General features: G+C 34.6%; 2 protein-coding genes across 9 annotated transcripts; both read right to left on the bottom strand.

Annotated features, from left to right (window-relative positions):
• Positions 1–1,043: 1,043 nt before the first annotated feature.
• On the bottom strand, positions 1,044–177,416 carry FNDC3A (fibronectin type III domain containing 3A). 8 transcript variants are annotated; one of them, XM_031961943.1, is made up of 28 exons: positions 177,118–177,217; positions 151,974–152,013; positions 138,149–138,285; positions 107,117–107,134; positions 106,671–106,746; positions 69,830–69,906; positions 60,526–60,763; positions 58,883–59,152; positions 55,789–55,847; positions 52,534–52,691; positions 50,207–50,266; positions 49,658–49,796; positions 44,624–44,677; positions 40,086–40,210; positions 38,780–38,954; positions 36,718–36,804; positions 30,069–30,207; positions 29,393–29,461; positions 23,068–23,186; positions 22,111–22,216; positions 21,837–22,012; positions 18,564–18,677; positions 17,717–17,866; positions 17,343–17,626; positions 15,085–15,297; positions 13,359–13,525; positions 12,028–12,155; positions 3,173–3,490 (listed from the first exon to the last, which is right to left on the bottom strand). In XM_031961943.1, the coding sequence occupies exons 3-28, from the start codon at positions 138,245–138,247 to the stop codon at positions 3,173–3,175; spliced, it is 3,618 nt and encodes a 1,205-aa protein (XP_031817803.1). In that variant the 5' UTR covers positions 138,248–138,285; positions 151,974–152,013; positions 177,118–177,217. The 8 variants fall into 8 exon arrangements, with proteins under 8 accessions (XP_031817802.1, XP_012400735.1, XP_031817803.1 ...); XM_031961940.1 differs by lacking the exon at positions 151,974–152,013 and having other exon boundaries at positions 177,118–177,416; XM_012545278.2 differs by lacking the exons at positions 151,974–152,013; positions 177,118–177,217 and adding an exon at positions 176,309–176,440.
• Positions 177,417–206,517: 29,101 nt separating this feature from the next.
• Positions 206,518–212,717, bottom strand: LOC116422762 (translation initiation factor IF-2-like). Its single transcript, XM_031961944.1, has 2 exons — positions 211,702–212,717; positions 206,518–206,843 (listed from the first exon to the last, which is right to left on the bottom strand). Exon 1 carries the CDS (start codon positions 212,317–212,319, stop codon positions 211,987–211,989), a length of 333 nt encoding a protein of 110 aa, XP_031817804.1. The 5' UTR covers positions 212,320–212,717; the 3' UTR covers positions 206,518–206,843; positions 211,702–211,986.
• Between the last annotated feature and the right edge of the window lie 31,076 nt (positions 212,718–243,793).

Genomic DNA, 243,793 nt, shown 5'->3' with positions numbered 1-243,793 from the left:
TTTTAAACTGATCTAATCGTTTGGGACAGTAATTTGTTATTATGCCCAAAGGGCTACAAATCTGTGTACATCCTTTGATCCAACAATAGCACTAGAAGGTCTGTACTCCAGAGATCAGGGAAAAATGAAAAGGACCTACATGTACATAAATATTTATAGCAGTTTCTTTTATGTTGGCAAAGAATTGGAAATTGACAGGATACCCATCACTCGGGGAAAGCCTGAACAAGTTGGGGTATGATTGTACTGGAATCTTAGTGTGTTATACAAAAGATACACAATGGTGCAAAGTTTAGTTAGCAGAACCAGGAGAACATCGTACAGAGTAATAGTGAATACTGTATAATGATCACTGTAAATGACTTGATTATTTTCAGCAATAGAATGATCCAGGACAATTCTGAAGAGCCATGATGAAAAGACAAAAGAACTGTTGGATTCTGAATGCAGATCAGAGCATGCTTCCCCACCCACCATCCCCTATTGGTCTGTTTTCTTTTGCAACTTGGCCAATGTGGAAGTAAGTTTTGAATGACTGCATATATGTAATCCATATCAAGCTGTTTGCCTTTGCAAGGAGGAGGAAAGAAAGGGAGAGAATTTGGAAACCAAAATTTCTAAAAATTGTTTTTACATGTAACTGAGAAAAAATAAAGTATTATGAAAAAAATTCCTTATTCTAGTTTCAATCTTTAACTTATTGGTGATTACTACTTATAATGTTAAGACCTTTCAAGTCAGTGAATTTCCTAACTAAACAAATTCAGTGTGAAGTGGTGGAGTTCTAGATACAGATTCAAGAGGTCCTAGATTCAACTCCCAATTTAGCTATTTATTAGCCATGTGACTTTAGAGATTTGTTTTTTTCTTCTGTAAACAGAGGGGGCTAAAACTAAATGATTTACCTCTATTCTATTATTCTGTGGTCTGTCAGCACAAGATAACAAAAGTGGGTATTTTACTTCTTCTTAAAACTACAAACCCCAATTAAAAAATATAGGAAAAGTTACATGTATATGAAAGCAATGAATATTTCCTCAAAAAAGAATGATACAATTTTTATTTTCCACAGATTTTAAAGATATTTTTGCTACATAGTTTATGTATATTTCTATGAGATTATACTTTTCATTTATATGAAGTTCAACATTATACAATTTTAAAGTGATATGTTTGGTAGTGTATCTATAACATTTTAAAAAGTTTAGAGGTTTTTTTTTTTTTTTTTGGAATGTACAGTATATGAGGTAAAATTAAGATTACATTAAAAATTGTTTTCTCCTCTGCAGTATTTTGCAGTGAGGCTCAAATGGCAAATACACTATTAAATGACATTTACTATCAAAAATAGGAGTTCATTTGAGTTTTACTATGAAAAACAAGCCACTGGAGTTTGACCACAGTGGCAAATCTTACCATTTTAGACATTCAACCATATAGAAATCTCTGGGATATTACACTCAACCTCATTTGTACTGCCAAACATGGCACTTTTAATAAGTTTCTAGAAAATGTTTGCTATCACTGTTTTATGGGAAGGTATCAGCCTCTATAGAATTGTCAGAATTAAAATAAAAATGTAAACATACAGTACATTATAGTGACAGGTCATTCTTACCTTGGGAAGGCCAAGTTTATCCATTTCTTTTATAAACAAAAGTTAATGTTATTCAACAGCACAAATCATTGGACGTGAAACAAGTACAATACATGCCCATTCTAATAAATTCTTCAAAGATCTTCAAAGCACAAAACATACATTTCTTTTTTTTCCCAAAGACTGACAGAAGTGCTTAATAACCATTAAAATGCTAAACCCAGCAACTAAGTAATTAGTGATTCACTACCCTAACAAAAATCAAATAATAAATTAAGAAGGCAAATTACAAGTGTTTAACAGATAGTATAGATGTGATGAGACAAGAATTTTATATAGCTTCACTACAAGCTGTATGTTACTGGCAGTCACTGACATCCAAAAAGATGTTCAATGGGATATTTGAAAAATTCAGTCTGATCATCCAAGAACTCACAAATGCAAGCTCACAAAACATTGATGAATTTTGCAATTGCAAAGTGCTCTAATGCAACATTAACCACATGCAATCAACAATTTGGTACAATCTCCAAACAGACATTACATTAAACATTAGATTTTTTCAAGAAAGGAAGCAGCTTGAAGTTTTCTGGTGCAAATTACATTTTCACTTCAGATCTGGTGCCCCTAAACAAAGATATAAAGTCTGATTCTAAATGTTGATGGTGATGGCAGTAGTTGTAAGGGAAGCAGCAAAATTTAGGGTAATCCTACAAACTTTGTAGATCAGAGAGCTGTAGTATATATAGTCATACATTGTGGTATGTATATATACATGTATGGCATGTATGTATATGGAGATAAACTCACATACTACCACCATACACCGAAACCAAATTCAATGGATGTGAAGTTCTAAAGTGATTCCAATTACTTTTTAAAAAGTAACTATCTAAAAATTCTCTCTTTTCCATGTTTGCAAGATACTGAAGAGGTACCTTTATGAGTAAACTTATTTTCAGGCAAGATAAACTGCCAATGCCACACCATTTCAGTTTTATAAATATCTATTTGCAGTAAAGAACTCCACATTTATCAAATTAGAAGCTTCTTTTCACGCATATTTGTCCATCCAGTTTATTGTTTGCTGCCTGAGAAAGTCCCCTCAATTATTTATTATAATCCCATTCCCAAATAATTAAGACAAATGAGGAGGTAGAAATAGAGCGCAAGATTGCTTTCACAGCATCTAATAGTTTCTGCAGCATGTGTCTGTGTAACTTCTAAATGCTCTGACTCATTCTGAATGCTTCACTTCTTTTAAAGTAGGAATAGGTGTACCACTGTTACACTCATGCTGACTTGGTCAAAATCTCAATTTTATCTTTGCCTCATATAAAGTTTGTAGTTTAAGAAGGCATGTTCAAAATATACTTGATATTTCTGTGGCTTGCGTTCTAATAAAGTGCCAGCCTCTATCTAACAATATAAGCATTTTAAGTGGCAAAAATGGTATGTGCTACGGTCCCAATGCCAGTTCTAAATGCCACTGTTCTTGTAAAAGCAAAACAGAAATATTTGTGGAACATGACTAAAGGAAAGGTAATGGAAGCATTCTAATAGAAAATTATATTTTCACTTGATTACAAAGTACTGAATGATAAAGGCAACCAGAATGGAGAAAACAGCAAAGAGCACAAGGATGACCGCAGCACACTGCTCATCAGTCAGTGTCCGTGGCAACCTTGTGGTTTCCACAGTGTCTTTGTGGGTGCTGGCTGGAGGTTCAGTCCTCTGAGAGATGAATATTACAGTGGCACTGTAGGGGCCTACGAGGTCCTGATGACCACCTACGGTGTCTTGGCACTGTCGAATGGCACACACACGAAAACGATATTCACAGTTCTGCTGAAGGCCTGAATACCGGAAGTACCAGTCAGAACCTTTGTAAATCTATTAAGAAAAAGCAAATTTTTTGTAAATGAGAGGTGGGGAACATGGGAAAATGATCAAATAATTTCTAACACATATACTATGAATGCTACTGTATACCAGCAATATTTTGTTGCTTATCTTTTCAGATAAGCTTAAAAAAAAAACATAAATTCTCTCAAGCATTTAACTTGTGGTCTACTGAAAACAGGCTCTGACTGAGAGGAGAAACAACTGAAGCCATTGGCTGGGTCCTGTTCCCTCTTTCTCCTTCCTCCATCCCTTCACTTATCTCACACAAAGAAGTTGGTCCTTCTCCTTCAAGGTAGACCCTTTGACTTGCACAAATAACACAGTTCTATGTTAACTTCTCCAGCAGATGGATCCCTCCCGCCCTTTTATTTATCTGCCTCTCCTACAGACATGCCTTGTCACCTTCATCCTCCAGAAACCTTACTTGACCCTTCCATTACTACTAGCTGTCATCCCATTTCTCTTATCCAATACTTCTGTGGCTAAATGCAGAGAAATGACTGCACTAGATGCTTCCACTCTTTCTCTGAAGTCTAGCTTCCAACCACATCATTCAACTGAAACTGTTCTCTCCTCAGTTCCCAATGATCTCCAAAGGCCAAATCCAAGGGCCTTTTCTAAAGCTTCCCTGTCAGTCCTCAATATCGTTGATCACCCCTTCTTTGCCAGTTCTATGCTTGATCTCCTACCTGTCTGATCACTTCTCAGTCTCCTTTGTTGGCTCTTCATTCAGGCTCCTTGTGCTGATGTCCCTCAGGGCCCTCTTCTCTTCCCTATACTACTTCATTTGGTGATCTCATCATCTCTCAGGGATTTCATTAGCTTTGTGATTGATGATGATCATATTTACTTCTCCAGCCCTAACTCTCTCCTATCTTCCAGACACTCCCACCTCTGCATTCAGAACATCTCACATTTGGATATGCTATATAACTCCATGTTTTAAACCCCACATGTCCAATAGAGAACTCATTACCTTTCCTCATCAGACCCCGTCAGCTTTTAATTTGCCTATTACTGTTGAAGGCACTGCCATCTTCCTAGTTACCTAGATGTGCAGTTAGGCATTGTCCTCCCCTCTCCCAATCATGGAATCGGTTTCCCAGGACCTGGTGATTTGATCTTGGCTGTGAGCCATCACTCTGATATGGCGGTCTGCTGCAGCCTCCTGTCTTCTCTCCTGTAGTTTATTCTTCACTTGGCTTTCCAATTAGTCTTCCCAAAGCACAAATGTGACACCTTACATAAACTCTATCTAGTACAGGGGCCCTCAAACTTTTTAAATAGGGGCCAGTTCACTGTCCCTCAGACTGTTGGAGGGCCGGACTATAGTAAAAACAAAAACTTTGTTTTGTGGGACTTCATAGCCCTGGGTAAGGGGGTTAAATGTTCTCAGCTGCCACATCTGGCCTGTGGGCCATAGTTTGAGGACCCCTGCTCTAGTAGCTCCGTATTGCTTCCAGCGTCTAAGTCCTGCATTTGGCATTCAGAGTTCTTTACAATCTGCTCACTTCTCTCTCAATACCTTAGAGCTCCCTTCACATGCTTTGCCACCCAGACACCTTGGCTCTTCACTCTCCCTTTACTGATACAGTGCTCCTTCTGACTAATTTTCCCTGGAATACTCTTCCCTCCTGGCTTCCTCCAAGTTCCTTTGTCTATAAGAAACTTTCTGTGACGGTCCTACTGTCTGCAAGGTTACCTGTGAGCTCCCTGAGAGCAGAGACTGTCTTTTGCCTTCCCATCTCCTCAGTGTGCTTAGACCACACATCTTCTATATACAAACAAATAAATACTGCCTGAATGAGTGAAACCACCAGTTTCTAGGCATGTGCTTGATATAGACAATACATAATCCTAATATGTTTGATCGCTAAAAACAATTCTGAATGATTCCTTTTATTCACTTTGATACAGCCTCCTAGTCCTTAACTACTGCTGTATATTTACTTAAAGATTTCAAGTTATGGAGGACAAGCCTTACATCAGAAAAGATGCTGTGGTCTATGAGCATTTTAGTCCTCTGTGAATAAGGGCAATAATAACCTAACTTTTTTTTTGTTTTTTTTTTGGGGGGGGAGGGGGGCATATAACCAGAATGATTGAATTTTTGGTTACTGCCCCTCATGATGGTTTCCAAACATCTGCAAATATAAGCAGATAAGATAAAAAAAAAATCAAGACACTTGACCAAAATATCTGGTCAGTTCCCCTCATAATTCTCCTCTCCAAATCATTTTCCATATAGTTGCCAAACTGATATTTCTAAAGCACAGCTCTGCTTACTGTCTCCCTATTAATTCTAGGAATTGGACATTTAAAGATCTTTGGTAACTGATTCCAATCAACCTTTCTGTGTTCATTAGACATTAATGTCCTGTCTCTATGGTCTAACCAAACTGGCTTTCTTTGTATTCATACCTACAACATTCTATGCCTCTGCACAAAATGTCCCTGCATGACTAGAATTCATTTGATCTTTAACTCCATCTCTTAGAATTCCCAATTTCCTTCAAAACTCAATTCAAATATTACTTTTAGGAGAAGGTCTTTCTTCACTCTCTTGGCTAGCTTCTCCTAACTTTGAGATTACTTTGCATATATTCTGAATATACTTATGTACATGTTGTTTCCTTTGAATGTAACATAAGCTTTCTGAGGGCAGGAAATATTTTATTTTTGTTCTCTAGTATCTTATACTGTGTCTGGTACATAGTGCTTAATAAATGCTTTTTGGTTGACTTGATGTTGTAGGAAAGATGCCTGTTTAGGTATTCATTTACTCATTTCATTAGATGACCTAAAAACTTTCAAATGGGAGCTTCTATATTTTTATCATCTAAGAAGAGGATATTGGAACCAACATTGGAGGAAATAGTTCCTACATCAATGAAACTGGATTCTTGAGGTAAAACATTCTTAGAATAACTTTTTAAAAGAAGATTGCAAATGTGTTTAAATGTTATCCTTTATCCTATTCAAGATTTTCAAGAGTAAACAGTATGGCAGAAATAATAGATTTAAAAATGAAAGGATAATAACAATGAAGCTAGCATGACAAACTTATATGGCTGAAATTTAGCTCTAAAATAATTATGGTTTTATTTTTTAATTTATAAGTACAATTGTTAAGTGAATATTTTATCACTTAAATAGAACAGAAAATAAAATAAAACGGATAGTCCCTTATTTACAAATAAAGACGCAGAATTACAAATTTTCAGTCAAATACTATTTGAAAAAGAATCCTCACAGTATCATCACCATATTAGCTAACATTTATATATAGTATCTACTATATATGAAGCACTGTGGTAAAGAATTTACAAATGTTTGCTCAGGTGAATCTCATAATAACCTTGTGAGGCAGGTGCTATTATTATTCCCATTTTACAGATAAGGAAACTGAGGCAGAAACTTAAGCGATTTGCCCACGGTCACACAGCTAGTATGTATCTGAGGCTGGATTTAACTTGGAAATTCCTGAGTTCAGGCCCTATGTAAGAAATTTTCCTTTGCATCAAGCCTTAACTAATTAATTAATTAAATCAAGCCAATGTTAACTCAAGATAGCATTAGCTTTCTTGCCTGCCTGATCACATCATTCACTTATGTTGACTTTATGATATACTTTCTTCAGGTTTTCTGACTTGTCAAGCCATGCCTCTCCTTTATTTTGTACCTGAGTGTAAGACTGTATTTATCTCTATTAAATTTTATTTTATTAGATTTTGTCCAATGTTCTAGCCTCTCAAATTCTTCATTTTTTTAGCCCGTCATCAAGTGTTAGCTATCCCTTCTAGCAAATGATCTGTAAATTTGATAAGCATGCCACTTAATGCCTTTATCCAAATAACTGACAGAAATATTAGATGGTGTAAGACTAAGCACACATCTCTGAGCATTCTATTTGAGACTTCCTGCAGACAACAGAAGTAGTCTTTCAATCACTTCTGAATCCATCTAACTGTACTACTTTCTAGTTCATTTATCTCCATCTTACCCATAGGAAACTTCATCAAACACTTCAATAAAATCTAAAAGTAAATTCTACATTAGTTCTCTGATTTATCGGTTTAATGACCTATCGAATAAATGAGGTTAGCTTGACATGACCTACTTTTGAGGAAATCATGTTGGTGAATGAAACCTCTTACCCCAGCCCTAATCTCTAGATTCATATTTCTAAATGCCCACCTCAAATTAGATGTCCTATAGATAACAAACTCAATTCCTCAGCCTTACCTTGAAGGCCAGTTGATTTTACCTTTATAACATTTCCTCTGACACTACCCCCACTCTAGTGTGGGCTCTGGTGACTTCATGATGGTTTTTTTCTCCCTATCTTAGTTCTTTCCACATTCCAGTTCATCCTCTTAAAATTAGCTGCTAAATTAATCTTAAAGTACAGATAAGACTTTGTCCCCTCAAATTCAATAAAATCCAGTGGCTCCTATGTGAAAGCCTTTCATAAGCTGGTCCCTTTCTCCCTTTCCAGTCTTCTTATACTTGACTATCTGTGGAAACCCTGTACAATGATGCTGGCTTCCCTATTGTTCCTCAAACCTGATCCTCCATCTTCCAATTCTGAGTTTTTCACCCAATATCCTCATGCCAAATGTTTTTCCTTCCTTGTCCTACCTTCAATGCTTCCTTCAAGAGTCAGCACAAATGCTATTTTCTGCCATTCCTGGTCCCCCCCCCCCCAACTACTGTTTTTCCTCCAAATCAACTTTTAATTTATCCTGATATATCTTGTATGTTCTTAGTCATTGGTATGTTGTCTCCTTCATTAGAATATGAGCTCCTTGAACAGGGGCCATGACTTTTTTGGTGGGAGTGGGCTGGGCATTCTCATTGCTTATCATGGTGCTTGAACATAGAAAGTGTTTAACAAGGGTTTGTTTGGTTCTTTGTGATTTATTTTTCTATATGTTGCATCAATTCTTTCATTTTGGAATCTTCTTAGGAATCCCAGTCAACCTCACTCATTTTTCAGACTGCTCTTTTTTCTGATTTTCATAAATAAGTCCTGTGGTAACTCACCTCTCTTATTGAGTTTTTTGAGCATTACAAGATACAATGACCTAAATTGTGCTTTCCTTTCTCTCTCTCTCACACAGAGAGTGTGTGTGTGTGTGTGTATATATATATATACACATATATAATTCACGTATGAATGCTACAAGTAAATAGATACAATTTTGTTCATCTTTCTATAATTTTTCTTGGCAGAGAAAACAAAATTAGGTATGAAGTGAACAAAACAATAGCTTTTTCCATACTCAGCTCTTATTGGCTGAGCAGGTCAGTTAAGTGTTACGAAAAATTGATAACTTTTAGAGAATTTATGAGTTAAGAAATAGAAAAGAAATTGTGAAAAAAAGGAATGACTTCTATGTAACTGACTTAGGAGACAGTCCAGGTAGATCTGAGTATTTAGCCAAAACCATTTTTCTCCAGACTGAGCTCCTTTTCTTCCCTTAATTTATTATGCTCCATAAACACACTAGCAATTAGAAATTAGTCAGGAACTTCTGGAACTGTAAAACTTCCAGGTAAATTAGTATTTCAAAAGCAGTCTGTCAGAACTGAAGGTTACGTATAAATGACCAGGCTATCTTAAAAAACAAACAAACCCCAAATCCAAGTTTAATTAGTAGTAGCTGAACTTTACATGGTTTCTTAAAAGACTTTACATGATTAAAATCTATACTCTACTTAAGAAGTCCTTATTTAATTAAATTTAATTTAGTTTAAAACTATAATAAAATTATATTTTCACCAATATTAATTTTGCTTCCTCCTTGGAACACATTTATCTGTGAAATATAGTTTAAACCTAATTACCATGTCAATTTGTAGGTAGTTTAATAAGGGAAAAAATTATATGCTAAATTGAATATGTATGTAGGGTAAAATAGGAGCCTTTTGTAATTTGAACTAATGAATTTACATTTTTATGTATCATAAAATTTAACTATAACAAGAATTATATTTTGGACAAGAGTAGACAGGTTAAGTAACAAATAAAAGAGAAATAAATATGATTAAAGTCTTGAAGGAAAAAGTGAGGAGAAAGAAACTACAGCACATGCAGACAGAAAAGAGAGGATGAAATCTGATGTCCTAACAATGATGTGTTTATTTAAAAAGTTTTATTGATGATGCCTATTGTTTTTAATTTCAATTTTCCCCTTTGTCCTTCTTAGCCCCCCATGAACTCTCCCTAATCATAATGAAAACATTAACATATTATATACTACATTCCACACCTGCAGTTGCTCTGCTCTCTTCTCAGTTAAGAATAGGATTATTTAGAAATTTATAGGCAACTATGAAGGTACTGATTTCCAAATATATTAAAATAGGAGAATAGAAATGGGATTAGGAACTTATTTTGGGTAATGAAATTACCCAATTCTTTAAAATCTTGTGTAACTCTCAAATTTAATGATTTAAACATTCTTCTAGTTTCTTAAAAATCATCATAACAGGTATCAAATTTTTGGGGAAAATATATACTTGTTTTGTCTTGTAACTTTAATTTAAAAAGTGATCCTCCTTCCAAGTAACAAACTCATATTGTCATCAGCAATTATAAAACAATTACCTTTTAAGACTTCATTTCTCAAACATATAGGAAACTGAGTCAAATTTATAAAAGGTAAGAGTCATACTCCAATTGATAAATAATAAAAAGATATTTGAAGTATGCCCAAAGGGCTATGAAATCATGCATATTTTTTGACCTAACAATACTACTACTAGGCATGAATTCCAAGAGATTTTTTTTTTTTTTTATAAAAAGGAAAAGGACCTGTATATACAAAAATATTTGTAGTAGTTTTCTTCTCAGGGCAAAAAATTGAAAATTGAGGAGACGTTCACCAATTAGAAGAATGGCTGAATAAACCATGGTATGGGACTATGGAATATTATTTTTCATGGGAAAGAATGAGCAGGATACTCTCAGAAAAATGTAGAAAGCCTTTCATGAACTCAAGCAAACTGAAAATATATTGTGTACAAAATAACAGCAATGTTCTGGGATGATCAGCTGTGAATGACTGCTCTTTTCAGCAATATAATGATCTATGACTATTCTGAAGGACTTATGATGAAAAATCCTATCTATATCCAGAGAAAACTGATTGTATCTGAATACAGATTGACAAATATTCTTTTTCTATCTTTTTTTAACTTTATTTTTTCTTGAGGTGGTTTTTTTTTGGGGGGGAGGGAAAATCTATATTTTCTTTCACAAGATGACATGGAAATATTTTGTAAAACTTCACTTGTGCTTTCTTAATGGGAGATGTGGGTGAGGATAAGGATGAGAATTTGGAACTCAAAATTTAAAAACAAATGTAAAAAACTGTTTTAAATGTAAGTGGAGAAAAATAAAAATATTATATTAAAAGATTTTTAAAAATTAAAATATTAAAAGATAAATAGTTATCTTATGATCTCAACTAAGTTTCAGGGAGATTTTTCATTTTAATTTCCTACTTTTCTAATTTTATTTGATATGCTATGCTGGGGTGAAAGAAATCCAACAATATAATGTAACATTAAGTCGTCAGGGGTATTTAACACAACAGGATGGAATGTTAGCTACATTGCCAGTTAAGGAAATCTGAGATCAAATCCCATCTCCAATGCTTATTAACTGTGTCACCATAGACAAGGCACATTTTGAATTTCAGGCAACCAATTCTTTAAGATTTATTTATTAAATAGCAATAACTGCTGCTGAAATTTAACAAAAGAATAAATCAAGGCATGTTTCTCTGAACAAGATAACATTTACCAATAGTGACACATACAGCTGTTGTCTTGGTTTATGTTAAAGATTCAGAACTAAGATGCAATTCATTTTTGTAAGCATAGAACAAAGTAAAGAATAGACATATTGATAATAGAATTGGCAATATCATAGGGTTGAGGGATCATGATAAGTTTTATTAAAGTGAGCATAGCACATACACAGCATGAAGACTCTCTCTCTCTTAACTTTTAAGGAATGCTTTTATGAATTCATGGGTCCCAGTTACATCTTGAGGTCATTGATAAGTACTACCTTTTTAACAATCAAAGATAAGGCTAAAATGGGACAAAGTCATCTAGTATTCTTTTCAAGGATAACGTAACAAATGCCTCCAAAGCTAAAATTATGTGGGTAAAACAACAAATTATGGAGGTTTTTTTCTTTAACAATTGTAGAAAAGCTTAAAACTTTGGCATCTAACTTTAGAGAGGGAAGCTGAATTTTTGAACTCGTGTTTCTATATTCAAGAGAAGATTAGGTTTCATTACACGGAAAACAGAATATGGTTACAGAATAGATCTATGGAGAGTAAAAGAAAATATAAAATACAAGATCCAAAATTAATTCTCACAATTTATGGAGATAGGATTTCCCAAACTCTTAAATCAGATCCCTTATATAGTAAAAAAACAAACAAAAAAATTAATTATAATTAATTTCACTCAAATACTATAAAATTTAATTTAAAAAATACCTGTTTGAAGTCTGAGTCTTTTCCCACCATAACTTGAAGACTGTAAATAATTGGATCACCCTTCATTGGCTGTAAAACCTCCCATGTGATTTCACAGGTGTGATCGTTTATTTTGTCTATTCTTGGGGCTAAAGTAAACAAACAACATTTTAAGTATACATAGTTTTCGGCAGCAGGACATAAATCAAGAGCTACTATACTATGATTACAAAATCTGTAAAAATTTCACAAATAAAATTATAGGAAACCTTAATATACAATGACATTCTTTCATTACTAAGGGCAATCTAGAACAGTCATATCTCTTCTCTAATGTTTTAGTTTTGTGTTCTCACTCTTCCCCCTTTCTGCTACTATTTGGGACTGAGACATACCTAGTCTCCATTTTCTACCCTCTGGATTGGCACAAGGTAAGAGTTTACATAGGAAAGGAGGTGAAGAAGAAAAAAAGTTAAAACCCTGGATGCTTCTCTACCCATCACTGGAAATGCTGTTGACATTCCCCCAGTCTACTTCTACTTCCCAGCCAAGAGACCTCCATCTTTTGCCTGAACACCTTCAAATACATTTCCTCCAAAATCCAGATGGATCAGGTCAAACACTGAAAGCTGGAATTCCTATATTCATTAAATTATGCTAACTGTTCCAGGCAAAACAGGCCATTTTCTATCCTCACACATCTTATCCTCTTCTGTATGCAGGTTTTTAACTGTCTCACTTCATAAGCTTGCAATATCCTCCTTTTCTTCTTTTCTTTGCTTGTTGGAATGCTTTCTCCCTTCCAAGAAGTTCATTCTGATTAACTACATTGAGAAAAGCCTTCTCTCACGGACCTCAGGAAGCACTTTGTTTTGTAACTGGCAAAGGCATTTATTATGCAATATTGTGTACCATTATACACAATATATCTATGATTGTGTGTTATATTCCTTCCAGACTCTAAGCCCATATGGAAAAAGTTATCTAAACTTCGTATGTATCCCTCACAGGGCCTAACAAAGCAACAAACACTATTGTTTGTGATAAGAATTGGAAACACATATATAGTCTCAACCTTTCCAGCAATCAACCTGATTGCTCACTCAAGCTAGCTTTCTCAGGTCAAATTACTTTAAAACAATTTACATTTTATACCAGGAAGTACTATTTTTCAGGTACATGTTAAAGTACCTGATAAAGCTTCTTGAATACAGGTCTGCTACTAGAAAATTTTTTTATATTAATGCTAAAGCTGGGTACTTAGTAGATACTTAACTTTTAATATATATATATATATATATATATATATATGTTTTTAAATAAGGGGAATACATTAGAATAGGTTTACTTACCTTTCAAGGCAGCTGGCACTGATTTTGGAGTAGTGAAAGTGTATTTCTGAGAAAGGGGACCTTCCCCAGCTTCATTGCAAGCTTGAATACAGAATTTATAGGATGTTGACTCACTGAGTCTTTGTACTTTATATGTATGACATGGACCTCTATATAAGGATATAAACCTAAAATGGAAATAAATTCATTAAATGAGTCATAAATAGATCTTCCTTAGTTTTAAAATCAGTAGATTAGGGCCACAGATGGTGGTATAAACTATGGAAATGCAATAATAAATTAAATTAAAATGACATGAAAAGGTGTAAGCTACAAGTAAGAATCCTCCTCTACCACCCACCTCTGCCCCACTACTACTTTCTCTTCTCCTCTTCCTCTTCCTTCTTAAGAGTGCCTTCTCTCAACTATAACACCATATAATACAATACATATCACCCCTAAAGGGACCTAAAACAGGGCCAGGGACAGAGGCCATACATGTAAATGAAAAACAACAATAAGCCAACTGACTAAGATCCAAATAAGTAGCAGCAATATGGTTTTAAGTAGTGGTGCTATTTTCTAAGACATTATCATCCCTTTGTAGGATGAAGCTGTAGGTCACAAATGTTGAGGAAAAATGGGCAAACTAGGTGAGGGTGTTTGGCAGGATTCCAATGAAGATACTGAAGCTGAGAAGTAGGAGGGATGGGCTTGAATGGAAAAGAATGACTATGAGTTGGGTTCTGACCCCTCTGAGAAAGGAGAGACCACAGCAGATACAGACTGTAATGAACCATCAAAGGAGAATACCCTTAGTGATGGCATGCACTAAGGGGAGACAGGATCCAGTACTAAGGTAATGGGCCTAGGCTTAGAAAAGGAGCACCTCTTTTTCTCGGATGTAAGAAAGAATATGATGAAACTTAGGGAGCACATATCGAAAGGCTTCTTGGCTTCTGAAAGCTGAAATTCTAAGGCAAATGCAAATATATGTACACATATAGAGAACATAAGCCAAAACTCAAGATATAAGATAATTACTTATATACATATGTACATAAAGAGAGAGCACATCCTTTGAATGATTTGTTGCAATCTAAGATAAATTATCACTTTGAGCTTCCTCCTTTTTTTTCCCTAGTGAAAAAACTATTTCAATACTCATAGAAGACTCAACAGCTAAGCAACGGTTTAGAAAAATTCTTGTTAACTATTTAGCTTGAAATATAATTTGAAGATGATTTTGAGACGAGTTGGGGAAGGTTGCTTGGTAGCTAGAAGACAGAAAAAGTTCTGAAATGAAATTCTTAAGGTTGAACAAAGGAAGAAAATGGATAAGTAACCATAAAATAGCCTATTTTCTTTTTACAGCTTACAAGTTTTACAGGGATAAATTACAAATGTTTCCTATGACAATGAAAAGAAAAGAAGTAAAAAAGTACATTTTTATTTAGGAGAAGAGGCCTGAAACTGTGATGTTACTGATGTATGGAACTCCCTCTATCATAGCAGGTTGCCACTTTTTCTATAAATTATTTTTTTTAAGGAGCTATCCAAGGCATGGAGAAGTTAAGTGACTTGCCTGGGTGAAAAAATTGGTCAGAAACAGTTCTTAAAACCCAGGTCTTTCTTCCAAGTAGTTTTCTAAATTTTTAAAAGAAATATTTAAATGAGACAATTTTCTTTTACCTTCAACATTTATAAAATTAAGGCCAAAGAATATGCATAAAAAACTAAGCCTTACCTTCCATTCTTATCTTCCATTAGAAGGTGATATTGAATGGAATCTGTAGGTAATATCTTTGGGGTTCCTTCTCCCCACTTTAGCTTGAGGTTTTGGTGACTGTAGGCAGCACATTCCAGGCGAGGAGGATCAGGAGGAAGGGGCTTGGTTTTTAATTTTATTGTGTGGCTGAAAGGACCAGCTCCAAGGCTATTCAAAGCTTGAATTCGTATTCTAAGAATCACAGGCATAAAATAATACTGATAAATTTTAGTTTATAATTGACTATTGTATAACAATACTTATAGACCTACAAGCATAGATCAGGGGAAAAAAAACTGTCATACTAGTTTTTAAAAAGTCCCAAAACTATTTCCATTTTGTTTTTTGGAAATTGGGGAAAAAGACTATTCATCAACATGAATTTACGTATGACACATTTACTCCTATCATAGCAGTATAGATATAAGATCAAAGGATTTAAAGCTGTAAGGGACCTTAAGAAATAAATAGAACAATAATCTTTATCTTGATTAGATGAAGGAGCTGATCTATAAAGATATCTGTCTTATCTAAAGTTAGAAAGGTAAAAATGTGTTGCCAGCTCTTTTAAAAAACTCTTGTCAATAAAACTCTTTAAAAAGACTCTTGTCATTTTTATTAATGAGAAATTGAGGTATCTGTCTTTTCCTCCTAAAACACCTAGGTGTTTCCTTAATATTAAAATGCAAGGAATTCAGTAATAAAAGTTATGGGATGTGAAATAATAATATTTGCAATAAGTGATTGTAATTAAAAATATTTATATTCAACAATCCCAGAAATACACTAAATATATTTTCTAATTTGGGAGTGGGGGAGAACAACAATTTCCATTATGATCTTAATGAAATACTGAATCTGTGTTCACAATTTTCCTTTTAAGTAGAAAGTAAATTTCCTATTTTCTTCAAAAAATTCTGCCAAAGTGATTTCTAAATAGGTTAGGATAGAAAGAAGGCTGGTCTTGGGGGTCAAGACAGACCCTGTTTTAAATGCTGTTTACACTTATTAGCTCTGGGCTCACAGGCAAGCAGCTAACCTCTCTGGTTCTTAGACTTAATTGTAAATTGATAATACTTTAATTACCTAACAACCCTGACAGATTTGGTGTTAGAATCAAACAAGATAATATGTATAAATACATGGTATATATGTAAATATCAGATATCATCAGAGGGCTGAATCCAAATGTGGCCAAATACAGGGTGACAAGGATAGAGAATAAAATATTTTATTATTATGTGTCCAAGATTACAATCTAAAGAGAAACATGTGGAGAAGGAGCTCCCAAGAGTTGACCATCTCTAAAGTAATTTGATATAAGAAAAAAACTGAACATATTAAGATGTTATATAATCAAAGAATATCAGTGTTAAATGGGATTGGAGAAATTACTTAATCCATTCCCTTCATTTCATAACCAAAGAAACCAACCAAGGCCCAGAGAGATGAAATTATTTAAATCAGTAAATAATGTTCAATAGAAAGATAAGGGGATTTGGAGTCAGAGGATTTGGGTTCAAATCCCATGTCTGCCATGGGGGTATCTGGGCAAATCATTAAAACATTTTGGGCCTCAGTTTCCTCAACTGTAAAGCAAAGCAATTAGAGAAAATGTGGCTATCTTTGTGAATTACTAAAGGTCCCTTCCAACTTTAATTATATGATCCCATGTCATATAGGAAGTTAAATTTAAACAAATCTTTTGATGAGGATTAATTTGTATGGATGGGGAAAATAGAGCTGAAAACTGACAAGAGGCTAATACATTTATAAAAAAGCAACTAACAAAACATATAAAAATTCTTCCATAGAAATGTTAGTGAAAAAAAAAGAAAAAAGCCCTTATAACCCAAATATCCCAATTATCATTTCTATCTCTGCTAATACTGTCATATACAATTCCTTTGTTGATAAGGGCTGATTCTTACACACATGTGTACAGGAAGAAATTAATGTATGATGTAAAATAGTTGTATTTATGTGTTGAGTATATCCATGTGCATAAACAGGTTTCTAATCTTGTCAATTTGTGTTCTTAAATTTTGGTACAGAAACTGCTTACTCAAACCTAAGAGTTCATTTTGATTTTAAATATTTTATGTTTATTTTGCATTTATTCTGAATTTAAAACTAAAATTTATGGTTGAGACTGAGACAGATGAAACAGAACTTTCCGACTCATTCATCAATGTTACGTTAATAGTAAGTTCCCTAATATGATTTTGCCAGTATACCTGTATGTTGTATCTGGTTGCAAATTGTCTATAACAAAGCTTGAAATCTTTCCCACTGTTACAGGCTGTTTCTCTCCAAAGTCTATGCTATAGGACAGGATTTCTGAACCATGATCACAAGGCTTTTCCCATCTTATTGCTAGGCATGTGGAAGGGGAATAATCTGGACTTTCAACTTCATCTTCGCTTACTCCTTGAAGACAAGTCACAACTGCAGGTACTGATGCTGGAGTCATGCATACTACTACTTCACTGAAAGGGCCTGGTCCTGCAACACTCACAGCCTGAAAATTAACAAAGAAATGAGCATCAAAGTACTACTGAAATGCAGACTTTCTATAACAGTAGATCAACAATTAAGTATTTCTCTTTACCTGGACCCTGCAATAATACATAGTTGCTGGTGAAAGTCCTTTTAATTCATAACAGAGACCAGGTCCACAGTAACATATTTGCATGCATCCTTCAACTCCTCCCCATTCCAAACGATATTCAGTGACATCTGCTCCGTTACTAACTGGAACCTTTGAAATGGGAAACAGATTTAAATTTAAATTTAGTCTTAAAATCTGAATCTTGAATATGTTTTGCTGAAAAACATCTTTCCATGAGCACAACAAAAAAGTTGTTTTTAAAGTTCTGTGAATAGTCAAAGACAATTAAAGTTATTCATTTTTTAATCTTATGATTGATATCTTTTGAATTTGAAGTGTAAGAAAGTGCGATAAAATGATTCTGAAATTGTTATTACTCTTAAAAATGTTTCAGCATTATTTTGTATTGATGTAACAGATTTTTCAAAAGTAATTTTAAAAGCTAACAAATGAAACCATATAAAAACCTCTGCTGAATTTCAAAATTTAAGAACTTTTATTTGTATAAAATATAATTAAACAGGAGGGGCTAAATAGGATAAAAATGATATAGCCAATATATGATGAACATGTTATATGAACATTAAGTTCATCACTGGTCAAGGCACACTAAGCACTAAGGTAAGTATCCTTTAAAAATTTAAAAATATATAATTATCATTACTTTTTATATCTAAATTATTAACAAAAGGGTGAAGATGAAGTGTGAAAGCTGAATTTGGTCTTGAGGTTAGAAGTAATTAAAATCTATAGTATACCCTTTCATACAAAATATTTCTGCAGTATAAAAAAATAAAAATGCAATTTTATACATACACAATAATCCTAAATTAAAGGATAATAATACCTCCCAATACACTTGTGCACAGGTTGCAGATCTACATGTCACTTGAGGGGGTTTGCATTGATCTGGTGGTCCAGGTGCTGTAGTTATTTCACATTTTTCTGAAAATTGTCCAAACTTTAAAAACAAAAAACAAAAACTGATAACTGCAAGAGTTTCAATTTTTTTTTTTCAAGTACCCATTTGGTTGTCCAGAACTGTGTCATATATTTACAGATTTATAAGCATGCAAGACCCCCACCATCTAGTAAAGTTTCTAAACGGTTACCATTCCCAAGGGTTTAAGGGATATATGAGGAAAGGTCACTGACTTAATTGTTACTGGTATTCTGACTTTATTCCTGTCTCCAATAACTCATCTTCCTGCAAAATTTCCTCAGTTTTGAAATTCACATCTCCTCAGTTAACTCTTTGCTGATGTCAGACTCTTCCCTATGAATGGAGAGGCTAGAAGGTAGATATCACAGCTCCTCCAATGTCTTTTATTTAAGGAGATGGCCCAGTGCTATCATCTCATAATTTCCTATTGGACTTCAGGACTTCGTCATGCTCCCCTACTCTCTTAGCAAAGTGAATGGCATGTAGCAGGTGCTTAATAAATACTTACACCATTGACTACAGGACGAAGTGCTATATGGAGAGTGTAGTAATATTACATATAGTTATGCAATATTTTAAAAAAAGCTCCAGCATCCCTGAGATGTAGTTCTTAAAACTTTTTTGGGTGTGATGGAACCCTTTGACAATCTAGTGAAATCTATAGACTCCTCACAATTGCTTTTAAATGAATTAAAACATGAAGGATTAGCATGGAAATAAATAATACTGCAAGAAAACTAATAAAACATTTTCTAAAATTCATGGACTCCAGGTTAAGAAAGTAAAGACTCGGTTCAGCTGTATATCCTGTATATCCTTCCATCTTGTAGTCTTTCATATGACTATAAGAATCCTTAAAATGATCACCTCTTAAAAGAAGTTTGAGCAGCACTATTCTCTAAGCATATATTAGCCAGGTACACTAAGAAGTTTTACTGAATATGGCAATAAAGATGGATGAATTTAAAAAGCTTCACTTATGAAGTCTTCCCTGGCATTCTCCATTTGTCTTTTATTAACATCCTCAATTTAAAGCATTTTAAGTCCTACCACTTCATTTTACACGTGAGGAAACTGAGGTCCAAAAAGGTTAAGGAACTTGCCAAGGATCACAATGCCAATAACTGGTAGGATTTGAATCTAGGTCTCCTGAACTCAAAGCTAAGTACTCTAGACATTAAAGCTGATATGGATTTTTACATGCATATATGATGCACAAACATCCACTTAAGCTGTTTTACAGATTTATCATTAAGTGATGAATCCCAAATTATGAAAGAAAAGCACAAAATGTACCTCCGAGTGAATGTGTGCAATAAGATTCCTCTGCCTACTAATGGATACCAGAGGGAGGCCTAGACTTATGAAAGCCATTTACAACATTTAATGGTTAACAGTCAGTGCAGAGCAACAAAGAAAGCAAACTTCTTTATAGATTATAAAGTCCTCCAGATGATTTTCTCCTGGTGGGTAATATGCTATTTTTGTTTTGCCTAAAAACAGTAGAGCTTCTAAGATCATTCAAAAGTGCTTAGCATAATAATATCTACAGGAAAAATCACACAGAAAAAGAATGCTTATTGTTTAGAGTGATAAGCAGCTGGATAGGTAATCCACTGGAACTAGTCCATTTTTAAAAATCTTGGACAGTCACTGCAGTTAGACAATACTTTGGGCTAAGCACTGAGGAGGAAATGGCAAGCATGCTACAGTTTATCTGGAAAACAGTATATTACTTTCAATGATACCAGTTTATTCACGAAATAAACAAACAAATCAATACTTTTCTGGTATTGTTATATAGCAGGACCGGCAAATTATGGGTCCATTTGTTAGTGAACTAAGAACGATTTTTTATAAGACTTTATTTAAAAATGTAAAAACCATTTTAAGTCTGTAGGCCAAATCTGTCAACTCTTGCTTTATGGCAGAGTCCCCACACCTTACAAAGAATCAAAACTGAAGGTGACACAAAGGGCAATGCAGAGACATATTGTGTATGTGCCTTTGGGTGTAGCAGCATAAATAGTCTGTAGCATTTTACTAAGAATAATTTACATGCAGAAAAACATATGAGAAATGATCTAAATGATGCATGAAGAGAAAGCATGATAAGCCAATTATGTAGAAAGGATAAGAAATGATGGACAGCCTACATATTGTAATGGTATGTAGATGATATTAATAGACTAGAGAAAGGTCCCTATCACACTATATGGGTTTTTTTTTTTTAATTTTTAAAAAAATTATAGCTTTTTATATACAAAACATACGCATGGGTAATTTTTCAACATTGACCCTTGCAAAAACTTCTGTTTTCAACTCTTCCCCTCCTTCCCTCCACTCCCTCCCTTAGATGGCAGATAGTCTATATGTAGTTCTTATGAAGCACTTTCAGGATGCCATGACCAACAACCACCCTGAATGAAAACATGCAGACAGGCTATTATCCACACTATTGGAAGGAATTCTCATATTGATGGGATAATATCAGCAAAAGTATTGCTTAAAATACCACTTTACTACTTTTAATAATAATAATGGGTTTGTCCATCTCTTTAAGATTATCTAGTCTCTGTCATATACTGGCTAGGTAATCCTAGACAAGGAACTTAATCTTTTAGTCAAACTTAATCAAACACCCACTTGAATCAAATTAAAATGTAACTGGGAAATGTTTAACAAAATAAATAAAACCACAGTATAACATAATGTTAATTTGTGTTTTTTTTTTTAAGTCAATATGCCCATTTCTATTTGAGTTTGACACTGCAACTTTCTAACAAAGTTCCCCATATCAATGAATTCATAGGTCTCTGTCTATATAATTTAAGTTTTACAAAGCATTTTCCTAAAACTATCTTTTAAGAGTTTATGACAGTGCAAGTAACATTACCTTTATTTTAGGGGTTGAGACTGACACATTTGGAAGTTAAATGATTTGCCTAAATTGTTCAATAATAAGAGTCAAAAGCCAGGAGTAGTCAAACCTGTCAAATTCTAACTCTGGCACATTGCCTCAAATTAGTCTTATGATAGTTCAAACTAGAAAGATAAAAGTATCTCCCAGGAGTCAAGATATATTAAATATGTAAAGGTTAACAGTTATAATCAGTTTCAAAGTTAAACATCCATCCTTACAAAGTTTGTTACTATTAATGAAAATGAAATTCCTACCCCAATTTTGTTAGCTGCACGCAGTCTAAAGTTATATGTCTTTCCAGGAAGAAGGTTGCTCACTGTACATTCTACTTCAGAACCTTGGTAAATTTCTCTAGGTTCATCTGTTTCTATAGGAGACATTTCTACACTGTAAGAGATAATAGGTGACCCGCCATCAACCTGAGGTGGTCCTAAAAAAAAAAAAGGTAGAAAATTTTGTGTAGTTTAAAATTTGAGCACATTTAAATACCTATTTAATTATATAACATATTGCTAAAGTGGAAATTACCCCATCGTAGTTGGATTTCTTTTGCTTTGGGTTTACCCTGTAGTCTGGGAGGGAAACATGGACCAGGAAGAACAGCTGGAGTCTGAACCAGTAATGGTTCAGATACCTGTAAAACAACCAAAATAATACTTTTTAAATGAGAGAAAAAAAACCATATAAATAACAAGATTTTTTTTTATTAAAGAACTGCTAAGAATACATGGATATGATCCAGAATCAAATAAACTACCAATGCTCAAATTTTACATGAAGTTAAACTTTATATACATAAATAAAATTAAATCTTTAAGTGTCTAATATGTAAAAAACTAAGTCAGGTACTAATAAATAACAATGAATTAAAAGCATATTTCTTCAATGGTCATTATTTTATAGTTCTTGATGCTGACCAAGTATAAATTTAAATAACTTCTTAAGTATGAACTGATTTTTTTTTTTTTTAATTTTCAGGTTTGGCCAATTTACACTACAATGATTTTTTTTTTAAACCTAAAAGACTTATTTAAAAAAGTCTTTCTTCCTTTCCTTTCACCTGAAAATAAGACTATAATCACATGAGCCTTTAAAGCATTTGCTGTGCCTAGTTCATAATAGGATCATTTAAAAGTACAATATGCTAGATGCTGATCATGTTCACTAAGTAGGAACTCATTCAATAAAACATGTTACATGTGCTAGGACAGATAAAGATGATTTAAATGAATAATACGTTAAAAATAATAATTTTATGATTCATGATTCAAATGAATGATCTTTGGTACCTTGATAATACATACACAAATATACAACACTACATGTTAAATGTAAGAGTCTATTTTCATAGTCAATAAAAATGCATCAAGTATCTACTGTGGGTAAGACAAAATGTCAATTGATTCCTCCCATTAAAGAGATATAGGGTAATACCTCAAAAGCAGTAGAGTACTACTCATGTAGCTATATGAAATAAAGCATTACCGAACTCTGTCCTCCATCACTAACACAGTATACACGTAGACGATAAGAGAAGCCAGGAGTCAGGCGATCACAGAGGTGTTCCCGTGCAGTACCACTGTATATCACATCCCATTTGTTTCCTGTTAAGAAGTGATGCACAATCAATTACAGATGAAAGCCCAATAGTTTGGTATCATGAGCATGACAGGTATCTTCACTTCATTAAAATAAAAATTTGTGTAATTTATCAGAACAATTCTAAATCTATTTAGAGTTTCCTGGAAATGATCTAATTTTCTCTATATACAAATTTACATAGATCTGCTGATGAGAAATCTCTGTCACATTATAAAGCCTCTGGCAAAAACAGACAATTTGCTTTTAATTAAGCATTTTAAATGTGTTTACTGGTCTAGTAGTAACATTGTAACTAAATAAACAGAAGAAAAAGCAATAATATGAGTTAAGCCTATTTCAAAGACATCCTTTGCTTTTATACATATGTCAAAGTAACTCCATCTTTTTTATTATTGTTTCTGTGGGTACTTCCTACAAGTCCTCTACCTCTTAGTAGATGATCTTCAAGAGTTGCAGTGGCTAACAACAAGTTCATCACCCTGCTGCCAGTCTGGTAACAGGCCTTTCTGACTGAGCCCGGTTTGGGCCTCAGATGTACAGTAGTTGGAATGTTTCCACATTAGTAAGTGCTTCCTAAGGTCTTGAACTGATGGCACAACCTTAATGAACCCAGGAACAACCTTTTGGTGATGATAAATCACTTTGAAAGACAAATCGATTCTTGAAAAATACTATTGTCAGAAAGTAAAATACAGAAAGCATTTACTCTTTGGTGGAAAATGTTCAGAGCAAGGCAATCCAAGAGGAGATATAGTTAAGATTTGGGAGTAAGAAATAAACAATAATTCAATTCTTAAAAGAGGAGATTCTCTATATAGTATAAGAGAAATTGTAAATACAAACACTTTTATCCTCAACTGGCTACTGCCTCACTCCTATCTACTTCAAATCTAAACCCCTAGAGCTTCCTGCTTATGTGTCTATCCTTTTCACTGTGTCCTTGGGAATGCTCCTTCCTGATTGCTTTAAATGACATTTCATTTTTACACTCAATCTACTCTCTCTCTAATTTCCCCTTCTTCGCTTTCCCTATTTTCCTGTTCAGTGAAATATATTTTTAGACCCAAGTGTCTGTGTATTCTTCCTTTTATTGACTAGTTCAAAGGAGTGATTTTCAAATAACAGCTGTAAGCTACCTAACCACCCATTGGTGTCTACTTGAGAACCCTGATTAAGTGAGATAATTTCCCCTAACCATCTCTCCTTCTTGGCCTCCCTATGATGGTCTTTTCTCTTCCCCTCCTTTTCTATTTTTTTTTTTTTTTTTTTTAATCAAGACATAACAGAACCAACTTTCCAGGCCTTGTCTAATTTGACTCTATGATCTCTGATGACAACAGGGTTGAGAGGGGAACAGATATGTATCATGTCTCTGCATCTGAATGTTTACAATTTATTCTTTTTCATTGTTGATTTGTCTTTTTTTATATGTTTCTCTTCATTCCTTTCAAATTTCAGTTTTCCTGCAGCTTTGGTCCTTTCATTAGGAATATTTGAATTCCTCCATTTCATTATAGATACCCCCCCTCCCAAAGTATTACACTAATTATGTTAGATAATTGATACTTTTCCTTCTAAAACATGCCATTCCAAGGTCTATTCCCCTTTATAATAATAGCTTTTAAAAGCAGTATGATTTTAACTGTTGGCTCCTCTGTACACTTGCTCGGTCAAGTGCACTGTGCTCCACAATTCCTGCTCCCTGTGGTTCTCTAGCCCTTGCAAGTTTTGGTGGCTTTAGGGTCTATGACCTCCCTACAGCTGGAATAGTATTGGTGCCTGAAGGGAAGGACCTCTGGCAAGGGATTGCCTTGCTGCTTCTGTTGCCAGGAGACAGGGGCTGGATTCCTATAAAGCAAATTTGCATAAATCAAGAAATGTTTGTTCTTGAATTCTTTCTAACTGCTTATGGTATTTTTTTCTTTAAATTCAAAGCCCCAGATTTTGGCTATCATGTACTTATGAGTTTTCATTTGGGCACTTCCTGCAGGAAGTGACAAATGGATTCCAGATATTTCTACTTTGCCTTTGATTCCAAGAAAATGGGAAGATTTTTGAAACATGATTTCTAGGCTTTTGTTTTCAGTCATGCATGGTATTCAGTAATCTCATCATTCTTAAGTTTTTACTTCTTAATCTTTTTTTACAGATAAGTTACTTCTGTTATGAAACACCTTAATTTTCTTCTATTTTTTCAGTGTTTTGATTTTAATATTGTTTGTAGTCTCATACAGGCACTGGCTTCTAACTGGCTCACCGCAAATTTCAGGGAGTTTGCGACTTGGGCAGTTTTGTACCTGTTATGCCAAACTGTTAATTCCCTTTCCACTTTTTTCTTTTATAGATCTAACTTTTTTTTTTTTCAACTCTTGTTTCATCTCTTCCAGGAATTCTAATTTGTGTCCAACTTGTTTTTCTTTAAGCCTCTGTAGAGATTTTACAATCCTTTTTTTTCTTTTGGGTTTGTATCTAAGATTTCCTTATTACTATAATCTCTTTCCATGCTAGGATTATTTATTGTCTGCTCATTCTTCCATTCTCCTTCTTGACCTCAGACTTGATGTCAGGATCAGGCCCTGTGCATTCTGAAGGAAATGACTAGTGATCTTGTTGCTGCTTTCCTGGGCGTAATGAGCATTAAGTTATTACAGGATTTCAGAGCCAGCTCAAGCGCAATATCTGTAAGCTTTCAGTGCTACTAAAGTGGCCTGATTCAGGGAAAAGGCATATTGCTGTTCCTATGGTCTTAGTTTTGCAAAGTTCTGATGTGGTCTTATGTCTGAGCAAGAGCAAACTGCTGATAGACTTGGCCTGTATCAACTAACTGGGAAGCTTTGTTGGTTCAAAGTACAAAAATGCAGATTTCTTTTTGGTTTGGGAATTTTCTTCTAGTTAATCCTCTGTAGAGAGTTGTAGGCTGGAAATGAGATTCTGCTTTGAGTTGGGGTCTGAGTCACATGCTAGCTTTTGAATTTGCTTCTCTAGAACTTGAGATCAATGGGGATTTGTTTGAGATCAAGGTGGGGGATCCCCTTGTCATACAAACCTGGATAAAACTGAACTGGATAGTGAGCAAAAAGTCTGAAACTTTCAGTTCCAATGGAATTGTAATGGAGAGAGAGCCATCTGTACCCAGAGAGAAGACTGTGGGGATTGAGTATGGATCACAACACAGCATTTTCATTTTTGTTGTTGGTTTGTGATTTGTTTTCTCATTTTTTTCCCTTTTTGATCTGATTTTTCTTGTGCAGCATGGTAATTGTGGAAATACGTATAGAAGAACTGCACATGTTTAAGATATATTAGATTACTTGCTGCCTAGCGGGGGTGGGGGGTGGGTGGGGGTGGGTGGGGTGAGGTAGGGGTGGGAGGAAGGGAGAAAAAAACATCGTAAGATTTTGCAAGAGTGCATGTTTTGAAAATAAAAAGCTCAAAAAAAAAATCTTCCAGATTGCACCTGTCCCTATAATATTACCCCATGGTGAATCTGGGTTCTATTGCCCCAGTTTATGTTCCACACATAATTTGTTCCACAGGTTCCTCTCCAGTATCCACAAATCTCTCCATCCATCTCCTTATACTGAACAGGGAAAAATAATTTGTCACTTGGATTTTCCATAAGGATTAGGTGTGGCATGTTTTCTAGATGTCTGAAGGAGTCTGAAAGGCAAGGGAAACTTTCTAACTGTACTGCTTTTTTGCTGTTCCACCACCTTGGCTCTTATTTGCCTGCTCCTCTGGCCTCCAATAAGAGGCTTGGGTCCTGACAACAGCACTTCCTTTACCACCCTTTCCAGCACGGCATACACTTTCTTTCATCCCTTTGGAATTCACTGGTTGTGGTAGGGAAGCTGGAATATACTTCAATATACATTGCTACTTTTAAATCCTACCTTGAACACATTCAACAAAGCAATTTCATTTCTTTGAGGTTCATACTATGCAAATTTTATCATTCAATCATGTACCTAGTGACTACTATCTAAAAAACACCAGCATGTCTTCTTTCCTCCTTTAATGAGTTTAGTACCTGGTCCACAGCTTTTCTCTCATCCTTAGGTACTGTCCTTACATTAGGACTCTTCAACATACATAATGATACCTCCTCAAATGCCCTAACTTCCCAGCAACTTAATCTATTCAATTCCACTATCAACTATTACAATTTACCTCAGCTAAACATATATATAGTTATATATACCTGACCTGCAATCATTCGCAAATGTTTTACTTTTAGGTTCATGAACTCTGAAATGTCTTTATCTGATCATAATCTTTAAAATCCCTAATCCTATTATTCTCAACATGACTTCCATTCCCTCCACTTCTAGGCAATCACCTCACCCCAGCTATATTTTCTTTTCTTATCTATCTTAGTCTTGCTGATCACAATCCTCCACTCTACATTTCCTTGCCCCCATGTCATACTGCCAATCACACCTTGCCAGACCCCAAACGTGCATAATTCTGAACATTCACTTTCTTCCCGTGCTGATAAGAGCTGGAGAAAAAAAGGAATCAGGCTGCCTGGACCCACAATGCAGCAGGGCAAGGCATTCTACTTGGTCCTCATTGATTTATCACCCAATCTTCAGAGGCTATTCAAACCTTCTTGGCTCTCCTTAAGCCTCCTGTGGTATTCCTTCTTTGAGACCATTCACTTACATTTCTTTCTTCTCCTTTCCTCCTCATTTCAAATTATTTAGACAACTTCCTCCATTATCAACTCCTTTAGTCTGTTCTCTGAGGAAGAGATGACCCATCTTCTTGCTAAGACACCTCATGTACCTGATTCTATTCCCTCTGGGATTTAACAGTAAACTCTCTTTACTTTTTCCTTATCTAGTGAATTTTTGTCTGCCTCCCACAAACATTCCATGTCTTTCATCCTTAAAAAGCTCCCTTGATCTGATGCTACTTATATCTCTACTTTTGTGTTTGTGGTTCAAGTTCCTGAGGAAAGTTTTCAACAACTGATCCTTCAGAACTTGATGGCATCTGGATGACAATTGCATTCAACTGAGACTGCTCTCTCCAAGGTGATGACCTCCTCTCAAATCCAACGATACTCTTTGAATCCATCTCTTTCTTGGCTCCTCTGCAGTCACTGACCACGTTTTCCTCCAGGATACTTCTTCCTTTCTAGATCTTGGTGACATTCTTCTTTCCCACTTCTCTTCTCAGTCTCATTTCCTAGTTGTTCTCCCATGTCATGTCTACCAAGAGGATCTTTACTCTCACTATGTGATATTACTTGATAACTCATCAACTCCCATGGCTTCAATCATCATCTCTAGGGAGATCATTTCCAGAGTTAGCCCTAGTCTGTTGAGTTTTAGCCATGTATCTCCAACTGTCTTTTTTGATATCTTAAAGCATATCTCAAATTCAACATGTCCATAAGTGAATTAATAATCTTTCCTCCCAAATACCACTCTGAACTTCTGAACTTTCCTATTATACTGAAGACACCACCATCCTTCTAGTCATTAGGTCTGCAAGCTTGATATCTTTGATGACTTATTCTCATTCACTCTATCTAACCTGATACTTTTACCTTTGCATTTCTAGCATATTTTTCATTCTCTCCACAGCAACTACTCTAGTTCAGGTGGTTAAGGACATAGACTATTTTAATAGGTTAATAACTTGTTCATGTCTCAAATTTCTCCCCAGTTCATTCACCACTTGTATGCCAATGTGTTTTTCTTAATCATAAGTTTGATTTATTTATATCAACCCCCTGTTCCATGGTCAAATATCAAATTCTCTGTTTGTATTTAAATCTCAATATAAGAAGGCCTTTTCATATCCTAAGTCTTCTCATACTTTATTTTTTCTCTATATTCTCTTAAGATCCAGTGATACTGACTTATTTGTAGTTCTTGATTAGGTTCTTGAAAAGTTCCATGACTTTACATTGGCTATACCTACTATCTTCCTGGGCTTCCTTAAAAGACTGAGCTCAATTCTCACTTACTGGAAAAGGTCTTTATTGGTCTCCAGAGCTGTAAATTGCTTCTCCTTTCAGAATACCATCACCTGTCTGTATATGTTTTACATATATTATTTACATATTGTTTCTTAAATATAACATAAGCTTTTTAGAGGGCCATCTAAGTGTTTTATATCCTCAAGTGCTTTACACAGATCCTGGTACATGTTAAGTGCTTAATAAATGCTTGTTGACTGTCAATACAGTTCTTACCATTTGAGCCTTCTGACATTTCTACAACATACTTATTTATAGATGCTCCTCCATTGTCTTTTGGTGGATCTGTTAGAAAACAAAATAATTAAAATTGATATTAGGCAAAGCATAACAAAGAATGAAATATTTCACCTGACATTTATTGAAGTTTTGATAACTCATGTTTTATTCAAATTTTTATAACAACGTAATTTGTAATGTGAAGAATAAATTTGGAATTTTGGAACTATAAACTAAGATCAGAATCACGGTCTGAAATGTTACTTTGAAAATGTTTTATAACTTTCAGAAATTTAATATACTGTGATTGAAAGGCATAACAATTTTGTGAGATAGGGAAAAAGTCATTAATATCCACATGCTGCTGATAAGGAAATGGAGGCTCAGAGAGTGACTTGTCTAAGGTCACAGACATATGCAATATGTGGCTGAACAGGGATAGAATCCAATTCTCTTGACATAACCCAAATTCAATATCCCTTCATTATACTGTATGTCACATTTCTGTCCAGAAATTTAGAGTACTTCCCATTTGCCTGAACATTAGACATAAATTCTTTATCCAATACACCCTCAAAGAGTCACAAAACACTCCTATCTATAATGCAGCTTGAATTTGGCCTCATTTGGACAAATTAATTTATGTAAGAATCTTTGAAGAAAAACACCTTACCCCAAGTTATTTTAAAATTCTGTGAATGTATCTTTCCTTTAACTGAAGGTTTTAAAGGTACTCCAGGTTTATCTGGACAAGTAGTAAATTCTACTACTTCACTTGGATTGCTTTTACCTTCTGAGTTATAAGCAATAACCTATGACAGAAAAAAGAAGTAATATTATATTAATTGAATATAGGCATAATATTTTATATGGTATTTACTGATAAGACAGTATTGGCTAAGTCCTTCCACTATTTTGATCCTGACATGTACATAAAAAATGAGGGCCAAAGGGAATACATGTAGGTAATAGGATGCTAAGTATCCTTGTAATAATGGTTTATTTGTTTAATTTAGCACCTTTATTCCTCACTAGATCTTTAGTATATACAAATGGCATTCAAACAAGGGAGTTAAAATTCTTTTCCTTAGTAAGCCCAAAATAAAGAGTAAATATAAGTAAATAACACCTGCCTAAGACCAATAAATAAGAAAATCTAAAATAAAATCAAATAAACTAAAGGAAGCTCTTCTTAATCTGGCTTTTAAAGCTAACAAACTCCCCATCCAGTTATTTCTTCTAAGAGCAAAGATTCTTTTATTGGTCATTAGTGAAAAGTAACAGAAGACAGGAAAAGAGACCAGACCTATTGTTTCATTGATATAGAAAACTCTTCAGATGAGGCAATTCATACAACCAACACATCCTAGCTCCTTCTTGTCCAAGGTAACATGACTAATTAGAGGCAAGGTTAGAACCTGTGTCCCCTGTCTCCAAGGTTGATACTCTATTCACAACATCATGATGACTCTCCTTTTTCTTTATGAACCTTATTTACAATGCTAACCAACAAATACTCCTTGAACACTCATCACAGAGAAGGAATGTTGTGTTGTGGGGAACATACAGATATGAGACAGGAATACTTTAAGAAGGATATAATTCAAGTGGGTGTATAAATTAATAAGTATCCAAAAACAATTAAAAAATAGTTTTAAATGCTAAATGAGTGGGGTATAGAAAATTTGTGGCAGAAATTCAGAGATCAAACCTTTATAGAAGAGTTAAAAAGCAGGAAGAAATACGATGTGTACACCAGAAAGAAATTAGGACTGACTGAAATAGAAGATTTAAGTAAGGGACTAAAGAATAGAGTATGATATGGTTAAAAAGTTAGATTAAGACACAAAAGTCAAATGTCAAATGAGATACCTATAAATCACTTAGCACAGAGCCTGCCCTGCATGTGGAGACAATGAATTTTTGGGGAGAACTATATATCAGTTACATTGAGTGGTGGGAAGGTAAAGAATATAGAGGCAGGGTGATCAGTGAACAAGCACTGAAATGATTAATGCCGGAGGATTACTATGGGGGCATAGTAGAAATGAAAAACCTAGATAAGAGGTATTATGAAAAAAGAATGAACAGGATTTGGTAACTATCTAGTTGATTGTGGGATCTCCAGGTGTTCCTTATCCCTCTTTTGTCCCAAGGAGCCTTTTTTTCCTAGACAGCTTTATCAATTCTATGATTGACTCTAAAAGGTTGTATTTTATAAAGTCTTCCATAATTATTAGTCTCATCATCAACATTTTCTATTGTAAACTGAAGCATGAAATCTGGAAGGGAATCTCTTGTTTGATAAAGTAGATAATAATAATTAGCTAGCCCTGATATAATGATTCAAGGTATGCAAAATATTTTACAAATATTAGCTCATTTTATTCTCACAATAACCTCAGAGACGCTATTACTATTCCCATTTTACAGATGAGGAAAGTGAAGCTAAGGAAAGTGACTTGCTTGGGATCACATCATTGATGTACAACTGAGGCTGGATCTATTTAGCTCATCTTGACTTTGGGTTGAGAGCTCTCTGCTATACCACCAGCTGCCTCTAGCATTACATGTTCATTGTATGTAAGGCACTATGCCAGGTTGGATTATACACAATGATGGTTATTCAGAAATATAAAAAGTATTAAATTTTTTTCAAACTCTGGGAACAATGACCATGTCATAGTGGTAATTAATCTGAACAAACAGAAAAAAATGCAAACCTCTAAAGAAACATATATGTAAAAACTACAAGTATTGATAACTTAATATTAGCAGTCATCATCAGACAACAGGATATTTTTTCTTCTATGTACAGGCTTTTTTTTTTTTTTAAAGTGTTTATTTAAAATAAATCCTCCAACAGGAAAAAAAGTTCATAGCCTTTGCTTGGAAGAAGACTATGTAAATAATATTACTTGTCAAGTCCATCTGTGTAGTTTAGTAACAGTCTGTTAACTGGAAACAATTATTTTCATGATAAAAGACCTTTGACTTAAAACTTAGTTTCTACTTTGTTTTGTTTCTCTTAACTCCATCCAGGCTTTATTATAGTTTTCTTTATCTTTGTAAATCTTCAGATTATCCATCAATCCCTCACCAATATGTATCACTGTCAAAAAAAGATTCTTCACTTTCCTTTCCCCCCTTCTCTTTGCATTTCTTCCATTTAAGTGGAAAAATCAAGGTAGGTCAACAATCGGCTTTCTGTGCCTATTTGAATAACATAAGAGATCAGCGCTGATCTTTCTTAAACTTCTACCTGCAATGATGAGGTTCAAAAAGCAATAGTTTTTAACCACTTAAAGACAATGAAAAGTTTGGGTCACTACAATCCCAGTGGATAGAATGCTGAACATAAGGCTCAAGTGGCATTATGGGCCAGAACTTGAAACAAGGTGCTAAGTCACTGGAATTAATAGAGACAATGCTTATGTACTTAGTTCACACCTTTAAGAGTTCACACCTCTAAAAGAACATATAAAAGTTCAAGCCAACTAGGGACTCCAGGAGATTCCCAAGTCCAGATTCAGTGGGGAGATTCCCAAGTCCAGGAGATTCCCAAGTCAGAAGGATAAGCCCACTAGAGGAGGAGCCCACTCTTGGAAGCAAGATGGATTCATTCCATATTCTACCTTTGTGCTGGCTGGAGGCTTTGGATTCAGAGAGAACTAGAAGCTGAAGCTAGGAAAGACAAAGGACAATCAGCAAGCTATCGGAAGCAAGGAGAGAGATAGGCCTCTAAGAAAGCTAACTGAGCTATTTTGAAGGAGACGATAAAGGGTCTGAACTTTTAACTCCTGACTGCATTTGAAGTGATTATTACTTTGCTGAAACGAAGGCTGCTTCCAGAAGCTCCCCAAGAAACCTGCTCCCAGAGCACAATATATTTTAGAGAAGAGAACATTACAAAGTGGGGCTAGTGACTTTGCACGGCCCTGTCCCTTGCAATTCATGCAATTGCATGAATCCAATTCATCTTGCAAATCATGCCATCACCTTCTTGATGCCATGGTTCTCTTTGAGAATAAAGGACAAGTAACAATTTTGTAATATCTGTGTTCCAATTTTTCTTCCTCTCTCCCTTATTTCCCTTTCCCAAGACAGGAAGCAATCTGTCCAATTCACTTGCAAATCATGCCATCACCTTCTTGATGCCATGGTTCTCTTTGAGAATAAAGGACAAGTAACAACATTATTGATTTATTAGGTTAGATAGAGCTGGCACAGCTTTCATGTATTTACACTATTATTTCACTTACAGACTTTGTTTTAAAATTAAGAGAAAGCATGCAGTTAACAAACCTAACTAATGGATTTGTTAAACTATTTTGTAAATAGATTAACTTTCTTCAAACATGCCTTTGATTCATATTACCTAAGAATGTATTTCTATTTTTTGCCCCAAATTACTATTGATTAGAGAAATGTAAATATAAATGTAAATGTAAATTAAAACAGCTCCACACCTATTAAATTAGTTAATGACAGAAAAAAGAAAATGACAAATTTTGGTCAGGATGTAGGAAAACTGGGATGCAGAACAATTTGGAGGTATGCTCAAGGGGCTATCAAACAATACATACCTTTTGACCTAGTAATACCAAAACTAGGTCTATATCCCAATGAGATAAAAAACAAAAAGGAAAAGGACATGCTTATATAAAAATATTTATAGCATGTGAAATGATCCAACCATTCTGAAGAGCAATTTGGAACTATGCCCAAAGGGCTATAAAACCCCTTTGATCCAGCATTCATCCCAAAGAAATCATAAAAGAAGGAAAAAGAACCCAACATGTTCAATAGTGTTTGTAGCAGTTCCCTTTGTAGTGGCATGGAATTGGAAATTGAGTGGATGTCCATCAGTTGGGATTGAATAAGTTATTGTATAAGATTGTAATGGAATATAATTGTTCTTTAAGAAATGACAAGCAGGCTGATTTCAGAAAAGCCTGAAAAGACTCATATGAACTGATGCTAAGTGAAGTAAGCAGAACCAGAAGAACATTGTATATAGGGAACAGCAAGATTATGTGATGAGTAACTATGATAGACTTGGCTCCTTTCAGCAATGCTGTCATCCAAATTCCAAAAGACTTGGGATGGAAAATGTCATTTGCATTCAGAGAGAGATCCAAGGAGACTGAATATGGATCAATGTATAGCATTTTCACCTTTTGTTTGCTTTTTTTCTTTCTCGAGTTTTTTCTCCTTTTTGTCTGATAAACATATGGAAATGTTTAAAATCATCATACATGTATAAGCTATATCAGATTGCTTGCTGTCTTGGGAAAGGGAAATAAGAAGAAAAATTGGAACACGGATCTTACAAAATGAAGGTTGAATGTTATCTTTACGTGGATTTGGAAAAGTAAAATACTACTGAGGGGGAAAAAAAAACATTTGTAGCAGCTCTTTTAATGTTGACAAAGAATTGGAAATTGAGGGGATAATCATTAATTGGGGAATGGATAAACAAATTGTGGCATATAATTGTGATGGAATACTTTTGTACTATAAGAAATGATGAACAGAAGCTTTCAGAAAAACTTAGAAAGAAATAATATGTGAACATGATGCAGAGAAAAATGAGAAAAGAACCAGGAAAACAGTGCATATAGTAACAGCAATATTATAAAATGATCAACTGTAAATGACTTTTCTTAGCAATATAATGATCTAAGACATTTCCAAAGAATTTATGATAAAAAAAATTTCCATCTCCAGGGAAAGAACTGATAAAGTCTGAATACAGATCTATGAATATTTTTATGTTATTTTTCTTGTAGTTTTTTGGTCTTTTTGTTTGTTTGTTTAATCCCAGCATAATTAATAAGGAAATATGTTTTGCATGACCCCAAATGTATAATCTATATAAAATTGTTTGTCTTGTCAATGAGGGGGAGAGGAGAGAAGGGAGGAAAAGAATTTGAAACTCAAAATTTTAAAAAATGAATGTTTAGAATGGTTTTTACGGTCAACAGGATGCTTTCAGAGAATCCTGGAGAGACTTACATGAACTTGATGCTAAGTGAAATGAACAGAACCAGGAGATCATTATACACAGCAACAACAAGATTACATGATAATCAATTCTGATGGACATGGCTCTCTTTAACAATGAGATGATTCAAACCAGTCTCAATTGTTCAGTGATGAAGACAGCCATCTACACACAAAGAGAGGACTGTGGGAACTGAGTGTGGTTCACAACATAGAATTCTCACTCCTTTTATTGTTGTTTACTTGCATTTTATTTTGCTTCTCTTTTTTTCTTGCGCAGCACAGTAATTGTATAAAATATGTATGCATATATTGGATTTAACATACATTTCTACCATGATTAACATTAAAAAAAATTTGTACAAACCAAGTAAAATTGGAAATGATCATGCCTAATCATATGGTTAAGCATTTCAACCATTCTCAAAATAAATGACCTCTACTATTATATCAATAAGAACATGATTTGTTGATTAAAAGCAGCTAACATCAGATTATCTTTTAACTTAATTATGAAATAATAAATTAAATAAACAACCATAAATGCATGCATGATTCTATGCCAGGTACCAGCACTCTTAAATTTTCTGTTTTCTTATGTAAGATAGACAATATTTATCTACCTCCAACATAAGCAAAGATAATCAATTGAGAGTGTATACTAATGAAATCAAAGGTAAACCTTAAACCTCACATTAATTTTTTTGTTTTAAACTCCTATCAATACTCTTATCCTTGCTATTAAAATGCTGATCTTTTATCAAAGGTACTGATGATGGAAGAAATTACAAGAAAGTTTATAATAAAAGGTAGAAAGATGAGAAACAAAGGACTTCGACAGTTGACATCATGGTACAATCAGCCCCAAATGATAAAAATAAAAGGAATTTTCTATATGTGCACAGTGTTATCCAAGAGTGTTCTATCAATCTATCATTTTGTGAAGAGGGGAAAGAAAATTGCTAACTACAATAGTAACTGCAATACAGCTCCACTCTGTTATGCTGTACAGTTAGTAAAAACAAAAGCCTTACAAGCGAATGCCTGATGCTATTTTAATGCAATTATCAGTATCAGTCTTGAATGTGTCTGCCAGAGATGTCTATCTGTACTGTGAGAATAGGGTGTTAGTAAATCAGGTGATTCTAGTAGAAAACATTCTAGATTAATTGCATTATACAGCATAAGAGTGAAAGAATAGAATAAGACACACTAAATATTATTATTTAACATTAACTTTATTAATTGAAAAACATAGTTTAAAATAAAAATTACTTAGTACTTTAAATCTTACTTTAAGGATTTTACAATCTTACCTTAAACTTGTACTTTGTACTGCGTCTTAGATTCTTCACTGTGTAAGCAAGATCCTCTCCATCATATTTAGGCTTAAAGCCATATCCCTGTTAGAAGATAAACATACACATATAATGTACATAAACACATATCTATTTTTACACTTACAAAGAAACATTTCTAATATGTTTATATTAAACACATATTTCTAATAATGGAAAGAAAAGATTATGTCTCTATCTTTTAGATATCCAGAAGTACAAGGTACTTATTGCTTTGTATAAAGTTAAACCTCTTTATTTCAGATTAGGCTGGACCAGTTTCTCAATATTGAAGGAGGGAGGGAAGAAGATAGGGGAAAATCCACCTAATTTAGTTAATCAGATGTCAATGAGAATATCTGTGCTCAATAATATCTAGGAATAAGGTAAGGAATTCTTTGGTCATAGCAATTCATGAAATGAAGAAAAACTGAGGGTCATCCAAATTATAATGAAGAAATTTATGGTGGACATAAGTAGATCATAGAATAACACCACTGACAAATTATGTTTAAGAAGTGATGTAAAAGATATTAACAATGATAAATGACTGGAAAATGAATGTGTTCATTCACACAGCAAGAGTAATGGTTAATTTATGGATAACTTATATCTGACAAATGAATACAATTCATTTAATGGTACCCACATAATATCAAGAGATCAAGAAAAGGGCTCCAAGCATATCAGATGTACCAGTGAGGGATGAAAGGGACAAAACAGACAGAAGTTGCAAAAGAAAAGAAGGCATGGCTAGGCTGTGATATGAACCAATGGAGGGAGCACACTTATGGAATCGCTTTCACTAAAGTTCAAGATGGAACCTAAACAAGAAGGGATATTACCAGGGAATTATAATGTCAGAAAAGCAGGTAAATGTAAGAGTTTGTAAAACACAAATCTTCACTGCACAAATAACTTAGAGAGAAAGACATCAAAAATGATTACTAGAAATCCTCTGGGAAACATATAGGAGAACACAGACAAATACCACACAATATGTGAAGGCATGGATGGGTTAAAATCTTTAACGATGGAAGGATAACAATGAGATCATGGTTCTAGTAGTAACAGAAATGCTCCTGAAGTTTATTGTTTCCTATTTCAACTGTAAATAGTTAGAAACAAATGACATCTTTGATGCCGAATGTAAACTGAACTTAAACTAGATTTTTATAAAACTGAATAAAACAGAGAAAGATGTTTAACCTTTTTGTAACTAGCTACAAACTGAGTTTTGGTAAATGGAGAGTCATTTAGGGTTAAGGTTACTGAAGATCCAGAAGCAAAACTGCCTTTCCAAAGTTACTGTACTCATACCCACAGTTCAACCATAGCTATAGTCTAATGGACATGAAACCCAATGTGAAGCTATTTCTCAATCTGACCTCTTACTTTTTTAGAGGAACTCCTTTTATTGTGTAAGCAGGTATTTCTTTACATACCTTGTAACCCTTTTAAAATTAACAATATTTAGTGAACTGGATGGAACTATTGTTAGCTTTCAAAGTGCCAATGATATTGTCCACTCTTTAGCAGTTGTGACTGTTCTCTAGGGGCCCAGGGCTATTCACATAAATCTCAGAGACCTCATTAACTGGCCCTGTTATAGAGTTGTACCTTCCCCTGCTGCCTTCTCTGTGAAACAAAACTGAGAAAGCTCAGAAAAAGCTCAAAGAAACAATAAAATACCTAAACTACTAACTGAATTTGGTGGCTGATCTAAAGAAATGGCTGGGGAATATGTTTAATTTAAAAAAAAATTATGCACCAGTCTAGTGGTAAATAGTGGCTAAATTAGTGACTATATTTGGATACTAGTATTGTGTCTGTAATTAAAAAATGCCTCATTTAAAAATATATATTAAGGGGCAGCAAGGTGGCACAGTGAATAGAGCACCAGATCTGAAGTCAGGAGAATCTGAGTTCAAATGTGGCTCAGACACTTAACACTTCACTGCTGTGACCCTGGATAAGTCACTTAACCCCCAATTACCTCAGCAAAAAACAAAACAAAACAAAACAAAACATTAAAACTTACTGATGTCTCTTCTTCCATCTCTAAAATATATGAGATTCCTTCATCTGATGGTGTTCCTGAAGGTTTATTCCACTGTAAGGACAACCACGTAACTCCAGCTTTAATGAGTGTAGGACTTGCTGGCATTGAAGGGGCACTTCCTGAGGTGTGATATAAGACTTCTTCACTAAAGCCACTATCATAAGCAAAAAAATATTCATATTGAATAATTAGAAGCACTTTTTAATGACTTAACAACTAGTGTAAGATGACAAGTTATGATCATAGTGGTAATAAAAGTTTGGATGTGACAGTGACTTTCTGCTAAATGTAAAACTCTTAATAATATCCTTTTATTCATGCTGTTCACATATATCAGCCCATCTCCCAATTCTGTGCCTTTGTGCTGGCTGTCTTTTATGCATAAAATGTACTCCTCCTTCTCATCTTTGCTTCTTGGAATCACTTATTTTCTTCAAGATTCCACATAATCACCACCACAATGTCTATTTGTGTTCTCTGAGGTGCTTCAACAACACTAGTTACCTCATTATTGGTATGTATGCACACATGTACATATGTATATATGTAGTTACATATTCACACATATATTTATCTTATTACAGCATGTTTCTAAGACACCCATCATTATCGCAGCTCAAACAAACACACTTTAAAGATATCATATATAACCTCTGTGATTACAGACAAAAATGATAGTGACAAAACTTCATATTTCATGGAATTTTGCTATTTTTCAAAATCCTTTCAAATAATATTATTTGTATACTATATGAAAAACCAATTCTTAATCACTTAAGTCATGAGTTAATAAACAATCATTTCCACTAATGAGAAGCGAACTTAAGACTACCTATTTAGATGGATGATCTAAAATCCATTTCAATGTTACTTTGGGACCTCTATTTTATTCCAATGCTTTACCAGGCATATCTTCAAAGCTATGTCAAAAAAGGGCAAATTTTACCAGGTTCTAGGTCAAACCAGGGAATGAGGAAGGAAGAGTGAAGGGAAGAAGGAGTCAAATACTGACTTGGTCACAAAGGATTAGTCTATTTAAATTTAGAAAGACATCATCAGAAGACTGGTGATAAGTCATAATTTGGGGGATTGGGGAAGAGACCTTAATTAAGTATAAATACTTTATTGGCAGACATGCTTTTGTTTACTCTACCTTAGTAGGGCACATAAGAAAATGCCTTTTGATATCACTAAAAACCTAAAAGCAGGATTTGCTCCACATAATTCACAGTGTGGAAAACAGAAAGATAATTTTTTCTGTATTAATTTATATACTATGACTTACCTTGTGCCCTTGTCATTTTTGGCTGCTAGTCTAAATTTGCAACCCATTGCTGGTGATAACTTTGTAATCCTAAATTGTTTCTGTTGGCCCAAGTAACATTGGCTAAATTCTCCATTTCCTTTCCCCTAAAATGAAAGTATGAATTTTATATTTTGTTATAAAAATACAAAATACTAATGTTACTAAAAGTCTACTGAGTAACAAACTAGATACCATATACCAAATGTGTTTTTCTTAAAGACACATACTAGACATAAATATTAAAGGAAAGCAAATAGTACTTTAAAAAATTAATTACCTAATAGTTTAAAAGCAATGAGGGTTTTTATATATATATATGTTATTTGGCGGTGGGGGAAATACAGTGGCATTATCTAGTTATAAATTAAAGTGCTTCAGGAAAACCTAAACCCATGTGTTTAGTTTTTTTTTGTTTTTTTTTTAAAGCTTTGTATTTGCAAGTATAGAAAGACTTGGAACTAAATATATGAAAAAACCTTGTGGGAAGAAATGCCATCTAGATAAGAGTTACAAAATAAAGGAGAGGAAAATTTGATGTTAAATAATAACTGTTCTAATAAAAAAAATACCTATTTAAACACACGTAGGCCTTTGTTGAACTGGTAAAGGAACATTAAAGTTTATGGCAAAAATTTTAAAAATACATTTTAATCAATTTAAATCCAATGCTATGAAAAGTAAAATTATGACTCCTAAACTTCACTTCTATGACTCCTAAACTTCACAAAAATCTATCAGATTTAGATTAATAACTACTTTATAGCTTTCAGTTGTCTATCCAGAGGCTTATGTTTTCATATTACTATGAATGTGTGTATTTTTCTATTTAGAGATATTCAATTTTTTAAAAAAAATCAGATTTCAAATCAACATATATCAATTCCATTTCTTGCAGGCAGAATATATCTACAGGGCTGAGTGGGTCATTCAAATGGGTTTATTTCCCTCAGGCTTCTCCTTTTAGCTGAGTTAAAATACTGCCTCTCAGTTGTTTACTAACCTGGGTGACCTTGGGCAAGTCACTTAACTGCTGTCTGCCTCAGTTTCTTCTTTTGTAAAGTAGGGATTCTAATAGCACCTAGAGCAGGTTGGTTGTGAGAAGCAAGTGAGATAACATATATAAAGCACTTTGCAAACTTTAAAAGTGCTATGTGTAAGTGCTAACAATTACTTAAAAAGCAATATAATTTTGTTTTGAAATAACTTTTATCCCATTTCTATTTTCTTTACTTTATGGATAAAAAAATGTATTCTTGTCAACTTATGCAGCTTGGCGCTTTGAGGCCTTCTAGTGTTAGTTGGGTAGAAAAGTTATATGTATTATCTGGAAAGAAACAGAATAGACTAAAAAATTCTTAGATTGTTTTAAAAATGTTACTTGCTTAAGAAAATCACTGGAGTTAAGAGCCTTAAGCAAGACAACAGTTAAGAGCTTATCAGTGGTGTAGATACTTTTTTGAGAAGCAGATGGCAGAGTGGAGGGAATGTTAGACAAGAGGGTCAGAAAGTCCTACATTTAAGTCTCAATGGATAGTTAAGAGTTTTGAGATGATGGGCAAATCACAACCACTATGAAGCCCCAGTTTCCTCTAAAATGGGAAAAATTCTGGCTATAATTCCTAATTCAGAGTTCTTGGGAGTGGGTACAGATGATAAACCATCAGTAAAGCACTTTGTACATCTTCAAGTGCTGTATAAATATCAGTTGCTATCCCAAGAATACTAATCAATCCATTAATATGTCATATCCAAATAATTCATATGGTTCTTATTAAGCAATAAAATCAAAGTTAAAAACTTGGGCTGTACAATATTTCCCAAATTAGGATATAATGAAAATCGATGTTTTCCTTAAATAAGCAAAAAGTTATATTATTTTATTGAGTAGTAGTAATACATGTAATATCTTCCTATATTTCAAAAAATCAGAAAAGTTCTTTAAAATGATTAAATTTTTCCCCAAGTACTATAAATCAATTAGAAAAAGACAGAATAAAGAAATGACCAACAGGATGATTTCAGAAAGGCCTGGAGAGACTTACACGAACTGATGCTGAGTGAAATGAGCAGGACCAGGAGATCATTATATACTTCAACAACAATACTAGATGATGACTAGTCCTGATGGATCAGGCCATCCTCAGCAACAAGATCAACCAAATCATTTCTAATGGAGCAGTAATGAACTGAACTAACTATACCCAGAAAAAGAACTCTGGGAGATGACTAAAAACCATTACATTGAATTCCCAGTCCCTATATTTATGCACACCTGCATCTTTGATTTCCTTCACAAGCTAATTGTACAATAATTCAGAGTCTGATTCTTTTTGTACAGCAAAATAATGTTTTGGTCATGTATACTTATTGTGTATCTAAGTTATATTTTAATATATTTAACATCTACTGGTCATCCTGCCATTTAGGGGAGGGGGTGGGGGGGGTAAGAGGTGAAAAATTGGAACAAGAGGTTTGGCAATTGTTAATGCTGTAAAGTTACCCATGTATATATCCTGTAAATTAAAGGCTATTAAAAAAAAAAAAAAAAAAAAAAAAAAAAAAGAAAAAGACAGAATAACTTCATTAATAACCCTGAGTGTCAACAATGGAACTCTTTAGTGTGAGCATGGACCACTGGATTTGTCTTGGCAGACCTATTATTGTTGCGTAATAAGAAGGGAATAAAGGGAGAAGAACTTGCCTGTACAAAAATAGTCAAAGCAATTTTATTCCTAATACCAACAAATTAGATCTTAAAGAGAGTATGGTAGGCATCGTGATACAGAGAACTAGCAAGACCTAGTAATTCAAGTCCCACCTCTGACCATATTGGGACTAGTCACATAACCTCTCAGTAGTTCCAGGAAACTGATGAGAAATGTCACAAAAGGGGCTGGTCTGTTATGGAAGAGGAGCCCTGGAGTTTCATACACTAAAGAAAATGATAGTTCCCAGCTATCTTTTGGCTCCATGCATTTTCACTTGCTGTCTCCCATGCTTTTTTCTTTATGTCTTCCTTCAAGTTCCATTCAAAATGCCACCTTCTACAGGAAAGCCTCTTCCAAATCCACTTAATTCTGCTGTCTTCTTTTTGTTGATTATTTCCTACATTTGTCCTGTATAGAGCTTGTGTCTCCCCTATTAGATTTTGAGCTCAAATATAATTTATCTTCTCGTATCCCCAAAAGTACAGTGCCTAATACATAGTAATTACTTAATAAATGCTTGCTAAATGATTGATGTCCAAATTCTATGCCTATTGCTAACAAACTAGAGGCAATCTATTACATCCCATAGCTGAACAAACTATGGTATAATGCCCTCCCCCCCAATTATTATGTCATTAAAATTATGTACAATTTAAAATGGAAATGTGAGAATACATAGAAAATCATACAAATCAGTAAAGAACAATTAAAAGAATAGAAAACACTAATAAAGGAAAGAGAAAAAAAGACAGAAGCAACCACCTGTGTACATAGAAATCCCTAGATAGTTTTATGTTGGGGAGTTTTGCAGTGCAGCAACACCACCTAAAGGCACCAAACAGTGATAGTGATGTCATTAGAGGGCTATTCCTAATTTTAGATCAATAAATAAATTTAGTTTCATTATGTAAATAAAGTACTAATACACCAAGTATGAATTATTTTCTTGCTAGAAAGGAAAATGAGTTTCAGATGTACAGAGAAATTTTTATACTTTCAAAGGTATAAAATGGCAGTGAACAGCAGTAACCCACAGATAACACATAAAGAAAGGGCCATGCCTGCCTCAGACATGGTATTCACTTGAGGTCAGCCCTTTCACCAGGGAGCTGAATAGTTTGCAGCTTTGCAAAGAAGCTGATGGCACTGAGTCAGCTCTGCCAAGTGAATTGATCTGAGAATGGAAAACAGAAAGGCTGCAGAGGTCTGGGAGCTGGCTGGCTATTACTACTGTGGAAGTGAAAATTAAAACTACTTAAATGAGCTGATATGTCTGAGACAATCCACTCTGCAAGCCCATTCTCACCTCTGAACTTTAATCAAGGCTCTTCTTTGCATTCAGAGCTACCATCCTTTGTATTTGGCAACTTCTAAAAAAAGTTTTTGCTGTCATTGCTTCTAGACTCTCCTGCCAAACTAGGATTAAGGATGATTTCTTTTTTGAAGGCAAAAGAAAATCTGTACTAGAGAAATGAGTTACCTATAGTGGTAAAAGTAGTTTCAGCAAGTGAATAGCAAAGAGGGACTTTCAAGTTTTAGGTAATCGTGTTTTTTTTTTTTTTTTAAACATACTGACCTCCCATCAACTAATGCATAAAAAGTTCAACAAAGTTTCCAAAGGTTACAAGTTATGTTGAAAAGTAAAATATAATTATGGAACTTTATTATATGGTACTGTTCATAAGAAGCCCGAGTTCACAATATTATGAGCTTTAAAAACATGGGATCTCTACATTTGCTTTAGGATGAATACAATCCTGATCACTCTGAGGAAATAAAAATGTAATTAATTAGTATTAATTGACTTACCTCATCCCATTCTAAAAGATAACTTTGGATTTTAGAACCATTGTCACAAGGTGCCTAAAAATAGAGAAATACAAATCAGAACCTTGGCAAAAATTTATTATGCTATAATTAATGGAAAGAATCTATGTTAAAATGATATGCTGTGATTTTTATAGATAGAAAATGGATAGAGAACAAGGAAATATATAACCCAGTCATTGAGACACTTTTTAAGAAGTGACAATCAGAAGTCTCATGGTCAGAGCCCAATCTAGAGTCCTCCTTGGGGGAGCTTCTTAACCTTTCTCAACTTCCATGTCTTCATCTATAAAATAGGTCTAACAATTATATTTATTTCCCAGGTTTATTCTGCAAATCAAATGAGATAATACAAGTCTGTGGTGGACCAATCTAAAGTATTATGTACAGAAAGGTTAGTTATTACAAAGAAAAGAAGGTTTGGAAGTATAGACTCCCAATTGGGGTATGGGTATGGGGGTGTGTGTGTGTGTGTTTGAGAAAGCCATGGCAAGGACATCGTGCCTTGCCAATCACTTCATGTGTGTCTGCAACTATAGTAAGATGTAATAAGGACACCACGATCAATGATGGGGATGAACTCTGAAACTGTTCCCCTTGGCTTTTGGGGGGAAGCAATGAAGGTGAACTCTGAAAAGTCTGGGAAAGCATATGTTCCCAGACAAGTGGCTTCATTCAATTAGAGATCTTGATCAAATCACCCTCCATTGATCTTTTGGGGGTGCCGATCCTCTTCAGGAAATTCCAGGCTCTGGAAAAAAAGCGTTCAAAATGATTTTATTCATTTGGAGATCTGAACCTGTTAAATGGCTTGAAACTCCAAGATAAGTATCTAAGCCTGGGGGCACTGACTCTTTTTAACTGGAACTAAGCCTCAGACTACCAATAAAAAGACAATTTTGAACTCCCAATCTTTGCACAAGTCCTAAGGAAGATTATGGTTTGCCAAGGGACCTTTCTTTTTGGTACAGCTGCCTACCAGGACTCTTGCACATTGTGAAGACATTCTCTTCTCAATGATACCTTTGTTATTTCTCTGACAGGACCTCTTGCCACTGAGGGGGTCTGTCTTCTTAGCAAAGTTGGCTTCTTAGTGGCAATAAAAATCCCTTTTGCCATTCAGACTTTTTGGATTCCTGAATTCTTTTACATTGGACCTGCACCGACCAGAGGGGATTCTCGCACCTCAATTCTCTACCACTAGAATTGCATCAACAGCATGACCTAGTCTTGGGCATTACTCCTTCAAGGGCGCTGCCATGTTGCCTGAAAACTGTGACCAAGGCCCCAAATCAGAGCTGCTTACTATACATTATGCAAACCCCCAACATAATGACTTTGCAGCTCCTCCTTGCTCTAACTTCTATAATTATCACAGGACTTTTTTGGGGGTCCTTTTTGGGATCCACTGTATAGCCTGGTCTTAGGCCCCAGACTGCATGGTGAGGAGCTGAGATCCAAGGAATTGTCTGGCAGCCAACCCCAGGCAACTCTTATCTAAGCAGCCCATTATGACTTATTAAACCATATGCATAATAATAATGGAGTTTCCTGTCCCTTTCTTTGGTATAACCCGTTGGTTGGTAGTGGGGGAAAAAGCCTCAAGAGTTTCCATGGTTGGAGAATTCTGAATCCTACAGCTGAACAAGTTGTGGAAAATGTAATATATACAGGGAAGAGCATGTCAGTTTTGCTGTAATATACTGTGTGCAAGAAAAAAATGTGTACTCAATCTCGGAAAACAGACTTGAATTGAGACTATGAAATGTTAAATGGCAGAGGAGTTTTTATTTTATCCCAAGGGCAATGCAGAAAAAAAAAGCTTTTTAAACTTTTTTTTTTTTGAGGGGTGATAGGGACAAAACTGTAATTTAGGAATAAATATCAATTATGCGGCTGTATAGAAGATGGACTGTAAAAGAAAAATATAGGAAGCAAGGAAACTAATTAGGAAATGTACATACAAAAATGTTTACAACAGCTCTTTTTGTGGTGACAAAGAATTGGAAATTATGGGGATGCCCATCTATTGGGGAACAGCTGAACTAGTTGTTATAGCACTTTTGTGCTATAAGAAATGATGAGCAGGAAACTCTCAGAAAAACCTAAACTTAAGTGAACTGATATAAAATGAAGTAAGAAGAATCAGGAGAACATTGTACATACTAACAGCAATATTAAGGATGACCATCTATGAAAGAGTCAACTACTCTAAACATGAGAGTGACCCAAGAGAAGTTCAAAGGACCCATGATGGAAAATACTGTCTTCCTCCAGAGAATTGATGAACTCTGAATGCAGACTGAAGCATACTTTTTTTTTTTAACTTGATTTTTTTTCTAGTTTTCTTTTGCAAAATTGCTAACATGGAAATATGTTTTACATGACTCCCCATGTATAATATATATAACAAATTGCTCAACTTCTTAATGGATGGAGGAGAGATTGCAGGGAAGAAGAGAATTTGAAAATCAAAATATAAAAATCAGTGTTAAAAAAATTGAAACAAAAATGAAAATTTCTTACATCAGAATCATGTACTTTACAGTACTAAAAACTGATTTGTTTTCATGTAATATTAAATCCTCACAAGCTTGCCTTATCTGACTTCCCAGACCCAAGCAGATTAGAAGCTGCAAAGTCACAGGGTTAGATACAATGAAAGCAGCCAGGAGTGACAGCTGAATACTTCACAGAAAAGAAGCCAGGAAAAATAAAAAGTAAACGTCAAACTGTGATTTCTATTATAGCTCAGTTCAATAATGAATGCTTAGAATGATGAAAGTAAGTTACCAAAAAAGCATTACAACACACTAAGCATTCTCTACTAAAAAAGGTGTATGTGTGTGTGTATCCATAACTTAATATCTCATTTTTTGGGTATCACTGAGAATAAGCTATAGATGCACTTCATACTTGTGAATTTTTTTTTTAAAAGCCTAATTAATGGAAACCTTTCTAGAATAGATTACTTATTATGATTTCTGGAACTGAGGCTATTGAACAAAATTGAAAAAAATTACTCTTGCTGTCTAAAGTATAGCAGCTTTATGAATTGCCAATGACAATGATGGTATCAGAAAAGGCAATGCAATATGGTTCTTTCTATCAGAAAGATCTATGAAGACAAAGTCAGGTAAGAGCTGGTTTGAATCCTACTTTTCACCCTTGGGCTGAAAAGCACTTAACTTCACTTTTAACTTCTCTGATTCTCAGTTTCCTTGTTTTTAAAATGCAGGTAATGATAATGTTAGTCCCTATCTCACAGAGTCACTGAAAGAACCAAATGAGGTTAATTGGTGGGAAGTAATTTGCAAAAATATTAATACTATATAAATGTTGGTTTTCTACTTTTGATGCCAGCTGAGGCTAAAAAAAAATATGCTTGTCACTATAATAAATGATTTAAAACTGCTATCCATTTTTGAATTTGTTTGTCTCATAATTTTTTTGTCTTCTTTTTCAAGTTAGGCTTTTATAATGTCTACCTACTTCTAGCAACTGTTATGCAAGCTATATAATCTAACTTAGAATTTAATGAATGGAGTTTGTGAAAAATATTTTGTTTACTTAGAGACACATGCTTATTTTCAGGGTTCTTGACTGTGTACTGGTTCGCTATAATTGTTGGATAAAAGATTACTTCCTGTAACATAGCTTAAGGGAAAAAAAAATGGAGAATTTTCCCCTTCTTGTGGGTTTTTACAAGAATGATGTTAAAGGTAACATTCATGTTATATTTTCAAAATCAAAGAATATTAGAGTTGGAGAGGATGTTAAAGATTATCTAATTTAACCACTCATTTTAAAAATGGGGAAAATGTGGAAAGACCTAGACTATAACTCGGGACTCTGACTTCTACAACACACTGCTTCTAGAAATAATTTCAGCTTCTTATTAATTGGAAAAATCCATGGACTGGAATACTGTACACATTGATCGTGCTGCTAAAATAATGGTCAATAAGTGATCAGTAGACTTAGGGAAGAGGGAAGGTCCATTATTTCTAGGCCAATATGTATACTTTGATAATTTTAAGTTAATGGATATATTTATTCACTATGTATGCAATCTTAGCTTTGGCTTCCTTATTTGCAACCTGAGAAATAATACATATAGTATTTACCTCATAATAGGGTGCTACTTATGAGAGTCAAATTAGATTATTTATATAATGTATATAAATCATAAAACATGGCAATATGGAAACCGAATTAACTAAACCCTTAAAACATGTTTAACAAATTGGGTCTCAAACACCATCAAATAGTTTCAAGATACTTCCATTGGAATCAATGTATGGGTGACAATGTTTTTAAAGCATACCAAGAAGAAACCAATGAAAGACTTCTTTGGACAGCCAGATAAACTTAGAAATTACTATTCTCTATAATTCCTATTAAAAATGCCTCATTTTTCAAGCAATGAAAACAAAAGCTCTAATTGTGGCATACAGGCAGCATACACATCATATTATGGAAAGAGGGCTGAATTTCAAGGTAGAAGGCCTAAATTCAAATGCTAGTTTCTTTATTTACCACCTGTGTGACACTGGGCAGATCACTGAGCCTCAATTGGATTCAGTTTCTTTATCTACAACAAGGGAATTGGCCCAAATGCTTCTGAAGTCTCTTTGAGTTCTAGATCTATGATTCTGAAAGGCTTGGACTCAAAAGAATAATTTGCAACTAAACAAACAAATAAACAAAAAAAACCAGCTTGGTTTTTGTAAACTAAAGAGTTTTCAGATTACAGAAAGGGTTTCTAATCTGCTTTTTTCTACCTAATTTTCCTGAGTGTATTGTGTAGATAATGGCTGTTAATGCCCCAGTTTTTAGTCTCACTCATGCATTTAACAAAAATATGTGCAGCACTGTTAGTGAAACATGAGAAACAGTAACATGCAGATATCTACAAATGCAACACTAATTTAAAAAAATATATATCTTTATATATCTTCAACAAGCAACTAGAATTCAGTTCTTTGAATAAAAACCTCTTCAAAATGTACTTACTTTCCACTGTAATGTGAGTGAATTTTTGGTTCGATTGGCAATTCTTGGTGGATTGGGTATATCTGGTTCACAGCTCAATGTGGTAAAACTTTCTGCTTCTGAAGGATTTCCTTTTATAGAATTACATTCTGCTTGTATTCTAGAGAAGTAAAATAAATAGTTAACCTAGAGGAATCTTTGGATTCTTCTTAACATACTCAAAACAAGTTTGTTCAGAGTTAGTGTTGCACAAGTATCAAGAGATAATGAATTTTCTCCATAATTATTACATTGTGAATAAGCTGGACAGATTTCATGGTGATCAATGAGTCCTATAAAAAGCTTTTTCGCACATTATTAAAATACTAAAGTTAAAAAGGTTTTTTTTTCAATGAAAATACAAATGATTCTCAAGCTAAGTGCTCCCAACATGAGATATAAAAGGCTACATTCCATTTCAGTCATGTTTTCACACCATGAATATATGTACAAAGTGGTTCCTTCTTGGGAGTTGCGTTTTTATAAATGTCATTTGCTAATTAGAAAAAATAATTATGTGAAGTTACTTACTTTGCATGATAATCAGTTGCTGGCTTGAGGTCGTTTACAGTGACACTTGTTTCTTCTCCACTGGGAAAGAATATCACCATTACTTTTAGACTCTGTGGCATATCAAATGAATACTGACCCAAACAATTATGTTACATTTAAACTTTTTTTTTTAAAAAATAGTACCAATATGGAAAAATATTCTTCTAACTATATAGCATATATAGGTAATTCTTTGTGGCTGAATTACAATTTAAATGATTAGACTACGAGCTGGGCTGAAATGTATTTATGTACTCCCAAGACAGGATTTCACATAGGTTCATTGTGTTAGATTGGAACAAAGGCAAGGAGATGGGATACTGAACTTATTCAAGAAAAGCTACTTTTATACAATCAAAGTATTACTTACAAATAATATTTATTATGGTGAATAGAGCAAAATCTGCAATTTGTTGGCCATTTTTTTCACTAAAGGTAAGAAAGTTTCAAAATCCATTCTTTCACTACTTGAAATTAGCATACTTCATTTTCATAAGAATTAAATTTGTGTTCTAATGGAAAGAAAACTGGATACGAAGTCAGAGGAAATGAGTTCAAATACTTATTTGTGACTATGAAGAAGCTAATTTCTGTGGGCACCAGATTCCTCTCACTTGTGAAGTAAGGTGGTTAGTCAATATGACTTTTTAGCTCTATAAATTATCTCTCAATAATAACCTTTACCACTCTCCCTCCCCCCCAAATCAGTGGTTCTCTACTGTGGTTTATATGAAAACATTTCTAATTTATGGAAGTTCCGTATTATAGTACAATGATAATAAGGTGTGGCCGGCTGGATGGCTATTTAACCTATTGAGGTAAGATTAAATCTCTGACCAAAGGTATAGGAAACTCCTGGGTGAAGAAGTTCTTCTATTAATATAGAATATATTGATATATTCTATCATATCAATATAACTATGAGAGACGATTGTTTTCTCCCATTAGTAAGCAGTATGTGTCAGAGATGCGAAATAAATCCTAGGGTCTCCTTGATTTTGAGAATGGCTTTCTAATTTATTCCTATGTCACACTGCCTCTCAGATGGTGTCTCTATTTATTTTTTATTTACATTCTTCATCTCATTCTCTTCTCTTTCATCTTCCTCAATTTTTCCTTGTCTCTGCTTTCTGTGTTCTTCCTTTTTCCTGCTGCAATCTAATAGTGACAGAAGCTTGTGCAGCTAGATAAGTAGCTTCTATTATTCAATAGAAAATGGATCCCAATAAAACTAGGTTCACAAAAACCAAACTCATAAGGAAATGCCATAATAAAAAAGATGAGACTATCAAAGCAGTATGCCAGAAAGCAAGCCTAGTAGAGTTGGGGTAGAGGATGGGTGTAAGGTCTTTTCTACAGCATAGAGACAGGTAAGAATCAATTGTCCTCTTAAATACTGGAATAGAAGCCATTAGTAACAGAAGAGCAAGAACCTTTATTTGATCTGAAAAGAGGTGGGTTATAGTCTGCCTTATATTTATTACCTAACAAGAACAGTACAGAGTGAGGACCAGGGGATTCAGTAAGATTGCTCTGATTGCTCTAGGAGGCTGATGCTTTATAAAGCTTCACATTTCTTTTCATCCAGATACTTCTTTAAGGAGGCCACCTAGAAAATTCATTTCCTCTGGTAGAGGCCTGGTTATTCAGCTCTTAATGTATCTTTATGGTACTTGTAATGCAACATATAATTAATTACTAAGAGATCTTTGTGTTCCATATAGCAGAGAATAACTGGTATGAAGAAACTCTAGGAAAAAAAAGCATTTGTTATACTAATCTACAATAATCTCCCTAACATGAGGAACATCAACTACAACTATGACCAGCTAATGTGCAATATACAATGGCATTTAAACTTGGCATTTAGAACTTTAGATTTTTTTCAAATTTAATCTTAAAATATAACACTCAGATGAAGCAAAGGAACAATATACAGATAAATGTAGACCATTAAATTTAAAATCAAATTTTCTTTTTTTCACACATCATGTCAATGGAAGAAAAATCTCAAAAACATTTCATATCTAAGAATTCTCTATTTACCTGTGATTTGTTTTAATATAAAGAGAACTATCAATGTAGAAATTGCTTCTACCACTATTTTTTGATTACTTGTCTGTGATTGAAAACTTAGAATGTTGAGGTACAAGTTAAGTGACTAGCCCATGAACACACAACTAGAATGTGTCAAATGCAGGACCTGAAGTCAAGTATTACTGATTCTAAAACCTTTTCCCATTATGCCATGTAGCTCATCTTGTCAATTAATAGTTAGAAATTACTTTATATAGAAAAATACTTACGCATAAACACTTTTATATTTCCCATCCTTTCCAGTATTTGAAACCAGAATTTCATAACCATACAGCTCTGGCACATTATTTTCTTCTGTTTCCCCATTAATGCTGCTGGAAGGAGGTGACCATGTAAGTACTACTCTTCTTGCTTGTATGTCTGATACCTGTTAAAATATAATATTTAGAAATTCTTTATAACATATAAATAGTGGCTGAAATGTGACTCTATAAGTGTGCTGTGAAGAATTACAAAAGAAGTTTAAAATAGGCATTATTCCCTAGACTTTATATATAATAGCTTATAAAACAATAGGAAAGTAGAATTAAAGGCAGGAAAAAGAAACACATCATATCTATAAATATACAAACATACTCACATACAATAATTCATCAGGAGCAATATGCCCATTTTAAGATGGTCATGGATACTGCTGAAAGGTCTGAAAGAGTGTTCTAAGTTTGGGAACATTTAGAGCTATTCAATATTATAAGGACTATTGGTGCCATGGAATTAAGCAGATCTCTGTCCACCCCTGCCCCAAATTATAATTTTTTTTCATTCTCAAGTTTAGAATATAATTATGTTTTATTTATTCAGCTTAGAAGAAAGGCTCAAAAACTGGTGCTGTCAAAATAGGAAATGGGAGATAAGAAAAAAAATATGAGAAACATGCCAGAAAGTAATTATGTTAATGGTGGGGATACAGAAATTATATATTCTAAAGAGGAAAGGAGAGAGGTGGCAAAAAAAGAGAGAGAAATAGATAACTTCTTGTTACTTCTGAGGGAACTAGAACAACAGGGATGACAGTAATTGTAATAGGCATAGAAAGAATGAGTTACTGGGAAGGATGAATTAGGGACATGTGAAGATAACAAAATTTTAGGTGGGTTTAATTACATGTGCACATGACATCTGCAACTTACTCTGATGGCAAAAAAATATGGGACTTTCACCTTGTGAGAGAAAAAACCTCATCACTTATTCTCATTTAAATTCAGCAAGTGTATACATTAAATAGCTTACTATGTATAAAGGACATGTTAGGGAAAAGGTCCTGAAATACAATGGGGCTTTTTTTTCCTATATATATTTCAAGCTTTACCCTAGTGGATGGAAATTTCAGACTAAAAATATTTGCTACAAAAATAAGGGCAAGTGTTCAATGATTCTTACCAAAGAATCATAATTTAGAGGTAGCTTGCCCTTAGAAGTTCATCTAATTTAACTTTTCATTTATGGACAAGGAAATTGGGACCCAATGTTTCCAAGACAGTAAATGAGAGATCCAAGATCAAAGTCTAATAACTATTTTTGCTCATTTGAGATCCTTTATGGTTAAAGATACTTGCAGCTATTTTATGCAGATGATATTGCTAGGCTAGATTAAAGATTCAAACACTAATGTTGTTAAAGCCATCAGATTCCTTTTTGAGTAATAATACAGAAAAAAATATTGATAGTATATTACTAATTTGCAGAAATATGCATGCTAATTATTTAATGTAAATGAAAACTACTATATTCAATCCCAATCCTTGGAGACAATGAAAAAAACAGAGCTGTTGCGCCTTAGTGGACAGAATGGTGAGCTTTTTTCAGGCTTCTTAAAACATGGTATAATTGAAGGCAAACTGGTCACATAATAGGAATTCAGGAGACTCTAGGAACTAATCTTGTTCCACCACATATAGATTAATATCACTGCAGACTTGGGAGTTTTTCTCCTTATACTCTTTCCATTTTTACTTATTTTTAATGCTCCCAAAATGATTTTTTTTTTGGGGGGGGGGGGGAGGAGAAGAGATTTTTTTTTTCCTTACTTGATTTTTGGCACAAAGTAAGGGGATTTAGCTTAAATGTGCACATTTTTTTTAAACATGTGAATTCTGGTTTAGTGCAATCCAGAAGACTTTTTTCTCCTATATCTGTAAGTCTGATAATTTTTTTTGGTCTGTGTGAGCATGAGGTATATTTTGTAAACTTTTTATATTTTATATCTATAAGAAAATTTAAAAGCACTTTGTATTTCCAAGAAAAAAAATTATCAAACTGAATTTCAATGATCAGAGCAGCTATATCTATTAAAGATGTTGCAACCATAAAATGTCTGAAAGCTACTACTTAAATATACGTGAAAATTTCCTTAAAATGCTTCATTTATATATTTATTAGCTAAGTGACAAATTTTCTTTTTCTAAAGCTTTATTCATCTTTATCTAGACTCTTGAAAATATGACCTGAAGGATAAAACCACTTACTGTTTTTCAGAACCCTATTCTCTCCTCTAATATTGCTAGTACCCTGTTGTAGGTCGTCTTCCTCATGTTTAGACTACTGCAAAAGCCTGCTGGGGGAGTCTGCCAGCCACAAGTCTGTCCCCACTCCACTCCATTCTCCATTTAGCTGCCAAAATGATTTTCCAAAATTAAAGGTTTGACTATGTCATCTCCCTACTCAATAAATCCAGTGGCTTCCTAGCATTTCATTTCCAGGATTAAGAAATAACCTGCTATTCAAAGCTCTTAACTTGTTTTCTTTTCCCTATCTTATACTCCCTTTTACTTTCTCAAGTCCCCCCAATGCTTACCTATATTCCATGACCCAGTAATACCACAGTCCTGAAAGCTCTTCAAACAAGATCCTCTATCTCTGGTTGTTCTCCATGAACAGAATGTTCTCCTTTCCTCATCTTTGCCTCTTAGCTTCCTTCAAGTCTCAAGCTAAAATCCTTCCTTATTGAAGAAGCCTTTCCCATTCTCTCTTAAAGTTACTGCCTTTCCTTAGAAACTTTACTCAATTTATCCTTGTGAGGGAGACTAGTTTATTTTGAATGTGAAGTGTATTCATGTTTGAGCCTGGAAATGAGATGCACTAGAATACAGAGTTTATTTGTATGTATTTGTTTATTTCAGTTGTTTTCCTTTGTGTCCTCAATGCTTGGCACATATAGTAGGTGCTTAATAAAGGTTTACTGATACATTGCATTTGTTTTTATATATACATATTTTTGTATTGTTTACATATAATTGTAACTGTTTATATTTTAATTAGTCTGGAATTATTTCTAAAATAGTAATTTCTGAATTCCTTTAATAGTATTGTTAACAGACTAACACATCTTTAATAGCTATTTTGGAAATAATATTTGAATAGAAACCCCATAAATCTGTATATATATTATGCATAACATTATAAACAGTTTGTACGTACAGAAAGGTAAATTGCTAAAAAATGAAGAATGTATTAAAGGTACTTACCACTGGCTTGGTAATGCTAGAAAGAAGGGCTTCGAGCGCTTTTGTTTCTTCATTCTTTTCTTTAAAAAAAGTAAATAAAAAATTTAAAATATTTAAAAGAAACTGCAAAAATACAAATGTGACTTTTTTATACTGCAACTAATACCTAAAGTTTATAAATTCAAGTTATTTCTCTTGAATTTCTACTTAACAGCTTGCTATCAGCATTCTTTTGCTTTGGCTTAAACATCTCTCCCAATGTTATTTCTGAAACAGTAAATAAAATTGAAAACTTTAAAGTCATTCTTTTTTTATAACCAAAGGTAAAAATTATGTCTAAAAATAAATAGTGAAAATGTTGGCACTAAAATTAGACAAGTGAAATGTTACATATATATATATATATATATATCATGGCCTAAGGAACACTGTACTTTGTACTTATGAAATTCAAGTACCTAATTTACTGAGAAGTTAGTAGCTGGGCTACTGCATAACATTTTAATTATAGGGCCATAAAATGGGATTTATGACTCTATTAGGATATTAAATTCCATTTCTAACAGTATAGACTGGTATCTTCTCTAAAGTTTAGGAGTCTCAGAGTTTTCATGAGGTTACACAATGGGTATTTGTCACAAGCAGTACTTGATTTCAGATATTCCTGCCTCTGAGACAGTAGATAGAGGAATACTTACTCAATCAGGAAAGACCTCACACTTCAAGTTGGTGGTCGTGGTAAGTTTTAGCCATATCTTTCTAAAAAGATAAGTGTAATTCACTTCACTGGTATTAAAAGCCTCCACTATTCTTTCAGGAAACTGAAGTAGTGGGTTACCTACATTGACTCTTACAGTTTCCCAGAAGATTACAAAACTAGTAAGGCTGGAACTGATGAAGAGAAAAATTATGAGGATTTAAAGTCATAGAATGCTTATGGTTATTCATGTGAGAGGACTGGAATTTCATGGTGGAAAAAAGATAAAATTAAATTTAAACTATCACATGAGATTAGAGGAAATCAGAAAGATAAGAGAAGCTACATTTTAATACTTCTCCTAAAGTTTATTTTTATTTCCCATTCCTTGTTCCAAACTAGTTGAGTTATTTGCTAATGCAATACAAATTAGGATAAAATGAATTGGGAAAAAGCTTTATTATATTAAGATTCATGTTAAGACATCAATGCCCTTTACTGTTACTGTCTCATGCTGGCATTTAAAACAAGTTTTTAAAATATTTATTAAAAAGGACACTAGTTTCTATTTCTCAATAATCATGGTCAAAAGGAATTATGTGCCTCAATGTTCCCCATGACACATTCAGGGTGCTATGTAAGGTAAAAATGATAGTGCCAGTTTAAAACTGAAAAGAGATAGGAAAAAGACCTATATGCATAAAAATATTTACAGCAATTCATTTTGTGATGGCAAAGAACTGGAAATTGAGGGGATGCTTATCAATTGAGGCATGAATGTACAAGCTGAGTGTAACAGAATACTGTGCTTTAAGAAATGATGGGTAAGGAGGGGTGTTCAAAGAAACATAAGACTGATGCAAAGTGAAGTGAGAATAAGATCATTGGGTACGGTAATAGCAATGCTGTAATGATAATCAATTGTAAAACACTTGGCTATTTTGATCATTTTAATGATCCAAGACAGTTCCAAAGGACTTGCAATGAAAAAAATGCCACTCATCTTCAAAGAGAAATGATGAACTCAGGAGCAAACTTAAGTAAAGTTTTCTCACTTTGATTATCTTTTTTTTTTTTGGAAATATGGCTAATATGGAAATATGTTTTGCCTGATTCCATGCAAAAGAAAAAAAATATATACATTGATGTAGAATGAGATTTTGGGACAATTTGTATTCCAATTTGATTATAATTAATAGCATGCAAAGAGATAATAGCAATATGAAAATTACCTGAAGACTTTTGTACATTAGTTAAGAATGTGGAGGATTTTAAAACAGATGTTATAGAGGATATATTTTATTCCACAAGCAATAAGGATCTGGACAAGTTTTGATATATTATGTTTTATATAACCTTTATGGATAATTTCTGCTATGGATTTTGGGATTGTGTTGACAAAATACAGCCTCAATTAAATCTTTTACTTTCAAGATTCTGAAGATGAAAATATAGTTTGTAATTCCACATAAAGTTATTATATTTTAAAACTAAGTTAATTGAAGTCTGCCTTATTTCAATCTTGTTTTCCTATACCAAACGTTTCTTGTATTTCGCAAGTAATTAGTAAATGTCTAAAAACAACAAAAACAAAAACAGTAGGAAGAGTAGCTAGAATATTTAGAACAAGAACTTCACAACAAATCATGAAATAATTCAAGATCAATAAACTTATAGATAGCTAACGAAAATAAAGGGGTCAAAAGTTCTTGAGCGCATAATATATAAATAGGGATGTTTAATTTATTCTTTATTTATATAACATTCAGTAATATACAGGGATTAGTGCTCAAAGTTTCCTTTAAAAAGAATAAGGAGTACTGTGTAGGAAAAGAAAATCATTATTTTCTCCTCCTTGGTTGGAAAAGGTCACATAAAAAGGAGAATTTAAGGGGGAGAAATCAGGAGAAGGTAGGGGAAAACAGATTTTGTAAAGCTGTAAGAAAATATTACTATAAGTATTAGCAGCAGATTATATCAAAGTACAAAGTAAGGAATGAAATAGGTATAAGGGACTAGTCAGAAGATTAGTATGGGCAGAAAAAAAGAAAAGTAAGGATAAACATAAAAGGTGAAATCAAAATCAGGGGTATGAAAAGGACTATGAAGTCAAATATGGAATTTTGATTTGTGTCTGTTTTATCTGATTTTTTACTCAAATTTCTTGTGGACAGACAACGAGCCATTTGAGGGAAATCATGTAAAGTTTCCCATGTAAAGTTTGACTCATACCTTGGTCAAATAAGGTTAAACTATGCATTTTCAAACCTGTGAAATACTAGGCTCCTAATCTATGAATTAATTTTGCCCCTGTAGAAATAAATACATTATTAGAATGAGGTTTTACTATGTTAAATAAAAGGTGGGAAAGGGAAAAAACATTCAAACAGCAATAAGAAAACATCATATTTTGATTACCTTCTATTTCTGTATCCACTTGTGAGACAACTTTCCCTTTTCCTGCTTTATTCTTTGCTGATCCTGTGCTTAAGCCACCCACATTATGTCCTTTTATAAGTCCGTTATGTTCATTTGTAGGAGAAGGACATTTCTGAGGTGACGATGGTGGGCTACTCAATTTATCTTTTTGTGATCCCTGTCGATCTTTTAATTTTTTCTGTAAACGTTCATAAGTTTTACTAGATCTTTCATCTCTAAAGTTAGATCTACCATGTGTAGAGAGTGAATCTAGAAACAAGAAAAAACAAAAATTTAAATCACATTTGAAATACTTATAAAAGCAGGAAAAAAAGCATTTCACTAAATTTTACCAGATAAAAAGAAAAATCATATCATCACAACCATAATTATAAGTAAAATCTCTAAGAGCTATTTCAGAGATAAAATAACAAGATTCACAAATGATTGATTGTAGAAGGTAAGAAAGAAAAAAGAAACAAATGATTCTAAAAGTACAAGTCTGGGTAACTGAGAGGATAGTTAAATCACAAGAAAAAAAAAGCAGGGAGAATTTTCAACTGAGAGTTCAGGTTTGGATATAATAAATGTGAGGTAACTGTGGGACCACCAGGTGCAAAATGGTGAGTCTGGAATAATGAGAAGGGGTAAGGGTTAGAGATTTTTTGACTTGTTTACTCTACAAAGGAGATAAATGAAATTGGGGAGCAGAGATAGAAGAATCTTTTGGGGCTTCCACATTCAAGGACTGGGACAGGGAAGAAGATCCAGAACCCAAGACAGAGGAGTAATCTGTGCACTAAAGATTTATTGAATATGTGATCAGGGAACTCAAAGGAGATCACTGGTATCAAAAATGCAGGACTCAAGAATGACTGGAAAAGGCATGCGATTTGGCAATAAAGAAACCATGAGCAGCTTTTTCTTGCCATTTCTAAAGAATGTTTTTGTAAGAAATAATATTTCAAAGGACAGAAGGCTTCCAACAAGTACTATAAGAAACCAAGATTATACAAGAATATAATTTCTGGAAATGTGTTCATTTTTCAGAATCCTACTGTAGCATAATAACTTGGTAGAATGTAAACTCCTTGAGGACAGGGACAATTTCAATTTCTTTCTTATATGCCTAAATACTTGAATTAAAACTGGATATTTCATTATAATGGGACTTTTACTTCTTTATATGAAATAGAAATAACTAATCTATCATTCCTCAAGTCTAATCCACCAATTTTTCATGCAGAAACGGTATGCCCAAGGTCACACAGATAGTGGCAAAAATGGCATTTGAACCCACTCTTCTTGAATTCAAATATGCATGGTTAGCTTTCATCTTTTATTTGTATTAGTCCTACCTTCATATCTGAATGGAGACACACTTTTGCCAGCATCCTCACAGTGCTGAACTCAAAGTACTGGTAATAATGAAAATAACTGTGATAGCTGAGAGCATTTTCAGAGTTATAAAGTACTTATGAATCATACATAATATATACTTGGTAATGATTGATGTGATAGTTATACATGTAACTATACATATAACAATTTCCAAGTGAAGATAATAAAGAGATAGCATGAATATTCATCAATGAGAGGATATTTTTAAAAAGGAACTTGTAAACTTTCAAGTATATACTTACCTAGATCTCCATATACCTGTGAAGGATGATACTGTGGTATATACTGTGTTGCCATATCTCCAGTTCCTGTTACTGGTGAGTATATGTGACGGGGTGGTGGCGGCATCATAGCTGGAAGAGGAATGAAGCCAGGAAGAGGAGGATGGGGGGGTCTGTGTATCACTGCATGCCCACCAGGATGAAACTCCGGTGCTTGGGGAACCACAACAACTCTTCGAACACCATTGTCTTCAATAACCTTTTAAGTTCCAAGAAAAGAAAAGGGATGAGTATTAGGTTATATATCTCCTTAATATCTGAACAGGTTAAAATATGCTATGGCAGAAAATAAAAATTTCTGAAGAACTAAGGAGTAAAAAAAAATTTCCACCATATATTCATAAAAATAATGTATTAAATACTTGTTTCATATAGCACCATGCAGTGATCGCAAGATGCATCCATTAACTAAGGATACACAAGGCAAAAATGAGATAGTCCCACCTGTATAGGAACTTCTATGTTTAGAGGAGATAAACATGGAAATAAAACATATAAGGACATTTTTAGAGAAAAAAAAATTGGGGCTGGAGAGAGAGAAAATCAAAAAAGCTTTACTCAGAAGAACTTTAAAGAAAGTTAGGGGTTGTAGTAGACAGTAGTAAGAAAGCAGAACATTCCAATTTTGACCTGCAAAGACACAAAATGTTATGCTTTTTGTAGGAATAGAAAGGACACAGGTTGACTGGAAGGCAGAATGAGATTAACTTGGAAAGGCAGGTTAGAACCAAAGTATGAAGAGTTTTAAGTGACAATTTTTATTTGGTGCTAAAAATAACAAGAAGTCATTGAAACTCTGAACAACAGCTGAGAAACTGGGTCAAACTTTAAAAAATGATTCTTAAATAAAGAAATTATTAATAAGTTTAAAAAGATTGCATGGTCTAAGGATCTATCATAGATTTAAAGAATCAGCTCACCAAAGAAAAGATGGTACTGAGATCAAAATTCTATGAACCAGACACAGATGACTACAACCAGGAGAAAAAATGAGTCCAATAATCTAAAATGAAGGATGGGACTATACAAGAAGCTTACCTGACGACTATCAATCCTGGGCAGTTTTATGTAAACTACTACCCTCTGCAAAATTCCAGAACCTCAGAGAGTAAGTAAAACTGTGGCACAAAATAAGAAAACTGGACTAGAATTCAGAAGACCTTGCCTTGACACTGTCATTAATAATGAAATTTTCCATATTCCTAATATTTCAGTTCTTCAAATAAAAGATGAAAACTATGATGATCCTAATTCTGATGTTTTATAATTCTATAAATGAATCTTCTAATTTTTAAATTCAGATTCCCAAATAATAAAGAATTTCTTTTGTGCATCTGTAAGAATAAATTATCAAGATATGTATTTACTTTTTTCTCCCCAAAGGCTGTGGGTGAGATGCTAAAGGAGTTTGCTAAGTAAACTTTTTTGGCTTACTTTTGGCTTGTTTTAGAAAGATGAAATTGGACAGATATGTGACCTCTAGAACAAATGAACTGTTCCTATAAATTAGCAATACTTATTTTTTCTTTAATTTTTTTTCCCTGAGGCAATTGGGATTAAGTGACTTGCCCAGAGTCATACAGCTAGGAAGTATTAAGTGTCTGAGGTCAAATTTGAACTCAGGTCCTCCTGACTTTAGGGCTGGTGCTCTATCCACAGTACCACCTAGCTGCTCCGCAATACTTATTTTTATGTCTTTCTTCTAACTGTAAAGGCAGAAGGTCAACTCTCAAGAACTATCATATCTTCCTTGTTAATCTTCTTCTCTCTAGTATTGTGTGCCTGCATTGCTAACCTCAGAGTTAACAATTAAAACCATCTCTCTACTTTTTGACAAGTCTCTTATATTTGACTTTTCTAGAGTAGCTTCATATTGCACTGAGGAACAAATCAAAATTGCTACCATCTACTTTTCCTGCTTTTCTTTGTCCTCTCATTTGTTCAAATGCTCTTTCATCTAGTTTTCTAATACTCAAAGTTCTAGAGAAGAGACTCTGTACTTCAATGTTCAAAGTTATCACTTCTCCCTCATTCAAAAGCTTTGGAATCTTACATCCTCCCTAAAACCTTCCCAAGTCAAATATGAAAAGTTTCAATGATGTCCTCTGTGCTCAATCTGAATGAGAAAGACTTCCATAGTTGTTCTTCATCCATATAACCGAGTTGCCATTACCACTTCTTTCTTTCCTTCCTTTACTTCTTTTTTGCTGAGGCAATAAGGGTTAAGTGACTTGCCCAAGGTCATACAGCTAGGAAGTATTAAATGTCTAAGGCCAGATTTAAACTCACTTCTTCCTAACTTCAGGACTGGTGCTTTATCCACTGTGCTACCTAGCTGTCCCTATTTATTTCTTAAAATGAACTTGAGAAATATTTTTCCTGCATTTTTGCGACACTTTTATTTTGATGTATGTATGTATGTATGTATGTATGTATGTATGTATGTATGTATGTCGTCTTACAGCAGATCTATTTAAAGTCATCTAGTATCTATCCTAAGGCAATGTGAAAACATTTTTAAGCGAGCAAGGCAGTTATGATGGTGACTTTTTAAAAAAGAAATTGTGTTAAAAAACACTTTTATCTAAATTTATTTTATATGCATTTGTCATCTGTCTACTATCTCTCCATTCCCAAATGAATGACAAAAAAAATAAAGCCCTCATAAACACAAATAACCCATAAAAATAAGTTTTCCTTAAATCATAAACCTCCCAAAATATATCTGTCTCTGCATTTTAAGTTCATCACTGGAAAATGCCATCTGCATCCAGAGAGAGAACTATAGAGACTAAATATGAGTCAAAGCATAACATTATCACGTTAGTGTTGTTTGCTTGGTTATTTTTTCTTTCTCTTGGTTTTTTCTCTTTTTTCCTGATTTTTCTTGCACAACATGACAAATAAAGAAATATATTAAAAGAACTGGACATATTTAACCTATATCGCGATGATGGCTTGATGTCCTAGGGAAGGTGGAGATAAGGGAGGGGGAGAGAAAAAATTTGAAACACAAAGGTTTACAAAAATAAATGTTGAAAACTATCTTAATATGTATTTGGAAAAATAAATACTATTTTTAAAAAGTTCCTTACCTTTCTGGAAAGAGTAATCAATTCTTTTGTGTCAATGTAATATGATCAAAATGTCTGTATTGTAGGCTACTCAAATTTACATATGCTTTTTAAAAGTTTTCAATAGTATTTTTTTTCCAATTACATGTAAAGATACTTTCCAACATTCTTTTTATAAGATTTTGAGTTCCAATATTTTTCTCTCTCTCCAAGACAACAAGCAATCTGATACAGGTAAAATAATACCTGTATTATTTTATAATAATAATAATGATACATGTAAAATATATGTAAAATGTATATTAAATAATAATATAATAATGATACATGTAAAATAATTTTAAACATATTTCCATAACAGTCATGCTGTGAAAAAAAAATCAGAAAAAGGAAAAACTATGACAAAGAAGCAAACAAAAATGAAATGTGAAAACAGTATGCTTCTATCTACATTTAGTAGTCCCCATAGTTTTTTCTTTGGATACAGATAGAATTTTCCACCTTAAGTCTAATGGAATTATCTTGCACTGATGAATTATGAGAAGAACTAAGTTTATCACAGTTGATCACATAATCTTGCTGTTACTGTACACAATGTTCTCCAGGTTTTACTTACTTTACTAGCCATCAGTTCATCTAAATCTTTCCAGGCTTTTCTGAAATCAGTTTGTTCATCATTTCTTATAGAACAAGAAAATTCCATTATATTCTTATACCATAACTTATTACTGATAGATATCCACTCAATTTTCAATTCCTTGCATAACCACATATGCTTCTTAATGAAGTTTTCACAGAAATAGAATGACAAAAAATGACAAAAAAAAAAAACCCAAACCCAAACAAACATTAGATAATACATACTTTTAAAGCTTGCACACTTGATCAATTATGCTTACTTCAGGATTTCATCTTGGAAGTTTACTGGTTAAAAATTTTAATTGTGAACTTACTTCCTATGCTTCTCCTTCTCAATTAAAATTATCTTTAATCTAAATTTTGAGGTGAATTTTGGAGACTTTAGGTATGCATTATATTAGGAATAGAACAACAAAAATAAAGATTCCTTTCAATGAATTCATTTGTCTTATGTGAAATATAAATATGATCAAGAAATAGAAAATTGTTTCTTGCCAGCAGATGAGATCAGATCAATCTATAGAGCACATGCACAAGAAAAGGCCATTTGAGTACAGAGGGTAAAGTGCTATTTACAGGCAAAGTCCATTAAGATGGTTTTCATAAGAATTCCAGTTTGTAGCTAGATAAAATTTAAGATAAGAGTATAACATACATACACTGACAACTCTATAACCTCTTTAGAGTATTAGAGGGGACCAACGTATATCAAAATATTCGTAGTAGTACCTTTTGTGGTGGCAAGAAAAAAATACAGACAAAATGGATGCTCATTCATATGAGAAAAGCTATAAAAGTCTAGTATATTAATATAAAGGGAAACCTGTGAGCAGTTACTTATTTAGCACTTTCTATGTATCAGGTATTGTGCTAAGTACATGTTGTGCAGTAGAAAACTATGAATTTAAGGCATTCTGAGAATGTATTTCTATGAATTAAGGAGGGCAAACAGAAATAAATATAACCAGAAAGACAATATTCTAAAAGAAGAGATAACTAAAAGGAATTCAAACTCTAAGCAACTGGAAAAATAGCAACAGTTATCATGGTCCTGGAGAATAGTTAATGAAACAAATTTATTTCTTTCCCAAAAAGAGGTGGAACACTATCTTTTAGTGCCTATCTTTCCCTTTTGTTGGGGAGATGATTGGAGCTCCACAAAATGACTGATAGGGGAAAAAAAGGCTCCAAATAAAACTTTTTCTTTCTTTCTTTCTTTTTTTTGGGGGGAGGGGGAGAAAAATGCAATTAAAAACATTTTTAATCAAATTTATTTTATTTGAAAAAACATAATAAGAAAAAAGAAAAATAGAAAAGCAACACAAACAAAATGCAACAAAAGAGAATATTATGTGCCAGTAGATTATCAGGCAGGATTCAAAATATATAGCAAATACCAATTTTAGAAATTATATGTATTAGAAGAGATTATATTCATGAGTGTCCATCTTTTCTTTATTTCCTTATGAATTGTTCTTTTGTTCTCTGCTATGCAACTTATTTGCTTTATTCTTTTTTCCCCTTTTTTATTCCCTTACTCCACCCCCAAGTAGGCTATAGTTAAGAAAGGATATATTTATATACACACACATACATATCATCTTCCTTTCACTCCCCTCACCACCCCTAAGCAAGCGACAATTAAGATTATTTATATATACATATGTAGATATATACATACATATACAAAGTCACCCAAACACATACCATCCCACATACACACATTTCTTTCCTATCCTTGCCTAACTCTTCCATTAAATTCTACTCCTTAACTTGCCCTGAATGAGGAAAAAATGGATATTTGATGCACTTTCAAATTTATCAAAATTTAACATGTAAGAGCCCATACGAAAGGCCAGTTTTAAAGAACTTAACATGGACAAATCGTTTATTTTTTTCATATGGGGAAAATGTGTACTTAATATTTAAGATTTACATTAACAATAGGGTAAGCTCAAAAGAAAGACTGGCAGAGTAAAAGTAAAAATAGTAATCATATTACACAAATGAGGTGCAGACAAAATATAGACACAGAGCCATTAGAGGGGGAAGGAGAGCTCATAATTCTGAAAACCTACTTACATGGGTTATAGGTTCAATAGACAATAATATATATATATAATATATATATATTTTAATACTATATATATATATATATTAATACTATATATATTTTAAATACTAAAGTGTCTTACCCCTTCTTCCCTGCTTCCCTATTTCTATAATATCTTTCAGTGGTGCAGTTCTTTCTTCTTTGCCAATTCATTTTTTAAAAGTAAAAGGTATTAGTTGTAAATGCCTCTAATCATGGAAGGGGGGTCCAGTTCCTCAAACTCCCCTTCAGCTTCCCCTTCTGACCAGGAATCCCAAACCATGAGCTCCACCTGTCTGCAAGTGCCCTCAGCCAGCACTGCTCTTGCCCCACAGCCACTGCACTCACCAGGTGCTGGACCTCCTGTTCCCAATAAGCCAAAATTCCCTCAGTCTTCCTAGACTCAAACCCCAACTAGATGAACAGTCCAGGGGTGAAAATCTCTGTGGTTCCTGCAGAGGCTCCAGCCACACCCAGTCAGCCTGAGGGGTCCCCACTGGGCGTTTCTGAGGAGTTTACTAGGAGGTGTCTGCACTTCACACAAGTTAATTCCTAGCCTGGTAGCTTTCTGAGAATCTTCTTGGGTTGTATCAGGAGATCCCTGTTCTGCCCCAAGTTTTCTTGATTTTTCACCAATCTGTGTTTGCTCTGAGGTACAAATTTATTCTATTGGTAAGGAAAAATTAGGAGAGCTTGAAATTTACCAACCTATTTCACCATCTTACCAGATTCTTCCCCAGCCTCTTCTCTTTCATAAACTTGTTTATATTCTCTTAAAGCTCCTGAGACAATTACTACATGCCTCTAGCTGGCCCCCCACCTTTACAATTTTCTTCAATAATTCTTCCCACCTAATGCCTCCAACTTAAACTCTTTTACTTTCAAAATCAAAGACACAAAGGAGAGAAAATAATCAGTCAACAAGTAATTATCTATTATATACTAGACACTGTATTGGGGATAAAAATTAAGTAGTTGCTACCTTAAAAGGACCACTGGGATAAACTTGCAAACATAGAAATTAACATATAGTAATTTAGGGAGGGAAAAGCTGGGAAGATTCAGGAAAAGATTATTCTTGAACTTATTTTCTTGAAATAAAATAAGGATTTTACAAAGTACAAATGAATAGGAAGTGGTTTTTTGGCATATGGGACAGGTTCAAAAGCAACAAGATAGGTAATGGAATATAGTAGATTTATTTTGGTTATGACACATAATGCATAATAGAGAGTGATAGGCATTAAATCTGGAATGATAAGGGAGATTTGATCCTAAAGACAACATGGAAGCATGAGAACTTTTAAACAAGTATTTCTGATACTCTGGAGGATAGATGAGAAAGGGGAAAGACTTCAAGCCCGGTGGCTACAGGAGGCTGTTGTACTGTCCTGACCAAAGATGATAAGGGTCAGAATTAGTATTGTGGTATGAGTGGAAACAAGGGATGTGTCAGAGAAATGTAATCTTAATCATTTTCACTTGTGTTCCAGGTTCAAATTATGAGTTAATCTTTCTCCTAGTCAATCATAATCCTATTGGTCCCCTTAATCTTATTTTTTCCAGTTTTCTCCAGGGCCAGTCTTCTCTTCCTCTCTCCCTCTTCCTCTTTCTTTTTCAGTTTTATCAAAAAAAAATTTTTAACACTATTTTTTCTAATTATACATAGACAAATTTTTAATATTCATTAAAAATTTTTGAATTTCAAATTTTCTTCTACTCCTCCTTCCCTTTCCCTTTCCTAAAAAGGTAAGTAATTTGATGAAAGTTATGTATGTGCAATTATGTAAAGCATATGTGTATATTAGTCATTTTGTGAAAGTAGAAAGAGACCAAAAGAAAAAACAAACAAAAAAATAAAGTGAAAATAATAAGCTTCAATTTGCTTTCAGATTCTATCAGTTCTTTCTCTGGATAAGAGTATTTTTCCCCATGAGACCTTTGGAATTATCTTAATCATTGTTCTGTTGAAAATATTCAAGTCACTGATAGTTCTTCATTGTACAATATTGTTATTGTGTACAATGTTCGGTTCTGCTTACTTCACTTTATATTAGTTCATCTAAGTCCAAGTTTTTCTGAGCGCATGCTGCTTGTTATTTCTTAAAGCACAAAAGTATGCTACTCCCAAATGATGGACATCCTCTCGATTTCCAATTCTTTTCTGGTTCAGAGAATACAAACAATTTAATGACTGTTCCAAACTGCTTTCAAGAGTAGTCTTCAAAGTTACTAAACTATGATAATAGTTTTACCATGATTATTACTGTTGATTATTATCAATCATTTATATATTACTTGCTATTTGCCAAACGTGTGCTAACTGCTTTACAATTATCTTATTTGATCCACAAATAATGTATCAGTGTACTTGTCTTTGTGCAGTTCTACCTGGACAATAAACTTACTATTTCTATCTTTTGTAATATTTGCCAGTTTACAGGGAACAAAGTGAAACTATTTGCATTTTTCTTGCTATTAATAATCTGAGGCAATATCTAAAATATCAATTTTTATGTGCAGAAGAACAAAAACAGTGTTTGCGAATTGTCTTTTTTTTTTTAATTACTTAACAATTCCTTATAATAATTACATCAAAATTATATTCATTTCCAAATAAATGTGTTTGCCTTACTGGAGAAACACTATTTTAAAACACTACATTATTTTAAAATATATACAAACTTATTAGTGGGGAAAAAATACAAATTCACTGTCTGACATTACAAGGAGTCAAAAAAATAGTACTAAGTTTTAAGAATTAAGTTTTCAGAGTTTCAGAGTTTCAGAGACAAGAAGGTGATCAGTCTCAATAACCACATTTTAGCCTTTTCATAACAAAATAGGAAAATTTATAAAACAAAAACCTTAATATTTAAAAAAATCATATTAAAGCATATATCACAGATTGGACAGTTGATTATTTTAAGGATATTCAGTTTTTTCTTCAATACATTAAATAAAAACCATCTAGCATGAAAAAACTCTGAAATGGTCTGAGAAGATTTTTCTTCCTTGGTATAGTATTAAAATCTAGTATTAACCTTGGGCAAAAGATTGGAAAACAAATGAACAACAGAGGTACAGTTTATTCATTTATTATTAAAGATAATAACATAATATTTGAAAACCAACATTCACAATCATCTTCTTCCTAAATGTTAAAATCAAATGAATAATGTTTTCAGGGAGGAAAAACATATCTTAAAACAAGTGTATTAAATAATGCTTATTATAAAATTATAGATTTAGAATTGGAAGGAACCTTAGAGGTCAAGTGGACCAAAATGAGGTCCAGAGATAGTAGCTGACTTGTCCAATGTCATCCAAATAACAGCTAACATGATTTAATAAACTAACATTTTTTTCAATAGACACAAAGTTAAAGCAAAGGTTTTTTTTCCATGACTACTGTGTATGTGTATGTATGTGTGTGTATGTAGAAATGTAATGTCCTTACCTGTGGAGCATATCCAGGAGGCACATAAATAGGAGGCACTGAACCATTTGGGGACATCATTGGAACCTGAGCAGGACCTATATAGGTTACAAAAATATTATTTCAACATTATATTTTTAAACAAATTGAAGACTTAAACAGTTTAAAGTATGTTAATAACACTAACTATACCAAAATATAAAGAAAAACATCTAAATAGGATAAGAATACCTAAAATGACTATTAAAAGGGATTAACCTAATTATTATGTATAACTCATCACAAAAGTAAACTCTGGGATGTGATTATACAGTGGCTCCCTTTTGGCTGGAAAAAAAAGAAACTTTAATTATTTATGCTTGGTTTTAACTGACTCTTTAGAAAATTTCTCCTACGTTTGACTATAAAATTATATAAACAATCTGATTTCTACACTGACCATAGGGCTGCCTTTTTGGTTGTTGAAAAAGTGTTTATATTAGTGTTTGTTTTGGGGTCAGAGTTTTGGGAGCAGAATAAAGCCAGGTAGATGACAAAAAAAAGGTAGCAAAAACAGAAGCAGAATGAAATGCAAAAAAAATCAGCAGGATTGATTTAAGCCATAGAACACTAAGTAGTTTTGGAACCCTCTTTATGTGTCAGGCCCAAAGGATAATGGTAATAATGAGGTCTGTACACAGTAATTGCTTTCTATAGGATCTAGGTGATCTTTTCATAGAAAAGATAGCTAAATGCTCATATATTTTGCTCAAGTTCTTTCATATCAAGTCTTATCTAGAAATGCATAAAACAAAAATAGTTTTATTTTATAATTGTTTTATTTTATTTTGCAATTTTACAGTGATTTATACTTTCTGGCATACTTTTAAAATATATTACTTCTTGGTACAATCCCCATCCTGGATCATTGCATTGTTGTGAAGGAGGGCCTGCTTATATAGCTCAATGAAAGTATGAGTTATACTGGGCAGGATTACCCAAGGTGAGACAGGTCAGAATGAAGAGTCTGACAAAAAAAGGCAAGGGCAAAGCACTCCATTGTCTTTTCCCAAAAAAGTCAATGGACAATACACTAAAATGATAAAAGAAATGACAGGGAATGATATGGGAAAGATGAGCTCCTCACATCAATATAATATTGGGGAAGAATAGAAGGCAACTACAAGTAGCTATGAAGCAATTATGAAAGAGCTGGACCAAAATGAAAATGAAACTCAGATATGAATGCAACTGATGAGGAACTATGAAACACTGCATAGAAATTTAAAAATAAAGGAATGGGTGAATTTAATTCAGATAATCTTTATCTATACCTATTCTTTGCAAGAAATTCTTGCAAAGAATTCTTTGCAAGAAATAGAATAGATCTCACACTGAGAAAAGCAGTACTAGAGTATGACAGAATGTTATATGTTCAAATCTAGGACAAACCATTTAACATCACAGTAATACAATTCTATGTTCCAATGCCAGAAGTCAAAAGTGACCAATTCTGTGGGAGAGCTACAACATCTCCTGGAAATAATACTCCAAAACTAAGTCACATTCATCATAAGGGATTGGAATGTTAAAGCAAGAAATCCAAAGATAATTGGAGTAACAGGCAAGTTAAGTCTTGGGATACAAAATAAAGTAGGAAGAGTTTTGTCAAGATGCTTTGTTGGTTTTTTTTTTCAACAACTGAAAAGATGATTCTCCATGTGGATATTACCATATGGTCAATGTAGCAATCAGACTATTTATATACTTTGCAGTCAAAGGTGGAAGAAACTCTCTATACAGTCAGTTAAAACAAGGCCTGGAGGTGACTCATGGCTTCTTGTTGCAAATTCAGACTAAAACTGAAGAAAATAATGAAAACCATAAGACTACAAGTTATAATCTAAGTAAAACTTCTTATGAATATGAAGTGGTAGTGATGAATATTCAGGAAGCAGTAACAAAAAAAACATTCCAAAGAAAAAGAGCAAGAAAGCAAAATGGCTTTTATGATGAGGTTTACAAATAGCTGAGGAAAGGAAAGATAAAGATAAAGGAGAAAATGAAAGATATAAACAACTGAATGCAGAATTCTGGAAAATAGCAAAAAATTTTCTTAAATACACAAAGTAAAGAAATAGAAGAAAAATAATTTTTTTTCTTCTTTAAGAGATCTTAAGGAAAAATCATAGCTATCAAAGGAATGTTTGTGCAAAAGTGGTAAAGTTAAAGGTCAAAAATGGTAGGGATTTTTACAGAAGCAGAAGAAATTAAGAGGAGGTGGCCATAATACACAAAAGTACTATGTAAGATAATCTTAACATCACAGATAACCATGATGATATGGTTATTGATCTAGAGCTATTTAAGTTGAAGAATTAACTCAATTTGGCTTTAGGAAGCATTAACAGGAAAGTTAGTATAGATTATAATTCCAATTGATCTGTGAAAGTACTGCACTTCTGGGATTCTGGGAAAGATGATGGAGTAGGTTGGTAATTTCAAACTCTCCTGATTTCCTTCACAAATAGAACAAATTTGTGCCTCAGGGAGAACATAGAAAGGAGAAAAATCAGAAAAACTTGAGCAGAATAGGGGTTTCCTGGTACAATCCAAGAAGATTATCAGAATGCCACCAGGCTAGGGATTAATTTGTGTGAAGTGCAGACACCTCCTAGTAAGCTCCTCAGAAACACCCAGTGGGGACCCCTCAGGCTGGTTGGGTGTGGCTGAAACCTCTGCAGGAACCACAGAGATTTTCCTCTCTGGACTGTTTATCTAGTTGGGGTTTGAGTTTAGGAAGACTGAGGGAACTTTGGCTTACTAGGAACAGGAGGTCCAGCACCTGGTGAGTGCAGTGGCTGTGGGCCAAGGGCATTGCTGGGTGTGGGCACTTGCAGATGGGTGGAGCTCATGGTTTGAATTCCAGATTAGAGGGGAGAGCTGAAGGGAGGTTGGAGGCACCAGCCCCCCACCCCCCATGATTAGAGGTGCTTACACTAATACCTCTTATTTAAAAAAACGAATCAACAAAAAAGAACCCCACCATTGAAAGATATTATGGTGTAATGTCGGAGAGATTAGAGAGTTTTAATATTTTATTTGAAAGGGAGAGATTTACTGGGACCAAATGGATCCATGGCTTGGTCCCAGGGCTGAATGAGACTATCATATCCAAGAATCCAGCAGTGAATGAGTTCTCAGTGACATATACATATGCACATAGCTCCAAGCTACCAGGGGTAAACCCAGGCAGGGGCAGAGTCAGAGCACTGAGAGTTGGAAAGGACTATCAATCAGGTTCTGACATTCTGATAAACTGGGATCAAGAAGAACAATGGCACGATGGGGGTAGGTACCACACATTCTGATAAGTAGGGAAGATCTGGGGTCATGATGTCTAAGATAGAAAGTCTTTCTCCTTATTTGGATCATGATGATTAGGAGGGGGGATATTGCAACCAGGCAGAACAATTCAGGGAAATTGAGGTAGAACAGTAAAAGGGAACTGTGGCACAACAATGGGAACAGGGAAACAAGGAAGAAGGGGTTCATCTTCAGAGTAGGACATTTTAGTGTGTGTGTGTATATATATATGTATATATATGTATATGTATATGTATATGTATATGTATATGTATATGTATATGTATATGTATATGCTTCTACCCCAAAGAATAATGTGAAATGGCTCCCTTCCCAGAGAGAATCTATACAAGAATTCAAAAAAGACTTTAAAAATAAAATGAGAGGCACTGAGGAAAAACTAAAAGACTTAAAGCAAACTAAAATAAAAACCATCAAAGAAAAATAGGAAGCTTATGGGGAAAAGTTAACCAACTAGAAAAGGAGATAAAGAGTCTCAAAGATGAAAATAATTCTTTGAAAATTAGAATTGGACAAGGGCAAGACAGTGAAGTTATGAGAGACCAAGAAATAACAATATAAAGGAGAAAATAGAACAGAGACTGTGAAACATCTTAAATGAAAAATGACAGATCTGGAGAACAAATCAAGAGAAATCATAAGAATAATTGGACTGCCAGAAAGTTGTGACCAAAAAGAGAACTTTGCCACAATGATACAGAAAATAATCCAAGAAAATTGTTCTGGACTAAGAGAATGAGGGGAAAGAGGAAATAGAAAAAAAATTCACCAATCACCACCTCAAAAAGATTCTTTCTGGAAAATACACAGGTACATTTAATAGCCAAATTTCAAAACCCCCCAAATCAAAGAGAAAATTTTGCAACAAACAAGAAATAAGCAATTCAAATATGCTAGAGCTATAATTACAACTGTATAAGACTTATCAGCAGCTATAATAAAAGACCACAGGTCCTGGAACCACAAGCAAAAGAACTCGGCCTATAGCCAAAAATATCATATCCTGCAAAATTATATATAATTTAATGAACATGCAGATTTTTAGGACTTTCTATCAACCAAACCCCAGCTTAACAGAAAATTTAACATATAAGAGCCAACATGAAGAGACAATTTATCTCTTAACATGGACAAATTGTTTAAATATAGACAAATTGCCTTTTTTTTTAATATAGGAAATGTATACTTTGTTTAAGATTCACATCAACAATAGGGTAGCTCAAAAGGAAGACTGTCAGAGTAAAGGTAAAAATAGTAATCATATACAAATGAGGTGCAGAGAAAGAATAGACACAAAGGCATTAGAGGGGGGAGGAGGGCTCATAATTTTGAAAACCTACTCACATGGGTTATGGGTTCAATAGGCAATACTATATATATGCCATGAAGGATATAGCACCCTCCAAAATCTATAAAGAAATAAGGGGGGGGAGGGGAGGAGGGAAGAATGGCAGGGAAGAATCCCTAGATGGGGGGAGGTTAAGTAATAGTAAGGCAAATTATAGAGCAGAATTTAATGAAAGCAGCAGCAGGAATAGGAAAAACATGTATGTGGGGTGTGTGTGGGGGTGTGTGTGTTTGTGTGTGTATGAGATTGTATATATATACATATATCTACATATGTATATATAAATACATTTTCTTAATTGTAGCTTGCTTGGAGGATAGTTGAAGGGAATGAAAGAAAGAAAAAAAGATAAAGCAAATAAAGTATATAGCAGAGAACAAAAGAATAATTTACCAGGAAGAAAAAAATAGACATTCATGAATATAATTTCTTTTACTCACATATATACTTTCTTGATTTGGAAATTTGTTGTTATATATTTTGAATCCTCATGTTCTGCTGGGCACATGTCAATGTTCTCATTTGTTTTCCTTTATTCTGTTTTGCATTTTTCTGTTTTTCTTATTGTTTTTTCAAAGAAAATAAATTTAAAAGGGGGAGGAGGGTGCAGCTAGATGGTGCACTGAATAGACCATGGTCTTGAAGTCAGGATGACTTGAGTTCAAATCCAGCCACAAACACTACAACCTAGCTGTGTGAAATGGGCAAGTCATTTATCCTCAATTGCTTGGACAGGGGGAAGACTAGATAAGAAATGAGGCAAAAAATAGCCTGTTTTTTTTTTTTTAACCTAGTTAAAAAACATCAACATGGGAGGAGAAATCCAGAAGGTTTCTGGCCAAAAGAGAAGCAATTACTATTTACATCCACATTTACAGAATCATATCCATCAAAGTCTTATTAATGTGTACAACATTAACCTCAATCTGTAAGCAGATATTCCTCATTGTCAAATTCAAGGGTCTATTCACTTTTGGAATTCTGGATGAATGAGGTTTATATCTGAAAAAATAATATATCTGAACAAGTGTTCATATATACCTAAGAAGGAGCTTCTCCAAATAAATAGTAGTATTATGGGCTGCCCTTCTCGTTCTTAACAAAGTCAGTACATGGTGGTGATGCTGCTGTCGATGATTTCTGAACTCCTAGGAAAAAACACTAAAAGTAATGCTGACTTTATGCTTTTATTAGGTTTTTCCTGGGAGTTCAGAAATCATCAACAGCATCATCATCACCAATGTGGTTGGCATGATCAACATCATCATATTTTATATTTCATAAAAGACTTTCATTGACATTTAAGTTCAGCAAAATCCTTATAATTACTGTAGGCTTGCTATGGATGTAGATTTTAATAGATACTAATTGATGATATTCAAATGAATATGTGAAGTATAAGTTGCTTTTTTTAATGTTTTTTTAAATAGTTTCAGCATCTGTCAAATCAAGTGACCTTAGTGGATCATTATTTCCAACTATTACAACTAAAAGAAAATATTTCTTTTATTTTTCCCCTTCTTTTTATCATCTGATCAATGTTTTGAATTCCTATTATAGGCTTCAATAAGTGTTTTTACTTTTCAAATGATAAATAAAATTAACCATGTGGAATGATCATTCTGACAAATCGATGCATCCTTAAATAAATCTATCTTATTTGCATTTTGTTTATTATTAGAGTTGGTAATTATATAACCTATGGCTTCTTTTATTTATACAGAGAACTTTGTATTGGAAACTTTAACCTCACTTTTAGTAAATTAAGTATATTAGCTGCCTGTATTTCAATTATTCAAAATATTTCAATCATATCTCATAGTTAAAAAATAAAAGCTTGCCAAAATTATTTTGCATTGTAGTACAAATGCTTATCATTGAGCAATTTTTAGACTCATGTCCAAATATATAACTTTTTCTTTAAAATCTATTTTCTTTCCTCCAAATTTTTTTTAAACACTGCTTATCTTTGTTATAAACTAAACATTAGGTAGAAATTTAAGTTCATTACATACCTATAATATTGTGTTTAGTATTTAATTCATTTATTTGTGATTTTTTTTCGCATGTGTACATGCGGGCATGCATGTGTATGATCAAATGCTGTGAATAAATTTGCATAACACTTAGTTGGGCTATCATAATATTCTATTGTATTTGAGCTTTGAATAATTATAATGACTATAGAAATCTAGTATTTATAAATCCAAAGACTTCAACTTCTGGGATAAGCACTCACTATTTGACAAAAATAGCTGGAAAAATTGGAAAATAGCAGAAACTAGGATTTACCAACACCAACATCCAAAACCAAGATAAAGTTGAAATGGATTCATGATTTAGACATAAAAGGTGATACTATAAACAAATTAGGAGAACAACAGTTCTGTAGAAGGAAGGAATTTATGGCCAAAGAACTAGAGAACATTATGAAATGCAAAATGGATAATTTTGATTATATTAAATTAAAAAGTTTTTGTACAAACAAACCCAATGCAGCCAAGATTAGAAGGGAAGCTGAAAACTGGGAAATATTTTTTATACCCAAGGGTTCTGATAAAGTCCTCATTTCTAAAATATAGAGAGAACCGACTCAAATTTGTGAGAATACAATACATTTTCCAATTGATAAATGGCCAAAGGATATGAACAGATAATTTTCAGATGAAGAAACTAAAGCCATTTCTAGTCATATGAAAAAATGTTCTAAATCACTATTGATTAGAGAAATGAAAATTAAGACAATGAGGGACCACCTCTCAGATTGACTAAGATGACAGGAAAAGAAAGATAATGATAAATGTTCAAGGGGATGTGGGAAAAAATTAGTTTGCATTATTTTGGAAAATAAAAAGCTGTTATTAAAAAACAAAATCTACATTCATACTGTATTTTCTGATATTAGAGTTTTGTTTATGACCACTCTTTCATCTATCCTGTACTATCTCTTAATCTTTCTCTTTCTATTACTTTATTAATTGTAATATATTTCTATACCAAAATTACTGTTACATCATGATATAATCTTTTTCGAATTTGTCAAATATGTTTATCTTTCTATGATTCTTTTGAATTTAGTGTTTACATTTCAGTTTCTATTTATTTCTGGCCCTTTCAGCAGGAAATTTTGAAGTCCTCCATTTCATTTAAGGTCTATTTCTCCCTACATAATTATTCTCAGCTTGGCCAGATAGGTTATTCTTTATTGTAAAGCATCATTTTTTGCTCCTCTTAAATACTGTATCAAAAGCACTCATTCTTAATGTTAGATACCTCACACTTTCTTCTATTCTCTCCCACTTCCACTTCGCCAATCTTTTAATTTTATTGTTATTTTCTTTAGAACTCATTGTTTTATATATGACCCATTCTAATTTTCAGGGAGTTCATTTCTTGAGTAAAGTGTCTCACTATTTGTTCTAAGTGTTATTTTTTTCTTGTCAATTCTTTATTCCTTAGCTATCATTTCCTTTAACATTATGTTTTGTATATTTTGTTTTTTTCCCCCCAGATACTCTCATAGCCCATATATAATTTCTATCTAATTAAGAATCTACTTTACACTTTTTATGGAACTACTCATTATTTCTAGTACTATCTACTAGGCTGCTCTGAGTTCGAGGTATTTCTTCACTGTATTTAGTTTTTCTTCTGTTTATTCATTTATTTAGCATAAAATTCTCATTTGAGGTTTAGGTCAGACTCTGTTTCCTTCTATAGTGCTAGATGGCATGGGCAGGCCCTATTTGATAATTTGATTGTGGTAGAAAAGTCTTGGCTTTGCCATCTGTGGGAATCATTGGGTTTTGGTAAAGTTTCCTGATAGTTCAAACTCAGGGTTTTAGCCAGAGACCTCCTAGTATAAGGTTAAAGCTGGAATTTACTGTCCCTTTTTGTGAGCCTGACAGGCTTTGGCCAAATGTTCCTGACTTTGCTAGGAATAAGTAAGACATGAGAGGTACTTTACCTCTGAAATGCTATTCTTGCTCTCTCTGGTTATTAGAGCTTTACTGAGGTACCTATAGGATATCAAGGCTCCTCTAACTTCAAACATCATACCATAATTCTCAAGAGGTTACACTAAAAAAATTTCTCTCAACATATTACATTCATTTAAAAAAACATTACAAGAGTCTAATAAGTATTAGGCACTGTGCTAAATACTGAGGATATAGACAAAAAGGAAAAGCTCATCCCCTTGAGAGTTTATACTCCATTATGAGGAATTATCTATATATAGATCTAGTTATTAAAAACTGGATGGGAGTGTGTTAAGAAATAGTAGGGATTAGGTAAGATCTTATGTGGAATGTGGCTTCTGATCTAAGCCCTGAATGGAATTAGGGATTCTAAGAGGCAGAGATGAGAAGAAAGAACATTTTAGGTATAATAGACAGCTTATGCAGAAACACTGAAAGAAAAAACAGAATGAAGTGTAAGGAAGACAGGTCAACAAGCTAGACATCAATGGGGAGGAGCAGTTTTCATCTAGCAGTGGTAGGAAAAGAAATTAAGATTGCAAGGGAGAGAGAAGTTAATGAGATATTACCCACAGGCAAATGGGCTTTTAAAAAAGTATGAGTGAAAGAGAGGAGAGAGATAAAATGATGAAAAAATAAAGTGAGCTTGGCACCCCAATGAAAATTAATCTACACAGAAGTTTGTTTTGAACATGTGCTATGGAAATGTTCCTGTTACTAACAATTGCTTAATCATCAGTTCCTATATTGATGCCATCGTGTTCTTAAGCTGGTAGAGCAGCAATGACAGGGGGAACAGTAAAAGCATTATTGGGGGATGGGAAGTAAGAGAGTATTGAAAGCATGAGGTATTAGGAGTGCCACATACTTTCCAGCTAAGCCTGATCAGGTTATTAGTCATTATTTAGGCCTTGACCCCAACTCAACAGTACTACTCCCAAACACACTTTTAAGAATGCAGATAAAGGCTACCTTTGGAGACAAGGACAAGCCAGATTCTCTCTGTGGCTCTATCTTAAGGATAAGAAATGTTCAAGAAGACAGAGAAGATGATTGCTACAAATTATACCACATTTGAGGCAGCTAGGTGGTTGAAGTAGATAGAACACTGGTCCCGGAGTCAGGAGGAGCCAAGTTCAAATTCAATCTCAGACACTTATCAGCTGTGTGACCCTGGGCAAGTCACTTAATCTTGTTTGCCTCAGTTTTCTCACTGGAGAAGTAAATAGCACAACTACTCCAGTGTTTTTGTCAAGAAAATCCTAAATGGATTCACAGAGTCTGACATGACTGAAATGACTCAACAATAACAAAATACCACATAGAGTGGTTTGGAAGATGAAAATATTGTGGCCTTAGTTTCACTAAATATAACATAGTTATTGCTCAGAGTATTAGATTTTTTGCCTTTAAAAATGTCAATTTTTAACTTGTTTTTATTTTCATGAACTTATTCCTTTAAATGGATAGGACAACACTGCTGGCAACCCACATAATAAGGGCACTCAATTACTTTTACTTTCTTTACTAACAAATCAGAAAAGGTGATTGCTTCCTAAGTCCAGATCAAAATTATTCTTTGTTGAATTTTTCATCTCACTTCAAAAAGCTCAGTCATCTTATACAACTATTTTAAGGTTCACACAATGCTTTTTTGACAACCACATAGTGAAGTAGGTAGTCAAGGTAATATAACCCAAATTTTATAGAAAAGTAAAGTGATTTTGTCTATAATCACATAGCTGGCAAATGTTAGAAGACCCGAGTCTTGGAACCTAAGTCATCTGACTATATTTGTATTTGTCCCAGGAAAACACAATTTATCATTTAATAACTCTTAAATAGAAATCAAGACAATGCCACTCCTATATTAGACTTGATTGTTTCTATTTAAATATGATTAAAACTTCAATAAATCTTCAAAAAAAAAAAGGCATTTTGTAAATAATGTCTGACAATACATTTTGCTACTAATGAAATGTATTCATAAGCATGCATTGAATCATCAATTGGTATAACTTAAAAATAGTTGTTTCAAAATGAGAATGATCTCATTTTGGATCCCCTATGGGGCCACAAAAATCAGTTCAAAATTCACATTTAATTCAAGTAACTTGTTTAGTTATAACATTAAATAATTTTTAAAATCATATGCTATTAACCTCTCCATATAGTATAACCATATCCCATTACTTCAAATAAATACTTCAAATCTAAAAACAAAAGTTTTACTTAGATTCTCTGACTTCAATATCACAATAGGTGATGTTTAAAATATTAATCTGTAATAATATATTTACTATGACATATTAAAAACCTTCATATAAACTTTTAAAATTACTTAGTGACGGCAGTTCTGTGTGTAAAGAAAAAGGACATTTAATTTTTTTCTGGCAAGTGCCTTTGTTTAAATAATGATACACACATATATCTTGTTACAAGCTAAAAAGCACTATGTAAATGTTAGCCATTGTAATTTTCTGACTCAAGTAGAAATTAAAAGTGCAAAACAAAATTTAACCCTGTCCCACACTGAGAAAATTCAAATTTTGTCTTAAATCAAAACACAGAAACTGCGAATGGAACACACCTGTCTTAAAAAAAAATTAGAAATATGAATTTTAGTTAATAGCTTCTTAACTTATTTGCTTAGAAGAGAAATGACTTGAAATCATACACCTGGCAGTTATTTTGGAAAGCTTATTTAAAATTCTACTTGGAAACAGCACCCTACCATATAGCAAATACAATTTTCAATTGAATCTGACACTTAAAATACCACAAAATACCTTGAAAGCATCACAAAAAGATTAAATTAATGTGTATTTCATTAAGCATTATTTTTTAAAAAGCTAACCTCTTTGCTTTTCTAACTTTAAACTTAAGAATGTTAGACAAAATGGTTTAAATGCCTAAGGTGCAGTGGGCTGATAAAGTTCCATTTAAAGCAGGTTTTCATAATGGCCTCCAAAATAATCTGAATCAGATTGTCCTGTTACATGTAAAATAACCCCACCAAAAAAAACCAAAAACCCAAAAAAATAAAAACCCTCAGAATATCCACATACAATACAAAGGCAAGTACTGGAAAGAGAGTATTCTGTGGAATGTGAAAGCCTTCGAACTATATATAATTATAGCAATTTTAACCACATGGCAGCAATTCACATTTTTACTGCTATATTTGGCACATATTCAAGAACACCGAATGCTGTTAGATTAAGACAGTGCTTTCTATGTTTTAAAATAAAAAAAGAATGTTCTCAAAAACAAGTCAGCAAATCTTACCACTCATTTTGCTTTTACAGTAGCGGCAGAGGACAAGAGAATCCAGCAAGAAAACGTTGTACACGTTATCTGCTTTAATTGGAGGATGGTTTTGTTTTTTGCAAAGCAGTAGGAGGAAAAGCTCCTTTGACCGAGTCACATGATGCTATCACGTGACCTATTGTGAAAGAGAGAAAAACGCAAGCCTTCCTGTTCACAACAGGCCACAGAAAAGTAATTTCTTAGGGCAGTACATTGTAGTTTGCTTTGGTGAAATTGTTCCTTAAATAAAGCATTATTTGTAAATTCAAAAGTTTGTAAAATTAAATCAAATGAATAATTGGTATTTGAAAAAGAAAGTTTCTTTTCTTTTTGATCACTGTACTATGGCATTATTTCAGCAGTTGTCTTCTAAAACATTCAGTTTCCTTTGATTAGCACACTTTTCACTTAAAAACCTGTACTATTCACTTGGTATTTTTGTTTTAATAAATCCTGAAATTAAAATAAAAAGATAAAAACTACTTTTCAATGAGCTATTTTGTAATCTTAAATATTGTTTCAAATTAACTGATTAATAAATATATACAACACAAGACACTCTGAACAAATATTTAAGGTGGCATGCTACATTTAGTATATCTTATATTAATAATGTATACTCTTTTTTTGTGTAGAACCACTTTTTGTGGTTCAGTTTTCCATAGTAAGTACAAAAAATTTTTTTAAGCAAACATAACAAATTTCTCATTTGATGAGAATGAGAAATTTGTTATGAGAAATATCTCTACAACAGACAAGTAATTTTTAATCAAATTTAAGAAGGAACGCTGCATTGCTCATATTTCTCATGGATTATTACAGGAACTGTCAAGTAAAGCTACTTGCAAGGCCTACATATGAGATCTGTCAATTGTTTTAGTTTATGGCAACTCATGGTGGACTGAATCAAGGAAGGAAAAAGAGGGATCAGGGAAACACAAATATATGGAGAAATGGTAAAATATTTTTGTTTTAGAAATTTCCTCTGATCCCTTTCCATGTATAAGATCATAGTGTTTTGAGTCAAAAAGCCCTTCTCTATTTTCTTTTTTCTTCCTCTTCATTCTTAATATCTTTGATGGAGGAATACTTAAAACTAAAATTAGTAGCAAAAATGAATTTGGGATAGTCTGTGAATTTCAGTTTTTTATGTTTCCTCCTTTCCCTTTATTAGAATAGATTAGAAAAACCCTATAATCATATTTCTTAACAATTTAGATGTCTCCACAATAAAAGTTTATAATATAGTTTAAATAATAAATAAACTTATAAACTTAATAATAAACTTAAATAATAAATAAAACTTATTATGTAGAATAACTTAATAGAGTGAATTTAGCCTCATCATAGTTTTTTAGCTTAAACTGAATTGCTTATTGATCGAAAACTTTGAAACATGAAAAATTTGACCAGCTTATCTCTTTCTAGACAAGGGTATTTTCCCATTATTTTTGCATTCTGGTTAGAAAGTGGCAGTATTTATGATATTAATGTATATGGTTGCTGCAGGTCATGCACACTGCTATTTATAGTAGAACAATGATGATTCATTCTTGCTTTGTTATCCTGGTAGGAAACAGTGCTTGGGATTCACTGAAGCATTTTAGGTTAATCATGTCTCTATAACTGAACACCCACACTTGGACATCACACTGGCAAATGATATGAATCAAAGACGTAAGCCCAAATAGATGAAAAATAAAGGCCGCACAGTAGCAAAACAAGAATACCAACTGACGTAAGTAACATGAATTCATCTAAAATGGATAGAGCACAGGAAATCAATAGTCTTCAAATTTAAGACTTCCATAATTTTTTTTTAGCCTTAGTACAAAACAACAAAAGTCTAAAGTATATATTTTTAAACCAGGAGTTTTTTCAAGTGTTAGAAAGGAAGGATAATCATAGTTAGCAAAAACAAAAACAAAAACTTAAATCAATAAAATGTGGCATAAAAATTTCCTCCTATGTAAATTTTCCTTATATATAAAGGTTTTGACCTAGATAATCTTTTAAATCCTTCTAGTTAAATGCCAAAATCCTATCAGAAAATTTTATGAAAATAAGGAAAATACTACAGAAAAAAATTCATTTTGATTGATTTTGGATAAAGAAAGGCAAAGGGGAAATTTGGTTCTAAAGGTTATTTTGTAAATTAAAAAAAAGTTTTATTATTTTATTATATTATCCACTGGATATGGACATGGACATAGAAGGATTTCAAAATACATCTGGTATTAGAATTCACTTGACTGTCCCTGATACTCTCTAGCAGTATCACCCTTCCTTTTGTAATTTTATTCTTCAGCAACACTCCTCCTTCACTGATATTTTTTTTCTAAAATCTGGAATCTGTCCTAGAGAGCATAGATGCAGAACATAAGGTCTATTAGGGCTACCTTAGTAATTTCTCAATGTCATAAAATTAATTTTGGGGGGGGATACTATAACTAATACAACATTACAATGCCCCTGGCCAGCATTCAACTTAACTTTCTCTGGGCTACTCTAATTAGGTTTTGGTGAATTAAATGTTCTTGCTTTAACTAAGGAACCAAAGATCCTCTTCCAGTTTAATTTGAAGAAATGATTCAAAAAAGAGAGCAAAACTAGGTAGAAAGACCCTTCTGTAGTTCCAAATAACAGTAGCCTATAAAAAAAGTGGTCTTCACATGCATGGATACCAAACATTATATAACAATACAATAATAAACAAATCTTCCTAAAATGTTAGGTTCCTTAGTCTGACATACTAGCTTTTGCTTCAAGACTATTTAACAGAAACTCTACATTTTTCTGCTCAGCTCTATTACTGTGGAATTAAATATCTTTATATAACATTATTTTACTTCAAGTTGCATATTCTGGATCAAATAAATGACAATAAGCAGACCACATATGTTTTTCATACGGTGAAGACCAATTATAATCACAAAAATAGTTACAAGTATATTATTTGAATAATTTTTCTAATCATTTTATTATACTCAATTATGCAAAGACAAATGACTGGTCTGCGTTTAATTTGCCTCTAATTTATATATTTTAGTCATTTGTCATGATTAAAGAACATATTAAAGCATTTTAATTTGATGATATAGTATGACAACAAAAATTATCCTTATCTCTTAAGTATTTCACTAAGACATATGTTATTCAGTCAAAGATCGATAGAATCAGAGGATTTGCAGCTGGAAAGCTCCAAAGTATCACTATACTGGAATGATAAAAAAAAAAAAAAAAAAAAAAGATCATAAAAAAAGAAAAACTTATAAATTACTATTTGTTTTATACATGATGTTCAAGAGTTGAAAAGATACACTTACTCCATACAACAGATTGGTATATTTATCAGTACAGATTAAGATTTACCATCAGTACATCCTAAACATGGAATAATGTACTACTTAAAGCCTTTTTGGCCACCTCTTTGATTATAGACTTTTTTTTTTTTCAGTTCTTTTTTTTAACATCAAAGTTTGAATTCACCTTTCCCACTCCTTTTAAAGGGTATTAATTTTTAAATTTTAATTAAAGGGTTATAATTAATATCATGTAAGCCTCATCAACATTTTTAAAGTCAATTTTTATTATTTTCATAAACAGGCTCTAAATTCTATTTGTTTTCATCAGTCATGGAAATAAAATGATAAGGTTTACTTAATTCAGCCTTCCCTTCCTTCCCACACCCCTCTCCCCATTTTTCACTCTTTTTTGGAGTAACTCCCACTGTGAAAGTCAATGCTATATGAATCTGTATTTAATTTGGAGGAAGACACATGCAAAAATGGGGAAGAGTACTAATAATAGCCAGAGTGATCATCATCAATTTTCCCAAAGAAAATTCTATGTTGATCTCAGCGGCCCCAAAGTAGGGAAATTGTTAACTTTCTGGTTTATATTACTAGGGCTTAACAAGGGCTTTCTTACTTTTTCTCTCTCACAGTAATGTTTGAAATTGTACTGGTATCTCTACAGAGACTGAGGCCCATGGGTTCAAATGTCAAAATAAAGAAAAATGGAGATGGTTAGATTGGTCAGCTATTATTATTGCCCCCTAAATGATTTCCTCTTTCCAACTTCTGAGGTCCTGTTAAGGTCACCACCATTGTCTCATTGACTCAGGCTTGTAACCTTGACTCCTTACATACTGAGTTCACATATCTAATCTACTGCCATTTTACCATTTTGTCATTCTACTTTCACAACATTTCTCATCTATATTCCCTTCCGTTCTCTCTCATGGCTACCACACTGGTGTAGACTTTATCACCTGACATTTAAAAACTTAAAAAATAGCCTTCTGTTGGTCTTCTTGACTCAAGTATCTCTCTACTCTACACTCCATCTCCCCAAAGTGATCTTTCTAATGTAAAGAGTTGACTATGTCATATACTGAGACTCAATAAACTCCAGCAGCTCCATATTACCAGGATCAAACAGAAGATCCAAATATTTTTACAGCACTTCATAACCTGGCTGCTTCCTACCTTTTCAGTCTTAAGAAGACTTTACCCTCCTCAGAGTGCTCAATGATACAGTAACAACTTGCCTTCTTTGCTATTCTCCTATGATATTCCATTTCCCGACTCTGTGTACTCTGTCAATGGCTAACTCTCCCCTTCTTGGAAAGCTTCTCTAGTTTCCTTCAAGCCTTCAAATGAAAGAGGCTTTTACCAATTCTATTCACTATTAATGCCTTTTCTCTAGAATTACCTTTCACTTAAACTTCATGTGTAAACAGTTGTTTGCATGTTTACTTCCTGCTTAGTGTTGTTGTGAGTTCCAGAGGGTAAAGATCATATTTTTTATTTTCTTTGTATCCCCAGAGCTTAGCATACTGTCTGGCACATATTAAGCACTTAATGTGCTTGTTAATTGGTTGAAATGCGTCTTATCTTTCTATCTCTCCCTCAAACGCAGACACATAAACACATACTCAAGTTGACATATTGTCCCTCCAAAAAACACAAAACCAAACCCAACACACTTCTATGTAAATAGTTGGATAGTGATGCTGGAGAAATGAATGAAATGAAATGGAATGAAAGGATGAAGTTCTGTAATATCCCAAAATGTTACTACCTTGTGAGTTAAGTTTCTTCTTACTAGATTTCTTCAAAAAAAGACTAGATGAATAATTAATGGGTAACCTCCAGAGTATACTTGTTCTGAGTTGATGGTCCCTAACTCTAAGGGACTTAGACTCTATACTATACTTCAACTCTTAAGACACTATAAATTTTATTCCACAGGCCACAGGGTATTAATGAAGGTATTTGAATATAAGTAACATAATCAGTGCTATTTGGCTAAGATTTATCTGTAGATATAAACATGAATGTTGAAGAATGACAAATATTTATATTTCAGTATTTCACTAATTGTCTGATCTCACTGATGTGGATAAATCCTCCAAAAGTAGTCTATCCCTGTCTTCTTTTGTAAATTATCCACTTTGCTGGAATCTTCTAGCCTTCTTACACCAAAAGTGTAAAACTTGCTTTCTTCAAAACTCCCCAAGCCAGTATCAAACTAAAATGTAACTAGAAAATGTTTAACAAAATACATAAAATTAAAATACAACAAAGATGATGTTAACGTATAATTTTCCAAGTCTATATGTAGCCTATATAGGAAAGGACCTATTTTTATTGGAGTTTAATATCACTGTCTTAATATCATTAGAATGTTTGATTTCTTAAATATCATCTTACCTTCTTCAAAGCTACAAGGCTACAACAACTTTTTTGTCCCAATAATTCACGACTTTGATATTTTTCATTCTGTTCCTTGCAATCAAGTCATTACTGATATTATGCTGCACTCTATTTACATCCACTATACATCTCTACATGGCTCTTTGGGTGATCTCAAATTTTGATCTTTTAAAGCCAAATGGAACTACCAGACGAAAAATATCATAAAGATGGTCTTTGGTTTAGGTGAGAAGATTCGGGGCTGTTGAAAATGACAAGATTCCCCAAATACAATCTGTCCCACTCTCATAATCTTATCTAATGCTGGGGCTAGCTGTTAATCTAGAGAAGAGCAACCAGCTCAACAGGTTGTCCATTTAAATGCAAATTAAAGACAGAAAGACAGGCATTCTTTTCTACTTTTTTATTTTGCTTTTAAGGGTTTCCTTCATGAAAGAATGGTTGACCAATTAACATAATTAAAGTCTGGCCCAGGAGAAGAGTACAAAAAATTTATCTCTTTCCCTGTTTTGCAGAGGAAGGGAACTATGGATGTAGAATAATACATTAATGCATATATTGTCAGGCATAGTTAATATGTTGGTTAGTTCTAAAGATCTAATTTTTTCCCTTTTTTTTTTTTTATTCCTCATTGTAAGGGACAGTCTTGAGGAAAAGAAGGGAGAAAAAAAAATAAAGGCAATATAAAAATAAAAGATGTAAATGCAATTTGTATTTTTTAAAGACAGTTTTAATGAAAGGAAAACAAAATCTCTGGATGCAAAACAATTTCTCCAATGAACAACCTGTTCCCAAAAGGAACAGTCACAGAAGCAGTAAATCCCCGTCACAACTTGTTCCCCAAAGGTACAGACATAGAAGCAGTAAATCCCAGTCACAACTTAAATATGAAAGTTCCTCTTACCCTAAATTTATTATAATCATTTTCTGATATACTGATTTCCTCTTCCTATCCTCCCTCTGTCCTCTGAAAAAAGGATAAACAGTTAAGTAAAACTGACCTTTAAATCAAATTTATTTTACAGCATATGCAACTGACCTGTGGTTTCTTCCTTTTTGGCAGGAAAAAGCTAAGTAAGGCTCTAATCATAAACATTTATTAAGTGTCTGTCTATGAGGTACTTGAGGGAATTAGGAAAGCAAGTGGTTGTGTCTCACTCAATTCCCACAATTTATCACCTGTAGGACTAATTCCCTCAATTCTTCCTTCATTTTTCACCTGCCATATGTTCCAGGCAATGTACTAAAACATTGGGAATACAATTAATTAAAAAAAATACTAGGATACATAGGAGCTTACAATCTAAAGGGGGAAATAATACAAACATTGCATTTCATTCTGTTTTTGGAACCAAAATTACTTATTATAAGTAATTTGTTCTTTTGCCTTTTCATCTAGTTGTTTCTTCCTTGTACTCTAGTAAAGCCAAACTGTTTTGAATTTCATTTAAAAGGCTGCATAATATTCTAGGATTTGTTATATTTTGTACAATGTTATCTATAAACAGGAATATTTGGGAGACAAACACTCCTGTATGGAATTCTCTTTCATTAGGACTTTGCAACAACCTCCAAGACGGTGGCAAACATGTTTGGTGAGCATCCATTTCCTTGCTTTATGCACTAATTGATGATATAGTCAACAATATGTTGTTCTAAGATCTATTTCTCTATTAGGGTAATGGAAAGAATTTAACATCTGGGCACTAGAAATACTGTCCTTTTAAGGAACACAGGAAAAACTTCCCCCTACTAGCTTCTTTAAAGCAAATACTGTAATTTAAAAACCATGTATTCCTAGTATACAAGTACCTTGCATATAGTGAATATGTAATAATTTTTTAAAACTGAATTTTTAATCAAGTACACAGTACTCTGTTACCAGTCTAACTCCAAATCCTATTAGATAACAAGATTTAAGAATTATATATTTTCTGTAAATCCTTATATCCAGATCCCATTTTAAACACAAGTAGTGTTAAAGTTAATTTAAAAGTAGACATTTCTAATTTGGAAATCTATTTACCCACAGAAATGTTACTAATAGTTAGGTTCTCATGCAAACCCACAAAAGCTGACATAAAATAGCTGAAATAATATACTACAATGTGAAAAGAGGAAGAAAAAACACTATGTGTAGTAACTTTTTGTCCTCAAATTTTTGGACTTAAAAAACAACAACAACAAAAAGATAGCACCAGCCCTGGTGTCAGAAGGACTTAAGTTCAAATCCAACCTCAGATGCTTATTAGCTATGGAACCTGGACAAATCTCTTAGACCCAATTGCCTCCAAAAAGGAAGGAAAGAAGGGAAAGAGGGAGAGAGGGAGAAAGAAAGGAAAGAGAAAAATCTTCAAAGTGGGTTTCTTCTCTCTAATCTCCTCACCTTTCCAATTTGTTTTTTGCCCTACTACCAATTAATTTTTCAAATGCACACATCTGGCAGTAAAATAATGCATGAAAAACACTTTGCAAACCTTAAAATCCTCCATACCTCCCTATGTTCCTTACATAAGACATTCCATCTCCTGACAGGGCATTTTCACTGACTGTCCTCTATGCTTTCCCTATGGAATTATACACTAAATCTTCATATCATGAAACAATTGCAACAGAGCAAAATTAATGAGTGTAGTACCTATGGCCTTCAATTGTCTGCAAAATGAGTTCAACAGCTGGGGCTGGGGAAGGGAGGAAAGAGGAAGGGAGAAAATAAGTCAAGGCAGCCTGAAATAAAATTAAGGTTCTTTCCATCCTCCCATTATTCTGTGCCCATGATCATCTACTCAAGAGGGAAAATTCTTTTATCAGCTATTGCTAGCTATACTGTGTTTAAATTTGTGTTTCAACTACTACAATCTGTCCATACCTTGGCTCCTAAATTAGGTAGTCACCATCACTAGACATAATACATTCCTAAAAGCTGTGCTTCCTGATGGGACCAAAAATGTCAACCCCAACAAATAGGAATCCCTGTACTGTTAGGCAGGCTCCCAATTTCATTAAAGCATGAGGTCAGGCTCTTCTAGTAACACTCATTTCTGGGTTCAAGGGCAATACCAACAACACAGTCGATAGGTGTCCACCAAATTACAAACATAATATTAAGCAAAAGACTATGGAATTTTCTGAGCTGATCCCAAGTTGCTGCTTACACAGTTGCTTGCAGACCAAGGATTGGCTCCCTCTGAACCTCAAGATCTTGCTGCTAGTCCTATGAGTTTTGTCAAAATGTCTCAAGAGGAGACTCAAAATGTATTGCATTCAGATTCAATAAGATGTTCTAGGACTTAAATATACAATCCACAGGTCACTTTACTTAAGATAAAAGGCTCCTCACAGCCTTCCACTGTCGGTAAAAGCTCACTCAGTAGCCCCAGGCTTATTTCGAGGTAAATGGAGCATTTGAGGCAACCTATTCGGAGAAGCTCCTTGAGGAGATGCTTTCTATTCTAGGATGGTCTGAATTTTAGATTATCCACCAGGGGGAAGTTTCTTGGCAGCTGCTAGTGATACTACAAGACAAATTCTCAGCTTTACATGAAAAGTTCTTTACAAGATTCAACCTGATTCACCACTATTTTCTGAATGTAGTCAACAACTGTAAAAGCCTTTCCTATTATCTAATTTTACCCTTTCTTATTTCCTGCTATGTGCTAGTCTCCTTTCAACAAATTATTCTCATATCTACAACTGCTGCAATTTTCCAGCTCATGACACCACTTCCTGCAGAACTTCCTTGATCTACCAGACATAAAGTGACTACCCTTCCAGTCATGTGCCTCTCTGGTCTAAGTACTTATCAAGTTCCAATTTGTGTTATAACTCATTTTCTCCCTACTAACTTCTTTAAAGCAAATACTGTAATTTTAAAACCATGTATTCCTAGTATGCCAGTACCTTTGCATATAGTGAATATGTAATAATTTTTTAAATTGAATTTTTAATCAAGTATACAGTACTCTGTTAACAATCTAACTCCAAATCCTATTAGATAACATGATTTAAGAATTATATATTTTCTGCAAATCCTTATTAAGAGTATACTGTTTTTTTCCTTTAAATCAGGAAAGTTCTGGGGGTGAAGGGAGGAGGGGATAGCCATAGATTATACCTTTTGCTTAATCTTAGAAATTATTACACTGATTTCTAAACAAAGTAAGGGAATGGGAAGCCTGATGATAAAGGAAGAGGTACAAAAGAACAAGGGATTTGTTGTGAAGAGGAGTTAGAAAGAGTCTTAGCAGCAGTAAAGCAGCTAGCTAATCTTCTAGTCAGCTCAACAGACGGGGAGGAACAAACATGAACAACTTGGGTCCCTTTAGATGCATTGTAGCAGTTAAAGAAGAGAAGAGGGAAGTAAAAAGATTAAGGGAGAGAAGCCCCAATGGATATAACTGATTTGTTTTTCAATAAGTTATAAGAATGAACACAGAGGTACTAGAGGAGGGAGGAAGACTTATAGTTCTGAAAACCTACTCACATTGGGATTGGGTTAAATAAGCAACACTACATGTATACCACCCAAGGGAATAGCACCATCCAAAATCTATAAAGAAATAAGGGAAGAGGGAGGAGGGATGGGCAGACCGGAAAGCAAAGGGAAGATAGATAAGGGAGGGAGGGAAGTTAAATAATAGCAAGGCAAGTTAAGGAGCAGAATTAAAGCAAAAGGTCAACAGAGATAGCAAAAATATATGTCTGTGTGTGTATGTGGAGGGACAATATGTGTGTGTATGTATATGTCTACATATGTATAAATAAATATATCTTAACTATTGCTTGCTTGGGGGATGGGGGAGACAAAAAGGAGGAAAAAGATAAAGTAAAAAAGGTGTGATGTGGGAAAGATTCCAATCTTTGATTCCCAACCCCCCTAGCTAATGTAAATTACCCTTTGACTCACAAATCCTGGTCCCTTTGAATTCCATAGAAGATCCGGACTGTCTCAGCCCCACCTGGATCTGAGCCAACTTTGGGGCTACACCCCAAAGCCCCTCGAGCTAAGTCTCAGACTTAAAAGGGCCACAATGGGAACCCCTCTTTGCAGAGATTCCAAACATGGCAGCCATGTGAAGACCCTCTGTCCACTGGACCCTCTGTCCAGTGCCCTCCTTATCTCTACCTTCACCTATCTCCTACTTCTAAACTCAGTAATAAACCTCTTTTATTAATCTAGCTCTCCGGGCCAATAAATGCTTTTACTGGGAATTCCGCGCCGCTACTAGACCTCATATACCGCCATATCCTTATGCCGAATCCAAGGGGTTGCAGGGGAACTGTTTGACTCCCTGTACCCTAAACCTGCCACTAGACCTTAACTAAACCCTAATTTCATTTAGGTACCCCAAATGTAGACCTCAACATGTGGTCTACACCTCAACATTTGGTTCCTGACCTCAACATGTGCACAGCAGAAAATAAAAAGAACAATAAAGATAAACATTCATGAATATAATTTTTCTTTACTAATTATATGTACTTTCTTGAACTGGTAATTTGCTGTTATATATTTTGAATCCTCCCTGATACTGTGCTGGGCACATGACAATGTTCTCTTCAGTTTTATTTTGTTTTGCATTCCTTTTCTGTTTTTCTTTTTTCTTATTCTGTTTTTGTTAATAAAATAAAATAAATTTAAAAATATACACAGAATGACAACAAGGTAAATAGAAAAATCAACAAGAACAAAAAAAAAATCAAAACTGAATGCTGTGAAATAATAGTATCTAATTTAAATACATAGATTAGATTAGTTTTACAGTTTTCTCTTCTCCTCTTTTTATTCTTTCTTTTAAGGAATTGTTTCCTGGGCGAAGAAAGGGAATATGGGTGATGTAAGAACAAGCTATCTTAAAAATAAAAATATACATTAAAAAACCTTATCTTGAATAGTGATTCTTGGGGAAACATCTCAACTACAAGGTACTAGGTTCTTTTAAGACCTTTAAAAGTACAGTTTTTAAAACCATTTAAATTTCAAATTAAAACATAGTTTGATTGTTGTTTAGAAATCTAATCACTACCCATTATCTACATCAATGGTACTACTAATGTTATTAACCATAAAGAAGTTTTCTGGGAAAAATATTTTTGGATCAGAGATAGGATTAAACATAATGGAGACCTGAAGAGGGTAAAAAAGCAAAGAATACTTTTATGCCATTGAAACATAAAATATATTATTTCAAGGACCATGTATGAGCATATAAAAATTGGTCAAATAATGAGAAGCCCAAGAAAATATAAATCTCAAGAAAGTCAAGGAATAAAAGAAGCCTACAAAGAGTATAGTAGATTTATCATATTGATAAGAACCCAAATAAGGGTTCTGATTTGCATTGGAAAGATTTTACTCATTAATTAAATCACAGATGGAACGAAGTACCAATCAGTTAAGTCAAAAAGTCAATTTAGTATCTATCTACTACATATGCCAGGCATGTGTAAAATCTGAGGGATACAAATAAAGGCAAAAAACAATTCCAGCCCTTAAGAAGGGTACATTCTAATAAAAGCAGTAACATACAAATAACTATGTACAAACAAGATGTATACAGGGTAAACTGAAAAAATTCCATACGGAAAGCATAGATGATAGTCAGTGAAAATGCCCAGTCAGGAGATGGAATGTCTTATGTAAGGAACATAGGTATGAGAAGGCTGAAAAGGTAGAAGAGGGTCAGGTTATGAAGGGCTTTGAATGCAAAACTGGGGATTTTTTATTTGATTTCAGGGATCATATAATAGGAAGCCACTAGAGTTTATTTAAATAGAAACATAACATGGTTAGACTGCACTTTAAGAACATAATTTTGACAGCTAAGTGGAGAATAAACTGTAACCACATTAATCTCTATGTGGTAGGAAGCTCAACAAGAAAGCAATTGCAATTATCCAGGTGTCCTGCACCCAGGAAGTGGTAGAATAAAAGAGAGAAAGTGGCTTATAAGAGAAAAGTGATGAAGGTGGCAGTGGCAAGACTTAACAACTGTTTGGATATAGAGTGATGTAAGAGAGAGTCAGAAGTTGAAGGTGTCATCCAGGTTAAAAGCTGGGAGTATGGTGGCAGCCTCAACAGTAATGCAGAAATTTGGAAGAGGTTCAGAAGAGTTTTGGGGAAAGAGAAGAGGTCATTTTGGGACATGTTGCATTTAAGATATGTACAGGACATACAGTTCACAATATCTAACAGACAGTTGTGCTGAGGGCACACCCAACAATCCTGAATGACCCTATTGCCCATGGAGGTCCCTAGCCTGATTAAAGACTAAGAAATTATCTTCCCATTGGCAGGGGCCCACAGAGTGACACCAAGAGAGCTGGAGAGAAAATACTTGGAGCAAAACTCTCTTATGTGCCTTGGCCACCTTTTGAGTTATCTGAAGAGTGAAGGCTGGACCACAGTCACTCTTTGCAGAGTCACTCAGAAAGAGCTGGGCTGGGATTAGAAGCTGGCCTGAGGGCATTTGAAACCACCCAGAAGGAGAAAAGATGCATACCCTTTTTTCTGAGCTGGGAAGTTAAAGGTGCCATGGTCAGAGGTAGGAGCATGGGCAACTAAATCAGCAAGCCTGTTTCCCTTTGCATATTAATAGAACTTTCTCTTGGAAAAAGTGCCTTTTCTTTGCATATAACCCCATGAGCATGCAAAATATGAAAAGCATATCTGGAGTCTGTTTAGATGTTCACTTTCATTCTTTTCCCCATTCTAAAACTCTGTGAGGGCAAAAATGCTCTGAATCTGGTGGGAGTAAGAACCTACAATGGAGCACCTAGGGTGAGCTTAGAACTTAGAAGGGCTGTGGCAGCCTCTTGCTCTAGGGCAGGAGGACCACCCCAAAGACACCAAATTTGGCCCCACCTTTCATTATATGAAGCTAAGGCCAGACAAGAGATATAGTTTATAGCTTTTGCTATCTTAAACTGATAAGACTGGGCCTTTAAACAAAGAAACTTCATAGCCCTACATGGGAGAGAAAAGGGGATGGAAGGGTTAGTATGGCTACAGTCAGAGAAGTCTCTGGGGTGGGGCTGCAGATATCATCTAACCCATACTGTCCAGGTGAATTGATGGGAGGAGTTATGTTCCCCTGGATTTGCCCCTTCAGGGACAAAAAGAAATTGTGAGTCTTTATTCAATGGTATACAAAGGAAAGCATCTTTAAGATCTAGAGTGGAAAACCATAGTGTCCCCTGGGATCTGAGTGGGGATAGTATAGGGATTAAGCCACTAAGGCGGGGGCAACATGAGTGGCTCACCCAGGGATTCCTTGGTTCAGACAGAGGAGTTTCCTTCCTCCCCCATTTCAGAGGGAACCTGGGAGGACTTTGGAAAAGCACAAAAAATTCAGTTGGAAGTCTAAGAAGGGAAAACTGGGTCCTCAACTTCCCCATTTAATCATGATCCAACAAGGGAGAGGACTGGAGGGAATAATAGGAAAGGAGTGTTTAAGTAACAGGTCAACAAACTGGCAGGGCAAAGGGGAAGTTTCCAAACAGTTCTCAAGTTTCCCTTCAATCCCTATTATCTTATGAGGCGAAGGAGAAGGGGAGACCAGAGTGCCAGAGCAAGACAGAAAATGAGCTTCCTCTTCTCCCCCCCCCCCCATATCAAAAGGGAATTCAACAGCTTCATGATAGCTCATCTCCATTCCACCCCCCCACCCCAACCTTCGTCTGGGTGGGGTTCCTGGTTATTGTCCCTACTAACTCCACTTCTAATGATTCTTTTTGCTCATATTTGGTTCTTGAATTTTTAAACTACTTGTGAGATTTATTTCCTCCAGACTCCAAGTTATGAACTTCCAACTATCTGTTCACCCTGAATACCACTGGCTAACTGATTCTGACACCCAGCACCATTCTGAATGCTGCCGCTACCATCTTGCCTCCCCACTCCTTGTTCTGTACCCTCACTGGGCAAGGATAGCTCTCTGCCCCTTATCAGCATGAAGAAGGTCCAGAAGATGAGACCTCCATCCCTTTGTCCCAAATGAATTTAGGTACAAATTGCTTGAGGGGGGAAAATAATATGGTATAGCTTCTAGGGAAATATAGCGGTAGTTTTGGGATCCCTTAACCTTGGGGAGCTTCTGTTCTAAAAATAAATCAGTAGTCCTAAATCTTCTAGCTTTGGAAACTCCCTCACTCAATCTGTCAGATTCTGACCACTCCTTACTCAGAGAGCTACTGATCTTAGGAAACTCCCACACCTAATCTGCTTGATTCAGGAGACCACTCCTCAATTCACTGCTGATGGGTAATCTTGTCAATAATAATCTGGTCAAGAGAACCAAATTCCAGAGGCCACTCCTTTTTATCTACAAGCCATAAAATTAGCATAGCTATAATTCAAAGGTAGATGAATCTATCTCTTGGCTTCTGTTTCTCTGCTGGTGAATTCCCTTACAATTTACTCTGCTTTGTAATGGTGTTACTATTGCAATAAAACTCTGCTCTTTGATTAGGAGATGGGTTCAAGCCTGCAAATTCTTTTGAGACACCTTGCAACACTAGTCTGGAACCCCAAACTTTTGGGGTCTCCCCTTTCCCAACCTCAACAGTTGGAGACGTGAGTCTAGAGGTTAGGGAAAGAGAAGCTGATTAAAACCATCAACATAAAGTCAATTATTGAATCCATGAGGGCTGGTATGATCATCAAGCAAACTATTGTAGAAGAAGCAGAATAGAAGTTTCAGGTAAAGGCATCAGCAGGCATGACCTGGATGAAGATCCAGCAATACAGAATGAGAAGGAATTCTCAGAAGGGTAGAAGGAAGACCAGGATAAGGAAGTGAAGAGAATAGATTGAGCAACAGTATAAAAGTTGCAGAGAGGACAAGAAGAATAAGTTAGAGAAACAGCTATTAATTATGAGAGTTAGAGGATTTTGCTAACTTAATTTTCTTTCAACTCCTCTGTACTTCATAGCCAAATATTATTTATCAAGATTCTGGCATTTAACAAAAAAAGGACTAGTAAAGCTTAAGATTATTGACTTTTTAATAACAGAATGAGAGTGTTGATATTTAATCTATTTTAAAGTGAAGTATTAATGACTTGCTGTAATGTACATATCTTTTTAGTTTATTATGTCTATGGGCACTTTCCCTAAAAGTATCAACTATAATACAATCTCTAAAAAATAATATTCAATAATCTTTAGCTTCAACTATTGTAAAATGTATTCACAATGAGTCATCTTCTTTCATTTAATCTATAACAGGCTGCATTTATAAATGGATGATCAATTACAATTCAATTCCACAAAGAGAATATTTTTATATATTTCAAAACTTGCTTTAAAGTTTCTCTAATATAATTGATGTTTTCATCTCAGCAAGAAGAAATCTGAAAGGATAAATAGTTTCATTTTACCTGACTTCTAATTACAAAATAAGGCTAATCTAATTATTTAAGCAGCACACTTTCTAGGTCAACAATAAGACTCCCTAAGAGCAAAACAAGAAACTTATCTTTTGTGCATACACACACACACACACCCCTTACAATGTTTCTTATGTATTAAGGATAGTTTAACAAAAAAATTTATAGAAGCTTTTTGTGGTAGCAAAGAATTGGATATTGATGAAAATACCCATCAACAGGGTAATGGCTGAATAAGTTCTGGTTTATGAATATAAAGAATACTATTGTGCAAAATAAAATATTGAGCAGGAAGATTCCAGAAAAACTGAGACTTACATGAATTGAAGCTGTGTGAAACGAGCAGAACCACCAGACTATTGTATACAGTAAGAGTAACAAACTGTGCTACAATCAACTATGATTGATTTAGCTCTTCTCAGTAAAACAATGATCCAAGACAATTCCAAGATTTATGATAGAAAATGCTACCCACAGAAAGAAAAAGAACTATGGAGTCTGAATGCAGATTGAAGCATATTATTTTCACTTTTTTTGTTGGGTTTCCCTGTTGGTCTGTTTCTTCTTTTGCAATATGACGAATGTGGAAATGTTTCCATAACTGCACATGTATAACCCATGTCAGATTGCTTATTGTCTTGGGGAGGAAGGAAGAGAGGGAGAAAAATATGGAACTCAAAATCTTATAAAATGAATGCTGAAAAATATCTTTACATGTAATTGTTAAAAATAAACACTTTCATTCCAAAACAAAACAAAACAAACAAAAACAAAAAGGATGATCTATATACATTGATTTTCAAAATTTTTGGTCTCAGGACCCCCTCCTCACAAAAGTGTTTGTTTATGAAGATAACCTTTCGACATTTAATATATTAGAAACCAAAATTGATAAAACTTTAAGAAAATTGATGTTTTTTCAATAAAAATGTTATTTATCTTGCCATGTAAATCTTTATATGGTAAGATAAATAACATTTTTATTGAAAAAAACATCAATTTTCTTAAATAAAAACTACTTGGTGCAACATTGACATGTTTTAAAAATAAATTTCTTTAACATGCTTGTGTTCAATCTATTTGATCAGTTAGTCAATGTGCCAAACAGACACTATGCTGAGCAATAAGGATACAAAAAAAAGGGAAAAAGTCAATCTCTGCTCTCAAGGAGTTCACTCGCTAATCATGCAATAACAATGTAAAAACAAGATATTTGCAGGATAAATTGGAGATAATCATCTACTCAAGGAAGTGAAGGATGATCAGGAAAAGTTTCTCTTAAAGATGAGGTTTTAAATTTTAGAAAAAGAGTTAACAAAAAAAGGAAGGGGCAAATCATTTGCTTGCCTCACTTTCTTCATCTTTAAAATGGGGTTGGATCTTCCTTCCAGGGTCATTGTGAGGATCAAATGAAATAATAACTGTAAAGTGTGTCTGGTACAAAGAAGGCACTAAATAAATATTAGCTATTATTATTGCAAAGAAAATGATCAACTATGGCAAAAGGTCATAAAGAGGTTAAAAATTATGAAAACTGATAAAAGGCTATTTGAACTGACAATTTAGAGATTACACTGGTAACTTCCAAGCAGTTTTAGTTGAATTAAAAGATTATGTTGCAATGTGTTATTTTAGTTGAAGTATGTAAAGAAATTTCAGTCACCTATAGATATATAGTTAGAAAAGATTAAGTATTTTAATAGGCAAATAACATCTGTTATGAAAATATTTCTACCTTACAGATCTCTTGAAAGGGGATCCATGTATCATACACTTTAAGAACCTATAAATTAGTGATTAATAATCATTTACATTGTTATCTGGCTTTAACTTATTTGTCATCACCAGAAAATCTAGACACCTTATTTTCTGCTCTAATTTATTACCTTTTCAAATTAATGCACATTTATTTTCTCTCTCCTTTCTCAGGTGAAATAATAACTTTTTAGAAGGGCGTTAGAAAAACAAATTCCCACAATGGTCATGTTCAGAAATACCTGTCTCATTCTGCATTTTAAATTCATTACCACTCTACAGAGTGAGTAATGTTTCACTTTCAACAGTCATTAAACTTATTATTCTGAAATCTTTCAAAGCTGTTTTTCTTTATACTGTAGTCATAATTGTTATTCCTAATTTTGCCCCTTTCACTCTGTATGAATTCAGGTTTTTGTTAATTTTTTTGAAACTATCCTTTTCACCTTTTGTTATAGCATGATAATATTCTATCCCATTCACATTCTAGTTCTCAAAACATTGCCAAAGAGCTAGTGTTAATACTTGTGTCTGTGTACACACACACACACACGTGTGTGTGTGTGTGTGGCTCCCTTTCTGCTTTCTTCCACTTCTTAGGGATATCTCTTAGCAGTATCTCTAAATAGTGATATTTCTGGTTTGAAACACACACACACACACACACACACACACACACACACACACACACACTTAGTAATGTTGGGCCTAGCTTCAAACTAGACCAATTCATAGCTCATTTTCTCATAATCTCCTAACATTTGTCATATTTCTTTTGTCAACTTTCTAATCTGATGAGTGTGAGATGAAACTTTATCGATGATTTCATACTAGACTTCCAAAATATATACTGATATTCCTTCAAATTCTAACTTTCCAGTTTCTCAAATTACTTATTTGCCATGATTTATTTTCAATCTCAATTCAGCTACATATAAAGAGATAAGCATACCTTTGATCCTGTTATTATTCATAAGTATTCGACATTTTCCATGTCTGTGAATCTGAAATTCCTTCATCTGATCACAATCTATTTTTTTATTCTACTACTTTTTCTGCTTTATATCCTCTTTGTTTTTTGTCCTCACCATGAACTCCAAATCACCCATCCCAAAGTTCTTTTCCAGGCCAGAATTATTACATGCCTCTCATTTCTCCATCTTGTCTCCTTGGAGCAACAATTCAATTCTACACTCTATTTTTGTCATGAGTTCCTTGCTTCCTTAATCTTACTTCCTCATAATCCTGCCTTGCCAACAAAGTCGAGCTTTCCCACCATCATAAAACTGTTGACTGAATCTACAAAAGTATATTACATAATTTCAACTGGGTTTTCACCACAGCAAGTTAATCCTTTCTCTAGCATCTCACTAATTTACAATCTTTCTGCATCTCCCTAATGTAGATTCATTCTCATACTTATGAGACCATGACTTTTTCAAACTTTTTCTTCTCTCCTGAAACATCCTATAGCTCCCCTTGCTCTCAACCTTCAACTAAACCTTGCATCCAGACAAAGCAAAAGTGAAAATAGACATAATTTTAAAAGATAACTGAAGAATGAATTTTGCTAAAAGATACTATAGAAGTTAATAATGACACTGAAAATATATGGAGCACTCAGATGGAAAAGTTGAACACCAGCTTTGGAGTCAGAGTTTCAAATCTGGTCTCAAATACTTGACACTTAATACCTGGCCAAATCATTTAATCTCAATAAACAAAATAAACAAACAAACAAAAAAATGTACCAAATGACATGGCATTAAAATTCTTGAGGGAAAACTTAAAGGTGTTACATGAGGGAATGGGCAATAAAACTATACTAGTGGGGTTCTTAAATTACCCTTCTCAAATCTAGATAAATCCAAGTATAACAAAAATAAAAAGGAAGTTTAAAGAGATGAATAAATTTTAGCCAAGTTTGATATAAAAGACCTCTGTAGAATATTAAATGGAAATATAAAAGAATATATCTATTCTGAACTATGTATGACACCTTCACAAAAATAACCCATGTATTTGAACATTAAAACACTTACAAATACAGAAAAGCAGAAATATTAAATACAATCTTTTAGACCATAATGCAATAAAAATTACATTTAATAAGTAACATTAGGAATTAAAAAAAAAAATCCTTGCATCACAGTTCATTGAAAAAAAAAAGGAGGCTATCTGAGAGATCTCCCTTTTCTCCCCTCCCTCTTTATCTAGTTATCATTCAGATGCTTTCTGCTACTATTTTCTGCTTTACCTCCGATTCACAAGAAGGGGCAGATCTCTTCCTTGCCAAGGAAAATTCTGTACATATACAAATGATAACCTTTCTCTCTCTATCAACACTCTCCCTAATTTTCAATCTCTCTCCATCACTGGTTGTTACACTATTTCTTACAAAGATGCTCATGTCTTCTCTCAACTTCAAAAAACCCTCTCTTGGTCCATCCACACTTTATATTATTCAATAATTTAACAACTGGTGCCTCCACTAACTTTCAATTTCATTCTCTTCTTAAATCTGTCTGGCTCCAGACCTCAATTTTTAAAGACATTGTTTGTTAATGGAGAAGACACTTGTAAATATGTGATAGGGAGCAATGTATGCCAAATTCAAATAGAATTGGGGGTTACTAACCTTACAGAAGGATCCCTTTGGCAAGATACCAACTTAGAAAACCACATATTAACATAATTGATTTTCTATTGTCGGCAGTTAGATAGCATAGTGGATACAGTCCAGGCCTAAAGCCAGGAAGACCTGACTTCAAATATGGACTCAGAAACTTAACAGCTGTATGATCCTGGGCAAGTCACTCCACTGTCTGCCTCAGTTTGCTTATATGTAAAATGAATCAGAGAAGAAAATGGCTAACTATTTTAGTATCTCCTTCAAGAAAATCCAAAATGGGAGTTCATGAAAAATCATATATGACTGAAATGACTGAACAATAACAGCAACAACAAATATTCTAGTTTTATTTTATTTTGTAAATTTTAATCTGGTTGCATGCATTGGAAGGTGTTACCATCTGAGTGTCTGACAGCTGTTATAGAAAACTTCTTTAGTCACAGTCTTAAAGCTGTGGAAAGAACTTGGAATGTTTAGTTTTCAGAAGAAATGACATGGGGAATGGCAGAGAGTTTAATGTGGTAATAGGTGCCTGAAAGGTTGTCATATGAAAAAAACAATTTCAGACTCATTTTGTTTGGCCCCAGAGAGCTGAACTAGGACCTATGAGTGGAAGTTTTCATGACATTATTCTCTCTTAAGTCTCTTGCCTGATGAAATACTCTTCGTTTCCTTTGCTGGCTCTGAATCAAGGTTACATGTGCTAACTATGGGTGGTTTCCCAAGCTCTGTCCTGAGACCTCTTCTCTTTTCTCACTCTAGTCTTTTGCTTGGTGATCTCATTGGCTTCCATGATTTCAATTATCATCTCTAAACACTGTAGAATTCAAATATGAATAAATATGTTCCATTATTCTGGAAGAGCACCTGAGGATAGGACCTAAATCGGGCAACAGGAAGACTATTAGGAAATACTATTTTCTTTTCTTCCCTTTACCCCGTAATTTCAAAACGATCCCAATATTTTATCAGAAGAATATATGCTGAATGCATATATATTCAAATAGTAGTTTCACTTTCTTTCATTTCACAGTCCCAAATAAATCTTCTAGCATAGTTCACTCAAACACTAGCTATCAGGGCACTTCACATCTCAATAAGAAAGCATAAAAACAATTATAAGATCATTAAACCTGACTTTAAAAATACAGCTTTCTATGGTATTCCATGTAATGTGAAAATATCTGGAGCAATGCCCCTACTACAGTGAGTAGAATCCCAGGGTAAAATTTAAAAGAGAACATAGCCAACAGGCCCAAAAATGACGAATAGAAGTTTGACCTGAGCCATTAGAAATATCTACTTTGCTAAGATTATAGTTTCATAAGTCTATTTACTGTAGAGCTTATAACCATTTACACAGAACTTGAGAAGACAGAGATCATTTTCAGATGGTCAAGGAAAGAGTTGGAATATAAACTGTTTCTTAAAAGTAGAATTTAGATATACAACAGAGCACAAGGACCAATGTTATACCTAACAATAGCAAAATGGGGGGAAATTCAAGAATATGTTAAAGATACAGTGAATAGTAAGTTAGCTAGAGCTTAAGATTCATATGTGAAGCAGAAATAGATAAAACTTTTAAGGTAGAGACTCAGGACTAGAATAAGGAAAGAGTTTATAAAATGATTGGATTTTTGCTCTTCTCAATTTACCACTTAGTTAGGTTTTTATATCTGTTATTCTACTACTTGCTCAAATTTATGATCTCCAGCTTTAAATCTGATTAAGTAATTGCCTGATAGTTTTTTTTTTTTTTTAAATTATCTTTCAGGAAAGAATTCAGATCAAGAAGAACAAACTTGGTCTATGCTTTTACTTTATCATATTTTATACCAACCTCTCAATTCTAATACCTAACTCTGTAGTACACTATAGTTATTAAATCAAATTTTTAAAAATGATTTTGATTTGAAGTAGGTCAACTTCATTTAATGTACTGTAGGATGATTATAGCCTAGAATATATTATCTAAAGCAGTAAAGGACCTGAGTCTGTGATAATGTATTTCAATCTATTTTTGAAATTTTTATAAAAACTATACTATTATCCTTTACTATAAAATTTCCTAAAAATTTCTCACAATTTTGATATTTCTAATAATAGTTCAAATAAAAGCTATTAATTAAACATTTTAAAGCAGTTATTTTAAAATTTCTTCTTCCTACATCAGAGACTTGAATGACTTATCTAGCCCCTTTTCCCTCCAAAAACCTAACTATAAAATAATGGCAAACTCAACAACCTTCTTTAATTTAGTGCATTAATTATGGATATTTTAGGAGATATATGTCCTTCCTCTAATGTGTAAAATATATTATCATCAAGGTAAATTAGAACACAATCCAGTCTCAGATACTTGTAGTTGTATGGGCAAATCACTTAATCCTATTTGCCTTAGTTTCCTCATTTGTAAAATGAACTGGGGAAGGAAATGACAAACCATTCCAGTTTCCAATTAAGGGAGCAAGACTTTCTGTCAAAAGCTTTTGGAGTACTAAGAGCATAATTTAAAATTTTCATTTAAGCATTATGTAAATCCGAGTTGGGGAAAAAAAAAAGTAAAACCTGTGTTTAGAATGTACTATTCAGTAATATTATTGAGAGCAGAAATTCTTAGTCCAACATCTATGGATAGGTTTCATGAAGTCCTTCAAGTTAAATGAGGAAAAAATTACATGTCTAATTTGTTGCAATTTAGCCTTTTCTTCAATTATAGATGAAGGCAACAAATCACCCATATTAGCAGTACCTACAAACACTACTAGAAGAAATCACATTTTCTATCACCTTACAGTTGTTAAAGAAATCTCAAAATAGTGTTTAGAGCCATCACTACTTGGAAATTGCTATAGTTATTTAATGTACCAGTAAATCATGTGTTTATAGTATTTGACTCCAGACACTATTTCAATATCATTACTTTTCTTTGTAATTGTATATATTTTATTTTGTGCATTTAAAAACATCATTCGCAGAAGATATCCATAGGCTTCATCAGATTGCCAATGGAGTTCATGACACAAAATGTATTTGAAGTTTTTTAGTTCAGCCCATAAAAGGATGTTTAACCCATTACATAACATACTAATAATATATAAGAATCTAATCAAACTGTATTAATCATTTTTCTATGGGGAAATGTTCTCAGTATTCCACCAAGAACAAATCTTTGAAAACCATCTTTATCCAGAATGATTTCACTACCTTTCCCTAAATTATAAGACATTGGGAATGCACATTTCTTTAGTTCTTTGAAAGCAAGTATTGCCACAGTTCTATACATGTATTTCTACTGTTTAACACATTATTTGGAATATAGTGTCAAGAGTTTGCACATCAAGAGAAAAAACTGAAGAGATATTAGTGATGGAAACTGAACTCTAGAGTAAAGAGTTTATAGGGCTAGATCCTCCAGCTAGCATAAACTCTAGGAAAACTTCTTTGTTTGATACTACTTCCTAGCTCCCCACTTCTTTTCTTCCTTGAATCCTATAGGTTGAGTAGGTCTACTGTTTCTCTGGCTCACTGAACAACATTCATTAATCCTTCATTAAAATAATCCTTCATTATTTGAAGGAATAATGAAGGAATAATCCTTCATTAAAAATACACTCTGTTTTAAAGGAGTTTTAAATCTAGTGAGAGAGATAATATATAAATAACTAGGTTCATACAAGATATAGAAATTGCTTGGGAGATAATCTTCAAGGAAGGCATTAAGAGCTCTGGCCCTCATGCCTGGAGAGTCCTTTCTCTTTCTCTGCCTCTTAGCTCTCCTAACTTCCTTCAACAATTAACTTTGCCTTCAGCAGGAGGTCTCCCACTCTCAATCAGGATTTTTAATGCCTTCCCCTCTAAGATTACATTTTATATACTCTTTCTCTTATTGTTGGCTAACTAGGGCAGTTAGGTGGCACAGTAGTCTTGGAATCAGAAAACAGGAAAGAACAGCTCCTGAATCTGTTATCCAAAGCTAAACTGTTATTTAAATGCAATCAATGATAATGAAAATGATATATTATAGGATGATCAAGTGAAACAAAAGTAATATAAAAATAGTGATACAGGTAGCAGTGATAAAAAAAATGAATCACGGCTTTATTTGAAGTGAAAGATCCATTAAACTCTCAGTTAAGGAATTCAAATTAGTAATTTTATATGATTTTTTTCACTAGTATATATCTACATTACTTGAGATGCACACACACACACACACACACACACACACACAGAGTCTTTTTTCTTCTGTTCTTTCTTCTCCTCTCCCCATCACACCTTCCCACCAGTTTTTGAAGCACTCAATTTTAAGTTATATTTGGATTAAATGATTCTTTAGTCTCAGAATTACTAATCTTACCTGTAATGCACTGAATGTGTCCATCTTCTCTTCTTATCGTAAAAGCTTCCCCTGGGTTAACTTGCACCAGAATAACCTTAAAATAAGTGGGGGAGGGGGGTAAAGTATTAACTAAAACAATGATAGAAAAAAAAGCGTTTCAAAACGTGCTGTTTTCTAGCTATCAGAAGATGCATTTCTTCCTATGAAATATTCTAACATGGGTGACAAGCGGAACATATATATTGGTAATCCAAATTTGTTAAAAAGTACACACTTTAAAAAAAAATAATCTTTCAGCAACCTTAACTACTCTAAACATAGTCAAGAATGCAGAAGTAAATAAAAAAGAAAGCTAAATAATAAATAGTAATGACAAAACTTATGCTCTTTTTACAGCAAGCCCTCACTCAGACAACTATTATAATATATAGAAAAGGATTAAGAGAAAGAAGCATTATACTTACATTTGTGAAAAGGGACAGCTGACAGCAAAAGGAAGAGACAAAAAAAGCAATTGGGGGCTATTTAGTATACTGATAAACAAATATACATATTTAATTGCATAACAAAGAAAACACTACAATAATTGATTAGATAATTCATGTTTAATACCTACATTCATTATTGTATATTTCATTCCATTAACATCTTTTAAGCATTTGTTCTTTAGTATAATATGCAGAGAAATATAATATGAAGCAGGGTATGATAGTGCAAAGAAGCGTATAGTCTAAGTAAATGAGGGGAAAGAAAGCACTTTGAGCTAAAAGGGAATTAGGGAAAACATGGAGAAAGTGACATTAAAGGTGACACTTGAGGGAAAAAGAATTTAAAGAGATATTATAGATGAGGAGGGAGTGAAATTTAGCTTTGGAGTCAGACTTATATGAAAGTACAAAGGTAGGTTGGGTCAGGGAACAACCAGTCCGGTTTAGCTAGAACATAAGCTATTCATGAGCACAGATTGCTTCATTTATTGTGCTGTTATCCCCAGCACTAGTACAGTATTTAGCATACCCTTGTGGTATTACTGAATGAAATGAGTTAATAAAATTTGTTGTTGTTTAGTTGTCCAATCAATCATGTCTGACTCTTCATGTCTCCATGGACAACACTGACCATGAGGCAAAGGTACTAGAGTAGTTTGTCATTTCCAGTGAATTAAAACAGATAGCAGTTAAGTGACTCACCCAGAGTCACAAGGCTAGTAAGCATCTATGGTTGTATTTGGACTCAGATCTTCCTGACTTAGCTCTCAACTACTAAGTCATCTAGTTGCCTCTTATACTGAAAGAGAGACAAACTTTATAAATGTGTAATCACTCTACAGGCACAGATTATTAGTTTTTCTATCCATCAGTTCTAATTTTAAATCCTAGGATTCTTTTAGTTTCAGTTTAATATTAGCCCTATGAAGTAGTGGACTTTGAAGGCAGAAACTGTTTTATGTATGCTATCTCTACCCTAGTACCAAATATGGTGGCTTTGCAAATAATAGGTCTTTAATAGGATTGCTGAATGACCAAATTACAGCTGTTAACATAAGATGTGATTTCATCTAAGAATTTCAGTTCTTTCTGAACTGAAAGAATTCAGTTCTTTCCTTTTCTTAGAATGTTAAGAAAAAGCACTGTACACTTCAGTTCAAATTCCTCTATATAGCTATACTAGCTAGCCTAGATTCCCATGAATCCAGCGTTTATTTCTCTATACTAGATAAAAGAAAACATATTAACATCCATTCCTGTGTTTGTACTTTTTCTTATGTTGTCATATAAATAGCATTTATTATGGAATGTGCCTAATCCAATGTTTTCATAAATCCTTCAATGTAAATACTCCTACTAAGTCCTGCTAACAATACACACTACAATCAACATACAACTCATAGTATGCAATTCTTGGGCATGTCTTATATCCCATTGGAAGCTTTCCTTTAGATCTTTTCATTTCATGAGTGCATATTTGATGGTCCTTCTAGTATCTGTATTGCAGGTATAGAGTGATGAAGACAAGTTCAAATTTAGCTTCAAATTTTAATTAACCTGTGTGACCTTGGCAAGACACTTAACAACCCTCTGCTTCTCTTTTTTCTTCTGAAATGTCAAATCACTGTACTTATTTCAAAGATTATTATCAAAATCAAATGAGAGTAATGACACTTTTGCAAATTAAAAACAAAATACCTGTTATTATTCAGTTGTTATTATCAGCCGTTATTATTACATATCCAGTTAATATCATTTTCTGATCATACATTTCTTTGATATTATCTACATCACTTTTTTTTTTTTTTTTAAACTATCATGTATCTTTACCTGAGCTTTTGGGTCAATCTCAATCTGAGTTTTTCGGAAATCAGGATGCTTTATAATAGACAGTCATATTGCACCACCAAGAAAGGTACCAGAACTGTGACCTTAGGAAGCCCTCAATAAGGAACGTGGTGTGCTCACACCTTCACTTCCACTTACAAAGTTAAAAGAGCTGTTTAAAGCGTTGGAGAGTTAACTCATTGAGTTAAATGACTTGTCCAAGGACATAAAGCCATCTACACAAGAAAAGTGTGAATTAATTTAATGTTTAAGCTACAGGTTCTAAATAAGGTCAACTTAAACATTTTACCTATTTGGTTTTTGCTATGTTGATCGATAGCTTAACTCTTCTAAATGTCTGTGGTTTGGAGCTCATTGAACAAGTCTGATGTGCAGAATGTTAAGGACTCTTCCAACTCTGGAAGTTTTTCATCCTATTTTTTTTCAAAAAGACTTAAAATATCTATCTCTGTCTATGGTGAATTTTTTTCCATTTGGATTCTGCCTAAGATATCTTTCATGACAGCAATTAATATCTTGATGTAAGAATTGTTCCCTAGTTAATGCCTTGCATGATTATTAATAATCAGAAGGCTTTCTAGTAAAATCACCTCTTCTGTTATAGGAAGAAAAATTATAGAAAATTCATGTGTACATTTATGCACAGGTATATGGGTACAAACATATTCTCAGGGAGATGGAAAGAACACTTTTTAGAAATTCTTTAATGCTAATTTTAGTCTAACATGCAAAATGCTTTTTATGGTAATCAATCAGGATCCTCTCTTCTTAACACTTTTCAGGCACTTCTCCACAAAATTCTGTCTGCTCCCTTTACATGTTACCAGTAAGTATGTTCTTGACATATTTATACATCCATTCTTTAAAAAAATTTTGGGATGAGAAATTGGATGAACTGGTTAGTGTCTTTTTAAATAAATAATGATATAGCTCTTGATATTTTTCATTCTTTAAAACTGATTCCTCAGTGCCTTCAAAATGGATTTCTCTGGAAATATTTTGTTAAAAATAAGTCTTCCCAATTTCATCTTCTTAATTGTTTCCCCCTTACTCATGTAACACATAGAGGTAAATGTTAGTACAAATATATGGCTTCATTGTCACTGACAATGAAAACAGATTGATGTAGAATGCTAACAATTGTTTCATTTTATGCCAATTTGTCATTCTCAGTTTATAAACTGTCTACAATTTATAAACGCTCCTAGAATGATCCCAATTGTTTCTCAAGCTTTCTGTAGACTGTTTTTGCTTCTTTAACTTTTCATCGTTTATGATGTTATATTGCTTGTAATCATCTACCATCCTCTTTTGTCAAGCTTTACAAGTAGTATTCTAAACCAATGGTTTCCAAAACAATGATCAAAGCATTTAAACTTTACTACACAGAGGAGAACTCCATTGGACTGGTCACACTTCAAATGCTAAATATATGCTTGCCAAAAAAGAAGACTATTTTACAGAAAATTCACAAAGGACAAGTGCTCACAAAATGGTCAGGAAAATCAATACGACTTTCCTAGTCTCTCTTAAGAACTTTACAAATGCCTGCATTCCATGAGATACTGGCACTGGCACCCAGCACTGCAAGCCCACATCAGAGAAGGTGCTGTGCTCTATGAGCAAAACAGATTAGAATTTCCTCAGAAGAAATGTGTAAAGTTAGAGAATCTTCCCTAAATGTTCATATACTATTTGTGTCTGAAGTGAAGCAAAGGATTCTGAGTTCTTATTGGTCTAATTAGACATAGTCAGAAACAGTAAATTGATTCTAACTGAATGATCATTTTGGTCCTCTCTGAGAATGAAGGACAACAACTAACCTACAAAGGGCGTGCAAGATGATCAACTGAATATGTGTGTAGGGGGAGATGTAAATGATTTCTCTTTATACTTATTTTAAAAGAAATTAAACTTCACTCATATTAAATGTGCTAACTGTGATATATTGTAGTTTATGTGTGTGTAATAGTTAAGATGTTATCTAGTTTTACTCAAAACAATCCTCACAAAAGAGGCTTATAAAGATTCCTAAAAAATATCATGTACTGCAAATCATATTAATAATCTAAGCACAAGCAAACAAGAAACTTAGGAGAAGCTTTTCATCAGCATCATTCTAAGACATAAAATTGTATCTAAAATATGTAATTACATGCATGATCACTAATGATGAATCTTACCACATTATAGTGTCTCAAGATTCTCGACACTGACAGTATTATCTCATGATAATTAGCAGGATATTTAAAAACTATCTTTTTGTTTCCAACACCAAGTATCACTGTTTAAAACCAAAACCTCATCAATGTTCTTAAATTGAATTTCCTACTGATAGCTTCCAAACAAAGAATTTCAGTGAGTTTTGAATCAATTTGCTAAAAACAAAAATTCAGAATCTAAACATGGCAGAGAAAAGCCATGAAAATTGCCCGAACTCTTCCTAGTTTCCCTTGGAAACAATGTTAAATCAAGTCTCTAAATGGATTCTGGAGTGAACGAACTTGAAAAAAGTTAGAGTGAAACACATTTTCAACATACGATACTTTAGGAAGACTTCAGAAAAGGTCTGTCTCACTTGGGGAAACAGGAGTGCAGATTACTGCAGGTATTTGGGAAAGTCAGCAGGAATCCCTTAGCTACAGCACAGATCATATCAGCAACCAAGATCGAGCCATCAGTATAGTATGCCATCTGAGAGGCCTCCAGTGTCAGTGCAGAAGGGAAATTGCCAGTTTCTAAACCCCTAGCACAACCAGCATTACTAAGTTGGACTACCCCAGCACAGTAGGCAAGCTGTCAGCTCCTGAGGCCCCGGAACAGAAAGCCAGTGACCAGATCCTTATTCTCCAGCACAAGAAACTTGGGAGAATGCCTGCTGTACTCCAGGAGTAGAGCTCAACTTAAAGTCACAAAATAGGCTAAAAACATTGGGGAAAAAAACAGAAAAGAGAGCTGACCACAGAAAGGTATTATGACAACAGGGAAGAACAAAACACAAACTCATAAAACAATCACATCAAAATGCTTACATGAAAATCCTTAAAGGGAAATATGAATTGATCTCATGCCCAAAAAGCCTTCTTGGAAGAATACAAAAAGGATTTTAAAAAATCAATTAGGAGGTAGAAGAAAAACTGGGGAAAGAAACAAGAAAAGAGTCAACACATTAGAAAAGGAAGGACCAAAATTGATTAAAGAAAACAATTCCTTAAAAAATTACAAGGGGGAGGGAGAGAGGGAGACTCAGCCAAGATGGTGGAGAGTAGCCAGGACTGTGCCTGAACTCTCCCCAGCTTCCCTCAGATCAAGCTTCTGAACAGATATTGGAGTAACAGAACCCATTAATATTTGGAGGGCAACAAATTTCCAGCAGAAGGTCTCTCTCAAGTGGGTGGGAGGAGGGGGAAGCAGGGAGGAGAGGAGGGAGAAGAGAGGGACCTGGCCCAGCTCAGGGAGGCCCAAGGTAGAGAGGCGCTGCAAGGGGATGGAGGCTCTTAGCCAAAATACAGCAGCGTTGGCTACTCTGTCCTGGTTCAGTGCATCAGCAGACTAACTCTGAGGCCTACAACTGCAGAAAGCAAATCATGAGTCCCTGTACCCCAGCATAACAAGCAGGACTTGGCCACGTCCAGCCCAGGGAGGAAGCAGCAGCACTGGCTCCAGCAAATCAAAACCTTGTCACCTATAGAGGAAACTTGGGACAATCTCCCCCGTGCCTTAGGAGCCGACCTCATCCTTTAAAAAAGGAAAAGACCAAAAAGAGCTCTGATTATAGAGAGTTACTATGGAGACAGGGAAGAACAGACCTCAAACCCTGAGGACACTAAAGGCATTTCTCCAGATGAAGCCTCAAAGGGGTGTATGAATTGATCTCCAATCAAAAGGCTCTTTTGGAAGAATTCAAAAAGGATCTTAAAAGATGAGTTAGGAAAGGAAGTGAGTTTTGAGGAAGAGTTTGGAAAAGGAAACACAGAAACTAATTGAAGAAAACAACTCCTTAAAAATATACATTTGGTGAAATGGAAAAAAAATATACTAAAGAAAGCAACTTCTTAAAAAAGATTTGATGAAATGGAAAAAGAAAACTCCTTGAAAAAATAGAAAATGGAAAAAGAGAACAACTTTAAAAAATAAAGTTGATAAAATAGAAAAGAAAAAATCAATGAACTTTTAAAACAACTCCTTTAACAGTTCAATTGGCCAAATGTAAAAGGAGGTAAAAAAGTTAACTGAAAAAAATAATTCACTAAAAATTATAATTGGACAAATATTTCAATGAGACTTCAAGGAATCAGTCAAACAAACCAAAAACATTAAAAACTATTAGAAAATATAAAAGAATACATTGGAAAAACAACTGACATGGAAAAGAGATATATCTAGGAGAGACAAATCTAAGATTTATTGGAATAATTGAAAACAACTATGGAAAAAGGAGCCTGGACAACACCTTTCAAGAAGCACCAGACAATGTAAAAATTTTCAGAGAGCAGAGACTTTGCTTGTTGTCTTTGCATTTAATCAATATATTCTGAATTGAATTATAGCTAAAAAAGATGTGAGACTGATAGCATTTAGATACCAGTGTGGTTCAGGTGGCTGTCTTCATAATCACATTTCATAGAGAACAGATTCCCTATGACTTCCAAGATTTTACTACTCAAGCACAGATTACTATTTGATCTCCTAAAGTGTAGGAGTACTGGGTCTATTCTGTTTTTTCATCAGAGGGCTTCATGTTACTTCCTAAGTTTGTTGTTTATAATTCCTGCTGTTCATGTTGCCTGGAATTTTTCTGCTGTCTGCTTTTTTCCTTAAGCCTCTATTTTTGGCCATTTATGTGCTACCTGGATCTTAGAAATGTTACCAGACAGAATGTCCTTATCTTACTCTGGAGGGTAAGTACATCAAGTATAATTAATCTTTGAATCTTTTCCTCTTCTTAGTTGTTTCCCTGCTACTCAAGGTTTATTTGCCAAAAGTACTTTATCTCCCCCCACCCCTTAATTAGAAACTGAAGTGATTCTATTTTAGTCCCTTGCAGCTGATTGAAGGTTAGTCTCCAGATAACTACAGTTACACTATGGGTTTCTCAAAAGATCAGGCAAAGTTATATTAGAGAATAAATCTAATTTTTTTAACGCCTTGATTTGTAAGGAACGTTTTTTCTACATCTCCATTCTCCTTCTAGGTCTCAAAATAAAAATAAGGAGATGGTAGTAACCAATGGAATTTCTTTCTTAAGTTGGCAGAAAAGCATTTTTCCCAAAACTCACAAATGGGAATTAATCAGTTTCCAACAATCAAGTCTTTCAGAATAAATGACTTCTATTCTTTTTTTCTCCTTGTATTTACAGGAAGTATTGTTTTAAGCGCTAAAGCATTCTACCTTTGCCCACAGAAACAACCCAAACAATACTAAGGCAGTCTACATATTTAAGTATCACTACTTTGGAAGAACAAATAATAAAAACTAAGTGGTGTTTGGGTTTTTTTTAGAATTCATGATGAATTCAAAATACACTAAGCTTCTCAGAGTTTTGAAAAAGGGCTTAGGTTCCATTACTGTTATTAGAAAAACAACTCTTTAACAATAGGAAATCAACATTTTCACATTTTTATTTATTGTGCGTATTATTGTGTGTATAATTTATTGTTTCAAAATCATTAAATGTCACTGCATTATATATAACTATAATGGAAATGGTACTCACCTCTATTCTTCTGTATAATAAAGATTAAACAGGTCACCTTTTAAATCATATCATTTGTATATTCAATTATAGATTGAAAATGAGAAAAGGAAAGGCAAATACTAATAGAAAAGTCTTATCAAGGATGGTCCAACTCATCCATTCCGAGAGAAGCTCTTTTTAGGTCAGAAGATTATATTTCATTTGCATCTTTGTATTAGTAGTATCTAACACATAGTATATACTTAGTAAATACTTTCTGAGTTGAACCAAAATAATGATTTTTGAAGTGGGAATATCCTTGGAAAACTGTATTATATAAACTGAATAAATAAGACATAAAGGAATAGAACCTAAGAAAACATATTTATTAAGAAATAACTAAATCAGGAACATTTAAAAATGTTTCTAGTGATTTAAAAAGTCAAATTAAAATAAATATTACTTAAATCAAACAACTGTTGTCATATGCATCCCCACATAAAAAAGTGTGGTGTTCTTTTTCCAAAACACTGCCAGGTGATAAAAGTTCAGGTCTTTTATTGTGTCCTTCAATATAGCCCAGTTAGCTCAGAGACCTATCTCTCCCAAGAGCTCTTGCAGCTTTGTCCTTGGCTTCTGCCTCTGCTTTCTTCAGCCTCCAGCCAGCACCAAGTTGGAAAATGCAATGAATCTCTTGCCTCGAAGATAGGGCTTGTGGGCTTCCTTCCAGAGTGCTCCTCTCCGACCCCAGTCAATGTTCCCAAGAAAAACTCTATCAAGCTCTAAGAGTTTCCTGTATAAATATGATCTCCCAAAGGTTAACTCCTCCTTCTGGAGAGAAAGGGATTCTGGGTTATCTCCCAGAGTGCTCTCTGGCCCTAAGAGAGGTGTGAATTCGGATATCTCATACTAAGCCATACTAAGCCCTGAAATCTCCCAAACATGTGAACTCCATTGAGTACTTAGATATTTATGAGCTCTCTAAAGGTGTGAATACAAGCATCGTTTCTATCAGTTGTACTTAGTACCTTGTTTCAAGTCTTGGTCCAAAATATCTCCTTCTAAGATCAAATCAATCATACTGAACCCATGCCAAATTAGATAATTATTGTCTCTATCAACTCCAATGGCTCAACAGTTTGGAAAGATTCCAACAAAAAAGTTTTGCCTTTTCATGAGTTGAAAACTAGTTTCATGAAATCCTATCACTTTCTTTTTAAAATATTTTCCCCCAACAAACCAAACATAAAGCTAAATCCTTAGTTTAACTAAAACAGTATCTTTTATTAGTACAGATAGTTACTTCAAACAATAATAGCCATAAAAGCAGAACCCTACTTTTCCTTCAATACAAGCTATTCTTATATACTGATTCACTGGGTATTAATACAAATTAATTAATTTGGTATTAATAAATATTAATACCCAAATATTCTTTGCACAATTATAAACTAATATACTACCAATACTGAAGAACTTATTTCTGGTAAAAACAAAAATATAAATTTATTTCACTTTACAACTGGTGTAAGAAGTTGCAAAAAATTAAAAAATGAGTATCTTATACTATTGGTGGTACAGTTAGCAAGATTTTCTTCCTCATTGAAATGATTACTGCTATATCAAAATACATTTCTTATCCAATCCTTCTGAATAACTTGCAGTTATACTGTATGATTTTTTTTGTTAGATGCAAAATGTTTACAGAAAAGGCTTATGAAAAGATCAAAAATACCACATAAATGCATTTGTAATTTTGATAAATTTCTTATTAAAAAATGTCCAAACCAATTCAAAATCTGCTACTATATAAAGGATTTTTAGTGTTTAACTCCGATTAAAAAATGATACTCAACATTGTATTTGTAAACAATCTAAAGGGAACAAATGTTATTTTGCTTGTTCAAAATCAACAGCACCTAGAAGATATATTTCTGTATCTTTATTTCAACTTAATTATATTTAGTTGAAACATTAAAAATTTGACATTTAGGGGGCAGCTAGGAAGCGTAGTGGATACAACACCAACCCTGAAATCAGGAAGACCTCAATTCTAATCTGGCCACAGACACTTAACACTTCCTAGCTGTGTGAGCCTGGTCAAGTCACTTAACCCTAACTGCCTCAGCAAAAATAATAATAATAATAATAATAATAAAATAAAACTTAAAAGATTGACATTTTAAAATATTTTTTCCAATTATATGTAAAAAAAATAACTTTAAAAAATTTTTTGAGTCCTAAGCTTTCTCTCCCTCCCTCCTTCGGTTATTTTGAGTCCCAAATTTTCTCTCTCTTCCCTCTCTTAGCTCTTCCTGAGATGACAAGAAATTTGATATCGATTATACATGTATAATCATACAAAACTATTTCCAAAATAGCCATATTGTAAAAGGGATAACAAACTTAAAGAGGTGCAATAAATATTTGTGTATATATAATACAGACCTAGGAGTATTGGATCAAAGAGTGTGAACAGTTTTATAATCTCTTGGACATAGTTCCAAATTGCTCTCCAGCATGACTGGATAAGTTCACAATATAACCCATAGTGTATTTAGTGTCCTGTTTTTCTATATATCTCCTTTAGCATGTGTTATTTTCCTTATCTGTTACATTAGCCAATGTGGAAGGTACCTTAGGAGTTGTTTTATTTTGTATTTCTTTTATTATAAGCAAATTAAGAGCATTTTTTCCCATAGTACTTGATTTATTTGAAAAATTCCTGCTCATATCTTTTGAGGAATGACTTGTGTTTTTATAATTTTAACTTAGTTTTTTATATATTTGAGAAATGACACCTTAATCAGATAAACTTGCTGTAAAATCTTTTCCCTAGTTTCTTACTTTCCTTCCAAACTTGGCTGTATGGATTTTGTTTGTGTAAAAGCTTTGTAATGTAATCAAATTTATCAATTTTACATCTCATTATGTACTTTCATCTTTGATAATAAATTCTTCCCTTATTCACAGACTGATGGAACTATTCCATGTTCCTCTACTTTGTTTACGGTATCCTTCTTTATGTCTAAACCATGTTATCTCCTCTATCTACTTCAATTTTATAGGTGAATTCATCCTATTTACGTTCAGTTATGATGACTGTGTACTTCCCTCCATCCTATTTTCCCCCCAGTTATTCTTCTCTCTCTCTCCTTTAATCCTGTCCCTCCTTAAGTGTCTTCTTTCTAACCAGTCTTCTCCAATCTGTCTTTTCCTCTATCAGTCCACCCCCCACCCCCCCGCCTTGTCTTTTTTCCCTCCTACTTTCCTTTAAGTTAGATTTCTATCCCCAACAACAAATAAAAGTTTATTTCTTCTTTAAGACAATTCCAATGAGAGTAGGATTCTTTCTCACCAATCCCTGCCTATCTTCCCCTCCACTGTAAAAGTTCTTTTGTGCTTCTTTTATGTAATTTAACCTTTTCTATCTTTCCCTCCCCCTTTTCCCAGTGAACCTCCCTTTCTCACCTTTAATTTTTATTTCATTTTTTTGGAAGTCATCTCATCATAGTTACCACACTTTTGTACTCTGTCTATATATATATTTTTGTAACTGCCCTAATAATGAGAGTTTTTAGGAGTTATAAGTATTCTTTCCACATAGGAATATCAACAGTTTAAACTTATTGATTCCCTTATGATTTCTCTTTCTTTTTAATGTCATTATGCTTCTCTTGAGTCTTGTATTTGAGAATCAAATTTTCTATTCAGCTCTGGTCTTTTCATCAGGAATGCTAGAAAAACCCTCTATTTCATTACATATCCATTTCTCCCTGAAGAATTCTCAGTTTAGCTGAACAGGTGATCCTTTAACCTTCAGAATATATACACATGCTGCTAGATGTTGTATTAACCATAATTGGGTCTTTGTTTCTTTTTCCTTTTTAAATAAAGATAAGTGTTCAGAGTAATTTGGAAATTCAGTTTCTAAAGGTACCACAAGTCTATAGTTACATAATAAGTCTTCTTTCCACAATGCTGAATAGTGCACTCAGATGATAGTAGTTTCCCATTCCTTTCCATCATTCTAATTTGGAGCTAAATTCACTATTACACAATTCAGGGCCTCTTGCTCTGAATGGCTAAATGAGTAGACTGACCAACAAAAATTACAAGATGAAAGCACAGAAAATTTTTTTAATGCTTTAACTAAGTTACATTACATTAATAACCAGAAAAGCTATCAGATTAGTATTTAAAAAGGACATTACTAAAAGTGCTCAATAAATTATTATAAGAGCCTTACATGAAATATGAAACTTTAGACCTCAACACACACACACACACACACACACACACACACACACACACAAAATGCCTTCTCCAACTTCACTCACCATTGCATATCTACACCCCCTTTGGAATAATTGTAATCTGAATATACAGCCACTGCCAAAATTTAAAAAAGAGCAAGTATAAAAATAGACAAAAACCATATACATCAAACATCCCACCTGTATATTTATAGCTAATACTAAAGCAAACACATTATGGAAAAAATCATTCAGACTTAACTATTTAGAGAAGGTTCGTCCAACTCATTGACATGCCTGTACATTTGGACTATGCAATGATATTCTAATTTTACACTATTACTGGTCACAAATTGTTTGTTTTTTACCACTGCCAAATCAAATTCTCAAAAATTTGCATGTTTCAAAGGATTAATGTTCATAGTAAACAATCAGAATTCAAATGAATCCAATGAGTACCCATAATGGTAATTAAATATGTATAAGGTGAATCTTTTAAAACATTAGCTTGGGAATAATGGTCATCTGCAAGGTTCAAAATGGTCCACTCTACGTTTATTTATTCAATTCCCAAGGATAAATGAATTCATTCTAAATCAAGAAAATAAAAACATTTAATAGTATGACACATCACCCCTCAGAGAACAGGCTTTTTGGCCCTGAAGTCCTTCATATTTCTTGGTGAGTTTGCTACGCAGAGATCTAGGGAAGTCTGATCTTTACTGCCCAACATACATGCTCAGGCTGACCTTCAGGCGCAGGCCATTTGTAGACCAATGTAGTGTTTATGGCTTCAAAAGAGCTTATGTTACCAAAGAAATCAGTTGAAAGAAACAGAATTCTCTTTTTCACTCATCTTCCACTGGTATTACTGGATTCCCAAATTTACCTTTGCCTCAGTAATTAATCTGTGAAAAATCTTTATAAAGATGTCTAGGTAAAAAGTGTTTAAACTGCAGGCTCACTGAAATATTTCTTTCTAGCTGCTTGAGATTTTCTTTCTTTTCTTTCTCTCTCTTCTTTCTTTTTTTCTTTTTTTTTTTAAATAATATCCTTCTATTTTCAAAATATATGCAAAAGTAGTTTTTAACATTCATCCTTACAAAACCTTGTGTTAAAATTTTTTCTCCCTCCCTGCTCTTCTACCCTCCCCTCCCCTAGATAGCAATTAATTCAATAGAGGTTAAACATATGTAGTTCTTATACATATTTTTTCACATTTATCATGTTACATAAGAAAATAAGATCAAAAAGGGAAAAAAAAATAAGAAAAAAAAGCAAGCAAGCAACAACAAAAAAGGTGAAAATACTATGTTGCGATCCACAATCAGTCCCCACAGTCCTCTCTCTGAGTGCAGATGGCTCTCTCCATTACAAGATCATTGGAACTGGCCTGAATAATCTCATTACTGGAAAGAGTCATGTTCATCAGAATTGATCATCCTATAGTCTTGTTGCTGTGTACAATGATCTCCTGTTTCTGTTCATTTCACTTAGCATCAGTTCATGTAAGTCTCTCCAGGCTTCTTTAAAATCATCCTGCTGGTAATTTCTTACAGAACAATATTCCATAGCATTCATATACCATTGGTCAATTGATGGGCATCCATTCAGTTTCCAGTTTCTTGCCACTACAAAAAGGGCTGCCATAAACATTTTTGCACAAAATGTTTCCTTCCTTTTCTTCCTTTAAGATCTTTTTGGGATACAGACCCAGTAGAAACACTGCTGGGTCAAAAGGCACGCACAGTTAGTTTCATAGCCCTTTGGCCATAGTTCCAAATGGCTCACCAAAATGGTTGATCAGTTAACAACTTTGCCACCAATGTATTAGTGTCCCAGTTTTCCCACATCCCCTTCAACATTCATCATTTTCTTTTCCTATCATCTTAGCCAATCTGAGAGGCGTATAGTGGTACTTCAGAGTTGTCCTAATTTGCACTTCTCTGATCAATAGTAATTTAGAGCATTTTTTCATATGACTAGGAATGGTTTTAATTTCTTTTTCTGAAAATTGTTCCTATCCTTTTTCCATTTATCAACTGGTGAATGGCTTATATTCCTATAAATTTGAGTCAATTCTCTATAGATTTAGAAATGAAGCCTTTATCAGTATCCTTGGATGTAAATTTTTTCCCCCAGTTTTCTGCTTCCCTTTTAATCTTAGCTGCATTGGTTTTGTTTGTAAAAAATGTTTTAATTTAATATAATCAAAATTATTCATTTTGCATTTTGTAATGTTTTCTAGTTCTTTTTTGACCATAAATTCCTTCCTTTCTCCACAGATCTATCTTTTGTCCTCCTAATTTGCTTATTGTATCACCTTTTATCATGAACCCATTTCGATCTTATATTAGTATAGGTGTTAAGATGTGGGTCAATGTCTATTTTCTGCCATATTATTTTGTAATTTTACCAGTATTTTTTGTCAAATAGTGACCAAACAATGACTACTGTGTCTTGTGAACCTAACTTATTCCACTGTCTACTACTTTATTTCTTAGCCAGTACCAAATGATTTGATAACTGCTGCTTTACAGTATAGTTTTTTAAGTATGTACAACTAGGCCACCTTCGAAGTATTTTCTTGACTTAAGAAGATCTGGAATTTGGCTATGATATTCTTAAAAGTTTCCATTTTGCAATATTTTTCAAGAGGTTCAGTTGTTGCTGTTCAGTTGTTTTTTAGTCATATCTGACTTGATTTCATTTGGGGTTTTCTTGGTTTGCCATTTCCTTCTCTAGGTCATTTTATACATAAGAAAATTGAGGTAAATGGTTTAAATAATTTGTCTAGGGCCCCAAGTAGAATGCCAGGCAAGTATATGAGGACACATTTGAACTCAATTCTTTTGGACTCCAGACCTGGCTCTCGATCTACTGTGTCATCTAGAGCTAGTTGCTCTTAAATGACTATGGGATTCTTTCAATTTCTATTTTAACCTCTGGTTCTAAAATATCACAACAGTTTTCCTTGATAAATTCTTGAAATATGATGTCCAGGCTCCCTTTTTGATCATGGCTTTCAGTAGTCCAATCATTCTTAAATTATCTTTCGTCAATCTATTTTCCTGGTCAATTATTTTTTCCAATGAGATAGTTCATATTTTCTTCTTTTTTCTCATTTTTGTGATTATTGTTTCTTGCTGCTTCATGAAGTTAATAGTTTTCACCTTGTCCAATTCTAATTTTTAAAAAACTATTTTCTTCACTGAACTTTTTGTATCTTCTTTACCATTTGGCCAATTCTGATTTTTTTAAGGTGTTCTATTCAAAGTGAATTTTTGTAAATCCTTTTCCATTTGGTCTGTTCTGTTTGTTTAAAGGTGTTATTTTCATTAATATATTTCTGTGACTTCTTTACAAGATGCTGACTGTGTGTGTATGTGTGTGTCCAATGCAACTGGGATTAAGTGATTTGCTCAGAATCCCAAAGCTAGTAAATATTTATTATGTGGCCACATATGAACTCAGGTCTTTCCGACTTCAGGGCTGTGCTGTATTCACTGTGTCATTTAGCTGCTCCATTGCTAACTACTTTTTCATTATTTTCTTGTATCACATTTCTTTTTAAAAGTTTCCCTCTATCTTTCTTATTTGATTCTAAAAATAATTTTTGAGTTCTAGAAAGTTTTTTTTTTTGATCTGAGACCAATTCACATTTTTCTTTGAGGCTCTCCCTCTAGCTCTTCTGACACAGCTGTCTTTTTGAGTTTTTGTTTTGATCTTCCCTATCACGATACATAATAACTTTTGTATGGTCAAGTTCTTTTTCCTTCCCTCTTTTGGCATATTTTTCCAAACTATTTCTCGACTTTTAACTTTATGCTAAAGCTGGAGTAAAGGGAGCATTGTTCCAATTTCAGATTTTTCATGCTGCTGCTTTCACAGCTAGTTCTGGAGGATTTGTATGTCCGTATTTCTTTTTGGATTATACTACTTTGGAAGAACTGAAAATTTACAGATTGGGTTTCTCTACCATGCCAACATACAGAGTTCAGCAGCCAATCATGGGCCCAATCCCACTGATGATCAGCATCAAACTTCCACCTACTACATTTCTGCACTAGACTACTAGCCCCTCTTACGAAAGTTTGATGACTCCTACTACTAAAGGCTCACATACTGGCATAAGCCATATTGGCATAGACTTTGTATGGACATCCTAGTCAACTGTACAGTTCAGAATTCCTGAGTTCAAAAGACTCATCAGCCTCAGTCTCCACAGGAAGGAATAGGCACTGACCACCACTCTTGGCCAAGTAGTTAGAGCTTTCTTGTCAGATGGGCTAACTCAGGAAATAATGCAGACAGATCAAAATCATTCATATAGAAAGTTTTAATCAACAAATCTCAATGTTAAAAATAGTCTGGCACTTCAGAAATTATTTGGTAAAAAACCAATAACTAGGCCAGAACATAAAGATTTCTAAAAAAACAAACAAAAAACCACCAGGATGTATATGAAATGATATAGAGTGGAATAAGGAGAATAATATATTTCATGACAATAATCAAATCAATTAGCATATCAAGCACATATATCAAGGTCTGAGGACATTAAGACCAAAGTAAAATAGTCCCTATTCTCAAGGAGTTTATACTCTAACAGAAGAGACAACAGATATAAAAATTCATACTGGTAAAACATATGTGAAATTAATACAAATGTCAGGTGAGGATTAGGAAAATACATACAACAAACACACTTTAATTGTTTTCTACTTTAAGTTTGAAAGTACAGTTTAAAAACTTTCAGTTTTACCATAAAATAGTTTATTTAAGTGTGGCAAGAGAATGAAGATAGGAGAAACATGAAATAAGTTGGAGGAGAATGATGAGCTAAAACAGAAATCTTAGAAATGTACTCTCTAGCATGGACTCACACTTAACACCATATACCAAGATAAGATCAAAATGGGTCCATGATTTAAGCAAAAAGAACGAGATCATAAATAAATTAGAGGAACATAGGATAGTTTATCCCTCAGACTTGTGGAGGAGGAAGAAATTTGTGACCAAAGATGAACTAGAGATCATTATTGATCACAAAATAGAAAATTTTGATTACATCAAATTAAAAAGCTTTTGTACAAACAAAACTAATGCAAACAAGATTAGAAGGGAAGCAACAAACTGGGAAAACATTTTTACAGTTAAAAATTCTGATAAAGGCCTCATTTCCAAAATATATAGAGAACTGACTCTAATTTATAAGAAATCAAGCCATTCTCCAATTGATAAATGGTCAAAGGATATGAACAGACAATTCTTAGACGAAGAAATTGAAACTATTTCTAGCCATATGAAAAGATGCTCCAAGTCATTATTAATCAGAGAAATGCAAATTAAGACAACTCTGAGATACCACTATGCACCTGTCAGATTGGCTAAGATAACAGGAAAAAATAATGACAAATGTTGGAGGAGATGTGGGAAAACTGGGACACTGATGCATTGTTGGTGGAGTTGTGAATGAATTCAACCATTCTGGAGAGCAATTTGGAATTATGCCCAAAAAGTTATCAAACTGTGCATACCCTTTGATCCAGCAGTGCTACTAATGGGCTTATACCCCAAAGTGATACTAAAGAAGGGAAAGGGACCTGTATGTGCCAAAATGTTTGTGGCGGTCCTGTTTGTAGTGGCTAGAAACTGGAAAATGAATGGATGCCCATCAATTGGAGAATGGTTGGGTAAATTGTGGTATATGAATGTTATGGAATATTATTGTTCTGTAAGAAATGACCAACAAGATGAATATAGAGAGGCTTGGAGAGACTTACATGAACTGATGCTAAGTGAAATGAGCAGAACCAGGAGATCATTATATACTTCAACAACGATACTGTATGAGGATGAATTCTGATGGAAGTGCATTTCTTTGACAAAGAGAAGATCTAACTCAATTTCAATTGATCAACGATGGACAGAAGCATCTACACCCAAAGAAAGAACACTGGGAAATGAATGTAAAGTGTTTGCATTTTGGTTTTTCTTCCCGGGTTATTTTTACCTTCTGAATCCAATTCTTCCTGTGCAACAAGAGAACTCTTCAGTTCTGCACACATATATTGTATCTAAGATATACTGTGATATATTTAACATGTATAGAACTACTTGCCATCTGGTGAGGGGGTGGAGGGAGGGAAAAAAGTCGGAACAGAAGTGAGTGCAAGGGATAATGTTGTAAAAAATTACCCAGGCATGGGCTGTCAATAAAAAGTTATAATTATTAAAAAAAAAAAAAAAAAAAAAAAAAAGAAGAAGAAGAAGAAGAAAGAAAGAAAGAAAAGAAAAAGAAACGTACTCTCCAAAAATTAGAGTGAAGCATAGGAAACCTAACCTTGGCCCTATGCCAGTCAAAGTTTTTTAATCAATGACCTAGTCAAAAAAACAGATGGTATGCCCATCAAATGTACAGGCTGCACAATTTACAAAGAACTACTAATATCTTAAATCACAGAGACAGTATATGTAATGGGCTGAGGCTTGATTGAGTTGATGCACTGAGGTCCCAAGCAAGTGAGGCTAAATAGTAATTGGACTATACTCTATTAATATACATGCTTGGAGAAAGAATGGCCCCCCGCCCACTCTCTGTGCAAGTCCTGATGTGTTGTATAGGAAGTGATGATTTTGGTGGGTGGAGGCAGAGGGGCTGGAAGAGAGGCGGGGAGAGACTGCTGGCTGGCTTCTGCTCTGGGGGCTTCTGGTCTGGCAGGCTTCTCTTTTTACCTCTGATCCTTCTTCACCTCTACTGAGAATAAAGATTGAAGATTTTCCCTTAACCTGAATTTCTGACTCTGGCTGATTTTAAAATACGTGGTCATCACAAGTACACATAAAAAATCTAATGGGCAAAAACCGAGCACAATATAATAAAAATGAAAATTAGAAGTTATGCATGGATCACATATAGATTAAATAAAAACAATTTCCTGAATATAGTATGGGAGAGATGGTAAGATAATAATCCTTGTGGAAAAGATGTTCAAATTCACACACTGAGCCAAGAAGGCAACATGGTAGGGCAAAAAAAGGGGAAAAAAAAAAAGGTATTGTTATCCTAGGCTGCACATATCATGTCTAAAATGAAAGGTTAATAATTCACAAAGTGAATATTGTGTTCAGATCCCATTACCCGCAGTACTGCATTTGGTTCTAGTCATCATATTTTAGAAAGAATATAGAAAAGTTGTCATCAGCTTCTAGTAGATAGGAATGAGTAAAGTGACATGTTAGAGAACTTTTTGAAGTTATAGAGCCTAGAAAAGAGAGATCTTGGGTGGAAGGAAAGTAGATATTATAAATATTGGAAGAACTATTTTTTGGAAGAGGTATTAAAATTTGTTCTGTTAGGTGCTACATGGCAGAAATAGCAAAATGAATAGGTATTTCAGAAGCATATTTAAATTTAAGGTAACCAATTAAGAGTTGTTCAAGAGTGTAGTGAGCCACCTTTCTCAGTAGTCTTGAAAGACAGAGAACAATCAATTGATGAAGACATTGAACAAAGAATTCTAGTCCTGGATGAAGTTGGTTAAGAAAGGATCTGATATCTGAGATCAATTCCAACTCTGAAATTCTTTAATATTATTATAAGCTGAATTATTACTTCTAAAGGACAGTAAATAAAAATATCTGCATCAATATGAAGTTCCTTCATGGCACAGATGACAGTTTAAAATTTTAATGTTGTGTCATAAAAACTTTCATTTCTTTTGGACGGAAGCCGTGATTTCACTCATATAGAAAGTTAGTAAGAAGATTCCCTCTACTAATAAAAGGTCAATAACTGAATAACTTCCAAACCTCAATAATTCTAAAAATTTTTAGTCACAGGATCTCCTTTATACTTTAAATATTATTGAGGACTCCAAAGAGCTTTTGTTTATGTGAGCTATATCTATTGATATTATCTTTTTAATGTCTGATTTAATAGAAGACAGCTGGATTTTCATGCCTGTTTCTGTATACCTTCTGTTGCAATGTTGTTTTGATAGAAATATTTGAAGAAAATCAAGTTTCATACTAATACATAATTGGAAAAGGGAAGAGTATTTTAGTAGTTAAATATCATCTTAGTATTATTATGAAAATAGTTTTAACATTTTCAGATTTCCTCAAAAAAGTCTTAGGAACTCCCAGAGGTATGAAGACCACAGTAAGAACTTCTGCCAAAAAGAAAATGAATGATGAAGATCTGGAAAAATTTGAACATTTATGCATTCTTGGTGGAGTTGTGAACTGATACAACTATTCTGGAGGGGAATTTTAAATTATACTCAAAGGGTGATAAAACTGTGCATATCCTTTGATGGAGCAATATACTACTACTAGGTCTCTATCCCAAAGAGATCATGAAAAGAGGGAAAAGACTCACATGTACAAAAATATTTATAGCAGCTCTTTTTGTGGTGGGAAAGAACTGGAAATAGAAATGATCACAAATTGGGGAATGGTTGAACAAGTTGTGGTATATGAACGTAATGGAATACTATTGTGCTCTAAGAAATGATTACTTCAGAAAAACCTGGAAAACTTACATGATGAACTGAGCAGAATCAGAACATTTTACATGGTAATGACAGTATAGTAGATGACCAACTATGATAGATCTAGCTCTTCTCAGCAATACAATGATCTAAAACAATTTCTAAAGATTCATGATGGAAAATGCTATCTATATCAAGAACTATGGGGTCAAACGCAGAACAAAGTATATTATTTTCACTTTTAAAAAATTCTTTCATGTGGTTTTCTCCTTTTGTCCTGATCTTCTTTCATAACATGACATGTGAAAATAATGTTTAGCATGACTGTACATATATAATCTATACACCAGATTGCTTCTGTCTTAGAGAGGGGAAAGGAAGGAGAAAAATTTGGAAATCAAAATCATACAAAAATGAATGCTGAAAACTATCTTTACATATAATTGGAAAAAAAATAAAATATAAAATAAAAAAAATAAAATAAAATAAGTGCAACCCCTCCCCCCAAACCAAGCCCAAATAAAGTCCAACAAAAAAAAAAAAAAAATTAAAAACCAAAAAACTTATGTCTTAGAGAATTGCTTAGGATCAAAGAGACATGAGGAAGAAATGGAGTTTGAACCTAGTATTATTAACATGGAAGCAGCTCTCTGTTACACTAAGGTCGGCTGCCTATCATATATAAATGCTTATTAATAAATACTTCAGTTATTTTAAATAGTTAATTATTTAAGAGAAGTGTATACATTTGTTTGTTTTTTTCAAGATTCCACATACTAGAAGTGCATCATCAACTATACAATGAGGTTTAAAACAAAAACCTCACTATGGTAGGTAATACAATGGCTAGCTTTAATTTCCTATCCTGAACACAACAGTGAGTCATGCTGGAGGAGAAAAGGGCACAAATGCCATCTAGTGGCCAAAGTGAATAAACACTTACATCATATCCCTCTTTCCAATCACCCTTAACTCTCTTAAGTGTAAAGGGCTGAAACTCTGAGTTGGTGCACTAGAATCAGACAATGGAGCACTTAAGGCTAATTACTGACTGGACATTACTCTATTCGCATATGCTTGGAAAATGGCCCTTCCCACTATTCTGTGCTGGTTCGATCTTTTGGTGTATACAGAGAATTGTAGGAGGAATTAGGGGGTGGAGTAAGACAAGCCAGAGTCACTTTGACTGTAGATGAGGAGAAGGGAGGTCATGGAGAGCTTGCGTCCATTCCCTTCACTTCTCCCCCTGAAGACCAAGATAAAGACCAAGGACTTTTGCTTATCCTGACTCTGGCTGTTTCTAAGGCATACAGGGTGCTAACCTGGACTTCACACTTAAGTTCCATGAAAGCAGATGCCATAGGACCAAATATTTTCAATTATAAAAGGGACCTCAAAGATCATTTATCTGAACTCCTTTTATTTTATAGATGCAGATAACAGTTCAGCAAGGGTCAGGTGATTTGTCTAAGGTCACAAACACCACAAATGGTAGAGTCACAATTCAAACTCAGGTTTTCTCATTCCAAATCCAGTGCTCTTTCCACTGTATTATGATGAAGTAAAAATGGAAATGAAGTAACGTGATGAATGACTTGTAAGGATACAAAAGGACTTCAGAAAGTTTTTCATTCAAGGAGCTAAATAACTAAGTCAATTAGGCAATTACATTATAAAGGATCAAATGAGAAAATGTTTGCATATTGCTTAGCACAGTACCTGGTACAAAGCAGAAATTTTATAGATGTTTGTTTCCTCCCCCTCAAGTCAACTGACTCACACAAAAGACAAGTATGTTTGCTTTTAAATCACTGCTCAAAGCCCATCTATACCCAACAAACTACAGGAAAAACATTTAACTGATATAGTAGTAACTGACAGGTAGTAAATATTTATTATATGCCTACTCTATGCCAGGCATTGTGCTAAGCACTGGAGATTCAAAAAACTGCAAGAGGCAGTTTCTGACCTCAAAGAGTTAACAGTGTAATGGAGGAAACACCAAGCAAATAAATTAGTACAAATAAGCTCTAAAGAGGATCCTGAACAGGAAATAAATAAAAGGAGGAAGGCACTAGAATTAGGAAGGATTGGTAAGTAGGAGACAGGATTTTATTTGGGACCTAAAAAAAGCCAGATAGTCAGTAGGCAGATCAGAAAGAGAAAACATTCCAGTTACGGGAGACAACTAAAGAAAATGTCTGCCGCTATTAATACAGAATTTTTCCAAGAGGCCAGTATCACTGGATTGAAGACTATAAGATGGAAGTAAGATTTAAGAAGACTCTTAAATGCTAAACATTGGATTTCGTATTTGATCATGAAGGCCAGTCATTGGAATTTACTGAGTAGGGGATGTCAAAGTCAGACTTGCATTTCAGAAAAATCACTTTGGAGGCTTAATGAAGAATGGATTGGAATGGGAAGACCAATTATCAGGCTTCTGCAATAATCTAGGTGTAAAGTAATGAGGATCTGCACCAGTGTGCTATCACAATCAGAGGAGAGGATTATTCAAGGGAAATTGCAAAGATGAAATCAACAGGCCTTGGCAATTGACTGGGTGTGAGGGAAGGGGGATGAGTAGACGTAAAAAAGGTAGTGAGTAGAATGATTCCTAGGTTATAAACCTGAGTGACTGGGAGAATGCTGTTGCCCTTAACAGAATAGAGAAGATAGGAGTGTTAGAAGGAAAGATAACAAGCTCTATTTTGGATATAATGAGTTTAAGATGTCTAGCTGGACATTTAGTTCTAAATGTCTGAAAGATAGTTGGAGATATAAGACTGGAGGAAAGCAGAGGTAGAGGCAGGATAAGTAATTCTGAAAATAGACAACATAGAGAGAACGATGAAATAAATCCATGGGAGCTTTACCAAGTGAAATTGTATAGAGGGAGAATACAAGACAACGCAGGACAGAACCCTGAATCATACCAAGGGCTAAAGGGTTCAATATGAAGATATAGCAAAAGAAAAGACTGAGCAATCAGAGAGGAAAGAGGACAATCAGGAAAGAGCAGTGTCCCAAAAACTTAGAGAGAAGAAAAGTACAAATGAAAAGCATAATCAACAGTGTCAAAGGCTGCAGAAGATCAAGGAGGAGGATTGAGAAAAGGCCATTGGAATTGGCAATTAAGAGATCAATGATATCTTTGAAGAATGCAGATGGAATGAAAAGTAGAAGCACTTATTGTTGTAAATGGCCTTCTCAATGAATTTAGCTATAAAGGGCAGAAAAGATATGGGGCAATAGTCAGAATGGAAGAATGTAATGAGAGTAGTTTCAGGATGGCAGACATGGGAATGTTTCTAGGCAGTAGAAAATGAACCAGAAGACAGGGAGAAATTGAAACTAAGTGACAGAATGCATGACATAGTGGCAATGAGTTGGAGAAGACTTTTTAAACACCAAACACCATCAATGAATCCTGAAATTGATTCTACTCTCAAATTCTACCCACAAAATTCATAAGATTTGAACTAATAAGAAAACTGAAATATTACACATGATCTTTGTAAGCTTCAAGGGTAACTTTGGGGAAAGGGAACACTAAATTTCCAGGAAAGTTGCCCCCAGTAAAATCTTTGTTATTTGATGTCTGAGAGTGAAGGTTATTTACCATTTCCTAAGAACTATTAAAGATTTCTTTCTGCTTTCTCGTTCTAAGCTTTCACTTTATGCAAATTAACCTGTGGGAAAATAACGATTCTGCTTCTAGCCTAAATCTATTCTTCCAGTTAAAAGATCTAAAAACAATGAAGTACTTAACAAATACTTAAAGGTTTCTTCAGTCACTGGCAGTTTTTCAGAAATTCAGATTCTGTTTTTAAAATATCTATCGTTTCTCAGATCTTTGGAACTTTTTGCAATCTACCCATATTAAGTATCTTTAGGAAAGTTTTTTTTTTTTTTTCTTGATTTAGGTTATCTAGATAAAATCATCAAAGACAACTTTATATTTTTACAAGACCCCTTTCAAAGGAAATTGATGATCTGGTTATTAGAATAATGAATTGTGATTAAGCACTAGATATTTAAAAATATAAATTCAGAGATTTAACAAATCATACTTTTCCATATGACACATTGCAGGAAAAAAACAAACAAAAACATGCATCTGACCTGCATCTTTACTCCAGATAGATTCACTGTATTATTTGATTGCAACCAATTTGAAAGCAGGGATTATGTCTTATCAACATCCTGAATACATAGCAATCATAGAATCTTATATGTAGAAAAGACAGTGAATATAATACTCAAAAGAAATTAAGAGTAACCCTCAATTATTAGAAAAATTTGATTAATACTCTAACAATCCATTTTTCAATCATGCTTCCTTCTCCAGGTATAAGTCTGAAACAGATGATTATTAAGATTTTTCCCATCTCTATGTATAAAAGGTACAATCAACTATCAATATAGTCATCAATACCTACATCAATGACTGCTTCCTATCAAATTAACGAAGGTACAGTGAGCTTCTTGCATACACGTATCATGTAATCACAGCAACTAAATCAACAAAGAGCTACCGCAGCATCTGCTTCAAAATTATCTAACATTAGTCAACAGAAGGTTAGGATTTCACAGAAAGGTTCTTCCAAATTTATTCTTTTTTTAACATTATGTTTTTAATTTTTTTTCTGATTGAGATATTTCAATATAGTCCTGGTTTTTGTGCCATGTACAAAGAATAATTATGATACAATAGATGCATTTTATAAACAACTGTGTAGACATACTTATCAAGTGATTAATAATACTTTTATTTCTTAATTCTTTGCAAAGAACTTATTTTTTGATTGAAAAATTAACATTCATCAGTAAATCATTTGTCATTTGACCATCTTCAAGGTTTTATACACCTGTCACATTCTACAGGAAACCTTTCCTAATTCCTGAAGTTATTAGAACTTTTTCTTCCTCAAATATGACAAGGTATAATGTATATATTCATTTGTTTACATGTTTGTATTACCCTAAATTCTTGAATTTACATCAATGTTTTTTCCCCTCTATACAAAAGCATATCTAAGGCTATGAAAATAGATTTTTTTAAAAAAGTCAGATAAAAATGTACAAAGAACAAAGATCGGTGTGAAAAATATGAATTCTATTATTATTTTGTAAGAAATGATCAGCAGGATGAATACAGAGAAGCTTGGAAAGACTTACATAAACTGATGCTGAGTGAAGTGGGAAGAACCAAGAGAGAATGTTGTACATGAAACAGCAAGATTATGTGATGATCAAATGTGAAAAACTTGACTCTTCTCAGCAATTTGGTGATACAAGACATTTACAACAGACTTAGGATGGAAAAAATGCCATCTGCATGCAGAGAGAAAACTATGGAAAATGAATGTGGATCAAAGCGTATTTTCACTTTTTTGTTTGTTTTTTCTTTATTGTGGTTTTTTTTCCCCATTTGGTTTGACTTTTCTTGTAAATCATGACAAATATAGAAATATATTTAAAAGGATTGCACATGTTTTAACATATCAGATTGCTTGCTCTATTGGGAAGGGATAAGGAAAGGAAGGAGAAAAAATTGGAACACAAAATCTTACAAAAATGAATGTTAGAAGCTATGTATATTTGGAATAATAAAATACTACTGAGGAAAAAAAAAATCTCAATAAGTTTTTTTAGTAGTGGTTGGTACATATGACACTATGTAGGTAACTTGTGAAATTTGAGCACACCAGAAATTGTTTTTTAACCTCAAAGAAAAATGGAAATTAGGCCTAAATAATTTAATATTCTACTTAAACGAAGAAGCAAAGCCCAGGAGTTTCAAAGATGAACAGAGGAGTGGGAGAAAAACATTCCAAAAAAGAATAAACAAAAAATACTGAGGTAAGAATGAATCAAGTCCCAGCCAAGTACAAATGGTAAACAAAGAGTCTTAGTTGGAACAGAGGATCCAAAGTGGGGAATAAAGATATGAAACTGGGTACAAAACAGGCAACTGATGCAGGGTTTTGAATACTTTGGGTTTGAAAGAGAAGATGTAACATTAATGAAAACATCTTAAATAGGAAAGGGGTATGATGAAAATGTAATTAAGTTGTTCCAGCAATTTTGTTTAAAATGGATTGGACTAATGAAAGAAGCAGGATAATACTCTTAAGCTTCAAATAAAACCTTTATTAAAATAATGTTTGTAGAAATAGAAAGCAGAAATATTGAGGTATTTCACAGGATAAACCGCATGAAGAATTATATCAGCCTCATGAGTACAACCTCACATGGCCAACTATATGTAGTTAGCTCTAGCTCTCTTTCATTGTCCATCTAGCTATCTTACATATCCCCCAATTGGGATGGCACAAATTCTCCTACTGACCCTCACTCTGGGAACAGTAATCAAATATATTACTATTGATCATAGCTACTGGAAAGTGGAACCACTGAGAAGTAAGTAGCTCCACTCAGCTTCAGTTTAACATCAGCAGTCCCTCCCTTGTCTCCACCCACCCATCCATCTCCACCTTACCATTTTTCCTGTTTGTTCTTTTCCCCTATTAAACTAAGTTCCTTGAAGGCAGTGTGTCTTATTTCTGTACCTGATAAAGTGTAAGGATAATAAAGTGCGATTCCAATGACCTGGGGAATTCTTTCAGTCAGTGCAGGTTGGTTCACTATCTGCATTACAGTGTTGTCAAACATACAAATCTATGATGGAGAAATGTTTTAATGACATAAACAAAAATATAAGCCAATGCAAAGTTAATTTGTGTTTTTTTTCCTATTTGCATTTGAGCCTCTGTGGCTCAAGCACTGAGGAGTGAAGTGAGTGACTTGCACAGGATCACACTGTTTCTGTGGGTCAGAGGAGAGGCCTGACTGTAACCCTTACTGGTTTGGAGGCCAGCTCTCTAATCACTGTACTTTTAGGTCCAAGGAACCGGATGAAGGTACTAGGGATAGAAAGATAAATTGAAAGCCAGGTTCTGTGCTCAGAGATCTTATACACAAACAACTAAGTACATGATTCAGAGAGAAAGAATCTTACTTTCAAAATACATAAAATATACAGAACTACAAAGCAAACGTACAGTTTATGTATAGTTATCCAATTCTAAAAACCTAACAAGTTTAGGGGCCCAGTTTAAAAACCTTAATATATATCTACTGTTATAACTTTAAGCATACTCGTCCCCTTCATGATTCCTTAATTTCCCCCCTCAACTAATAAATTGAGGATTGTAATACCTATTTCTACTTATGACATAAGTATTCTGTGAGGATAAGTGGATCATCTTTGTAATTTTAAAAAATTCTCTGAAGATAGGCTACACAAAAGTTATGTGTTAGATGAAGTTACTATTGAATGCATTTTCAATACCTTTCACAAGTGAAAATAAGTAGGGCTACTTAAACAGTTTTAAAAGAGTTTCAAAAAATCATCAGGTGATTTTACCAGAAAACTAAGAAAATTTAATTTACATATTAGAATGACTAAAAAATAAATTAATATATAAATGAATTTTCACATTTCATAAAGCAGTATAGAAAATAGAGTCCATGCATCAAAATTTAATGCCAAAGTTTGGCTTTAGAGAAATAACTAATACATGTTACGATAAAGCAAAAATACATAAATAAATAGAAGTTCCTATTGATCAGGAGCCACCAAAACAAAACAAAAAAAAATTAAAAATTTTTGAATAAATAATGAAGATCTTTGAAACTGCAAAAGCCAAATTGTGATAGAATTCCTAGCCTTTATTTCCTCTAAAGACATGTAGCCAACCATTTATTATTAACAAAGTCCTGCAATCTAACTCTCCACTTATTTCAAAGGACAGAAATGTCTTACTTTCATCATCTAATTTGTTCTACAAATCTTAATAAAAAGATTTCCATCACACAAGTTTTTTTCATTTCACAAGATGTGGACTCTGGGAATTATTTTAATATAGTCTTCCAAAAAAAAAAAAATCACCAGTTTTGATTTTCCATTCTGATGATATGTAATTATTTTTTCCTTCAAAAATATTAATTCAAAATTAGTAACAGTAATGAGAAATTAACGTTTAATTTATGCTACAGATATAGTCATATTCTTTTAAGAGTTTAATATATGCAAGGTATATATTTTTAACTTAATGTGTTGGATCATTCTGGGAGCATTTTGAGAATAATCATTCTCCAAGTTATGAATGGTAAAAGTTAATTTGTAAACCTATTATGCTGAATACTGAACACATTTTCCCACAAATCTTTTTTTTTCTCCCTAAATAGTGGTTAGCTGCTTAGGTTTAACTCATAATGTAGTGATATTTAAAACTAATAGTATGAACATGAATTGTGGGTCTTAAGAGCAAGGATTTTATAGAATATGTAGGCAAAGGTTTGGGGGAATAGCAACAATAGGAAGGCAGTAGCAATGAGGCAAAAGACTACTTAGGATTGGAAGAAAAGGGAAGGAGACAGAGTCTTCCTTACCTTCTGAGCACTGTTGTAGCTTATGACAAACTCACAAAACAGGTAAAATTTTGCCTCTGATTTTCTCCCAACTTTCTTGTCTACAGCCTTCTATCTCGAGCTGGTTTTTTTCCCCCTCTCTTACACTGTTTCCATTAGCTAAGAAATTCAGCTAGGAAAGGGGATACAAACAGAGAATAGACCTGTCTTTCTCATGGTGGGGGAAAGGGATTACTCTCTCCCAAAAATCTTTTGGACCCAGAAATGGCAGGAGAGAAGAGTTAGAAAGTACTAGAGCAGCCGAGGATGTGTAAAGAGATCAACCCATTAGAGCCTTCTAGAAAAGAGAAAGAACAGACTCCTGAACACAAGTACGTGCATCAGAGAGAAAACAAGATCTGAATTATATTAACAAGAGACAGAGCCCCATGATGGAGAGAAGCAAATAAGACTCTTCTAAGTGTTTTTTTTTTTTTAAATAAATACACACATACATACATTAAACATAAAATACAAGACATGTGCACAGCACTCCCTGACCCATCCTAGCTAATAGAACCTGGATTTAATTTGCTAAGGAGAATGTCAGAATAGGTTTTTCAGCAAGCAATGAGAAAAACGGCATTGGAAGAGGTTTTACAAAGAACAGGAACTTAGAATAGAGCTTGAGAACATCTCTAAGGCCATCTAATCCAAACTTCTCAATTTACAGATAAGGACACAGAGGCCCAGAGAAATGAAGTGATTTACTCAAGGTCCCCCAGGAAGCTGCAGGATTGGGCTGGAAGAAGGGAGAGGCAGACCAACTTCAGGAAAGTCTGTGGGGGATGGATGAAAATTGATGCAGAGTGAAGAGAGCCGGGGAGAAGGCAGCACCCAGGAGTAGCAACATCTGTAACTGACTTTTCTCAGGAATGATGGGTCCAAATTGGTCTCAAAGGACACATGAAAAGTGCCACCCACCTCCGGAGAGAGAGTATTGATGGTGCTTCAATACAGGATAAAAAGCACTGTTTTTCACATTCTTGTTAGTTCAAGTTTTCTTTCACAAAATGACGAATATGGAAATGTGTTTTATATGACCGCACATGTATAACCTATAGTAGATGGCTTATCATCTGTAGAAGGATGAAGGGAAGAAAAACAGGGTAGGAGGGATAGAATTTGGATATCAAAACTTTAAAAAATGTTTTAAAAAATTGTTGTTTTTACAAAGGGGCAACTAGATTAAGCTGTAGATGGAACACCTGCCCTGGCATCAGGAAGACCTGAGTTCAAATCTAATGTCAGATACTTGATACTTACTAGCTATGGGCCTGGGAAACTCACTTAACCTTGATTGCCTTGCAAAAAAAAAAAGGGGGAAAAAAAGTTAAATTGCAGAGGTGGGATTTGAACTCAAGTGTTTAGAGTTCAAGGCCCCCACTCTTTTCATTACACCATGCTATCTCTTACACAGACTGAAAGAGGAAGATACTCAAGATCCCTACTATGAGGGTACTGAGAATAATCCAGTAATATAGCCTATGATAATAAGGGTCTGATCATATAAATTATGCTGTTTATATTTTGTACTTATTAAGGAATTCATATTCTTTCTCCTGAAAAAATTTACAGTTCTTTGAGGGCTATGATAGTTTCATTTTTGTCTTTGCATCTTTAATACTTGCCTCCTGAATAAACTGCCAAGGAGTGATAATCATAACAGAAATAATGACAGCAATAATTTTAAAGGTGAAGGGATTTTTGCTATCTACAACACCTGGCAATTGTAAAAAAAAAAAAAAAAAAAGAAAAGAAAGAAAAAAAGAAAGAGAAGAAAGGGAGGAAGGAAGGAAGGAAGGAAGGAAGGAAAGAAAATTACATACTTTCTACTCTCATAAATTAGCATTAGAACAAATTCTGTTAAATATTTGTTTAAAAATGGAGTGTTCATATTATTATATAATGTAGCTATATAATGTGTGCAGTCTTAGTCTTCTAAATTATCTTGTTACTAATGTAGTTGTGGCCCAAAGTGTATCCAGAACAGCTTTTATACCAACAAAGCTACAGTTCAAGAAAAATTTAAAATAAAGGTAGAAGATAGGGCTATAAATGACAGTCATGTTCTTCTACTACACACAAAGTACTTTATAATCTTATCCTATATACTGTTTTTACTAGCTTCAAGATGCATTTTAATCTGGAATTTAAGGGTGAATTAACACAACAAATACAATTTTTAAGATGAATCATAGCTCTTTTAAGTTTAATAAATAAAATTCCAAAGTAAAAAGGACAAGGTACCTGTTGTGCTCCATCTCCACTTACAATAGGTGCAGGTAGAAGAGGAATATCACTACTTAAAATCTGAGTTGTGTCCAAGAGTGGTGGATGCTCTGCCATTATTGGTAAAACATTAAACACCGGATTGCCCTCCAATTCTGAAAAACAAAAAGTGATTTGTATATACATCCCTAAAATAGATACATTAAAATAACAGAATCATCTAAACCATTATTCTGAAAAGTTGTATTTTTCAACCGAAATGTAGTGTATATTATATAAAAAGCACTAAACAGAACATTTAAAAATACTAAACCTAGTAAAAAGAGGGATGGGGTAATTGGGGGAAACATGAAAAACAGAAAAAAGAAAAAAATGATAGAATACATTGACATAGATTATATTTGTACAGTCATTTAAAATATATATCCATATAAGTCAAACAAAATTAAAATAATAAAAATAAACTTTTAAAAAAGTGTGCTTCAGTCTGCATTCAAAGTTTATCAGTTCAATCTCTGAAGATGAATAGCATTTGTCATTCTGGGTTCTTTGGAACTGCCCTTGGATCATTATCTTGATCAGAGTAGCTAAATCTTTCATAGCTAATCATCCCATAATATTGCTGTTACTCAGTACAATGTATTCCTGGTTTAGCTCATTTTAGATTAGTTAATATAAGTCGTCTTCCCAGGTTTTTCTGAAACCATCTTGCTTATCATTTCTTACAGGACAACAGTTTTCATCACAATCATATACCACAACTTATTCATCCACTTTCTACTGATGGGCATCCCTTAGATTTTTATAAATTGAATTCAGTTCCCTATATATTTGAGATATGAGGCTTTTATCAGAGAAACTTACTGTATAATTTCCCTGTAGTTTCCTGTTTTTCTTCCAATTTTGGCAAAAGCCTTTTAATTTCATACAATCAGAATTACCCATTTCACATCCTATAATGCTCTCTTCTTTTGTCATAAACTCTTCCTTCCTCCATAGATCTGACAAGTATTGTTTCCTATGCTTAATTTATTTATGGCATCACCCCTTGTATTTATATCATTTATCTATTTTGACTTTATTCTGGTACACTGTGACACATTGGCCTATGACTAGTATCTGCCAAACTGCTTTCCAGTTTTCCCAGACCTTTTTATCAAATAATGAGTTTTTACCCCCCAAACCTGGATATCTGGATTTATCAAACACTAGGTTACATGAGGTCATTTGCAATTCTATATTGTGTGCCTATTCTATTCCACTAATCCACCACTCTTATTTCTGAGCTAAAATGAAATTGGTGTTAATGATTATCACTTTGTAATATAGTCAAAATCTAGAACTGTTAGGTAACCCTTCATTAAACATTTTTTCCCATTGATTTCCTTGATAGTCTTGACTTTTTTTCTTCCAGATGTATTATTTTTTTAGTTCTATCAAATAAATCTTTGGTAGTTCACAATGAATCACAATGAACAAGAAAATTAACATGAGTAGATTTGTCATTTTAATTACATTGGCTCAAGCAATTGATATTTCTCTAATTGTTTAGATTTGAATTTATTTGTATGGAAAATGTTTTGTAACTATTTTCATAGAATCTCTAGCTTTTTATATTGTCTCCACTTAAAAAAAAATGAATTTCTCTATTTTTCTGCCTTTTTTTAAAAAGCAGAAAAAAGTTGTATATAGTTAGATTTAAAAATACTGATGATTTTTGTGGTTTTTAAAAAAATATCCTACAACTGCTGAATGTTTAAATGTTGACACTAGTTTTTTAGTTGATTCTCTAAATATACCACTATATCATGAGCAAAGAGTAATTTATTTTCTCATTTTCTATTTTAATATTTAATCTATGCTTCCAATGTTCTTTATTAAATGTAATTTTTACTGCATTGTAACTTTTGAGACAGTGTATTTAATACTGCTTTTCTGCATTTATTCGAGAGGTTTATGCCCTAATATTTGACTAATTTTTGTGAACGTACTAGGTGTGGCTGAGAAAAAGATATCCTCCTATCTGTTTCCATTTAGTTTTCTCCAGTGTTAAGGACATGCCTAAGTGTGAAGGGGCAGGTCAATTATCTGGAAAACCACCACAGCTGTGAATCCTAAAACACTTGAAGGAATTGCAAATCAGTCTTTAGGATGCAGATGTTCCTCCTGGGTTGGAAATGAAATAAACTGGAGGCAAAAGGGAAGAGCAAAGAGGTCAAGGAATATAACTGCCTCTCAGTCTCCTTGTATCATTATCATCCTCTCACATGAAGGGATCTATTAAGCTAGTCAGAAGTAAATTCCCCAGCAGCCACTAGCAGGCTGTTCCCATAACACTCCAGATCCATCACATCTAACTATTAAAATTCTATCCATTTCTTTGACCTCTCTGTTATTATTTTAGAGTTGGATTTATCTAGCTCTGAGAGGGGAAATTTGAGATCCCCCCCTTTCACGTGTCTTTCTGGTAAACAATTGTTGGATTCTGCTTTCTAGTCCAATCTCTAATTTATTCTGGTTTTTGGGTGGGGTCATCTCACTTACATCCACAGTTATTACTAATTATACATTTTCCCCCATCCTATTTTATCCTCCTCTCTTTTATCCTGTCTTTCTTCTAAAATCTGCTTTGCTTCAGACCTCTGCTTTCTTTTATGTTAACCCTTTATGATCTCTCCCTTTTATCCCTTTCTGACCTCTGTCTTCTTTTATCTGTCATCCCATCATTACTACCACTACTTTTCTCTTCTTCTCTGTTGGCTAAGATAGATTTCTAATACCAATTGAATATGTGTTTATGTACTCCGGGCAGTCAGGAGATGTAGAGAATCAACAACCAAGCTAGGAATAAGGAATACTGATCCTGCTGAGTTAAAATCTGGCCTGACACTTCAGATACCCTAGTCAAATCATTTAATCCTGTTTACCCATTTGTAAAACGAGCTAGAGAAGGAAATGGCAAATCATTCTAGTATCTTTGGTAAGACAACCCCAAATTGGGATGGAAAATACCACCTGTATCTCCACTGAGAATAATGGAGACTAAATATTGGTCAAAAATACTATTTTCACCATTGTTGGCTTTTTCTTTCTCGTGGGTTTTTCCTTCTTGTTCTGATTTTTCTTTCACAACATGACAAATATGAAATATGTTTAAAATGACTGCATATGTATAATCTATAACAAATTGCTCTCTTGAGGAGGTGGGAGATGAAGGAGAGTGAAAAAATTCAAAACTCAAAATCTTACAAAAACGAATGGTGAAAACTATCATTACATAAAAAAAAAAAAAAGAAAAGAAAAGCCTAAACCCAATATTGTTGGGAAAAAAAATGAGTTTAGAAAGAATTGATCATGATTGAAATTAATAACATGTATCTATGTATTTGTATGTATGTATGTATATATAGACATTATATAGACATATATATGTATACATCCATATAATATATATGCATGTACATACATATATAACTTTCATTCTTAGAACCAATTCAGACATAAAGTTCAAGCACTGCTACTCGTGTGCTCCATTTCCCTCTCCATTATAAAAGCTCTTCATTGTTCACCTTTTTTGTGAGATAATCTTCATCCTTCTTCTTTCTACTTCTCCCATGACATCATTTTCTCACCTATTCATTTTTTAAAACACTATCCTAACATAATCAACTCACTCCCACATCCTCTAAGTAGAATCCTTCCAACTGTCCTAAAAATGATAAAAGTTCTTAAAAGATATTTTTATCATTTTCATATATAAGGAGATTTATAGTTTAACCTTATTGAGTTCCTTATGATTTCTCTATCACATTTACCTTAATGATTGCTCTATCACATTTACCTTAAGTTTCTCTTGAGTCTTGTATTTGAAAGTCAAAATTTTCTCTTCATCTCTGGTCTTTTCATCAGGAATGTTTGAAAGTCCTCTATTTCATTAATTAACTATTTCCCCACTGAAGATTACACTCAATTATAGTTGTTAATCTCATTGCTTTTGCCTTCAGGAATATCAAATTCCAAGTCCTCCACTCCAACACAATAGATGCTAAATCTTGTGTGATCCCAGCTGTGACTTTAGGGTATTTGAATGGTTTCTTTTTGGCTACTTCAATCTCTCTTTTATCTTGTGGGCTTTGGAATTTGACTATAATATTCCTGCAAGTTTTTTCTTTTGGGCCCTTCAGGAGATGATTGGTGGATTTCAATGTCTATTTTTACCTGCTGATTCTAGGATAAGGGAGTTTTCCTTGAAAATTTCTTTAAATATGATGTCTAGGTTTCTTTTTTCTTGACTTTTAGATATTAAAATTCTTAAGTTATTTCTCCTTGACTTATTATCCAAAGAGACATTTCACATTTTCTTCTATTTTTTTATTCTTTTGATTTTGTTTTGTTATTTCCTAATATTTCATGGAATCACTAGCTTCCACTTGTTCAATTCTAATTTTTAAGGAAATATTTTCCTCAAGGAGTTTTTGTACCTCTTTTTCCATATGGCTAAATTTGTTTTTAGGGAGTTATTTTTGTCAGTGAATTTTTGTACCTTGTTTTTCATTTGGGCAATTTTGTTTTTTAAGATGTTATTTTCTTCAGTATTTTTCTGTGCCCTTTTGTTAATTATCTTTTCATAATTATCCCCCTTGATTTCATTTCTTTGCCTATTTTTCTTCCACTATTCTTATCTGATTTTGAAAATCATTTTTTCCCTGCTTTGCTACTAATTCTTGTTGGGCTTCAATCATGTTCTTTTTTTTTTTCCCTTTAAAACTTTACTTGCAACTGTTCTGACTTCATTAACTTCTGAGTTTGTCCTAGTTTCCTTGTCCCACTGTAGCTTTTAATGATTAGGTAATTTTTGTGTTGTTTGCTCACTTTCCTACTTTATTTCTTGAGTTTGAACTTTACGTTAAGGCTGGTTTCTGATGCCAACATGGGAAGTTTTGGGAAGAGAAGGGTACTTACTGTCTCAAGTTTCAGACTTTTCTATACTGCTGTTTTCAGAACTAGTTCTGAAGGACTAGAAGTTTTCATTGTTTCCAAGGTGTGATCTTAGGAGAGGTGTACTCCCTGTTCTCTTGGTATACACTATGGTCCTTGTTCAGGAACCCTGATCCCTTGAGATTTTAACTGATATCACACCTCTGGGTCCTTTGCTCTGGGGACCAAAAATGATTCTCTTCAATGCCCAGATCCTTTGAAACCAGAAGCGAAAACAACCTTCAAGACTTCTAGTTCCTCTTGACCAAAAGTGTTCCCCTCTGCCCTTGAACTATGACTCACAAGTGGATATAGGCAATGGAACTATCAAAGAGCATCTGACCTTGCATCCAGTGCCTTACAGAGGGGCCCCGTGTAAATCCTTTTAGATCTATTGCCAAGTCCTTATACCATCTCTGCCTTGAGAGCTACCAAAACTTCTTCAGTCACCATCTAGTCCCACTACTGGTGTTTTATCCACATGAGCTCCAAGTCAATCTCCATCAGGTCACAGATTTCTCCTTGTTATCTTGGGCTGGAAGAATGTCTCACTCTGACCTTTGTTGCCTCTACCACTAGAGAATACAATTCCAAGCATTATTTTACAGTTGTTTGGAGAGGAATGTTGGAAAGCTCTGCTGATTGCTTTTTTTTTAATTCTATCATCTTAGTTCTGACCCTGAAAGTCCTTAATTTATTAGCAATATTCCTCTTAATGCAGATCAAGATTATATTAGGGTTGTTTGACTGTCATATTACACTGCTAACTTACGCTACATTTATAATCCACTATAACTCTCAAGTCTTTTCCAGAATAACCACTGTCTATATATTTCTTCCCCATCTTATACTTATGAGGGTAAATTTTTTGAGTCCCATTGGGAAAGATTTTACTTAACTCACTGAATTTCTTCTTTTTTTTTAATAGCTTTTTATTTACAAGTTATATGCATGGGTAATTTTACAGCATCGACAATTGACAAACCTTTTGTTCCAATTTTTCCCCTCCTTCCCTCCATCCCCTCCCCCTAGATAGTAGGATGACCAGTAGATGTTAAATATATTAAAGTAGAAACTGAATACAGAATAAGTACACATGATCAAACCATTATTTTGCTGTACAAAAAGAATCAGCCTCTGAAATATTGTACAATTAACCTGTGTAGAAAATCCAAAATGCAGGCAGGCAAAAATATAGGGATTGGGAATTCAATGTAATGGTTCTTAGTCATCTCCCAGAGTTCTTTCGCTGGGTGTAGCTGGTTCAGTTCATTATTGCTCCATTGGAACTGATTTGGTTCATCTCATTGCTGAAGATGGCCAGGTCTATCAGAACTGATCATCATATAGTATTGTTATTGAAGTATATAATGATCTCCTGGTCGTGCTCATTTCACTCAGCATCAGTTCATGTAAGTCTCTCCAGGCCTTTCTGAAATCATCCTGTTGGTCATTTCTAACTGAACAATAATATTCCATAATATCCATATACCACAATTTATTCAACCATTCTCCAACTGATGGGCATCCGCTTAGTTTCCAGTTTCTGACCACTACAACGAGGGCTGCCACAAACATTTGTGCACATACAGGTCCCTTTCCCTTCTTTATGATCTCTTTGGGATATAGGCCCAGTAGTAACACTGCTGGATCAAAGGGTATGCACAGTTTGATAACTTTTTGAGCACAGTTCCAAATTGCTCTCCAGAATGGTTGGATGTATTCACAATTCCACCAACAATGTATCAGTGTCCCTGTTTTCCCACATCCCCTCCAACATTTTGCATTATCTTTCCCTGTCATTCTAGCCAATCTGACAGGTGTGTAGTGGTATCTCAGAGTTGTCTTAATTTGCATTTCTCTGATTAATAATGACTTGGAGCATCTTTTCATATGGCTAGAAATTAACTCACTGAATTTCAACTTGTTATATTAAATGCAATTGTCTAATTCTGTCAAGAATTTTTGATCCCGACATACACTGTCCTCGAGCTATTTTTGAATGAAGAAGCATTTGTTAAGTGCCTTCTATTTGTACAATTATTGTGCTATGAAGACACAAAATTATGCTACATAACCTCAAGCGGGCCCTTATTGGTTTTTGGCAATTCTTCCATAATTCTTTATCAATTCACTATTCCACTCTCCACAGCAGCTCTTTGATACTTCCTTAATTCTCCCATGGCTTTTCTCCTCCCTGCTCTTAGCTGAGAACTTTGTCTAATTCTTTATTAAAAAGGGCTATTCATCATGAAACCCAACATCTCCCCTATTTCTCATCTGTCCCTCAGGTACTTTCTGCTAATATCTTCTACTTCAGACATGTCTTACATCAGATACCACACAAAAGAAGTTGAAAAGCCTCAGAATTACAAGTTTAGATGATGCTAAGTGACATTTTATATCATTTTAAGGTTTGTAAACTCTTTATAAATCAAGATGCTGTAGTAGAGGTAGCACAAGTCTTATAATCATTTTAAGGAAATGGAAGCTCACAGGGTTAAATGAATTGCCAGTGACAGGGTCTAATTGCAAATCTTCTTGACTCTAAGACTCAGCTATTCCGCCAAATTCCCTGCATTCATGTAGTTCATAGTACAGTAGTGAGATGTGCCATTATGTATTTCCTTGTATAACAGTTAGGTTTTATGTATTTCCTTGTATAACAGTTAGGTACAAAGTGTGAAGTACAATCCAAGAGGGGGAAAAGTCACTGATTGCTAATTGTGTTTTAAAGAAAAAAGAATTGAATAGTTAAAAGGGAAAAAGGAGAATACTTGGTTCATTCATGTTTTTTCAGTCACATCTTACTCTGTGACCCCTTTGGAGATTTTCTTAGCAAAGATACTACAATGGTTTATCATTTCCTTCTTCAATTAATTTTACAGATGAGTAAACTGAGGTCAACAGGATTAAGTGACTTGTCTAGGGTCACACAGCTAGTTAAGTGTCTCAGGTCACATTTGAATTTAGGAAGATAAATCTTTCTGACTCCAGAACTGACACTCTAGTTTCTCTACCCAGTTGCTCCTATTTTGGAATAAGGAATAGTATTAGCATTGACAGGAAAAATATAGCACAGATTTGGGAACAGAGGAGTCTAATTTAGCTAGTTATATTAGAATATGCAGCAGAAAGTACCATAAGAGAGCAGGCTGGAAAACTAAGTTTGCCAAGGGCCTTGAATAAAAACAAAAGAATTTTTTTCAAAGGACAATAGGGAGTCAAAGAAAGATTTGCAACAGAAGAAACATGGATAGAGCCATGAATAATAAAGCTAAATTTGGCAGCATTTTGAAGGTCAATATGGGTGAAACAGAATAGAGACAGAAAGACTAGTTGGGTAGCTACTGAAATATAACATGTAAGTATAGGAAGGAGAATACCCAAGAATGAGTGTGGAGGTAAATCCAATAAGATTCAGTTTTGAATATGAAAAGTCATGGAAATAGAAAAGTCAAGAAAATTCCAAGTTTCACATTTGTGAGACCAAATGAATGGGTGATGTCACTGATAGAGAAATAGGGAAGGGAGAAGGGAGAAAAAGATAGTGTTTGGCTTCAGAGAGAAGGTCTTTTCAGGTGCTGAAGTCCTTTAGGGCACTGGGTCTCCAAATTTTTTTGATCAGGAGTCTCTATCAGCAAGACATTTTTGAATACAATCCCTTAAAGTAAATATTTGCTTATTAATTATGTACTGTGGTACTATCATACAGATATTACAAAAATAATAACGTATAAATGAGATAAAAATGAAGAAAAAGTATTTAATTTTTGAATCAAGAGGGAGACATTGGCGTTTACTTAAAAGACCTGAAAAAGATGTTTTGGCATTTTGGCAATTGGTAGAGTATAGATTTGAGAGGTGAGAGTTATAGGCAAAGAAAATGATGAGAGAGCTAATTTAGTAATCCAGCTCAGTTGAAAGATAATGAGGGCCATGTAAGTAGAGAGCAGAAAGATGCAATGAATGTTGAAGATGTAAAAAATTCAAGATTTTGCAATTAGTTGGAGATAAGAGGTAAGGGAAGGTGAGTCCAGGCTAATACAAAGTTTGTAAACCTAAGCAAAAGGAGAGAAGGATAGCAGAACCCTCAGGGAAATCTAGAAGGAAAAGGGGCGGGTGAGAAAAAGATATATGTAACTCATTTAGGTCTCCTCATTTTACTGAAAAATTACAGGGGGAGAGAAGGAAGCACTTCTTCAGCAACCAGGCCTGGTATATAGACCATCTGTGGCAGCCATAGCAACATGGTAACAGAGGGGAAGAGGAAGAAAGAGAGAGAATATGAAGGATTTGGGGTGTTGTAATACCCCCTAGGATAGTAGGGGATAGTAAGACTGGGTGGGGATGAGGGGCGAGAAAAGAACATGGCACATTTCCACTCTCCCACTGGGCACCCCCGTGTACCATGGGGATCAAGCCCTGGCCTCTGGGGAGCTTTCCACAAGCCCCACTTTAGAGACCACTACTTTAGATGGCTGGATTGTTTGAAGTTGGAGGCTAGAGTAAGAGATAATAGATAGGAGTCAAATGCATAGAGATAAAAGCTGTGAAAGCCAAGCAATTAGAAGGTCATGTTTACTGGGTAGTTTTAATTGTTTATAAACAAAGGGCCAATATAATCAACCTACGCGAAGTAAACAATCACTGCAGCGATTTCTTTGGGATCTTTTTTTGGGGTGGCTCAGACAGTGATTTTGATAGGGAATTCCCAAAAAAAGGAAATCCTCTCTACCAGTATCTTTTTGAATCTTCTGTCTTTCTCTCACCCACTCCCATATGCACATCACCTGTGAAACACATAATTATTTGCATGTTCCTTGCTCCCCCAGTATGTAGAATACTGTTTTGGACACTATGAGTCCTAGGAAGACATTCTAACTGGAATTTGGGAGGTAACAGCTGGAGATGTGTTCTTTGGCAATCACTGGCTAGATGTTAGATAAATCCAGAGGAGTTCACCAGGAGAGAAAATATGCTAAGAGAAGCAGTCTTAGGGCAGAGCTCTGGCATACAGTACACCAAGGGGGTATTAATGGAATAATGATCCGGTGCAAAGGAAGATGATGATGAGAGTTCAGAAAGGTAGAAGATTTAGGTAAGAAAAGTGGTATGAAAATCCAGAAATAAGAGTATCTAATAGGAAGCAGAAGTCAGTAGTACAAATGGTAGAAAAGTCATGATGAAGGCTGAGAAAAAACAATTGAATTTAGCAATTAAGAAGTTATTGGGAAATTTTTATGTCACATGACCAAAACTATGGAAGACTAGACATTTTTTATGATCCCCACTGCCCCTCAAATCTCTTCAAAATGGGAACTGTATGAAAAAGACAAGGTAATTTTGGCGCTCTCTCTACAAACTAACCAAGAACCCAAAGGTGGTAACAACCAGAAAAATGAACTAACAGAGGTTAATGCCTAATGATCTCACTCATCACCCCCCCACAACATCTGAGAAAAATTAGATACATAAAAATGAAATATTTGTTTTCCACAGGAGTAATAATGGGGAGGGATAAGGGATAGTAATGAAATGCACAATCAAGGACATGACAAAATTCCTACTGGGGGAAATTCTTCTATGTTCTCCATCACCTTCAGGAATTGATATTTCTTAAGAGTAAGGAAAAAGGCAAGAAAGGGGACTAAGACCTACAAGGCAATATTGTATTAGAAGAAGAAATTCAAAATAGTTTCCTTGGAAGCTTTAATTCCATGAGAAATACATGGACTAAAGAAAGAACAATAGGACCACAAATCAAATTATTAATACATCACTGACAGAAAAGGAAAAGAACAAAAAAAAAATGAGGGAAAAGAAACTCTTTTTAGAAAAAGATGCGGGAAAATGACATAAAAAAGTTTAAGGTGAGGAGAAGAAAGGGAATTTCCTTATTACCTGAGAGAGAAAAAGAGAAACCAAGAATTAACTAAAAAATGGAAGGAAAAAAGAAAAAATATATATTTATTTATATTAAGCAACAGGTTAAAAGTAAAGTAATGACAAAGGGGATGGAGGGATAGAATTTAGGATTCAGAGAACAAAATCTATAGGAATGGTTTGGTTTTCTTAAAAGCAGATTAGGCAAAAATAATGGAAGACAAATTATTGTTTTTATATAGGAAGATGGAGGGAACATTCTAATTCAAACATGAATGTAATAGAATATTACTGTGCTTTAAGAAATGATTGATATGATGAATACTGAGAGGCATGGATAAATGTAAAGTAACAGACAAAATAAAGTAAGCAAAAGAAAGTATTAGAGACAAAAAGGAAAATATAAATTTAACTTGTAATTTTTAATGTTAATGGATTAGACAATCCAATAAAATGAAAAAAAAAGCAAGAGTGAATAAAAGTTAAAATCTCACAATTTGATGCCTAGAAAGACAAAAGAACAAAATACAAAAATATTCACAGAGTAAAAATAAGGGGCTGGAAAAAATTTACTATTCATCAAGGGAACTGAAAAAAGTAAAAGTTGCAATCATGCTATCAGACAAGGTTAAACAAAAATCTACAATATAAAAAGATATTTGTAAAGCACTTTAGCACAGTGGCACCTAGGAAGCTTTCCCATCCTCCCTTTTTTCCTTCCTCCATAAAAAGGAAAAATTACATAATATTAAGAAAAAAAAAAAGGTAAATCAATATTCTTATAAAACATATACTCCAAATGCCTTGCCACCTAAATTCATCTGAATTACAAGAAGACAAAGAATATAATAGTAACAGGAGGTCCTGATGTCTCTCAGTTTTGGTGGGCTGGTGCAGTAGAAAGAGTGATGGGCTGGAGTCAGAAAAACCAAATTCATCCAGCACTTACCAGCTACATGACCCTAGGCAAGTCACCTACTTCTCCACCATACCAGAGTGTTTGTGAGGATCTAAAGAGATAATGTTTGTGAAGCACTTAGCATAGAGCCTGGCACAAAATAAATACTTAATAAATACTTATTTCCTTCCGACCTTTTAATGTATGCCAATTAAGTCATCAAAGGAATAGTTCATAGAACTCAATAAAATATATTAACAAAATTCATTTGAAGAAACCAAAGATCTAAAATTATCAAAGGAAACAATGAAAGGAGATTAGGAAGAAAGTGCACTTCCAGATCTCAGATTATATTACAAAGTAGCCCTCCAGCGGGTGTTTGCATTGGTTAGTCCGAACCATCATCCGATGAGCATAAATGTCATCAAATCATCTGGTATTGATTTACATACTATACCCTTTCCTCTCAAAAATTAGGTCAATGGAACAGACAAGAAAAGGAAGAATCAGAAACAATGGAACTCAATAAACCAGTGTTTGATGAATCAGAAAAGATATGCTACTTAAGAAAGAGCTCTCTATTTGATAAAAACTGAAAAGCAATCCAACATAAATCAGGTTTATATGAATACCCTATTACATATTCCACAACACACATTCTAAATGGATACATGACCTTAAAATTAAGGATCATGCTATTAAAAACAAGAAAGGTAAATCACATACCTCTCACAGTTAGTTTGGCAAGATGTACTTCTTTTTTTTCCCTCTGAGGCAATTGGGGTTAAGTGACTTGTCCAGGATCACATAGCTAGTAAGTGTTAAGTGACTGAAGCCAGATTTGAACTCAGGTCTTCCTAACTTCAAGGCTGGTGCTCAATCCACTGCACCAGCTAGCTGCCCTGGGAAGATGTACTCTTAAATCTTCTACACAAACAAAATTAAAAATCTAAGACAGAAGTAGTCAAAGTAGGAAAAATATTTGTAATAAATTTCTAAGAAAAGGATTTGGTATCTAAAATATATATTAATATATCAATGTATATTCTACATAATAGATAAATATATATATGTATGTGTATGTGTATCATATTAACCTTACACCCCAAGAGGAATGTCAATCTATACCAAAATGTTTACAGCAATACGTTTTCTTATAGTAAAGAACTAGAAAAAATGGATGCTCATTGATTGTGGAAAGGCCAAACAAATTGTGAAACATGAATGTAACGGAATAATACTGTGCTAAGAAATGACTGACATGATGAATACTGAGAAGCATGGATAAATGTAAATTAATTGACAAAAACATAAAGTAAGCAAATTCAAGAAAATATAGGACTACAGAAATATAAAAGCAAAACAAAACAAGACAAAACAAAACAAAAACACAAAAACCACACCACCAATCAAAATATTGTAAAATTACAAAGAACATCTCCAAATAATAGAAATAAGACTCCCAATCTCACACCTCTGTAGAGGTACTATTGATGTAATATGCTGCATATATTATCAGACTTTTTCAAATGCTGATGAGCTTTGTGGATATTTTTTCTTGAAAAATATCATTTGTTATATGGATGACTCTTTAGAAGGGAGGAGACTAGGACAATTTGGAAGTAAAAAAAAATTAGAAGATCAATAAAATTTATTTTTAAAGAAAAACTTTAAAATTAAGATATTATGGGTAATCTTAGAATCAAATTTCAGTTGAGTGGTGGACTTAGAAGGCATTGAGGAAGGGGAGGAAATGGAAATAGAGTATAAAGCTATAGGAAAATAGTTTGAAGGATTAAGGTTAAAAAAAAAGTTTTTAAAGAATGGAGGAGGTCTGGGAATATTTATAGATGACAAAGATACAGCCAGGAAATCAAAGATTAGAAAGAAGCCATAAGAATGAGGAAACTAGGGCTAGGAAAGGTTAATTATTTACACTTGCATTTCACACTAAAGTTTACAATTCATATACATATACACAGTAAACCATACACATAAATCATTTGTTTCTTAAATCCTTCCCTAGAAGTAAATACTACAGGTATATTTCTACAATTTCATCTTATATTTATTGACACTTACTTTTTATAGCAACTTGATTTCCAAATAAATTCTCCCCACTCTTAAACAGTAAAAAAAAAAAAAAAAAAAAAAAAAAGTTAGCAAATCACCCCAAATAGACTGTGAATAATAATAATTAATGAATGAATTAATAGGCATTTGTCAAGTGTTTAAAATATGTTAGGCAACACTCCATAGGGTACAAGACATAAAAATAAAAATATCTGTCCTCAAAAAGCTTACATTCTAACAGGTAAAGACAAAATACATGGAAGTGGTGACCAATAATGACTGCCTTGTTCTTGAGAATTCTTGGAAGGGAACATGTGGGAAGGAGGAACAGCAAACAGAGAGTAGGATGGCGTGGTGTGATTGGCTGGTTTGAGGATGTGAAGTTTCTTTAGTCATATAAGCTATACCCTATCAAAAATCACAGCTGGTTGGATCTGGAGGACAAAAGTTACTAAAATGAGTAGATTAAAACTTCCCTAAGGACAAAGGTCAACAATCTGAAAATAGTATCTTGTTTGGTTGTCCCTTCTCCTCCCAAATTTTCTCAACTCCTTTCTGAGCTAGTTAAGCTAAATTAGTACAATTACAAATTCAGGTTCTTTTTTGGAGACCTTGTTAGTTACTATAACACCCATTTTGCAGCTAAGAAAAAGGAAATTTAGGTAGTAAAATTAATTTGCCCATGGTCAGCCACATAGCGGGCATGAGAGCTAGGATTCTAGCCAAGGTTTCTCCTCAGTTTAGTGTCACTTTCTATCATTATGATAATTAAGTCATAAAACTTTATTTGTGTGGCTGGATCTATTGATACCTGGTGCTTGGCTCTCTGTGGTACTAATTACACCCAAAAGCAAGCAAACTGAGATATAACACATAGAATCTACTAATTCTAGGAGGGAAAAAAAAATACTTGAGGCAAAACAAATTATATCATCTCTTTCACTGCAGCAACTAAGGTGTTGTGAATTCAAACTTATTTCAAATATTTATTAGATAGCAGGACAGGAAAAAATCATACTACATGAAAAAACATTAGTAAAACTTAATTTATGGAATACAATCCCTGATAAAGAAAATAAATGAAACTCAGTAATTCCATTTTTAGACTATAGTTGAACAACAAATTTTCATGGTTAACCAATTTATTCATCAACAAACAGTTGCAAAACTTGTTTTAACTTTTTGGTGATTTCTGGTGTCTTCAGATGTCATTCAACTAAATTATGAAGTCAAAACTATACCACAATAGATTAAATTGGCATATGTGAAGAATGAAGGGAGGTGTTAATAAAATAGTAAAACATATTGTCTGTTTCTTTCAAAAAGGAAAAGTAATGAGTGTAGGGAACCAGAACTCTGGAGAAGTATACTTGAAACAAGGTGTTAACTCAGTGGAATTGATGAGATAATGATTCTCTAGTTTACATATATCTAGTATGATATAATGATATAATCACTTTAGTTTGATATAATGATATAATCACTCTAGATTGGTTTATACTCAGTATACTGTAATGATGTAATTGTAATAAGGTATTTAAGGACTGAGAGAACTGGGGACAAAGTCAGACTGAGATGGAGACTGGTTGAGACTGTCAAACTGAGACTGGGTCAGACTATGACAGACACAGACTATGTAAGAAGTCAATAAAGATTTTGGACTCTATTCTTGTCCATTCTTATGGTGTCTATCCTGCTGAGACCAAGGCCCTTCTAAAGGACCTCCAGAAAGCTAGCCCGGACATTATATTTTAGTGCCTGAATGTGGATGTAAGAACCTATACTCAGCAATTCGAATGATGTGATCGGCCCCAGTTCAGTGGAGAAGTCCCCTTGATCTGGAAATAAGGTGAGTATAAAAATAAACAAGCAGAAAACTTTGGTAAGGTCTAAACTAGTCACTTTTGTATTTTAGCCAAGGTGGGGCAAATACTAAGAAAAGAGCTTCCCCACTCCAGGGAATTTTCTTTCCAGGGGAAGTGTGTAGAAGGTATAGTTAAGCTAATAAAGAAGTAAGATTTGTTGGTACCTTGGAAGCAGATCATTGTACTCTTAAATATATTAGAGTGCACGTCTCCTTGGCTCTCTAAGGAAGATATATGGGAGCCAGATATGTGGGAACTAGTGGGAGAGCAACTAATTGAATATTATGAAGCTATGGGTCCTGATTCAATTCCTGAAGAAACATTCCTTATGTACAATATAATACAATTGGCTTTAAAGAATCCCACAAGTTCTTAAAAAAAAAAAAAAAAAAAAAAAAAAAAAAAAAAAAGGAAAAGTTTTAAGATAAACAGCCAGACAAGGAAGAGTGAGGAAAAGGGATGGTGGTAGTGGTACTGACAAATCATCTGAAAGGCATGGAGAATTGGATCTTAAGTACCATGCCGATAAGCTTAAAGAGTGTGGTGCTTCTCACTTTCACAACTCAGTTGTACCTGAGCAGGCACACCATTAGGACATTCCCTATCTACTGACCATCCTCCTTCAATTTCGTATTGATGGGTGGAAGGAGGAGGAGGAAGGGGAAGGGCAGTGACACCATCAGCACCATCCATGCAGCACCTTTGTCATAGATTACAAAGAAATGAGGGACAGAATATATCTGATTTTAAAATAGAACCAAAACCTGTGATTGAAGAGTTTGACTCTTCAGGTCAAGAAAAAAGAAAATACATTCCATTTAATCTAGAAATTATCAAAGATCTGAAAAAGGCTTGCACTCTTTATGGGTCTATATTGTTTTATGTTAAGATATTATTAGAAAATTTGGCTTTTGAAGTTTTAATTCCTTAATGATTTGAAATCTATACCAAGGACATGTTTAGAACCTAGACAAAACTTATTCTGGCTTTCTGAATATAGTGAACTCTGTAGGATATAAGCCCAATGAAATAGTCAACCTGGAGTTAATACACCAGTCACCTGTGACCAACTAACAGTTAGGTTCTTATGCAGAAACTTTAGCACAGATTAATTACCCCATAGCAGCATATAAGCAAATTGCTTCTGCTGCTATTAAAGCATGGGGCATCCTCCCAGGAAGACAAGATAGAGGGGAAGCCTTCATGAAAATAGTGCAAGGTCTAAATGAACCTTTTGCTGATTTCATAGGATGTCTGCAGACAGCTGTCACACAAAGTATTGGTGAAAATGCAGCTATAGACATTATGATAAGACAACTTGCTAAAGAAAATGCTAATGAAGTTTGTAGAAGAATTATACTAGGACTACCCAAGGATGCTCCCAAGGATGCTCCTTTAAAGGAGACACTGTGCCACAGTGGGCAAAAATACCTTTTATACCCAGGCTGAGACTCGTCAATGCTTTCAATGTGGTAAAATAGGGCATCTGAAAGCTCAATGATGGCATAAAGTTAGAGTGAGAAAACAGAGTGGGAGAATAAGACCCAAAACGCCATATCCAAAATACAACAGAGGCTTCCATTGGGCATCAGAATGTAGACGCTTCAGGGAAACAGGAAGCAAGGCCCAGCTCCAGAGCCCCAGGCAAAAAACACTAGGAGCATGATGGTAGCTGATACAAAACCCAGAGTCTCTAGTAGTTCAGTGCTCAGACATAATAAGTCGAGAAGCAAACTGATGGAGGAAAGGGATTACAATTGGGGAGAATAGAGTTATATGCAGCTGGGACTACTGAAATATCCCCTGGAGAGGTGAAATCTGTTTTTTTCCAGTCTATGGATCCCTTGCCTCCAGGCACAGTAGGCTTGACCATTTCACCTCCTGAGAGAACTTACAAAACAGTGTTCATCCATACACTGATGTGGGAAACTGGGGAATGTGTAGATAATATCCCAGTCACTAATACAGATAGACAATGTATGACTTATCAACTAGGAGAAGTAGTAGCATCAGGTTTACTGATACAGATTACTAATAGGCAATCTGCTGATATTTGTCCAGTTTTTAACTCCCAGCAATAGAATCCAGAAATATTCTGGACAGCAGCTATTACAGCTGACCAACCTATGCTCACTATCTATATAAATGGCATACCATTAGAAGGATTGGTAGACACAGATGCAGATTGTACAGTAATTACAGGTGCCAATTGGCCTAGTCACTGGTCAAAGATTAAAGCAGACACCTACATGCCTGGTGTAGGAAGAGCAATAGCAGCTGAAGTTAGAACTTCTCCTTTGAGATGAATATTTGAAGGTGAAAAAGTTTTTACTCCTTTTATAGTATTAAAAAATCCCCATCAATCTATGGGGAAAAGACATCTTACAATAGTTAGGATTACAAATGAGTACTTTGGCTTTTTAGGCAGGACTGCTGTTGAAGGCCTGCCTGCACTCTCACCTGTTCCCATTCAATGGAAAACTGATACACCAGTGTGGATAGAACAGTGGCCCTTAGCTAGCGATGAAATTCAGGCCTTATTAGATACAGTACAGGAGCAACTTGAGCAAGGACATTTACAACCTTCTCTAAGTCCTTGGAATTCCCTACTATTTATTGTAAGAAAGAAATCTGGAAAATGGAGGATGTTGACTGATTTAAGAGATGGAAACTATGAAAACTTTTCAGAAGCCTGGACTTGCATCTCCTACTCAATTGCCTAGAGAATGGCCTCTTTGGGTTATATACATTAAGAATTGTTTCTATTCTATCCCTCTAGAGAAGGAGGATATGAAAAGATTTGCCTTTTCAGTGCCAAACATTAATTTAGCTAAGCCTTATAAAAGATATCAATGGACAGTTTGCCACAGGGAATGAAAAATAGCCCTACTATGAGTCAAATGTATGTCTCTGCTGCTCTTACTTCAGTAAGAAAAGAATTTCTAAAAGTTATGTTGTTACATTACATAAATGATATCTTGGGAGTGTGCACCTAAGGAGCAAATATTAGAAACAAGTCTACAAAAGACCAAAGAAACATTAAGGAACTACGAATTGTATATAGCTCCAGAAAAAATTCAAAGACATGCTCCTTCTCAATATTTAGGATATGAAGTATACTTTACGGTTCTTACAGTACAAAAACTTTCCTTAAAAACAGAGAAACTAAACACTTTAAATGACTTTCAGAAATTGATAGGGAGATATCCAATGGATATATCCAGTGTTAAACATAACTACCTATCAATTACAACCATTATATGACATTTTAAGGGGAGACAGTGCTTTAAACTCACCACGCCAGCTAGGAGCATAGTAAAAGGCTGTACAGCTTGCCTTTCTTTCCATGCTCCTACGCTCCCTCCAAGGAAAAAACCCTGTGGTTTGAGACCCAATGAAATTTGGCAAATGGATGTGACCCATTATAAATCTTTTGGTCGTCTGTCTTTTATCTGTATTGTAGTAGACATCTTTTCAGGACTTAGTTTTGCAATACCAGCAGCAAAAGAGACAGCCTGAGTGGTCACTGAATTCCTCATCCACGCATTGGCAATCATGGGTGTGCCACAAGCAATAAAAACAGATAATAGACCTGCATATACTTCTAAACACTTTGCACATGTTTGTGCACAGTATCAGATTAAAAGGCATACCTTTTAATCCTCAAGGACAGACAATAGTAGAAAGGAGAAACAGAGACATCAAGATGGTCCTCCAAAAACAAAAGAAAGGGGGAACCACAGGTAACCCTAAAGAACTTCTAAATTTAGCTCTTTATACAATTAACTTCTTGATTTTTGATAAAGATGCATTGGCTCAGGCAGACAGGTTTTATAATCCACCGGAAAGGCAGTGTCCCTTGTGAGCAGCTCCATTACCTTTAGATAATCGCCAGGTGATATGGAGAGATCCAGAAAGTGATGAACGGATGGTACCAGATAGGTTAACTGCGAAGGGGAGAGAGTTTGCTTGTATCTCTACAGATGGAGAAGGAATCAGATGGGTGTCAACCAGCCGTATTTGCCTTGTCCATCAGAGAGAGATGGAGAAGACCCTTGAAACAAAGAAGACCCAAGAAATATCAGGTGGTTCCATCGCTGACTGAGCCCACCACTGAAAGAACATGACAGTTATGGCAACTGACTCATGAACACCAAAAATTGTGAATGAGACTGATGTAGCATTTTAAAACTAGCAGGAATCATTGGATTCCCTGACATGTGAAGTAATGGATGATAGACTGGTTTTGGACTATCTCTTGGCTGCTGAAGGAGGTGTATGTGTGATTGTTGTTTATATACCCTCCTTCTAGGACTTAGAGAAATGTATATTCATATTGTTTGTTATATCATTACTTGCCTGTGTGATTTCTCTCATGTGGATTCATACTGTTTGTTACATCACTACTATTTGCATGTATAATTTATGTCTGTTATGCCATACTGAGCCTGTGCCAGCTATGGGAAGAGCCATCATTATTAGCCTGAGTTATATTACTATGTGCTTGTGTAATACCTCCCATGCTGATGGATTTATGTATATCTGTTACAATTTCAGCCCAGAGGAAACCTGCTAACTATATCTGGTTTGGTGTTCTCACCTTCCTGAGAAGTCAGGGAGGATGTGACCACCTGTATTCTAAAACAAAAGAAAGAGGGCGATGTAGAGGGCAGGAACTCTAAAAAGGTGTACTTGAAACAAGGTGTTAACTCAGTGGAATTGATGGTGGAATGGTTCTCTAGCTCACATTATATCTAGTATGATATGATGATATAATCACTCTAGTTTGACATAATATAATCCCTCTAGTTTCATATAATGATATAATCACTCTAGACTGACTTATACTTAGTATACTGTAATGATGTAATTGTAATAGAGTATTTAAGAACTGGGGACAAAGTCTAATTGAGGCAGAGACTGGTGAGACTGTCCGACTGTCTAACTGCTGGAGAAGACTGGGTCAGACTGAGACTAGGTCACACTGTGATAGACACAGACTGTGTAAGAGACAATAAAGACTTTGGACTCTATTCCTGACCATTCTTGTAGTGTCTATCCTGCTGAGACCAAGGCCCTTCCGAAGGACCTCCAGAAAGCTACTGACTTTACATTAGTAAACATGGTACCAATACCAACAAAATAAAGGAAAGAAGACCATTAAAACAAATTTTAAGTTAAAATTAGGTAACTAGAAAGAATTAGAAAAAAAAAATAAAGAGAATAGGATATACAGTTAGAAAAGAGGCTTTAAAAGTTTGTTCACATAGACTATACTTTCTATGACAGCCTCAACAACTGGTCGTTCAGTATCTCAGAGAATCTCCAATGAAAGGAATATGCATAGATGAAGAAGACAACTATCTCTTTCAAATGCTCTCCATTGCCTTCTATAATGAAAAAAAAAAGTAACTCCTCTTCTACATTGCTATTATAGGTCCTTTATATGGCATAATTTTGAATACCCACCTGCCAAATCCTTTTGAAAATATGGTACCCGGGAGAGACTACAGACACAGGACCTTACATATGATTTAACTAGGGCAAATTACATTAAGATTTTTATCTTTCTTGTACATCACATGACACTTCTAATATAATGTCTATTTTGCTTTCGTGCTTGCCATTTTACATTATTATTCACTCATAATATTAAACATTATTCACATTAACCACATCTTTTTCATACAAATTAATTCCTCCTCACCCCCTACTATATTTGTACATTTAATTTTTGTTGCTATTAAATTTCATCTTAACAGATTCAGTCAGAGATATAATCCTTTTGAGGTCCTCTGACCTTTTAATTTTATCAAATCTTAGCTATACTTCCCAGTTTTGTGTTAACTGCTGGTAAAATAAAGAAATGGTGCAGTTCTAGCCCTGAGAGCTCACATTCTAAGTAAGGGAATATTGAGGGGGGAGACAATCGATGATTAACTATAAATATGTATGTGAGTATATAGAATATACTCTATATGTACATGTAGAAATATATAATGACATATGCATAAAATGTCTCTGCCTGCACACACACATATGAATATCATATAGATATATCTATGGTATAACCTGAAGATCCTCTCAGAAGACATCAGCAGTGAGGAGTTATTGGGGAAAGGGAGGAATACTGGGAAAGGCATCTCCCAAAACAAAGGACTTGACCTGAGCCTCAAAAGAAATCAAAGACAGGAGAGCATGGGATTATTTTGATGTTTACAAATAGTTTAATGAATGAAGAAAAGATCCTGGATTTTTGAATATGAAGGAGCATATCTCATTAATCTAAGTCTACATAAAGTAAAGCATTTAATTAACTAAATTGAATACACTGAAATTTGTTTTCTGCTTAGCCATTTCTGAAATCATATAAACACCTATGCATTTATTTGCTATTTAAAAATGAGGCATGAAGGGGAGAGACAAGCATGTGTGCAAGGAACAGACAGGAATCCAAAGTCACTGGATCACAGAGGATGTAGAAGAAGCCTAAAAAAATAAGAAGAGACCAGATGGCAAAGGGCCTTAAAAGCCAGTACTTTTATATCTGAGTTATACTTGAAGTTAAAAGGAATCACTGGAATTTTCTCAGTAGGAGATTTACCTGATCAAACCTATGCTTTATCATTTTTATAGCTTAGTAAAGGATGAACTAGAATGGATAGAGAGTTGAGGAAGGGAAAACAACCTAAAGATGGCAGTAATAGTCTAGAAAGTATTACTGAAAAAAAAAGGGTAACTTTAATTATATAAAATTAATTTTTTCTTCAAATAAACCTTATTTAGCTAAATTAAATCAGAAACAATTGGGAAAAATTTGCAACACTTTTTTTTTTCTGAAAAAGGCCTCATTTCTAGAGTAAATATGGAACCAATTTAAATTCATAAAAATAAGAGCCATTTCCCAATTGATAAATGGTCAAAGGATATGAAAAATTTTCAGAGGAAGAAATTCAAGTTATCAATTTTTGAAGCAAAAATATTAAACATATCCTTTACTGACCACAGTGCAATAAAAATTACATTCAAAAGGAAACTATGAAAAAAATTTATAATGGAGACTAAATAACCTTAAGAATTGTTGGGTCAAAGAATAAATCATAGAAATGAAAATATATAATTTAAGAAAATGACAGAAGACAACATGTTAAAACTTTTGGAACATAGCCAAAATAATCCTACATTTCCCCCAACAAATAAGAGAATAGAACAACGAATTAAGAATGAAATTAGAATTAAAAAAAAAAACAAACAAACAAACCGGTACTTAATATCAAAATAGAAATTCTGAAAAATCAAAGAAGGGATTAACAAAATTGAAACCAAAAAGGTAAAAGAACTAATAAACAAGGAATTGGAAGGGAAGCAGCAATGATGGGCCAATGGAAGCATAATTAAACAGCAAGTCAACTATTTTAAGTAAAAGAAGGAAAATTAAGTTTCTAATATTAAAAAAAGGAGAATTCCAGAAAATGAAGAAATAAAAGAACATTTTGAGATTTTCTGCCCAATTAGATGCTTTTTGAGAAAAAAAAAATCTATCTTTTGGGAAAAAAAAAAAAAAAAAACCAACATCCAGATCAATAGAACAAAGAATATTGAACATAAATGAATAATTAAAAAAAAAAAAAAAGAAAGAAACTGGGACAAGGCATAAATTAACTCGCCAAAGTTAAAAACAAAGCAAAACAGGGACAGGGTGCATTTTATAAGTGAATTCTAACAAATATTCAAATAACAATTAAATACAATATTACATAAAATGTGTGCAAAAATAGGGAATTAAAGATGAATGGGATAAACTAGGTGAAGACCTCTTATAAGAATGTGGCCATAAGAATATGCCCTAATTATAACTTGAGACTTTGCAATAATTTGAGTTATAGCTAAAAGCTGTAGCTGTTCAATTATCTTAGCTAAACAAACATCTCCTTTCTGTTCTCCTCTCCCCCAATCACCTCTTAATTAACATTTATGTGCTTAATGGGTAAAGAGTTTGTTACTTAATAGTATTCTTTTATTTTGGGGACAGATTTCAAACTTTAGGGTATAAGCTTGGACTCCCCCAGACAATGGGAGAAAAGGTCAGGGAAAGGGATGAGGGCCTTCTGATTAGGTTATATATAATCTTATGTTTTGTAGTTTGCACTCCTTTACTGACAATGATTTGTCTGTTGGGAGTTGCCCTTTCTCATCTGAATAAATCCTTTTTGTGTATTTTATCTATAGAGTTCGATTTTAATTTGGGTTTGGGTCATAACTGTCTCACACAGTTTTAGGGGCTCATTCCAGGATATTCCTCTTCGTGAGGGGTCTCTTCCATATCGAATTCTTGGACAGGTGCCTTCAAGAGAGTTCTTTGTTGGTCCTTGGATGTTCCCTGCTGAGGAACTCCCCTCTTCAATTCCCAAAGAAAGACACCCAACAAAAGCAAAAGTGGAAGTAAGCTAGCAAAGATAGAATATTAATTCAGCTCAGGATAAGCTAGTTAAAATATGTTTAAAAATCAATCAGCGAAGTTGTGTACAACCCAGGTAAATGGTGAGGGGGAAGAGACTAAGCAGTTAAAATCTATAAGAGAACTTTCCCTTTGCCAAGAACTGGTGAGGGGCCAGAATGAGTGGGATTGGGACTGTGAGAATTTAAGTGGTTCCTGTCTGTAAAAGGCTCTCATTTCCTTTTGATACTGGGAAAGTCTTAAGTGGTTCGAGTCTATAAGGGTTCTCCCACAGGTCCTTTAACCCTCCAGACTGCAGACTACAGTCTCAAACATCTATAACATCTGGTAAGCATCCATTCTGCTTCTTCCAGGACTTAGTAAGCACCCACTTTCTTGGAACTGCAAACTCCAAAGGTTTTGCTGGGCCAGCATTCCTTGCTTCCTAAAGGAACCTCAAGAATGGATTGTTAAGGATAATTCTCAACCTCTAAAATGGACTTTGGGGCAATTAGGAATGTTTTGGTGGGAGGGAGATCAATTGTGCTTAAAGGAATTTTAATAATATTACTGTTGTACCTGTTATTTATATTTCCAGAAAAGTTTATAGGGACTCTTTAATTGGAGAAAGTTGAATTAACATTTCTTAGGATGAAGAAATTATTAATGTTAATTCTGATAAGGTTCTTTAATATGAAATTAGGACAGGATATTCTATATTCCATGTGAGTTATAATTGGTTGTATAGAGTCATTTTAATGCTGTTTCCAATGTTTAGGGAGATTCTGAGAACAGTGATTTATCTTTGTCCCTTTGAATATGGTTAATACCTGAACATGTTTTGACATAGATTGGTTATTGAGCATCCTAAAATAAAATGATTTGTGTAATGTTGAATTTAAAACCATCTACTTATATATGAAGATAAGCTGTGCACTTGCTAGGATCAATCTCTTATAGTTATCAATGTTAAGATTACAGTCAATATTTATTTAGGATATGTGATCCTTGAAAGCTAAATTCACCTGAAGTTTTGATTAATGAGACTTGCTAATTGAGAGAGAAAATCTCTTGGGACTGTAGCTGATATTATTTGGAGTTTTGAATTCAGAAATAATTTGATGGATCAAGTCAGTAATCCACTGAAAGGAATAAGCTACAAGCTACTTAGAACCTGAATTGTTAACAGGTGAAGTTTAGTATCTGGGCAAAGGTTGGGAGGACAACCTTGGCCTTCACTTAAGGTGGGATCCTTGTGACTCAAATTCCCAGTGGTGTTTCTCTGAATAAGAATCTACCTTATCATTCCCGAGTATTGCTGTAAGGTAGAATTGTTACTGCATATAATTATCCTGTCATGTATGTGCTCTCAGGCTAAAGCTGAAAGGACCAAGTTTTTATTTTTTTTTAAATAATCATGTCCCTGCTTTTTCCTTTTATAGCAAATTTCTATAATCAGGGGGCAAGTGTTCAGTTAGAAACTATGAGCGCAATACAAATATGTAAGATCTTGCAGTTTCCTATCTGAAAATATATGGTCATTATATCCTAAATAACTAGGTATTTGGCCTAGTTACCTGTCATTAGATGCACATGTCTGTCTGTTTCTTTAGAATTCTTGTTGCTGCTGACTTTCCTGATAGGCATCTTTATTTATGAAGTTACCTATTCTAATTACTGGGGACACAAATGGTTGGGGTGATAGCCCCAGATGGGAGTTAGAAGTAAAAAAAAACCCAATTTGTATGCTGAATAGGCTCATTAGTCTCCAGGATATGGTTGAAATAATTATTAACCCGACAATGAAGGCAAAAGATTTGTTAGCACTTGGGCCACTCAAGACTATAGAAACAGTACTCCAGCATAGATTGAAGCATGCCCTTAGCTGGCAGGCCAAATCCTGAAAGGGACTTAGCCCCCTAAAAGTTAGCTGTAAGAAGTGGGATTGGGATGCATAGTGGAGTTAGGGGAGATACCATGTGGCATGGGAGAAGGGGAAAAGTCACCCCAAGTCAGCATGCTGTAGTGGAATGATCTAGAGGGATCAGCCGTGAGATGGCCCACAAGTAAGTTTTATAGGGAAACTTTAACCTCAGGTTCATGACTGGGATTTCCACAGAGGGTGGGTCTCAGGAGCTTGATATAACTTGGATTTCTGACTGGATTACCTTTAGAGGGTGGGAACAAGGAACCAAACTGATCTTCATTATCAGTCTTCACCCAACCTGCCTAAGGGATTAATTTTTATCAATTCCCCTGCTAAGAAAACCTAATACTGAAGACCTCATCACTCACCATTTAATACCTCTTGGTAGTCTTCGTCTGGAGGCAGCTGGTGGAAACAGGTTCTTTGGGTCCTGCTGATAGCTTAATTAATCCCTTAGGCAGGGTGGGTGAAGACTGATAATGAAAATCAATTTGGTTTCTTGTTCCCACCCTCTAAGGGTAACATTTATACTAGCAATGCAAGGTTGGCAAAACCATAATGGACCCTATAAATGACCAAAACCATGATAACAAAACATATAGAACCAAAATAAATAAATAAATAAATAAACTTTTGACAAAACACTTGTCTTTATTAAAAAACCTTGTCGATAATTTGGATTTCTTTGAGAAATGCTTGCTCATATACTTTGACCATTTGTCTTTTGAAGAATGTTTCTTTTTTTATATATTTAAATCAATTCTTTTATATATCAAATTAGTAATAAAGACTTGCATCTCTGCATGTAAAGTAAGTAAAGTAAGCATCCCTGAGGCTCCATACCTCACTCATCAAATTGGTGGGTAAGGGAAAGGGAAAAAAAAGAAAAGGGAAAAAGGGAAAGAGAAAGAGAAAGGAAAAGACAACATGTTGGTCAAACTGTAAATTGGTTCACTGGGGAAAGAAATTTGAAACCATTATACAAACAAAAAAGTCACTAAGTATCCATTTTGCCCTATATTACCACTATCCTAAAAAGATCAAAGAGTGAAAAGATCCATACACAGAAAAATATTCAATCTCTTTTTTTGTAGTGGCTAAGCACTGAAGACTAAGGAAGTATCATACAACTGGAAAAGGTTAAATAAATTCTGGTATACAAACTCATAATAAATACAAACTTAAAACATTATTGACCTATAAGAAATGAGGAAATGTACATTTTTAGACAATCTTGGGAATAAGTATATGAACTAATGAATTTGAGATTAGCAGCATCAGCAGAACAATCATACATTATCAAGGTAAAGAAAAACTTCAGAATTTTGCTTACAAATTCTAATCAATGCAATGACCAAATACGATTCCAAAGAACAAGTGATGAAAGATACTTTCCCCTCCATTTACAAAGATGATGAACTTAAGGTATAGAATAAATTTCGAAAGTGGCTGATTTTAAAGATCTTGCTTTTCTTTGAGACATGGAATAGGGAATGCTGAATGTTATTAAGAGGAGGGAAAGAAAAAAAAACTTAAGAGGGTCACTGTGTTTTTAAAATGTTTTTTTTAAAAAAAAATTCCTTAAAAAACAAGGAATCAAACAGGACAAGTTTGAAAACAGAACATTAAAATGTGTTATATACTTGAAAAGCAAACTATGTATAATACAAATTCTTATTTTATTGTACAGGCCCTTTCTGTTGTTTGTTATATATGTAAATAATCATCTTAGTTTTGTGTTTGTTAAATAAATTATAAAAAATTAAAGAAAAATAAGTTTGTTTTTTTTAAGTGTCTCCCCAAGGTACTGTTCTGAGACTTCTATCCTCTCCATACAACTCTTTTCTAACCTCATCTATGTCCCCTAGGTTCATTTATTATTTGAATACAATGATTCTAAATCTACATCTTCAGCCCAAAGCTTAATCTCTCTCCTGAATCTAAGTCTGGATCTCTAAGGACTGTTGGCTATACCTGCTACCACCAGCTAAAATCTGACATGAACTAAAAAAAAAAAAACTTACCACTTCCTTTTCCACCCAATAATCCTCCTTTTCCAAATTGCCCAATTTCTAGTTAAGCTCATCCATTATCTTCCTAGCCCTCCAGGTTCATAATTTTAGTCCTGCTTGACTATTCTCTCTTATAATCAGCTTCTAATTCAGGCCAACCTTCTAAATTCAGGCCATTGTTTCCCAAATGATCTCTCTGTCATCAATCTTTTCCATCACCAATTTATCCTTCACAAAGTTTGTAAAATAATCTTCTGAAGGACTGGTCAATAACCATCTCTCTCCCCTGCTCAAAAAGCTTCAGCAGCAATCTGCTGCTTTTGGGATAAAATACAAGCTCCACTAGCATGACATTTAAAGCTCTCCACAATCTGGTTTCAGCCTTCCTTATTTTCATTCCACTTTCTTTCTTCAACCTGCTTTATTTCATATTACTCCCTTTTTGCATACTCTACATTCCAGCCAAACCAAGCTATTAGCTGTTCCTTGAACTTGACATTCCATCTCCCTCTGAGGATTTACACAAGCCAGCCTCCATGATTGGAATGCACTCTCTCTTCATCTATTTTTCAGATCTCTCATTTTCTAACGGCTCAGATGCTACTTATTCTATGAGGTCTTCCTAATTCCCTCAGGCATTAATGCCATCTCTCTCCTCAAAAATTTCTACATTATTTTGATTTCTTCTTTGTTCCTTTTACTCTTATTTTATATATAGTCATCTAAATCATTATTCTTCTAATGGTAAAAACAATGTAAATTCCTTGAAAGTAAAAACTTTTTGTATCCTTAGTATCTAGAACTCCTGAAGAGAAGTATTCAATAAAATGAATTTATGCATCATCAAAAAGAAATTATTATGAAACTAGTATAGTCATGTTTAAAAAAAGATAAAATATTTTAAAATACAGATGAGAGAGAAAAAAGCCCCATAAAAGTCTCTTATTTTGTCAGTCACTAACTTGTTAAATTGTATACATATTTACTATGTGTTTCTTAAAAAACAAAACAAAACAAAACAAAAACAACTACACATAGTAAAAGTCCACAATTTCTTTTATGTTCTTTCTAAAAAAGAAAAAAAAAATGGGGGGGGGGGGGAAGGGGAGTCTCTGGCAAAAATCAGATTCAAAAAATGCCAAGAAACCTGCTAGAATTATCTTAAATAAATCTTTTACCAAAGCCATCTTCTTCAAACTACAAAATCTCATCAGGTTGAAAAAAATTAGCTTAAAAAAGAGGAATAATTGGGTATTAGTAAGGAAATGATCATCTCTAATGTGATTTTTTAAAAAAATTGTTGTTTCCTCAACAAAGTAGATAGATCTATTAAATAAAGGACTATTTTATTTCTTTAAAAATAAGGGGATTAGAAAGGTAGAATGATGTTCTAGGAGTATCAATGAAAGCTAGAGTTGCAAGCAGATAGGTAAAAGGGCTTTTGATATCCAAGCTATTAATTTTCTTTTTTGGCTGAGGCAATTGGGGTTAAGTGACGTGCCCAAGGTCACACAGCTAGGAAGTGTTAAGTATCTAAGGGCAGATTTGACTCGGTTCCTCCGGACTTCAGGGCTGGTGCTGTATTCACTGTGCCACCTAGCTGCCCCTATCCAAGCTATTCAAAAGGCAAATCTAAGGGCAGAGAACTTTGAAACAAGCTAACTTTAAGGAACAAAGTAAAGCTTCCCATAAGAGTCTATTTTTAAGTTTTCTCTTTTTAAAAAAATAGCAAAAACAAAGTTACCATATGAAGGCTTACTTTAATTCTTCCTCTGGAAGAAGTGATGTTTTCTCAAAGGCCTTATGCATCAAGACAAACACAAGTTCTGGCATGTCCTATGAAGCTAGTCAAGTTTCAAGTACTCACCCAGCAATAGACCACGTTTGAATTTAATTAGGCTGTTGCTCAGACAGCAAAGAGACTCCCCACCAGAAAATTGACAACAGTCAATGAACATATATTTTTTGGGAGCAACAATAATCAATGAGGACCTAAGGAACAAAAAAGTTAAAATCTGCTTTGGTGGGCAATAAACTTATTCTTAATACTGAAGGCAAAAAATAAGCAAAGATTAAAAACAGATGAAGTTCCTTTAAAAATTTACTTTCTGCCTCCCATATATTTTTATTTCTTTGAATTTTATTCCATAATGTATCCTTTTAAAAAGTGCATGCACATATTCATAATTACTTGTTAGCAATTAAACTTTGACATTTTAGTAAAGGTTATTTTTATAAGAGACATTTTCTAATCTGGACTTTTATTTTGTTTTTCTTTGTTTCCATGCTTACCAGGTAAAATTTGCTGGTAGGCCTATGTATTCATAGCCTAAAGTTGCAACCCAACTTTGGAAATAACTGGATTGAAAATTTAGTAGATTAAGGATTAAATAAAGCTGATGCCTTTCAAACTTAACTCACTAGAAATAAAGAATAGGCTTCACATTATGAATTTCCCAATAAACAAAGTTTTCCCCTTCAATCATTAAAACTCTATTTTAACCACTGCTGACGTTTCTAAAAATGATTTGAGTAGTAACAAACAGTGAAGTAAGGAACTTTCTTCCAACTAGATCCAGAAAACACAATAGACCTAATCCTGATGGGGAAATTTCAGAAAAAGTCACAGGAAGTCATCTATCTAATCTATCTCTCTTTCTCTTCTCTTCTCCTTCTCTTCTCCTTCTCTTCTCCTTCTCTTCTCCTTCTCTTCTCCTTCTCTTCTCCTTCTCTTCTCCTTCTCTTCTCCTTCTCTTCTCCTTCTCTTCTCCTTCTCTTCTCCTTCTCTTCTCCTTCCTTCCTTCCTTCCTTCCTTCCTTCCTTCCTTCCTTCCTTCCTTCCTTCCTTCCTTCCTTCCTTCCTTCCTTCCTTCCTTCTTCCTTCCTTCCTTCCTTCCTTCCTTCCTTCTTTCTTTCTTTCTTTCTTTCTTTTTTGTTTTTTGGAGGCAGTCAGGGTTAAGTGACTTGCCCAGGGTCACACAAAGTGTTAAGTATCTGAGGTCAGATCTTAACTCAGATCCTCTTGACTTTCAGGACCAGTGTTCTATACTAGGGCAGCTAGATGATCCAGTGGAAGCCTTTTTTTTTTTTTTTTTTTTTTTTTAGCCCAAATCAGCATAAGGAAACAAAGTTGAAACTTATATTGAGTAGATAAGACCTGGGTTCTGGACTCGGGCATTGCCAGACCCACATAGAACCACTATAGAGAAAAATGCAAACTGGGAGTTTGTAATCCACTGTCCAATTCTAGATTTCAAATGAAGAACAGATTGATAAAGGGACCTGCACCAATCCCTACCCTATTGATCTTAGGTCCCTAGCTATATATCAAGAAAGGAACAAGTTCAGAAGCAAGCTGCAATGGTGTGGCCTGGACACCAAGAGCAGAAGTATATAATCGGTTCCAAACTCAAGTCTGATCTAAAGCCTGAGGAGGAATAATCAAGGCAAGAATTTCAGGCCAAAGGAGAGCTTGCAGTTCTTATAAGTGAACCAGCAAAGTTTCCCTATGGGACTGACAATGGCCAAATCTAGCATTAGCCTACTGTTTCTCAAATGGTCAGGAATTTGCAGAGCTACGATTAGAAGGATAGCAATCAGATTCTGTTGTAAATCAGATCACTTTGGGAGCATGCAAGCAGATCCAGAGCATCAGCTGTTCCTGAGATCTTGCAACAATACAACACTTTATACCCCAAGAAAGGAGCAACAGAAATAGCTCAGGTCTTCCCTCAAAAAGAGCATAAGATCTAGACCTAACATCAAGCATGAGGTCAGGAATTAGGCTGAAAAATTGAACAAAAAAATGGATTGCACAGAAAAATCTAATTTAGTGACAAGAAGGATCATTAACACAAACCCAGAAAAAGAAAGAATGACTCCAAAATATTTCCAAGCAAAGACTCAAAAAACAAAACAAAACAAAACAAAAAATCTCCCATAACCACAGCCTGGACCCAAATTCAACTAGAACTAGAATAAAGACTTGGAAAAAAGTTTGTAAATATTTTTGTCAATGAAACAAGAGTATTAGAGGGAAAAAAAAAACTTGGAAAAGAAATGAGAACTATGAAAGAGAGAATTGGAAAGTAAATTAACAATGTGGTCTCAGAGGTACAAAACTGAAGCAACAAATTCATGAAAATCAGAATGGAACAAATAGAAGACATTAACTATGAGACAACCAGACTCTATTTGGGGTTTTCTTGGTAGAAAGGTAGACATTTCCTTATCTAGTTCATTTTATAGATGAGGAAACTGAGATAGTTAAGTCACTTGCCCATAACCACATAGCTAGTAAATGTCTGACGCTAAATTTGAACTCAGGAAGAAGAGTTGTCCTAACTCCAGGCCTGACACTCTGATCACTGTACCATCCAGCTGCCCATTTCAAAAATAACCAATTTGGAAAACAGATCAAGAAAAAACTTAAGAATCATTGGACTATCTGAATGCCCTGACCAAAAAAAAAAAGAACCTAGACATCACATTTCAAGAAATCTTAAAACTAAACTGTTCCATTCTCTTAGAACCAGCGATCAAAGTGGACCCTCAGGAATATCATAGTCAAAATTCAGAGCCTACAGGTTGAAAAAATAATGAAAGCAGCCGGTAAGAAAGAATTCAAGTACCGAGGAGAAACAGAAGATCACATATGATTTCATAGTCACCCTGATGAATAAGGGGAGAATTTAGAACACCATATTCCAGAAGGCAAAGAATATAAGATTAAAGACAAGAATAACTTACTTGGCACAATTCAATATAACCCTATGGGGGAAGGAGGGGAAAAGGGAGAAAGGACTTTTAATGAAATAGAGGACTTTCAAGTATTCCTAACTAGAACGCTATAAAAACTGTGAAGATTAAACACAAGAATTAAGAGAAACATAAAAAACTAAGTGTGAGTGAACAATAAGTGAAATAACAAAGATAAACTTTGTTTTTCAGTTTTTTCCAACCATGTTCAACTCTTCATTAGACCCTATTTGAGGTCTCTTGACAGATACTAAAATGGCTTGTTATTTCCTTCTCTATTTCATTTTACAAATGAGGAAACTGAGGCAAATAAGTGTAAGTGGCCAGCCCAGAGTCACATAGCTAGTGAATTTCTGAGACCAAATTTGTTATAATAATTTTTTGTTGACAGAACCCATGCCAGGATAATTTTTTTACAATATTATCCCTTGCACTCACTTCTGTTCCGATTTTTCCCCTCTCTCCCTCCTCCACCCCTTCCCCCAGATGGCAAGCAGTTCTATATGTTGAATATGTCGCAGTATATCCTAGATACAATGTATGTGTGCAGAACCAAACAGTTCTCTTGTTGCACAGGGAGAATTGGATTCAGAAGGTAAAAATAACCCAGGAAGAAAAACCAAAATGCAAATAGTTTACTTCATTTCCCGGTGTTCTTTCTTTGGGTGTAGCTGCTTCTGTCCATCATTGATTGATTGAAACTGAATTAGGTCTCTTTGTCAAAGAAATCCACTTCCATCAGAATAGATCTTCATACTGTATCGCTGTTGAGGTATATAATGATCTCCTGGTTCTGCTCATATCACTTAGCATCAGTTCATGTTAGTCTCTCCAAGCCTCTCTGTATTCATCCTGCTGGTCATTTCTTACAGAACAATAATATTCCATAACATTCATATACCACAATTTAACCAAACATTCTCCAATTGATGGGCATCCATTCATTTTCCAGTTTCTAGCCACTACAAACAGGGCTGCCACAAACATTTTGGCACATACAGGTCCCTTTCCCTTCTTTAATATCTCCATGGGGTATAAACCCAGAATATATAAGCTGGGTCAAAAGGGTATGCACAGTTTGATAACTTTTTGGGCATAATTCCAGATTGCTCTCCAGAATGGTTAGATTCGTTCACAGCTCCACCAACAATGTATCAGAGTCCCAGTTGTCCTGCATCCCCTCCAACATTTGTCATTATTTTTTCCTGTCATCTTAGCCAATCTGACAAGTGTGTAGTGGTATCTCTGAGACCAAATTTGAATTCAGGAGGATGAGACTTCCTGACTCCTGACCTGGTACTCTCTCTCTACTGGACCACCTAGGTTATCCCTAAGGATAAACCGCTTACATTCAAAGATGAGGAAATGATACATGTGTTCTCTCAGAAACTTATCATTATCAGGAGTCATAGAGAGAATCTAATTAGAAAGAAGGCTTGGGAAACAGTTCTATTATGGAAGATTAATATACTAGGGGAAAAAAGGAAAAGGATAAAGAAAATTATATCACATAATCAGAGTACACAAATAGAGAAACAAAGAAGGAGGTAGAACTCAAACTTCATTCTCGTCTAACCTGACCAAAGGACAATATAATACTGTTACTTAACTCTGGGAGAATTAAAATTATTCCACCTGCATTAAGAGCTAAGTGACAGTGATTAGGCAAGTCATTTAATCACTGCATGCCTCAGTTTCCCCAACTATAAAATGGGGATAATAATAGCAACTATCTCCTAAGGGTGTTGTGAGGACCAAACGAGAGAGTTTGCAAAGCACTTAGAACAGTAACTGGCAATATTATGTAAATATGTATTCCCTTTTCCTTTCTTATATGTAGGATTCTATGGAATCCCCTTTCTTCCCTCCATATTGTAAACTCCTAGAAAAAGCTTTTTTTTTTGGTCTTGTATCTTTGGCAATTTACACAGATACTTGATATAGTAGGTCTTTAGTAAATACTTACTAGATTGAATTTTTGTTATAATACAAGGATTTACAGACAGACAAAAAATATTGTCATCCTTTTGGCATACTCTCCCCCTCCCCTAAATAAGATTCTTTGTGTAATTTGCAGAATACTTTGAATATTTTGATATGCTAAAACACAGGGCAGAACAAAACAAGATTCAATTTATAATTAAATATATATGTAAAGTCTTACACTTGATTAAAAAAAAAAAAGTCATATAACCTTTGAAGGGAAGTATGGTTAACAGCAGCATTTTAGGGGGGAGGGGGGAGAGAAAACCAACAAAATCTGTTTTTTTAATGGAACACAAGTTCATTATGAGTTAACAATGAGATAAGGCAGTCAAGAAAGTGAATGCTACATTAGACTGCATTACAAGAAGCTCAGCATCCACAAGTGAGGAAATTATGGTCCTCTATACTCTGCATTGGTCAAACCATCCCTAGATTACTGTTTTCAGTCTAGGAACCAATAGGTAAGACCCTGATGATAAGCTAGCAAATATCCAAAAGGAGAGCAAATGTTGAAATGGTTAAAGATTGTGTTATATAAAGAATGGCTGAAGAAAAGAAGGATGGAGCATGAGACTGTCTTCAAGTACTTGAAGAGCTGCCAAATGGAATAAGGACTTTTGTTATGCCTGGTCTCAGAACTAGAAGCACTGGGAGTGGCAAACAAGTTGGATATAAGGAAAAACTCAGGGTAGTGAGTTCCCCTTTAGAAGAGATCATCAAGCAAAGGGTAGATGATGCCTTGTTAAGTCTGTTGTACAGAGGGTTCTTTCTGAGGCACTGGTTGGCCCTCAGAGCCATTACAGTCCCTTCCAAGTCTGGAATTCTGCAACTCTGTAAAGACAGGCAAGATGCTTTCCTCAAGACCCACAGTCCTCAACTGGCAGAAGAAAGAAGGGAGGGAGATTACACATGCAGAAGACTAGACACCAACTGACTAGGAGGCAGACCACAGGGCACGATGCCAATCTGCAAGAGACAAATAAACACTCATATGTGCTTGGAGAAGCTATAGATTATGACATACCAAGAGACAAACCAAGACCACTCAGAATTAAGTCTCTCCACGACAAAGGGAACGCTATACATTTATCATAATATAATATGAAATAAGCCCTTTTAGGCAAACTGGTCCCAATGTCCTTCTACAAAGTACACTTTACATAAGTACAGTACTGCTCCCTGAAATATTTAACAACATATGGAATCAATATGTTGTTTTTGCTGGTAAATAAAGTAAAGGCACATAATAATTACTGGAGATAGAAACTGTTTCCTGCCCATCAATCTGATATTTTCTTCTACAATTTTTGATGAACAAGTTTCAAAAAAAAGCAAACACTCTTCTCTCAGACAAATAAACAAACAAAAAACAGCCATACCTTTTAATTTGTCTGATAAAATGTAATTGTGAATATATCTAAGTTTCACATCTGAAGTTAAGTTCATTTTCAAGGTGAGGAAAATAAAAGAATGCTTTAAAAATAATGCTTAAACCTTCTTGTTTGAGTAGTTACCTCATCAAGTGACATTTTCTTAATGTCAGGAAATCAAGGGAAAAAACCACAAGGAAAACAAACCTGTAATACATACAGCCACTATTACAAAAACAGAAGTATGAATGTCTAAACTGGCAAAAGTCTAAATTAACAAAAGATGGTTAAATTATGAGTTAAATGAACTTAAGTAACCCATAATAAAAATGAAAACACATAAGTAAAATATGAACTTTTTATTTCTTTTTATTAGGTTCCTTGCTTACTCATAGCCTAATTTTTTCTCCAAGCAATATTTTAATATGCTTTTCTGTGACTGATCCTTATCAATGACCACTCTCTTTTATCTTAAACATAAAGATTAAAAAGTCAAAACTACAGCAAAGAGCCCTGGGTGGGAAAAAGGAGACCCAAGTCACTTAATCTGAGTCTCAATTCTTTCATCTATAAAATGAGTTGAATCAAATGTCCATTTAGTCCTAAAATTTTATTACTAATTCCCTCAGATAATCATTAAAGTACAATCAGCTTTCAATTATCCACAGAGGAGAAATTGAGTAATGAAATGGTTAATTCCAAATAACAATCTAAACTATATTATACTTATCTTGGGAAAGCACCTGATTATTAGGAAAGCAAATTATCTAATATGTATGTACATAATTATATTTTACTTATGCTATTAAAAATTAGTTTATATACATGGGCACTCATAATTCAATCTGGGGAGAAAAGCCAACATACAAGTATACAGATGACCAAGATGAAATCAATCTGAGTTGACATTAATATTGTGACACATAACCTATATGTGAAATAGAAGGAAGAAAACGTGGTAAAATTTTGTGGGGAACATACTATTATTTCTAGTATCATTAAAACATTCTATTAATCTAATTCAACAAGATGAGAAAAAAATTCTATAAATTATCCTTTCTTTCTTTGTTTGTCTCTGTAATAAACATTAGTGGCCTAAAAAAAGGTTCAATAACATGGGCTACATTAGTTATTAAAATCCTTCCTAGATACTGTCCATTTTCTTTCAGGCCTAGCATCTGTCCTCACACACATGATTTCATTAGCTTTTCATTCGTAAAGAAAAAAAAATTAATTCAGTGGCAATAAACAGGGAAAGAATAGAAGCAAATATCTCTCTGGGGCATTTACTTCTTTGTAGACATAATTAATCTATTCTTTAAAAAAGAACATACTCTCTCCCAATTAATGGTTAAAACTAGTGACAGCAATAACAGAATGCATATATTTACCAAAAAAATTATTCTTAAAAAAAAGAATTCAATGGCAACAAATAGAGAAAGAGTAGAAGCAAATTTCTCTCTGGTTCATTTACTTCTTCATTGTAAGTAATCTATACCAAAAAAAATAGACATTCTCTTAATGAATGGCTAAAACTTACGATAACAATGGCATGAAGCACATATTTATCAAAAAAAAAGGAAGAATTTCAAATAAATATTTAACAAAACACAAGATCATGGCTATAAAATGCAATTCGTTTTTGCCAAACATATGGTGTTTAGCGCTGATCTTAGTATTAGTATGCATCATGCTAAAAAAAATGGAGAAGCCCCAAAACCATGACTAAATTACATTTTGCTTGTAACAGACATTGCCCTGGTCCTGTCTTGTAGGCATAATAAGCATTCTGAAAAGAGCATTTCTGAACTATGAGTACATATAGGAGATCTATGAGAAGTGGGGATGTAAACAGTCTTGTGAGGTTGTCATCAGCCCCAAAGAACCGACAGGCCAGATACATGTAAGAAAACCCTTAGTAGCTAATTCCCGAGGACCTACAGCTGCATCTCCTCTGTCCCCAAATCCCAAAGCCCCGGAGAATCCTCACCTAGGACACACGGCCAGCAGCCACTCCACCGTTCTCGAGTTTTAAGACCCGATTCGGTGTCAATTTTTCCTTAATTGACACATGACGTCCTTTTCTGGTAGTGTCAAAAGTTCACAAAGGCAGGCGGATCACCCGAAGGCTGCGCCCCGACCGCCAGGCTCGGGGCCGAACAGGTGGTTCACGCACCGAGCGCGGAATCCAGCCTCTTGCCTCCTCCGCCGCCGCCCCCGCCCCCTGCCTCCCGCCGCCGCCGCCGCCGCCACCAAGAATCAAACACGGAAGGGCAGGTTTTCAAGGTTTTAAACCCAAGAAGGGGGCGGGGGCGAGGGCGGGGGCGGGGGCGGGGGCGGAGAATCATCTTCAGGAAAAGCTTCCAACTTCAGCGGCTGCCAAGTTTCCAAAGCCAGACGGTGGGTGATGGGCGGGTGCCGGGGGATCGCAAATGAGGAGGGTCTCGGTTGCGCCGCGGCGGGGGGAAGGAAGGGGCCTGGGGAGCTGGAGCGGCCGCGGCTTTCCTCCTCTCCGGGGGGCGGGTGAGCGCAGGGCGGCAGGTGTAGGAGAGGCAAGTCCCTCCAGCGCCCCTGGAGCCCGCCGGCCGGATCGGGCCGTGCCGGGGATCCCGCCGTCCTCCCGGCCAGCCCGCCCGCACGCCCAGCCCCGCCAGACTAACGGTCTCCTGGCCGCGGTCGCTCCGGCTCGGGTGGCGCCGGATGGACCACTTCCCTCTCTGTTTCCCTCCCCACACCCCGCCGCCCTCCCCTCAGCAAGTCCCCCTCCTCGCGGCCCCGGGAGGCCTCGGGGGCTCTCACCTCCTCAGCCGCGCCGCGCTCCCGCAGCGGTTCCCGGCTCCGTCTCGCCTCCCCGTCGTCCCGCGGCGCCGCCTCCTTCTCCTCCTCCTCCCCCGCCCCGTCTCCCTTCCCTTGCTCTGGCAGCGGAGGGGGCTGCTAGCGGCGGCGCTGTGATTGCTGTGGGAGTGGTGTCCCCGCAGTGACGGCGCCGCGGCTCAGCCTCGCTCTTCCCCCAGTCTCCCGGTAGCTCCCTCTTTCTGTTTCACACGGGAGACTCCAAATGCCGCTGCCGCCATGCTTACTACGGCCCGCGGGGGGAGGAGCCGGGAGTCGGGGCGCAGAATGCGCCTGCGTAGGCTCCGCCCCTTCCCCCTCTAGTTGGTTCTCAGATCTGCCTCCCGCATCCTCCCGCCCGCCCAGAAAAGGGGCGGTTCTTTTGCGAAGTTACTCTTAAGCTGCAAACGGAGTCCCCCCGAACTTTCCGATTTCTTTGCGGGGTCGGGCAGTGGCGGGGGTCTCCCCGAGCCACTGACTGCGGAGTGAAGGGTTCTAATGCGTGTTGCACCCCAGATGTAGACTTATTTAAGAATAGTTACCTCCGGGGAAGTCGCCCAACTTAATGTTCTCCGGAGGGAATGGCTGGAGACGGTTAAAACGACTCACAAATCATACGTTTTACAAGACCAGATGATGAAAATTATAAACTGTGCAATATCCATATAGCTGCAAAAGCTTAGCATCATGCTAGATATCAAATGCTGTGACATGTATTTTAAATATCTACAAACTTATTTTGTCATGTTAAAAAATATAGAAATGGATGCAAACATGTAATTTAATCTATTTGTTTTATATATATGTGTGTGTATATACATATATATGTATATATATGCATATATATATGTATTTATATATACATATATATGTATATATATATACATATATATATATATGTATATATATATATGTATATATAAATAAAACGTGCTATGTATAATCCCCTTAGCAAGACATGATTATCTGGTGGCTAGCAGGCCAGCAAATCTCCATTCTGTAGATCTGTCCCCGAAACTACACCCTTGAGAATCACCACTAAGTTTTACAGGAACTTGAGCATTTTTACATACTGGACTGCTTTCCACAACTGCCTGGACATAACACTAATCCATGAAAACAAGGTTTTTAACACTTGCTGGCATGCTAGGTATTCAAGCTCAGCAGAAGGAAACACTTTCAGAAATTAGAAGAAATCAGAGTAGGACAGGATGAGGCATAGATCATTCCAGTTTTCCTGTCTATTACTGGAGATATCTCCAGGATGATTTGCATGAAGTTAGAAAAGATAACCTTACTTCTTTAATAACTTTTATTCTACTACTTAAAAAGTTATTTTATCCAGCTGTGCAATAGTATAAAGACCATTAAATATAAGAGAACGGCAGTAAAACAGTGCAGTAACCCATCCTGGCTTTATTTTTGTCTTAATTCCATCAAATAAGGGATAAGGAATAAGCATTTATATAACCCCTAGTAGGTATTTTTATAAAGCTGAAAGGTTAGTATTATTCTTATCCCCATTTTACATTTAAGGAAACTTAAGTTAAAATTCACTGATTTGCCCAAGATCATATAGCTAATATTCATCTGAGATTTTTTGATCTCAGATCTCCTTGACTCCAATCCCAGAGTCTTATCTCCAGTGCAGCCCCAACTAGCTGCCTCTATTAGAAATGGAGAAAACCAGAACAAGATAATATTATTCAGAGAAAACCAGAACAAGATAATATTATTCAAGTAATTATCTTTGTAGAGTTTTAAGCTTGTAAAGACCTTTGTATACATGCATTTGCTCAGTTGGACTAGTCAATCAAGTAAGGTATGTTTTGAAACTGTTCTTATAGGCACAATGGTGTAGTAGATAGAAGATAAGATTTGGATCCTGGAAGACTTAGATTTCAAATTCTACATTTGATTTTTACTAAGCTATGGGCAAATCACTATCTTTGAGCTTCAATGTCTCCTGTTAAAATGGGGGTAATGGTAGCTATCCAACTAGGTTGCTTTGGGACCCAAATGAGATTAATTTTTGTTAAAGACTGAAAATTCATGGTATAATATTAAGGCAGTTATAATTATACTCACCAAATATTGATTGTTGAGATGTTCTTTACAAAATATTAGAAACTGATTTAAAGTGAATTCTTGGCTGTCTTATAATATAGCAGCTACCAAGTTAATATCTGTGTTTTGTCCACTTTTTCTAGCTGACTAAATTCTAGGAAAGATAATAAATGTAAGTCTGATTTCCACACTGTGACCTGCAAGCTGTCTCTAACACCATCCAAATGACATCTATAAAATCCAGACATTCCAAAACGATGAGCCCATTCCATAGGAAACATGGAAGGTTTCTGTTAATCCTCAGCCTTGCAGATGGCAGCACCATACTATGGCAAAAAGACCAAGTTGAGATTGCCCCTTCTTAATATTACTCTGGGAACCATCATCCAGGGATTTGGGGAGTAGGGATATTTTTCAAGAGTTAGGAATCACCTCCTTTTGTTATTTTTCTTATCAATGCTAAGGCATTGGGGTTGCATTCAACAATCTAGAATTCATTGAAACTCTAGAATTTCCACAACTCCCCAATAGAGGATATATAGGATATATAGGAGGATACCCAGCAATTTTTTACAAATCTTTGTATTCCTAGTATCTTAACAGATGTTTGCCAAATTGACGAAATTACCTAATATTGCTGGAGAAGTTGTACCACACCCAATTATCTAGATAACTATTTACCTCAAACATTAAAACTTTTTTATATTAATTAGGAGTAAATTTTTTCTAAAATTGAATGTATAATTATCTCTTATTAAACAGACTATGCTCAGTACCAATAGTTAACCTTTTCTCTCTATAGTCTCTCCAAGAATTTTACTTTCATTTCCCATTGTTTAAACCAGATGTCAAATTCACAGTCCAAACAAGATTAGAATGTAATTGGGTAATATTTAACGAAGTAAACAAAAATATAATAATACAACATATATAATGTGGTTTTCTTAAGTCAATATGAAGCCAGAGGTCTCCTTCTATTTGATTTTTGACTCCACAGCTTAAATTATGGAAATGACATCAGAATTTCAAATTTCTTTGACTTTCAGTATGGTCCAATAACTGATTGGACTATTCAGGATAGCCTATTTGCTAACCACATTTCATATATCTCCCACTGTTTCCTATGATTAGAATATCCAATCTCCTCTTTGTTGGCTGAATCCCACTTGTCCTTTAAAACTTAAATCCTTTAAATTTTACTCTCAGGAACTGAATGTGGATCACAACATAACATTTTCACTTCTTTTATTGTTTGCTTGAATTTTATTTTCTTTCTCAGTTTTTAACTTTTTGATCTGATTTTTCTTGTATAGCAAGATAATTTTATAAATAAGTATGGCTTTATTGGATTTACATATATATTTTACCATGTTTAACATATATTGGATTACTTGCCATGGAGGGGAGGAAAGGAAGGAAATTGGAACACAAGGTTTTGCAAGGGTCTATGGTAAAAAATGATCCTTGCATATATTTTGAAAATAAAAAGTTTCAATTAAAAAAATAACAATTAAAAAAATTTTACTCTCAAGAACTTTTCCTTCCCTAATCCCTCCTCTTGGAAAGAACTTTTCATTTTTGAACCTCACAAAGCATTTCATTCAGAATATCTCTGATGAAAGTATCTGCAAATTTCTTTGAGCATATATATATATTTTTAGAAGTAAAACAAAAAAAATTGAATACATACCACCAATATGTACGTTTTCTTGTGTATATATGCATATATATTACCATCTTTAATCATTATGCATATCATAAAATTTAAACAAAAAAGAAAAATGAAAAATTGTGAAATAAAGATGAAATCATCTATGATCCTAGAGTCAATGATATATTATCCTATGTGGGAAAATTGACACAGTAATTAATATACATTGAGTAAAGTTCTCAACCATTAGTTGAGTTGTTAACTAATTTAGCCATTATGTAAAACAATTTGGAACTATGCCCAAATATAGCAGCTCTTTTCTGGTGGCAAAGGATTGGAAATTGAGGGGATATCCATCAATTGGGGAATAGCTGAACTATATGTGGCATATTGATTGTGATAGAAAAGTATTATGATATAAGAAATAATGAGCTGGATACTCCCAGAAAAACCTGGAGAGATTTAACATGAACTTATGCAAAGTGAAATGAATAGAGTAAGGAGAACATTATATGTACTAATGGCAATATTTTAAGATAATCACTGGTAAATAACTTAGCCATTCTAAGCAATACATTATCCAATGTATTATATCCAATCATTATCCAAGACAACTCTGAAGTACTTATGAAAATGCTCTTCAACCCTAGAGAAAGAATTGATGGAATTTGAATTGCAGATCAAAATATACATTTTTTTAACAATTTGTTTCTTGGGTTTTAATTTTGGTGGTCTATGTTTTCTTTTATAACATTACTAATATGGAAATATATATATATATATATATATATATATAATCTATATCAAACTTCTTGCCCTATTCATGAGGAAAGTGCAGAAGGGAGAGATTTTGGAGTCAATTTTTAAAAAATGTTGAAAAATGTTTTTATAATAAAATATTAAATTTAAAAATATTTTTAAAAAATATTGCAGAGTTTATTGAGTAGACAAGTAACATGTCAATCTTGTCCTTCAGGCAAATCCATTTTGAAACTGTGTGAAGAAGAGATTGAAGTGGAGAAAAGACTTAAGGCAGAGAGATTATTGAAAGTTTGTGGCAATCAAAAGGGTATGTAACAGTAAAAATTTGAATTAATGTGGTATCTGTGTGAGAAAAGAAAAAGAAATCTCTAAGAAAGATGTGGGAATAGACAAGATTTAGCAACTGCTTGAATAAGGGAAGGAAGAGTGAGGAGTTAAGGGAAAAAAACCCTAAGTTTTGAATCTAGCTAATTGGAAGTATAGTGGTGCTCCCAACAGTAATAGGGAAATCTGGAATAGGGATACATTGGGAGAAAAGAAAATGTAATTGAATATATAAGGAAGAACCACATCTTTATTTATTCATCATATGCAACACATTCTATCCCACCTAAAATAAAAGAGTCACTTTGCAAAGTACAGAATTTGTCCCATGGTAATGTGAATAGTGGGGTAGTAAGCTAGAGGTACAATGGGAGGGAGAAAGAATTTTACTAGCATAGCCCCTGATACAAGTGCCCCAGTCACAATTTTATTATAATCACCCTGAGAAATCTTTGCATGGCACAGAAGTTGGAAGTTTGCATACGTCAAGAGAGGGCAGAGTGGAATGGAAATTAATTGGGTGATAATGAAGGGGGGATTATTATTATTATTATTATTATTACTGTCAATTTATCTTGGGGAGTCCCACAATTGAATATTATAGGGAATATCATAAAATATGATTTTTAATTGATTGATCACATATCCCCACTTTTGAGATGACTGCTCTCATGTGTTTATATATTGTATACATTGTATATTTGTCTTGTTTCTGTACTAGCCTGAAAACTTCATGAAGGTGAGATTATGTCTTAAAAGATGATAGGTTTAGAGTTTGGGGTTATCTTAGAGATCATCTGGTTCAATTGTCTCATTTTCTACATGAAGAAGAAGTCTCCAGAGAGATTGTTTTTTCCAAGGTCAAAAAGTAATATGGCAGAAGAGAAGGTCAAATTCAGGTTTTGTGACTTGAAATTCAATGTTGTTTTTATATTATTACTGTGTCCAAGCTTCTCCCCAGCCCTACCTCACCTTGTATAGTCAACATTTAAAAAAGGTTTATAGGTTGAATTTATCTTTCTTGATGGCTCGCCAGTCATTCTTAAGAAAATGAATTTGAAGTGTATAGGGCTGTTTGCCTCTACATTATACTGTCAGAAGGGCTCCTACTCTTCATCTTCATCATTATTTCCAAATGCAACCACCCTTGGTATCTACCAATGCTTTTTTTGTCCATTGCTCTTTTTTCCAATGCTCATGCTGCGTTTCAGTCTCTGTTTTTAGCTGTTTTCTTCTTGCAAGTAGCTCTTGTCACTTGGTCCTATGTTTACATGGAACAGGGGATTAACTGTGGTATATTGGATAAATACACTTCTTTTTCTTTAACTTTCTCCCAGCCTGGAAATCTCTGAGATCAACTGAACTAGGTTTGTACCAAGCAAACAAATTAGAAAGAAATAAACATTTTAAAGCAAACATGTGGTTGATTCAATCGTTTCCCCTCCCCCCATTTTGAAAATCTTTTTTATAATAGATGGCTCATTAAGGATGGGGATGGGAATGTGAGGGGAGTAGTATTAAAAAAAATAGGTGAGATGAAAACAAAGGCATCAACAATTTAAAAAAATTAAAAGGTAAACAGACTTAAGTTCTCTGTTATTTAATTTCTCCCTCTGTTAATTGGGGCCAATCATACTTATAATAACTTCAAAACAAAAATCTTCAGATTCATCCTTAATTTGTAGAGTTCAAATATTCCCTTTACATTTTGAACTCTCCCTCTGATTGAACAGTTTCTCCCAGAATCTCCATTTATAAAGGAGTGTTCACACTATCCATGTTTCATTCCTCACTAGGTGATACTTCACTCTTTCTTTACCATATATCTGCACTGGGATATCTTCCTCTCTCACATGTATATCTTTTCAGCTTCTATTTATTTGTTGTCTACTTTCATTAGATGATGAGCTCTTAGGGAAATATGTTTAAAATGACTGTACATGTATAAGTTTATATCAGATTGCTTGCTGTCTTCAGAGAAAGGGGAGAGAAGGCTGGAAAGGGGAAAAATTTGGAATTAAGAAAAGTGGAGCCAAGGTGGTAGAATAAAGGCAGAGACTCATCCAACCTCATTCCCAAGCCACTCCAAATTCCTTTATATAATGACTCTAAAATTTTAGAGCATCAAAACACCCAAAAAGATGGGGTGTAACATTTCCCATGCAAAGACAGTTTAGAAGGTTGGCAGAAAAGGCCTGTGGAACTAGGATGGGAATATTATAGTCAAATTCTGGAACTCTCAGGTCAAGGAGATAATGTTGCAAGCATCCAGAAAAAAACAATTCAAGTATAGTGGAGCCACAGTCAAAATAGCACAAGATTTAGCAGCTTCTCCATGAAAGGACTGGAGGGCTTGGAATGTGGTATTCCAGAGAGCAGTGGAGCTAGGATCACAGCCAAGAACAACCTACCCAGAAAAGTTGAGTGCAATCCTTCAGGGGGAAAGGAGTTCCTTGAATTGAAAGGAGTTCAATGTAGTAGAGGGTTTTCAAGTATTTGTGATGAAAAGAACAGAACTGAATGGAAAATTTGATTTTCAAATACAGAAGTCTGGAGAATCAAGGAGATAATAATGAAAGGGCTATTATAAGAGACTTATTAAGGTTTACATTCCTATATGGGGGGATGATACTTTTAATACATTAGAACTTTCTCATTATTATGGCAGTTAGGAGTATATATATATAGATAGAGGGCACTGGTGTGAGTTGAATATGAAGGGATAATATCTTTTAAAATGATAAAATTAAGGAGTGAGAGAGAAATGTACTGGAAGAAAGGGAAAGGAAGAAGTGGAATGATGTAAATTATCTGCCACAAAAAAGAGGCAAGAAAAAGCTTTTACAGTAAGGGGAAGAGGGAGAGGAAAGAGTGAGTAAACCTCAAATTGGCTCAAAGAGAAAATAAGCATATACACTCAATAGAGGTATAGAAATCTCTTTTACCCTGCAGGAAAAAAGAGGGGATGGAATATGGAAAAGGGGGAGAGTGACAAAAGAGAGAGCATATTGGGGGAAAGAATGGTCAGTAGCAAAACACTTTTGAGGAGGGAACAGGGTGAAAGGAAAATAGAATAAATGCTACAGTTAGCAATAGTAATTGTAAAAAGAATTTTGAAGCAAGTGTTTCTTGCTGTTAAGGCTCCATTTCTCAAACATAGAGGGAACTGAGTCAAATTCATAAAAAAGAAGAGCCATCCCCCAATTGATAAAGGATCAAAAGATATGACCTATGCCCAAAGGACTATAAATGAATACCAAAAGAGATTTTTTTTAAAAGAAGGAAAATGACATATATGCATAAAAATATTTACAGCAGCTTTCTTCCCAGGAGAAAAATTGGAAATTGAGGGGATGCCTATTAATTGGGGAATGGCTTAATAACTTGTGTTTTGTATTTGTGATGGAGTAGGGTGCTCTCAGAAAAAAGCCCTGGAAAGTCCTCTATGAATTCAAGCAAAGTAAAATATACTGCATACAAAGTTATAGTACTATTCTGGGATGACCAAGCTGTAAATGACTTTGGAATTTTCAGCAGTACAATGATAATGTAAGTAGGGAAAACCATTATATAAGTAAATAAATAAATAGAAATTTGAAACTGAAAATATTACAAAAATGAATGTTGAAAATGTTATTGAGGAAAAGATTATTAAGAAACAATAATAATATTAATAAAAAGAACATTAGCTCTATGAAGTAAGGGATTGTCTTTCTGCTAATATTTGTATTTCTAGTACTAAACATAGTGTCTGGCCCATAGTAAGTACCTAATTAAATGCTTGTTGACTGATTGACTGACCCACTATGTCAACTGCTTTTCCAGGAGCTTCTTGCACAGAAGGCATAGATTGTTAGGGTATTCCCACTATAATAGCCAACAAATGGTGAAATCAACCTTCGTCCAAAAGATTTCAAGTAAGGGAGAACCCATTATCTGCTGAGACAACTTATTCCATTTTTAAATGATTCTGACTATTAAGACATTTTTCCTCAGCCCAGGACTAGATTTTTCTCTTTGAAATCTGTTATTGTTGTTCTGGGGTCAAAGAGAAGTCTAATTTCTTTCCCACGTGATACCCAAATATAAGATTATTTTTATCACTTTTAAATTTCATCATATTATATTCAGTCTAATTTCCAAGCTTGTCAAGATCTTTTGGAGATCTTACTCTATATGTGTGATTGTGTCCCTTCTAGCTTTACATCATCTGGAAATTTGATCAGGATGCCACCTACACTTTTATTCAAGTTATTTATAAAAATGTAAATCATAGATGCCTCAATTGTCTTTGAGTACCTCCTTCCAAACTGACATTGATCCATTAATGTCAATCCTCTATATCAACATTTAAGTGTTTTGGAATACATCTAATTGTATTATCACCTATCCCACATCTCTTCATCTTTTCTACAAGATTAGTGTTAGAGACATCTTCAAATACTCTCATAGGTTATTTCTATGTCATTTCGTTACACTGCTGTTACTCTTATCATCAACATGATCCAATTTTTCTTTACAATTACATCCATCAATATTGGTGGGAAGTAACTCAGAATTATGAAATTCCAAAAAATAAGTAAATGTCAAGAAAAAAACCCTTAACCCTAAGTATCTTTTAGATGCTTTGATCATATCCTGGAGAGGTTCTTCTTTCTCATTCAAACCAAAAGTCCCTATTTTCACCATCAGGATTGAGTGATCTTCCTTCCCTTGATATATACTGAACTACTTCTGAGCCAAAATACATCTGTGTGAAAATCAAAGATATGTGCATCAAGTGGGGAATTTCTAAACAAGCTGTGGTATATGATTGTGATAGAATATTCTTGGATAGTAAGAAATGATAAGTAGTATGATTTCACAAAAACCTGGAAAGACTTAATATGGAGTGATACAAAGTGAAGCAAGCAAAACCAGGAGACTATTGTATACAGTAACAGCAGTTTCTGTATTCAGTACGTGAAGAATCATGAATGACAGCTATTCTCAGCAATATGATGATCATGCACTCCCACAGGACTAATGAAGCACACTATCCACCTCCAGAGAAAGAAATGATATTGTATTTTTCACTTTTTTCTTTCGTTATTTTTTAAATTTGAGTCTTCTTGTATAGAAATGTTTTATATGATAGTACATATATAACCTGTATCTGATTACTTACAGTCTCAGGGATGGGGGGAGGAAAGGGAGGGATGAAGGAAGGGATAGAACTTGGTACTCAAAACTTTCAGTAAATGTGAAGGTTGTAATTGGGGGAAAACAAAATATATATTAAAAGGCAGCAACAACAAAATATATCAATAATTTTAAAACTGTTCCTCCTCTGGATTCTTCTGATCCTTCTACCTTCTTGGGAGATTCTGAGAACTGAAATATGGTATTTGATAAGGAAATGCTAGTTTTGCTTAGTGGTTTCTCCTTTTATCTCTTTAAATATGAATTCTTAGTAATCCCAGGATTACTAGTTGAGCAAGTCTATCAAAAAAAGAAAATAACATTTCTCTGTCATATCTTGTTCTTGATGAAGCCCTGCTGCTGCCTTGAGACCATACCTCCTGTTCTAGATGTTCACTGTCTCTTTAATAATGCATTCTAGAATTTTCCCAAGAAGCAAAGTCATGTTCACTGCCTTTTGGATGCCAGCCTTTTCCTTTTTTTTGTTTGAAAATTGGATGATGTTGCTCTTTTCTAGTCCTGTGGTACCCTTCGTATTCACCAAGATCTAAATATCACTAATGGTGCTTTGGTAATAACATCTGCCAGTTCTTTCAGTATCCAAGGATATGGTTCATCTGAGCTAGATGACTCACATTAATCAAGGGCAACTAACTATTCTTTTGCTATCTGCTGATTTATCTTGGGTATCAATTCCTGACAAACCATTTTCCATTCTAAAGGTCATTCTTTTCTGCAGAAAAACAGAAAACAAAATGAGGATTGAGCAGGTCTGCATTGTTTTTGTTATTGGGTACCATCATCCCATTCATTCCAAGCATGACTTGGATCCCAATTTTGGCCTTATTCTTTCCCCCAGTATAACTTAAACAACAACAACAACAATAACATTTTCTTTTCATGAGTTTCAACTTATTCCAAGCTTTAGAATTCTTGTATTTTTACAAGATTATGTGATAATTGTATATTCATTTTATTGTTACTTGTATTTGCTTTCATTTTCTGTACAAACATTTTTAATATCCAAATTGGTTTGTGGGTTCTCTGCACATAGTTTTCTTTAGAGAACTCTTATATTGCTTCTTTATCAGAATTGTTTCCCTTTTGATCTCTAGAATTTTGATTTTGAAAGTTTTCTGTTCTTCTTCAGCTATCTTTAATCTGTGGGATGCTACCAATGCTTTCTTTTGATTCTTTAATATCTTCTCTCCAACAATCTAGGGTTCATATCCAAATATACCCACTTTTCTTCTTCTCTATCACAAACTCTCAAAGAGAATAGTTACTTCTGAAGGTCCGTTTTCATCCCACTAATGTAGCTCTCTATTGGTGAGAATCAGATCCAAAATGGAAAGTCCTCCAAAATATTTTTGTACCTTTGGACCACCATTTCCTCCTGCCTAATCTAAGGGGAAGCTTATCCATCTTGTGTAGGGATATTCCTTGCTTTATCCAACTTGTGACCCTGCTGATGCTTCATTTTGCTTATTTTAGGTTATGTGTCACATATCAATTAATGGAATTATTCTATATTTGGTATAGCTGTAATTGAATGACTGGACATCTAGCCCTATACAAATAGGACCCTGGAAAAAAGATTGTGAAGATCATCTGAGGTCTATTTCATTGTAAAGGACCAAGGAGACTTCAATAAAGTACCACTAGCTCAGAACTCTACCTCAGTCTCTCTTATTGTAGATGGAATAATTTTAATCCCCACACAGAAGACTAGAGTTTAGGAGAGAAGCTAGGATTATAAATAGATAGGGAGGGGAAGTAGGGAGGGCACAAGGAAGAGGGAGAGAGATGGGGAGTGGGGAAGGGAGGAGAGGCAGATATTCTGGAGTCATCATTTATATAGAGATATAAATCAAGACCATGGATGAGATTATCAAGTTAAACAGTATGAAGCAAAAATTCAAAAGAGCTCAGGACATGGGTTTGAGGAATAGATGAAGAACCATTAAGGGAGAATGAGAAAGAATGGTAAAAATAGATAGGAAAGGAACCAGAAGATAGCAGTATCATATCACAAAAAAATCCAGGAGAAGATGTTCATCAATAAAGAGAGACCAAAAAAGATTAGGATTGAAAAGGGTTAAAAAATCACCAGTGACTCTGGAGAAGGAAATTTCTCTGAATATTAGTACCTTCTTCTCCTCTTCCCCTGGCCCTTTATTTTGTATTTACCTTGTTTATATAGCTTGATTTCCCTCTAAGCAAGGTGATGGAGGGATAAGCCTGTGTGGAACAGGATTCTGGACTAATGAAAAGACTAATGATGTAAGGATGTAGACCTGTATGTGATTAGGAACTGGTATCAGAGTTTTTTGGAAAGACATATGAGAAAAAGACTTTGGAGGCTCTTATCTAGGAGAAATTGACTCTTCAACATGCCCCTAAATTCCAGTTTGTTTCATTGGTGACTTCAGAGATTTTGTTTTTGGGTAAGATCAGCGTTTCTCTCTTGGCCTGAATTGAGATTTTCTTTGGCTCCCATCTAAAAAGTCAATTTGTTCTTGGGAATTTTCTAACATACTCTAATCTGATTCCTCTTTGTTGTTTTCTTGGATAGTTTCTGTTCATTATTTTTATTACCTTTTGTGTAACTAATGTTGGATGAGAAGAAGTCTTAATTATTGAGTATAAGCTTCGGATTAGTTACTGGGGAAATGGATTTTGTTTTGGCCATTAAAAATCATTTCCCTATGTCAGCAATATTTAAGGGGAGCAGATAGAATTCTAATCTAATGCCTCTCTTGAAAATAGGTAAGGGGGAAGAGCAAGTACCCAGCCATTATCCTTCTCCAGCTTCTCTGGGTAGAAATTGCAGTTTTTGTTGGGAAAGGGAGTACCATATTCTAGAAATCTTTCCATGCTATCTATACTCATATAGAAAACATCCATGGACATATTTATCTTACCTGAAACACATATTTTTCTAATATATATACTTACACATATATATGTTGAATGGAATATAAGCTTTCTGAAGACAGCAAGCATTTATTTTTGCCTTTGTTATTCCAGTGCCTGACGTAGTGCTGCCTAGCACACTGGAGGAGTTTTAAAATACACACACATACGCATGTTTATCCTTCTCTTTTTTTATATCAACATTACCTTAGTTCAGGCTATCATCATCTCTCACTTGAACTACAGCAATGATATCCAAATTGGTTTTCCTGACTCAAGTCTCTTCTTACTCCATTCTATCCTCCACTCCAGCTGCCAAAATGATTTCTTTAAGTGTACATCTGGCATTGTATTCTCCTATTCAATAAACTCCTGCAATGATGCATTTCTGTATTTGACTTTTAAGGTCTTTTATAATGTGGCCTTCTTCTATCTTTCCAGTCTTCTTACACCTAACTCCTCTCCATGCATTTTCAATCCAAGGACATTGAGCTCATTTTTGTCTCAAAAGATACTCTTTTTCCCACCTCAGGCCATATTGATTGGCTGTCTTACATACCTGGAATTCTTTCCCTCCTCACTTCTGCTTCCTGGCTTCCCAGATTTTCTTCAGGTCTCCACTAAACTCTTTAGTCATTTAATAATCTAGAATCAGCTAAAACCTATATGGAAGCTGGAATGACAAGATTTGACAATTGGTTGGGTATGTTGGATGAAGGAGAATGAAGAGTTGAACATTATGATAAGTCTGTGAACTTGAGAAACTGTAAGAACAGTAGTACCCTTAACAAAAATAGGGAAATTTGAAAAGAGAGGTAGAGTTAGAGGGAAAGATAAAGAATTTTGTTTTGGTATTGTTGATTTTGAGATTTCTCTGAGATATCTAATATGAAATGTCCAACAGATGTTTGACTACACAGGATTGGATTTCAGGAGAAAAACTGGGATTGGATATTTAGAACTATATCCATGGGAATTGATGCTACAGTAGTGTGTACATTAGCCATCCTTACCACTTTACTCTTAGAATATACAAAGGAATTTACATAAAGAGCAATGCATAGGAGAGGATGATTTCATGTTATTGCAGGGATTTTCAAAAAATCCCTCATTTCTTTGGCTTTCTATTGATGCTTCCCAAAGTTGAGCTAGAGAAAGTCAGGAAACCATTATGTTTGTATATACTACAAATTCAATCTCTCTAATCTCATCGGGGGCTCCACTGCTATGCCCTTTTTTCCTACTTTTGTCCTCTTCAACTCTTGTCAACTTCTTATTACATACCCCACATCTGACCCTTTCTAGACTTTCTCATATCACGGTCTATAGAAAAAACTCCAACCTCTAACATCCTTCACCTTATTTCTTACTAGAAGATTTCAATACTTTTACTAAGATATCAAGTCCATGGTTGAGATGTTTCTACTGCTTTCTTGCACAAATAAAAATCTCTTTTAGTCCTCACTCCTCTTCTCCCTCTTCACTTTCAATTGCAAAGGGCAAATTTGGCTGTATCCATGCCTGAGCTAATCCACATTTGCCCTTTTTTAGGTTTCCTTTTGTCCTTTATGGGATCTTACTCCATTGTCCATATGAGAAATAAAGAACTATAGTGGAAAGATCCCTGGAGTAGTATTTGGTTTTGAATTCTCACAAACTTAAGTAGTCTCAGTTTCCTTGACTATAAGATAGTGGTAATATTTGTACTATTTGCTTTATAGTATTGTTGTAGAGATAAGGTATGATAATGTATATGAAATACTTTATAACTATAAAGTATTATTGAAAATGTTGTTTTATTAGTCACAGCTACTTTCAGGCACCATTATACGTCATACATCATGCATTTACCCATAAGCATGGTCATAGCTGTCATTAAAAATTCTTTCTATTGCATACTTCATTGAGCTATTCTCCTAGCATTCTTTTCCTCTCTAAAACCAAATTTTAATTTCCTTACCACATACATATTCCTGAACTCAGCACAATCTGACTTCCTTTTCCTGTATTCTATCTAAACTGCTCTTTCAAAGGTCAGCATTTGTTTTTGTTTTAGATTGCTGAGGGTTGTTTTTTTTTTTTTTTTTGAGATAAGTTAAGTGACTTGTCCAGGGTCACACAACTAGGAAGTGTTATGTGTCTGAGGCCATATTTGAATGCAAATCCCCTTGATTTCACTGAGCCATCTAGCTGCCCCACATCAATTATTTTTTAAGCACCAAATCCAATGGTATTTTTTTCTGTCCTCATTTTTATTTTCTTTTTTATTTGTTTTGTGGATAAATAGAGTAATAAGCATCATACCATGCTTAGATTGCTTATTAACATGAATTTAAATGTAGCTACTTTCAATTTGTAATTTTTGCCTACTGATCAAGAGTTGACATATTGATGGAGAAGATAAACCACACCTATATTTACATTCACTTTAAAAATTAAACTGAAAGTCAGAAGGACACTCAATGAAAGGTCAGTTTGCAGGTAGGGTTAACTTTCTGGTATCCCCAATAACAACAAAAGATAAAATTTTATGAGCTACCTGGTCTTCCTTTTTTGCAATGCCCGTGACAACTATAAGGATGCAAACTATCATAGAGATCATCACAATTCACATCAAAAACCATTGCAGACAACAGTGCAGATAAACTGAATATAAAACTTGATAAAGAGCTCTGAAGTAACATTATAGAGTGGTAGTGTGTGACCTGAATATAAAGTGAATATAAGAGAAGACAGAAAATTATGATTGAGGAAAATGTGTGAAAGGTGTGAAAGAGGCCAAAGTATTCTAGACTATTCAAAAGTCTTATTACTGTAAAAGATGATTACTTTTTTTCAAAAAGAAGTTTGGAAAGTAAGAGGGAGAGCAGGTACAAAAAACCATTTTTAATTTGAAATTGACTAGATTTTAACAGACAAAAAATGACTAGTTAGAGATGTCACAACTGTTTTGGTGAAGCCGTTTGTGTGCAATCTGATCATTAACTGGTAAAAGTGAAGATCAGAATAAATATCAAATAGCAAGAAAAGATAAAGATCAGATAAAAACACTGTGCAGTGCTAGTTCCAGCTGAATTAAACTAACTGTTGATTCTCCAAAAAATGATAAATGGAAAGACGTTTATTTTAACTAGAACACTTATCTAGTACAAAACACTTGCCACAATCATGAGACCAAAAAGCAACTAGAAACCCTCTTTAACAGTCATATTTGATGGCTTTGTTCAAAAGAGTGATAAGGCAATTAAAAGTAATACTATTTTAGAGTATAATCTTATTTATTAAAAACAACAGCAGCAGAAACAGGAAAGTAAGAAAAGTATGACCTCACAAAAGGACAAAGAAGGAGTTGGCAAAGAGGAGTTTCAGGTAAGTCAAGTTCAATTCAGTTCAGTCCAATCCAGTTTAATTCAATAAACCTCTGTTAAGTAGGTATTGTTAATATGTTAATAATAATTTAAAACAATAGAAAATAACCAATGATTTGATTATTTATTAATGTGAAAAGTACTATGTTCCTAGAAGCATTTCTCCCCAAAACTTCAATGGAACAAAAAAAAATCTTAAAATGGAACGGTTCTTTATATTTCTTTATAGTGACTTTATTTTCATGACAATCACCACAATTGGACTCTACAACCTAAGTACTATATGAACTGTGTTAAAGACAAGATAAGAAAAAATCAGGAAGAGGATCAGGACCCATCCAAATACATACAGAAAAAAATTCTAAATGAAAGTGATACAGTTCTTCTAAAGGTATTCATGCATCAAATCTCAAAATAAACCAGAGTCCAATGATGGGGAGATTCTAAAAAAGCTAAACATCAATCAAAAATATTAATAAGGACCTACTTCATGATGTATTGTGGTAAATGCTAGACATAGAAGTACCATGAATAAAACAGTCCTTAATTTTAAAGAGCTGCCAGATTTTTCTCCAAAAGTGACTAAGATAACATGAGTAATTAATGATCTATAAGTCAGCTTCATAATCTATACAGTTACAAAAGCTATATTTGATGAAAACATAAGAAGGGAGTAGGCAAATTGTTGCTTAATTTCTGTAGCAGACCACATTTTTATGATCACACAAGGGATTTTTTTGGGGGGAAAATCACAGGGATTCCTTAGTCATAACAAAATATAAAATTGTCAAAAGTTGGAAATTGTCAATGATAACAATTAAAAAAAAATCTCAAAAGATCAAGTACTGACTGGCTGTAGCCCAGAATTTTCCAATATGACTCCTTAGGTGATATATTCATTTTTGAAGTAGTGGACAGATTATCATCATTTTCTCTTGTTGGGGGGAAGTAAGGCTCCTATATTGATGCCTTTCAGTCTGTCAACAGTTCTTTGATGTTTTGTAGAACTGTAGAACTCAGTGATAGCAGCTGTGTGGGTTTAGCTCACCAGAATCATTATCCAGCATAACCAGCTGACATGTGAATCAATTTTAAAGACAGAAGACAAAGATAAGAATCTTTGATGATAATGAGGTGGTAGATGGCTTGAGCTTTGAAATAAACTACCCCCAAACCACCTGCCATTTTCTCAAAGGGGAAAATTTTGAATCAGAGTCATATATTTCTAAAACAAAACAAAACAAAAAAAACACATAAAATCTATGAGGAAAAAATAGAAAATATAATTTTTGATGGCTCAGAAAATGAAGACTTTGAATAACCAAAGTGGAGATGAACACAATAGACATATTCTGGAATACTATAAAAAAATTAGATTATATTTTAGATGAACCAGAATAATTTCTTATCTGTCTCTAATAACTTATCTGTCAAAATTAGCAGTAAGTTTATTTATACAATTAATTACATGGAATTTTATTAAACACAAAAAAGTATTTTTTAAAATTATGAAGTATCTCAAAGCATAATGGTGGATAACGTTAAAGGAAAATTGTGTCAAATCAGTTGTAAAGTGAATAACCTTCCACTAACCTGTTTTGTAAATTTAGATTTTTGTACATCATTTCTTAAATTGGGGTCTACTCTTGTTTCCCCAAAATTATATCTTATTTTTTATAGATTTTGCACACAGGGAAAGAACCTGTCCTATTATACTAAAATTATGAAGTTAAAGTACTCACTAGGGAAGATAAGCAGTTATTACTGAAAGAGAAGACAGAGATGGGCTGGCTTGCTAAGAACACACTAAAAGATGACCTTACTCACATGACTGTTGACAAGAAGTCAGGGAAATAAGTTCAGACAGTGAACTTGGATAGTCATAAAATTAATCACTGGCAATGGAAATAACTTATTAATAGTTATATTTGAGAGCTATTTATGTTGAATTTTTATGGGTGGCAAAGAGACACTAGACTATTCAGGTTGGGCAGGTAAACTAACAATTTATTTGTGCAAATATTGAAGACATTTTAAACTCTGACTTGTTATCAACAGCTCCATTAGGAAAAGTTACCCTTCAAACAAGTCAGCCTCTTTATTTCTGGGCTTCTCTTTTACCAATAGTAATTTATCCAATCTAGTGACTACTTTTGGCTTCAGGCTAAGAGAACTAGGTTTGATGTCCTGTGCATATAGTCTGTAGAAAATAGAGCCAATGGTCAAAGCAGCACAAATAAAAATTGGAAATATACATTAATTTAATTCAATTTAACATATTACTTAAAAACCTATATTCTTAACAGTATGGTTTTTAAATTGCATATAGACTCCAAAAGGGGTAAAACACATTAGCATAAATTGGACTTTACTTTATATACCTGTTTCTGAAAAATTTTGTATATCAATTTTTCTATTAATCAAATCACATATTAAATGGGTCAGAAAAGCATATTATCTTATCTTGAATTCTTTAAAAATGAAATAATCACCCCTTAATTTTTGGAAGTGTGTGTATAAAACATATATACATATACAAATTGTGTTTCTTATTCCATACATAGATATACATATGTATATATATATATATATATATATATATATATATACATACACACATATACACACACTGAAATGTGTATTATTTCTTACTCTAGAATTATCTCTGAGTTCATAGGTACTTTCAGTCATTTTTCTGTCTTGTCCAACAATTTGTGACCGTATTTGTGGTTATCTTGGTAAAGATATTAGTTCCTTCTCCAGTTCATTTTATAAATGAGAAAATTGAGGTCCCAACGGTTAAGTGACTTGCCTGGGTCACAGATCTCGTATCAAGTCTGAGGCAGGGTTTGAACTCAGCAGGGTGAGTCTTTCTGACTCCAGGCCTGGTGCTCAGTCTGCTGTACCTCATAGCTGCCCCTTCACTGGGGCAGAAATTCCCAAAGAGGCAACACCACCTCTCAAAAGCAACCAGCAACATTTCTGCAACTTATAGTTTTAAAGAATTGATTGTGATCCCAGAAATAAGTTGGGACTCGAACCAGGCCTTTTGGAGGTCAGTGCTCGCCCTGGATGCTCCATTTCCTCCTGTGGGTATATGTACGCATGGGCATATATCTACATCCATAGACACACATATACACAGATGTATAGGTATGTTAGAGGAAAACCAGAAAAAACAAATGGAGAATATCATCTAAACCATGCTGTGCAGTTATACTGAAAACTCATCCATTAGTATATGTATCGTGCACAGAAACTACAAAGGAAATACAATAAAATGCCATATGAAGTACAATACGCTAAATAGACATTATATTTATAATGTAACCAAAAAGGTAAATAACACTATAGATGGTTGTTTGCTTTATAAACATGTAAACAGCCTCATTTACCCAATTTCTCCTATCACTACTAGAACTCTCACACCTGCTGTCATGGGAGCTTCTATTTTAAAAAATAAATTTATAGCTTTTAGTAAATTCATAGATTAAAAAATAGAGAGGAAAAATTGTAGAAAATGCTGACAATGAAAAGCAGGCACTGATGAAGGTATGTGAAATTCGAAGACCCTGTGTAGTGACAGCTTCCATTTCTGAAATGAACTTTCTTCAGTTTCCTGATCTTGTTTTTATTTCTTTCTGCTATACTATCTGAAATTTCACCAATTAAAAATTAAGAAATTCTTTTTTTTTTTTTAGAATGGAAAAATAGGACTTTAATTTGAAATTGAAAATATTTATTGCTTAACAACCTGTTTTTTAAAATCCAATATACCTTGGTTGTCTTATGTTTCCTTCTGAACTTCCTCCTGTACTGTTCTATACATTTAAAAAATTTGATTTGATGACTCTTTTCTTTCTTTGCTTTTTTTTTTTTGTCTGCACTATTACTTGCTCCTGTCTTCTTCCTCCTTAGTCCCTTTCCAATGGAAAAAAAAAAAAAGACTCATTCATTGTAACAAATAGGCATAGTTAAGCAAAACAAATTCACATATTTGCCATGTTGAAAAATATATGTACGTCCCATTCTGGGTAGAAAGCACCTCTCTTAAAAATGCCTACAACTCCATAACTATCCCAAAGAGATCATTCATTCACATGTATGAATGAGTCCCTTCCCAGGGAATTCCTTCTAACTGTCTTGAGATAAGAGAATTGTGAGTTCGATATAAGATGGAAGGTAGGCGAGGAGACTGGTGATTTTGAAGCACAGAGTACTTTGGGGTGCTGGAGCTGGAGATTTTCAAGAGCATGATAACGCTGGGAAAGGAACATTAATACAAGTTGAGAGAAAGCCAAAGTCGAGCTTGCTATATTCAAAAGAGTATTCTGGTATAATGGAATTTGGGAAATGTGAATTCTGATCCTGACTTCAGTCACTTGTGATGTTGGACAAGTCACTTCTTCTCCACAGAGTCCCAGTTTTCTCATCTGTAAAATGAGATGGTAATGTAAGGTAGCTTTTGTTCTATATCTCTATTATCATAACAATGATTTATAAGGTTTTATTTTTAAATTTTGCCTGAGGCCAGATTCCAAGCCTAGGAGAGGACAAAGGCACACCTTCCTTCTCCTCGGCACTCCTGAATACCACCAGAGTGCTCCCAGAACCCAGTACTCAGGCTGGTGCCATTGGTAGGACACTTCAATCAATTTGTGGCCTCAATACGCTTTTGTGGCCTTGCCTGGGAACCTAATTACCATTTATTATGCTGTGTCTATGGGAAAATGTTCAAAGTTCCAAATAACTGATTTTCAAATGCTCCTTTGGAACATAACCCATTGGTAAGCTGGGACTGCCTGTACTCTGAATGTAGATGGTCTATTATCAGTGGAAACTTAGAGGAGCTCAAATTAGTACCTTGCTTTTAAATCCTGTACCTGATTTGAAAGAAGGGAGTTAAGAAATGTTGCCCAGCTGGAGCGAGGAAAAGGGAAATACAATAACTATTTTATTTCCATTAAAGACCTGATTCCAAGTAAGCCATAAATGCCAATGTTTTGTCTATGATTAAAGTAGAAATAAAATGATTTATGGGAAAAGCCCTGACTGCTTACCAGGTTATACAATAGCAAGTAATATCAGCTTACCGTTTTGCCTGTAGGTTGGTGTGTACATATGAACAGAAAAGCCAGAGATCTGAGGCAATTATCCCTAAAATTCTAGTAAACTCGACCTTTCTTTCAATAACTAAATCTGGCCACTTTTGGCATAGGTCTTTCTTAGTCTATTTAAATAATCACCTCAATTATCTGCTTAGCTTTACATATACAAATAGATATTGCCAAGGATCTCTAAGTGATGGGTTTTTTTAAATTGTTTTTCAGTTTGGAGAATATGACTTACACTTGGATTAAGAAAAAGCTAAAAAAAAATTTTTTTCCTGAATTTTATTAATTTGACTTTTTTTCTGAAAAATATATTTTAAAAATCTTAGCATGTACATAATTGTAATAGGCCCAGGATTGAGAAATAAACCTGCTTCCTTTCTCCTACCCTACTCCAGCCTGTAATTTATTGAAGACTTTATAATTTAAGCTGAATTTAATACATAGATGATTAGTTTGGGATGGTCCTCTCTCTCAGTGAGGAAGGTTAATGAATGTTATTCTAAGCAATAGCTCATTTGTTTTTTTTTCTTCACAATTTATGTTTGTTTGTTTAGTGTTAATCAGAATCTTCTAGCCCATAAATCACATGCATGTAGAGGATAATGGTTGTATCAGTATAGCTTTTAGAGCGCTCAAGGCATCTTTATTTCAACTCTCACAGGCTCCACAGAGTCAGGTCCCTAGAATGTAGGAGCTAAACCTCCATGCTGTAAGGGTACCTCTGAGGGATGGGGATGAGTCTTATGCTATTAGCTCAAGGCCTTATTCCATCAAGCTGATTATCCATCTTATTTTCTTCAACTGTAAAATACTAATAATAATAATGCCTACTTCCCAGGGTTGTTATAAACATCAAATGAGATGGTTTTTGTAAAGTACTTAGTCTAGTTCCTGATACATAGTAGGCAATTAAATCCATCTATCTATCGTTTCTTCCTTCCTTTCTTTTTTCTCCTCTTCTTTCCTTCCCCCAAATATCAATCACTGTTTAAAATGTTCTCAATATCATCCATACTATTTATATAGAGAGATACTGCTGTCTTCTCAGTGTATCTGAGAAGCAATTAAAATAAATTAGCTTTTTCAAATGCCTATTTACTAAGAAGATATAATGAGAATAGACATTTTTTAAAATCTCCCTAAACAGAAGGCAAACTTTCCTTTTGCCACCTTGGTCCCTGGGGAAAATGAATTCGAACTAAAGTGGCTAATACAAAGAATCTATCCCACCAAATTCACTTCTCCATATGTTAGAGCTACTAGAGTAGTAAATAGACACTCCTTTCTACAAATATGGAGTTTCAGTTACTGGGCTGATCATCTGCTGGGGTGGAAACCATGGTTTCCATGACTTCACTGGCACACCTGGCTTGATGCCAGCAAACTTTGGCATGAACTCCAGTTCCTGGACTTCTGGAAGAGGGAGAGAGAAATGATTCTAATTGTCCTTGCTTCTGATGACCACCAAGACAAAAAGAGATTGAATCAGCTGTTAGTATCTTTTGTATGCACACTCACTTCTGAGATAGCACCCAATCAAAAGACTTTTCTTCATCATTTAATACTGCAATGAAAAAAGATATTGCAGAAGCTCTGAAGGGGAGAACCTTCCCCCTCTCCTATTACATGTCATTAGGGATTTCTGGAAGCAGATTCTTCTGGGGTCCCCATAAGTAGGTCCCCACATCAGACATATTCCAACATAAGTTTTTAAATCAAAAGATTTAGGACCCTGTCTGATGAAATCCCTAAACAATCCATAAAACTTTTATCTAAAGACAGATTATCCATAAATCATGAATTAAGAACTGAGAACCTCAGAGCATATCTATATAGAGAGATCTATATCAGTATTTTTAGTTATAGATATAATATTGATATAATACGTAAATTATAAGTTACATATCAATTGATATATAATTAATATATATGTAGTCATACATCAGTTGATATATTGTTATACTCAAGAACATGTTCAAAAAATATTGTCCTAATTTACTGCATTTAAGGAACTGAGGTCAGCATTAAGAGGGATATAGTGGGAGATAAACATTAGTACAAGAAGTAGTTCTTGCCTTCACAAACATAATATAGTTGGGAAACTTTATATATATATATATACACATATATTTGTAGACATAATATATATAGATATAGATAATAATACAAAAGTATTATTATAAATATTACATGAATTCAGATAAATCCATCATTATCAGAGTGGGTCCTAGTAAACCTGAACTAGGACTTGGGCTAGAAGTATTCTTAATCTTGTGTGTGTGTGTGTGTGTGTGTGTGTGTGTGTGTGTGTATGTGTTTGTGTGTGTGTGTGTGCCATGGAGCCCTTTTGGCAATTTGGTTTAAAATAATGTCTTAAAAAATTTTTTTTTCAGTTACATGTTAAAACAATTTAAGCCTTTTTTTGTTGCTATTTTGAGTTCCAAATTCTATCCCTCCATTTCTTCTTCCCTCCCCTCTTCCCTCACTGAACTGGTAAGCAATCAGATATGTTATACATATGAAATCATATTTCCATTAGTCATTTTGTACAAGAAGATTTGAATAAAAGAAAAAGAAAGAAAAGCAAAACATTGCATGCTTCAGTCTGTTTTCAAACAATATCAATTCTTTCATTGGAAGCAGATAGCTTGTTTCATCATTTATCCTTTGGAATTGTTTTGGATCACTGTATTGCTAAGAATAGCTTAGTTATTCCTAGTTCATCATACAATATTGTTATCAATGTGTACAATGTTCTCCTGGTTCTGTTCACTTTGCTTTGCATCAGTTCATATGAAGTAAGTCTTTCCATCAGTTCATGTAAGACTTTTCTGAAATTATCCTACATGTCATTGCTTATAGCCCAATAATTTACATGGCAAGAATATGCCAAAATTTGTTTAGCTGTTTTCTAACTAATGGGCATCTATTTGATTTCCAGTTCCTAGGTACTACAAAAAGAGCGTCTATAAATACAAAATCATGTTTTTAAATGCATGGCATATGAGATTGTAAAAGAAATCAATTATGTTGAAATAAATTTATCAAATACTAAAAAATTCAATGTCCATGGATCCCTTGAAATATGTTTTTAGACTTCTATTTGGGGACCTCAAGTTAAGAACCCCTGAAATGGAAGGAAGGATGAGATTTATGGAGAGGGTAATGCCTCATATTACAAAGTAACAAGATGGAATCAATGTTCCCTATTACATATTGCCCTTTCCTAAAAAATAATTTTCCAACTGTTTTACTAAAAATTAAATTGACCTTATTTTCATATGAGAGCAAATATTGTTGCAAATAGGGCGCAGGTGAAATGAAAAATATGAAAAAATATAATTATCCAAATTATAATCTATGATGAACATAAATTTATAAGTAAAATAAATATTCCTTTAATGAATATGCAAGCACAAATCCCAAGTATTTTTTCAGATATAATTATAAATGAGACACAAAGATATATGCAGTATAGAATTCCTACCCACAAAAATCTAGTAAAAAGAGATACATGTATAAATAATTACTACATAAGGAAGTATGTGCTAGATGCCCTGGGAGTAGTTAAGAGCAAAGAAGAATTAGAGTTCAGAAGAGAAAGGTTATTTCTGCTTCAGGATGATCAAGTGAGGCTTCCTAGCTAGCAGTAGTGGCATTTGAGCTCAGCTACAATGAATTGATTTTAATAGACAGAAATTGGGGTGGAAAGGATAATGTTACTAGGGAATGGAAAGTAGTACAGATTGGATGAATCATAGGTCTGTGTAGGGCAGTGACAGGAAATGATGCTGGAAATTCAATAATTCAATTCAACATAGACTTATTAAACACCTGCCATGTATAAGGCACTGTGGTAGGACCTGAGAAAAGTCATTTAAGGCTGTATTGTAGATGTTGTATATTGAATTGTAGGATTTTTATTCAGTAGGCAATGGGAGCCCTTAGAGGTCTTTGACTAGGAGAGTTACTCAAGTAAGAGAGTGATTTGAGAAAGCACTGGTGGTAGATCAATGAGAATTCAAGAGCAGGAGATACTGAAGCAGGAAAACCATTTAGATGGCTATTATAAAAGATACGGTATTCAGTTAATAAAGTTAGTCAGCCAATAAACATTTATTAAGCGCCTATCATATGCCTGGCACTATGCTAAGTGTTGAAGGTAAAAGGGAAATTTGAACTAAGATAGTGGCTGTGGAAAGTAATCAATCAATCTGCAAGCATTTATTAAGAGTCTGTTATGTGCCAGGCCTGATGGTAGGTGCAATGTTAGGTACAAAGATAAAAATGAAATAGTTCTTGCTCTTAAAGAGCTAAATATATACAAAAGACATGCATAATTATTTTGCCTGTAATTTTGGGGAGGAGGAGGTGACAAATCCTAGTAACTAATGGGCTGTAGATGGGGCATTGTCTGTGAAGCATATATAAGGTTATTTTTTCCTGAACCATAAATCACAAAAAAGGGAGTTATGTGTAAGGACTTTATCAGCTAAACAAAGAAGCTTAGATTTGATCCTAATGACAATAGGAAGCTGCTGGAATTTACACAAGATGGCCCAGCTGCAGACAAGGTGCTGTTCTCTATGAGCAAAGCAGAATTGAATTAGCTCAGAAGAAATATGAGATATACAAAGTTAGAGTCTACCCCACATGTTTACAGGGACTATTTGTGTCCTACCTCTGGCAGAGCAGGTGGACCTACTAATGTGACTCCAACTTAATGATATAATTTTGGTCCTCTTCAAGAACAAAGGGCAACAGCCAATTGCAAAAAGAGGTGAATTCAGATAGACTTCCCTTTTAGGGAAATAACTTAGAAGCCGGGTCAAGGATGAGAAGGAGTAGGGGGAGACTGTTGGAAGGAAACAAATTGGAGGGCTACTGAAAGAGTCTCAAGTAGGGCAGAGCCTGTAGGAGTAGAGAGAAGGGCATAGGACAGAGATGACGGTAGAAGTGGTCCCAGGGGACAAGAGTGAGGGAGGGAGAGTGAAAGATGACACAAAAGCTGAGAGGAAGGGATAAAAGGGAGAGACTTTAGTGGACAAGTATCAACTTGTGATTGATTGTTGGAAAGAGAATGACTCAATTATGAATTTATAGCCCAGATCAGGAGTATAACAGTGGTATCATTAACAAAAATAAGGAGAGCTGAAGGAATTGATAGTTGAGATGAGAGAATTATGGAGATTATATTAATTTCACACGTGTTGAATTTAAACTGTTAGTAGGTCACCTAAGGACTCATTTACATAGTTGAAGTTTTGAGTAGAGAAACTTAACTCAGAGTTGGAAAGTATAAAGAAAGAACAGAAAATTTTTTGATGTACTTACATTTAAGAGAGAAAAAGAGGAAAGAGAGATGGTAAAGGAAGTAAATAAACATTAGTTAGAATTAAGAGAACCAGCATAGTTCTTTAGAGGAAATGTGTTGAGAAAGAGAGCATTGTCAACAGTGGTAGGGGCTGCAGAAAAAGTCATTGAATTTGGTATTTAGAAAATCATTGGTGACCTTCAAAAAACCTATTTTGGTAGAATTGTATTTGTATTGTTATGTATTGGTATATTCCAAATTCTAAGGGTTTGAATTATGATGAATTCTCTGACCCTTTTCAGGAACAGTGGGTGACCATAGGGTTTACACTAATGGTCTGGGGCAATGGAACTGAGTTTTCCTTATATGTAGACCTAAGTGCTCTATTTAGGAATCAAAACAATTTTGGCTTAATTGGCATCAGTGACATTTTACTAATAAAAGTAACCAATTCTGTGGATTCCCCCATCTTGAAGAATTCAGTATGGTACCATTTCTTCTTAAATATTCAAACTCTATCTTTACCAAAAGTAATTGGAATTGTATTAATAGTCTATTTCCCACTGGGCCAAAAATTATGTTCTCTAATTATCTAAGCTAAAGTTAATATCTTAGTAGTATCTCCAATCTATGGAGACTTTTTTTTTTTTAAATCACTTACATTCAGTGGTTTTCTGTACTCTATCACATCACTTTGAAATTCAGTTTGCACATTAAAATATCAATTTAAGTACTTCTAGGTACTTTTCTTTATGCCTTGTTAAAAACAATCAAGTTGGTTACTAGATGACTTTGGATTGTTGTTTCCATTCAGGCTGGAAGGATAGATTTTACCTTTTCTTTATCAGGATGTCAACTTTATTGAAAAGACTTAAGATAATTCAGTTATACCCTCCTGGGAGTGATGATACAATGGTTGCGAATTACCCAAGACACAGTGGGAGTTTTTTCCAAATCTCTGAAGATGTAGTTGATAGAGTATACAATTTTTTTTTCTAATTTTGCCCAAATGGACAAATTTCAAAATTATGGTGAAGGGACTTTTAATATCATGTCTGGCAAAAACCAAATCAAACCATCCATATATCCCACTACTCAGTTATGGTTACTTAGAGCATTCCTATAGAAAGTGTCATTGAATTTCACTGGCAGCAGGGGACTGATGGCTTTAAGGGTTATATGTACAAATAAACCCACACAAGGAAGGCATTTTAAGAGAAGTATTCATTAGGGTTAAAAGGAAAATAAGGGTTTGGGTCTGTGTCTCTTTCCAGGATTGGACTTGACTGATGTGGAAGTGAGGGATAGGGAGGGAAATTAAGATGGATACCTAAAAAATAATTTATTCTACACTGCTTAATTTGGAATACTAATAAGGAAGGGTCCTTTTGTCTTTATCTTTGAGCTTCTAAAAGGCAGGATGTTCATAATAATGCTTAATACTTAAATAAGCACCTTTCTTCTTGAGAATGTTTTGAAAACATTAGCTACCTGTTAGAATCTGTTCTGGGCAGAGAATGTAAAGTTACCTAGGGCACAACTATATCAGTTCATAGAGGAAATCCAAATCCAACCACAGTACAAATAAAGAGATTTTAATTCCCTCCAGCTGAACTCACTGTACAATTTATAGTCCACCGCTCCTCATCTAATTCATCCTCACCCAAGAACACCCAGGGTGTTTCTGCTGCTCCTATAATTCTTTGCTCTACCTCATAATTTCTCTATATTGTTATTCTGTATTGTTACCCTTGCTCCTTCTTTATCAGAGAAAGAAGTATCTTTCAACGTTTACACTGATAACTTCCACTTTGCATCCTCAGTCCCATTCTATCCTGGTTTCTTGAAGAATTTATTTTTTTAATTATCTTCTATTTCTCTATTGGTTTCTTGCACTTTGGCAAGGTCTCCTCTGTCCTAAAACCAGAAACAAGCCACCCTACTATTCCTATGGAGCTATTATCATTTGTCCGCTTTCTTTAATTAATATCAATTTTCTCTCCGTATATTCTCTATCTCTGGCTGATCTCTAAACTTGACTATCATCTCCAGTCCAAAACTATAGTTCTACACTCAACTCTTACATTTCCCATAGTGGGTTAGACGTGGCCCCTGAGATGCTTTTCCCTAACATTTTAATCTCAAAATATTTGAAATTTACTTCATTTCCAACAATAATACCATAACCCACTCATCCATATAAACAATTCTTATTTTAGCTCTATTCCTTTGCTGTGGGTGATAATGGTATTCTTATAGTCATCTAAGGACAACTATCTTTAAGAATCCTTACTCTTTTACATATCCTACATCCAATCAAATGCCAAATTCTGTGTACTCTTTTTTTTGGTAACATATTGAAATGTAAAATTGTTTCAACATAGGACCAAAAACTATATTAGAAAATGAAATTTAGGATCAAAACCTGAAGAGGTCTAAGATTTTTTGACTACTCAGAACCTTCATTTCTTGACAAGATGGAGACAGTTCAAGAAAAGACATAAAAAGCACTAGACAGTGTCACAAAAAATGGAATTGATAATAACTTATTTAACAGATAAAAACAGTTGTTTTTACTGTGTTGTATATATAGAGGATAGTAGATTAAACCCAGCCATGGAGGTCCAGGATATCTCTAAAAGGAGCCAATGTGGGAAGGGAAGTTAAGAAAGAGGGATTTTGAGATTGGGATTTCATCTTTGTGGAGAATAAAACAATAGATTCAGGGTGATTACTCTGCTCCCTTATCTTCTGGAGGAGCATTCGGCTAGAATTTTCTTTATCTCTTTCCTCAAAGAGCTTACATTCTATTGGGGAGAGTATAGAATAATATATAGAGTACAGAGTTAGAGCTGGAAAACCATAGTTCAGATTCTGCTTTATTGTTGAGATATCACAGAAGGTCTTTGCCTTTGCTTTCTCATCTCCAAATTAAGGAGGTCAGGTCAGGACTTATTGGCTTCTAGAGTTCCTTCTAATTCTAAATTTGTATCCCTCTGAAACAAAGCAAAAAAAAACCCACTCAGAATCCATTTTAATGAACAAACAACTCACTTTAATGCTATGAAGAACAAAAAAATGTGGCAACCAAAGGCAACATGGGTTTGAGAATAGGTTTTAATTTTTTTTAACTTTCTAGCGGTATTAAACTGTTTTTTGTCATGAATTCCTCTGGTCAGCCTTTGGATTCCTTAGAATGTTTTTTATTTGCATTCATAATTGATAGAAACTGGTTTTTCAGTTAGAGGTTTGTGAAAATAAAAATAATTTTTTCCCCATCCAGGTTTAAACACCTTGACATTTATTCATGGATTCCAGGTTAAGAAACCCTGGAATATTAGCTCATTTGTGAGACATTGTAGGCTAGTAATGATGGAAGAGTGTGAGCCATATCTCCTTATAAAACATGAAAGACCAGGAGAAAATGATTCTACAGACCTTTCTATATAATATCATCTTGAGACATTTGTCGATGAAATCAAGAGGAAATCAATCACTCAAAATAGGACGTAGTTGCTAACATTTTATAATGATCTATTTTCATCAATGAGAAATCAGGGGAGAATTTAAATTCAATTATCTTCAGTATAGGATATATTTCAGAAATTATATCAAAGGAATAGCAGCATCCAGCCAAATGCCTATTGAAGAAAATTCCTTCCAGAGGTTGCGTAAACATCAAAGGCACACAGGAATCTATTTTTGAACTATATAAAAGAGGTGAGAGGAATCATGGTGAAGCTGATAGAAAAAGTTGGCCTCAGAGGCATGAAGACTTGAGTTCAGATCTGGTTTCTGATATAGAACAGCTTTAAAATACACTTGACCTATCTATGCTCCAGGCCACTTTATCTTTTTTTAAATATCATTTAATTTTTTTCCAATTACATGTATAGATAAATTCAAACATTCATTTTTAACAAAATTTTGAGCTCCAAATTTTCACCCTTCTTCCATTCTCGCCCCCTCTTTTCCTAAGACAATAAGCATTTTGATATAGATTATATATATATATATATATATATATATATATATATGTATGTATGTATAATGTATGTATTGTATATATGTATATGTGTAATCACGTAAATCCCATTTGGATATTAGTCACATTGTAAAAGAAGAAAGTTTGCCCAAAAATATTACAGTTTGCAAAAGAAAAAAAAATAAAGAAAATGAAAATTATAAGTTTTCATCTGCATGTAGTGTTATGCCAAAGTTCCCTTTTAATGGGGTGACCAGTTCCTCCAATTGTCCTGTTTTGTAATTCTGCCTTAGGTTATGACTATCCCCTCTTAATGGTTGAGATAAAGGTTTTATATACATTCCTTAATGTCATTAGAATATCAGTAACCTCCATCTATTAGGTTATCCCCACCTAGGTCCCTCTATTATGTCATTGCTCTTGTTATACCATAAAAGGCTCGCTGCCCCGATACTTGGGGCCAGACTCTTTGAGATGATAGTCTCGTCTAGCCCTGGGATCAACATGGATGCATTGGTCCCAGTATTTCTCTCCATTTAATAAATTATTGAATTGGTCTCTAATCTCTGTCTTGCTCAGTTTCTTCGGCATTACAGTAGAATCCATCAGTTCTCTGGATATAGTTAATATTTTCCATTGAGTTGCTTGTAATTGTCAGGGATCATAGTACTGCTGAAAAGAGTTAAGTCTGTCATACTTGATTATCACACAATATTGCTGTTATTCTGTACAATGTTCTTCTGATTCTGCTTACTTCACTTTGTATCATTTCATTTAAGTCTTTGCAGGTTTTTCAGAAATCTGCTTGTTGTTAATTTTTAAAAAATTAATCAATCTATTTAATATTTTTCCCAGTTACATTCAAAACAGTTTTTTAAAAATATTTTTTATTTCTAGGTTCTCTTCATTATTCCCACCCACAATTAAGAAACCATGTGTGAGGTTATACAAAATATTTCCATAAAAGTCAAGTTGTGAAAGAAAATATAGGTCTCCTATTCTAATAAAAATAAATACCCTTAAGAAAAATTAAGTTAAAAATAGAGAGATGTAGAGAGAAATAGAGAATGCTTCAATCTGTATTCAGACACGATCAGTTCCTTTTCTGGGTATGGAAAGGATTTTTCATCATGAGTCTTTCAGAATACTTGTGGTGATTGTACCACTGAGAATAACAAAGTCATTTACAGCTGGCCATCCTAGAACATTCCTATTACTTTGAATACAGTATATTTCACTTTATTCATGAAGGACTTTCTAGTTTTTTTTTTTTTTTTTTTTTCCTGAGAGCATCCTGCTCATCAATTCCTAAAGAACAATAATATTCCATCAGAAAAACTTGCTTTGAAAAATTCTTTACAATTACTATTGCTAATTGCATTTCCCCCTATTTATTCTCTCTTTCCTTTCACCCTGTCCCTTCCCCAACATCCCCCCCTCTTTTATCACCCTCTCCCCTTCTCAACCCCATTCCCATTCTATTTTCCTTCCAGCTAAAATAGATTTCTGTACCTCTATTGATATGTTACTTCCTATTTGAGCAGATTCTGAAGAGAGTTCACTCACTCATTCATTCTCTCCTTCCCCCCCCCCAAAAAAAAGCTTTTTCTTGCCTCTTTTTTATGGCAAATATTTGCATCATTCCACTTCTTCCTTTCACTTTCTCCCAGTACATTCCCCTCTCACCCCTTAATTTCATCATTTTATAAAAAAGATATTATCCCATCATATTTTTATTTTGAGATCTCTTTCAAGTGATCAAGAAGGTGGATTCTTTCAATTTCCTCCATCTTCCTCCATCCAAAGCCTCAAGAAAAATAAGAATTGGGTGCAGGCCATGGAAGGGTTCAAAAGGGATTTTGAAAATCAAGTAAGAGATACCGGAAAGATTAGGGAAAGAATTGAGAGAGGTGCAAAATACAAAAAGCTAATGAGGAGAAGAATGCCTTAAAAAACAGAATTGGCCAATTGGGAAAGGAGGTACAAAAACTCACTGAGGAAAAAATTCCTTAAAAAATAGAATTGAGCAAATGGAAGCTAATGATTTTATGAGAAATCAAGACACAATAAAGCAAACCATAAAAAAAAGAAAAAACAGGAAAAAAGGTGTAATATTTCACTGGAAAAATAACTGACTGGAAAATAGATTCAGGAGAGATAATTTAAAAATTATTGGTCTACCTAAAAGTCATGAACAAAAAAAGAGCTTGGACATCATCTTTCAAGAAATTATCAAGGAAGACTGTTCTGATATTCTAGAACCAGAGGGTAAAATAGAAATTGAATTTGGTCAGAAACTTTTTTCTGTTGTCTACTCATTTTCCTAGTTTATTTATTACTCTGCTTTTAACTCTGTTAAAGTCTGATTCAGTTTCCAGGGTGGAGGGTGCACTGTCCCAAGCTTCAGAGATTTTGTGCAGCTGTTTTCAGAGCTCCTTCTACAGTCCTGACCACAAGCCCTCTTTTCTGCCCTGGAGCTGTTAGGAGTGTCCCTGCCCCACTGGAGCTGTAAGGTGTAGTGCCCTGGCTGGGCTGCGGCACCGCTACCCTGGGACTGTGCGCCTGACTCCCACCCAGTTGCCACAAACCCTCTCTACTGACCTTCCGAGTCCTCCCTGTTGTCCTCAGGCTGAGAGGTCCAGAAGCCTCCAGCACCGCTGCCCATTCAGAGGTCCCGCCTCACTGATGCTGGGGTCTGGGCAGGAGCCGGCTCCAGGGCCAAGCTCCATTTTGGGTCTCTGAGCTGAGCGGTCTGGAAGGCTGCAGCGTTGCCCCTGAGGTTCAGAGGTTGGGCTGCGGCCGAGGCTGGGACTGGGCTGCACTCTGGACTCCCACCCTGGTGTCACAGAGCATTTCTGCTGAGCTGCTCAGTTGCCTTTGGCTGGAAAATGTTCTACTCTGTTTTTGTTTGGGGGGGAGGTTTGGGAGGGGGAGTGTGTTCTGATGCACCAAAATTTGTTCAGTCATTATTTAAAGGAATTTGGAGCAGTTTTGGGGAGAGGTTGGACAAATTTCTGCTTGACTCTGCCTCCCTTGCTTATAATTTCTTATATCAGAATAGTATTCCATTACATCCATATGCTACAACCTGTTCAGCCACTCCCCAATTGATAAGCATCCCCTCAGTTTCCAATTTTTTGTCACCATAAAAAGTTGCTACAAATATTTTTCATACATATAGGTCCTTCTCCTTTTTGAATTTTATCTCTTTAGGATACAGACTATTAGTGGTATTGCTGGATTAAAGGATACACAGTGTTAAAGCCCTTTGGGTACAGTTCCAGATTGCTCTCCGGAATGATTGGATCAGTTCACAACTCTACCAACAATACATCAGTGCCCTAATTTTCCCAAATGCTTCCAACATTTGCCATTTTCCTTTTCTGTCATATTAGCCAATCTGATAGACATGGAGTGGTGCCTTAAGAATTAATTTGTATTTCTCTAATTGTAGCATTTAGAGCACTTTTTCATTACTATAGATGTAGCTTTGATTCCTTCATCTGAAAATTGCCTCTAGCATCTTTCTAAAACCATAAATTGCAGAGAAGGTATAGATCTGAACTGGAAAACTTGGCGGAACAAACTCCCTACCTAGATCACAGGTCTGTTTTTTTTTTTTTTTAAGAGTAAAAACAAGCATAACAATAAAATGGAAAAATTATAAATAAGAGGATGCCAAATCATTAGGAGAGATCAGTGATTTTATCTGTAAAAAAGAAAGAAAGAAAAAGAAAAAAGAAAAGAAAACCCAATAATACATCAACAACAAATGCATTGATTTCTCATTCCACAAACTCTTTCCTCCTTAATTTTGGTGTCTCCCCCTTGGTCTCTCTAAACACCCCACATGTCTCTCGTTTGCCCACCATTTGTTGGCATATCGACTGTGAGCTCTTTCCCGCGTCTTTTGTCCCTCCTGTGTGCGCACACAGTAGGTGCTTCATGACTGCTTGCGCACGTCGGGTTTTACAACGGCGTGTGCTTCCGTCGGTGAGCAGCACAGCCGCGCTCGGAGAGTGGAGCCGAGGTGATGGAGAAGCCCCTTGTCAGAGTCTATTAGATGGCGGAAGGCTGGAAAGAATAGATGGGCAGAGCCCATCTCGGGAGCAGAGGTCCCTAAGCACAGCCCCCGAGTTTTACGGACAAGGTTACTAAGACCAAAAAGGTCGGCGCTCCGCCGACGCCCTCGGGAAGAAGGAGCAGGGCCGGGGCTGGAAGGCGCCCGCGCTCGCCGCGTCCGGGGGCGCTCCGGCCCCACCCCCGCCGCGCACAGAGCGCCGGGAGAGGCAGCCGAGGCACGTGGCGCCGTCAGAGCGGGCGCGGGGCGCGGGGCGCGGGACAACTGCCGATTCGGGCCGTTGCCGTGTGCGCGCTTTCAGCTCTCCGGGATGTGGGCCCTGGTGCGGAGCGCCCTGGTGCGGAGCGCCCTGAGCAGGCTCCCGGTGCGCCGCGGCCCGCGGGCGGCCGCCAGCCGCCACTTGCATGCGAAGAAGTCCGATTTCGATGGGAAATACGGCCTGCCTGTCTTCGTAGGCGGGAGCCTTTTCTGCATCGGGACCTGGGTGTACACGCTGAAGCAGTATGACCTTGAGCACTACGTGTCCCCCGTCGGGCGAGTCAGGCCCAAGAGTTGGAAGAAGGAGTGAAGGGCCGGCCTCGGACTTGAGCGGGGCTGGTGGCGGTCCGAGTTTGTTCCAGAATTTACTTTGACTTAAGCCGAGCAGGGGCAACCTGTTGTCGACTGTGACGTGAAGTTATTAACGTGATAGATACATTTGAAACATATAGACATTTTTGGGTAACTTGGGGAAAGGGAAGAGAAATGCTCGTGGAACCGTTTGAGTGGGCCGCCTTGTGCCAGAAGGTGAGTGGCGGGAAACTAGGCCAGAGACTGGGGGGGGGGGGGGGGGAGGGGGGGGACGCCAGAAGTTAAAGGCTCCCTCTGTCGGCCATAGTCAGGTAGTCACGGGGAGGCGTTCCGCTCGAATGCTGTGCCCGGGCAACACTTGTGCTGTCTGTGCCATGAGTGGGTGGGTTTCAGGGAAATGCGCTAGGCTGCTCTCGCAGTTACCTAGGCTGGTTGGTAATGAGGCCTGTGCTGGGGAGTAGGAGGGAGGGAAGAGGGGGCGGGAGTGGGTATGAGAGAGGTAGAGCTAGAATTGACCTATTTGGATAAATAATGGGATGATGAATTGAGGAAAGTCTTTAAATTGAAAGACTACAAATTTGTTTTGAGAGTAGAGATGATTTAAATTTTTGTCTTTATATTTGGATTCTTTGGAACAGTTCCTGGCATATAATAGGTGCTTAAGAAATGTTTAATTCTTAATTTAAGGATGAAAGATATGAAGTTATCAACATTTTATAAGATGTAGTAGTATAGTTTCTTGTCTTACTAATTTTTTTCTTAACAGAATACTTCCCTTTGAGGCATACTTTTTTCTATTAATATTTAATATTTTTTCCCAATTACCAAGGATTTCTTTTCTTTCCTTCCCATCCACCACTAATTGAAGAGAATAAACCAAATCATCCCAAAGAACCTTGTAAAAATATATTCCCTCCCACACTAATAGTTATTGTTATTTCTGTATCTGTATATGTGTATATGAATATATATTATAATATATATTAGTGCCTCTTAATCTGAAGCTTGCCAATTGTTTAATAAACAGTAATCAGTGAGAAATTATTTTACATGTAAAGAAAATTGAGCAAAAGAGAATGTTTAGTGACTTGGTCTGGCTTGCACAAAATGTCATAATATTTTTTATATCCATTACCCTTTCTTTGCTCGTATTAAGAATGACTCCCTTTCCCCTCAGTTCTGCATATTTAAAGCCATGATCCTTATCCTGCAAGATCCATTTTAAGTGTCACTCACTAAATAGTATCCAATGGTGGTGTGGACATTGTGCATGTTTAGAGTCAAATTTAGTTTCAAATTCTCCCCAAAGGGCAAGCAAGATACTTAATGATCTTGAGGTTCATTTGTTTAGATGTAAAATTGAGGACATTGGGCTAGATATGGCCTCTTAGATCTCTTCCAGATCTAAATTTGTGATCCCCTTATCCCAACCAGAAGAATCATTCCTTATCTCAGTCAGGTAGCATTTATTAAGTGCTCACTGTATTCTAGGAACTGTGCACTGGGAATACTATCCAGAAATCTAAGAAAATACATTCTCAAAAAGAGTATTAAAATGGGGGAGCCAATATACATAGGTATATTTTTATAATCATATACATAGATACCAAGTAGAAAAATATAATGTACTTTTATTTTGTAATTGGTGTAATTTTTTGTGTATTTCAGATTTTATTGGAAGAAAAAACATCTGGATCACAAAAGGCATATATGCATACAGTTCTCTTAAAATATTAAAAATGCTTCAACATAGTTTTAATATTTGAACATCAGAATAAAGTTGCTTAGTAAAGTTTTATATTTCAGTTCATTTCAGTACATAAAAAATCATCTCTATTATGATTTTTCATTTGCCTATTCCTGCTTATTCATAGTTGCTCTCATATTGTCATGATTAGTGTGTGATTTTTAGTTCCCATTAGTTTCCATTATTTCATTAAGATCTTTCCTTGAGGCAACTAGGTGGCACAGTGGAGAGTCAGGAGGACCTGAGTACACTTCCTAACTGTGTGACCCTGGGCAAGTCCCTTAACCCCAATTGCACTTCCAGGGGGGAAAAAATCTTTCCAAATTAATTGTAGTGGTCAAATTGGTCAGTTACATTAGGGACATGCTTGATAAGGAGAAAAGATGAGGTGGTCACATGACAAGGGTAACAGAAGAGCCAAATATTCAACTGGTATTCTCTGACTGCCAGGAGAAAGGGAAGGAGTTGAGCAAGTCAGGTGGTCCCTTGTGGTCACTTCATGGGTGAAGATGGACAGTTTGGGGGATTTTTTTCCTGGATAAAGCCCTTGTGTTCCTGCCCCTTCACCTCTACAGCATTCACATGAGTATGGCAGACCTTATTTCTTACTGAAATGGGGGTTTTTTCCTTCCCTCCCTCCTCTCCCAACTTTGTATCCTTCCTTGAAAATCTCTTTAACAAGGAAGAAAATCTGTGTGGGTATGATGGGTAGGTGTGGATGGATTGTGATGTACATGTTGAGAAAACATCCAGACCAAATCAATGAGATCACAGGTGAGTAATAAGAGAATTGCTTTATAGTTTTTATATCAATGCATTCTCCTTATTGGACATGTCAGATACTTAGTTTATTTTAATGAAAAATAATGCTATTTGAGCATACAGCTGGTTTTTGGGGTTTATTGATACCTTCAAAGTATACCAATAATGGTACCAGAGGTGGAGGAGTCAAAAGATGACTATTTTTGCAACTTTTACTGCATACCAGATTCTTCTCCAAAAAGATTTTAGATTCCATAAAAAAATGATTTATCAGTTTCTCTAAAACTTGACTAAAATTTATTTTAATTGTGCTTTTGTGAATTTGATGGGTGTCTTAATAGCATTTTTAGCGTGTTGTAATATAACAGCCGCCTTGTGGTCAGAACAGTTAGATTAAGTTCTGACTTGGACCCTTCTTGCCTTTTTTACTAATTGTGATTCAGTTAACCTCTCTAAACCTTAGTTTCCTTTTTTGTATAAGAAAATGAACAAGCATTAAGCACCTATTATATGGTGAGCATTGTACTAGGAGCTTTACCTATCTCAGAAGATTTTTGTAGAGTGCTTTTTAAATCTTAAAAGTGCTATATAAACATTTATTATGAAAGTACCCTTTCATAGAAAGTTATACATATATACAGACATACTAGGTACGTATTGTTACTAGTATATCAGATAAAATGTACTTTTAAAATCAGTTATTCCTATGTTCAAATTGTGCTTTATCTGCTCTGATTAAATCACTTTTGGGAACTTCAGGCAGTTATAATTTATCAATAGAGAACATTCTTTATTGATTTCTATTCTGATAAAAATCACAAGCCCTTGACATAAATCATTTATCAGTGACTTGTCTGCCAGCTACACTTTAAAATATTTTTTTTAATTTTGATAAATCATAGTCCTTCACCAAGATGACCTGAGAAATTAGGTGTCTGACACCTCTTCAGCTTTCCCTATCAACCCCCTTATAAGCACTGAGCTTTACAAATTGGGAGAAAGCATATGCCTTAATATTGTGCTAATCAAAATACTGAGCTGATCAAATAAGTATCTGAGGTCATATTTGAACTCTGAACCTAACTTAAGGAGTAGCATTCAGTCCTCTGTACTATGTAGCTGCCTATGAGTCTTGAGGTACAAAATAGTTTTATATTAATGGAATAGAACCATCCTCTATAAAAGTAGTTTCTCACCAGGAATAATTCGATGTTCAGAAACCTGTACAGTCTTAGAACCCTTCAACAGCAGAAAGCATTTAGAATTTTTCTCTGCATTAGGATTTCTTATATACTAAAGACTGCTGCTTTCCTTTAGCTCTCACCACCTGTGTATCTCACCACTCTTTGCTCCCTGATTGGTAGATGTCACATTCATTCTTATCCTGAAGCCATTCTTGATCCCAGCAGGTATACATGGTTCGTTTCTGACCCATTTGACTGCCCTTTGAAATTTTAACTTCTCAAACCCTAACAGATGGTACATTTCTCAGAGGACTAATGACTGGCCCAGATGGGAAGATGTTTATGGCTCAAAAGATATCTTGGCTGTTTTAAAGTTTTCTTTTGCACATGGTCCTGATAGCCACTGTCTCAGAATGAGAACAGTCCCATGGGTATTGTGGGAACATTTGCTCTTGGTACCAGAAATCGCTCCAAGCAGATATATGAGTGACCACTAGAAATCGCTCCAAGGAGGTATATGGGTGACCACCAGAAATCGCTCCAAGCAGGTACATGGGTGACCACCAGAAATCGCTCCAAGCAGGTACATGGGTGACCACCAGAAATCGCTCCAAGCAGGTACATGGGTGACCACCAGAAATTGCTCCAAGCAGGTACATGGGTGACCACCAGAAATTGCTCCAAGCAGTTACATGGGTGACCGCCAGAAATTGCTCCAAGCAGGTACATGGGTGACGACCAGAAATCGCTCAAGCAGTTACATGGGTGACATCAGAAATTGCTCCAAGCAGATATGTGTGTGACCCCAGCTCTGTTCAGCCACTTGGTGACATCACCTCCTCCCCTAGAAACCAGATGGTCATGTCTGCATTACTTCCCACTGGGTCAAGAGGTTCAGGAAGAACTCCACTTTTTTTAAGGCAATTTTTTTCTCAATTACATGTAAAAATGATTAACATCTTTTTAATTTTTTTCTATTCCAAATTCTCTCCTTCCCTTTTCTCCTCTATCCTTGAGAAGGCAAGTAGTTTGATACAGATTTTACATGTGTAGCTGTACAAAACATATTTCCATATTAGCCATGTTGTGAAAGAGAATACAGACCAAAACAAAAATCTACCCCCAAACTCAAGAAAAATAAAAAGTATACTTCAGTCTGTATATAGACTGTCAGTTCTTTCTCCGCATGTAGATAGCATTTTTCATATGTTCTTTGGAATGCTCTCATATTATTGTACTTATGAGGGATAGCTGAGTCATTCACCATTTATCATGGGACAGTACTGCTCTCTGTGTACAATTATCTCCTGGCTCTGCTCATCAGTTCATATGTAACTTCCCAGGTTTTTCTGAAACCATCCTGCTCATTATATTACAATAGTATACCATCACAATTGTGTATGACAACTTTTTCAACCATTCTCCATTTGGTGGACATCTTTTAGATTTCCAATAATTTGCTATCATAAAATATTTTTACACATAAAGGCCCTTTTCCTTTTTTTATGATATGTCTGTAATATACACATACCTAGGAGTAGTGGTATTTCTGGGTCAAAAGTTATGCACAGTTGATTGCCTTTAGTTATTCCAAATTGTTCTCCAGAATGGTTGGATCAGTTCATAACACCAACAGTGCATTAGTATTAGAATTTTTCCACAGCTCCAACATTTGTCATTTTTCTTTTCTGTCACATTAACCAATCTGATAGGTGTGCGGTTCTTTAATTTGCATTTTTCTTAACAGTGATTTAAAGCTTCTTTTTCATATTGTAGATTTGATTACTTTGAATATTCTTTCTTCATATCCTTTGACCATTTATCAATTGAGGAACTAACTTGTATTTTAAGTTTGACATATCTCTATCTTTAAGAAATGAAGTAAAACTAACTGTAAAAGTTTTTCCTCAGTTTCCTGTTTCCTTTCTCATCTTGGCTGCATTAGTTTTGTTTGTGCAAAACCTGTTTTAATTTAAACAAAATTATCTATTTTACATCCTGTCATAGTCTCTATCTGTTTTTTGGCTATAAATTCTTCCCTTACCCATAAATTTGACAAGTAAAATATTTTATGCTTCCCTAATTTGCCTATAACATCACTCTTTGTCTAAATGATATACACATGTTGGTATATGACATGGGATATTGCTCTATACCTAGATTCTGCCAAACTGATTTCTAGTTTTTCCAGCACAGTTTTTTAAAACATATTTCCATATTTGTCATGTTGTAGAAGGAAAAAAAAACAGAACAAAAGGGAAAAAACCATGAGAAAAAAAACAGGCAAACAACAAAAAGTCAATATGCTAAGCTTTGATCCATATTTATTCTCCATAGTTCTCTCTCTAAATGCAAATGGCATTTTCTGTTGTAAACAAGTTGAATCAGTGCATTGTTGAGAATAGCCAAGGCCATCACAGTTGATCATTCATACACTCTTGCCGTTATTGTGTACAGTGATCTCTTGGTTTTCTCCATTTCACTTAGCATCAGTTCATGTAAGTCTTGCCAATCCTCTCTGTATTCATCCTGCTGGTAATTTCTTATAGAACAATCATACTCCATAACATTCATACACTATAACTTATTCAACCATTCTCTAATTGATGGGCATCCACTCAGTTTCCAGTTTCTAGCCACTACAAAAAGGGCTGCCACAAACATTTTTGCACATACCGGTCCATTTCCCTCCTTTAAGATCTCTTTGGGATACAAGCCCAGTAGAAACACTGCTGGGTCAAACAGTATGCACAGTTTCATAGCCCTTTGGGCACAGTTCAGTTTTGCTCTCCAGAATGGTTAGATCATTTCTAACTCCACCAACAATGCATTAGTGTCTCAGTTTTCTCACATTCCCTCCAACATTTGTCATTATTTTTTTCCTGTCAACTTAGCTTAGCCAGTCTGAGAGGTGAGAGCGTACCTCAGAGTTGTCCTAATTTTCATTTCTCTAATCAATAATGATTTAGAGCATTTTTATATGATTAGAAATGGCTTTAATTTCTTCATCTGAAAATTGTCTGTTCATATCTTTTGATCATTTTGACTGATGAATGACTTGTGTTCTTATAAATTTGAGTCAGTTTTCCATATGTTTTAGACATAAGGTCTTTATCATAAATACTGGCTGCAAAAATTTCCCCCCAGCTTTCTGATTTCCTTCTAATCTTGGCTGCACTGGTTTTGTTTGTCCAAACTCTTTTTAATATAATGTAATCAAAATTATCCATTTTGCATTTAATAATGTTCTCTAGTTCTTTTTTCGGGCCATAAATTTTTCTCTTCTCCAAAGACCTCAGAGGGAGACTATCCCTTGCTCTCCTAATTTGCTTATAATATCAACCTATTTTGATCTTATCTTGCTATGGGATGTTACATTATTGTTTAATGCCTAGTTCCTACCATACTGTCTTCCAGTTTTCCTAAAAATTTTTGTCAAGTAGTGAGTTCTTATCCCAGAAGCTAGAGAAGCTAGAGTTTGGGTTTATCAAACACTAGATTACTATAAATATTGACGATTGTGTCTTATATACCTAACCTATTTCACTGATCTCTGCTATTTTTATTTCTTAACCAGTACCAAATGATTTTGATGATCACCACTTTATAATATAGTTTTAGGTCTAGTATGGCTAGTCCATAAGCTGTTATTTTTATTAGGTTTTTGGGGGGTGCCTCCTTTAGCTGTTGATTTCTTTTTTCATCATTTTATTTCATCACTGTCATTTCTTTTCTCAGTGTTTCCTCTTTTCATTGTTATTTGAGTTTTAAAACCTTTTAAAACTTCCATGAATTCTTTTTTGGGCCTGAAACCAATTCACATTTTTCCATGAGATTTTTGACTATTTTCTTTTTCTGAGTTTGTTTTAATCATCCCTGTCATCATAATATCTTTCTATGGTCAAGATCTTTGTTTATTTGCTCGTTTCCCTAGCCTATTTATTTACTTTTAACTTTATATTAAAATTGGGCTTTGCTTTAGTGCAACTACTTTCAGAGATAGTTCTGGGGAGTCTGTCTGTTTTCAGTTTTCCAAAAGTGGTGTGATCCCAGGAGAGTTGTGCTTATTACTTGTCTAGTCTGGAACTGTGACCAGTGACTTTGCTCCTCTGAGGCCTAAAGTTCCTCATCCTGGGACTGCCATCCAGGACTGCCATCCAGATCATCAGTTTCCACTTGCCCAATTCTAATTTTTAAGGAACTTTTTAGTGAGTTTTTTTTTTATGCTTCTCTTTTCATTTTGGCCAGTTCTACTTTTTTAAGTAGTTATTTCTTTCAGTGAATTTTGTTGCCTCTTTTAGTATTTGGCCAATTTGGGTTTTTTAAGGTATTATTTTCTTCAATATTTTTTGTGCCTCTTTTACCAAAGCGGTTAATTCCTTTTTCACAATTTTCTGGCATCACTCATTTCTTTTACCATTTTTTCCTCTACTTCTCATATTTGATTAAAAAAACAAAACAAAACATTGAGCTCTTCCAAGTATTTTTGGGGGGGCTTGTGTACAATTCACATTTTTCTTTAAGGTTTTGCATATTTTGATTGTGTTGTCTTCCTTTGGGTTTGTATCTTGATTTTCCCTGTCTCCATAGTAACTTTCTGTGGTCAGATTCTTTTTTTTTTTTTATTTTTTATTTTTAACCTTATGTAAAATTTGAGCTTTGCTCCTGAGGTCTCAAGCTTTAGATTCTTTGTGCATCTGTTTTTAAATCTGATTCTAGGAGTCTAAAAATTTTCATTTCTTCCAAGGTGATCTAAGGGAGGTCCCTGCTCTCCTGGTTTTTTTGCTCCACCCCACTCTTAACCTCCATAAGCACTTCTTTACCCTATCCTCCCATCACAACCAGGCACCCTACTCCCTCTAGCCCTATAAATGCGACTTGGACTGTTCCTCCATTGTCACAAGTGTACAAGAACCTAATTACTCTCACCTTTGGAACTGGGACCAGACTTTTACTGCCCAATAACCACAAGCGCAGTGTACTGCGAGTAGGAACTATGTATGAACAATTTAACAAGGCCTTCACCCAGTGCCCACAAAAGGTTCCTTGTAATCTTCCTCTGATCTTTTTGACCAACACTACTACCATGTCTGTGCTGAGAGTTGCCCCTCTGATCCATCAGCCTCCATGGAAACACCTGTGCTGTTCTCCCTGGGCCCAACTCCATTTGGTAAAACAGACCATTCCTGCCAATCTCCCAAATTGTCTTGAGCTATTTTGCCTTAACTTTTTGTTGGTTTTGTTGTTCCTAAATTCTATTTGAGTCATTTTAACATTATCTATAGGAGAATTTGGGAGATTTCCTGTCATTCCACTGTCCTGGCCTCCTTACTCATTTGTATATTTTTTCTCTGTCTCCCATCTCCCTCCTGGGGCAACTAGGCCCAATTACTCAAAAAACCCAAGGCCATTTCTTAAAATATCTAGAAAATGAAGGAGAAATAGCTTTTTTTTTTTTTTTTTTTTTTTTTTTTTTAGCACATCCAGGAAAAAAAAAAAATGCTCCAGATACATGTGTATCCCTATGTAGCCCGTTATCTCACAAATATGTACATGCAGGTACATGAATGCATATAGTGATTTATGCAATATGGATTTCTATGCTGAGAAAAATACAATACATTCATGTGTAATTGCATGTGATTGAGGGATCTTTTGGTCAATTCGTGAGTCCTCCAGAAGGTCCTGGATAGAGGGATGCTTCCATGGACACATATTAATGATTCTTTAGGCTCTTGCTGAGAAGATAGGAGAACTTCTCTGCTTGCCCTGCTCCCCCCATTCCCTGACCTGGGTCTGCTTCTTGATGATTGGTTGACCAAAGTCCAGGAGAAGGATGAACTCTTAGAAGAGCGAGCCATGAAATAAGAATGACTTTTTCTTTTTTTCTTTTCATTGTCTCCCTTGCATTCCAGACCAGAATGCAGCAAGAGAGAAGGAGGACAGGAGAAAGAATATTTCCCTCCCATCCCTGGGCAGAAAATGGCAACATGCAGAAGTTCCAGGCGAGCAGCCTTTGGTGGCCAGGGCAAGCCAGGGATTTCCTACACCTACGTTTCTCCTTTCTATTTCCTTTACTGAGCACAGCTTAGAGACTAGCAGTTCTGAGAATGGATGTTGCTAGCTTTGGGAGTCATCTAGATCATCATAGTCTTGGGTTCAAGTTCCCAGGTCTGAGAACGCTCGAGTTCCAGTCAGGGACATACCACCCCCAGTTTCTTAACAGCATGCCTCCCAGAGAGCATAACTCCCAAGGTTCTACAGAGGGTCATCTTAAAACTCGATGGCTAAAGCCGTGTGGGCAGGAGCCAAGGGATAGGGACCTCCACAGCCTTCCGTTATATCACTGAAGTGCCCAGTCAGTGCAGCCCAAGGTAAATGGGGAATATTTGTTCAGCAATCCCACAAAGTGTCTTTCCCTTTTGGGGAAGAATCAAAAAAGATGTTTTCAGGGTTTTATGTTTCTCCTTATTTGTTCATGGGTACCTCTGAGGTCAGTGAAATAAGGGGTGCTTTATAAGTGATACAGTGTATATGCTTATGCAAGATTTGGGGACCCTGTTACTTTTGGGGAGACCTGTACATGAGATATATCTAAACTTCATTCAGATTTCCAGGAGTCAGCCCCATGTTAATGTAAGATCAGAGTTCATGGCATGGGAAAGAAATGCTTCCCTATGGTTGACACTCATATACAAATACAATATACATATGTATGTGTATATGCATAAACACATATATACATTCAAATTAAACTATGCCTTAGTGACTGAGGAATAAAACAGTTGCATTTTATGCAGAAAAGGAGCTTTTATTTTAAATTGAAGCATTTATATTTATACTAGTGCAATATAGTATAATGGGAAAAAGTCTGGATTATGAGAAAGAAAACAGGTTCAATCCTTCTCATCAGAGGTTGGTTGTCCTTTTTTTCCCCTTGAGGCAATTGGGGTTAAGTGACTTACTCAGAGTCACACAGCTAAGAAGTGTTAAGTGTCTGAGATCATATTTGAACTCAGGTCCTCCTGACTTCAAGGCTGGTGTTCTATCCATTGGGCCATCTAGCTACCTCTGCCCTTCACTCTGACATCAGGAAGGTGATGCCTTGACATGCCAGGAAATTGGTTTAAAGTGACGGAGGGCCAGGCAAAGTCATCAGCTGCAGAGCCTTCTGGGTCTAGTGGCCAGATGTGGGTCAGGATGATTGTAGATGGCTCTGGGCAGTGGGAGATGATCTCGGCTTTTATAAGCTAAGGCCTTTAACAGGTCTCACTTTGACTGAGGCAATATCCATTCAGTGATTAAGGCTGGATAAGAAAAAAAGGCAGAGTGGCCTTTTTTAAAAAAACAATCTTTAGAGTGTTTGACCAAAACAGAAACAAGTTCTATTTCCATTCACTCTTTGGCGTGCCATCGTCTTAGTAACCGTATGACCTTAGGTCAGTTAACTTCTTTGAATCTCATTCCTCATCCTCCCTGTCTCCCGAGGGTTCTTAAGAGGACTAAATGAAGATGCATTATTTTATGAAGTACTACAGAAAAGTAAAGTATCAACCTGACATTGATTTTGAAGTAGTAGATCTGACTTGATTTAGTAACTAAACCAGACCATTCTTTCAAATTTTTAACTCTTGCATTTTTCCCCCAAAGAAAATTCAGTATTAATAATTATATTAGCAGAAGAAAATTGTTTCTGAAAGTATCATTTTAGAGTAACAAAGCTGTACAAAATAGATTTTTCTTTAAATTTTGTTCCAAGAATTTTATGTGAATAGATCGAGTGACCAAATTTTTGACCTAAAAACAACTTAATCTACTGTGAACACATGATGTGACTATACTGGCAAAGATAATATTTAAAAATCAGAAGAGAAACCAATACCTAATCTATGGAGATAGTCATTTTAGAAAGCTGATAGCTATGGAATTGGCAGCAGTTCAATGAGTCTTTTCAATTAGCTACCTATTTGAAAAAGTTGGCACCTGAAAGAGAAAAGGTAATGAGGAATGAGGAAATTGGAAATGAGGAAAAAAGCTCATATGACATGATACAAAAGGTCCATAAATACTTTGGGGCATTTTTTTTCACTCTCTTGCCTTGTAGGTTCCAGTTAGGATATATGGGAAAACATATGCAGACCACTTAGTCTACAGTCTACTTAAACCAAGAAATTTATAAGATTGATATCCACAATATTATGGTATATTTTTTAGGTGTTACCTCTGTGGACAGAGAGGTGAAGGACTGAAAAATTATCTAGTTATTTAACTCAATCTAAAATGCTAAATGGGACAATTTCAGCAAAAACATGATTTTCCCCAGAATATTTGGAGAACTGAAAAACAAGAGTTCATTCTGAGATCTTTACCTCTTTGTTGCCTTCCATTACTGTCACAGCAATTGAGAAATGGCAAATCAAATATTTAACATAACTCTCTAGGATTTTGAAAAATTTTGTGATATCAGTTGGATAATCTAAGGATTCATTCTGGTTGATCCTTAAAGACAATTGCAATCTTAGAATATAGTAGTTAAAATTTATTTGTTACAGAATGTCAATGTAGATTTGAGATTAAAGGATAATGCCTGAGAGCCCTGACAATATGGGAAGTCAACTATTTAAATAAAACTTCTATGGAGTTCAGTTTATTTATCTATAGAATAGGAATAATTGTATCTTCCCTATCTACCTCTTCATATATAAGCATGAAGACTAATATAACCTTATGCAAAGCCACAGTAGGAAACCATCTTTTTTTTTTTTTTTTTTTTTTTTTTTTTTTTTTAGTGATTTGAGAGACACCAGGAGAGGTCTTCTTAATGCCCAGTACTACCAAAAATTATAGAGGTAGAAAAAATAAAATTGATCTAGGAGAACAAAAAGTCAAAAATATCAAAGGAGTCAATGGAAAAAATGTGAAGGAAGGTGTTCTAGGGATACTAGATATCAAATTATGTTATAAAGTAATTATCAAAACAATCTGATGCTGGCTCAGAATCAGTGGAATAGATTGGGCACAATACATTATAAATGACTATGGTAATTTGATAAACTCAAAGATCCAAACTTTTGGGACAAAAACTTGGGAAAACTGAAAAAGTGTATGGCAGACATTAGGTAACATCTCAAACCATATACTAAGGTGAAGTCAAAATGGGTAAATGATTTAGATATAAAAGGTGATACCATAAATTAAAAGAGCATGGAATAATTTACCTGTCAGAGCTATGGATAAGAGAAGAATATAGGACCAAACAAGATATTTGAGAGAATTACTGGATTTTGATTATATAAAAAGCTTTTATACAAAGCCAGTGCAAAAAAATTTAGAAGGAAACTGGAGAGAAATATATAGCAAGTATGTTTGATAGAGGCCTCTATCCTCAAATAGAGAATTTAGTCAAATTTATAAGAATACAAAATCATTCCCCAAATGATAAATGGTCAAAGGATATGAACATCCAGTTTTCTGATGAGGAAATGAAAGCTATAGTCATATGAAAAATTGCTCTAAATCACTGTTAGAGAAAAGCAAATTAAAACAACTCCAAGGTACCATTTCATATCTATCAGATTGTCTAATATACAAAAAAGAAGATGATCAATAGTGGAGGGGATGTGGAAAAACTAATGTACTTTTGGTGAAACCCTCCATTCTGGACTGCTTTCTAAAACAATGTCCAAAGGGCTATAAAACTTTGTACATTCTTTGATCTACCAGTACCACTACTAAGTCTGTATTCCAAACAGATTTTAAAAAGTGGGTGGAGGGGTAGGGAGAGGACTTATTTGTACAAAAATATTTGCAGCAAATGCAAGCATTTATATATGACGAGGTAGATTTTTTTGGTGGTGGTGAAGAATTGAAAATTAAAGTAATACCCATAAGTTGAAGAATGGCTAAAGAAGTTTTAGTATTGTTGGTGGTGGTTCTTAGTTCTTGAAGATGACCATAACATCAGGGAAGTGATGACAGAACATACAAGTAACTTGGGTTTAAGCGAGAGAGAGAGCTGTGCAAAGTTACCAGCCTCACTTTCTCTTCCAAAGCCATCTGGGTTCAGTGGCCAGATATAGATTGTATATGATTGCAATGGAACCTATTGTGCTGTAAGAAATGACAAGCAAGATGATTACAGAAAAACCTGGAAACACTTCCATGAACTGATACAAAATGAAGCGAGCAAAATCAGGAGAATAGTGTATACAGCAACAGTAATATTGTATGATGATCAACTGTGAATGATTTAGCTATTCTCAGCAATGCAACGATCCAAGGCAATTCCAAAGGACTCATGATCAACTGATGTTATCTGAATATAGACGAAAGCATACTATTTTTTCCTTTCTTCCCTCCCTCCTCCCTCTTTCCTTCCGTTCTTCCCTCCCTCCCTCCTTCCTTCCTTCCTTCTTGAGTTTTCTTGCACAAAAGGAAAAATGTGGAAATGTTTTACATGATTGCACGTGTATAATCTATATCACATTATATATAATCTCAGAGTGATGAGAGGAGAGAGGGATAGAATTCGTAATTCAAAACTTAAAAAAAAAACAAACTCTAATAAGTGTTCAAAGTTGTTTTTACATATAATTGTGAAGAAAATATTTTTCTCGCGACAAAATTTGTCATGACAAATTTATTGTATCCAGTCAGCAGTTCAAGTTACACATGTCAACCACCGGATTAATTATTTTCAATAAAAGAACCCCACTTCTTTGCTAATTTAGCCTGCCTTTATAGTGCCTTCCCCCTTGTTATGGCATCTTTCTCTTTGTTAATAGTGAGGTCTGCTAGGGAATTTTACCACCTTCTTTCCTTTTGTTAATTGCCAAATCAGTTTTGGAACTTAAGGCTGACAGTCAATGGTGTAGTAATAAAATCTTTGCCTCTTGATTTGGAGATGGTCTAAGTCTACAAATTCTTTTGAGATGCCTCACAATAATGACCCAATATAATTTGGGGTTCAACTCTCATACCCCAACATTTGGGGGTTCCATATGGGGAGATTCCTGAAACCCCAATATATTTTTTGTGTTCCATGTGTGTTTGGAGCTCTGTACTCCATCATCTGCCTCTTGAAATTATTGTTTTCTTTGTCCTATAAGTATGGGTGTAGGTAGATAATTTCTTTGATGAAGACAGGAAATTCTTCATAAGGAAATTCCTACTTTTAATGAATATCAACTATAGTTAAGAGTTTTATAGGATTAAAGAGTTGCCTGGGGACACTTAGGTTAAATTAAAGTTTTCTAAGGTCACTCTGTGAGGGGCAGGACTAGAACACACTTTTTCCTGATTCAAAGACCTGCTCTCTATCTATTAAGCTCCATCCTCTCCTTAATTACTATTTACTCATTTGTTTATCTGTTTTAATGCTGAATTGTAAGCTCCTGGAGAGGGACTCTTCTCTAGTCTCATAGATTCAAACTAAAAGGAATTTTAAGGGTCATGGTGCTCTGGAGAGTTCACTTTGGCTTTGGATTCCCTTAAGGGACCACTGGACTTAGGTGGCTTTGGAGAACAAAGTAAAGCAGGTGAGCTTATACAACCCTCCCTCACTTCAATTCAATTCATTTGCATGTTATAGCATCACCTCCCAAATGTCATGGTCCTCTTCAAGGATAAAAGACAATAACAATGAGGTTATAGGTTAAGCCTACAGGGAATTTTTGTATTTTGGTTTTATTTCCAATCAAAGAAGTTACAGAATTTTTGGCCAAACATTCAGCAAACATTAAGCACCTTCTATGTTCCCAAGCATTGTGCTCAGCCCTGGACATACAAAGAAAAACACAAGTACCTGCCCTCAACGGGCTGCCAGCCTAATGGGGGAGACAACTTGCCCCAAAATTACAAACGATGTATACAATGTGCAGACAACCAGCTATAGAGACAGTGAATTGGAAATAAGCAACAGAGGGAAGACCTTAGCATTGTGGGCTACCAAGAAAGACTTCCTTTCTCCCAGGCTGTACCCTCCAGAGCACTTCTCAGGCCCAGAAGGTCCTCATCCTAGGAGAGCACTTCAGTTTTGAAATCCCCAACTCAGAGCACACTCTGCACTTGGGGCCCCTTTGTCTGCTCCTTCTAGAAGCTTTATTTAAGGATGCAGCCCACAACAACCACCGCTTCCTCCTCTCTGTACATTGGTCCATTATCCCCCTTCCTTTCAGCTTCCTGTCATGGGTCATCTTCTCCATTAGACTATAAGCTCCTTGTGGTCAGAAACTTTTTTCCCACTTCTTTTAGAATCTTAGCACTTCACACAGTGCCTGGCGTACAGTAGGTACTTAATAAATGCTGGATTAATTGATTGAAAAATGAGGAGGGAGAAAATTCTAGTCATGGAGGAAGGCCAATGAAAATGCGTGGAATCAGGAGATGGAAATTCTAGTCCAAAGAACATTTGTAAAAGTCTTATCTCATTTTTACTAAAGATATTTATGTTGCTTTAATTCCATTTAACAATTAATCTGTTATTTTTATATGCATATACATAATAAACTATAGAATTTATTTCCTTTCATATTGAAAAAAAGGAATACTAGAAAAGTTTTCTGAAAGCCAAGGTCCTATGGGGAATCCAAAAAGTGGGACACTTCTGATATAATCTAACTCCCTCATTATACTGATGAAGAAACTGAGACTCAGAAAATCAACATGCTCAAGATCATACTGCCAGAATCTAGTTTCATTGTCTTTGCATCTCAAGTCTCTATACACACCATAGTGGTACATAAATTCTTGTTGAAGTTCATTGACTGTCTCTTTCATATCCAGGATGACCTCTGAAAAAAGGAGCTTTTCCTGAGCCCTGTAACAGCCCAACAGAGTTCTCTACTGTCATGGCATTTACTGTCTATCCTGATATTTCCAAAATTGTATTATTTAAATATATTATTTCAGTGTTTGCCTTGGATTATTTAATTGTTTCATTTGCAGTATGTCTCTTATCCTTGGACTGTATCTCCTGTCCCACGCCCAGTCTTTAATACCACTATGTACACAGCAGTCATTCAATGAAAGCTTGTTTAATGAGTAAACGTTTAATAAATGTATAAATATTGGGGGGTGGGGGGGAGAGGGAGCAAAGCAGGAAGTACTTAAAAAGTCCTGAAGCTGTTCTTAGAAACCTTTTAGTGTTAGCTATAAATACGGTGTTCAACACATAGGAAGTCATGAACAAATAAATAGTATTCCCATTGAATTCAAATCTTTTTCTGAGGCCTTTTTAACTCTGACCTTCAAATGACCTGAAAATCATATCACGTGGGATAATACACCAGGCACAATTTTAGAGAATACCATAGGTCATTTAAGACAAAGAATGCTAGCTAGAAGAGAACATATTTTATTAAAGTCACAGAATTACATGACTTCCTCCCACAATAAAAAAGTCTGTGTTATGGAAATTCTCTCCTTATGGAGAAATTAGGTCCAAAGATAGGTTGGTTTTATACATACTTAATTCAAAGTACTGTGAACAAAAATGCAGTCTACAGACTATTTTTAGTCTCAAGAGACCTAAATAGCTATAAAATGACTCCTTTCCTCAGACAAAATACCTAGGGTTCAATTTCTCTTGGTTCAAAGCAGTGACATATTTGTCTCTTCTTCTTAATCCAGCTGACCAAAACACCCAAGTGAAAAATTCTCCAAGAATCTTCTGAAAGAGAGGCTAAGATGTAAAGATGATTTTTCTCTATAACAGCAGGCTGAAATCCAAAGAAGCTTATCTTACATTTGTCCTTTCAAGTGAGGTGTGATCTCAGTAATTCTTAGCTCCCAAATGTCAGACTTAAAACTAAATATATTAAGATAATTATGTCTGTTGTCTAAAAGAAAAGCATTAAATTAAATCCTTCAGCCCCACAGATCAGTGAAAGAGAGCAAAAGATTCTAGACCAAATTAATTAGCTTTTAAATTGAGATGTTCATATATGTATAAAGCTTCCCTTTATATTTTACCACATTTTCTTGTAATATTGCTAAAATAATGATTTAACTTTCTGCCTTTTTTAATGATACTTTTTGTTTTTGTAACATATTCATTTCTGAATATATCTTTCCATTTTCCTGCCCAGCAAACTTTTCCCAGTTACAGGGTTTAAAAAGAAAAAAGAGGTTAACAAAACAAGTGAATATAATGACTACATGTGATATGTCATATCCACAGTCTCCCAATTCTCCAATGAAGGAAGGAGATGAGTTTTATCTTCTCTGAGGAAGGGGAAGGGGAGAGGAATAAACATTTCTATTATACCCACCACACAGGCTGGCACTGTGCTAAATGTTTTATGGTCATCTTATTTAATCCTTACAATAATCCTGGGTGATAGGTGCTGCTTTTATCTTCATTTTACTGTTGGAAAAACTAAAGAAAACACATTAAGTGACTTGTCTAGGGTCATACATCTAGAAAATGTCTGAGGCTAGATTTGAATTCAGTTCTTCATGACTCTAAGTTCAATGCTTGGTGGACTATGGGGCCATCCAGCTGCCAAAACTGATCTTATCTTTCTGCAATATTTGGTTTCTTTTTAATCATTCTTTCCATTTACATTGCTGTAGTCATGCATATTATTTTGCTAATTCCACTTACTTTGCTCTTCACCAGATCATGTAGATTTCCTTATGTTTTGCTGAATTCTTCATGTCTAAATGCAGGGATGTATTAAAACTGGCTTTTTGGTTATATATGACATTCTTTTAAGTTTATTCTTAATTCTTTATTCATTTCTTTAGACAATCAAAACAAGAAATCAAGGACCAATTTGTATCATTTGCCATTTCAGAGGTGTAAACCTTCGTACAATGGTAATATTTTCATGAATTATTAGAAACTTTTTTGTAATCTTTACTTTGTTTGTCTTTAGTTCATGACATCAGGAGGGAATGTCTTGATTTCCTCATGAATTGGATTTAAGTGAGGTAGAGCATTGTAAAGTCATCAGCCTTCCTTTCTCCTCCAGAGTCATAGAATTCCAGTGGCAGGATGTCTCATGAGGAGATGACTGGCAATGCCTGAGGTAACACCCATTCAAGGACTAAGGGTTGGGTAAGAATTAAGACAAATATACATTGGTTCTCTTTGAAAACAAAGGAAAGCAACAACTACAACAACATGAGAAGAAAAAGTTAGATTACAGTGAAGTTTCTAAATTGCTCTTGAAAATAATACCATCATATGATGTTAATGCAAAAAGGCAAATAGTATTACTGGAGTTAGGAATACTTCAGTCATTTCCTTTCATTTGATCAGGTAAGGTATTAGTTGTTTTCATTTTCTGGGTTACAAAGTCTATTTCATAGTAAGAGCTGCCAGGTCTTGTTCATTATGTAAACTGATTAGTTTTCCAGCTATGATGGAAATAATTAGTTAATTTTAAGCTGCATGATTACAGATCTATTTTCCTATGTATCCACCTACCATCCCTATAATTTTACAAACCAAAAAACCGTCTTCCTGATCACCATTTACTTTTAGATGTTAGGTCCCCTTATTAGAATGTAAGCAATTTGCTAATTTTCTTTGGAATTTGTATCCCTAGCACAATGTTTGGTACATCGTAAGGGCCTAATAAATATTTGTTTTCTTTCTTCCTCTTCTTTCTTTCTTTTATTTTCTTCTCTCTTTCTCCCTCCTTCCTTTCATTCAATCAATCAGAGACAGTTTTTTTGGGGTAAAAGCAAAAGAATGAATATACTTTAAAAATCAAATGACATAAAAAGATATCAATAAAAAATTTAAAAACAAAGTGTTTTCATGTTTAACATATATTGGATTACTTGCTATCTAAGGGAGGGAGGGAGAAAAAAATTTGAAACACAAGGTTTTACAAGGGTGAATGTGAAAATTTATGCATATATTTTGAAAATAAAAAGCTAATAAATAAATAATAAAACAAAGTGCTTTGTAAGCTACAAAGTACTATACAAATATAAAGTATGATTATTATTTGTTCTGCAATAAAATTTTAATTCTCTAGAACCATCAATTAACAAGAAAAGTTTCTAGTTTTTAAACATAAGAAAAAAGATAATGAATTAATTCATCAAACAAACTTTTTACATCTTGGTATGGGTATATAATATAGTATAGTTTCCTATACTTTCTACATCTATATATTGAGTGCTATAGAATGGTATTTGAAGCTCATAATTTGAGTGCTATACAATGGTATTTGAAGCTCATAATACTGACCCTATTGTAATTGTGTATGCTCAGTGGCAGAAAGTATTTTTTCTTTTCTTTTTCAATAGTATTTTATTTTTTCAAATACATATAAAGATAGTCTCCAACATTCATTTTTGTAAGACTTTTGTTTCAATTTTTTTCTCCCTCCCTCCTTTGCCTTTCCCTTCTTCAAGACAGCAAGCTCTCTGAGATAGTTTAAATATGAGTCACAGAAAATACTGATCTTATTCACTATATTCAAAGCTGTAATGAGGATTTTTTTTAACTTGGAGGGAAAATATTTCAGGGGATAGTGTCAGAAAGTGCAGTTCAATGGAAGGGAGAAAGAGCTAGCCTTGTGAATAATCTGACTGCAAGTAGACTTATGGTAGGAGAAGGGAACGGTGATATGTCCCCAAGAAAATCGAACTCTCTCCTTCTCAAGGATTGTTGGGGAGAAGGCCTTGGGAGAGAAGCAACAGGGTCTTGGAGACAGTTTTGCTGCATGTTGGTACAGTCTGATAAAGGACTAAAAGAGGGGCTATGGGGAAAGCACACAGGGAAGAAGTGTGCCCTCCAGTGAAGGAAGCATCTCCTCCCTAGGAAGAAAAAATGTCTCTTTGGATACTGGCATTCTGGAATAAGTCCTATTTACTATAGTCTAGTTATAGCCACTCTTTACTTTACTCTAAGGAAGGAAGTTGAACAAATAAAATTTAGAAGAATTTTCAACCAGGACAGATGCTTAAATGTGCTCCCTAGGTAACTAGAAAAGTCATTTAACTAGAACACCCATTTTCTGGGAATTCTGGTTAATTACTGTGATTTCATTATAACATTTTTCAGAGCTATATAAGAAATAACACTACTTTTACAGCGTCTTCTGCAACTATAAACAGCACCTACAGCAGTAGCATAGTCAAAATTGATTTGTTCTTTTTTACTCTTTAGAGAAAGGCATTCTGTTGAATTCAACAGAATTAACAAAAATTTGTTAATTTTGATGTACAAAGCAATTTGCTAAGTATTAAGAAAGATATAAAAATGAGTGATAAACTCTTCCAGTTGACTGTATTTGGGAAGAGGAAGGAAAGAAAACCTTTACCAAAATTCAGTGCAAAGCTTGATATGAAAGTGTACCAGTGATACATTTGGTATTCACTACAAAACTTGGTATGGAGAAATAAAGGGTGCAAAGGGCCAAGAGATTTCACAGGAGGAAGGGGTCATTTCTAACTGGGAAATCAGGAAAGGAAGATTTTAAATTTTTTTAAAATTGATTTTTTAAAAAGCTTTTTATTTTCAAAATATTATTTTTCAACATAGGTCCTTGCATAGCCTTGTGTTTCAGATTTTCCCCTCCTTCCCCCCACTCCCTCCCCTAAATGGCAGGGAGTCCAATATATGTTATACATGTTAAAATATATGTTAGATCCAATATATGTAAATATATTTATACAATTCTCTTGCTGCACAAGAAAAATCAGATCAAAAAGGAAAGAAAATAAGTAAGAAAACAAAATGCAAGCAAACACCAACAAAAAGAGTGAGAATGCTATGTTGTGATTCACAGTCAATTCCCACAGGCCTCTTTATCACTGCATAAGTGGCATTGATTTGAATCATCTCATTGTTGACAAGAGCTACATCCATCAGAATTGATCGTCGTATGGTCTTCTTGTTTCCGTGTACAGTGATCTCCTGGTTCTGCTCATTTCACTCAGCATCAGTTTGTGTAAGTCTCTCCAGGCCTTTCTGAAATCATCCTGCTGGTCGTTTCTTATAGAACAATAATATTCCATAATATTCATATACCACAACTTATTCAGCCATTCTCCAAATGATGGGCATCCACTCAGTTTCCAGTTTCTTGCCACTGCAACAAGGGCTGCCACAAACATTTTTGCACATGTGGGTCCCTTTCCTAGGGAAGGAAGATTTCATGAAAGAAGCAGCATTTGAACTGGGCTTTGAAATATAATAGGCTTTCCATTGATGGTGGAGCAAAAAAGGGCTTTCTAGGCTAATTGAAAGAAAAATACAACATATTTACTTGATTTCAGAAAATACAGGAGTCTCAAAATGGAGAAGGAAAACTATATATGTTGCTCAAGAGAATAATGTCTCCTTTGACATTGACTGTGAAAGCTTTTGAAATGAAAATATCAATTCTTCCTGCCTGTTAGTTTACAATTGGTGTCCATTAGTCCCTTGCCAACTGTAGCTCACATTCTGCTCCCCTTATACTTAGTATTTTTTATAGTACTCAGCGGTTTTCAAAACATTTTGCAATCCTAAGTTAACCTATTTTAGCTTTTAGATTTCTTATCTGTAAAAAGAGCAAAATAGGTCTGAGCTGTTCTGTCTAGAATGTGATTTCAATCAAGGCTTTATTTTAGTTTATTTTAATTTAGTTTTTGACAATACAGGCCTTGCATGCATTTATAAGGATTTTCAAAATAAAAAGTTCCATATGCACAGAAAATGTTTTATTTGGTATTGTTTTGACAGCTTTCCAAAAAAGGACACTTGCACCATCAGCAAACATTTCAAAATAGAACCTAAAGTAACAATTGCCATTGACTGGAGTCAGTATTTTACTTGGGATTGATAAGATAGTCAGGGGTTTCCAAAACTCTTTACCCATCATTTTTTAAAAGAAAAGACATCTTAGTATAAAGTGAGATAGTTTGTTTTGCTTCCAAAAATAATTAAGGTGGGCCCTTCTGATGTCTACATCTACTTGCAATATTTTATTTATCTACACTAATCCCCCTTGTATAAGGTGGCCATAACCATATTTCAAAATAGCAATATTTATAAACTGACAACCAAACAAGAGACAGTGTGGCATAGTAGAAAGTCAGGAAAACACGGGTTCAAGGATTACTTTTGACATATACTAGTTGTATTAACCACAGACAAATCATTTAACAACTCAAGACTATAGACAACTTTCTTGGACTATATTTTGCAGTGATGTGTTGATCCTCAATGGTGAAGGAAGTATGCATTGGTGAGGAGTTTTCTATACCAGGAATTCCCCAAATGCATGACAGTGGACAAAAACTTCTCAAAAACAGCCTAATTCCTAACAAGAATAAGTCTCAACACCCTGACATAATGTCTTTTTTCCAACTATTTGATAACTTTTAAAAGTATTTTATTTATGAAAATGAATGCCCTTATAACGTCATAAACTCAATGATTTTATAAATCAATATAAATAATCAAGAATTCTTGATTAGTTTCTTACACACACACACACACACACACACACACATATATACCATAGTAGAATCTATCCTGAAAAAAATTAAAGCTTGAGCTCACATAAAAGTCATACAAATGATACTCAGGTATTGTCCAGGGATGTATAGGTAAAAGTTTCAAAACAGGTACTCTGAAAATACATGACATACTTATAAGTTTAATATTCATTATTAACATTTTCTCCATCACCTTCCCGAGTCTACAAGTAAAATAATAAATCAAACCCTGATTTGTATGTAGCATTTGCTAATTCTCAAGATGTAAATATACACATTGAAAATTTAACATTGTGTTAATTGAGGTATACCCCTGGTAATATCTCATTCATATGTGAACATTTTGGCTGCAGAAAGGAGCAGAGAAAGAACATTTATTTAAGGGTAACTGAGAAAATCGGCTTGAGAAAAAACATGGCCTGTCAGACAAAATGTGGAAAGATACAAATAATTCTGTAGACCTAAAAAAAGCATTGACCCTAAGGTAAATGTAATGAAAGGATCTGTTTGAAGGCAGAGCAATATCTGAGGTAATGATGGCTACAGGGCATTGTGGTCCATGAGCTCATTTGAATGTGACTGATTTCAGAATTTTGAGAATTGCATTTGAGAAGTTATAAGTCAAGTAACTATTTGAAGATTATGAGAAGCTGCACATAGAAATTATGTATACATATATATGCACATATATAATATTTATATTTATATGTAAATAGCATACACATTAGCATTTATATATAAATAAATAAAATTCGTAGCAATATAGCATTTATATCTATAGCAATATATTTATGTATAAATATATATCATATTTATATTTATATATGTAAATAACCTCTATAACATATGTAAAACATATATATCCCAGAGAAAGAATGATAGGTTAATATCTAACAAAAAAAAGAGATATTTTGAGTTTAGAAATGAATCCCTACTTAAGAGAAGGCACTAATTTAAGGTGTTAGGGATATAGATCAAAGAAAAGCAAAAAGAGAGAAGAAGAAGCTGTGAGAGTAGAAGTTGTTGCTGTTTCTAAAGTAGTACAGAGATGGCTTTGCCTACCAGGAGAGCTGTGAAGACCAGAAGTAGAGCACATTATGGAGAAGCAGTTTTTGCCAAGCAGGGGACATGTGTTACATTCCATTTTCTGAATAGATTTGGGACATCAAGATCTACCCCTTAGAGTCTTAAGTTGTCCTGTATACAGAGTTTTCCCTACTTATATTTCTTCCTACTAGGTTTCTGTAACAGCGTAATAACTCTTCCCTATAAACACTCTGGGTAAATTCATGGTAGACTATGACAAGTTTATGGGCAGAATATTTTGTTCTAATTTTTTCTTGAGGAATATGATTATTTCTGTTATTACCTTCTACTGCGTTGATGCTTTGAGAATTTTTGTTTTAACTTATTAAGTAGATGTTTCATGTTTAAAAATCAGTAGTGTCATGTTGACTGATTCTGTGTAAATGAGAAGCATACTAATGGGCCTCATTAGCTGAAATAGTGAATAGTAAGAGTTTATTCCACACCCACTAGGGCGATGTTTAGGACTTCAGGAGAAACTAATGATAAATAGCTATGTGATGAATTCCCATCTTGGATCCCAGACTTGTCCACATGAGTGCAAGTTAGGTGAGCAAACTATCCCAGAGATTCATGCCCCAGTCATACATTCTATATTTAATTAACTTGTGTGAGAATAGAAACATACCCTTCCTTTCCTTCATAACCGTCAAAAAGACAGGAAAAAGAGAAAAAAAACAAGAGATAGGTCAGCCAAAGTTTTATCTTGAGATGCCACTAGACTAATAAAAACTGGCTGGCTGATGATCATAATAATAATAAATGTTTATGAAGCCCTTTAAAATCTGTAAAGTTCTTTGTAAAGTTCTATCAAACTTGTAAAATGCTTTATTTGTATATCTGATCTGATCTTCGCAATCATCATGTGAAATCATATTTTGTATCACCAGATTAATCAGAGGAACCCCTGATTTGCTGATCTGAGACACTTTTTGGGGAAGTGGGTGTGGGTTTTTGCAAAGTAATAAAGCTTTGCTTAGTGACTTATTTCTTGCTAAGATTATGATGTAACTTTTGATTGGTCCCTGATGAAGGGGAGGAGGGTTGTTGCCAGAAATTAATGTCAACTAGGAGTTAAGAGGAGCCACCCATTCTATGAAATATAGCAAGAATGAGAAGAAATGGCTTTTCCTCTCTTTGGAACCATTCTGAAGGGATGCCTTTGCTCTCTTGGATGTTGAGCAAAAGGGTAGGATGAGGTGTTCTTTAGTTCTGCACATTATGACTTTTCCTGATCTGCTCTATTACAGAAAGGTATTATTTATCCCTTCTCATTGCTTTAAATACCAAACAAGAGGATTTTGCATTGGTACCTGGAAGAAGGGTGACTCAATCAGACTTGGAAAAGTTAAGAGAGAATATACAGAGTTTGGAGAAAGACAATTATTGGAACACTCATGTTAAGTATGAGATTCAAGAGGAGCTAGTGAAGGAAACAGAGGAGTTTACTGGCTCAGAGATACTCGAAGGTTGTGATGTCCGGAGCCAAAGGAGGAGAGAGTATCCATCCAGTAGGAGTAGGAGATCCACAGTGTCAAAAGCTATGAGATAATAAAGATTCAGTGAATCCACAAGCATTTATTAAGAACCTGCTGTATTGCAGGACAGACTAAACCATCTGCCCTCAAGACACTTACAGCTTTGCCAGGGAAGAGGTAGCGATATAGGGATTTATACAGTAAATACAAATTAGCATACATAGAAGAAACTGTGAGCTAGGGGAATCAAAGGAAAGATGGCAACTTAAAAAAGTTATTGGATTTAGCAATTAGGAAGTCATTGGTGACATTAAAAGGAATAGTTTCATTAGAGTGGTAGGTACACAAGTCCATTCTCAAGGAGGTAAATGAGGTGGTGGAGTACTGGCTAAAATCAAGTATTTCAAGAAATTTAGCAGTAAAAGGAAATAAAGAAATGGATGGTATTTGGATGGGATAGAAGGGTCAAGGGTTAGTTTTTTAAGATTGAAGAGTTCCAAGCTTAACTCATCTTTCAGGGAATCCAATTATTAGATGTTCCATTGTGAGTATTTGCACAAAGATGGAATGTGGAATGTGCCTTTATTCAGAAGCTGAAAACTTTGAGGTATTGGTGTGGCCTCTTTATTTTTTTTTCAATTTTTTTTTATTTAGTGTAAGGATAATTTTCCCAGTTACATGTAAAGATAACTTTCAATATTATTTTTCATAAGACTTTGAGTTCCAAATTTTCTTTTTTCCCTTCCTCCTTTAATTACCTCATCCTCAAGACAGCAAGCAATCTGATATAGGTTATATATGTACAATCATTTTAAACATATTTCCATATTAGTCATGGTGAAAGAAAAATCAAAATAAAAGGGGAAAACCACAAGAAAGAAAAAGCAAACAAATAAAAATGTGAAAATAGTATGTTTTGCTCCATATTCAATCTCCATTGTGCTCACTCTGGATGCAGATGGCATTTTTCATCCCAACTCTATTAGAATTGTCTTGGATCGGCTGAGAAGAGCTAAGTCTATCATAGTTGATCTTTATATAATTTTGCTGTTACTGTATACAGTGTTCTCCTGGTCCCTGCTCACTTCACTCTGTTCATGTAAGTCTTTCCAGCTTGCACATAATTTCTTATAGAAAAATAATATTCCATTTTATTCATATATCATAACTTATTCAGCCATTTTCCAATTGATGGGCATCCACTCAGTGTCCAATTCCTAGCCATGTGTTCTTTTTACAACTAGCCACGAACAGGGCTATGTTGTGCCTCCAGTAGACTTGGACATTAATAGGGCTGTGACATACTTCAAGTGTCCTAAAAAAGAGTAATAATGGGATTATCAATAAATTTATCTTGGCTCTTAATGCTATCTACTGACCTTTTTGAGATTTTGGGGATCTGATGGTTACAGGTACCTTAAAAGCCTTTAATGGGATCTGATGATGCAAGTAGGAGGTAGAATGGGTATCTCTCACTATTGTCTTAGAAACATTTGAGTGGGGGGGGGATAGTGGGGTGGTGAGAAAGCAATTCAAGAAATGAGAAGTTTTCTACTGTACTCCAGGACTCCTTGGAGATGCCATCAAGGTAGGAGGAGGAGGGATCCAGGATCTCATTGTGTCGGTTTCAAGTTTGGAAGCTTTGTCTCTTTCCATATCATATGTTCCATTATTTTAAATGTAACAATAATTTGAATTCACCCAAATAGAGCAAATCCAACTAAGTTTTTTTCTTCATGATTCTAGGGCTACGTGGAGTGACTTTAATGCTGTCAGCTCAAGCCCCCATTCTAGTGTGTTCTGACACTGTTAGTCTCCAGTGATTAGCACCTCAATCCATTTAACCAATTAACATCAATTAGCTGTTATAAAGAGCTTACAAAAGCTTTTGACAAAATATCTGCTAAGATACAGCAAAAACACAAAAATGGAAAACCTAAGCATACATTCTCTTTTGTACCCACCCCAGAGGTGGGTCCCTTGGCAGAGCACACTCAGATTTAAAACAGTTTCTACCTAGCATTTACCTCAGCAAGCTCATTTTAAAATGGAACATGGCAGAAGAGTGAATAAGTCGGCATCTCCGTTACTATTGGTTTAGATCAAACAGGGTACCCCCCACTATTTGAAGTCCAATTTTGTCACAAACTTCAGTTCCTGAAATTCTGACTTTTCAAAACTCACAAGATTGTAACTTCCTCCAATCTCCTTCCTCTAAAACAAGAAAAAACAAAGGCAAAGAAGCAGAGAACAGAGACTCTTTCTTCATCGCCATATATTGGTTTTGAATTGTGAGGACTCAAGGCCTTTCTTCATACAGTATTGTCTCTCACCTAAACAGCAACCAGGCAGAAGAATGTCAGAAGAAAGGTTGCTGTGGTTGGTCAGTAACTTTTAAATGCATCCTAGTACCTGCTGAATCAGCAGCAATCAGAGAACCAGCCAACAGCGGTTCACAAAGTCTGGTCCAGAGCATTCTGGGAATCTCTGAAATCCTTTCAGAGAGTCTACAAATTCATAATTAGTTTTTATTTTTAAGGCAATCAATATCTATAGCTATAAACCACATAAACAAAAACTCTTTGGACAGATCCTCAAATATTTTTAATAGGATAAAGCTATTGAGAATAAAAGTTTGAGGACCACTGGACAGCTCTTCAGCATATGATTAGCAGACTGAAAACAGCTACCAAATATTTGAGGATGCTCAAGTGAGGAAGTTCAGGATACTTCTATACATATCACCATGTTCAGAAGCAGGCACTCCAGCCTCCCTGTTACATGAAAAAGAAAAAGAAAAAACTGTATTGTTTTAATTTTTATTGATGCTTTTTATTTATTTATTCAAAATCTAAATCTTCTCTATCCCCAACCCAGTGAGACATCCTTGTAAGAAATATTTTAAAAAGATAAAGAAAAAAAACCAACTAATACATTAATTATGTATACTATACATATAGTCCCCTGCCTTGGCAAGGAAGGGAGGGAGGTGCATTTTTTCTGAAGGTAAAGTTTAGTCATTATATTCACACAGCCAAACATACTCTTTTTAAAGAGACTTTGACACAGATATTAAATCATGTATATTAATTTCTGGTTTTGAATATATGACCATTTTTCATATATATCTTGATCACTTGGATAGCTTTGGAGATTCTGGATTCTCATCCTTCTTATCAATCAAACATTCAATCATTAAGCATTTACCATGTTCAGGGCACTGTGTTAAACACTGGAGATCTAAAAAACAAAACAACCCTAGAGGAACTTATATTCTAATGAAAGAAGCAAGTCCACATCCAGGTGTACACAGGATGCATACAAAGCAGACATAAAGTGTCCTTGGGTGAAAAGACACTAGCAGCTGGAGGTATGGGGGGGGGGGGAAGTTGGGAGGGGACAGAAACACTAGGAAAGGCCTTTTTAAAGAAGGTAATGGTTGAGTTATGTCTAAACAGAGCTCTGTCTATATCCAGCTGGATAATGCTATTCCTTATAGGCTGACAAGGGGCTTAGATAAAGGATGAATTTTAATGTTGGGTTGCTAACCAAAATGAACCCCTTCATTAAAACAAATTGGATGCTTGGTTACCAATAGTTACCGTGTGGAGCTCTGCTCTGCCCATCCAAGGACATTCAAATGAATGGTAATACCTCCCATGGCTTTACATAGGAATCCCAGCCTCAAAACTCAAGTATATTTCAATCTTTTTTGATGGCTCCATGCTGTCACTGGTTTGGCTTCAGTTTGCAATCCCTCTCTATTTTGATTCCCCCCCTCCAATGTCTTTCTCTAAATCTTATATAGAGGGATGCCTTTTAATAAAACTCCAAAGTATATTATGAATTAATTACTCTACTGTTCAGGGATTTAGGTAGCAACTATTTAACAGTGCAGAGTTATGCTAAGTAGCACTTAAGATGAGAAGTGAATCATTCAGGCAATTGAAATGATAGGGGGAGTCTATGGAAGCAGGCTTCAATTACCCAATTTGCAATCAGGCTAAGAAACTGGAAGTAGAGAAAGCTTGTATTCTTACTCTGGGAAAGTGTCATGGGCCTTTCTAACTAATACTCGTCAGAGCCTTATTTAGCTTGTTATCATCTCAGTGGAAAGAAGCATATAGCATTAATTCTGAAAAGTGTTATTTAGGCTCTATCAGAATGACAAACTAGAGTTTTGTCTCTTCACTATACTACGGTCTTCAGACTGGAATATGAGAGGCTAGTAATAAAACCACCCAGTTCTGTAGGGGACTTGGTTTTATCCCAAGAAACCAGCTTTGGGGTAGAAATGCATCTGTTGTATTAAAACATGTTATTACTGTCTACTACTGTGCTGCTACTCCAAATACATCATTTCCAAGATGATTTTTCTCAAGTAATTTTGGAGAGATTGATGAAGCTGTTTTAATGACAGCAAAGAGGAGCCTTGAAATTTATTTTTAGTGTGTCATTTTGATGAATAATATGCCAGAGAATTTCCCAAGTAATCTCTGAATGGCAAAGAGCTGATCTTTAAATGAGATGAAAGACATTCTATGGAAAAAACCCAAGCCCTCATTATTTAACTAGATAATTGTAAAGCCCGAGCTACTCAGGGAGCATAATTAGTTCTGAACACATGACCTTGACTCTTCAGAAACTAACTTCCACTCTTTCTTTGGTCAGGATTGGTAAGTCGCTTCAAATAGACTGAACAGATCTGATGAGATGATGGGGACAGAGGGACTGACCCTATGATTGCATTTCTTAGAGAACTGCCAGATGAGGAAACTGGGAGCTATCCAGAACCCCATTGGTGGGGGTGAGGGGAGGCGGGGATTTTGGTTCCTAGGAATTCCCTATACAAGTGAAATCTTATGTCCGGTCCAAACAAAATAAGAAACAAATAAAAAACCAATAAGGAAGGATGTAGAAACTATAAACAACAATTTTACATTATCTGCTTTAACCTATTAATTTTTATTTTTAAAAAGGCCCAGAAAGTCAAGATATTTTTGCTAAGGATTCAGAGTTAGGATTTGAACCCAAGTTGTTTGGTATAGTTTGTATGAGTCAGAAGTGGGATTTAAATCCAAACCCCCTGGTTTTGAGACCAATACCATCAAACCCACATAGAAATGGGAGTCACTAAACCATATATGAGTTCCTGCAGGTCACTATTGGCTTAAAAAACATGTTAATATTTTTATGTTCTACTGCATTTGTATTTATTATTATTATTATTCATTATTATTATTATGTTATTTCTCAATTATATTTTAATTTGGTTTAGCAGAATGTGAAATTATCATAGAACATGGCCCAAGGAAGTGGGTTAATACCTCTGCACTAAGATGTATAGCTTCTCCGAACATACTAAAAATTGGTTAAAATAAAACCTGTTGAAATCTTTTTTTATAACCTTAATTCCTGAATATATCTGTCTCTCCACCCAGCCAGTGAGCTATACAAATTTCTTATTAAAGGAGAGAGGAACAAAGCAGTTCATCAAAACTAAGTAACACATAAGCTAAGTCTAGGCAATGCTCCATACCCATATCATTTCACCTTTGCAACGAAGGGAGGAAAGGTTTGTTTTAATTAATGCATTTTCTAGCC

Source organism: Sarcophilus harrisii, chromosome 3, assembly GCF_902635505.1.
Source record: "Sarcophilus harrisii chromosome 3, mSarHar1.11, whole genome shotgun sequence".
NCBI lineage: Eukaryota > Metazoa > Chordata > Mammalia > Dasyuromorphia > Dasyuridae > Sarcophilus > Sarcophilus harrisii.
Note: the sequence above shows the minus strand (reverse complement) of the source record. Positions and strands in the feature narration are given on the sequence as shown.

Coding starts and splice junctions, on each gene's coding strand:
- FNDC3A (XM_031961940.1), bottom strand. CDS start 138,247: ATGGCAGAGCATCCACCACTCTTGGACACAACTCAGATTTTAAGTAGT. Junction 29,462..30,068: donor GAATTTTAAAATAACTTGGG/GTAAGGTGTTTT, acceptor GTTTTCTAACAG/ATCCACCAAAAGACAATGGA. Junction 17,867..18,563: donor GTGCACAAGTGTATTGGGAG/GTATTATTATCC, acceptor CCCATTTCAAAG/GTTCCAGTTAGTAACGGAGC.
- LOC116422762 (XM_031961944.1), bottom strand. CDS start 212,319: ATGCAAGTGGCGGCTGGCGGCCGCCCGCGGGCCGCGGCGCACCGGGAG.